Source organism: Triturus cristatus, chromosome 3_2 (assembly GCF_964204655.1).
Source record: "Triturus cristatus chromosome 3_2, aTriCri1.1, whole genome shotgun sequence".
NCBI classification, from domain to species: Eukaryota; Metazoa; Chordata; class Amphibia; order Caudata; family Salamandridae; genus Triturus; species Triturus cristatus.
In genome coordinates, this window is record NC_140584.1 from 848977018 (window position 1) to 849265375 (window position 288358).

Sequence of the window (288358 nt, forward strand, 5' to 3'; positions counted from 1 at the left end):
TTTGTGTTTGAGCTATTGGCATGGTTCACAAAGCCAATGCTTGCTATGGTATCAGCTCATTGTGTTACTACTGTGGCGAGGAAGACAGACGAGGAGGTAATGCCTCGCTTACTTACCGGTAATCTTCATCACTCCGAGTCCTAGCCTTCCTCGCCACATTATAGTTTCCTATCCCTCACTGCCTTGTTTTGTCTAAGGCTCCATCTTCCTTGTGGCTTCGATTACAGGATGTTATGTGGGGGGGGGGGGAGGGGGAATGGAGGGCTGTTCCATTAATGCCATTGGGTGATGACCGAGTCGGTCATATTGGAGGGATGGGAGACTGGTATGCTGACTTTAACCTTTGGAGTTTCTGTGGGAGGCTAAAGCTCATCGTGTCATCATTACTGTGGCAAGGAAGACTAGGACTTGGAGTAATGAAGATTACCTGTAAGTAACCGTGGCATTATTGCACCTCCACATGGGGTGGAAAGGGGAGGGAGTTTGTAACCACTGTCTTCCATCCTAGCCTGCCTGTAATGATATGCCATGTCTTCACCATCTTGCAAGACTATTTTTCCAACACAAGGTTTTTGAGTATCCCTCGGCCCTAGCATATGTAGGTTTACTTTCAGAGATGACTCTTGTTGGGATGCAAATACTCATTTGTTTAACATAACAGTTGAGATGCCCAATAGTAGTTCTGTACATTTAGCATATAATTCTTCTGTCATATACACTCTTACTAAGAGTTCTTGGTGATATTGAAAGCACCCACTCCATTACGATGTGCAGTAATCTGGCCCGTTTTCTTTAACTAATTCTTCTGGGACACAATACTTCGTGTTTTGTATAATATATAGATCGGAAAGGACTGTTATCTCATATAGCATCACTCATCCCAGTATGGAAAGTGGGGGAAACCTCCAGTGCTGAAACTCCTCCTTAGAAATTGTCAGCATCTCGAACAGATTGAGTTTACTAAATACTCTCTGCCCTTCAATACGTAGATACCTAGGCATCTGAATCACGCATTTTCTGTCCGGAAGGAGCAATGGAAAACACGGTGTAGGGATCATTTTGTATTGACTTATTCGAGTTTATGTTGAAACTGAAGTATTTAACAAACAACTCAAAAATGTACAGCACCTATCAATTGACAGTTTGGGATCTGAAATGTATAACAGAATATCATTTGTTCATATTAATATCCTTTGATCCTGTGTGCTGTCCCATCTAAGCCTTCTGAGCAGGATGTATCTCTTTATCCAGCAAGTTTGCAGTTTCAGGTCCATAGCAAAAAACAGCGGCAAGAGAGGGCAACCCTAAGGAGTACCGTTTCCCAGGTCAAATGTATCTGACAAGATGCCATTTATCTTCACCCTCACCCATGGTTCTGTATAAAGTGGCTGAATTTATGATAAACAAAATAACTTGGACCAACTTTGGCCAACACAATAAACATGTAGGGCACATCAACAGAGTTGAACACCTTGGCAGCATCCAAGGAGAAGATGAAGCCGGTTCTGACATTTGTCTTGTATATTCGAAGCAGCCATTTAGTCATCTCAGGTTCAATATTGTGATCCTTTTAGGCGTAAACCCTGACTGATCCTGGGTGAAACCGATTCAACAATTATTCTGTTCAACTGATTAGCTAATATTCTTGCAAGTAGTTTTGTGTCTATGGTTCAAAGCAAAACGGGTCTGTAAAAAAAAAAAAAAAATGTTTCACCTTCTAATGTCACTGATCCCTTTTCCAAATTCCATCCCCATAAAGAGCCTCCCTTCATTCCTGGAACTAAGGAGTAGGGTGTCTGTGGCCCAGAGGGCAATCTCACATCCACCTCTTATGGCCTTCAACCTGCAACACAACGAACCTCGTTTCCTGATCGTGAACCCAGAACCTACAACAGAAACACAAACACAGATAGTATTCTCGCTACATGATTTATTTGTGTACTATATGGCTCATTAGGTGCATACAGAAAGACCAGCACTTTTATGATATACACACACACACACATACACACATACAGCAGTCACTTGTTCCCCTAACATCGCTTGCTCCTGTGCTTCTCATTTAGACATGTTACATAGCCAGAGAATGTGCCACTGTGCTTCGATGGAGAGGAGGAGGGGCCACACAGGTGTTTCTGCTAAATCTTCCAAATAAATGGCAACACCCAATCATAGTTTCAGCAACCCGTCAGCCCTTGAGAATCAAGCAACACCACTTTAACGTCTTTTTATGTCATACAGTGCCTGAAGCCCCGGCGTGTCCGGAGAACGATTAATTACATGTGTTACAATTGAACTCAATGGCACTCATTCATTAAAACTTAGAGGGATGAAAAGCTGAGTGGGCCCCGCAAAGTTCCAGCCTGTGTCCTGTAAGTTGCATACAGATTTCTGCAATGGATATTCAACCCTATCAGTTAACTTACCAACTATTAAGATCTCAAGGTGAAGTCCCTAGTGCTGAAAAGTTGAAAAGCATAAATGGATAGTATTAAAAAAATATAATTTCCTAAGATTTTTTTAACTAAGCAAACCCGCTGGTGGAGGGTTTTTATCCTTTCAGTTGTGGTCGATTTGTATTCAGGTGGTATGTAATAGGATTTTGAAAAGGATTCCAGGAATGGGCTAAACAACTTTAAACTGACACAACATGAATCACTTTTTTGGTTTCTTGAACTCTTTGGAATTGGCACCAACAGTTTGTGCCTTACAGACTGACAGTATGATATTGTGAAAATAATACAAATGGAGACCCTCTTTAGTGCGTAGAGGTGAGAAACAAACCGTATTGTTTCCATTTATGTTCTTTGTGTGATTCCATTTAGTCTTTGTCAGAAAGCCAGTTACTTTCGGTCAATGCTACATGGAAGCCCCCTCCTCCGCTATGGAGAGTAGGTAGAGGGAGGCAGTGTGATCCTCAACCAACGTTACACTGTCAGGCTAGGTCTAGAGGCTTCTGAAAGAATTGGTTAGTGTGAAGCTCGAGCTGTGACCCCTCCCTATCCTTCTGGGCATGGGTTTAGGATAGAGACCCATGACCCTCCCTGCCTTCCCCACCAGTTTGACTGCTGATGGGTTTTCCTTAGTTCCTAGTTACCATCGAGTCTTCTTTTTCCACGTTCCAAGACCAATGTCGCCAGCTACGTCTTATTATTTCAATCGAGAGACCATATGGGAGTGCTATGTTTATTTGTTTCTGTTATCCCTTTCCATATCCCTTTGCGGTAGTAGTTTCTGGGGGCCAATTTCCTAGCTCACCCTTTTCCACATGTTCCTTTTTAAAATGTTGATGCTATGACACTTGGCGATTGTGCTGTTGACAAAACTTGCATCCCGTCTTAGACAAATGGGAAAGAATCTTTCTTGTCATCTTAGTCTTTCACTTATGTAACTATGCAAAGATCAACATATTATACTAGCTACAAAACCTAATAAAAATATATTTTGAAAAAAAGAGGAAAGCAAAGCTTTGTTTATCCCTGTTGGAGGAGCAGTGGAGCAGCAATTTCAATTGACTAGAGCTGTTGGAGAAGAATATTTCCACTTCTGTTTGTGCTTTGGTGATTCTGGATAACATTTAGCTTAGTCCCATTTGCTTTCTGCTCATAGACCCTTTAAAAATGGTGTCCATGAGATAAAGCCATCGCAAAGACTATGGGGCTTATTTACAAGCCCCTTGCACCGCCAGTAAGTCTCTTTTTCACCAAATAAAAAATGAGGTACCGCCGGTGCAAGGGACTGGTAAATAAGCCCCTATAGATGTTGGAGTTGCTCCTAGATGGAGAGCATAAAACATTGTTGGAACCCTATGGCCCAAGCTCTGAGGCCTTAGAGACAGTGTGTACTTTAGGCCTAGATAAACTAAAGATCATACACCCTAAAAATGAACTGAAAATGAAAGATCGTACTATGGCTGAACATCAAAGTGAAACAATTACAAGACGTTGCATAATTGTGTGCGGACCTTACAATACCACAAGATCCTGACAAAGCTACTCGCTTTCTCTAGGACATGTGAACTGTTGATAATGAGGTTTACTAGAGTTGCAAACTTCGTACTCCTTGAATGATTTTCTGATCATCAAGTATAACCCTGCTTGCACTCACTAAGTGCCTCAGTTTACACTGGAGAGTGTCCTGAGTCCAGGTTCTCAAAGGTAGCGCCATCCTTTGGATATGGTTATTGGGGTTTCAAAAATAATTCTTAAAATGTGCACTTTGAATGTGGAAACATCTGGACATTGTCATGGTTTTACAGATCTAGTTGGAAATGTTCATATGCTGAATAAATGTAAGAGCTTCTAGTTCATGGGCCCCGCTGAACATCAGTCTTAAAGATGCTACAGATATATTTTCAAGTGGTTCCTTAATAGTGTCCCTTATGTGTGTGACCACTTCTGTAGCATTGCTACTACAGTGTTTTCCTGCTTGCGCCAATATGATTTCAGGGCAGGTTCTAGATCATGGGGACCCTCCTGGTTCATGTCAGTGGTAAGCTGCCCCCACCCTTTTCCAGAAATATGAGGGAAGCACTGCACTTCGTAACTGGTGAAAAGAATGCGGAGAACAATTTGTTTGCTAAGAAAACTGTATCGTGGTAAGACTTACACTGTGAGTACGAATAACCTCTTGAGGCTGGACTTGCACGGGTTGCTAAACTCCTGCCTCATTTGTGGTGGCAGAGACATTAAAATGTCATACTCACAGACATTACAAACATCTCTCTTGCATGCACAAGTAACGCACTGAAGCACTAAAACCATAACAGATTGTAAGAAGTATTAAAAATATAGTGTGACGACTGCATCAAATAACCAGATTACAATATTAAGGGTCTTAGTTAGATTCTGGTGGACAGTTTACGCTGTCAAAACGGGACAGATACCCCTGTCTGCCGTATTACAAGTGCCATAGGCTATAATGCATTTTTAGTATGTGGACTTGACATTCACCACATTTACGACGGAGTATCCCATCCACCAAACGTTGAACAAGGCACTAAGGGCCAGATGTAGGTGGCTGAATACCGGTCGGTAACCCTGAAATTCAGTCAATTTCAGTGTTACCGACCGGTATTTAGCCATTCCTAATGTAGGTGATGATTCGGTATTTACCGAATCTGTATTTCCCGAATCGGTATTTACCGATTCGGTAAATGCAATGTATAAAGCACATAAAAGAGTGCTTATGTGCTTTAAGAATTCGTTAATTACCACGAACTTCAAGTTGGTGGTAATTAACGAATTCCTTTAAAAATACACTTTTTAATTATTTTTAAAGTGCCATGTGGCACACGTCCATGCCCTTAGGGCATGTATGTGCGCCACATGTGCACATAGGCACATTTCAGGGGTGCAACAGGGTGTCCTTTGGACACCCTGGCACCCTTGAAATACCTCCCGGTATTACCGATTTGGTAATACCGAATCGCTAATACAAAATGGCTTTAGATTCATTCCTATGGGCCTCCAAGCCCATAGGAATGAATGGGTAGGTATTCCTTATTACCGAATCGGTATTACCGATTCGGTAATAAGGAATATTAAGGAATCAGTATTTTTTACCGATTCATTACCTACATAAGAAATACCGATTTCTTAATACCGAATCGGTAAAATTCGGTATTAAGAATTCGGTATTTGTGGATTACCTACATCTGGCCCATTGTAATCTAATTAACTTGTGAAAAAACCACGAAGGCCTGCATTTTCAATTAATGAAAGCAGAGATCATTTCGGAAAAAATAAACTCTATTAGGTTACAGTAAAAGTGTTTTATGTTTTAGACAATCTGTAAACTACTGAGGCATTTTTTGTCATTGAGAAGATTCAGTTTTATCAGCAGTACCTTGGATTTGAGGAATGAATATTAGAGCATAGAGAGTCTTGCTCACAATCATCTTTTAATTTCAAGTAAAATAAACATTCAAGATGTTTTAAAGTGTTTAGCGTGTTTGTATTCCCTTGGTCAGACTTCTATTGGCAGGTCATAACCTCGGAGAAGGGGTCGGCACCAGTTCCGCCAGGGGAGTCTGATGTGGACCAGGTGTCCCTTGCGTTTCTGTGGATCTGTCCGACTCCAATTTATCTGAATCATAGAGCCTAAGAGTTGCCTTCATGAAACTATTTGAAAATAACTTACAAACTTGAGACAAAGTTGTGGGGTATAGACACAATGTGAATAGCAAAGTTCTAGTGCAGGTAGTCACAGGAAATAATAATAAGAATACAAGTGCAAAAACAGAGGGCGTTTAGAAGGGGAAAAGGTAATAATTGACAATTTACTTGAGAAAATATGGACTTGGAATGTAATATTCTCTGAATAGCAGCATCGTATATAGGATAAAAAGTGGGTTTGTGACAATAATATTGTTTTTAAAGTGCATTCTTGCATCTTGTGTTCTGCTGAGCTAAAAGGAGCTACTACGTTATTTGCTAACCGGAGGAGAGGGAGAGAGAGAGAGAGAGAGAGAGAGAGAGAGAGAGAGAGAGAGAGAGAGAGAGAGAGAGAGAGAGAGAGAGAGAGAGAGAGAGAGAGAGAGAGAGATGCAGACAGCCTGTCTTGGAGCCTCTTGGTTTTTCTCTCACCAAGCCCTCCCATGTTCCAGAAGTTCTCTTTGGGTACAGGGCATCACATCGAGCTACACGAAACAAAGAGGTCTCGGTGTCTTTCTCACTCATTTTCTCTCTCTCAAGCCAATGTTAGTCTCCAAGGCAACAGAAAAATGTGATCAAAAACCTACAATGGTTCCCTCTTAGACAAGATGTTACTTAGTAGCACACACCCTCAACACTCTACATGGATTGATTCATGTCCCAGGAACCTATTAAACCACACAAAGATTGACTCAATACCCTACCTAACTCCAAGCTCTAGAACAAAGTCAAGTTAAGGAAGTTTAAGACATGACGTTTCTAGGAAGTACTGTTCGCAGGGAGGTTTCCCTAAGCCAGGGTCTGTCCTAACTACATTGGGAAGCAGAGGAATGACAGGTGCAGCAGGAAGCAGAGATGGTGGGCAAATTGACAGTGGGTTGGCAGGCCACCCTGAGGCTTCTCAGTAAGCATGATTTTCCACATAGAGGGACTGGCTGGCCGCACCAGCATCCAATCCGCTGTGGTCGTACTGGCCTAGGGCTGCCATACCATTAACCTGAAAAAGAGAGAAAGAAAGAGATGGGTGACAGCTTGCAAAATGGACACAGTAAACAATCCAAACAGATCAGGGAGTGCATGGCATAACTGCAATTTCCTACCTGACGGCCTTCCTCTTTTTCACATACAGTTGTATGTTGGATTCAGAGTCACTGATGGGTCTTTTCTGACCTTTACGTTCACTCACATATGCATGATTACACATACACACACATTCACATACACACACTCTCACATAAACACACTCACCTACACGCATGCGCACAACATACATTTTAAAGCATTTTTTACTTACCTCAGCTGCCAGGGAGATTTATATTCCAGCTAATTGTACTCCATTTTTTTTATTACACTATAAGTGAATAATATATTGGTATTCACTATTAGTGTAAGAAAAAAAATACAAAAAACAAAGAGATTGGAGCACCAACCACTGTTCATAAGGACGAGCTGCCCCTGATTTTGCTACCTTTGAGACCATGAGTCACAAATGCAGTGTCGGGTCGCAAGGATCAAGCCAGGGGTCGTAGCGGCGACCATTGGCGACTCCTAAATCACACCCATGCTCTTTCGCTGACAAACTCTGTCCCACCTTGCCATATGTGGCTCCCCTAGCTGTCCTTTTGTCGTGAGCTTTAGAGTCCCTCAGCACCAAACACTTTGCCTTCCACCATAGCGAGTCTCTGCCCAAGCACAACAAATTATGCAAGATCCCTCATGTATTCCTATCTTCCTTCACCTCATCCTCTTCCTAGCCATCTTTCTCAGCTCACTCAGTCTCCAGTCGCACATGTCCGTCTCTCTATTCTCTTCTGTTTTCCATAGTGTGTTGTAATATAATGCATACATAGTCCTCAACACTATCAATACACAGAGCTATAAGCAGTAAACTCTTTTCCCGCCAAGATGTAGCATATAGTCAAAAGTTGTGCTGCAAGTGGAATCTGCTTTTGCTCTCTTGGTCTTCAGATAAACTCTTCCCAAGTTGCTATGGTGAACTTTGAGATGCAGGCATAGAGCTACATGGGAAAGGGTTATGGCAGGTATGCTCAAACACCCATGTGCACTGAAGTATATCAGCAGACTTATGGCTACTAAAGACACCATTTTAAGTAGTACTGTGCAGGTATCACAATCAGAGTATGTATACACTAGCATTTCTTTGACTAGGAGTCTCTACAAAGATGTAGAAAATGATAAGGACTGGAGTTCAAGTGCATCACACCTACTCGCATAGCTGCATTCCTTTTCCACACCCCAGTCTTCATGAACAGGATGGGTGCATTCTGCACCATAGCCGCTATCTGCTTCTATGCTGAAAAGCCCTCGCTCCCCTCTCTGGCCAGCCTTCCTGGATCCTCTCTACTTCTTCAGCTTAGAATTTCTGTCTGTGTGTTTTCTTATCCCGCATGCTGCCTCAAGGCACTGTCCCCACTAACACTTCAGGCAGCAGCGACACTTCCTCTACAAACACTATTACCTCAGCTCGTTTGAGGAACTCCTCAGTGGCTGCATTCTCGTTTTCCTTTTGGCCGCGCCACGCGTTGAGGGCTGAAGCTTGAAGGGCCCGTCCATAGGAGAAGGTAAGCGCCCAAGGCCTGGCTAGTGGGCAGTTGTTGATGGCATTTAGGTTGATTGAGGCTTCCTCTTCACTCTGACCCCCAGACAGGAAAGTAACACCTGAAAAGACAATTTATTAAAATGAAACTGGGGTGCATGGGCAATCAAACGTTCTGGATACGGGGTCCTATCCCCACATTCAGGAAAGGTGGGAGCAGCACCAAGCTCTGCGTGTTGATTTTGAAGGTAATGGGACTGATTTTAGTGCAAATGAGGAGTAGCTGAAATTAGAGACAAGAAGGAAGGCAGAAAGGCCACAGTGCTTGCCATTATGTACCTTGAACAGAGACAAGAGGTTTGTATCAGGGACAGGAGGGGGCATTGACTAATGCAATGTCTACCTTGGATGGTGGAACTTAGAGGATGGAGTTACATGCTTACGTGTAACAGGCAAATACACTCATGATGGAGGAAGAGGAGCCTGTATCCCATTGTGTGCCTTCCGAACAAGGGATATGGTGATTCATAGGGTGCACTTAGAACCGTGCAGAAGTAGGAAAACAGACAATGGCACCGTGTGCCATGGGTGGTGATGGAAAGGATGAGTTGTGGTGCAAAAGGCATGTGGACAGTGCATACCTGAAAGAGCGGCAAGCATGGTTTGTGGTAGTGCGCACCTGCGACAGTTAGGGGCATGGGTCTTCCTTGAGCATACCCCTCTGACAGCAGACTGGGAAAGAGTATGTTGCACTGGATATTTTGGGTGGTGGAAGCAAAATACGCTGCTGTGAGCACTTGGGACAGAGAGGACAGTGTGCACCTGATGTACTTGGACCAGCATCTTGTAAAGCCTACCTGGGACTAGTCCAAGCAGGCTGCACCACAGTATGTAACTTGGAGGTAAGTGGGAGGTGATTGTCTATAACCTTCAGCTGTTGAAGGCAAGGGTTGACAAGAAAATGACGTAGCACCGCGCTGCAACCCATCTTACTGTGCCTAGCTGCGTCATTAGGAAAGTGCAGGGATGCGTCGTAGTTACAATACAACGCATTCCTGTGCCTTCCTCTGCACTGGCGCACAATAGGCTGCCTAGCGCGAATGCAGGCACCCTTGCACAGTGATGCAAGGGTGCCTGCGTTGCAGGGTGATTGTTTCTGTGCAGGAAGGCATACCTTCCTGCACAAAAACAATATTTGATGGCGTTTTCCTCCTTCTATGTGTACTGCAGAATGCAGCACACACAGAAAGAGGAAAATATGACGAGAAATAAAGGTATTTCTTCTCATTGTGCCACTTTTACGCCTCCCCTGGGGAGGCATTAGAATCTGACACATTCCTAGGTTTATGAAACCTTGTAACTGGGAATGCATCCGAATCCATAGGTGCTGCCTGGGAACACTCACAGCAACACACATAGAACGCCTCTTTCATACAGAGTAATGTGTGAAGGGGGGCCATATTTACAAGGCCATGAAAAGCCACGCATAGTGGCTTTGCATGGTCTTGTAAATATGTGCCACCACACCATGCCACTGGAGAGTAAAAGAAAGTGATGCTCTGGTGGCGCAAGGGGCTTGTAAATATGCCCCATGGTATTTTGCGGTGTGAACCTAAAACAGGCACCGTTATGTTACATATGGCATGGTGGGGATATCGTACACTGCAGAGAGTTACAGCGACTAGAGGGGTTTGTCACAAGTCCGTGCATACCAGGGATACAAGGGGTACAGATGTCAGAATGCACACAAGGGAAGAGGGAGGCACTGCACAAACACTGTGAAAAGCGATGGAGGTAGAGAAGTGCAGACTTGAGACATCATAGGGTACTTTAGCACAAACCTATGATTATGGTGGACATGTTGTACTACCTGTGTTCCTGCTTCAGTGGGGGGAAGAGGCAGGATTTGAGGGTGCAGTGCAGTGTTTGTAGTATAGTATGTCACAGTTCGTACCTGAGAGGATTTGGGTAAAATACAATGCACAGTGGGGAGTACAGACTTTGGCACTAGGAAAAAACGCACAACAGTGCATAACTGGGAAAGTAGCATCACAGTTCTCTCCTTGGATGGTGGGAAACATGCTTTTTTGCAGCACACACTTTTGATGGAGGAGCATGTGGTGCATCGCTTTGCACAAAGGAAACAGTGGAGAGCTTGTAGAGATGCACTGTGCACCATGAACGGCAGGGGCATGGTGCATCAGAGCATGCGCCTGCAACTGCAGATAGCGTGGCTTAACTGCACATAAAGGGTTTTGGAGCCTAGTGTATCACAGTGTGTACCAGCACAGCGTGTGGCATGGTGCGCTACGGTACCTTAATGAGATGGCGAGGCACGATTGGTGGCCGGACTCATTGGGAGCGTGTCCTGTTCCCGCCTCTTCGGCCAAGAACCTAGGAGTTTTGATCGACCCCACCCTCAGCATGTGTCAACAAGTCAATAGAACTGTCTCTACCTGTTGGGGCATTTTACACATACTGAGGAAAATCAGGCATTATCTCTCGCAGCAGGCAAGGAAACAAGTTGTGGTTGCTCTCATTGGCTCCCGGCTGGACTACTGCAATGCGCTATATGCGGGACTGAATAGAAGTCTGCTGCAGCGCCTGCAAATGGTCCAGAACGCAGCAGCTAGGTTTGTCCTGGATCTGCCCAGGCGTGCTTCGGCTACCTCTGCCAGAAAACTGTTACACTGGCTTCCTATAGAGGACCGGATACCTTTTAAGACCATGTGCATGACCTATAGGGCCTTAGCTAATGGTAGCTCTACTGGAATTGGATCTATTCTATCTTTTTATAGCCCCTCCAGGAACTTGCGCTCCTCTAATAGACTTCTCTTATTAGTCCCCCGTATCCGGAGAACTAAATGGGGGGGCAAAGCCTTTTCCATTCTGGCACCTAAGTGGTGGAATGCTCTTCCACTGGAACTTAGGTCCCTTCTCACTCTACAGCTATTTAGAAATGCTTTGAAAACCCGTCTTTTTGCGAGGTCATACTTGTAGTTGTGTTCTGCCTTCTGGTTTTGATCTGGTTTTGATTTGTTTTGTAGGCGCCTTGATGCCTTCGGGTTTTAGTTGCGCAATATAAATTTTATTTCATTCATTCATTCATTCAGTAATTCACAGTATCAAAGTGTGTTGGCACAGGGTACGGCAGGTCATTGTGGGTACTTTGAAAAGCCAGAGCACAGTGTGTCCAGAGAGAGTACAAGAGAATCTAGAGTGTGCAAAGCAATGTAGTGTATACCTACATGGTGTGTGGTGCAGGGTGCAGTGCTTACTTGGGCTATTCAAAGAGATAAGGGGGGGTCACAGCACACATGAGTGATGACGGGGCCACATAGCACTGCAGCTCATACCTGGAACGGCAGGGGGCACAGTGCGCCGCAAAGCAGTCACTGTAGCCATGGCTACCTCCTCTGGGCTGTACTTTATAGAGCAGGCATGGCCAGCAGTCACCATGTTGGGCTTCAATAGGGTGCCTTCCAGGTAGATGTGATGGTCACTCAGAGCTTTGTACACCGCAGCTAAGACCTGTAACCAGCAAAAATATGGTTCAGAGCGTGTTGGACTTACAGACTCCTAACAGTAAACAGGCCCTGTATACTGCCCTTTCATAAACCCTTTTGGTGCAGAAAAGAGAGCCGCCTTGGCCTTTGTAAAGTTTCGTAGATGTCTCCTCTGTCTTGTCCTGTTGTCTTTATTTCTTTTCATGCAAAGGAGAGCCCTGTAGGACTGCACATGTTGGTTTTCCTATTGTTTCTCTTTCTTTTCATGCAAAGGAGAGTCCTGTAGGACTCCACATGTTGGTTTTCCTATTGTTTCTCTTTCTTTTCATGCAAAGGAGAGCCCTGTAGGACTCCACATGTTGGTTTTCCTATGATTTCTCTTTCTTTTCATGCAAAGGAGAGCCCTGTAGGACTCCACATGTTGGCTGTCCTATTGTTTCTATTTCTTTTCATGCAAAGGAGAGCCCTGTAGGACTCCACATGTTGGCTGTCCTATTGTTTCTATTTCTTTTCATGCAAAGGAGAGCCCTGTAGGACTCCACGTTGTTTTTCACATATCATAAGGTCCCAACTTTGATTTGCTGCCTTTAGTTTGAAAGAAGGAATGACTGCAATATGCTACCATCCCTGTGATCCTGGCCCACATCTTCAGTCATTCCAGATGTCTTTTGTGGTCCACCAAGCATTAGGCTTCAGACAAGTTAAGGATATTTTGACGAAACCGGCATCCAGGGGGGATAGTAGGTCTTCTCTGGTGTCTGCATTTGTAGTTTCTGTCCTTTCTAATTTAAGATTGCCGATCATGAAGAATCCCATTGAGTTTAGAGGTTTGCACAACACGGCTCTTCACTATAGTGTAGAAAAAACATAACTGGTGTTTTTCAGCCTCAAAGATCTTCACTGGCTCCCCTTCCTGACAAATGTTAAGTACAGATCCCTTTGCATTATCTATAAAAGCTATTCACACCAACACACCAGACTGCAATGTTGAAAAATGACTCTCGAATTACAATCACATCACACATCTGATGAATGTGGAGATCCAGGGCTAACAAATTAACTTAAACGATACCTTTATTATCTACGCCATTGCCTCCAGAACCCCCCTCTAACCCTCAACTTCTGCTTGCACCTCAATAGCTAATCTTCAGAATAGAACTCAAGTGCCATCTCCCCTTTGACCCCCCCTAAACTCCATTGCCCCTACCAGCTGACTTATGCTCGGTATGTGCCACTGCATATTCTTGTGCATGTATAACACCCATGCGCCTACAGCCAGCACCCCTGGGCACTCATTCTCTAGACTTCTGTAGAGTGCTCTGCTGCTCTCACACTGGTACCCCCAAAAAGTAAACAAATTCTGAGGTTTATTTTTGTATGCCATCTTTAAATGAGTGCCTGGTGCTGCAGTTTCTTTCTGAATAGGTGAAACAACAACACAACTGTTAATTTCTAAATGCTTAATAATAAAAGCAAGTGTCCTATTCTGCTCCAACACCAGTGGTTTGGAGAGTTTTCAGTGCACGATTGCAGAACTATAGGTGCAATGTTTGTTTTCCACAGGTATTTCATCCCAATCGGAATGCTTTAGTAGTTGTTCAGCTCCAGACTTCACTGCCATGGGATAAGTCTGACATATTTATAGTTTTAATCGGTATCTCCGGTAGTCTCATTATTCAAGAGGACATTTTACATTTATCCATTTATTTAGATTTTATGGTTTGCAGTAGAGTGCTAAGCGAGGCATGCCTCCTAAACAGTGCCAAGTGTACACAGTATGACGTGGAAGGTTCACAGTTCTGCTGTGAGTTGACAGTCAGTCTGAGACTCCCAGCAGCAGAGGAAGTTTAGTGTCTGTTCCAGCTGCATCAGACAGACGAACCTTAGAAATCATGGCAACCTTTTTCTTTTTGCCTAATTTATGAAGACCATGCATGATTTGTGTTTTTCCCATCTGACCTGCAGCATATAAGATTTGCTGAATACCTCTGATTGGTGCTCTTTTCTTTTTCAGCTCTCTAACTGGGGAGCAGAATAACAACTTCTGAATGTACCTGGCATGCGCATCATGCAGCGGCAGTCCTGGGCAGGGCTTGCAGGCCACAGATGTAGATGTCACTCTCCATTCCTCAAACGGTAGGGCATGAAGTGCATATTCACTCTGATAGTGCCTCTGTGCAGACCTTTCATCAATGATCTGTCTCAGAAGGGTCTCTCCTTAAACAGTGGTGTTCGCCCCATGCCAGAATCATGCTGGAGCACACTGGCTGATGTCCTCTGGGGATGCACCAATGGCCCACTTCTGAAGCAGAAGGGCTAGTGGAGACAGACAACATTTTAAAAATATGGGTGATGGGTGATGATAAAGCCTGAACATATATGTGTGTGGGCTATATGAAGTCGTTTTTACCATTTGTACTCAACTAAAGCCAAGATAGTGACACATTTACTCCTAACTGCAAAGCAGGTAATAATGCCCAAACCGATGTCCCGAAGATTCTGTCATATGTTGAAGGGTTTGGAAAGCCAGAGTAAGTTGAGTTATTCCATTAACAACATGTATTTAATTGCTGGCGACGTGGTCACCCTTGCTAAAAAAAAATAATAGAAATGTGACATTCCTTTAATGCGAGAGACTGTTTTCCTCACTTCTGCAGGATAATGTTTCTATCCTTATAGTGAAAAGGTTTTACAACGACAGATCTGGGGACGATGCTTGGAAACCCAGGACCCACGCGCAAGCCGCCATTACCGGCAGCGAGGAGACCAGGACACGCCCCGTCCGGGTGGCCACGCCCACCTCCGACCATCTCTCCTTCCGTCCATTAATTATGTGTCAGTTCAGGGAGCGCAGCGGACGGGCGCAGCGGGCGCGCCGTCAGCGCGCCGAAGGCGCGCCAAAGGCAAGCCCGTCCGGGCCCAAGCCCGTCCGGGCCCAGACGGTCCCAGGCCCAGTGACTCTGCCTGGTGGCCCTCAGGATCGAGTGATGTATACGGGAGTTGCACTACGCGCCCTACAACCTAAGAAAATCCTTGCCTGCTACCACACGCATATTGAAGGTAATACATTCACGAATTGTTCGCGCTGTAATCCGACACCCCTGAACTCGACAAGACCCGCATTGAAGATGGGACTTCTTAACTGCCGCTCCCTTCCCAAACATGCGATCGAATTAAATTTACTAATTCAAGATCAGGATCTCGACATATTGTTTTTAACGGAAACATGGCTATCAGATAGCACCGACCCGGACATCGTTACGGCCCTTCCCACAGGCTATCTCTCTCAAGCTTTACACAGACCCAAAGGGAGAGGAGGAGGGGTAGCCATAATTCTCAGGGAACAATTCACCTGTAGAACCTCCAACGCCTACATTGAGGATTGCGAGAGCTGTCAATTCTCCATCCAAACCTCCCCAGCTCATTCCCTGGCAGGGCTGTTGATCTACCGCCCCCCAGGTGCTCCTGGGAATTTTATTAATGCCGTCATCGAATCGGTATCACAACTAGCTTCGTCCACCTCCAATTTCCTGATGCTAGGTGATATAAACTTCCACTTCATGGATCCCACGGATCGGTCAGCCTCTGAACTCCGGCAAGACCTAACATCACTAAATATCCGTCTGGTGAACAACGAGCCCACCCATGAGAAGGGACACCTATTGGACCCCATCCTCACTAATATAGCAACCATCACCACCAAATCACCCGTGACCCTCCCATGGACGGACCATTTTTTGGTCCCTTTCTCCTGGGAAATTCCCACTCCGAATCCCCTAACCTCTAAAATCCAGGTAACTGACCGACGATGGCGCAAACTGTCACCTGAAGAATGGGCCGCCACCCTTACAGACTCCATCCCCGAGTTCTCCTCCGACCCTACCATGGCTGACAAGCAGTTTAATGAGTGGATCACCTCATCCTTAGATACTCTGCTCCCAAAAACTGCGACCCTCAAACATCCTAAAAGACTATCTTCTGCTCTATGGTACACCCCAGAGCTCAGAGCTCTGCGCCAGGAGTGCAACAGAACAGAACGCTCCTGGAGAAGAGACAAATCGGAAATTAACAAAAACATCTACTCTACTTCTCTTCTATCCTATAAAATCGCTATCCGAAAAACTAAAAGCGCGTTCTTCCAGGAGAGAATAGAGAAAGCGGGATGCTCTAGCAAGGAATCATATGTTATCCTTAAAGAGCTTATAAAAACCCCAGAACAGAGACCGGGATACCCTTCCGATCCTAAAGCCGATCAGGAGAAATGCCAACAACTGGCTAATTTCTTTCACGAGAAAATCCAAACAATTCTGGATTCAATTCCCCCTGCGAGTCCGTGTGAAGAAAACGTTCTCCCCTGCCTTACACCACCTACTTGTCTCTCCTCGTGGGGCCAAGTTACAACAGAAGTAGTACGAAACACGCTTAAATCTATGAAGAGCGGATCCCCTAGGGACCCTGCTCCACTCCGAATCCTCAAGGAGGTTGCCCCCACAATTACCCCCCCTCTCACTCATCTGATCAATACCTCACTCCAACAAGGAGTTGTACCCCTGAGTTGGAAGACGGCCGTCGTAAAAGCCCTATTGAAGAAACCATCCCTCGACCCTGAAAATCTGGCTAATTACAGGCCTATTTCCTTACTCCCAGGAGTAAGCAAAATCGCTGAAAAACTGGTCAATAGGAAACTCTCGCAGTTTCTGGAGGCCAACAACAAGCTAAAAAGTTCCCAGACGGGCTTCCGACCAGGGCAGGGCACTGACATCGCCCTCCTGGCAGCGGTAGAGGAGGCCAGAGCGCTATTGGATGGGGGAGGATCAGTGGCAGTGATCCTCCTCGACCTAAGTGCGGCGTTCGACACCGTGAACCACCAACTCCTCATCAAAAGACTCAAAAGAGTTGGTGTGGAAGGCACAGCCCTGTCCTGGCTTTCATCCTTCTTGGCCCAACGGACCTACCAGATCTGGGAGAAGAACGCCCGCTCCTCCGAAATGCCCCTCCAATGTGGTGTGCCTCAGGGCTCCTCTCTGAGTCCCACATTATTTAATATCTATATGTCCACATTGGAGGAGGTCATCACCCCATTCGGAGTGCGCGTTATCAGCTATGCTGACGACACGCAACTAGTGGTATCTCTGTCCCACCCCAGACAACACTCAGCTGACCTATACAACTGCCTCACGCAGGTCCACCGCTGGATGAATAGGTCAGCCCTAAAGCTAAATGGGACGAAAACTGAGGTTCTTCTTCTTGGCCCGAAAGGAATCTCACTCTCCCCGAACATCTGGCCAGCTTGTCTGGGCCCTCCCCCTGACCCAAAAACAGAGGTAAAAAGTCTGGGCGTGTGGATTGACACTGACCTCTCATTCACTATACAGGCAAAGAAGGTAGCCGGGACCTGCTTTGGTCTCCTGAAATCTCTGAGGAAAGTCCTGCCCCTCCTACCCTTCAACTCCCAAAAACTGCTAATCCAAGGCCTAATAGTATCGAGACTTGATTACAGCAACGTGATCTATCTGGGCGCTCCGGAAGCGACCCTCAACAAGCTTCAGAGAATCCAGAACACCGCTGCCCGGATTATCACAAATACCCCTGCCAGAACCTCTGCTAAACCTGCTCTCAAACTTCTTCATTGGCTCCCCATAAGGGAGCGAGTCAAATTCAAGGCCCTATGCCTAGTCCATAAATCACTACAAAATCAAGGCCCCCCTATTCTTAGCAAATTCATCACCTGCTATAAAACTACAAGACCCCTCCGTTCAGACTCAGAAAACCTCATCAACACCCCCAGATTCAAGAAAGCCCGATCAGGAGGAAGACGTTTCTCGGTCCAAGCTGCACGCCTCTGGAACTCGCTCCCCCGCTACCTGCGACTCGAATCACAATACCTGCCCTTCAGGAAGCAGCTAAAGACTCATCTCTTTCCCTAAAACCTTAAGTCCTCCCATTATTCGGAGCCTTTGCTTCCCCCCCCCACACCTCCCCCCCCTCCTTTGCTCTGCCCCGGGTCCGCCGAACTGTAGAATTAGGGTTCCTAGCGCTGGGATACCTCTTGGTGACTATGCGCTCTACAAAAATAAATAATAATAATAATAATAATAAGCGAGTGCAGGCCCCTAGTGCCCTTTCAAAGGAGAAGAAATGTGTGAGTCCTGGTATAGCTAATGTTTGGGATTTCCAGTTTTCTATGAAGGCCACCATGCTGTTGGCCTCTATATTTTTAGGCAGTCTTACAATACGGATTTTGCTGCAACGCGACTACCTTTTAGAATCTTAAGCATGGCTTTCCAGATAGTGTATTTTATCTTGTAATTACGTCTTTTCCGTGGCAGCTCTGACACAGAAGGTTGAAGCTCCAGGAGCAAAGGATTCGATTTGTTTCATGAGTTTCTGTCATGGAAGCCATTGTGGAAGTCTTAGCTAAGCATGGAGTTAGTTCCTATTAGCGTGTCTGGCTTGTGCAGCTGGGTTTCTGTCCCCTTCATCATGGCCGCTTTCGGGTTCACCACGCTGGCAATGTATTACTGTTTCTTGTTGCTGTAATTGTGGAGATCTGCTGTAGTAGAAATATGACAGCTGTGCCAGGTTCAAAGCAGTTGATCTCGTATAGCTGCCACAGCTAGGGCTTCAAGTGGGATAAACTACAAGTGGTCCTGTTGGGTATGACAACTTCCGCAGAAATTGTGAGAAATGCTCAGTATTAAGCATGGAAATGAAGGGTCCAATAATGATCCCTATCAGGTTATTTATGAGAGTTACTATTAGTAATTCCTTACTTGCCTCCGCGCATCGAAATTCTTAAGTGTCCACAAACCATGACACTGAAGAGTGCTTCATCAATACCATGTACTATTCTGGCTGTCCAAAACACACAGATTACATATAATACAATCAATTAAACTAACATAATGTGGAATATCAAAAACCTTTTTACAGTGTTCACATATACAGACATGAAAACATAAAAGCCACACGTAGTCAAATGTCCACACTTGTGAAGCTCAGGGTATCCTTGTATTGTTTCCTTTATATATTTGTAGTATAGCTGACACAGGACATTGGATAATTACGTCAACATTTCGACCCTCCGATAACTTGTTAATGGGTATACATCTTGGTGGATCTTCCTCAGGACTGAAAACCAAAAGGACAGCCTCTAAAAGGAGAATCCAGGATCACAAAAGGAGCATCCAACAAAATATAATGAATGTATATTCCATGTCATCATGGTCCCCAGCCGCGGTACACAAGGTATGTAAAGTGGGGTTAGTATCACCCAATCATCCTTTTCTGTTAAGTACACAAAACCCTTTCATATGTATTCTTGGTAATTGTGTGGGGAAATTGATCCCTATCAGCAGCTGAAAGCTTGATGTACGTCCTCCTCCTGTGCTTTCAGTTTACATACCTTGTGTACCCCGGCTGTGGACCACGATTACATGAAATATACATTCATGATATTTTGCAGGATGATCATTTTGCGATCCTGGATTCTCATTTTGGAAGCTGTCATTTTTGTTTTTTAGTCCTGAATAAGACCCACCAAGCTGTATAACTATTAACAAGTTATCAGAGGGTCGAAACATCAGCGTAATTATCCAATGTCCTGTGTCGGCTATCCTACAAATATATAAAGGAAACAATACAAGGATACCTTGAGCTTCACAAGTGTGAACATTTGACTATGTGTGGCTTTTATGTTTTCATGTCTGCATATGTGAGCACTGTAAAAGTTTTTTGATTTCAATGTTATGTTAGTTCATTGATTGTATTATATTACAGCCAGAATATTACATGTTATTGATGAAGCACTCTTCAGTGTCATGGTTTGTGGGCATTAGGAATTGTGATGTGCGGAGGCAAGTAAGGAATCACTAATAGTAGCTCTCATGCACAGCCTGAAAGGGATTATCATTGGACTCTTCATTTCCATGCTTAATACAAATCATGTCTCACAATTTCTGCTGAAATTGTGACATCCGACAGGACCACTAGTAGTTTATACTTATATACCCAGGCTCTGAGGGACACAGGGCAACCCCATTATACTTAGAGGATTTAAGTGGGCTAGGTCCTAGCGGTGCTGAGCGCTGGCAGTTTTTAAAAGAGGGCCTCGAAACTGGTCCCTATCGGGCTCTGTTTTATGCCCTGGCCCAGGCGATCTGTTTTTTTCCAGACTGCAGTGACAGCATGCACATCGATGTGCGAACGCTCTTTTTGCTCACTACTCATTAGTGAAGAAGTTACTGTATAACGTCATGCCAGGTGAGTGCTGTAGGGGAAGGAAAATCCTTTAAATAGTGTCATTTTCTCTCTGGATTTCCCTTCTCTTTTTGCAACGCAAAAGCAGCACCATCATTGTCGTATCACCAAATACATTTTAACTGAATCCTGACACCTTCATTCCTCTCTTGCTTAACTTACCACAGAGCTACCAGCTCCGCAGAGCACACACCACTCACTTGCTCTTATATCCCAAAATGTTAATGTGTCAATGCAAACCACATGCATGAATCCAAACCTACAAAAGATTACCTTTGAATGGGACAGTCATGTTATTTGTCATCTTTATCATGTGACGCCAAAACATTACATTGGGGTGCATGGTGAGAGGTGCTCATATCCCCTCTATGCTTTACAGGGTTGATGCAGACAGGGAATGTAAAATGCTGGACACGCGACCTTGAGCAATTAAACTTTTATATTTGCAAATAAGTTTGTTCAAAATCCATTGCAGGCAAATAAATTATCTGAAGCGAGGGCCTTCTACTCTTGAACAAAAATGGGCATTACGTGATGGTGCAAATCGTCAGTCGACTGTAGCACAATCTCTGCGGTCAGAAGTAAATAGCGCTTGCAGTTTTTAATGGTTTGTCATTCCCAGAGCTACTGTAATTCAGACATCAGGAAGGCCTGGAACGAGGGAGTCATTGTTGGACCTGTGATTGTCCATGACCCCTGACCGCATGGATAGTGAGCTGCTGTTCGTGAACAGTGGGGGGGGGAGGGGGTTGTACTGTGATTAAATTAATGTACAGTGATCACTGTTCAATCTTGCTTTGGTTATTTATGCAATCGTTAAGGACATAAAATAATTTTAACACATTAATAGTGATAAGCTACGGAGGAAAGGATGATTGTGCAAATTGCCGGGTTAGCTCTCCTGGTTTGGTTGGATGATCCCAGTTTCAGTAGTAGTTCACAAATTGAATTATTGTGATACAACTGAGTGCAGACTTTTTTTCAATGTGCATTTGTCAAACTGAGTAAATACTGTTAAACACTGCATTCCTACTGTGTTCATTGTTTATTAATGTCAGTGACATATTTTAGCCTATTTGATTTGTTGTTATTTTAGTTGGTTGTAGTCAATGCAGAGATGAAAACAGTCCTTATGTTACCATGCTGTAAACAATGCAGTCTTGAGGAAGGTGGAACCGTACACTCTAAAGCTGGCCAAACTGTTTGTCAACAATTGCACCATTATATTGAGGCAGCAAACAATGCTAGTTCTCATGATTTAGGCCACGCCCTTAACAGGATAGGCTACACCTATTCAAGAAGTTTGTCACACCCCTTTTAGAGCACCCCCTGTTTTTCTTATCCCACTTAAAGCCCTGCTACCAGCACACAACAGAGTGGATGTAGATGTAAATGTCGTATCAAACCATGGATGTAGATGTGTCCAATTATTGTCTACCACGGTGTAGGGCTTTTAATAATCAGACATATTTTATCATGGCCACTAGATGGTGCTTCTGGACTATTCCGTTTTTGGAACGTTGTATTTTGCAGTTGCAGTGTCGGTCCTTAACAATGTAATCCTTTTTACGTTATTGTTGTCATGCTTGGTTTAATGTAATTGATTATATACAATAATTACGTGGCTGTGGGCCACTCACTTCCGCACAGACATATATACATTAGACTTATCTCACTCCAGTGGACTAGTAGTCGCGAGTGTAAGAGAGCTCACTTGGGCCTCCTCATTAGTTCCACACAATAACAACCCACTCGCAACTGGAACACTGTGAGTGACCTCGAGCGGTCAACTGCCATTTTATTCAAACCCTCGGCCGCGCCTGACTTCGGGGTGAATGCGACTTAAAGGCGCCATCCGTACAAGCCGGGTGGCTCTCCACATTCTTCCCCACTGTTGCTCGCCCCTTAATTAAACCCTTTTTAGGTCTCGCCTGAGCCAGCGCTTTAGCGCTGCTCTGGCGAGAGCTATAGAAAACGGGGATTTGGAAGTGCAAACAAGTGCTTTTCAGGCCCCCAACTACAGTGCATGTGCACCGGGCGCGCGCACCATTTGGCAGCCTGCGTGTACATTTCGCGGGCGCTTTGATGTTCTCAGTGAGCCGCACGGCCACTGCGAACATCAGAGCGCCGCGAAATGATTACTTTCACTTTAGCGGCCGCACAAGTGAAACATACCCTCTAATTCTTCTTTGGGCCACACCTAACCAACCCTTTCATCCTTACAATCTAACGTCACCTACTTGGCAAACAAGGGAACATTAGCACCCCATCTCTACCTCACGTGCATGTTTTTTTAACTAAGGCCATGTGCTATACTTTTGTGATTTAAAATAGGGTTCCCTTTTTTAAAACTATTTCGGTACTTAAATGGAACAGAACAAGCTTTTGTAATTACTTCTTGATCCAATGCCATACCTAGACATCGCCAACTCTAAAAGTTTCACTACTTTCGCTGCAAACAAACACGGTAAGTTTTTTAAATTACAGAGCTACTTCTCCTATTTGTGCCGTTTTTAAGGTCTCACTGTGCATTTCTCTACCGTTAACTATAAGTGCACCACCACTGCAGTTTTCCTGTATGTGCACTTTTTAGTATAATACAATCCTACGCACTACATACTCCTAATATACAAACTAGCTTTCGCGCTGTGCCTGTACATGCTACTACCATAGCTTGTATAAGCGCCAGCCTTCAACATGTTGCGGATTAAACATCGAAGTGGTGCCTTCCCTTATTTAGACATTTTGGCTCAGCAGCTACTTAAACCGCACTGCTGGCTTCTTTTATTTCTGAGGCCCATCTTCTTTCTTACAGTTCGCTAGGCTGCAGTGTAAGCTTGTACAGTTAGTGTTAATTTCTTTATATACAGGAATAGAATACTGCATGCATTTAAAATAGTGACTACACTTACAGGCTCATATACATCAAAGTTTCACACACACGCTACTTTTAAGAGCACTTTGCATTACTTTTTAATTTGCGCACTAAATGTCACTGCGCTTGCAAGTGTGAGATCGATATCACTGTAGATATAGGTGTGATATCACTATTACTGCAGATGTAAGTGTCGAATATCTATTATATTGGTGTGAGATTGCCATCACTGCAGATATTGGTGTGAGATCACTATTGCTGCAGATATAGGCCTGACATCACTATCACTGCAAATATAGGTGTCAAATCACAACAAGCATTGGCATAGCCGATAGGTCTCGCCTTTGGGACCTTATAAGTGTTTAGCCATGCAAAAGTTGCATAACTAAATACTTATAAGGTCCCAAAAGCGAGACCTATTGGCTATGCCAATGCTTGTTCCTTCTTTGATCTGGAAGGGGTATACTCCCCACTTTATCTCGTCCCTTCTGGTGAAAGATCTTACTAGACGCCTCCATATACCGAGACCTTCGTTAGCCTTCAACGTTGTATGCTTTTCCTGGGCATATTAGTATTCTATCAAATAAAGCAATACATGTGACTCTATCTGAATATTGCTATTTTACAACACTGAAAAAACCTGTTAAAGCCCTCTTCTATTTCCCATATTCACTACATATAGATGCTCATAGGTAAGTATGAAGACTATTCTGTCTGTGCTTGTCAAAATATATGATGCTTCTCCTCTGCTTTGGAGGTACCCAGTACAGTAATCTTTAACATTCACTGTACCTTCCATGAGCCATAATAACACCCCCCAGCATGAGAGGGGGGAGCCGGAGTTTGAGAATGTAGGGGTGGACTTGCTGATCTCCCCACCGGGCACCCTAAACCTCCATAATCCGCCTGGACAAGATTAGCAGGTATGAAAATACAAACATCCCTGCAAAGTAGAAATACTGGGCCATGTGACCCAGTATCTCAGAAATGTCTAAGGATGTGTCTATCTCTAATGAGTGCAACTCTGCCAAAGGATGGAGCTCTCTGTCTAGAAGATGTGTGACATCCTTCCTTGCCTCCCAGCCTGTGCTCTGTCTCAAGCAGGCTTCTCCTCCAAGGGATCTCTGGTGGGCTGGCTTGTTTTGGGCACATAAGACTCACCTTCTCGGTTACATACTGGCATCGCTTCAGATCATGGTCTCCGTCGGGCAGGATTTCTGGTTCCACGATGGGCACAATGCCATTCTAGACCAAGAACAAACCAGTCAACAACTGCCACAATACTCTTCTACATCAAGAACAAATGGGTTACCAGCTCATCAAGGTAAACGCAGCTCAGCATGAAATGGCTCGCAGGGCAAACATTTTAACTACCAGACCTCACCTGTTCGACACCACACACTAGTGTATGAGGTGGCATTCCTCGTTCTCACCTTCTCTCCACACATTTAAGCACAGGTCTACAGCACTATGCAAAGGCGCAGCTGTAAAGTCGCGGCTCACGATGGGGCCTCCTATGCCCTGTGCATCTAGGTGTAAGTAAAGAAGCCTCTCTATGCACCCTGCAGCCTCATTCATGCAAGCAAGACTGCAGGTTCTTATCCTCTGCTTGATGAGGAAGGAGCAGGGGGCACGGATGCCCTGGGGGTTGTGGCACCGGGTATCCGAAGGCCTCACCTGTTGGCAGATGCTGGCGTAGCGGGCAAGGACATTGGCGTTCTCAAAAATGGCCAGATTTGAAGGAGTGTTGTCGCTGATCTTCAGGACGCAGCGCCACTTAGCAAAGTCAGCCCCATCCTTCTTGTACTGGGCGCACCGCTCAGCGAGGCCGTCCAAGCCTGGAAGAGAATCAAAGGCACAGTGAGCACTGGGTGCAACAGGAATCTTTTAACGCAAAGGAGCAAGGGGCAGGAAAAGCAAAGGGTGGCAGAAAAGGTCATCACTGAGACGTGTTTCATGATAAGAAGCTTTTTATGACTGTAAAGGTGCATGGAGGACAGGTGTCCTGCAGAAAGCATTATGTTCACTGAGTTTCAGGTTCGAAAAATACTATAAAATCCTAATCTCTAAAATAGGTATGCTTACAGAAATGTGTTAAAATGTAAGGGAAACAGTGGAGGGGAAAAGACGAGGAGGGGAGACGGGGAGTGAGAGGGCAGTGGGAGGAGATGAGATAGGAAAGAATAGGAAAATGAGAGAGGAAAGGGAAATGAAGAGCCTAGTCTATGACAAATGTCTGTCAAACAAACTCCGCAAACTCCCAAAAAAGTATGGAAATGGGTCATGAGCGGAGGGGTGAGATGTTGGGGGGAGAGGGTAGGGGTGGTTAGGGAAAGAGAGGGGACATGGTGGGAAGGGAGGACAGGGTAGAAGATGGTTAGGGAATGAAAGGGTAGATGAAGGTTAGGGAGGAAGAGTGTTGATCATGGTTAGGGAAGGAGAGGGAGACGGTGAGCTGGGATGAAGAAGATACACCGAACATTTAAATGAAAAAAGGAGCAGAGGATGCAGATCAGCAAACGTGGGCTGCTTTGGTCCGCTTGCGTGCCAGGAGCAGAGAGGTTGCCATTGGTTCTTCATCATGCCAATCAGGAGAACATCTGTTGTTCATACACAACATCCCAGGGCTCGCCTAGAGAGTTATCTGTGCAACTTGTTCCAGCATTACAGAGGAACCAAGGGCATGTTCTTCATTTCTCGTCCCTAGGAACGTGTTGTGCTGTACTATTAGCAACACTGCACTGTGGTAAACGCCAAAGGCTGCTGTAGAAAACTGAAAGGATTGCAGTGTAGCAGGTTCTGGTTTTAACCCAGGCACAAATGGAAACTAATTATTTGCACTATTTATAAAATGTATAGCTGCCTGGCTTCAAGGTATAAGTTAAAATGTCCATATAAAATGTGAAATTACCCTGCACTCTATAAACATCCAGAAACCCTGTAACGAGAAATAGACCCCGTACGTAATTTGTTGACTTCCTTTTTGTGAACAGATCTTTTCATATAGGAGCCAGGAGTCTGTGACAGACCATGTGATCATTCAAGCCAGTTCATCCAAATGTCAGTGACAGCAGAAGTGATGTCACATAACCTGTGATCATCACAGTGTGGACAGCTTTTCTACCATTAACCCCATTTTCCTGCTGAGTGACCCTGGGATAGGCAGGGAGTGGACACTGAACCGGGTAAACAGGCCTCACAGAACCCTCTTTGCTTTCTCTTCCACCCTCAGCTTTCATGACCCTTCAAGTAGCTAGGGCAGAATGTACCAAAGGCACCATAAAAAACAGAAAAGTGAGCCATGGTAATGATTTCTACCACTGGCAATGCGTAATAAATGTGATATGTGTGGTGAACGTTTATGCTTTGTGTGGAGATTAAAGCTTTTCTGTATGCCCATTTGGGGGCTTAGTAAGTGATCTTTGTGCATACATGTTTTGTGTTACTCTACTTGGTTTCATTTTTTAACAAGCACTTGCAAAGCCAACGTTCTGGCATTGGTGCCAGCCTTTTGGCTTTGTCAATGGTTGTTTTGTCATTGTTTTTGCAAAACTTTATTTTTGAGGAGTTGCTGGGCACTAGCCAATATACAAAATTGAGGCTGGCTTAAACCAAAACAATTTCTTTGGTCTCACAAAGCACACTTTGATATAATAGTCCCTGATGCTGAAAATAACTACTCTATGTCAATGAGCTCTTTACAAAAGAGCACAATGCTGTCACTCACAGTGAAGTTAGTCAATGGCTAAAGCTGGCTGACCAACCGCCCCATTATACATCCTGCAGTGGGATTAGAGGTATTGTTGTGGATGGTAGTAGCTGTGCTCTGTGGTGGTTGTATTTGTGGTGGCGGTACTGGTGGTCTTGTAGGTGGTGGCAGTAGGATTGGAGTATAGTTGGTGGTAGCATTGGTGGAGGTGATATTGGTGGTTTGTTAAACAAAAAGCAATTAGAAGACCATGTCAAGTTCATGATAAAAGCATTCAAAAATGCCTGATGCTGAAAAAACAGATACATTTCTTTACACAATAATTGCGTGAGATAAACTAATTGAATATGAAAAAGGGTATAATGGTTCCATGTACATTACAGTGCAAGCATTCAATAAGAAACAGAATGATGCACCAAAAATCCAATAGCATGAAGAGAGAGAAACATTCTTTCCTAAGCTGATCTAAAATGAGATTGATAATGCATCAAGCCAACAGCTGAAAGAGGCGGATCCAAAAAAGGAATAGTTGAAGAGGACTATTTATTGTAAGCAATGGATCTTGCAGACAGCAGAGCTTTCAACCGAGAGAGAGAGAGAGAGAGAGAGAGAGACACGTGTGCCACAGTTGGCATCGAGCCAATCAGCCTGTTTTAGAGAACATTAACTACCTTGAGTTGTGGTCTCTCCATCGGTTCCTGCCAAAGGGACGACACCTTTATCCACCTGTGAAGACATTACATACAGTTTAAGCAACAAGAGGAGCATTCATGAGAGACCTTTCCCAGCAAGCAAGAGCCTGCACTGTGCCAGCAAAAGGCAGCCTAACACAGGGCGTCCCCAAGGGACGTGGTAGGCCCCCCTTCTGTCTAAAACCTTCCACTACATTGCCTGCCTGCCAGCTTTCACCTACACGAGATTGTACCCTTCCAGACATGAGACAACCTGTAATGAGCGAAATGTACATATGTCGCAGTGACTCAGATGAAACCCAGGAGCAACAAGAGCGGTGGACGTCATGAGCCACACCGCTAGACACTACACAGCCACCCATTAAACATGACATCCCATTACAAGAAAAGGTACAGCCCCTTCGTGAGGAATAGCACACTCCTCTTACCAAAGCACAGCAGCTGACACTGCCTCACACGGCGCCTCACCGACATTGCACTATTGTGATTGCTCACTGGCGATGAGATGCCTCTCAGTTTCCATGCCCTCAGTCCTATAGCTCCTCCATCACTGAAAAAGTGTTACCCGTCAGCCCACATCCATGACCTCTGTGTCACTGGTCTGGGAAGCCTCCACCGGCTCAATAGGTCTATAGCTTAAGGACTCTGCCCTGGGATCACCTTTCTGAGATCGTTCACCCACAATCCTATTACTAAGGTGGAGGAATCTGGGTTACAGGGGCACCGGGAGACGACTACAGAGGCTAGTGCCTCTGAAGGGCCCACCGGGTGGGACAGAGCCAATCAGATCAGTTGTCTTATCCAACGCTTTTACAGCCCTCTGTCTATTTCGAAATATTTTGGTTCTCTGTAGGCAAGACCTCCTCTGCCTCTCCATACATCTTGATGGTTTCCGTGCCCCTTAGAAGATCGTTGCCCCTTCTTTGTCCCCAGAATCCTGACTATCTATATTTAGGATTTCAGCATGAGTCCTTCCAACGCCCGCAAGTCTTCTGCTGTTCTCCTCAGCGGCTGAGTAAAACCTACGTTTCAATCGTAGCCTTTTCAGTCCATTTTGAAGTCCTCCACTAGTTCCCACACTCTCCACTTCTCTGTGGCAGCCTCCAGCGGCCTCATGTTACCCTCCTGCCCACAGCCGCACGGTGTTTGAAGTATATCCCATCTCCTCCTCTAGAATGACTAACACCCTAATGTTCCACTAACCTATGGCAGCTTCTAATGTGCTTCTTCTCTCATAGCATCCTTCTCCTCCCCCTTGAGATCCTGCACCTCCCCCATGGAAGCCTCACCAAAGCCCACTAACACTTCAGTCATCTTCTGGCAAACCACTCTGCAGTCCTCACTGTGGTCCGTCGTCCATCTGGGCCCCCTAAAGCAAACTGCTGAGTGCTCAAAAACTTTGTACCTTGATTCCCACCACAATCCCTTTGTCTTTGATGATCTGCACAAAGTCGGTGCCGCAATCTGCTGTCTGGTACATGGTTTCATGGAAGAAGATAACTCCACCAATGCAGTTCTGCATCCGCTCATCCGCGCTGAAGAGGATCTGGCGATACAGCCGGCGGTTCTCCTCTGTGTTCTCCACCCCAATCTGGTTCAGGCGCTTGGCCATGCTCCCTGAAACGAGAGGAGTGTGCGACATCAAGAACCGTAGTGCTGTAATGAGACTGCTGCATGGCTGTATTAACAGGGACACTGCAGCCCTGGCCGCACAGTGAGAAGTGCTGAGAGTAAATGGTAACTGCAGAGCGGACTCTGCTGCCGCTGTTACAGCGGGGCCTTTTCTACACAGCGGGCTGTGAAACAGTGCAGACAGTGCCACTGGTAGTAACTGTGTTTAGATGTGGCGGAATTGCACATAGGTGTATAGTGGGCTGTAATGTATCTCTGATGCGAGTACAGCAGTCGTGGTACTGTGTGCACGGTGTGGCAGTATCAGTAGGGTCCTTATAGCAGAGACATAAAGATATAACAGGGCTTGTTGTGGCAGGGACAATAGGCCATGTCAGTAGACAACAGCAGGCCACGATGTGTCTGCGACATTGTGGTTGTGAACTGGCTTTACTGTCGAGTATCTGATGGTAGGGATATTGTAATAATAGTAATGCAGCAAATCACTGCCAGGGACAATATAGCATGAGCAATCTAAACACCTGCACTAAGAAGGGCACGGTATTTGGAACAATGAGGAGCGGGCAGCAAAGATAACTGGCATGGAATAGACAAAGTAAGGCACCTTGCTGTATCGGGATTTGTATGATGGGTTTTTTTTAGTTGTCAAGTCTCACGTTGCAGGTATTATAGAGTGTGCAAATAGTTGAGTCCTAGTAGAAAGTCTTGAGAGGGGCACGTAGCATTGGTCTCGAGGTAACACAGAGATTCATTTTTTTTTTAATTTCTTTTTATTAACAGGTTAAAGTCAATCTCTGCGGTACATCAAGTCTTAAGGTATTCATGATTACACATGTGGGTAATACAGTCATGATTGGTACATTATTACCTTATAGCATTTATGGTGATTCCCGGACATCTATTTCTGGCAATTGGGGGGGAGGGGGGGTGGGGGGGGGTAGAGATAGATCCTCGATAAACATTCCAAGCGTTCCAAATGGAAACCCATTTACGGGGACAACCTCTAGCTACATACACCAATCCATGTCCCTTGTCCAGGCCTCCTCGGTTGGGACGTGATAGGCTCCCCAGAGTTGTGCTATGTTTCGTTTGACTATCATGAGTCCTAGCGTCACCCATGTCCTCTGCGCCCCTTTCAGATCCGTGGTTTCCCATACATTTAGCAGACATCTCTTTGCCTCTAGACGGATTACCATTGTCAGTGCATCACTCATAACTGTGTGGATCCTGTCCAAGTATCGCTGTATGAGGTCGCATTCCCAAAGTATGTGTAAAAACGTACCCGTCTGGCCACACCCCCTCCTACATTCACCATCCACCGCTCTTCCCAATTTCACCAGGCAGGGTCCTGTTATATACATTCTATAGAGTATCTTGAGCTGGACGAGGCGCAGCCTAGCTGAAATGGCCACCTCACGTGGGGAAGCCACTGCCTCTGTCCAGTCTTCGTCATCCAAGATTATCCCGTCCTGTTCCCATTTAACTCTTGTAGGACGGAGTGGATCACCGGTATGATTGATAAGTTTCTTATATGATAATGAGATTGTTTTTGTGGGCAGGTAGCCGTCTAACAGCCTATCCTCCAAGGGGGAGGAGTTTGGGGGTGAGTCGCCGTGTGGTATGTGGGCCTGCAACGCATGGCGAACCTGCAGGTAGCAGAAATACTCTGTGTTTGCTAGCTCAAGCTCCTGTTGGAGGGACGCAAAGGTTTTAACTTCTCCCTTCACCCAGAGGTCGCCTATTCTAGAGATTCCGATGAGGTCCCAGCGATCATAACCCTTGGACTTCCATAAATTACCCAGTACCTCTGAGTCCCATAGAAGAGTTGCTAGTGTGAGCTTGTAGTTCCAGCCAAGGCTACGGGTAGCCGTCCACCACACCTACACCGAGTGTCTGGTCGGACCCGTCAGCAACTTTATGCCGCTCTTGGAGTATAGTGCCCTATTGTAGTTGCCGCCGGGAAGCAGCCATCGATCCATGGTGTATCCGGGGTTGTCCGCTCGTCTGTAAGTACCATGATTTATTGCTGCCAGATGAGACGCCCAGTAATAGCGCTTAAGGTCTGGTAGGCCGATTCCCCGGTCATACCAGGAGAAAGTGAGCATCGCAAAGGCTATACGGGCACTACCCTTCCACAGCAGGCTTCTCTGCAAACTTTCTATTTCTCGAAAGTAGCTTGCTGGGACTGGATCGAGGGTATTTTGCAATAAATACAAAAATCTGGACAACACCATCATTTTAAACAATGCTGCCCTACCTAGCATTGAGAGCGGGAGGGCGCCCCAGACAGTAACGTCTCTTTTGAGGCGCTGGAGGGGAGGAAGGTTTCGGCTGAACCTACTTTTAGGATCTGCTGTGATATATATACCTAGGTATTGAAACCCTGTTGTAGTGACCTGGATCGGGCAGCCCCTCGGGAGAGCAGGCTGGGGTCCACTGAGGACATAGAGCATAGATTTCTGACAGTCGATCGAGTAACCAGAATGGCGGCCAAAGGAGGCGAATATGTCAAGCACTATATGTTTAAGGATGACTTTGGGGAGGCGAGGAAGAGGAGAATATCATCCGAATACAAAGAGATGCGATCTTCCCCGCCCTCCGCCCACTTCAGGCCCCGTAGAACCGGGTCTCGGTGGATCCATGCGGCCAGTGGCTCAACACAGAGATTCTTTGAACTAAGATATAGGTGTTACAGAGCCGGTGCAATGGCCTAATTGCATCACTCTAACACAAAAGTATGGCAAAAAGAATTAAGTGTGAATCAAGAATGGGGTATGAAAAAATAGCCATCACCGAATCTATGTCGTGTAATTCACAAGGTTACATGCATTCTCCACTGGCATATGTCCTGCTTCACAAAATAATTCCGAGTACTGTTGACCCCTAGATGTAGACTCCTACCTACCCACACCAGCTAAGCAAGCAAGGTATCCCATCTCAAATACAAACATCATGCTGGGCCTTGCAAGAACAAAAACAAGCTTCTCTCTATAAGGACTTGCATGTCTGTGTCCCCATGGAAATACAGAAGTGTAAATATCAATCCCCATCGTTTACTCAATCCAAGCATGCAGGACTCACCGACAGATTCATCAGCGGCAAGGATTCCTTTCCCAGGTGCAACAATGGTCTTAGCAATGTCCGCCAGTTCCTTCTTCTGCTCCGCAGAAAGTGCAGGGTACTGGTGAGTCATGATGAAATCTCTGGTGTCCTGGTGGGATAACGTGAGACAGGGCAACAGTGAGGTGGTGGTTGTATCTTGATAGTCTACCTGGAGTGTGGTAACTGGCCTACCCCAAGGCCCAACAAAATTGTCACCCAAGGTCTGAATAATTTCAGAAATTATTACCCAGAGTAGTATACAAGTTCCCAATACATGGTCCTAATAAGCCCTTAAATCGCAAGGATGAAAACTCCACTTCCAAGACTGGCTTTTTGGACTTTCACAAATCACCCAACTCATGTTCCCTGAATCCCTGATCCCTTCTAAATACTCTAAAAATAATATTCACAAGACAATCTTTAACTAAAGAAAATAGATTTCAGACACACAAGCTAGGAATTTTCAGAAAACTGCACTGCATAGGAAATCATCATCAATAAGAAAAATGTAAACTAATTGAAACACTTTACTGATATGCTGGTTAATTCTGATAAGACGATATAAATGAATTAACATTATTTGATGAAACAATGACAATCACGGCATGTGGGTGTATCTTTGCTGCCAAAGATGACCTCTACGTTTATATCACGCCTGTATTTATTGTTGAAGGTTGGTCGGGCTCACCACTTTGAGAAAGGATCAATTGAGCCGAAACCCAATGGGTGTTGCCATGTACTGCATATAAAGTATGCTATAGAGCTGCCCTGGAGTGCCCATCATTCTTTGGCCTACTGACGTTTTGTGGACCATTGAACGGGGATCGGAGCCCACGACGGAGTACCTGCACACATGGTGGACAGGACCCCACGTCGGCGATTCTTGGTAAGTGATAAATATTTATATCGTTCAAACACTGGTGCCCCTAGAGAAAGGATGCACTCGAACAGCAGCTTGCTTGTGAAAGCCTTTATTACAACAAAAACTGCAACATGCATTCTGATAACAGTTCCAGCCTGACGCGTTTCAGAGCTCCTTGCTCCTTTCTCAAAGGCTCAACACTGAAGTTCACAAGCGGACACCTTGAAATAATTAATGACACGCCCTCATGTGTATATATATATATGTATATGTTACAACCAATCCCGACTTAAGTAAAAATCGGACACCGACACAGGAGATGCTTTCGAGATATATATATATATATATATATATATACATATATATACACACACACACATATATATACATATATATACCTCCATACATACATATATATACATACATACATATATTATAGTTATAGTTAGGACCGAGTTTCCATAGGAAATCTGAAAATTCTATTTTGAATAACTTTGGCGCCGGTTGACGAATCCTCGCGAAATTTTCAAAACTAATGGGGCACTCCGTTCAGCTCCTACCCTGAAAGTCTCGGGGTGATTCGTCAAGCGGGGGCCGAGAAAAAAGGGGAGTCCCAAAACGCGTTTTCCCCATGCATTTTTCCATAGGACCTTTAGTCGAAGGTACAGCCCGAACGGCTGAACAGAATTACTTGAAATTTGGCAGAGAGGTAGTGCTCAGGTCAGGGAAGTGCCTTTTGCAGGTCTGGTGTCAATCTGTTCAGTAGTTCCTGAGAAAATAGCATTTAAAAGCATATAAATATCTATAAGCGCGCACCGTGCGAGCACCCTAACGTGCGCGAGCGTAATTCTGATTGGTGGTTACATGTTAGTCAACGTTCGAATCGGTCGAAATCAGGAAGTGTCGGCCGCCATTTTGTTTGTTTTCAGTGCGAGAGTGAAAAAGGAAGGTGGCGAACGTGAAAAGGTGGCAGAGTAGAGAGTTCCTGACCCCATAGCCTTTGTCAGGGGGTCCCTGAAGAACCCCGAAGGCAGAAAAAAATTGTTTAATTTTTTTTTTTTTTAAACCGCGGGGGTGCGCGCACGGTGAAACCCCCCTCCCCCCCCAAAAAAAATGTTTAATACGTAGTTTACTGTAAAATAAATATATAAAAAAATAATAATACATAAATAAATTAGCATTTAAAAAACCGTACAAATTCACTGAAAAAACCATAGGTTTCACACACGTTATAGTTAGGAATTAGCATTTAAAAAACCTTGCAAATTCACTTAAAAAACCATAGGTTTCACACATGTTATAGTTAGGTGGATATTTCACTCGTAAAAAACCAATGAAATTCCCCCGTTATAGTTAGTTCAGATAACTATAACTCGCGCGACCGCCACTCTATCACAAGGATGATGTCATCAGTGATGTCATGAGTGATGCTACTGACCATGTCATGAGTGATGTAATATGTGACGTCATGAGCAGTGGATTGCGGGCACGCGAGTTATAGTTATCTGAACTAACTATAACGGGGGAATTTCACTGGTTTTTTACGAGTGAAATATCCACCTAACTATAACATGTGTGAAACCTATGGTTTTTTAAGTGAATATATATAAACATCAGCGTCGATTTCCAAAATTAAAGCGCGCTCTCAGTTGCAGTTTATAATGTAACGTGTTTCGAGAGAATACACTCCCTTGATCACATGAGGGAGTGTATACTCTCGAAACGTGTTACATTGGTAATAAAACGTCTGTTACAAACTGCAACTGAGAGCGCGCTCGCGCTTTAATTTTGAAAATCGACGCTGATATCTATGCCGGCTGTGGCTCTACCGGCTTCAAAGCGCCAACAGACAGCGGGCGGATCTCCCAGGAGGAGCCTTGTTCGTAACAGAAAATATATACACACATATATATATATATATATTCACTGAAAAAAACATAGGTTTCACACACGTTATAGTTAGGAATTAGCATTTAAAAAACCTTGCAAATTCACTGAAAAAAACATAGGTTTCACACATGTTATAGTTAGCTGGACATTTCACTCGTACAAAACCATTGAAATTCCCCCGTTATAGTTAGTTCAACTAACTATAACTCGCGCGCCCGCAATCCACTGCTGAAGACGTCACATATTACATCACTCATGACATGGTCAGTGACATCACTCATGACATCACTGATGACATCTCAAATGACAGTGTTGACGGCTTTTCCGCACTGATGACGGCAAGAGCCAGAAACGCGTCTGCGGATGTTTTATAGCCGACAAATACCCCGTGAGTGCACCGGACCTTGGGAGTACCATGAACTCCTTGTTTTTGCTGTGTAATAAGTGGTTTCCACCACCACTTCCCGGGTTGCACCCGCCGCGAGTTTGGCTGGCCCTAGGTGGAATACTGTGTTTTGGATTCAATTTGGGCTGCTGAACCGCCGCTTACGGACTCTGTTGACCTATTCAGGTTGTGGCTTATACAAAGCTAAAGTGCTTCACTATATGTGGGACACTCACAGAGTTTTCGTTCTAACAGCGGCAGGCGAGGGGATGGTTTTTATTGACGGCTTTTCCGCACTGATGACGGCAAGAGCCAGAAACGCATCTGCGGATGTTTTATAGCCGACAAATACCCCGTGAGTGCACCGGACCTTGGGAGTACCATGAAATCCTTGTTTTTGACATATATATACATACATACATATATATACACATATATACATATATATACATACATATACACATACTTACATATATGTATATATATATATATCCATCCAAAGCAGCGGTATGCTGGTGTGCGTCCTGCAGAAAAGGCAGTGTTACCGCTTTATTTCAAACAGCACCCGACACAGGTATTGGCACGTGTTTCAGCAGCAAAGTATTTATCAACCATAATGCGCCTTGCTTCAAACAGTTTTTATGCTCCTCAAGTGATGCAAATAACATGATCACAGACAAAATACTTATAAAATGGGTCAAATTGCAGAATGTAAAATCACATATCACTGGAAAGTCCTGCTGATGCAAAATAGATACTTTCAGTCAACGTGTTTCGAGAGTATACACTCCCTTGATACACTCACATGAGGGATTGTATACTCTCGAAACATGTTACATTGGTAATAAAACGTCTGTTACAAACTGTAACTAAGAGCGCGCTCGCGCTTTAATTTTGGAAATCGACGCTGATATTTATGCCGGCTGTGGCTCTACCGGCTTCAAAGCGCCAGCAGACAGCGGGCGGATCTCCCAGGAGGAGCCTTGTTCGTAACAGAAAATATATACATACATATATATATTCACTTAAAAAACCATAGGTTTCACACATGTTATAGTTAGCTGGACATTTCCCTCGTAAAAAAACAATGAAATTCCCCCGTTATAGTTAGTGCAGGCAACTATAACTCACGCGACCGCAATCCTCTGCTGATGACGTCAGATATTACATCACTGTATTTAGACACCTATTTACCCATGTCTTCTTCCATTAATCTTTAGCTATACATATATTACAATTTTTTTTTTTCAGAAAGACACATATGTAATCAGTGATGTAATATCTGACGTCATCAGCAGAGGATTGCGGTCGCGTGAGTTATAGTTGCCTGCACTAACTATAACGGGGGAATTTCATTGGTTTTTTACGAGGGAAATGTCCAGCTAACTATAACATGTGTGAAACCTATGGTTTTTTAAGTGAATTTGCAAGGTTTTTTAAATGCTAATTCCTAACTATAACGTGTGTGAAACCTATGGTTTTTTAAGTGAATTTGTACGGTTTTTTAAATGCTAAGTTATGTATTTATTAATATTTATTTTTTTCAGGTTTTTTATCATGCGCGCACCGTGCGCGCGCTGTGGGCACTCAGTGCGCTTCGCGCACCGAGCGCCCACGATGCGTCGTGCGTGCCGTGCGCGCACGGTGCGCGCACCCCGCGCTTTTTCATCAAAAAAATAAATGTTTTTATCTCCCTTGGGGGTCCTTCAGTGACCACCTGTCAAAGGCTAGGGGGTCAGGAACTGTCCACCCTGCCCCCTTTTCACGTTCTCTACCTTTGTTTTTCACTGCCTCAGACTGCCAGAGACAAAATGGCGGCCGACACTTCCTGATTTCGACCGATTTGAATGTTTACTGACATCTAACAACCAATCAGAATTGCGTTCGCGCACGTCACCGTGCGCGTACGGTGCGCGCTTATAGATATATATATACTTTTAACTGAAATTTTATCAGGAACTACTGAACAGATTGACTCCAGATATTCAAAAGGCACATCCCTGACCTGAGGACTACCTCTCTGCCAAATTTCAAGTAATTCTGTTCAGCAGTTCGGGCTGTACCTGGGACTAAAGGTCCCTATGGAAAAATGCATGGGGAAAACGTGTTTTGGGACCCCCCTTTTTTCTCGGCCCCCGCTTGACTAATCACCCCGAGACTATCATGGTCGGAGCGGAGCGCCCCACCTATTTTGAAAAATTCGCGAGGATTTGTCAACCGGCGCCAAAGTTATTCAAAATAGAATTTTCAGATTTCCTATGGAAACATGGTCCTAACTATAACTATCTACTGGCGACCGCCAGTAGATAATATATATACATACATATATATATATTCATATATATACATACATATATACATATATCGCCTTGTCTCCATAAACAGTCGTCGTTTTCGCTGTCAAAAAACCAGAGTGCAGACCACAGGAATCGTGTTACCATCCAAGATTTAATCAGCCACAGCAAACACAGTCGGCATGACGCGTTTCGATCCCAGAAGGACCTTGATCACATGACGCGCCCATACATCTCACGGTTCCTTAAATTGCATTTTTTTACTTTTAACTTAAAGTGACATGCACGCAGAAATTCAGTTGGGTTATAGACACAGATGAAACCTTAAAATGTTAACCGGTTTCACATTATTACTACATAAATGTGCAAAATAGTCAATGTTAAAAATTGTTTTACAATGCTAAATTACATTTAAAACCAATTGATATATATACATTGATGTGAAGTATATAGGTGTTGTCTCCTAGCAATCAGACATGATTAAAAAACAACCTCATTTCAATAAATAAGATTAAAATTAACCAATAAATATCTCTGATTTATTAAAAGGAAACCTTATACTGACATTTGTCAAGTGCAACATCCAGGTATAAATACCCTGTTATTAAGTCTCAATAGGTTAATTATTGTAGACGTTGCAGTAGATTCAATGCAGTTTTATAGAGCTGTGTCTGCCAACGCTTGACTCAATAAGTGCATGTGGAATTGTGCAAGTGAAAAAATTGTTAAAGTGCTTAGTGCAAATGTATACTTTTTTGTTCCAAAATTTTTGTTAAGAAATTTCTAAAAAACCCGAGGTGTATGTGAATAGATTGAGAATAAAATATATACAAAGCGGCATATGGGAATACAGAATATGGACATAATATTCCATCAAATATTCTTTGCTTTTTAAGTTTTCCAATGTAGAATATGTAAATTTACATGTTTAACAGATGACAAAGTGTGTGTAAAACTATGGTTGCCTTAAAGTCAAAATGAAAGAGGGAGAGGCAGGGAGACCCGGTAAAGTTTCATAGGCAGGTGTATAGGTCTTCAGTTTGATTTAGGCCGTTAGGATGCTTTGTATCCAAGTTTAGGATGTACCTGGTCTCTAATTGCCTAAGTGCTCTCACCCGATCTCCTCCTCTTTTCTTGTGAGGGATATTGTCTATCAGAAAGTATTTTAGAAGAGTGGGGTCAGATTTGTGGCAATCCTCAAAGTGTCTTGCAACAGGATAAGACGGATCATTGTTTTTGATTGCTCTCATGTGCTGAAGTACCCTCTTGTGTCCCTGGAGGATGGTACTTCCTACATATCTGAGTCCACAGGGGCACTCCAGCACATAGATAGCATGATCCGTTTTGCAAGTTAAGTGTTTGGTAATAGGGATTTCATCTTTGTTGAAAGGTGTTCTGAATGCGGTGGTATTGGTGCCCTGTTGGCATGCTTTACATGATTTACACCTATGAAATCCCTTTCTTTGGCTGAGCCAAGTGACTTGTGGTTGATTTTCCAAGTCATTTCTGACTAGAGCATCACGCATAGATGGAGCTCTGCTAAATGTTATAACAGCTCTTTTGGGGAGTAAATGACCAATAATGGGATTGCCTAGTATAATAGGCCAATTTTTATTGATTAGATTTTTAAGGGATTTGCCCTGTTTGCTAAAATTCAGAATAAATCTAAATTGGTCCTCCGGTGTTTTAGGTTTTTCTTTGTTTTGAAACAGAGTTACTCTGTCTAAGTCGTTGCTCTTCCTGATGGCATTATCAATAATCTTCGGCGAGTATCCCCTTGCCAGAAATCTTTTTTTGCTGGCATCTTGCACTAGTTTGAGATCAGTGGGATTGCTGCATATGCGTTTAAGACGCAGCATCTCTCCATAAGGAATACTGTTTATAAGGTGTTGCGGGTGTGCGCTGCTGGCATGAAGTATCGAATTACCAGCTGTTAATTTCCTATGTAGTGTGGTATGTATCTGACCTTCATTGATATAGACTTGTACGTCTAAGAAATTAACTGATATCGAACTGATATCTGCTGTAAAATTGAGGTCAGATTGTTCTGATTAAGGTTTTCCACAAATACATTTGCTTCATTAATGTCACCACGCCAGATAATAAACAGGTCGTCAATGTATCTGATCCATTTGACAATGTTGTTATTTAGTTGTGTAGGGTAATGTCTTGCGAGGACCAGCTCCTCCCACCAGCCCATATGCAAACATGCATAGCTGGGAGAGAAGCTGGCCCCCATCGCGACACCCCGTTGCTGTTGGTAAAGTGCATTTTCAAAAAGAAACACGTTGTTAGTTAAACAAAATTCAACCATGTTGATCAACATATTGTTGTGATCTGCAAATAAAGTACCCCTATGAGCAAGGAAATGTTTTAAGGCACGCAACCCGTCTTTGTGATTAATCAACGTATAAAGAGATGTTACATCTAAAGTCATTAGCAAGTATTCATTGTGCCAAACACAGTCCCTTATTTTTAACAGGAAGTCACTGGTATCCCGGATGTATGAGGGCAGGCTCTGTACATGGGGTTGGAGGAAAAAGTCCACATATCTTGAGGTTTTTTCAAGGAGACTGTTGCGAGCTGATATGATAGGTCTCCCTGGTGGCTTTAAAGGATTTTTGTGCACTTTGGGTATGAAGTACATGATCGGAGTAGTGGGATTGTCATTGCGCATATATTTGTATTCATTATCCGTTAGTAGCCCCGCATTTTTCCAGGCTATCAACTTCATGCCAAAGATATTGTACATATTTTTTAGTACTAGATGGTCACATCGCGTATAACAATCTCGATCCTTTAATTGGGACATAGCTTCTTCCACATAATCTTTTTTGTTGAGTAGCACAATGTTACCGCCCTTGTCAGAGTTTCGGATAATTACCTCCTTGTTTTTGTTTAATTTGCTCATGAGTTGTTGATATTGCAATTTCTTAGTGTCCCTCTTGATGTTATTGTTAACAGCATAGTTGAGTTTCTTAATGCCACTGACAACTTGTTCGTTAAAAATATCAATTGAATCTCTTATGGTAATCGGATTAAATGTAGACCGAGGTTTGAACGGTGTACATTTATATACACATATATACATATATATATACATACATATACACATACTTACATATACTTATATATATATATATATATATATATATCCAAAGCAGCGGTATGCTGGTGTGTATCCTACAGAAAAGGGAGTGTTACCGCTTTATTTCAAACAGCACCCGACACAGGTATTGGCACGTGTTTCAGCAGCAAAGTATTTATCAACCATAATGCGCCTTGCTTTAAACAGTTTTTATGCTCCTCAAGTGATGCACATAACGTGATCACACACAAAATACTTATAAAATGTGTCAAATTGCAGAATGTAAAATCACATATCACTGGAAAGTCCTGCTGATGTAAAATAGATACTTTCAGTCAGTCTGTGCAGTTAAAATCATATTTGTTATTTCAACAAAATTAGCTTCACAAACATCCGATTATGTTAAACTGTTTATCATTACCTAGATCTCGAGTCCAAAATTACTGCTGTTTAAATGTTTGTTCTTCCTTCAGATGCCCATACTCATGAATCCAAATACCATGTGTAGCACTTAGCAACTGCATCGCTCTGCTGAACGCTTGATTGAGGTCAAGCGCTGAATATTAAAATAGCACAGTAGTACTGTTCCTCTGCCCGGCATATTTGCCCATGCAGCCCAGCTCCAAGCAACCTCATTGTCCGAGAAGTGAAAGGGCCGCCACAGAACGAAAGTCCCTGCCAAGGGTAGCACTCGGGCTCCCAGCGCCGAACTCCCCATTCTGCCTCCGCCCCCATTCTCCTCGAATACTCTCATGCGGCGCTGGCCAACCTCAACAATGCAACCAAAGTAGGGTATGCTGGCGTGCATCCTGACCGCTGGTGGTACACACAACATCCCTCTGGTATAAGAACAGTTCTGCACTCTAGAACATAAGTGTGTCTGTTTTATTTCAAACAGCTCTCGACACAAGTATTGGAACACGTTTCAGCTGCAAAGCCTTGATCAACCATAATGCACCTTGTTTCAAGCAGTTTTTTTACACTACAAGTGATGCACGTGCCCTGAGGTAACTATAACTCGGTCCCTCGCCAACCACTGCTTATTACATCACTCATGACATCATTGATATCCCTGCAACATTTGCAATGAAATTATTGATGAGAAAACTGTGCATGGAGGGGCGTGAGATATAGATACCTAAGGGCACGAGTTATAGTTACTTGAGATAACAAAAACTGGTGAATTTCTGTGGTTTTTAGAGTTTAAAACGTTATATTGTTACTGAACATTTCACCTACTTTTAACATTATTTTAACCTTTGTGTTTTTTCACTAATTATGCAATTCTCTAATACCGCAATGTCCTTGACATCATGGTATTAAATAATTTCACACTGTGAGGAGTGCCCTGCATTAATTTTTGAACTGTTCTAACATATTACCGTTTCCACAAACTTGTGGATGGGCACCAACACACAAGGTGTACGTCATCGTCAGTTTCTTTGTGAATGGCGGAGTTATTATATATATATATATTTCTTTCTTTGTGCAACACTATCTTTATTTGTAGGGCACAAGCGATATTGTCTTTGCACATCAGTTAAGACTGGCAAATTAGTCCTACATAGGGAAGATAACAGCACACTTTTGGTGCAGGTTTGTCACTTACTTTTACGAATTTCAAGAACATGACCGCTCATCTTTTCATTGGTTTCCATCAAAAAACAAATGTTCCAATTACATGAAAAGAGCTCAAATACTTCTGAATGGAATATGTATCATCCTAACAATAATTTAGGATCCCTGTTGAAGGCTGTAATTTAGTGGACAGTGTGTCCCTGATATTAAATTTTTCCCCTCAATGTCACAGGTACAGATACACACATTATAGTTGTGATTACTTTTCAAAACAAGCATTGGCATAGCCAATATGTCTCGCTTTTGGGAGCTTGTAAGTGAGTATAAGACTTCACGTTTACATTTACTTCGTATTCAGGATGCAGTAAATGTAAACGTGAAGTCTCACACTTCCATATTGTTTTTTTTTTACTTACAAGGTCCCCAAAGGCGAGACCTATTGGCTATGCCAATGCTTGTTCTGATTTGATTTCGTAACTAAGGTTATCTTCGTTACAGGAGGTCATTCCTGTGGCTTTGAAAGCTCACCTCTTTATTTTGACAGCACATCGTTGGTGTATGAGTGAGTGAATATATCCAGTGAATTATATCTGTGAGGAGGAGAGTACGGCAGGTTTGCCTTGCATGAGGCAGTACTAAAGCATTTAAAAGCGTAAGCGGTTGGGGAAACAAATGAGAGACTGGGTAACTGAATGAACGCAGTGTGTGTGGTTTTATAGAAGGGAAAGGAGAAGTCCCAGAGAAACATTTCCAGGTACAAACTACGACCCCTGCACTATTCTCTGGCTCACCAAACGTTCCTCTTAGAAGCCTTATATGCAAAGTATTATTTCATTGAGCAATTCTTACACCTATTAGCTACTGTGCTTCGTAAGGGAAAACAATGGCAGCAAACGTTTCATTATAACACCGTGATTATTATATAATAACTCATAATTGCACCTAAAAGTATTTTCTCCTAAATACTGGCACTCCTTCATTTATCAGAAAGTTTTAAAATAAGAAATTCCCGTGACTTAAGGTGCGATATGTGTGACATATTCTGAAAAGGTATTAAATCTGAGGCACATAATATTTAATTATACAAAAGTGATAATAGTAAATAGTTTCTATTGTATAAATACTTATTTTCCTGCTAAATCTCTATATTGCCCTTGTTTTCTGAATATTTATAGAGCTAACTTAGTTCCAACTTCCACGGAGTCTGGTGCACTGCACTGTACCTAGTGCATATTTGTGGTGGCAGGGGCATCCCAATGACGATGTACCATGAAGTGGTAGGTTTGCGGGCCAATGGGATTCGGACAGCTCAAGTGATAGGCAGCAAACTGCGAAGCATTTTTTGTATTTATTTTGAAATACACAAATTAATGCATATCCACAGGTGAAGTCAGCTTGGTTCTGCAGGTGGGTGCAAGCGATATACTATGATACTTCATTCTTCAATCAATCAAGCTTTATTCGACAGTTGAGTCATAAAAGCACATTACAATCATAACATAAAACAGTTAATAAATTATCTAAAAAATTAAAATTACAATTAAATCTCTAGACAACCATCGAATGCAATACTTAAAAAAGCTATTAAGCCAATCTAAAACCAATCCATTTTACTTTTATTTCAACATGGCGCAATTTAAGGGTCATACTGTTTTAATTACCAACCAAGATTAACTACATCTAATAGATGCTACAGAATGTGGGTGTATTAAAAACAATTTGCATCATACCTCAGGGCTTTTGACCGTATACCCCAAGCCCACCCAAAAAACTTAGCCACAGCTATACAAATGGGAGCAGAATCTGTGCACAAGATACGCAGAGCTATAGCGTATCTCCTAATGCCCAAAAGTCTACAGATGGGTTTTATCCAGTTTTTTCGAGGTACTACATACATGGGACAAAAAAATAGTACATGTCCTGCTGATTCACATACCTCTACACATCTATAGCACTTGTCGTTTTTGTTGTGTTGGCCCCCCCATCTGGAGCTAAATTCAGCAACGGGTAAAGTACCCACCCGTAGCTGAAAATACAACTTACGATCGAGGGTTTTTCGATTATATCCCAATACCTCTCTAGGGATGGACAAACTTTTAAATCGAGGAAACAACATGTTAGATGGGTAGAAAGTCCTTGTGTAGTTTCTACCTTGAATACCCATTCCCAGTATATTGTTTTCAACTTTTCCTTTGAAGGGAAAACAGCATTTAGTGGGTCATTCCAAAGATCGATCAGGCCTATGCTACCCAGGAGAGATTTGATCTCACGCAGCCAATGTATTTTGTGAAACAAATCAAATTTTATTACATCCATAAAGCCACTCCTATAGTGGATAAGTTCTCCTGTGCACCAAAGCCGGCGCCAATAGAGTATTGGGCGAAGCTTCACAAGATATTCAAGTGGCTTTTTACCAAGGTCCAATAATAGAGGTCGCAGTGGCGTGCTTGAAGGAAGATTTGTAATCTTGCGTAAAAACGCATTCTCAAGCACCATCAGGCTGTTCAAATTACCAAATCCCCAGAGCTGAGCCCCATATAAGCATGAGCTCAGAACCATCATCCCATAGACTTCTAATACTGGGGAGATCGGTTTTGTAAATGAGGCTTTAAATCTGGAGAGAAGAACACCTGATTTTTGTTTGTGTATTAGTGCGGCACGATCTAATTGGCAGCCCCAGCGCATGTCTTTCTGCAATGTAATACCCAAATATGTAAATGAAGTAACCTGCTCCAGGGGTAAATTATTCATATAAATCCTTCCCTTATATTATTTATGTACTTCATTCCTCAATGCCAAGAGTTTATTACAGACTACGGGGTATATTATCAAAGACGGCGTTAAAATTATCGCCGGTTTAGCGGCAGAAAACTGCCGCTAAATCGGCGATAATGGGCTTGATAATATGCGGTGGAGAATTCCAATAGAAGCCCATGTTCACACCAGAACATGGACTTTTATGAAATCTCAAGGGCGTATTATCAAGCCCATTATCGCCGATTTTTAACACTGTCCTTGATAATATGCCCCAAAATGAGTTGGAGTACAGTCCTCATGCATAATCCACGCCGCGTTCATTCTACATACTGCCACTAGATGGCAATATTGCTCTTTTTTGAAACGCCCTTAAATTTGCTCTTTCTTCTCGTCTCTTTTAGACAAAAACTAATACCAACGTCTCAGTGGAAAAGAAACAAGCATTAAAAATACAATAGGTCTCGCCTTTAATTAAGTTAAAGCCATTTGCTTTGCTATACAATACCATTAGCAAAGCAAAAGTCTTTAACTTAATAAAAGGCGAGACATATTGCATTTTCAATGCTTGTTTTTCTTTTTCTCTCCACTTGATTTTTTTTCCATGTGAAAAAATCAACTCCAGTACGCGAGTAAAAAAAATGGGTTGTAAGTACCACGTCCCCACTCTCATTGCACCGCTTACAACTAGCTGAAGTATGCGCATGTTTAGAAGACTTTCTGGAAATTCATTGTCATTGTCTGTAAATACGTTTAAGAAATCACATTGTGGATGTTAACCACATTGGCCCTGCCACGTACCGTCACACTTCCATTACCAAAGAACTTGTACTGCAAACACCTGCACCAAAATCAGGGGATTATTTATAAGCCCCTTGCGCCGCCGGCGCATCAACTTTTGTGGCTTAATGCTGCCTCGTAAATATTGTTCCCTTTAACGCAGTTTTATGAGTTGAAGGGGCGTCCAATGGGTGTTGCTGACAACATCCATGGGTTTTGACTCTGCCCCAGATTTCCTAGAAATCGAAACTCTGAGGCAGCGCCAAAAACAAGGCACAACAAGGAGAAATATCTTTATTCTCTTTGTTTTTCCTTTCTCTATGTGTGCTGCTGCAGCACAGATAGAAAGAGGAAAAATCCTCGTGATTGTCAGGAAGGTTTGCCTTCCTGCACAAAAATAATCAATCCCTGCAATGCAAGCACCCGTGCACCCTGGTGCAAAGGTGCCTGCGTTGGCGCACGGCAGCACATTGTGCGCCGGCGCAGGGGAAAAGGACAGGAATGTGCTGTATCTGATAGATACGGCGCATTCCTGCCCTTTTCTTTTGCTGTAGGACAGCGCTGCAGAAGGAAGGCCTACAGCGCTGCCCTACGGCAAAAACTCATAAATGAGGTCCTCAGATTGTAGGCTAAAATATCTCAGTGGATTAAGACACCTTCTGCAGAGTAGGTGTGCGATCACCTAAGAACAGGTAAGCTGTGATTCAATGGCTATTGCGACTGAGACGCACTCCTGGTTCACACCGGCGTGAGACTGTAATAATGGGCTTTTACAAAGCACACCAAACAAACGCAATACCTCTCTCTGACTATACATTAGGTGTTTCTGATACCCAGCTACATTGCTCTCAGATTTATTTTTCTGTTTGGAAGAATAGAGTTCCTAGTCTGCTGTGCTGTTATAATTTCAGTTTACCATTGGTCTGTTCGACGCTGGATCAACCCTATATTCTCTGACTAAGCCTGCCTATCTCATGCCTTCGATCCAGATGACTCCAGGAATATTTTTATTGTGTCCTTGTTACAGTGGATTGCCATAAGTAGTTGCCCCTTCATAGTACGACATATTCTGTTAGTGCATAATTGCAATAAAAACGTAGCCTTCGCCAAGCACTTACTGATAGTCGTATCCAGGAACAACACTATAAATAACATATGTTATCATTACCTGACTTTAAAACGGTCTACTGACCTTGTAATGATGAAAGGCAGTTTTGCACATGGCCAGCTTTCGCACACATACTTGGCAGGCTCCATAGATGTCTGCAACATGTGCACTGACCACTAAGCTATGTTGCCACCCAAATCGCAGAGGGCTGGTGATTCTTAAATATATTCTACTCAATGGCAATACTGTTTTGTAAACTTCATTAGGAATGTCTTCGTATAATGAAGGTTATTTGTATATTTAGAGTCATTTTTGTTTGTGATACTTAATATCTGCTTAAATTACAATCCCAACATAAAATATGCATACATATATATCGATATATGTACAGCCCTGATTTTTTTCGAATAGACTGCTTTAAGTAGCGCCACCCAACCGCTTTCTGACCTCTTCACAGCACCGAGGCCTGTTTTGATTTGTGGGCAAATGTTAGGTTTACTACTGAGTTTTGCGAGAGAGCGCACATGTATATTCCAGTAAATGTCAGGCTCTTTAATGAGCACCGCGCGAGGCTGTCCTTTTATGGGGCTGGCATGGTTAAGCGTTAGGTAAATCAGAGCCTGTTAAAGATTAACTGTGATGCGCGGACGGGTAGAGGTACAGAGTATGGGAGAGCTGGTACAAGCCACACTGTGAAAAGCAGAAGGCTGAAACGATAAGGCCTCTCGTAGTGAACAGCTAAGCCGACAGGTGTCAGGTTCCGCAGGGAAAAAATGTTCCGTGTGTTCTTGTATTTTTCCCTTAGAACATTTTTGCAGGAAAAGGGCGGTGTGGCTGGAATCAGAATGAGTGAGGCTGGTGTGAGACAGACCCAGGCTCTTTCATAACACCCGACACTACACCAAGAAGTGAGGTTTGATTGACAGCAAACTGTGCTGTGCGGTGAATATGATAGTCTCAAATCAGACCACACCAGATCATGCGATATACAATGTCTACTTTACAGCGTGCAATGACGTCAATGCTATCGAGGGAGTAAATTGATCTATACGTCTGTCCGGGTAGAGGTGCGAATTATACAATCCAAGCAGAGCCATGGATGAACTTTGAGACTACCGAGGTAGAGATGTGAGGAATTTCTGATGCTAGGCTAATACATTATGGTAACGTTTGTTATCTTCCAGGTAGGCGAGTATAGGCTATGTTACTCCTCGGAGGTGATGGGGTGAGGTACTACCACCCTGGTCTAATGCCACCAAGAGAAAGAAAGGTTAACGTGTGAACTGTACAGCACAAACAGTGTGAAGTTGACAAATTTAAGTTTCTGCAGGACCACGTTGCAATGTATTGAGATAAAGACCTCTGAAGACGTATACTCCGTGAGGTATTACATTACAATACCACTATTTGTTCTTGATTGCTTCTGTCCCTGAAATGGCGTTTCGAGATCTATTAACCCGTGCAATAAATTCACAAATGTTGAAATACTTTGAATAGCAGTGTTTCAATTTTGGCTTTTGCCGTATATTCATTCACCCTGCGCACTGTTTGCCTTGACCATGTTTTTTATACTCAAAAAGTTCATCTTTTTAGTTTTTCAGATATTAACAGTGTGATAGTTTCTTGTTAAGAGCCCACCAAATACAGATCACCCTAATACACATGTAAAATAAAAGCAATCAGCCACGGGTTATTAGCATGCAATGCAGAATGAGTTCCTGAATGAATAATATAGCACAGAACGAACCAAAAAGTTGCACATCTACCAAAAACCACGAAAAATTATTCGCCTGCGGTATAAAATATGCAAAATATTTACATTTCTCGGCGCAACCAAGTTTTAAAAAGATTCCCTACTGAAACACTATGCATATTTTGTAATATTTTATTTCAGTGCAAACCAAGGCACATGGCAATTAAATTTGCTGTTCTAAGAGCAGAATTCGACTGGAATAAGAAAGTGCGCGAGCGCGGCCCGTCATGGGACAGACAGAAGATGTGCACGCGGGGACTGCCTTTACTGGCGGCGAAAAAAACGTCCCCAGTGTATCACGCCGCCAGTAAAGCATCCAATCCCCGCGTGCACATCTTCTGTCTCGTTTGTCCCCCCGCGTGCACGCTGGAATCGTATCGATTCCAAAAGGCTTCTACATAGCAGAGCAGCGCATGCGCTGCATTCGCCAGGCCGAGACCTAAAAAACAAAGGTTAGAAAGATTATATGAGGTGATTTGATGAATATGCTGCGCATTGACCGGCCTTGGCAAGCACAGCAGTGAGTGCCAGGCTGTAGACGAAACCTTAACAACAGAGTCACCCTGTAGCCGTGCCACACCAGCCCTGCGCCTGGTTAATTCGTTTGACTTGGCAGAGAAACCTTCAGGTTTTTCTCAGCACGAGGTCCGATGAAGGAAGAAGCCTAGAGCTCGTTCACATGGCGTTTCTGGGGGCTGGCGCGATGGTGCAAGGGAGGACGGAAGAAGTGCAAAGAGAAAGGGAACAAGCGTGCGCGCCTCGCGCTGAAAGTAAAAAAAAAAACAAGTTTAACGAGGAGAGGACGAGGCAGCAGGGGGAGGGGAGAGAGGAGGGGGCCTGCGCCTGTTTCCCTTGCGGGAGCGAGCAGAAACCATCTGTTAATTACAAACAGATGGTTTCAAAGCTCGCTCCCGCAAGGGAATCTCCAAACGTGCACGCGTTGCCATTGAAAGCAATGCAACAAGTGCACGTTTTTGGGCCAAAAACTGGATCGATTCCTAAAGGTCTCCTCCTATGCAGCTCATGCACGCTGCGTAGAAGAGACCAGTCTAAGAAGAAAACTTCTTTGTGACAACTTCCTACTGATTACCTTATTGCTGTACTGTATTGTGTAACGTCATTACCTTGTTGCTGTATTTTTGTACTTTGACTGTATGCTCTCACTTTTTTAAAATATGTTTTGTTAATAGCTCCCGCTGACCACATTTGACTTACATATATACTCTCATGTATCTCGAATTATCCTTTGCACACTACTTGTACAGCACTCTGATACCTTAGGGTCTAGCTAGCGCTATTTAAAACTCTAAATAAATAAATGAAGTTTTGAATTTGCAATCTTTTGATCTATTTCAGATTTTTGTACACTCAACTCACCTCTCTGTTGCTGTGCTCAATTTTTTTAAAAAACACATGGTTCATGTTCATCTTTATTTAATAAATAGGACAGTGTCTGGGAAGAGTATTGTCCTCTTAAGTATATAATCCTTCTTCAACTTCATCTTTCTACAAGATTGTGGGGCATATTCATGAGGAAGTGGCGGTGAGAGGCGTTAGCCTCCTTGGCTTAACGCCTCTCACCGCCAATTCGGAAATGCCAGGCTGCACCCTATTCTCAAGAATGCCTGGCGTTTCCCCCTTGCGACGGCGCTAAGTCTCACGACTTAACTCCAACGCAGGCACCATTGCACCAGAGTGCAAGGGTGTCTGCGAGCAGGGAGGTTTGTTTATGTACAGGAAGGTGTCCCTTCCTGCAGATAAACAAACCTAAAATGCCGTTTAGTAACTTACATGTGTGCTGCTTCATGCAGCACACATGTAAGTTACAAAACGGCATTTTTTAAAAGGTTTGTTAATGTACAAGAAGGGACACCTTCCTGTACATAAAGAAACCATGGCATTTTGCTATTTCCATGTGTGCTGCACAAGGCAGCACACATAGAAATAGCAAAAAAGAGGAGAAATTAAGCATTTCTCCTTTTTTCGCCACCTTAAGACCAAGATTTTTCTGGTCTTAAGTTCGGCGCTGCCACCTATTATCGCAGCCCTTGATAATAGGTGGCATCGTCAAATGGGAGTACCACCGCAACACCCACTGCACATCCCCTTTCACGCTAAGTTTAGCGTGAAAGGGGCCCTATTCTCAAGGCAGCGTTAAGCCACTTAACGTAGCTTTAAGCCACGTTAAGTGGGTTAACGCTGCCTATAGAATAGAGTGCTGGCCCTATCGCCACGGGAACGTAAAAAAAAGTGACGTTCTTGTAGCGATAGGGGCTTGAGAATATGCCCCTGTGAATTGGAGCTGGGTCTTAGCTAGAGATATTTTAGTGCATGAACCACTGTCCGAAGCGTAGGTATATGCGAAACCTGCACATTACAGGCTTGAATCCTAGATGAACTGGCTCAGACTTTTAACATCCGGCAGTGCTTAATTTGTAAAAGGAAAATGTGGAGGCCCAAAGTTTTGCTCAGAAGCCCGTGGCGAGCCCTGTCTAAATTCAGGGTGGTACTTACAGAGACTGCGTAGTTTTGATTTCCCTGTATGCCACTTTAATCCACCTCCAAACACTCTACATTCTAGGTCTGTATCTAATTTTTGAGGAGCTTTGTTATCGCTGCTTTCTCTCTTTGTCTCTGTTTTTCTGATTTTCTCTTCTTCCTTCTTAACCCATTTGGTGTTTTTCTCTGCCTTGCTCTGGATCAGTCTGTTAAGGAAAAATAAGTGGTGGTTCCCAAAAACTAGTGCCGGTGGGACCCGCCTGAAATTGCTGGCTCAAATTGAGCACTGTTTCCAGAGCAATAAAATGAGCACTACTCTTTTTGGATAATTAAAATATTTGCTGTTTGATCGCCTAGAAACAAGTTACTGTGTAGAAAAAATTTACATAACTAGTCTTTATATAAAAAAAAATTTTTAAAGGCAAATATTCGTTCAGGTACATCATATAGAGAAGAAAATGGCAAAAGGGGGAGCAGGCACACTTCATCCCCCTAACATTCTTCTAAATCTCCAGATCCCTCTAGAAAGTAAGTTTCTGCTAGAGACCTTTCACCTGGCCAATAACATCCTTTCCGGCTCCCGAGTGCAGAGCGTGAGGATTAACCAAGTAGAGATGAGCTTCTCAGAACCCAAATCTCTGAACAAGCCTCTCAGGCCCATCTGCTCAGCCTGTGTATATCTGTGCTCTACGTGACTGAGTGAAGGGGTGGTCTACAGACACCTGGTCATATGCCCTGACTGCACGTCTCTGGACAAGCCTCTCGGGCCCATCTGCTCAGCCTGTGTATATCTGTGCTCTACGTGACTGAGAGTGAAGGGGTGGTCTACAGACACCTGGACATATGCCCTGACTACAGTCAGGGCCACTGCAATTATACAATTATGTGACTGCGACTTACTGCATAGGTATGGATGTACCGTACTTGCCACTCCATGCACAAAAAACTGTCTAGCTCAAATTAAGGTGACCAGACGCTCCGTAATTCCTCAGACAGTCCCAGGTTTCGGTGGACAGTCCTGGTATCCCGACACTTTTGTTAATTTTAAATACATGCCCGGTTTTTGTGACAAAGATCAGGTCGTTCTGCAAAGCAGATTTGAAAAGTATGCTCTCCTTTCGCAGGCGCCTCTGAAGACTGAATAAATGTAAGTAACTTATCTGGTTCTGTCAGGCAGCACAGGAGGAGGGCAGTGGGGCTCAGGGTGGGGGTCATGCTAAAGACAATGTTAAGTAAATGTAGCCCTGTAAATTAATGTATATATATACACATATAAATGTACACGCCTAGTGTATACATATATTGGGACATATTTACAAGACTATGCATAAACCGGCACAGACTGGGTATAGAAGTAAGACTACAGACTTTAGTCCTACTTTCATGTCTGGCCTGTCCGGGCTTTTTGATTTTCAAAATCTGTTCACCCTAACTCAAATCTCAAATGGATCAAAGGTTTCTTTTAAAAAGCCCCACACGTGGGGCTTGCAGTACACAATACTTTGTAAAGGAAGGACAAATGTGGATAGAAATGAAAACAGTGCCAAATACTTCCAGAGAATTCAGCGCCTAGAATACAATTATACCACCAATACGTAAAGATGCAGCTGAGATGGCACATCATACTAGTGCACTTATGACACAGCATAATGCTCTGCTGAACACGGTCTAGGCAGAGAAGGGCTCAGTGGTCATAGCATGGCACACGTCTTCACCCACATAATTTAATTCATTCAAAAATGTGTTCCCTTCTCAGTGCCATAGCAGCGTGTTCCAGCACCAGCGACAACCAGCAGGGAAATGCACCTTCACCTAGCCTTTGTAATCTATTTAGGCTTAATCTGCCCATCCATTGAGGCGGTTGGGAGAGAAAGGAATACCACACACCAGTTTCCATCACCATTTCTCAAGTGCTGCACCACTTCTCTTTGTATGGGCTATGTGTGCATGCCAAGAGGCCGGCATGCATAAAAGGAGTGAGCAAGCGTCACTCCCAGACATTAAAGATCGCCAGTGCAAGCTTCCCTCTCTAACCGGGTGGTGGGAAGAAAAATAAATTAAATAAACGTACCTACGGCTGCTGCCTCTCCACCGTCCTCACTCGGCACTGCAGCAGTAACGGAAGCACCCAGGCTCCCAGACTCTCCCAGCCAATCAGATGCTGGATGAGCAGTGTCGTGATTGGTCTGAGCGGCCTGTTTGGCAGCTCAGGCAGTGCCTTGGTGCCAGGGCATGTTCTCCACCAGGCTGTGCAACACAGCCAGGTGGAGAACATACTAAGTGTGCATGTCTGTTTGGCCGGCCCAAGAGGGCAGCTAAACCGTCATGCACACTTAGGGAGTGCCAACCACTCCTCACTCTCGCTCAGCCCGCCCCGACCTGACTCCGAGCCCCGCAAGAAAAATTAAATTATAATAACATCTTGGTATTATCATTTTATTTTTATTTTTTGAACTGCTCAAAGAGCAGTGAGGCGACGCTCCTCCGCCTTGGCGGAGAAGCCGCCACTGTTAACACACATGGCAGGTAAAGCACAGGCAGCAGCAGTTTACGTATCCATTACAAATAAAACAAATGGATGGCAGGCTAAAGCAGATTAATATATTTTAAGCCTAAAACGCACTGGAGCCGTAGCTGTGGTGCATAAAAATACGCCCATAAAAGCAACCCACGTTCCCAAATCACATGCATACACATTTAGTAGCACATTAGTGTCACATGGCCCGTTTCAAAGCACATCAACCCAATGGGATGTGTGAGTGGGCAACACAGAGAGGGTAGGACACAGAAATACTTCCTGTTGGTCCCAATACCTTCATGCAGGCTCTCTTATACGACAGCTGAACTGCTGGGCTCATCCACTTCAGCTCTTACAGGCACCAACCAGTCAAAACCCACCCTGCCTTGGCGTTATAATCAGCCATACTGGCACAAAACCCCCCAGCCCACACTGGTCTTTTAGGCGGGCTCCTTTGTCGGTTGCCTCCTGTTACCACCGAAATAGATGGAATGTTGAAAATGTGGTGGTGGATTCACAAATGCATGTATGAGTATGGGGTTTAGTATTGTCTATGAGAACCAACATCGGAAATGGGAATGTTCAGAGAATTTGCATTTATGAATAGTACAAATAGAAAGGACTGGGGCCCTCTTTGCACTTTTCCTAGTAGGGAGTTTGGCATTTTGGGGCCAATTCACGAAGGCATTTATGAGTATTACTTCACACACTTAAAAGCCTTTGTCAATCGGCCCCATAATTTCTTTTCAGATAGAATATCATAACATATCAAGAATCATTCAGATGGTCCTTCAGTAAAGGTGTGCACGGTTTATCTAGTCGATGGAACCACATTTATATACTACTACTGATAGAAAGGCCAGTGCAAGCCTACTGCTGCCTCTGTGAGCACTTCAGTCTCCATTCTTCCCTTCCTGCATCGGCCCCAGACATGGACACTACCTACCCCTGCCGACCAAGGCCACCCCACACACTGCTTTCCCCAGAACAGCGACACAGCAGTGTGCATTCTGAGCTCTACACCTCCAGGGATACCCAGTCCACCCCGAACTCCCAAACAAAGGACGACCTGGGCCCAAAACCAGAGCAGATTTCCTACTTTAATTTTTCTTCTGGGTAGAGTTTATGTACTGATCAAAGGAGGTCTGCCCATCTTTCTTACAGCAATGTGTTCTGCGAAGTACTTGCTTTGCGGAGGCAGGATATGTGTTCTGTCATTTCCTAAGTTAGGCCCCGCTTAGTACCAGTGGAACGGGTTTGTGTTGTGGTGCTTATCGGTCACCGTGCCTAACTGATTAAGGAAAGAAGCAACCAATCAACATTGTAGCTTTATTCAGTTAATTAAAACCATAGAGATAATAAAAAAATATAAATCAAGTTATATTAAAATCAGTAACAATCAGTAAATACACGTAAAACAAAGCAGGCAAAGTTAATAATAATTCATGGGCAGTAGACACAATCTGATTTATATAAACTTACATAAAACACAGGAATAAAAATTCAAAATGTAAGTTCAAGTTCAAGTTCAAAAGCTTTATTCGGTATGCAAAAATACAACCATATAAGCAGAACAAAACACATAAAATACATAGCAAACAAGAATATCTTGTACACTGAACATGATAGAAGACAATATGTAAAAACATTGTTAAAGTGCATAGTGCTTCCTTGAACAGTTCAGAATTAAACTTAGTTTACCAACAAAGCATCTACATTATAATTTTAACAAAGTGCAGGTTCCATATAAAGTGTCTAATATGTGCAGATGTGCAAAAGATGCTAAGTATAAAAACAGTACCAGAAATACAATGTTCATCCAGAATTCGCTCAAACTACAAGGTGCATATAAAAGTCTGAGCGATACCTAAATGTGCAAAGTACATAACAAAATATAACTAATCGACACAGACTATGGACTTCCTTATATTCATGCATTTTAGCACATAGGATGCCACAAAGAAACAGGTATCAGGACTTTCCAGAGTTGTTAAAAACTTCATTGCTGATTTAGTTGAACGTATCTTATGTTTTAAAAGGATAGGTTTTAGATAAAATTTCCTAAAATGACAATAAAATTTACAGAACAATAAAAAGTGACAGCAGCTTTGTTTTGAAATGTTATCACAAGGACACAGCATATTAGATTTGATCTTCATATCCGGGAATGAGACTAAATGATGCACAATCCCTAGCCTTAAGCGGGTGAGGACAAATCTGTGGGAGTTATAAGTCACAATCGCAAGATATGTCTGAAAACCTCTCCTTAAATTCAAATCAAGGTAAGAAGCAACAGTTATTAAATTACTGGACTGATTCTCTCTAGCCGCATTCTTATGTGCTAGAAACCTCAATTTTATATCTTTCTTTGGTATCAGTGCAGCTGCTTCAGGGTTCAGACGAATATTACAATCAAACAGAAGATTAAACCAGTAGTAAATATAGCTCAGCCATGGTATACGAGACAAATTATCAAGGTTCAAACAATCCTTGATGATTGTTTGTGTAAATACTGTCTCAGTTTTGGACCAGATAGAGCGCCAAAGTAACAATGGGCGTAGTGCAGCTAGGTCCATGGTAAAGTCAATACCGGCTTCCATATGAGTTAAAATATTGGGAACTGAGGAGGGGGCACATAGTAGTTTCTTCAAAAACTTATTTTCATCATTCTGTAAACTATTAACAGGATGGTGTCCCCATACTCCTGCCCCATATAAAGCGGATGAAATACACCTAGCTTTGTAAATAGCCAGCATATCTTTCATTCTCCTTTGCCCTAATTTAGCCGCGAATCTAAAAATACTACTGGTATTTCTATTCATCTTTAACCTCACATTCTCGTCCTCATTAGTCCATTTCCCATCCCTAGAAAATGTTATCCCCAAATAACAGAAACTGTTGACCGATCGTATCTTAACTTTATCAATAAAGAAGGAAGAATTAGATTTCACCCTCTTTCCGCAGGTCATAACAAAAGTCTTAGTCTTATTGATTATCAGTTTCCTATCTTTGGTAAATAACACAAATCTATCTATAAGGCGTTGTAGGCCATTCTGTGTTCGTGATAAGAGAACCGCATCATCTGCGTATAATAAAATAGGAGTAACGCTTCCATCAATCACAGGGGCGTCTGAGGGCAATTTGCTTAAAATCGAATCAATTTAATTTATAAATAGTGAAAATAAAAACGGAGCCCCTGGCGAATTCCTCTTGCAACTTTAAAAAAGGGCGTGCATTCTCCCATAGGACCATAACGTACTTTGCATGAAAGACCGGAGTATAACCGGGCCAGAAAGTATACACACTCTTTGGGGGCGCCCAGATCTAACAGGGTGTCCCATAAAATATTGTGATCTACAAGATCAAAGGCGCTGCTTAGGTCTGCGAAACAGAGGAACAGATTACCATCCTTAGCAACAGTGTATTTATGTATAAGGAGGTCTAAATTAACGCACTGCTCCAACGTCCCGAGACCTTTCCTGAATCCGTATTGTACCTTTGAAATTATCGAGTTGTCCTTTGCCCAAGTCTCAAGTCTATTTAAAATTATTCTGCTCATAATTTTTATGGATGCGTCTAATAGGGAAATGGGATGATAATTACTTGCCTCAGACCTGGAGCCCTTCTTGAAAAGGGGAATGATTATAGACTGGCCCCAAGAAATTGGCATCTGTCCCTCCACTGTTGCGTTGAATAACCTTGTCAGAATGGGGGCCCACAGATGTAACTCGGACTTATATAAATCCAGCGGGACCCCATCCGGGCCAGGCGCCTTGCCACCTTTGCTGTTACTTAGGCCCTCATAGACCTCGTCCAGGCCAATAGCCAGGGGCAATCTTGGCCAGGTAAACTCATTATCCTGATGGGAATCTAAAATTAACCTATCCGGGTTAAAAATATTTAAAATATGATGCATCCACGATTTGCAGTCAACGTGAGAAGTTATTTCAGGCACTATATCATTTTTAAAAAAAGGGCAGTTTATAGTATGCCAATATAATTTACTATCATTTATTTCGGCCGCAAAGCTGAGATTGTTCCAGGCCTCCTCTTGGAGAGCTTTCTTCCTCTTAATAAGTGATGTTTTATAAACGACACGACAATTTTTAATTATTGTACAGTTTCGAGGTTTGGAGCTCAACGCTTGTTTTAAAGCATGGAGAGCCTGAGTACAGCTTTTGTCAAACCAACCAGTGTTGATTTCTTTTTTCCCCTTATATGGTTTTGTAAGTAGGTTGTCAATTGTTTCATTAATTGTACGTAGGTGGTCAAGTACAACATGCGAGTGTACCTCATCGCCAATACAATAATTTACCTCCATGTTGCATTTTCTTAAGACCTCCTCCAACAATTCATGTGGGACAACCTTTGTCCATTTAATCCTAAACCCATTAGGTCTTACTGCCTCGATATTATTAATACAATTGTTGGCATCCATGTTTTTGTAACCCCAACTATGCAGTGATAAAGAGATACTGTTGTGATCACTTAAAGTTTGCTCATTAACACACAAGTTGGAGTATGCACAATCATTAGACAGTAAAATGTGGTCAATATATGAGTTAGCTCCTCTTCCAGTAAAAGTTGGACAGTTTTCGTTAGTACTGTTTTTCGTACAGCTTAACATATCCAAGTCAAACTTAGCTAGCATCATATTTAGGGCGGTGCCATACGCACAATGTGGGAAGTGTAAACAGTCGTTTTCCTCCGTATTACCGCATTCCCTTCTTAATCCACATAAGTTACTCGTGGCAAAAGGACAAGGACTTATATTGAAATCACCCACCCAAAGGACGATCGACTGATGGCCTGAAACTGCCTGTGTCCTCACAATTTCTTTTTCTAGCTGAATCAGAATTTTACCTCTGTCAGAAGTGAATACATTATTATAAAAATTTATCAGCAACAAATCTTTCCCTTTGTCAAACTCTAGACGTAATACCTGAGATAGACATCCACTGAAACACAACTTTTAATTTTGCAGGAGTTTAATTTAGTTGATATTAAAAGCAAGAGACCACCTTTGGCTCTTCCAGCGATCGAACTCACTGCATTCAAACTGTGTGCTGAATATCCCTCAATAAAAATGGGTTCCTCGCACCAAGTTTCCTGAAGACATATTATATCATACCCTATGTTAATAAAATCCCTCCAGAAAGGGGAATCTAATTTCCTTTTCAAACCTGCAATATTCCACGTAACAACGCGGTAACCTGTATTGGAATCACAGTTTGCCACTATACAATCGTTTACTCGTTCTACAAGGCAGGGATCTGAATTTAAAAGAGAGTCTGCGATGGAGGGCAAGGTTATAATCTTGGTCCGTTTAGTTCCTGTGCTCACCATAACAGCATCCACTTTATTAGATTCAAGTAGAGAGGGCGAAATGACAGTCGCTACTATATTAGACAGGTCACAGATAGCTTGTTTATCATTCGACTTCCTGGTATTATCAAACAGTCAGTCGTTTTCCTCCAATGAGGACAGGCCAGAATATCGATTAAAAAGGGGGAGGGTGTAATCCCTCTGCCTGCTAGATGGCTCATTTCCGTGTATATCCCCTCTATTAATATACATCGGGGCTCTCGGTGGGAAGTTAGGAGGGTAACCAACCCCCCCCCCTAGTTAAACCAGGTTCATACCGCTCATCCTGTTGGGGCTGTGGTAGTTGCGAGCAATTCAAATAACTATAAAAGTAACCCAAAGGTCTAGCAGAGACTGAATTAACTTGGTTGGGTAAGGAGGCGGCTCTTAGGAGGACGGTTGCCACGTGCTGTGGGTATTTAAAATTAACTATGATACAGTCCCCTCTGGTAGTTTTCCTGCCTTCCCCTATCCAGCCAACTCTGCGGGTAGACAAAATATCGTTAGAAAATGCCAGCGGAAAACCACAGTTTTTGTTGAGCCAGGCAAGTGACTTATTTTTTAGAGAGTCGTGAGTTTCCTGCCTGGAGTTAAGCATACTAGAGTCGACCTCAGGAACATTAATCAATACCACTGCGTAAGGTGCACACTGTGGTGGGAGGTTAACAATATGATTTCTCTTGTGATTGATAAGCCCAGCATCTCCCTCAGCTACAGGCTTCTGAATATTCTGTGGGCGTATGCGTGCAGAGAATAATTTGCCTGATGAAGTGGCTGTAGAAGAAGAAGAAAGTACTGGTATCGCAGTGGATGACGCATTTATAGGCCGACTTAACTGGCTGCTATCCCCCGGAGTCATAGAAGCTCCCTTACTGTAAATACCAGACGAATGCAAAATGGGTCCCAAGGCACCATCTGCTGGATTATGGACCACAGAGGCCGAAACGGCCGGTTCGGGGGTTATCAAAGGGGGAGGTCGATTTTCATAAGAATTCAAGAGACCCTTTAGACTGTCTACTTCTGCAGAGACTGAATTTAACTTCGCCAGCAAGGGGCTAATTAAAGCCTCCAGTTTGGACTCAATGATTGATACCAGATGTCCTATTGAGGCTGTATGAAGGAAAACCCCCTCAGCTTTATCATTAGTCCCCAATATTTCTTTTAACGAATCTGGTGTAACCCCCCCTACTTGGTTGGGATGTACCCTGCTTTTTAGACTTGTGAGACACCACCCTCTTTACAGGTGCTTTCCTACACGCCCGCACTTTCCTCTGCATAGGAGAAGGAGTTGGGGTGGTTTGTGAACAGGATGCTATAATCTGTGTGGGGGATGAGTCTTTTAGGAAAATAGATTCATCAATGCTTTCAACATTAACCACATCAAGGGGTACATCAGCAATCACATCTACAGTGTCAGTGTCAGTATTAGCCCTACAACTTTCAGAAAAAGGTGTTTCAGTATTAGGTGCTAATGTGTCCACTGGGGATACTTCAAGCCTCGATCTACCCAATGAGAGTCTCCGATCTTTGTTGATCTTATTTACAACTTTTACCAGGTAGTTATCCATAGTCCTCTTTTCTCCTGTGCCAGATTGGTTAGAAGACTTAGACTTCGACATCATGATGACAAATGCGATAACCTGTGAAACAGGTATATGCGTGGAACTGATCACTTACTAGTCCGTCGATGATCAAAAGATCCGTGGCCCTGCCCTGCCTCCTCCTGCCCCGGACGGCCACAGACGGCCCGCCCTCTGCCGGGGCTCAGCCCGGCGTCGCCCGCGCGCGTCCCGCGACGCGGAGGCTGCGTCGCTCTTTTAAGCGCCTCGTGGCGCGAACGGGACGTCCGCGGGTCCGGTGGCGCTTGGGATGCTGGGGGATGTAGTTTCCGGCTCTGTCCCCACTCTGCGGCCGCTGGTGTAAATGGCGGTGGCGGGGGACTGCAGGACAGCAAATGGTCAGCGCTGGCAAGGTAGGACACCAGTAGAACACTCCACGGTGGGTCAGGTTAGACTGAGGGACCCGCTCCACCGAGGCAGCGTCGCTCTTTTAAGCGCCTCGTGGCGCGAACAGGATGTCCGCGGGTCCGGTGGCGCTTGGGATGCTGGGGGATGTAGTTTCCGGCTCTGTCCCCACTCTGCGGCCGCTGGTGTAAATGGCGGCGGCGGGGGACTGCAGGACAGCAAATGGTCAGCGCTGGCAAGGTAGGACACCAGTAGAACACTCCACGGTGGGTCAGGTTAGACTGAGGGACTAAGTTCTTTTTTCAATCTACTGGCACTGATTAAAAACTGCTTTTGGACAAACAGTCACACTGGTCAACAGTTAAAGGTAAAGAAAGGCAGGCCTACATTGAGTAAAATTCAGTGATTTTAGGAGAGGCGCCAAACAATGTTTCAAAGGATAATGCCAGAACTGACAAGTGGACTGAACAGAAACAAAGTCAGAAGGAAAGGGTGGCAAACGATTCGAAGCAGCACAATCACTAGGAAAACTTAACAAACAAAAATGCACAGAGCCCACCCAGAAGTGTGTCAATAAAAGTCCGTGCTGATCGCTATTTACCCAACATAAATACGTCTCAATAAAGGTGACACGTTTTATTAAAATGTAAAGATGAACAGTTTGGCGAGTTCAATATCCTCCAGGAGACTCTGTCGATAGGTAAAAAATACACAGATTTAGCTCAGGCCTTATCTGCCTTCACAATAGATTGGGGGCTGGGGAACCAATCTGGCTTCCCAATTCTATGCACACGAATTTTAAGAATGTGATCCATGAAATCTTTATTTATTTAGAGTTTTATATAGCACTAATTAGATCTTAAGGTATCAGAACGCTGTACAAGTAGTGAGCAAAGGATAATTCGAGATACATGAGAGTATACGTGTAGGTCAAATGTGGTCAGCGGGAGCTATAAACAAAACATATTAAAAATAGTGAGAGCATACAGTCAAAGTAAAAAAATGCAGCAACAAGGTAATGACATTGCACAATACAGTACAGTAATAAGGTGATGACATTAGTGCCAAAGTGGGACAGACGGGATCAGGAGGCTACAACTAGAGAGTCTGGGAAATGTAGATAACTTGTTTGCGAGTAGATTCAATTGTTGAGTAGCAAAGATTTGAGATCTCTTTTAAAGCAGTAGAGAGAGGGGTTGCACCTGAGATCTTTGGAGAGTGCGCGCCATATCCTAGGGGCATTTCCTGAGAAGGCGCAAGTCTGGGTGCATTTCTTTTTCAGCTTAAGGGGTATTAGAAGTGGTGATCTGGAGCTTCTCATTGTTCAGCCTGTGCCAGCTCTAGAGAGTTTGGTTTCTAAGTATAAGTGGTTTTTTGTATGCAGAGCTTTGTATGTGATGCAGGCAGTTTTGAGGATGCATCTTCCTTCAGTGAGAAGCCAGTTGAGACTCTTAAGGGCAGGAGAGATGTGGTCAAACCGCTTTATTCAGGTGACGAGTCTCGCTGCCACATTGAGAGTGGCTCTCAGGGGTGCAAGATGACTTTTCGGAGTTTCAGTGAAGATGTCGTTGCCATAGTCCAGTTTAGAGAGGACAAGCGATTGCCCTACAGTCTTAAGGTCATTGGTGGGGATCACAGGTTTGATTTTGTGGAGGTGTTTCAATATGAGAAGGGCTCCTTTAGCTGAGTTGTTGATGTGCATCTTCATTGACATGTTTCTGTCCAGGGTGACACCTAAGGGTTTTACGTTTGAAAGTGAAAAAGAGCAGTCTAGTGAGTTCATGTTCTTGAGCCATTCTTGGATTAGTAGTGGATTGTTTTTAGGGGAGAAGAGTAGAAATGTAAGGTACCATCTATTGAAAGCCAGTCAGAAATGAATGATCTATTAAACTGCATCTAAGGCTTGACCCAAACAGAACTCCATTGGAGCAAGGGACACATTTTATGTAAATCTTCTAGATAAGCCAGACAAATATGTGGCAAATATAGACAGAACCACCAAGGGGTTAGGGAGAGAATATGTCTACAGAACCTATTCTCTTTGCTTTGAAGGTTAGCCACATCAACACAGCTCCAGACCCCGCCCCACATCAAGCAGTGGAGTCCCATTTGCTTTTATAGATCTTGATCATGGGATTCACTGGTTTGTAGCCAAGTTTGGATGCAAAATCGAATACATTTCCCAAAAATCTAACAAATTGCTGCCTCCAAGTTGCCGCTTGATGATGCCAGCTGCCAGAAGAGTTATAAAGGGAATACTGAGGTACGAAACCTTGTTAATTACTGTATCCTATATTCTAAACTGTTTAGATGTTGTGGTTTGTAGGCCAATCATCATAGTAGAGGTTTGTGAGGTTAGTGCTTAAGTTTAATTTGGCCACAAACTCAACCAATGAGTCCAGCATATGTTTTAAACCACAAGTGGAGTGAGGCAAAAGAACAGCATTGTCCGCATAGACTGGGATAGGTCGATATTCAATTTTTGGCAAATCTTAGTCATCACTCAGCAAATAGTATTTCCAATTGATTGGTGTACAACATAAATAAGAAAAAGTGCCAAAACACAGTCTTGTTGGACATCTCTCTCGTATCAAAAAAAAAAAATCATGCAATTTATCCTTGCCTCAATATTTCACCCTGGCACAGAGATTCAGATGCAATTAGCTCTGAAAATTAACCAAGCCCAATGTACTCCCATAGCAAGCATAAGTGAGCACAACTCTGATCTGCTGACAGAATCAAACCCTGAACACAGGTCCATGAAAGCAAGATGCGTAGTCCTTGTTTACCAACAGTATATTTATTATCCAGCAGATAAAGTTAAAGACATTGCTCAATGGTACCCACTCTAGACCTAAAACCAAACTATATATTTCAATTGATGTTATTGTCAATAGTCCCAAAAGTCCATAAGAACTCTCCCAGCACCTTAACAATAGAGTTCAATAAGTATCTTGGGCGATAGCAGCTAGGAGTACCTTTGTTTCATTATTTAAAGATAAGGACTATGATGAGTGAGACTACAACTATAGTAAATTAGATGCACATACTTTATTTAAGACACTGGTCTATGGGGGGAGGGAGGGTGTATACACTTCGATTGTTTTAAAGAGATTCTTGTGAACCCCATCAGGACCAGGAGTTTTCCCGCTGGTCTATTACAGATGGCTTTAAAAATTCTTCGACAGTAAATACAGTAGGAGGAGTATATGGCAAAACAGCTGAAAGTTCTGAATCATGCACTATACTAGGAGCAGAGTATGTTTTACTAAACTGCGAGAGACACACATCGGCATTAATTAACCCCTCCAGGGACAAAATAGATGCATTAAAGGGGAAAATACATAGCTTCCAAAAAGCATTGCAATGTTTGAGAGCACTCACAGCTTGCAATTTAACCCAAGCCTCAGTCCTTAAGGCAATGTTTCGCCTAAAAAGTGATTTTTAGGTCTCGCCTACGCAGCGTGCATGCGCTGCTTAGGAAAAAGACCTTTAGCAATCGATTCGCCTTTTCAGCCAAAAAACGTGCACGCATTGCATTGCTTTCAATGGCAATGCGTGCACGTTAGGCGATTTCCTTACGGGAGCGAGCTTTGACACCATATGTTTGTATTTAACTTGCAAACATATGGTGCCCCTGCTCGCTCCCGCAAGGGAAATAGGCGCAGGCCGCCTCCTCTCTCCCCTCCCCCTGCTGCCTCCTCCTTTAGCGCGAGGCGCGCGCGTTTGTTTTTCTCGTTTAATTTTGTTTGTTTTCTGGGGAGTTGTCGACTGAAGCAGCATAACTGCAATTACAAGCACATTTTTGTGGCCTGATGATGAATGGTTGCCAAGAAATGTCAGACATAAATGCTAGATGGGGGCCAGAGATCAGGGATGTTCCATTTCAGCCACATTGAAACTCGTCACGTTGATTTAAACCTTTATTCATCGCGATTCAAGTACCTAATTTCTGCACGTATTTGGTTACTACCAGCTCTGTCAGCAGTTTATAATCAACAGTTCCTGCAGTCGCCTTACTGAATCGCAAGAGCGTGCGCAAGGCATTAATCATGTAACCCACATGCCACCAGGCGCTCTCCATAGGCAAAATCGAGTTACAGTTTATTTCATTTAATTAGTCCACCACAGAGCCTTTCCCTGATTCATCTTTTTATTGTTCTACTGACCCGGAAACACTCCTGCTGAAAGCCTTGGCTAAAGCTGCATAATGTTGCCTCTCTCACTTGGGCAAGCTCTTCTTTCCTAGAAGTCTCAAGATCGGAAATTACTGCGTTTGTGCCATTCAATGGTCTTCAATTCTTGTCCATAAAAAGAACATTTTATATCAAAATGCTTTTTTCTTTCTTCCTCGAGTTAATCTAATGCATTTCACTCTTTTATTTAGGGGTCTTTCAAAATGAGGAACTTTTTCACAATATCACCTTATCTATATCTTCCTCCTTGCAATACTGCCCGTGGTGAGACAAGTTTTCCCCGCTTCCCCACACGCTCTTTCTACACCTGTGGTCCTTTCAAACAAAACGTTTCAGTTTAAAAGACACTTCCCTGAGCAGGCCTATAAGAAAGAACTCCCACGGAGACCCATGTGTGTGTTCTCTTTCTTTGTGGAGGTGCAGGGCACCCCGATATCTCTGTCCCTTGTTCAGAAATTACTTTGTTACCTTACTTTATTTCTCTTGGCCTACTTAGGAGTGTAGAAATGGTACACTATGTGTTTGGGAACGTGATGGAATACATAGTCCAGAAGTGATTCACTACCAATCAAGATAGTAGAGGCCAATCCTGGTGAGTCTTAGGCAGAGGCGGCTGTCATGTACTGAGGGCGGTGGGCAGGGGGCAAAGGGAGGATGCAAAAAAATAAAAATAAAACACTTACCTTAAGGCGCGATGCATCGTCCCCTTCCACTGGTCGTCTCTCTCTACCTCTCTCTCTACCTCTCTCTCTACCTCTCTCTACCTCTCTCTACCTCTCTATCTCTCTCTCTCTACCTCTCTACCCCTCTCTCTACCTCGCTCTCTATCTCTCTACACCACTCTACACCTCTCTACACCTCTACCGCTCTACTTCTCTCTCTCTACCTATCTCTACCTCTCTCTCTCTACCTCTCTACACCTCTCTATCTCTCTACACCTCTCTACCTCTCTACACCTCTCTATACCTCTATACCTCTCTACACCTCTCTACCTCTCAACCAGTTGAACTCCGGGAAGCCCAAACCATCAGTATTTCAAATCTGCGCGTGAAACGTGGGTAGGATGAGCCATGCAGCTCAGAAAGGGATGTTCTTTTTACATAATTTGCATTTAATAGAATTGGGAAGCAGGAGAACAGTCTCACAGTTGAGATAGGGATTCACATACACTGGCGACCACTTTTGAATTGGCTTTAAAACCATTCAAAGGTGGCTGCAGCGTCTACGTGGGATGCGGTGGACTAAGTGGCAGCCGAAGCCTGATAGCAATGCTTGTTCTTTAAAAAAAGCATTGGCATAGCCAATAGGTCTCCCCTTTGGGACCTTATAAGTGTTTAGTTATCCAGTACAATATCCTTGGTGCAACAACATGTAATATATGGCTAAACACTATAAGGTCCCAAAGGCGTGACCTATTGGCTATGCCAATGCTTGTTTATAGATGGGCCTAAGTAACAAAGCCTCTCCATTATCCCTAAGAGACTTTTTATATACATTCAGTAAATTCTAGTGGGCCTCTAGACATGAATAATGAAACCACTTCTTGGGATTTGAACATTTATTTAAAAATGGAACTGTCAGCAAGCCTTTGGCTGGCACACAAACGGTTTTAAAAGAAGCAATAATTAGACTGGCTTCTTCATATTCATCCAGACAAGTAAATAATATACCACATTAATTTTATGAATCAGCAACTCAATTAAAAAAATATTAGGATTGATGAGATCCCATTTAAGACTACAATCTCTGTCCTTCATGGCTTCGACTCCAAGGTCAGCTAATAGAAGTGGCTTTTTGCAGTAAAAAAAAAAACTAAACAAAGCAGCAAGTGTGTTATAGTAGCTTAAGTGATTACCCACAATAATAAAATTTTGAAGTGAGTGTGCTAAATCTCCTGAAACAGAAAGAATATCGATGCTACGAGAAGAACCTCTTCCTGTAAAACTCAGGGTCTGAGGAAAATCATTATTGAAAGCCTCTTGCACATACAGACCAGCTTATTAATGCTAATCAGAATGTTAAACGTTTCTCTTTCGGGTTGTGTGAAAATGCCCAGGTAACCTCCAAAAGATTATGAAAAACCACACAGAAAGTCAGATGGGATAAATCATACTTGTGACTTGAAATCAACCTATAGAATAACTGAAGATGCATAATGATTAGAATTTTTAAAACTCTTAGATAGGCAAGGCAGCCTATAAGTATTACAGAGGCTATTCAAATTATCATCGGAATTCACTAGCAAGATCTCAAATGAATTCATGTTTCTTAACAATATAACTTGCTAGTTAGAGGAATCAGTGTTAAAAAAAACATTTTAGAATCAAGTGTAACAGAAACGAAGATCAAGAGCCCCCCTTTAGCTCTTCCACAGGGAACAGGTGGCCCTGGGACTACTAAATGATATTTAGATGTAGCCTGGGTCTCCTGCAGGCAAATTACCTCAACTTGCTTGATGAAGGAGGTCCACCCAGGACTGTAAATCTCGGATTGCAGACCAGCAATGTTCCATAATAAAAGGTTAATGTTACCCTTAGGTGAAATAATATCTAAATGGTCTGAGGAAACATTTGTGGGTACATCTTTAGGGGAAATTAGGTTGTTGGTTGGGTATAGTGGAGCTAAACCCTACTCAAGCAACAGCCACAATCCTTGTCAGAGTGAACGCAAAAAGTCACTAAATAAACCTGTGCTTACCCTCTGGTAGCTTGGCACAAACGCAGTCAGACGTAATGGATAAAGTATTTATGAAGTACTTAAACAGTAATAAAGTGAAAACATAACACAAGAAAAATCCCACACTAATTTAGAAAAATATAGCAAATTGTAATAAAGTGTTTTGAGACCCAAATTACAAAAATTCAACCAGTAGACCCAAAGTTATGTATTTTTATTTTTTTTAGTAAAATCTAGCTCCCAAAAACTCCAAGTGTCAATCATGGACATCTAGTCGCCCGAGACCGGGGCAAGGTTGAAAGTTATGGTCAACCGCGATGGAGTGCAGTTTGACTACACAAAGTGGATTGGGCCTGGTCTCAGCTTACCTTTGGACTTACAAGTTCAGCTGGGCAAGGCAGCTGGCAGTGTACGAGGAGGAGGCACCGTCATAAGGGAGTCACTTTGCGGTTAAAGTTTCTATGTTTGGACCTAATCTCTTTTATGGAAGTTGAAAATCGTAGCGGGCGAAGTTGCTGGCTGTATCCGACGAGGGCTCCAGGAGGCCGGATACCCTGCCAAAGAGCAGCCGCTGAACAAGATTTGCTGTTGCGGAGAAGAATGTAGTGGGAGCTAGCGTGAAGTTAGGCCAATCGGCAATGCACCCTGGGCAGATTGGCGAGCTGGTAGGTCCCAGTCTCTTCTCGGTTTTCAGAGCACTTTTTGGCAGAAAATCCTCGAAGTCCCAAGTTTGGATTTGGGTTATCTGGGCACATTGAACACCCCTTACAAGGGTCCAAGACTAGAAGGGCAGCACTTGGAGGGTCAGGACTCACTTAGGCTGGGTCCAGGCGCAGGTTCAAGATGGTTGGAGCCTTTTATATCCCTGAGATTCTGATCAGGAGGCCAGCCAACTCGCCCTTAAAAGTCACTCTGGTAACCCTGGGATCAACCACAAAAGCAGGATTTCAAGTAGCAGGGCAGTCCTCTGAGGGCACAGGGCAGGCTTCAGGCAGCAGGGCAGTATTCTGAAATACACAGCAGCCCACAGGCAGCAGGGCAGTCCACTGCAAATCCTCCACAGGTCAAAAGGGGACTGAAGAGTGGGTCTGAGGCTCCTAATTTTATACCTTATGCCAGATTTATAGTGGAAGAAAATTTGGGAGTTTTACCCCACAGAAGTGGGTGGAATTTGCTGCCTCCCTGCCCTGGCCCCAGGATGTCTAGGGGCACAATAGGCTAGTGTGAAGTTCTTTGTGTGTGCTGATGCATGTCTTTGAAGTACAAATGGGACTGTGCATAGCTCCCCCCACCCTTCTAATTGTGATTTAAAATCCGGCCTAACCATTAAAGAGGGGTTTAAATTACAAATCCTCAGACACCAAACATAATATTTCATCCTGCTCCCAAGCAAAAGTTATCACTTGTTACATGTAATTATGTAACCTAATGTTATCCTATGGGAGTGGTAGAACTCACATTAGTGAAAAACTAATTTAAGAGTTTTTACTACCAGGATATGGTAAACTTAAAAGCACATGTCTAACTTTTTAAATACACTGCATCCGGCCCTGTAGGCTATTTATGTCTGAGACGTGTTAAAAGGCTACTTAAGTGGGTGCCACAACAAGGGCTGCAGGCCCACTAGCAGCATTTAATTTCCAGGCCCTGGGTACCATGCTGCGCCACTAAACTAGGGCATTATAAGTAAATTAAATGTCCCAATTGAGTGTAAGCCAATTTGACAATGTCTGAAGGAGAACGCACAAGCATGTTAGCACTGATTAGCAGTGGTAAAGTGCACAGAGTCCTACGGCCAGTAAAAACAGGTTCAGAAAGCTAGAGGGTGAAGGTAAAAGTTTGGGGGTGACCCTCCAGAGAGGGCCAAGTCCAGCAATATTGAACACCAAACAAGATCACCTAACTTGGCCAAAGAAAGTCAATTGTTAAAATCCAGAGAATCTAGGGTGGTAAATCTATTGAAGGTGGGGATTACAAAATGGCTGTGCAGTAGAAGTGAAACACAGCATCCAGTAAAAAAAGATAGGTTATGTGGCTTCCCATTAAAAAAAATAAAGAAAAATATTGGTTGATGAGGAAGGCTTATAAAAATTACCAAGAGGGAGCATATTCATACTAATGTTGTGTCTAGATACCATCAAAAGTAAGTTTCCACTGATGCAGCATGTCTAAAATGTACCAGAATACAATCCCTGTTACACAATTTAGGGCCAGACACAACCCCTGACACACATCTAACCATGTTAATTTCATATTAATGCTGAAAGCCATAACATTTTTTAGAGCTGACTGAGCCAGAACACAACTTAGTTTTTCTACTGCACATGGTCCTCAGCTGAGTGCGGGCCTAACCATGGCATACATATCTGGGGAGAGGATGTGGTCTCACGGCTAGACGGCCGACATTGGAGCTGGGAAACCAAGATTCGAGCCTCTGGGTCGACGCTACATCCTGTGATTCTGGGCAAATCACTTAATCTCCCCGTGCCTAACAAAAATAAAATGAATGTGTCCTTGTGTAACGTAACTGGTGCTCATGTAAAGCACTCCAATCCCTTCGGGTCGAGTTCGCGCAACATAAATCTGCAAATTATATATATATATATATATATATATATATATATCTGTCAAAAGTATGACAGAGGGAGTAGCATTGGGTTGGAGCTGCAAGGTGGGTAAAGGCTTGGCAGCAAGTCCGCGGCCTGAGTGTTGCCTCAAAGTTAGAAAAGTCATGAAACCTCCTAGGCCTTATCAGGAAGAAGGATGTGAATGGGTGTATCTGAAACAGCCTGAGATACAACTTTTTAGTAACCAGAAGAGCAGTATTTATTATCTGTCATGGTGCCTGTTGTATTTTAAGTGTATATGTATCTTTAAGTATTGTTACTGTGTTTGCAGCGGCATGCGCTGTGTTATGTTTCACATGTGTTCTAAGTTCCAGTGTGGAACAAGGAACAGATCTGGCCAGTGGGGAAGTCAGTTGTGAGTCACCCTGCAGCTAGATGGATGTACTGCCGTGCTGTTACTAATAAAGAAGAGCAACTTATTTATTGTTGTTTATGGATTTAATATTGGCGACGAGCTAAAAATCTCTCAAGTCAGGTGAAGCACGGGAACTGAGAGTAATTGGATCCACGTTAAAAGAGGTGGAAGCGGATTTTTTAAAAAAAAGAAGGAAAAGGAAAAAGGAAAAGAAAATATTACGATGTTCAGGTGAAGGAAGCGATGTCACAGAGGAAGTAAAGCGACGCTGGAGACTTTATTTGAACATTTCGAGCGAAGAACAAGCAGTGTAAGAAGAAAACTTTTTAAAAAAACAAGGTTACCGTCATCTCGGTAGGTCTGCAGTTTGGAGCGAGGACGAGAACGAGGACGGAGGAAGCGTTCTTTCATCGCGTCGTGGAGCCAGGAGGAGGAAGGTGCTGACGCATAGAGTTCGTCATCACGCAGAACGCGCAGAGACGTGCGGAGCGTGATGAAGAATTAGCGTTGCTAAGCAACGGATTTTCACGAGGGGGAAGCAGGAAGCAGTACGCGACGCGGAAGTGAAGAGCAATAGGGTACGAGAACAGTTTTAACAAGGAAGCAACGGCGAACGGCGTTGTGAGTGAGGAAAATATGGAGTGAAGTGCTGGGACTGTATAAAAGAAGGTGGGAAGCTATTTCTTCATTTATTTATATTTTTCTTTCTTCATGGTGTAGCGCATTTTGGCAGAAGAAAAGGAAATTTAGGAGGTTAAGCAGTGCATATATTTTCGTGGAACAAGAGAAGCAGTAAAAAAAAAGTGCATTGAGGAGATCTATATATAAAAAATAAATAAATAAATAAAAAACGCAAAGACTTAGTCCACATGAAGAGTCTTTAAAAGAGAAGGAGTGCGTTGAGTAAGCAAAGACAGAGGGATTATTGGATTGAGTAATAACTTCGCACATGTAGTAAAGTATTAAGCGAGGTCCCATGTAAGAAGAGAGTTAAGGACAGAAAAGGTACAGAACAAGGAAGGACTAGTGTTCAAAAGAATAAGAGATAACTAAAGATGCAATTTGATCCTCCAGGAAAGTTTTTACAGAATAAGGGAGATCCACCTCTACCATGGTCAAGGTGGAAAGAAAAGTTTTTGACGTACATGAAAGCGATTGACGGAGAGAGAATGGGTGCGGAAAGGAAAAAAAGCATTTTACTGCATTGTTTGGGTTCGGAAGGACAAGACATTTTCAGAGCATTACCACAAGTGACACCTCAAGTAGGAGAAGAGAACCTTAATGTGTATAGTGAAGCGTTACAGAGACTAGAAAAAAGATTCAAACCTGCTACAAGTATTGCACTTAACAGATTTAAGTTTTATACGAGAAAGCAAAAGGAAGAAGAATCGTTCGATGACTTTTTAACGGCGTTAAGAGCTCTATGTGTGCATTGCAAATTTGGTATGATGGTAGATGAGATGATAAGGGATCAGATTATTGTGCATGTGAGGAACAAGAAAGTCCAAGAGAACTTGTGGGTAATGGGAGATCCAAGCTAATGCAAAAGCAGTGGACCAGTCTGAGAGTTGGATGCAGACAGTCAGGCAGAATACTAAGAAGAGTGAAAGTGTAGAGGAAGTATGTGTCATAAAAAAAAACATTTGCATCCTCCTGAGGCACAGCCGGGAGAGACGTGACTCTGCTCTTTCTTTGCGAATTTGCACAGTACTTTTAAAAACCTTTTTAACCTTTTACTTGATTGCCTGCTTTGTGTGTGACGTGATTTTACCTGGGTGTCCTGCTTCCCATCTCTGTTGACGGCGCAATAGTGGAGTCTCAGTGGCTGCGCTCGGCGCATGCGCACTGACACTGTGGGCCGAGGGGGTGTGTGATGCCTGAACCAATCACCGAGCACAAAGAGACATTTAGGGGTAGACTGGCGCGAGCGTGCAGCGGACGCGCGCCAAAGGCAAGCCCGTCTGCGCCCGTCCGCGCTCGTCTTGCGCCCGGGGCCGGACACTCTTCTCCTTTTTCGCCCTGGGAGAGGAAAATTTGGTCTACGAAACAGCTGCTCGATTTGGCTAAGGTGAACTGTGCAACGCCTACCTGCTTTGCACTGGATAGACTGCTGGCTAAGGATGGAAACCCCTGCGAACTACAGTGTGAATCCTGTCAGTTTAACCTGCCTAGACCAACCACTATAAAATCACTTGAAACCTATACTAAGCCAAGTGCCATTACCTTGGACACTGCTCATGAGAGACAACACATCAAAGCAGCCCTGATTAACTGCAGATCTCTGCCCAAGCACGCTGCGGATCTCTGGTTGCTTCTTAAAACCTCAGGCTTAGATCTTCTATTTTTGACTGAAACCTGGCTGCGAGAAGGGTCAAATACGGATATCTGCCTGACTGTTCCCGTGGGCTATAGAATGGTTATAGCCAACAGAGCTGATAACAGACTTGGGGGTGGTCTAGCAATAATTCTGAAAGAGGAGTGGGAAATCTCCTACAAGAAAGTAGCAGGGCTCGGTCCTATTGAGGCTATGTCCTTCCAAATTAAATCTACCAAAAATCTCTTGGTGGCAGGACTCTTGATATATAGACCCCCTAGCACTCCGATTTCCTATTGGCCACTACTATTCGACTGCATTGCCAACCTATCGTTACGCTACTCCAACTATATGGTGCTAGGAGATTTTAACGTACATATGGACCTGGCTAACTGCCCTCTGGCCTCTTTAGTAGGCGATGCGCTAAAGAGCTTAAATTTTGTGCAAAAAGTCCAAGCTCCCACTCATGCAGCTGGACATACATTAGATCTCATTTTTACCAATGACAGGTCCATCACTGTGGATAAGCCGCTGCCAATAATCTGGTCTGACCACATGCTAGTCACTTTCAAGCTGGGACTGATGTGCCCGGCTAAGCACTGTGGACCTACTATACAAAACAGAAGAAACTGGAGGAAAGTTACCCCTGATACAATGAGAAGTGAATTAGACAATACCACTCCTACCCCCTCCGGTAACCCCTCTAGAGATACTTGGGGATCAATACTCAAATGGGAAAGTGGCAGCATTGGACACTAATGAGAAAGTAAAAAGGTTAGTAGACAAGTATAAAAATGTTTTCAATGAGAAGCTGGGAAAGCTTAAAGATTTAGAACACAAAATAGTTTTGAAACCTCAAGCACGCCCTGTAGTACAAAGGTTGAGAGGTGTACCCATCAATATTAGAGAGGAGCTGAGAGAAATGTTGAGGCAACTTACGGAGGAAGGCATAATTGAGGAAATCGAGTCTTCAGAGTGGGTTTCTCCCATCGTTTTAGTACGCAAAGCAGACAAAAATTTGAGGGTGTGTGTTGATTTGAGGTCTTTAAATTCAAACATTGTGATTGACTGTCATCCTCTTCCGAATATAAATGAAGTTGAGTCAATGTTAGAGGGAGCAAAGGTATTTTCTACAATAGATCTAAGGTCTGCGTATCATCAAATTTGTCTGTCTAAAGAGTCAAAGAATCTTACAGCATTTATCACTCCACAAGGCCTGTATCGTTACACCAGAATGCCGTTTGGTTTGGCTTCAGCTGCATCTGTTTTTCAGAGGGTAATGTTTAGAATATTCAGAGATGTAGATGTTTTTGTGAAATGTTTTCAGGATGACATATTAGTTTTTTCAAAAAATGAGGAGGAACATGGAGTTCATCTTAAAGAGGTCTGTAGTAGATTGGAGAAAAATGGTCTTACGCTTAAGGAAAGCAAGTGTAAATTGTACAGAAAATCAGTAGAGTATCTTGGTCACACTCTCTCAGGTGATGGGGTGGTACCAAATAAATCTAATGTGAATGCCATCATCAATGCCCCATCTCCTAAAAACAAAGAACAATTGTTGAGTTTTGCAGGGATGTGTGAATATTATAGCAAATTTGTGAGCAATTTTGCAAGAAAAATGGAACCTCTGAGAGTATTACTACGGAAGAACACTGAGTACATTTGGGGTAGTGACCAGGAGAAAGCGTTTGAAAATATTAAGCAGGATATAGTGCGTGCACCCACTTTGAGGCCATTTTGTGTAAATAAAGATTGTATCATCACAGTTGATGCCAGTTTATATGGCATCGGTGGTGTACTTTCGCAGAGGTACGGTAGAGACGAATGGAATGTGGCGTTTGCTTCGCGTACTCTCAATGAGTCAGAGAGAAAATATGCTGTGATTGAGAAAGAGCTACTGGCGTGAGTTTGGGCAATAGAGCATTACAAGTTGTATGTTTGGGGAGGAAAATTTGTGTTAAGAACAGATCACAAGCCGTTAGTCAACATTTTGTCTTCGGGTGGTGGGTGGAATTCCACCGCAAGAATTGCGAGGCTTTCTTCTAGGCTTCAGGAGTATAATTTTAAAACAGAATATGTTCCAGGGAAGAGGAACGTTACGGCCGATTTCCTTTCAAGGTTACCATGTACTTCAAGTGTTGTGAAGGTAGTGAAGGAGATTGATTTTGTTTTAAACATTAATGACATTATACCTGCACAGTTTCAGGATATTAGTGAAGCTTTTTGGGAAGAATGCGTCAATAAGGATGAGGATTGGTTAAACATCAAGAAGTTTGTGTTGGAAGGTTGGCCTAAAAAACATTTAATCAGACCGGAGTTATTACCTTGGTTCAAGGTTGCAGGTGAACTGGAAATTGAAGGCAATTTCATGTTTAAGAATGGTAAGTGCATTCCCCCAAAAGATATGCAAGAGGTTATACTTAAGATTGCACATAGAACACATCCAGGGATTTCATCCATGAAACGCCTTATTAGGAATTTTTTTTGGTGGCCTGGTGTTGATAGATTGGTTGATCGAGCAGTCAGGGAATGTGAACAATGTGTTTCAAGTGAAAGGATGCTCAGTGTTAAAACTCCTCCCTTAAGGATGGTTGAGTGGCCAAAGGAACCATGGCAAAGGTTAGCTTTTGATATTTCAGGTCCATTTAACATGCTCCCGGAAAGATGTAAATTTGCTTTAGTGTTGGTAGACTATCATTCGAAATGGCCGGAAGTAAAATTTGTGAACAAAGTTACCACAGAAGTGGTTTTGAATTTTTTAAAAGAAGTTTTTGCACGGGAAGGTTGTCCCTCTTGTTTAGTTACTGACAACGGAGTGCAATTTACCTCAATGGAAATGAAAAATTTTGTTAAAGAGTGTGGAATCAAACATATTCTTACTTCTCTTTATGGACCGCATGAAAATGGTCAGGTAGAAAGGTTTAACAGAGTATTGAAGGATTTTATTGTTGAGTCCATGAAGGAAGGGGAGAATTGGTTGAATACAGTAAGAGAGAAATTATGGTTATACAGAATAACCCCACACACTACTACTGAAGTGAGTCCGTTCAGATTGTTGAAAGGAAGAGAGCCAGCTTCTAAAATATGTCCTTGGTGGTTTCGACGTAAGTGTGTGAAGCAAATTATGAGTAATGAATGTGTTGAGAATGTTGCTTCAAAGGTGAAGAATAAACAGATGAAAACTTGTTTGTGGTTTGATAAGAAGTGGAGGACTCGAGTACCAAGTTTCAGAGTTGGAGATTGGGTAAGAATTCGAAAACCAGGAATTATCTGTAAAGGTTCCAGTAGGTTTGGAAAAGCAATTCAAATCAAGAGAGTATTTAGGAACTCAGTTGCTACTCAAGATGGGAAAGTCTGGAACATTAGAAGAGTTGCAAAGTGTCCTCTCAATGTTAGGCATGATACTTTAAATGATGTGTCTGATGAATCAAATTGTATCAATGAATGCGAGGTTGGTCTTTTGGTAGAATCAGGAGATCTAAAGGAAAATGTTCCTGGTTGTTCTAAGAACAGATTCTCTGACCGGGTAAAAAAATTTCCTAAGAAGTTGTATGATTATGTTTAATTTTCTTTTATTGTATTAATTGTTGTTTTATTTATTTATTTTATCTTAGTTTCTTTTCTGGTTTTCTTTTGTTTTAAAGGAGGGGGATATGTTGTATTTTAAGTGTATATGTATCTTTAAGTATTGTTACTATGTTTGCAGCGGCATGCGCTGTGTTATGTTTCACATGTGTTCTAAGTTCCAGTGTGGAACAAGGAACAGATCTGGCCAGTGGGGAAGTCAGTTGTGAGTCACCCTGCAGCTGGATGGATGTACTGCCGTGCTGTTACTAATAAAGAAGAGCAACTTATTTATTGTTGTTTATGGATTTAATAGTGCCATAACTAAAATATTGTCCGGGTGCCTTACATTGGTCGTATAGCTTAGTTTGTGAGTTTTCAATTATGTGAGTGTGGGGACGGGGGCGTTTGAGCCCTGACTGTACCCTGCCCCCTCACAGGCTTTTTGGGCGGGTGGTGCAGTTAGGGGACTGCAGGGGGTAGCGATTGATGGGTACCAAGGTGGGGGCGGGCTGACAGGCTTCAACTGAGGGGGCAGTTAGAAATGATCTCTCCTTTGTTTTACAGTGGTTCAACACGCCGCTCAACAGGGACAGTTCCAATTTTCACTAAATTTCGTACACATGGCAAGTGATCAGAACAAAAAGGTGATTGATGCTCCGATTTAATTCCGCCAGGGGTCCTCGATCAGACATGAGTCTGCAGGCGGGGGCGGCCTCTGAGGCACTCAGCTGGGTGGTGGCAGCGGCCGTATAGGCATGGTCGCCACCAATACCTAAGATAAAGCGGGTGGGGCCAGAAGCAGGAAAGGCAGGCAGTGGAGGATATTCACGCAGCGGGATGGTCCTCTAGGGCTGAAATGCCCCATGGGAGAGCCTTAGTGAAAAATAAGCGACCGGCGGGAAAGCTGGAGTGAACAAAGCGGGCCGATTACACTGGCAGCCGGGGACTTACCTCATCCGAGCCGAGAATATCGCAGCGGGGATTCCGTGGCGAGCGCAGTATTGCACAGGCATAATGAGGTGGCGCCAGGAGCATGTGAGGTGGGAGGGGCACAGCATGTAGGCCTGCAGCTAGATTTATTTATCCGCGCAGGCATGCAGGCCCCAAACTGCGTGGGAGGCAGCACTCTCGAGAATGGAACCATGAAAAAATAGGAGTGCGAGGGCCCGTTACCGCAGTTTCACTTACAGCCATGTGGTGGCACCATAGGAAGGCGGGCTTCTGGGGGATGGATGGACATTGGAGAAGAAGGAAGATATATGGCAAATGTCCCCAAGTCCAGGCAGAACATGAATTGGGGCGGGCCAGCGGAAGTGCACTAGAGTTGTCCAGATAGGTGAGAAGGGAATTTGGAAGGAAATAGTGATGAGCGGGTTTAGAGGGCCCACTTTTTTTTCCAGGTAATTACCCACCCCAAATGAACGAGGGCAGGCACGTAGGCAGCAAGGAGAAAGGCCAGTGTTGCATCTGCTGCTCAGCCAGGGTGACTGTGGTGTGGAATGTTGGTGAGTGATGATGCTGTGGAATGTTGGATGGAAAGAGTCAATTGGAGGATGGGCTGAGCAGCAGGAAGGCTGCTCCTGGTGGAGCTCTTTATCACATCTCTTGATTTCAACATCTTGATAAATCATCTTACATAATCTGCTCCTGGATTGATGGGCCCTTCATTTGATTACAATAGCCAGCCACGACGGAGAGTTTATTGGTGACCAGGTGGGAGAGGTAGGAGGCTACAGAGGTACCGGACGTGTTGGCTCTGCACCACTGGTAGAGCTTAGTGCAGCTCAAAAACCCGACACCGAAGTCATTAGAGACAGTTCTGGGACATTGATGGACCATGGAGGACGGGCAGGAGGAGGTGCTACGCGGCCTCCTCCAGCCAGCAGGAGTCCTACCAGAAGCAATAGGAAGCTCAGTTTGTTGATGGTGGTGTGGGATATGGTGCGGTGCATGGTACGAGTAGTGAAGGAAGTTGTGAGGTGGTGTGCATCACGAATGATACAGTTCTGGATTACAAGGAGGAGAAAGAAGAAATATTTGATGTGGCGGGTCAATAGCAAGAGTAGTGGAGAGCGTCCAATGATTTGTGTCATGGGTGTGTGGGGCTAACAGGGCACGATGGAGTTGGTGTTTTGCAGAAGGCATTGCCAAGGCGGGAAGAGACGAGAGCGGTGTCGGTCCTGACAGATACAAAGCTGGCATCAGGACAGCAAGCATGGGAGCGGGTTCTGACCTTTAGGTCAGGTAAGCAGTCAAAAAGTGGGGAAGTACAAGGGGGACGCAGTCTCTGTAGAGTCATTAGGAATGGGCACAATTTACATTGGGGACGGTAAGAAACTGAGGTTGTCTCGGGGAAAGTATGTTAAGGGACTGACATGGATGGGTACAACTTAGTGGGGAGGGTACAGTCACAGGATGCAGCGCAGAGACAAGGATTCAGAGATGAAGGAGGAGGAGAAAGGAGAGCAAGAAGATGAAACATAAGAAACTTCCCTACGTGGACATTACTAACCCTCTGGGAGCACATTTGATGGTCTCAACAAAGGAGTGCTTTTAGAAATGGGAGTACATTGAACTTTGTAAACTGCTTTACAAGGTGGTGAAGCAAAGGAGGGGTCAAAAGAAGAAGAGTAGGAGCTCTCAAAAAGGGTTAGAATCACTGTTACTATAGAGAGTTGGGTGGCGGCTTTCCTTAAATACTCCAGTGTATATTGTAAGGAGGTCCCTGAATGTTGTGTGGCTTTATTTAAATATATAGATGGCACAGTTGACTTTGGATGGTTGGGCATGGGTAAGGTATGACAAGTAATTTAGGGCAAGATAGGCAGCAGATGCTGACTGTGTCTGGGGACAGCTGGACAAGAATAGTTTTTGCAGAGAATAACACCGGCAGGTTCCGACTTACACTGCCAGTGGATGGACTTTGATTAACAACCCCTTTCAGGGCTGTAGCCCACAGGGAAGGGTGGGTGTTGTTGGCAGGGGTCAGGAAGGAGGTGCAGTGGCATGCTGGGCATATAATAAAGGTTTATGCCTAAGGGGGACAGTGGCAGCCCAGTGGTGACATGGGAAAGGGAGGAAAGAATATTGTACACTAATTAGAATTGGCAGATTGAGGCACTGTATATCAATGGGTGGTGACTTTGTGGCCACTGGAGTTTTTGAATTTGGGGGCATATTTGCAACACCCATGGATTCTGATGCATTTCCAGATTTACAAGGTTTTGCAAACCTGGGAATGCATCATATTCTAACGCCTCTCCAGGGGAGGCGTTAATGGGGCGCAACAAGAAGTAATACCTTTATTGGGAAACAGCATTTACAATGCTGTCTCCACAACGCAATGCTATTACAACGCGGTTGTTACAACGACCACATTGTTAGTAAGCAATACCATTACATCGCAAGTCATTACAATGACTTGCTGCAGAGGGCGCAAAGGTATTGGATTTAAAATCCAACACCTTCCCTGCTGTTGCGCAAACTGGAGTAGGAATAGTAAATAATACTATTCCCAAGTCCAGCGCGCCGCCTACAGCAAGTCTTTGTAATGACTTGCGATGTAATGGTATTGCGTACTAACAACGCAGTTGTTGTAATGACTGCATTGTAATGGCATGCGATCAAATCACATGCATTGTAAGGAGGTATATTCCCTTTATTTCTCCTTATTTTTTGCTTTTTTTATGTGTGCTGCATTCCGCAGCACACATAGAAGGAGGAAACAAGATCAATGATTGTTTTTGTGGAGGAAGGTGTGCCTTCCTGCACAAAAACAATCATACCTGCAACGCAGGCACCCTTGTATCATGGTGCAAGGGTGCCTGCATTGGCGCTAGGTAGAGGAAAGCACAGGGATGCGTTCTATTGCTGTAAATACAACGCATCCCTGTACTTTCCTAATGACGCAACTAATCACAGCAAGATGGCTTGCAACGCCGTGCTGTGTCATTTTCTAGTAAATATGCCCCCTGGTTTCAAGTTGAGGCACGAAGGGCTGAGAGAACAATGTTGGGTAGAGAACCTGCGTTCATTGCATAGACATGAGGAATGGGCGTGGACAAAACTGAGAAAAGGAGGTTCACCAAGGATGACTGGCAGCCCCCTTTTCAGTTTGGCCTTTTGCCAAAATTGATTGTTTCACCTATTGAAGTGGTTCCTAAGATGGGAAGCTGGAGATGACTGATACAGCTCCTTTCATGGCCAGAAGGGCAACTTGTAATTGATTTAATTCCGGAGGAATTGAGTAAGGTTTACTATGGCTCGGTTGATTTGCCCATCGCACTAATCAATAGGCTGGGGCCAGGGAAAGTTGTGGAAAAGGGTGACATTAATTCCGCTTTCCGATTGTTGCCAATGCACCACTTGGATTTCGAACTGCTGGAGGATCAGTTTGCAGGTTTCTATTTTTTGTGGACAAAGCATTGACTATGAGCTGTTCTATTTCCTGTTCGAGACTATTTAGTACTTTTATGCAGTTTGTGATGGCAGCATGCAACATCTCATTTTATAGACAACTTTTAATGGTGGGTTCCCCATTTTCACAAGAATGGGACACTTTACTGAGCAAGTTTCAAGAATTGATGCAGGATCAGGGTGTGCCATTGGCACCAGATCAGACAGTTGGCCCAGATGAAGTTTTAACATTTTTGGGCGTGGAACTGGATTCTAAAAAGTCTGGATGTGTGGTTGTCTTTGGACCAGAAAGAGATGTTGACGGAGTTTTTGGGCACGATGCAGGCGAAAGACAAGGCTCAGGTTATGGATATTCCGGTCAGGGGCGTAACACAGGCCTGCATCCCCCGCGGTGCGGGGGGGGCCCCCGTGCTGCAGTGGGCCCCCGTGCTGCAGTGGGCCCCCTCAGCACAGTACTTAAACCTAAGCGCTCCGTTTTAAATCCAGAGAGGGGGCCCCTTAAACTTTCGTTACGCCACTGATTCCGGTCCGTCTTAAACAACTGAATTTTGCTTGCAGAATAGTGAGGGCAGGGTGGACTTTCTGCCGGCATCAATGTATGGCTCTGTCTGGGACCTGGCTGCCCCAACACAAGGTTCTTCTGGTTGAAGGAGTGAAGGCAGATTTGAGAGTTTGAAAGACATTCCTGAAGAATTTTCATGGCATGCCCATGGCAGGAATGGGTGAGGAGGCTGAATGATCTTTGGAACTGTTTTCTGATGCAGCAAGTGTCTCTGACTTTGGAGTTTATTGGCAAGTGCACTGGTGTGCAGTATCTTATTCCGAGGACTGGAAGGGGGGCGGGTGGGAGTTGGAGCGGAGCATTGATTTTTTGGAATTCTTTCCATTGGTCATGGTGGTTTGTCTATGGGATCACCACTTTGCCAATTAAAAAGGCTTTTCAATGTGGATAACATGACGGTGGTCACCATACTCCACAGTCGACTAGAGAGCTAAAAGTTTTGCAGTTATAACGTCTTTTTGTGTTGGAATATTTATATTTTAATATAACATTCAGGGCAAGACACGTTGCAGGAGTGAACAATGACACTGCTGATGCTCTGTAGGAAAGCGCCCTTTCTTTGCATGGTTACCCCCCATTTTTGCCTGACATCTGATGCAACCCGACTTGATGTGCCCTGGGACCCTGCCAATCAGGTTCCCAGGGACTGTGTTCTTTCCCAAAATAATACCTTTGTATCCACAATTTGAACATCCTTGGCCACAGGCAAGCCCCTTGTAAAAGATACCAAGGGTACTGTGACCTAGGAGGGCCTCTGAGGGCTGCAAAACCTATTGTGCCCCCCTTAGAGGCCCTGCACTTTAACGCACACACTCTGCCACAGCAGGCTGCGGGTTTTGCTGCAGAGACAAGAGAGGAGTTGATATGGCACACACCCCTGGGTGAAAATGCCTACAATCCACTGCCTAAGGCCTATGTATGTCACCCCTCTAGAAGGAAGCCTACTCCCCCAGGATAGGCCTTGCCCACGAAAGGGAAAGCTTCAAAGGCTTTCCGCCTTTGGATGCTGAGCCTGCCTTTTGCTGCCCCCAGCAACCGGCTCCCACCAGTTCTGACCCCCTCTTGGGTGGGAGAATTGTTGGGAAATCCAAGCTAGGAAGAGAGGTGTGCCCAGCGTTGCCAATCCCACTCCTCAGGTGAGGAAAGGGGGGTGAAGCACACATTTCAGTCCCCTCCATCTTGAAGATGAGGGGACTCAGCCAATTAGGAAGAGGCTCATGCCTCCACCCACTGGAGGGTAGCAGAATTGGGGGTGTACCCAGCCCAAGGAATGTACCCATTGGTCACAACTTACACACCCCTTCAACGCCCCTAAATTTAGTATTTAGGAACAAAGAGCTGTGCTGATCCAGGAAGAAACCACGGACACCAACTGACTTGGCCCCAGCCCTACCAGCCTGTCTCAATCACGACCTGCCTACAGCGAAGAAACCGGTGTGTCCAGCAGCAGCAGACCCCCAGAGCCCAGAGGACCTTCCCTGCACTCAACTAACAGACTCTGTCTCCCATGAGCACTGGATTTGCTCAAACCAAAGACTAACCGTCAGAGTCTGGACTCCACGATTCTGCACCACTCTGCACCTGGCTGCTATGGGCCGAGGCCGAGTGGCCCCATACTCCAAATAGATCCTCCTGGCGATACTAGTTTGGGATCCGGTGACCCCTGACCTCCCACAAGCTTTGAAACGAAACCTGCAGCCTTTACTTGAAGGTTCCCCCCGAACGCAACCGAAGGCGGGAAGACAACTGTTACGTTGACCAAAGCGGTTCAGGAAGTCAGACTACATCTGTCCGATTGACGCAAACCGCGACCGATCACAGCCTAAGAAAATCAACACTTAAGACACCCCAGCCCTCGACACCTTCCCGGCCTTGGCTGGCCCAACCAAGAGTGTCCAAGCATCCTCCCAGATCCCCTGTCGCCTTCCCAGTCATGGGTCACCTCCAAGACGTCCACCCCGACCGAGCCTACAGCTTTCCGAAACCGACGGTCTTCACTGAGAAGCCCAGGGACCCCGACATCTGCTTTACCGCCTGCATCCGGCCTTCTCAGTGCCGCTGGCGGTGCAGTTCTTGTGATGATTTTGGGTCTAGAAATTGTTCTTTGTAGAGCTGCTAACGTATGAGGAAAAGTGAGCACTATTGTAAAATAATCCGAAAGTCATCAAAGAGTATTTACTGTGTAATTCCAAGTATTCTGAAAAGCGATGTCAACCTGTAACTGCTATAATTACAAGAACAACTGCATTTCCTTGAACAAACATGCCTTTTCAAGTATTTATTACCTACCTGTACCTAGTCCTGCATGGTACTATAAATAACCTATAAGTATACCTTTTTTTATACTTACCCAAGTGGTCTGGATTCTGTCTCTGAGTGTGTGACATCAGCCTTGATTGAGTGAATACAATAAATGCTTACCACACCCTCCTGATAAGCCTAACTGCTCGACCACACTACCACAAATAGAGCTGGTACTGATTGTCTAATTTAGCCTCTGCTGTACCTCTGGGGACTCACTGGACTCTGTTCACACTATACCTTACTTTGGTATAGTATATGCAGTGCCAGCTTTCTACATGCTCTCTCTTATTTACAGTGGCAGAGATTCTGTTGGCTTGCACCATGAGTGGACGAGCGGAAGACAGCAATGCTGGGGCACCTGTAGAAAGTTGGAAGGGCTGCATGATGTAACTGAACCATGGTTGTGTATAGGAAACCACACGAAGGGCTTGCGGACTAGCGTGGGTAGAGTTTTTGGCTTCAGCTGCTTGGAGCTGAGCGTCAGCGAGGGCAAAGACAGAAGAAGGGAGGATGTGGTCAAATTTATTATGCTGTTAATTGAGAGAGGTTTGTCGGCAGTGACTATCTCTGGTAAGTTGACAGGTGTGGCAATCTTTCTTGAAGCTATATTGAGGATATGAGCTGTCTGCTGGGGAGATGGGAAAAATTATACTGGAGGGTTGGACGCAGGAAAGTGGAGGTAGAGTGAATGTGCAGAGACCGGTGACATTGAGCATTTTGTGGGGCATGATCGGGATGCTTCTTCGTGTGTGCAGAGATGCGCAGGAGTCATTGATGTTCTTGGTGATCATGGTGTGGCTGTTTTTCGTGGCATTCAGAGTGGCAGAGGTCGAGAAGTCAAAGAGGAAAGAAGGTATTAGGGGTGAGGATGTTCAGGTTTTATATAATGTGGTTCCGGTATGGTTACCTGGGTCAAAGACAGACCAATCAGGACAGGGAAAATGCATTAATTTGTGTTGGTGGGAGAAGTTTTCAAATGGGGTGATCAGACAGGAGAAGGTGTTTTTTAGCATGCAGATGGTGGTAAACTTTCAGCACCCATAGTCCTAGGAGTAATGAGGAAAGCATTATTTGCAATGGGTTTACCCAGACGGGATTTTGGTACTCACTCTATGTATATTGGGATGGCAACTGAAGGGGAATTGCATGGATAGTCCAGGGCAGACATACAGAGGTTGAGGTCTGATTGTTATAAGAAGTATGTGAGTTTAGGATGGACGTTACAGTAAGGTACATAATGTTTTTGTTTGTTTCAAGATGTATTGTGGGTCTTCGGCACCAGCACATAGACGGCTGGTTTTGCAGGTACTCCTTCATTAAATGGAAAGTACGTCAAGCCTAAAGATGAACATTTGGCAAACAACTTAGTTCTGATAACCTGACTGCAAATAAAATGGTTTGGAAAAGGCAGGATGCATTGGTACGAGCTCTTGCCAAAGTTGGAGTTGATGATGAGAGTATCCAGTGGCTCCATTGAATTGCACAAAAAAGGACCTCTTGGAAATAAAAAGGATGTGGGCAGGGTCAACAATTGTTTGGCTAGAGCTTTGCCTGCGTAGGGAGTGGAGCAGCACAGTGAACCCTGGAGCTGTTGACAGGGAGCGGTGGAAGTGCGTTAGGGTAATGAGGAGGTTTTGTAAAGCTGAAGGGGTTTTTATAGAATAACATCCAGATATAAAATATGAGGTAGTTCACTTCTTTAGGGATGATGGGGTGCATCTGTCAATTTTTGGAATGGAACTGTATCTGCTCCAATTGAAGTGTGTTTTGGGGGAGTTTCTGCGGGTAACCTGGTAAAGTTTGTGTTGGAGGGGGCAGAAAAAAACACAAGCTTTTTCTGGTAGCAGTTGTTTGAACACGTTTTTCAAGGAAAGTTGGTCAGGTTGAGACCCATTTGAAAGATACTGGGAGAAGGGGGGAGAGGGGAAGTTTGGAAGGTAAAAGGAGGGCAACAGTTTGAGTATACGCAGTGATGATCCGATGAGTGAAGTTACATATGAAGTGATGTTGGGTTCGGTTTGGACAAGTGAATGGTTCTGTAGAGGAGGGGGGAGGTGGCTGGTTAGGTTGTTTAATGTCTAGTGAGGCCGGGGTTTAATGCTCATTTGTAAGGCTTAGTGCCAAGGGTTGTCTAATTTAAGTTTGCACCTGTTTCATTAAAGCAGGCTTTTTCACACTTAATATTGACTCATGTGCTCTCTGGCTGCGCCGTCCCACCTGAAAAGCTTCCTCAAACAAACCTTTAACCAACAACTCAAAATATGTAAAAAAAAAATGTACAAAAAGACCACCTTGAGCGGACAGCCCCCACAGTTAACTTTTCACTTCATAATCCACATTATCCGTTCCAGGGTTCCTTCTTCTGGGCATGAGAGGGGGGGGAAACACCATGCGCACCAGCTCCCCTCGGCATGGACATCCTCCCTAATAGTGAGCCAGGGGTGGCTCCTACGCTATGGCAGAGGAGCGTCGCCCCACTGCTTTCTCGCAGTGTGAGAAGCCAAAACAAAATATGGTAATAACCTTTAGTTATTACCATTTTATGTTTGCTTTGCGAGTGGGCGGGGCTGCTCTGCTTTCCAATCAGGGCAGAGGAGGAGTGGTTTGACCACTCCTGAGTGAGCAAAGACTGTTTGGTCGGCCCTCTCTGGCCGCCGAACGCAGTCATGCGCACTTTGCCCTTCTCAATCAATGAATCAATCAGGAATTTGTGAAGCGTGCTACTCACCCGTGAGGGTCTCGAAGCGCCATAGGGGGGGTGGGGCGGGAATCGTGCAGCTCCTTCTCACCCAAACAGCCAGGTCTTGAGGCTCTGTCTGAAGGCTTGCTGAGTGGGAGTTCGTTCCAGGTCTTTGCTGCGATGTAGGGGTAGGCTCTTCCACCCGTTCTGGCTCTGCGTATGTGTTTTTTATTTGGCTAGGGCGAAGTCGGAGGAGCTGAGGCTTCTCTTGGGTGCATAGAAGGAGATTCTTTCATTGAGGTATTGGGGTCCGGTGCTGTGGAGGGATTTGTAGGTACAACAGGGGGCGGTGATGGACGGAGCATCAGAACCAATCAAACACTCATACCCAGTCAACAGATCTGGGTTTGATCCATCACCGTTCTTTAGCCCACTCTGCCACCCCAGTTCAGACATGGCCATATGCAAATCAGTCTGACCCTGTGCCTCATGGTAACAGTCCAGCCCGAACTGCCAAGCCATGCCTTCCCTGGACCGGAAACAAGCTTCCTAGGACCGGTTTCTGGCATTTCAGCCGTCTTCAGTCAGGCTTGCTTGAATCCAGTGGCAAAGTGAGCAAGGGACTCACGTCTGAGCATACCCTGCCAACTTATGGCGAACAAAGCGGTACAACAGGGGGTGGTGATGGACGGAGCATCAGAACCAATCAAACACTCACACCCAGTCAACAGATCTGGGTTTGATCCATCACCGTTCTTTAGCCCACTCTGCCACCCCAGTTCAGACATGGCCATATGCAAATCAGTCTGACCCTGTGCCTCATGGGAACAGTCCAGCCCGAACTGCTAAGCCATGCCTTCTCACCCAAACAGCCAGGTCTTGAGGCTCTGTCTGAAGGCTTGCTGAGTGGGAGCTCGTTCCAGGTCTTTGCCGCAATGTAGGAGTAGGCTCTTCCACCCGTTCTGGCTCTGCGGGTGTGTTTTTTTTTTGGCTAGGGTGAAGTCGGAGGAGCTGAGGCTTCTCTTGGGTGCATAGAAGGAGATGCTTTCGTTGAGGTATTGGGGTCCGGTGCTGTGGAGGGATTTGTAGGCATGAGTGAGTAGCTTAAAGTCACTCTATTCTCGATGGGGAGCCAGTGGAAGTCTCGTAGGTGATTGGTGATGTGGTCTTGTCGTAGGATGCCAAGGACAAGTCTGGCAGTGGTGTTCTGGATGGTCTGGAATTTTTGGAGCAGGGATTTATTGATTCTGGCGTAGAGGGCGTTTCCGTAGTCCAATCTGCTGGTTATGAGTGCGTGGGTCTTGCGGAGGGTGTTGAAGCTCATGGAGGACACAACGTTGATCTGTCGGGTCATGGTGAGTGAGGAGCCGAGGATGATGCTGAGGTTGCGGGCGTGGTCTGTGGGTGTGGGGGGGGGTGCCGAGGACGGTGGGCCACCAGGTGTTGTTCCATGCAGAGGGGGTGGGTCCGAGGATGAGGACTTCTGTCTTCTGAGAGTTGAGCTTCAGGCAGCTGCTTGCAGCCTGCATGGAGAACATGCCCACCCCTCTAGCCCCTAGCTGAACGCCATGTCACGGCGCTCCAGACCAATCAAAATGCTGCATGCAGCGTTGTGACTGGCTTAGGGGAGGGAACCTGCTTCCTGTTCCTGTCGGAAGCAGGAGAGCAGGAGCAGAGAAGGCGCGGGACCTGTCGGAAACGTAGGTTCTACATTTTTTTATTTTAAGTATGACCCCCCCCTCCCTGCGTGACCCCCTCCCCACGTCTGCCCGCCCCACCCCCGCGAGCCATGACAGCTGCTACTGTAGTGAGCTAGTCATTTCAAATGCAATGATTGTGTGAGGTCCTAACAGGATGAGAGATCTCCCTCACCGCTACAGTACATTTTGAGGAATCACTAAAATAAAGGAGCGCACACTGTGAAGCACCCAAATATTTCTCAACAGAAACAATTTCCTTTAGAGCACCCATAGTTAAAAGAATTCACCATGGAAGCAGTAGACTGATGGTCCTTGCTGCAGGTAGAGTTACTGTTGTATTCCATGACGTTTGAACTCAAGAATTGTTAGAGCTGAGGCATCAAAAAATAGATATATTTTTAAAAATCAGAATGTGGAGCACAGAAAGGTGATACAAACACTAAATGGGATGCCTCTATCATTATCAAATCCTCAGATAAAGAGGGCGACATATAGTTTTGATGGATATAGGACAATACACTGCTAAACCACACACACTATTGTACCACACAGGCTGCTATGGGACTGTAGATATTGAGGTATGCAAGTCCACCATTACATAATTTCATGACCTCTGGAAGAAGAAAGGAATCCTGGAATTTGATGATTATAGCTTATTTAAAAGTGACCAGCCCAGAGTGACTTGTTTCTACCTGCTTCGTAAAGCTACATGGAAGACCAGGTACATTGTTGTATATGATTACTTCTCACAATATGGCTATCCTTCACCTTTATGCCTTTCTCCATGTTTCCTCGCTCCCACCCTTCCAGAATACCTGCGAGTTTTCATGATTCTATGTTGGTGTACTAGGCGAGTCAGTTGATAGTTTGATCAGAAGGCGTTGTGTCTGTTTTAGCTGTGCTCTGCAATAAACTGCACTAACTCACCTACTGAAGTGTCAGGAGCTTCTTTCAACAATTTGGTGATGATTTCGGGATAGCATCTGACCAGATTGCAGGGAGCACTGATTTCTACTTTAACTTCAGCCTCAGCTAGAAAGCGACACTTCGCCAAACGAATCCACGAGATTTTGAGGTCATCTTTCCACGATCGAGCAACTTTCGAGGCCGTAGAGGAAAATCTGAAGGAAGCTTAAGGAAAACGTGGAAAAGCCCCAAAAAATAGAAGACAAAAAAAACTTTACTGACGTCACTCAACTCAACCGTGAGTTTAACACTGTCTGCGCGCGTACCCCATTGCGCGTCTCTGTATCCAAGCACGTCGCCTGGGTTACCGCAACACGTCATTGAGCAACGATCTCCTGTTGCTAGCTGCAGCGTCAAATCAGGGTTGCCAGGATACTGCGCAAACAATGACCTATTACTTATCTAATGCAATGTCAGTAAGCGGCCAAAGAATCTGAACGCTGCGTTTCACGTCTCGCTTTCTTCTACATAACCTAGCGCGTCACGACACAAGCACCCATCTTGCGGTAAAGTGTACATTTCCCCGCGTTCCTACGCAACCACAACGATCTGCCTCTGCAAGTCTCCTTGTTCTTACGGGATGTTGGACATGAGCGTTTAACGCTTCTCCTGTCAACGAATTGCAGCGTGTCACATGACTCATCTGCGGTGATGCGCACACCTGTTTACTGATCTCAGTGATACGCTCACTTTTAGCCTGCTGCAGGTACCATTCATTGCTGTACAGTGCTTATCCCACGATGGTATGCACGTCTTTCCTCATCATTTAACTGTTGTTCCATACTCATTACGCATATGGTGTTTTCATTATATATATATATATATATATATATTAAGGAATTCACCAAAACTACCCGTCCGGTAGTAACAGGCATCCACAGCACCCCAATCAGGACTCGAAGCAGGTTGGATTTTTCTTATAATTTATTCCATCTCCAAGGTAGGGGATACAAACGGTCTACGCGTTTTGGCGATATGCCTTCAACTGGACCATAGGGTTTTCTACGTCTAGATTGTCTTATTTAAAGTGATAGGTGCAATATTAAGTCCATTTTCTCTTTTTACATTTTTGTGTGAGTTTTTTTAACAAATAAAACTTTCTTTAACATTCACTGTTATTTTAAGACGTATCGCTCTCCCGCAACACAAAAGATTTCATTATAATTGGATAAAAATAATGATCATGACTGTGAAGTACTTAAAACAATTCATGAAAAACGGGCTGCATATATATTTTCTGTTATATAAGGTGCATGAGTGTTTGTGCAAAAGTTAAACAAATTCTCAAAAGTTGAGAAGGGATCAACTAATTAACGATTTCATAGAGAGATTTTTACATTTTTTGGGGTTTTTTTGTGATATTACCTAGACTCTTCTCTATAGTGTAAATATAATTTCATTAATTTAAATTTTCTGAATTTGTGCAAAATAGCAAAAGCTTCATTTTGGTAAGTTAAGGGATACATTTGACATATCTCAACAATTTCCATGTGAAGTACAATTTTATCGAAATCATTCATGCTTTTCAGTATTTTCTATGTCTTTTTTGTTATAATCCACTATATTTACCAAAAGTTCTGTGCAAATAATGCAATATCAGTATTTATATAATTAACGTACTCTCCCAATTAAAAAAGGGGTGCAACACAAAGGAGAAGACAAAAATGAATATGTTCAATGTAAAGTACAAAATTTCAAAATCCCAAATTATGATATAATCTCTCTTACAGGGTCCCTTGACCATTTCTACTCTCAAGATCATCTTAGCACTAATAGACAAACAAATAACTTCAGCAGTCCCAAAGGAAACATTCTTTCTCTCTTTTTTCTCTCTTCATTCGATAATGTTTACAATGATCTTCCAGATTTATAACTTCATTCAAAGTCGGATTTTAAATTGGGTGTAATAACTCTTATCCTGATGTTTTTATTGCAAATGTATATACAGTTCAGCATCCAAGTTGTGGCCAAAGGGGGTCTCTGTGCCAATTTTCAAGATATATCTTGATTCCATTTTTCTCAAATCAAGAGTTCTATCTCCCCCTCTGTTCTTCCAAGTAGCAATCTTGATTCCAAAATATTTCAGTTCACGGTCATTGCTCCCATGATGTTCAGAGAAGTGTTTTGCAATTGGGTAGCTGAAGTCTTTATTTTTGATTGCTCTTAGATGTTGCAATATTCTTAATTTTAACTTGTTTGTGGTGCTTCCAACATATTGTTTCTTACATGAACACTCCAGGATATAAATTACATGATGTGACTCACAGGTGATGTGATCTTGAATTTGCTCTAGTTCACCATTTTGTAATTTAAAGTTTTGTTTGTTCTGGCCATATTCACAGGCCTTACATTTCTGACATTTCCAGAATCCCGGAGTGTTTAGCCAATTTTTCTGTTTTTTTTTATTTTTTTTCTTCATAATGGCTCTGTGTAAGAATATCCCCCAAACTTGCAGTTCTTCTATAAGTCATGCTTGGGTAAGTTGGAAGTTTTTCCTTGAGAGTTTCATCCAACATTAAGATTTTCCAATTCTTCTTGATCATTTTCTTAATTTCAATGTTTTCATTATTGAAATCCACAATTAGTCTGATTGTGTCCTGCTCTTCCAGATGTTCAATTTCGTCTTCCTCATTAGCTCTAAGTATAGATTCCCTTGATTTTCCATTGATCTTTGATCTAGCTGTTCTGATCACTTCAATGGGATAACCTCTTTCTAGGAAACGTGCACTCATTTCATTTAGATGTTGGTTCATCTCTTCATTTTCGGAACAGTTCCTTTTTACCCTTAACATTTGTCCATAGGGTATGCTCCATTTCAGGTGTTGAGGATGTCCACTGTTAGCATGAAGGATGCTGTTACAGGCAGTAGGTTTTCGATGTATTTTACTGCAAATTTTTTGATTTCTGATGAAAATTTCCACATCCAAGAATATCATTTTTTCTTTGCTGACAGTGGAAGTGAAAGTTAGATTGAATTTGTTCTTTCCTAAGGAGGCAATGAATGTTTCTAGATCTTGTTGTTCCCCATTCCAAATTATGAACAGATCGTCTATGAACCGACACCATTTGATGATATTCATGTTGTTGTTTTTTGATAGGACGTCTTGTTAGCATATGTTGGGGCAAAAGATGTCCCCATTTCCGTTCCTTGTCGTTGAAGAAAGAGGTCATTGTTAAAAAGAAAGATGTTATGTGTCAAGCAGTACGTTAACATTTCAATAAGCATATTCGAATGTTCTAAATAGCTCAATGATCTTGTGTTGAGGAATTCCCTAACTGCATCTATACCATCTTGATGTAGGATTGAAGTATATAACGAGCAGACATCAACAGTCGCCATTATCATATTTTCGTTCCATTGTACATCCTGGATTGTCCTCAGGAAGTCTGTTGTGTCCTTTATGTAAGAAGGGAGCGAAGTTACATATTTAATGAGGAATGTGTCAATAAACCTTGATGTATTTTCCAGGAGTGACCCTATTGAGCTCACAATTGGTCTCCCTGGTGGTTTACTAGTGGATTTATGTACCTTTGGTAAAAAATATATTGTTGGTACAATAGGATGGTTTGTTTTTAGGTACATGTATTCATTGAAATCGATCAAGTCGTTTTCACTCCATGTTTTCAATTTTTGATGGAATTCTTGTGTCCATTGGATTTTCTTTCAAACATTCATAATGTTCTTGATTAGAGAGTTGCCTCCTGGCTTCCTCAAGATAGTTCTTAGTATCTTGTACAACTATATTACCTCCTTTGTCTGAGGCTTTATTTATTATTTCAGGATCCTCTCTTAGTTCTTTTAGAGCCTGATATTCACCTCTCGTTAAATTCCAATTTTTATTTTGATGTTTTTTCAGTTTGTTATTTTTTACTCTCTCTTTAATTTGAGAATCAGTTGTTTTAGAGGTTATGAGTTTGTTGATGTCTTCAATCATAATCTCTTGGAAAACATCCACTTTATTCCCTGGTGTTAGTTGGGGACAGAACGTTGATTGTTTTTTCAGACCACTCCTACCTCCTTCTCCAGTAGATATTCCCATTTTTTGGCATAGTTCAAGGTCAGTTATTTTCTCTCTGGTATCGTCCAGTCCCTCTTCTAGGGCATCTAGTGTCCTTAAGTTTACAAGATCATTTGAGTCCAATGGGGAGATTGTGTCGGAATTGCGGGAGTCTGGTCTTTGACTGACTATTTTTTCAGTATAGTGTTTTTGCAATTTTAGTTTGCGACAGAATTTGTATAGATCAATCCTGATGTTGGGGATGTCCAGGTTCTGATTAGGACAATATGATAGACCTCTATTCAATAATTGTATGTGATTTTGATTTAAGGTCTTTTTTATATATTTATTGCTGATTGAGTAATTATCAAATATATTATCCTTCAATCAAGATTATTTGCATTATCTTCAGTTATGTCACAACAAATAACAGTCACTCTTCCACCACCATTCTTAAATGAACCTGGTACTCCCTCCATACTGTGGGAAGATTGGATTATTATATTTGATAATTATTTGGATGCTTTGGATGGTCAGGAATTTTCAGGGAAACGGAAAAAAGCATTGCATCTCAGCACGCTAGAAAAGGAAGGACAGCGCATTTTCAGATTTCTTCCTCGGGCACTACAGGCCAATGAGCAGCCCATGCCTGATGAATACAAGGAAGCTATATGTAGACTAGAAGTAAGATTTTCCAAAGAGGAAAATTTAGTGATGAACCGATATAAATTTTACACTCATCGCCAACGGAGTGATGAATCGATTGATGACTTTGTTGCTCGACTAAGAGAATTATCTGTGAAGTGTAAGTTTGGGACCATGAATGATGAACCTATTAGGAATCAGTTAATAGTACAATGTAACAATAAAAAGATTCAGGAAAGGTTATGGGCCGCAGAGAATCCTACATTGAAAGTAGCCATTGATCTGGCCAAAGTAATTGAAGAATCGGAGTGTTGTATGAAGGAAATACCAAAGAAAAACAACACTCAGCAAGAAGTGTCTGAAGTTTCTGAGAAAAATCCAGGTGATGAAAGAAACTTAGGTGATGATGAATCAGTTGCTGTAGTAAAGAATAAAATTAGACCAAGCAACAAAAAAAAATATTTTACAAAGTTTACAAACAAGTTTTGTTCACGATGTGGCAGCAATGGACACACATCGGAATCTAGATTCTGCTTTGCTTCGAACAAAGAATGCTTAAAATGTGGTCGACTTGGACATTTCTCTAAAATGTGTAAAACAAAGAGTCATCCAAAAATAGCAGTCATTCAAGATTCTACAGGAGAAACCAAAAAAGTGAGAGATAGCTTATTAGCAGTTGCTGACATTGATGTTGTTTCTGATGATGATAAAAGACAAAATAGACCAAAAGCTCTTTTTATAATTGATGGTCGTGAAGAGCCTCTTATGGTAGACACAGGTTCCAGATACACCATTATTCCGCAATCCTTGCTGGAAAGTCAATGGGGAATTAAATCTCTAAGTAAAAGCGACATTTCGCCAACAGGATTTCCGGGTGACACCATTGACATTTTAGGTTATTTTGAATCTGATATTCTCTTTAAAAACAGATCTATCAATGGTAACATTTATGTCTCTGTTGATGGACTTCCTATACTGGGATGGGTTCATCAATATGATCTCCATATTATCATCAATCCAAGGGCACTCTCTCAAGTCATGGTGGTGGATGACCATTCCTTAGATGATATAATACAAGCAACTAAGGCTGTATTCAAAGACGAGTTAGGTGAATTGAAATGTTATTCTCATTTTATTCAATTGAAGAAGAATAGTCTACCCATTCAACATAAATTAAGAAGAATTCCTTTATCAGTTAGAGATTATGTTAAATCCTCGTTGAATGAAATGCTGCAAAGTGGTGTAATTGAGCCTGTTGAGGCATCCTCATGGGTGTCTCCGGTTGTTATTACTAAGAAATCGGATGGAAAATTGAGGTTCTGTGTGGACTTAAGGTCACTAAATAAATGTGTTGTTTTGGATACCTTTCCTGTACCAAATATTGGAGAATTGGTATCTACCTTGCAGGGAGCCAAGTTCTTCTCGAAATTAGATCTAAAGAGCGCGTACCATCAGATAAGACTCCATGATGATTCTAAGCATCTCACTGCTTTCATAACTACGGAGAGTACATTTCAGTTCACGGGACTTCCTTTTGGCCTAATTTCCACAGCCAGCATGTTTCAACGCATGGTTACAGAAATTTTCAAAGGAATTCAGAAGGTAGTGTTTTTCCTGGATGATATTCTTGTGTTTGGGGGCTCTATTGCTGATCACAATCTTGTACTCAAGGATGTTTTGCACAGAATTTTGGAAGCCGACCTTACTCTTCATAAGGAGAAGTGTTCCTTTATTGTGCAACAAATAGAGTATCTTGGTTATGAAATATCAGCGCTAGGAGTTAAACCCAAGAAGAATCTTTTGGAGGCAATTCATTCGGCCCCATGTCCTTCTGATAAGGACCAGCTCAGGTCTTTCATGGGGTTGATAGAATACTACTCTAAATTCGTGAAGAACTTCTCTGACAAGACATTGCAGTTGAGACTCTTGCTAAAAAAAAGGTGTAACATTTGTGTGGGGCAATGACCAATATACTTGTTTTAGTCGCATCAAAAAAGAAATATGTGAAGCGAATGTTTTAGCTCCATTTGACACAAAGCGTACTTCAGTTGTCATGGTCGATGCAAGTGCCACTGGATTAGGTGCTGTCCTTTTGCAGAAATACACTGAAGGTGAGTGAGCAATTGATTTTGCCTCTCATGCTCTCACGTCTTCAGAACAGAATTATTCTGTTATTGAGAAAGAGGCGCTTGCTGCTGCTTGGGGTGTCCACTATTTCCGCACTTATCTGTGGGGCACCATATTTCTACTCAAAACTGATCACAAACCCTTGGTTCGCATTTTGTCTTTGGGTGGTGCGGGCAAGGGTTCTCCCAGGTTAGGTAGGTTAGCTGCCAAACTCCAAGAATATCAATATGAGATCTCCCACGTCCAGGGTTGGCGCAATTTCCAAGCCGATTATCTGTCTAGACTATCTATCAAGTGGGAGGATCTTGATGACGTATCTTTTAATCTTGGAAATGAAGAGGGGGCTGTTGCTTCAGTTCAAGATGTTCTAGCGGTCAGTGAAGGCACTTTTACGCATGATGAATGGTGCAAAGCAATGGCCAACGACCATGTGCTTAAAGAGGTTATTCTTCTTATTAAATTGGGTTCCAGACAAGAGAGTTGTGTACATATTTCTGCTCGTCCTTTTTAAAACGTTCTTGATGAGTTATCAACTTGTGGAGATAATATTCTCATGCGAGGTGACAAATTCATTCCCCCTTCTAACGTAAGATCACAATTACTTAATATTGCCCATGAAGGACATTTGGGACAAACTATGACCCAGCGTAGACTGAAAGGCCATTTTTGGTGGCCAGGCAAGGATTCTCGGGTGTCTTCATGGATTGAGAAATGTTCAGCATGTAAAGAAGGTGAGAAAAGACTTAAAGTTGCTGTTGGTTTCATCTATGGGTCAGTTAGCAAGTCCTAGTGGTCCATGGCTCAGCATTTGTTTGGATTTTATTGGACCAATGGAAGAGCTACCTTTGTGTCAACATTTTGCCATTGTATCCATTGATGTTTTCTCCAAATGGCTTACAGTTAGTTTTGTCAAGGATATCACCACTGAAAGCACCATAAATGTTTTGAAAACACTCTTTCAAGAAGAGGGCTATCCTAATATTCTTATCACAGACAATGGCACACAGCTTGTCACACATCATCGCACATCTTTGTATAACCCACAGAGTAATGGTTTATGTGAAAGGGCTAACGGACTGGTCAAAGGTATAATTCAGATGGCTTGCTCCAGTGGTGCTTTTGCTCATGATATGGTTCAAGATATGGTCTGGGCCTATCGGACTACAATACATGGTTCTAATGAAAAGTCACCTTTTGAACTAATGCATGGCAGATTTCCTGGTACAAAGCTTGCTCCTTCCTGGATTAAAGAGTGGGTTTCTAAAGGTGGTCATTTTGAATCCACACCTGTCACTTGTTCCACAATTATATCTGCTTCTCACATTTCCAAAGGTGATCTTGTCAAAGTAAAACCTGAAAGAATTTTCAAAGGTTTATCTAAATTGAAAGGTCCGTTCTGTGTCAAAGGAGTGTTTCCTCATTACGTTGTCTTGACCAATGGTGAAAAGTGGAATCATCGCCGAGTTGCTCTATATCAAAATAAATCTCCTGTTTTTAAAGATATAGTTGGTCAAGACACTCATTCCTCTTCAGGTAACAGTGGTAATAGTGGTTACATGTTGTCTACAATGGAAGACGCCACTCTGTTTTCTGTTCCTGTTAGTAGGTGAAGGTGATGCTTGTGACTCAAGCAATAATTCTAACAATTCTTTTAACTTTCAGGATGCTCCTTTATCTACAAACACCAGGATCACAAGGTGTCGTAGACCACCAGCTTACCTGAATGATTATTGTTGTTAATTGCATATTTAGGAATGTGTTTTTATTTGCAATAATGTTTCTTTTCCCTAAAGAAGGAAGGTGTGTTGTATATGATTACTTCTCACAACATGGCTATCCTTCATCTTTATGCCTTTCTCCATGATTCCTCTCTCCCACCCTTCCAGAATACCTGCATGTATTCATGATTCTATGTTGGTGTTCTTGGCGAGTCAGTTGGTAGTTTGGTCAGCAGGCGTTGTATCTGTTTTAGCTGTGCTCTGCAGTAAACTGCATCAATACACCTATTGTATCATTGAACGGCGGGCTTTTGAAAACACTGTTTATTTGAATCATTTCATTTTTCCATTTGTACCCTCTCTTGCATCATGTTGTAGGGATGATGCAGATTTCTGACTAATAATAACAACAACGGGAGGAGGAGCCTAGCCTTCAGCCGAGATGGCCGCCTAGCTCTTCGGCTCCGCCGACCCTTTCGCCCTTCGTCGATATCCTGGCAAGCATCCTGCGCCTCCGAGCCCTACGCTTACCTGCGCCACGTTCCTGACCACGATACTTTGACTCCGGTCGAAAACGGAGCTGCCCCGGCGGAGTTGAGCCCCGGTTTCCATTCCGGCCTTCCAAGAGGTCGCAGCCGGGCCATTGTTTAGTGGGGACGGCCGGCGGCGACAACGATAGCAGCGGCCGCTGTGGAGAGGGAGGAGCCGGTGCACCGGACCTGGAGCGCGGCGCTGGGATTCTCGCAGCAGCCTTTTCCATGCTCGGCTGCCCAGCGCGCCCCGCTCGCAACATTGTATCCAGCTCCCGTATACTGTATCCCGACCCAGCTGGGAGAGGGCCGGGATCGCTTCTTTGTTGCAGCCTACAGCAGCGGACGCCATCTTCCGCATCGGAAGCCCTGGTCTCGCCGGTGGGTTTCCCTGCACCACAGATTCCCCTGTCCTTGAAGCCTTTCCACAACCGGCTGCCTCCACGCTTTCTGCACCACCGGGGCCCCGCAGAGAGCTCATCACTTTCCAGATAGCGATGGCTGGTGAGGGGGGCTTGCTTCCCGGGGCGCTCGATGGTTGCTTGCCTAAGATGGCGGACGCAACAGCACCCTCCATCCTTGATCCACCGCTGGGGCTTCGCAACATCCTGGCAGCACTGGAGGACCTGTGGTTGGCCTTCCGCGACTCTGCCACTGGTTTGGAGGACCGGTTTGATCGGACTTTTTCAGCTGGCCATGATGATTCTCCAGTGCGGCATGTTAAGCCACATCTTCAGTCGACTGTCGGTGGATCACCCGAGTTGAGGTATGTGGCAGTGACGGGGGGACGTGTCCCAGTGCCCGCTGCGGTACTCCTCGGCTCTGCCCTGGAGGAGTCTGATAATCCTGCTCCCTTGGTATGGCCGGAGCTTGTGCCTCAGCCGCCGTTTTGCCCATCTCCTTTGTCCTTTGGTGCCACGTTTCTGAGCGTCCTCCTGGACTTGCCTCCTGTACATCGGCCGGCCGCTACTCTGGGACTTATGCATCGTCCTGCTCCCTGTTGTACTAGCCACCGCATAGCAGTGGCGCATTCTGTGGTCCTTTACTATCGAGCTTCGTTCCAGTTTGACTTGTCTCTTACCCCTCGACTGCTGCAACGGACTCCATGGTGGCCCATCCCGTCTAGGTTGGCTGTACTGCAATTGGATTCTGTTGGACTGCAGATTCGAAGGGGCCAAGGCTGAGGAAGGGGGTTTTTTCTTGTTGCACATTGATACGTATATGGCTGGGACTGGGACTTGTGACTGTTGGAGGTACATGTAGCAGGGTGTTAGGTCGGGGCCTGGGGTTGGGTGACCGCGGGTAACGATTTTGCTTGTATTGAATAGATCCTCGGCCCTCCTCCGATCAACTGTGACATTCTTTTTCTTTTTCTTTTCTTTCTCTTCTCCTACATTTCGGGTACTCTTTTGGGGCGACAGACACACTGCTAGGGGGGGTAGGCCGTAGCCTCTGCATGCGTGTAGGGTGGGGGGTATATTTCCTTGTTGTTTTTTTCTATGGGCCTCCTTTTTCTTTCTTTCTTTTCTCTCTTTCTCTTCTCCCTTACTACTCTTTACCTTTCTCGTTTGCTCTTTCCTTTCTTATTTCTTGGGTCGAGGGGAGGATTGGGAACTTGTGGGTAGTGCTGGGGATCGTCATGTGATATGCTTCTTTTCTATCCTGATTTCATTGAGTGCGATTGATTACCTTACGGATAATGCTTGCTGACTCTTCTGATGATCGTTGCCCACTATAGTCCTAACTGCATTGCTCTGATTCGGATCCTTCCAGACCTGTTGCTATGGACTTATTTCAAGACTTTATAAAACTTAAACCTCATCATCCTGGCGCTCGGCGGCACAATTGTGTATAACGTAATCTGGTCTATTCGTGCTTGTACTGATATGCTGCTGAGTCGTATAATTGCTTGCTGATGTGCCCTTTATTGTCGAGGCCGGCCTGAGGGTTGTAGGCCCGTATTTGTTTGCACATACTGTTAAATAAAGGTTTTCCAAAAATAAAAAAAAAAATAACAACAACGCATGTTGGCAGGGTTTAAGGATGTCCGACCGTTTGTATGGGCATATCAGACTACAGAGACATAGGAAAATGGCATAGAGATTGTGGAGACCCATAATGTAATTTTAGAATTCCGGCAATGTTAGCATCCTTCCCATTTTATCAGGGTATATGTTTCTAATGGAGAGTGTGAATACTTCCCAATCCAAGATGGCAAAGAATAGTACTTCCAGGTCAACAATGAAAAATACCTTTTACTTAGCCTACATTGGTGAGTACTACCAAGTCACTTGTCATGTACCAATAATAATGCATCTCCAGTTGTCACCCACACATAACATAACTGTGTCTCACTCACAATAGGTGGTGGACAACTACAGAGCGAGAGTAGCAGTCCAAAGAAATCTGTGCGACCATTCCAGTGTTTCTCCCTTCCTCTTCCTTTTTCCCCCCCAAAGACTTTTATGTAGTGCTTGCTCTATTGAGTACTTGCAGTCAGATTTGCAGGGAAGCACATGGTCGGCATCCATTCTTCAGTATCCTGGCACTTGGTATTTTCAAGTCTACCGTGGATGTTAATTCGCTGTACGCCAGCATCACACATGACCGGGAAGTAGAAACATGCACACATTTTCTGAAAGGGAGGTCAATAAGCTACTACACAAAATAAGATACTTTTACAAATGAGCTTTTGTTTAGATCAAAACTTTTCATGTTTGACGAAGTCTCTTTTGGGAAACTGACTGAAATTGCAATGGCACCTGTTCATCCCCAGCTATGCAAATTTGTTTATGGACTGCTGGGAGAAGCAGGTGGTTTTGACTGAGTAGACCTGACTCTTCACCCAGCACATTCCACTTTAGCTCATATATGTAAAAGATTGTGTTTTTCTTTTTACTTGGCATGGGGATTTGAGATTTGTTAAAGCATTCATTAAGAGGTTGGAAACCAATTATTTGAATTTGTCTTTTACCTCCAGAATGAGTGAAGTTGAATATCTAGATAGAAATCAAGGTCAATTAATTGGTGACCAGTCAGTTTAACAAAAGAAACCGGCGGTAAAGGCACCCTTAACGCAAACAGTTACCACCCTCAAAAACATCACACCATCTAGGGACTTGGTAAGGGTAAAGTGAAATCGCAGCACTGAAAATCAATATCACGAGGAGAGAAGGGGCAGAATTCAGAGATGTAGAAACAGAGGGTATTCCATGAACGTTTTGGATGCTGCATCATGAAAGACGAATAATAAGGATAGGGATCAACTGTTGTAGCAATCTACTTCAGGCCAGACCACTAAAACAGAGCACACAAAAAGATTTATCACTACCTATAACGAAGATGCCAACAAACGATCCACCTTAATGAGGCACTGGATAGTACTGAAATGTGATATTATTATTGTTAGCTTCCTACTGCATGAAGCCTCAGTCATAAATATAAAGGCTGTTTTCCTTTAAGATATACTCATGTATAGCTGTTTCATTAAGAAAAGTCTTTTTAGTTATGAAAAAAATTAGTTTTTCTATGATATGCAACTGCAAAGCATGTAAAGGAAGCACTAACCAATGCAGCTATGAAGTTCCCAAGGGACACATAAGGCAGTGGAGGCTCCTCCGCAAAGAAAGAGGAAGGGCCGGACTGGCCATAGAGGGCACCGGACAATCCCCCGATGCGCCGCCAAGTGGGGGCCGTTTTTTTGTTACAGGGCCGTTTTTGCAGCATAGCTGCAAAATCGGCCCTGTAACAAAATCGGCCGAATACCGGCCCTGGCAAAGAGCTCGGCCACACCCCCAATTCCCCCGGTGGGGGGGGCTGGCCGAGCACTTTGTCAGGGCCGATTTTAGTTCCCAGTCGGGCCCTGGGCGAAGGAGCTTCGCCCCACTGCCTTGAAGCAGCATAAGGAAAGAAAAAATTAAATGATAATAACAATGTTATTATCATTTTATTCTCCTGCTGCAGCAGCTTGTGTGAGGGGGCGGGCGGAGCTGCTGGACAGGGGAGGAGTGGTAGAACACTCCTAAGTGTGCAATGACTGTTTGGCCGGCCCTCTTGGGCCGCCAAAAACAGTCATGCGCACTTTCCCTGTTCTCCAAGCAGGCTGCATTACAGCCTACGTGGAGAACATGCCCACTCCTCCAGCTCCTGGCTGAGCGCCTTGTCACGGTGCTCAGATGCATCACAACGCTGCAATGCATTGTATTGCAGCGTTGTGATTGGTTGCGGGGACCGTGGGAGCCCTGGTGCTTCCTGTTTCTCCCAAGAAGCCAGGAAGAGGACGCAGGAGACGCAGTTGGCAGCTGGCCGGCTGGGAGGTAAGTGTTTTCTTCTTTAATCCAATCCCCCCGCCACTTCCCCCCCACCAGCCCCACTGCTGCTTCCAGGTAGCAGCTGCGACTGCCTAAGGACAATTAAGACATGCAAATCTGTGCGTCTTAATATTGTATATAAGTTTGGAAATCTGTATGTGTAAACTTAGATATGTAGGGAGTACTAGTTTTCCAGTGCGTAAAAGGATTTTGGAACATGAAAGCGCTATACAAAATGTAGATTTGAGTTACCAAGTTGCAAGACATTTTTAGAAACCACCACAACAGGAATGTTGGGATGTTGATTTTTGGGGGAATTGACTAGATAATGAAAACAGACAGAGGGTGTGACTAGGAAAATACTCTACACAAGATACAATCAAGATATAGTCCTGAGTTAAACAGCAGAAATCTAAAAGGATTTTTTTGACGTTCCGGGGGCGCAATGTGCCACAGCATATTTACAAGCCTGCGTAAAGCCACTTTGCGTGGCTTTTCATGGCCTTATAAATATGTGTCCCTGACATGCAGAACACCGCGTGAAAGGGGCGTGCCATGGGTGTTGCTGTAGGTGTTCCCACGCAACACCCATGGAATCTGAAGCATTCCCAGATTTATGAGAAATTGTAAACCTGGAAATGCGTCAGAACCTAACGCCACCCCAGAGGTGATGTTAGGGAGGCGCAATGAGGAGAGATGTTTCATTTCTCCTTGTTCTTTCCTTTTTCTATGTGTGCTGCATTTTGCCTGTCTGTAGCACATGAAGTCAGGCCTGTGGGCTAATGTCAGAGGTAGATTGACAAAGGGCTTCTTCATCTGTCACAGCACGGGGTGTGCCTGCCCTCAGGTTACCTCAAGGTGTGATAGAGGCCACAAGGAGCTGCTGATGGGAAGACATCAGCACTTGCTTTGCAGGGGACCGCAGCATGGGAGAGGATTGGAGCGCTTGGTGAGGGCCAGCAAGGGAGTTCCTCAGTTTATTTTTGTCCCCCCCCTCAGTCCATGCAACAGGTGGAGATTAACCAGTCACTCGTCTTTTCCTTTGTCTGCCAGATATCAATTACTGCAGTCAACAGGGGAAGGTTGTGGCCTTAGTTGACTTTGAAACTGGGAAACCAGGTTCAGCTCAACTTTCTGTGATTCTGGGCAAATTAGTTAATCTACATTAACCTAAAAGAATGAATCTGTAATGTTATCTGGTGCTCGTGGAAAGCGCTCCAATGCCTCTAGACCTAGTTCGCAATATATAAAACTGCATGTGAGGAACAGGAAAGGGACACTATTTTTTTTTTGGCATTTACACACTAGCATTATTCCTTTTTTCAGAACGCACATGTGATGTTAGCAGCAAGAAAAAAAAAACAGATGCACCTTTCACTAGTCTCTATGCATTGGAGGGTCTCTCTTAAGTGCTGCAAAAAATCGAATGAATCTCTAAAAAGCCCAGGGTGAATGTAAAAGGAAGTCTAGGTCTATGCCATGTCCTGTTTCCTAGTGAACATTAATCAAAACATCCACAGCAAAGGTATTAATAAAAAAAGCAATTAAAAGTGAGTTCCTAGAATTTGTGATAATTATGTGCTTCCAAAGTATATTTTTCCATTAGAATGTTAATTTCCTCTTTATGTACTGGCCCTATAAGCTTTCAAATACTTTTATTTCCACAAACGTTTGCAATCGTTTAGCTCCATGATCCTAACCAAGCAGTGTATGGTGAAAGGATGTGATCTGCGAATGTGGGACACTCTTGGCTGTGCGGGTCTAATTGGGGCTCCAACCCAACCCTGTCCTTACTTAATAGTTGCCACAATTACCCAGCCAGCAGTGCTCATTTTATCCACCTTGGAATTCGCCGCCCCCGGCAAGGGTCGAACTCCTTGGCTGCAGGTAAAACGCAGATCTCTGAGTTACCTCACAGAGCTAAGGCCAGGGCGGGCTATCCATGGGCAAGCTGGGTCTAGACACAAGGAGTCCAGTTTAAGAGACATGCAGCTGAATTTTCCAACGAACTAAATTGTTTTATTTTTACTCCGGGTTGCGGGCACCTGCTTGTTAGTTCTCGCTTAGCGTTGCAGCGCGCATGCGCTGCTCGCTCTGCGAGAGCTAATGTGATCAGGAGATTTCAGAAAGGGACTTGAAGCCCAGCCCATCATTTTCATTGGGTCGCGTCACCATTTATGGTAAAGGCTGGCTTCCCATTGAAAAGGATGCTTCTTAGTTACCACCCTGTCTCCCTTTTGGACGGCCCATCCGGACTGGGTCGTTTGCTTCACGGCTGTAGTGAAGCAATTTCTTATCTTTGGGGGTGTGTAGTGGCTGATCATGTTTCCTTTTATTACTTAATGCCGGGCAGGCACAGAGCTCAGAGGCGCAGGGGGTCATGGAGAGGACAGGGGGATACCGGCATACTCTGGGTGCTTTCACGTTCAGCAAAAGTTTGCAGCGTGTATTGTGTGTTGTATAACGTGTTAGATCGTGATGGCGCTTTTACTTTTACAAACCGTGGGGCAACGTTCTTTGTAATAACGTTTTCCCTCTTTAAGGTGCTTGCAGTTTTGCAAACAGCGGCGCAACGTTCTTCGATATGCTACGACGGACTTAAGAGGCTATGAAACAAGGCCCTGAGTTCCATAGAAAAATCTACCACGAGCTTCGTCATTTGTTTTTGATTGACTTTCATTTATTCGCTCCAGGGCGCCTCGCAGCATCTGGTCCGGGTTTCCTCACCCAGCCGTGCTGTGCAGCTTTTTCTAAATAAGGAAGCTGCTTTTCGCAGAGCAGCCTGAAATGAAGGGCTTTTGCTGCGTCCTAGACTCGTGGGGGGCACTGGGGTAACCATCGCATGCTGCCCGCATCCCTGGCGCCGCCTTTTCACCTTTATTACATAGCCTTTTTCACATAGCAACATTCATCCTTCTTATATATGTTACACAACTCTACTAAACAGTTTCACGACGTGTGAGGCACAGTGACACTCATGTTATCGACATTAGGAAGATAAGAGGTCGAGTCAGTCTTGTCGTCGTCTGGATATTTGATCATAAAAACAGATCCCTGGGAGGGGGCGTGGCGAAGATGGCGGCCTGAAGAGATGTAAAGTTCCGAGGCTCCCCGCCGCGGCCCTTCCCCCCGGGTTAATCCGCGCCTGCAGTCCCCCAACTGCTGCAGCAAATTATTCACCATGATACGGGGGCATAGCGACCCTATGACGAGGGGTCCGCTGGGCCTGCAGAGCGGTGGAATCCCGCGCATTCATCGGTGGAGGTCCCGGCGACTACAGCAAAATGGCGCCCGCTCGCCGACTGCTGTGACTGCAAGTGGAGGCGACGGGCACCCTCTTTGGTCTCGGGTCCCGCACCAGGCGCAGTTCCAGAGTGGTGATTCGCGCACCGGGCGCGATATATGCTGTGAGCGGCCCCGGAACTGCAGAGAGGTGAGCGCGATTCCCTGTGTTGGCCTGCACCGGGCTGGAGGCGTGCTGGGCGGCCGGTGCCAAAATCGAGGCCCCGCATCGGGCCTAGCCACGGCACAGATTGTACCTTCGGGCGCGCGCCAGACTAGCGCAATGGAGTGAAGGAGCCTGGCGACTGCGGCGCGACACCGTGCTGGCCAATTGCAGAGATAGATGGACACTTAATACTCAGTGACTCTGCCCCGGGCCGCGCGGTGACGGAGGTGACCCTGGCTTTTCTGGACCTGGGGGGGGCCACCACTACTGCAGCTCTCCCAAAGCCTTCAACCTTGGGGTGAGTTTGGGTGACCGGCCTTCACTCGCCTTTACCTACCTGCGGCAGTCCTGCGGCGCGGAGCCGCTCCATGGCATTGGCGCCTTGACGCTGTGCAAGCGGTGGACTACGGTGGGCCTTCCTGGGACCGCTGCGACCGGTGGGTGCCTTCTGTGCTGCAGGAGTTGGCGTGCCCGGTGTGGTGTGGGGTCTGCCCATTACAGCTTGGAGACTCAGATCCGCTTCCTAGACCCAGGAGTGTCGGGACGAGTGCGGAGTGGGGGGAGAGGCAGCGGTGGTGCCCAACAGGTCCGGTAACATAGGGGGCGATCCCGCCCTTCTCCAGGAGGGGTGCCGGAGGCCAGTCCACCCCTGACTTTCTGCGCTCGGAGACAGACCTAACGGTGCGCACGGGGCTGGCCCGATTGGCGTCCTCTAGATTTGGCCTCTGTGGGACTCTGGTCAGCCGCTTCAGAACTGGACAGAACCTCGGTGCTTGCATCTTCTTAGTGGCTACTGCGGTCTCAGGTGTGCCCTTCCTGGACTCGGGCCCTGGGGTCTGACAGCTCTTGAGGTCTGTGGGATCTGGGTTTGCTTTCAGTTTTGGAGAGGGTGGCCAACGGACTATACAGAACAGCCACAAATTCCTCTGGGATACACGCAGTCTTGCGGAGGGGGGGTCCTCGTTGCGCTGCATGTTGGAGCTCTCTCTGCGGCGCACCTCCCTCGCCGACCGGGCCTGGGATCATGGCCTAGCGTCGTCCCAACTTGAGCCCCCCCTCTGTCTTCCCGACGCTGCCTGGGTCTGCTTTTGTGGGGGATCGGCCGCGGCCTGGGAACGGCAGCCTTGGATACATCACCTTTCTGGGACGCTGGAGACGGAACCCACAGGTGGACTCATCAATACGACCAACGGGCAGCCACTCAGTCGTCCCATTAGGGGAACTGGCATGGCTAACATGAAAAAAAAGGGGATCGCTCCTTGAAAGACATGCTCACAAAGGGATCAGCAACTGGAGATAGGGGGAGCTCTACCCCACCCTCGTCGACGCAGTCCACTCGACAGGATGAAGGCGAGGTGCCCATCACCCGGGCCTTTCTTGAATCTCTGTTTAACACCCTTCGTGAAGTCTTCCAGGCACTTAAACAGGAGGTGGCGCGGGAAGTATGAGAAATCCGCTGTGCTGTGAATGAGTTGGGAGAGCGTGTGGCAGCCATAGAGAACGGTGAGCACTCTAAATCTGAGGAAGTCGAGCAGCTACAACAGGAAGTCCTTCGACTCCGGGATCAGCAGGTCGACTTGCAGGCTCACGCGGAGGATCTTGAAAATAGATCCTGCTGCAACAACATCCGCGTGAGGGGTGTCCCATTGCAAGCTGAAGGGGCAAACGTGACTGAACCTCCAGGGCCTCTTTCGGGACATTTTAGGGGCTGGCCAGGACTTTGAGATCCGCATCGATCGCGCCCACAGGGTGGGTTTTGGAAGGAAGGCGCCGGCCCCCCCACCAGACATCCTGGCTTTCTTACCGGACTTTCCCCTGAAGGAGCCTATTTTAAAGGAAGCTCGCCTAAAACAACCACTCACGTATCAGGGGCATGTCATAGCTCTCTACCAAGATTTGGCCTCCATCACCCTTCAGAAGCGGAAAGCTTTCAAGGACGCGACCACCTTCCTAAAAGCTAATGGAGTGCCCTACTTGTGGGGCCATCCCTTCCGATTATTCTTCAAGTGGAATGGCAGGTTGCACCAAATCCGCTCGTTCCAGGAGGTGTCCGACCTACTCGGCCTTCCTCTACGCAGCCCTGACTCTTCTTCTAAACCGTCGCAGTGCTCTTCCAGAGATGGCTGGCAGCGGATGGGACGTCGCCGGTCATACTAAGCATCACACTCTCGCAACCCCGGGGGCTAGGGGGGAGGGAGGGGGTGGGGATAGGGTGGGAGTTGCGGAGAGGGGGCGAGGGGGGGTATCGGTGTGCGGCCCAGGGAAGGCTCTAGAGGTAGACGGCATCCTGGACTTCGAGCCCGATTGTGGCGGTGTCACTGAGTCGACTTCTCATAAGCACAACTTGTCGTTACCCAGCTGACACACACTCCACGAACTCTGGTGTCTCCCATGGCAACCCAAGTTCTCACTCTTAATGTGAAAGAGTTAAATAGCCCCATCAAGAGACGGGCGATTCTGAGTTACCTAGAGCATTCTGAGGCCTCGATTTGCCTGTTGCAGGAAACACACTTACTACCCAAGGACTGGCATAGAATGTGTTCTCGAGCGTTTCCTCACCAGTTCTTTTCTTCTATGCCGGACAAGAAAGGGGGGGTGGCCATACTGTTGGCGCGACACTTTCATGGCGGCATTGGGGACAAAGTAGCAGAGGTAAAGGGGAGGCTGCTGGCCTACAGGTTCTGGGTGGGGGGTACCCCTGTTATTGTGGGCTCCCTTTATGCTCCCAACGCTGGACAAGAGCTGTTTCTCACAGATTCCCTGGCTGAAATCTTTCGTCACCATGACCGGCAAATTTTAATTGGGGGCGACCTCAACCTAGTCATGGACTCTGGTAAAGATCGTTCGGGTCAGCGCCAGGGGGGTGCCGGGGTGATCTCGAGCACGGGACGGGACTTGCTGTGGAGTAGGGGGCTGATAGATCTTTGGTGAGCGGCTCATCCCCACAGCACACAATATTACTTTTATTCCCACGTACATCAAACGTATGCTCGGCTGGATCACTTTATAGGGTCGTCCGACCTCAACGCACTGGCCCAGACCGTGGAAATTGTCCCGGCGGCTCTTTCCGATCATGACGCCGTGATTGTCACGCTTGACCTTCGTCCTCTGCATCGTCCAAAGGGGAGGTGGCGTCTCCGGGAATCCTTACTGCAACTTCCCGACGTTGTACAGCAGGTGCATAAATGCATCACTGACTATTTGATGACTAATGACTCCCCCGACGTATCCTTGACTGCATTATGGGGGGCCCTTAAAGAGTGAGAGGGGAACTAATAGCTATATCCGCGGCAGTTAACAAAATTCGCAGAGAGAAGAGAGAGGAGCTGACGGCCAAAGTGGCGGAACTCGAAAGAGTTCACAGTTGTACTGGCGCCCCGAGAATGTGGCGGCAGCTGAAATCAGCCAGGGCCCAGCTGGCTAGCCTAGACCTTGATAGGGCGGAGTACGCCGCCTTACTACTTAAACACTCCTACTATATCGGGGGCGATAAAACGGGGAGGCTCCTGGCGAGCAAACTTCGAGCCAGGGCTCAACAGTCCAAAATTGTGGCCCTCAGCACTTCCGCCGGTGAGCGGGTCGAAGACTATGAGCGGATTGCAAAAGCCCTTTGTGAGTTCTACGCAACTTTGTATAGTAGGGACCCTACGGTCGACGGCTCGGGGGAGGCCTATCTTAGCCAGGCGGTGGTTACTACTCTAAATGCGTCTGGGGCTACAGCGTTGGACGCTCCAATTAGAGTAGAGGAAGTCATGGGCGTGATCTCTCGCCTCAAACCTCTAAAATCCCCGGGGCCGGATGGGTTCTCGGCTGGTTTTTACAAAGCCTTCTGTCAGCCCCTTGCGCCGATTTTAACCCGCCTGTTCAACTCCTTCGAGGGACCGGGCTCTATCCCTGCAGATATGCTGGAAGCCGATATAGTGGTCATTCCCAAGCCTGGGAAGGACCCCACTCAGTGCGCAGCATACCGTCCAATCTCCCTTCTTAAATTTGACCTAAAGCTCTTTACGGGTGTCTTGGCAGCCAGACTGGGCCTCCGCTTGCCGGGTATTATCGAACCGGACCATTCGGGTTTTATACCCAACGGGCAAAGTAATGACAACACCAAACGATTAATGCACTTAATAGATAAGGCCCACTTTATGGATCTAGACGTGGTCTTGCTTTCAGTCGACACGGAGAAAGCGTTTGACAGGGTGGACTGGGGCTTTTCGGATAAGACGCTGGCACACTTTGGCATAGGAACTCGTTTTCGGGCTTGGGTAGCGAGCTGCTATGATCAACCCACAGCGACGATCCGGGTCAATGGGGTCAGTTCCCGGCCGTTTGACATCCGGCGGGGCACAAGACAGGGGTGTCCTCTTTCACCTCTGCTCTTTGCGCTATATATTGAACCTCTAGCGCAACGAATTAGGGACAACCCCAACATCTCTGGAATTCCCTTCGGAGGGGAACGCCATACTGTTAATTTATATGCGGACGACATCTTGGCGACTCTTGATACTCCCAGCCGCACTGTTCCTGCATTCTTACAGGAGCTGACGGACTTTGGTAAAGTCTCGGGCTTTAAAGTGAACGTGGGGAAATCCATGCTGCTGCCGCTGGGTCTCAATGCAGCTGCCTCTGATGGTACGGTTATAGGATTTGGGGAATTGTGACCTCAATCTCAAATCCCTTACTTGGGGATAACTCTAACCTCGTCCACCGACCAAGCAATTGCCCGAAATTATTCCATCCTCCACTCCCAAATCACTTGAGATCTTCGCAAATGGCAGTCACACCCCCTATCGCTGCTCGGCCGCGTGGCTGCGGTTAAAATGTCCATCTTGCCTAAAATACTCTACATATTTCAGACTATCCCGGTTGGACCCCCCATGAGGCACATCCATTCTCTGCAACAAGAGCTACTCCGTTTTATCTGGGCAGGGAAGCGTCCGAGGGTCCGTAGAGACATTGCCTACCGTTCCACGGACGAAGGGGGGTTGGGGATTCCTCACCTACTGTCCTACTATAGAGCGGCGCAACTTCGCTATCTTGTGGAATGGAGTAGACCTGAGTCAGAGAAGAGATGGCTGTGTCAGGACAGAGCGACGGCAGGTCTCTCCTTGTGGAAGATACCATTCCTGAAGCCTGCAGATAGACCACGGTACCTCAATAGATCTCCCATCATGCGCTCGGTGGTGCGGGTGTGGGATGCGGTGGCGACCCAGCGGCACCTTACATCCTTCCCCTCGCCGCTGATGCCCCTATTTGACAATCCAACCTTCCCTCTGGGACTTGACACGAGGGCGTTTCCGGAATGGCGAGTCTCGGCCTGTAAATCTGCAGGACACCTCTTTGATATTGACGGGTTTCTCCCCTACGCTGAGTTGACTAACTGGCAGGGCATTCAACACCCCAAAAAATTTCAATATTTCCAACTTCACCATTGATTACTTCATCCTGACACGCGCCCGCTTGTGAGTAGACACCTTACGACCTATGAGAAGTGGCTTTTATCGAAGAACTCTGACCGCCATTTAATTTCTGAACTATATCTTATGTTGCGAACCCCGGCCTCTGCGGAGCGTTCGGCTGGGCAGCGACAGTGGGAGGCGGAGTTAGGTAGGAGCCTCTCATTAAAGGAGTGGCAACAGATCTACTACAGAGCGAACCATACTGCCAGGAACACAGCAAGTAGGGAAGCAGCGGTTAAGGTCGCCCTTTACTGGCACCTGACTCAGGCCCGCCTTAATAAAATTAACCCAGATCGAAGCCCCACCTGTTGGAGGGGCTGTGATGAGGAGGGCACATTGACGCATATCCTTTGGGACTGTAGGGAAGTGACAGGTTACTGGACCACAGTCCTTGACGATATAGACACTTACTTTGACACAGAAATACCCCGCTTCCCTGTCTATACTCTTCTAGGGTTGCCTAACGCACTCATCTTCCCGTTGAAATCCATTCGGGGGAAACAGATGGGGCTCGCAATGGGCGCAGCAGTACATCATATTTTATCGCTATGGGGCACGCAAACTCGCCTGACACACACTGGGTGGTTACACAAACTGTGGTACATTATCGGGATGGAGCGCATACACGCTAACCTGACCGACTCATCAGACTCTTTCGGTACTATCTGGCGCCCTATCCTGGCACTGCTGGCGCATGAATTTAATGAAGTAACATGCCCCAAATACCTCTGTTTACTCCGACTTACTGAAGTCTTGCGCTCTAAGGATACTGATTAGGGGACACTTCATCTTCTTGCTCACAAGGAGTGGCAGCACACTGGTACGGGTGAGGGAGGCGGAGTTGGGCTAGGGAGGGAGGGAGGGAGGGGGTAAGTAATGGGCAGGTTTAGCCAGGGTGTAGAACTAGGTATCGCCCTTTCAAAGTATGTTATAATTTCTGGGCCTCATGCTGGACATCTTCCCCTTTTCGCATGGACAGTTGTCGCCAACTTTGGCTACGTACGCTAGGGATCAGTTGCTTACATCAAGCTATGGGGTCTGTTGGGCTACGAATGGGCAATGTTGGGCTTGTTCGAATGTCAATTTGCCTGCTTGAAACCAATAAATAAAGTTATTAAAAAAAAAAAAGATCCCTTACGAATGACACAACCCGGCAGACTATCTCGCTGGCTGGAAACGGGACTCCCGCTCTCCAGGCCACCCATGGCTTCACCTCGCACAAACACCACATTCTCCACTTAGTGGCAAGCATGACATCAAAGTCGTTGTCCGTCGTCTGATAACTCGCAGAGAAGGTGAAGATTGGTGCCCCGAGTAGGGACGTACAGCTTATATGTACAAAGCATACCTTTCCACTGCACCCCCACCTCCTTAACTGCATCACCCCTAAACTGCAGAGCAGAACCGTCCTGGACCGCTTACATCAAAAGCCCTCTCCCCTCTACGAGGGCATTGCACCTCATCCAGACATGTGGGCGACCACTGATGCCTCTGAGCGGACCAGACTCTGGGGCGAGGAATGGACATGAGGTGGCCAGTCCTGAGGCACTGATGGACATGCCCCAGCTTACTACAGATATTACTACTCATGTGATAAACACATGACTCGTTACTCTCTCCAGCGGTGTCCGTCTTCAAGTGTTTTTTTATGCTCTCCTTTCCCCCAACCCCTCTTTTTTTCCTCCCTTATTGTAATATGTAACATCATAAACAGCTTTAGTTCTTTCAACATAGTTTAATAGTCTTGTAGATTTCTTTATGTATCTGTTGTCTTTGTAACTCACCTTTATGAGACTGTATTCTTAATAAAGCTGATTAGACCCTTCTCTTATGTTTAATGTAGGTGAATCGCTTCTCCAGCCTACGAATTTCATATCAATTCAACCCTCTGAATGTGTTCTTGGTCAGTACTTTACAACGTACAGCTAGGATTCTTTCATATACATTTCCGTATTTTCCGGACAGAGAGCCTAAAAATGTATAGCATAAACAAACATCCATGGTGACGTTTGGGTTGTCTACGGGCACCCACAAGCTTTTTACAGAGTTAAACTTCACCAGTGAAGTAAAAAAAAATGTTTTTCTGATTTACCTCCGACCTTTTTTTTGTGGAAACGTGCCTTTCAGAACTGAACACATTAAAACATACAACCCCCACCCCACCTTCTCACCCCACACCCCTTCTCACCCCACACCCAGCCTTCTCACCCCCACCCGCCTTCTCACCCCCACCCGCCTTCTCACCCCCACCCAGCCTGCTCACCCCACACTCTGCCTTCGCACCCCCACCTTGCCTTCTCACCTCCACTCTGCCTTCTCACCCGACACTCTGCCTTCTCACCCGACACTCTGCCTTCTCACCCGACACTCTGCCTTCTCACCTCCACCCCGCCTTCTCACCCCACGCTCCTGAACAGCATATAGGGTCCTAGATATCATCTCCGGAAGGGGGCCCAGTATTTCAGATGTGGCCTCCACCAGGTGGAGCGCTCCAGACGAGGCCTCCATAGCTCAGCTAAGTACCCCACATGGGCCTTTAGGGACAGAAAACATCGCTCCAGACATCACCCCTAGAGGGGGGCACAATAAATTTACATGCCGTCCCCAGAATTCAAGAGCGTCTCCAGATGGGAACCACGAAAACAGGACATAATGTTCGAGGTGTGGCTTCCGCAACAGGACACAATGTTCTAGCCTTGGCCTCAGAAGTGTGCACAGTATTTTAGAAGTGACCTCCAGAAATGGACACAGTGCTCCAAAATGATATTCCTTTTGATATATTCTTTAAATGTGGACAGTATACTTTAGATGGGGCCTCCAGAACAGCATGCACTGCTCCAGAAGTGGCCTCCAAAAGGACAAAGTTCTCCAGAACTGCACGCACTGCTCCAGAAGTGGCCTCCAAAAGGACATAGTTCTCAGGAACTGCACGTGCTGCTCCAGAAGTGGCCTCGAAAAGGACATAGTTCTCAGGAATGGCACGCGCTGTTCTAGAAATGGCCTTGAAAAGGCCATAGTTCTCCAGAAGAACTATCCAGATCTCAGTGCACTGCAGATGAAGCCGAGCGGTTTCTGCAGACAGCATGCACTCGCGGTTGTCTGGCTTTACTCCTCCTTGTGGAATGGAGGTTCTTTTCCCAAAGCCAGTGCACACAGACTCGAATGCGTCACTTCCTCTTGTTACTTCTGTTGTTACATGGTATGTCTTATTTAGTCTGTAAGCACTATTTTCTTTAATGAGTTGCTCCTACTTCAAGCATGACACGCTTTCCTGCAACATTCAGCGCGCTTTCACTTTCCAAGCAGGCCAGGACAATGACCACCACTTCTTTGAAATGAAATGGGTCTCACATTTACAAGAGTTTGAGCTATTGGCATTTTAAGTGGATGAATTATCAAAATAGATAAATAAAAGGCCTTCTCATTTACAATGTCAATAGCTTAAACTCTCGAAAATGCGAGACCTATTGCATTACAAATGCTTTTTTTCCCAGCAGCACAGTTACAAAGTAAGTGAAAAGACCGGCGTTCTCAAGCAGGTGATGACGGTCAAAGTTATGTGCAGTTAAAATGTCACTAGGGGATTATTTTCCTGTGCATCATACTGGGCTCAGCCGTATATAGCAGAGCGCCCAGTTTTTTAATTCATACAAAAGTAGGTATAGGGCAGCAGCATTAATGATTAGGGTAATAACAACTCCGGGTACATGGGGGTAGGAGGGGGGGGGGCACATTTGTTTTTTTCCTGGGAGGATATAGAAAGGCCGGCGTGCCTGAGACATATTTCCCATTCTGCCCCACTCCACATCCTAAAGAGTCCCTTCTCCCTCGCCCGCCCCCCTCTCCTTCAAGTGACCTTCATGTTCAGCGCTCTTCACCTTCTGGAACATTCCCCAGACTCGCTCGCAGACATTTAAAGCAACGCGAACATGTCCCCCCAGTACAGATGATGAAGGGTGCAGGCCGTGCTCCCTCAAGCTTTGACGTCACCTAGGGCAAAACATTAGGACGGGCCTCCGTAACCAAACATTTAACTTACTTTAAAATACAAATACAGAGCACGAGGCGGGGATACACGCAGGTGGACGCCCACCATTTTGGGGGACTGAGATAGGGGAATGGAGGAGCGAGGGCAGGGCCATTAAAGGAGGAGGTAAGTGGAAAAGTAAATTACAGAAGCTGCAAGGGCACAGGGGCTTGAGAGGCCATTAAACCTCATCTATGTCCGTCTTTTACTACTTCAATGGGAGCACATGGCTTGTTTCCTTGCTCTAGGGTTCATGGCACCCTTGCTCATTGGTGCTTCAACAGTTTTCAGAGTGGGGTGCCGCCATCTATGGTATATCACTAAAATCCTAGGGACTGAGAAAATTCCTAGACTCTCACAAAGAACAAGGGCAGCAAAAATATATTGCACACAAACGATAATGTGTTAAAATCAGGTTTGAGTGAATATTTATTATTAGCCCATCGTGAAGACAAGTGTCTTGATTTGTTTTGATCCTATTAAATTCTTTGTTTCGATTACACTTCAGAATTTTTTTTAAAAATCGGCCATGTGTGTTTTCCTAAAGGCTGAAATATTTGTACAGTTCAATTACAGGTATTTCAGTCAGCATTTGTGGAGCGTGGCACAGTCACCCCTGGAGGTATCTGGGCGCTGGGGTTTAAAGTCTCCGTCAAAAAGCAAGGTCTTCAAGGGCGCCAACCGCTCTCGCAATAACCAGGGCACACCGGTTCTGGGAGGGAGAGGGTTGAGGGGGGTAAGGGATTTGGGGTTTTATTCTTCTGTCAAAATGAGTTTGCTTTGTGTGTACCTCGCAGGGGCCTTCGCCCTGCCGGGCCGCTTTGGACATTTGCCTCACTGACAAACCCTAGCTTTGAACTGCGAAGACGGTGGGTGGCTGGGCCGGAGTTGGAGAAGGTCCTGCTTACTCAAACAGGAATATGCGGGGTTTGTATTGTGTCTACTTTATTGCCTGAAACTCAATAAAACAAAGTTAAACAAAAAAAATTTTAAAAAGCAAGGTCTTGAGGAAACGACGGGAAGAGGGAAGAAATGAGCAGAAAAGGCAAAACAGAGCAAGAAACGAGCGGAGGAGGCACAATCAGAGGGCTGCAGGCAGAAGAAGGGCTGCAGGCAGAAGAGGGTAGCCGACTGAGGGCAAGCTGGACAGGAGAACTGTCGCAGGGGGATCTGGCATAAAAGGAAACAGCGTTTACATCGCATGAGCTACAACGCATGCGATAACAACGTGGTTGCGCTGTCGTTACAATGCAAGCCAGTACATCGCAAGTCGTTTCTACGATTTGCTGTAGGGGGCGCCCTAAACTAAGGAATAGTATAATTTACACTTCCAACACCTTCCCTTCTGCTGCACACGCTGGAGTTGGAATAGTAAATTATACTATTCCTAAGTCCAGCCGCCCCCTACAGCAAGTCGTAGAAACGATTTGCGATGTAATGGCTTGGGTTGTAATAACGCGGTCGTTGTAACGACTGCGTTGTAATCGCATGCGTTGTAGCGCATGAGGTGTAACAGCACATATTCGTAATTAAATGCTCTTATGTGTTAGAATAATAAAAATGACATCCTACAGAATTTCCTTTCAAATTCCATGCAAGATTACCATGTAGCTTGCTTCATAGTGGTGGCTCCTCCGCTAAGGCGGAGGAGCTTCGCCCCACTGCTCAGTGAGCAGTGCAAAAAAATAAAGATAAAATGATAATAACCAGAGTAGTTATCGATTTATTTTTCTTTGCTGGACTTGGAGCTAGGTTGTGCGGGGTTATGTTGGGCTCGCTGCCGTCAGAGCAGAGTGAGGAGTGGTTTGCACTCCCTAAGTGTGTATGACGGTTTGGACGGCTCTTTTGGGCCAGCCAAACTGTAATGCGCACTTATCATGTTCTCCACCGGGCTGTGTTGCACAGCCCAGTGGAGAACATGCCCACGCACTGCCTGACAGGCCTGTTTGGCTGCTCAGACCAATCACAATGCTGTTGGTGCAGCGTCGTGGTTGGCTAGGAGAGGCAGGGAGGCTGAGTGCTTCCGGTTCTGCGGAAGGAGTAGAGGCAGTGGTGGCTGCGACGGCGACAGGTAAGTTGATTTTTTTATTATTTTATCACCCTCCCGCCTCACCACCCCCATTCCGAGGCAGCCGCCTATGACCTTCTTACTTCGCAGTCAGAGAAAGAAAACACAATGTTCCATGTTAAAAGAATAACCAGCAATTTGTGGGACATAGCCTGACATTTGACCTGTCTTTAACCACATAGCAAATGTTACAAGAAAAAAAAAACAATTTACAGGCTGCTTCATGGCTATTTCGCCTCCTGATCTCCATCCAGCATGCTTATTTTGCAGGGAGCTGCAGTACCCCTTCTTCCAACGCCTATGCTCAATGAATCAGGGGTTTATAAAGCCCGACTACTCACCCGTGAGGGTCTGAAGCAGCCACACACGTGCAGGTAAGAGTGGTGGGCTGGGTGGGGGAGGAGGATTTTGACAGACGATGACGTGGTAAAATGTATTATTTAATTAATTTCCCCTCGTCATCGTCTGTCAAAATCCCCCCGCCTGGCCCCACGGCTCTTACCTGCATGGGCCGCGACTGGTCTCAAGGCACGGGGGGCTCCTGGGTGTGGAGGATCATTCGAAGAGCCATGTCTTGAGGTCCTTCTTGAATTGGGTCAGCGGCAGATTGCCTGAGGGGCAGGGTGTTCCAGCTCTTGGCGGCGAGGTAGGAGAAGGAACTTCCTCCGTTTCTGGTCTTGTGGATCCTGGGGACAGAGGCTAGGGTGCTTTGGGTGGAACTGAGTTGTCTGGCGGGTAAGTGGAATGTGAAGTGGTGGTTCAGGTATATTGGTCCTATGGTGTGGAGAGCTTTGTAGGTATGTATGAGGAGCTTGAAGGTGATTCTCTTGTTGACCAGGAACCAGTGGAGTTGTTGGAGGTGTTGCGTGATGTGGCTACGGCGGGGGATGTTGAGCACCTGTCTGGCAGCGGGGTTTTGAACGTTCTGTAGCTTCTTGAGCTGTTTCTGGGTGACGCCAGTGTAGAGTGCATTGCCGTAGTCCAGTCTGCTGGTGTTGGGTCCGTAGGTGAAAGTCTTTCCTGTTTCTGTGGGGATCAATCTGAAGGTCTTTCGAAGCAGGCGCAGTGTGTAAATCCAGGCTGAGGAATGTTGATTTGGCGGTTCATTGTGAGCAACGAGTCCAGTATGATGCCATGGTTGCGTGCGTGGTTCGTGGGGGTGGGAGGGGGTTCCAGAGTGGCTGACCACCAGGAGTAGTCCCAGGCTGAAGCGGTGTGGCCCAGGGTGCTCTTGCTACAGTACTGACAACGGGGGAGCAGGAGCCATTGACTGTAGTGGCGGGCCTGCGGCTTCTCCAGGGGTGTAACGAAGGCCCCGCAGCCCCTGCGGCATCAGCCTCCCTCCACCCCCCCCCCCCACCTGTCAGGAGTGCCCCATTCAGCCCAAGCCCAACGAATATCTATGAGCGATGAAAGAGACAGGGAGGACCCCCTTCACATTCTGCCAGTGACAGCTTAATTTGTGAACGGAAGAGTGCCAGTCCCAATGTCATGTTCTAAACCCACGGCCAGTGCGATTAAACCTTGGAGTGTCAAATACAAAGACTCGAGGCCTTAAACCGCACCAGGCCTCTTTAATACACTGTTAGACACTACTTGCCCCTTTATGTCACTCTTACAGGTTCCTGCTTTCTGTCTTTGTTGCGTTGTTTTCGTCTTTCCTTTCCTTCGTTTTTCCGAATTGTGTGCTTTCTCCGCTCTTGCTCTTGGTAAATATATTTTGTATAATAATAAGGGCCGGTCCTCAAAAATTACTGCCGGTGCTCACCACCGGCAACCACCTTCAAATTAAGCACGGACGTCATTTACCTCCAAATTACGTCCATGAAATTAAGCACGGTGACTGCATGCTGCATGGGGGAAACATGGGAGGGAGGTACGTGGGGGCGCTTCATTTTGCGCTACGCCCCTGGGCTTCTCGGTGGGGTTTCTTCAAAATCTCCTATTCCTAAACGCCCGCTAATGCTATTTTGACATAACCAGTAACCACAATCAATCTTTTGTAATATCTCACCCAACCCCTCTCTGATAAGCTATTTATTTCTGTAACTTTAAAAAAAAGCGAACCTTTCCCATAAGCAGCAGTAAATGGAGGGTGGATGACAGAGGCACAGTATGCCTATGACAGATGACAAATACAGATAGGATAGGGGTAAGGTGATGACGTTACGTGGGCTGGCCGTGGAGCAGGCGCGAGCCACTGTAATTTGATGCTAAGCACTAGCTGGGCAGCCCGGGCCCCCTGCGGCGCAAGGGGGGCCCATTCAATCCAAGGTCAATGCATATCTGGAGATATAGGAGACTCGGGCCCCCTCATCACATTCAGCTGGGGGTGCAACATTTTGAGTTACATCACTGAGGGTCACGTGACGCTTGATTACAAGGGCAGGTAACGTTGGACATTGATTGGATAACAGAGCAGGTGAAAGCAGAGGGAGACCTGAATATAATATAAGGGCACTCAGCAGGCAGGTTTGGATTCGGGACAATTAAAGGTCACCCCTTGAGGGCGTTACCCTCTTTTCAATAACATACATCCTCTAATAAGCAACATGAATACACAGACTTCCATTAGGCCACACACTCTGCAAATATGCATTTCCTTCCAAAAATGTTGTTTTTGTCAATTTACTTTAATGAGCTCACCCCTTTTAAAAGCTGGTCTCGCCCTCGTTCGTGCGACAACTGGTTGACTCTCGAACAAGGTTAAATGGTTCAAGGCACAATGGTATTTGGATAGAATATGGATTATTAATAGGGTATGTTTCAAAGGGTTCTGATGCTATATCAGAGTGAAGGTACCAAGGTGGTGGTACATGGGGCATAGAGGGTATATAGAAGATGCACATGAGGGTGGTGTATAGGGATTTCAGATGGCATATGGGAGGGGTGGTAATGGGGATGGTAGATGTTGTACAGATTTTGAGAGCCATCAAACTCGTTAATTGTAACGTCTGTTATTCACAGCGCTTAGAAACAGCCGAAGTGAAGTGTCGAGCACTATATCAAAATATTATATGTACTATAGGTGGCGCTTTGCTTGAGTGTTTTAAGGATCGAGAGTTGCGGGTGGTATGTGGTGAACATATTAATTGGGTGGCATGTTATCGATTTCCCGTTCAATTGCATGCCCTATGGGCACAGTGTTGCCAGTCACAAGCTTTCATTTACCACATCAGTGCATTCTGGCACCCGTAGCCTCAGCTTAATCCACTGGACTCCAGCGGGCTGCAATATACACAACACGGTGATCTGTGAAGGACTGGGGGCGTCCTGACCTTGGATCACCACTCAGGTGACTGCTCCCGTTACATGGGTCTGCGGGTAATAACGTACAGTGGCGGTGCCGAGTGTCGTGTTTAATGGGGTCGGGGAGGTAATGGGCGTTGGAAACGAGGTGGCGGGGCAAGCTGGTACTGGTGCATATCGAGCCGAGGCGGGGATGTTATAAGAGGGATGCCCCGGCGGCAATGTACGGGGAAGCAGGTGATACTTGGAGGAGGTGGTACATGGCAATGCACGTGATAAATTAGCTGTGGTACTCGAGAGTATGATGGGGATGCAGGAGATATATGGAGAGGAGGTACCCAAGGATGCAAGTGATATGAAATGTGGTACTCGGGAGATAAATTGAGGGTGCAGGAGATACATGGAGAGGAGGTACCCAAGGGTGCAAGTGATATGATATGTGGTACTCGGGAGATAAATTGAGGGTGCAGGAGATACATGGACAGGAGGTACCCAAGGGTGCAAGTGATATGATATGTGGTACTCGGGAGATAAATTGAGGGTGCAGGAGATACATGGACAGGAGGTACCCAAGGATGCAAGTGATATGAGATGTGGTACTCGGGAGATATATGGGAAATGCAGGAGATACATGGAGATGAGGTACCCAAGGATGCAAGTCATATGAGATGTGGTACTCTGGGGATATGGTGGGGATACAGGAGATACATGGAGAGAAGGTACCCAAGGATGCAAGTGACATGAAATGCGTTACTGGGGTAGCACCTAAGAGATGAATGGAGCGGTGGTTCTTAAGGATGCAAGTGATATGAGAGGTGGTACTCGGGCGGTATGTATTCTGGAGATATATACAGACACGGGGGTGCAGAAGAAGTAAAGAGAGGTGGTTCATGAAGGTGCAAGTGATACGAGATGTGGTAGCGAGGCTGCTGTATATGTTTTGTATTGTAGGTATATAGCGCTTGGAAGCAGCAGGTGTATGGGGAGGTGATACAGGGAGATGCAAGTGATACGAGAGATGCCGGGGTGCAGCGCAGGGAGCAGTAGGTTGGGGTACAGCGATCGGTCGTGGAAGATGCTGGTAGAATACAGGGAGGCGGAATGAGATGGCAAAATGGGGTACAGTTTGTTACGGGAGAGAGAGGGCGTTTCTCACCTGTCTGTTCTCGACGTGCCGCTCTCGCTTTAGCCTCGACTCCCACCTGTTCCTGGCTCGGATGGAGAGAAGACGCTCAACCAGCTCGAGCTTCGCTAACGCTGAATCTGCCGCAGAGCTACGTGCGATCAGGACTCCAGTGCAGGGGGCGGGGCCTGGCAAACAGAGTCCCCGACCCCTCTAAGGTGCCATAGACAGAGGACTGCACATTCCATTTCAGCAAAGCAACTACTATAAATTGTGAATTCACGTGTTAAAAAAGGGGCCAAAGCATTCTAATTAGACACAGTAATGAGGGGTTCGATCAGGGCACTGTTGTGCCCTTACTGACCCCGACAACATGCCACCACATAGCGAGACAGCACCCACATTTTATTTCACAATAAACATGATGCCCTCGGTTTGGTAATTCAAGTTGCAACTAGATTAACCTTGATCTACCTGGTAAACTGACCACAGTCAAGATTTTATAATGTGGTTTTAAACTATGCTTCCTGGTTTCCTAACCTCACCTAATGTGTTATGTTTTTAAAAAGTAGTTAGGACTCTTGTTGCTGAATTTTTAAGCATCTGCTTTTTAGGTTTTGCCTGCACAGCGCTTGCGCTGTGCTTGAGAAATCTCTTGTATGTAATATATCAAAGGGGCTCTTATGAGTTCCCAAGGCTGAATTACTGTGTTCATTCGCTTTTGTGTGGAACTTTTTTTTTGCTAACTTCCCCTGGCTGCAGGCATTTATGATACTTCTACTATAGCTGTTCACACTGTTTAAGCCGCACTCACTGTCAAAATAAGATCTCCTACCACAGAAAAAGCAGACAGCTTCTAACAGTATGCTGGAATGCTTGCTTTTTATTACTTAGTTGCGTAAAGCAGATGCTTTAGCCTTAGAACATTTGTGAAATTTCTTTTTCATACCTCAATACCTTTCTTTGCACTTTGTAGGCATTATCGTATTTATTTTTTTCAACTTAACCTATTTGGTCATTATTTATGATCAAATTCTAAATGTTGTAATAAACAATGCACGTTAAAAATAAAGTTAATTTACAAGAGCTATGCTATATTTTACTACTAAACGGGCAGCCTCAAGTGCAGTTACCTTGCAGACAACAGGGTCATTATTTGAATGGTGCAGCACCACCGGGCCCAAAAATTGTCAGAACTCCTCTAAATTCATAATATTGCTATATTTTACCACTAAACAAGCAGTCACAATGGCAGTTACCTTGGAGTTAAAAGGGACTTAAATTGAATGGTGCACCAGGACCAAAAGCTCTAGGGACCCCACTAAACACCTAAAATTGCTATATTTTACTACTAAACAGGCACTCACAAGTGCAGTTTTCTAGCAAGCACTGGGGTCATTATTTCAATGGTGCAGTAGATGCAGTGGCACCAGGACCATAAGCTCCAGGCACCCCACTAAACACTGATTATTGCTATATTTTACAACTAAAAAGGCAGCCATAAGTGCAGTTATCTTTCAAGCACTAGGGTCATGATTTGAATGGTGCAGTGGCACCCGGCCAAAACTTTGCCAGTACTCCTCTAAACCTAATATTGCTATAGTTTACCACTAAACAGGCAGTCACAATTGCAGTTACCTAGCAGTTGAAAGGGACTTGATTTAAATGGTGCAGCAGTGGCAGCAGGCCAAATGTTGTCATAACTCCTCTAAACACAAAATATTGCTATATTTGACTACTAAACAAGCAATCACAATTGCAGTTACCTTGTAGTTAAAAGTGACTTGATTTGAATGGTGCAGCAGGTGCAGTTGCACCGGGCCAAAAGTTCCAGGGACCCCATTAAACCCAGATTATTGCTAACATTTGAAACTAAACAAGCAGTCACAAGTGTAGTTACCTTGCAGACAACAGGGTCATGATTTTGGTTTAAATCATTTTTATTGATTTTATAAGACAACCAGAATGCAACAACAAACCACCTACAACCCTTGGCCGGTGGCGGAACATTTGGATGTTTATTCAGTAGTAGGTGAGTCTTTAAGATGAGAAAGTAAAACAAAATAACTAATTTATAAGAATAAGGTAACAAAGAGGGAAGGGGGGGGTGAGAGAGGGCAGCGAAGGGAGCCCCGCTTTCCTAGCGCGTTGGTGCCGCTAGAGGGTATTTGCGGACTAGGTGTGTGCGGTAGGTTTGGTAGCCGTCAGGCGCAGAATCCACAGATATTGGGGGCATGTTAGGTCGCAGAATTCATCTGCCAAATACGTTATTCACAATTGCCACATCTTGTTGAACCGGGGAAGCTGCTGCGTAGCCACTGCCGCAACTTCTCCATCCCAAAGACTTCCCACACTTTATGCAGCCAGTCCTGATGCGTGGGTATCTTGTCAACAGGGTCATTATTTGACTGGTGCAGCAGGTGCAGTAGCACTGGGCCCAAAAGTTGTCAGAACTCCTCTAAACACATAATATTGCTATATTTGACTACTAAACAGGCACTCACAAGTGCAGTCAACAGGGACTTGATTTGAATGGTGCAACAGGTTCAGTGGCACAGGGGCCAAAAGCTTTAGGGATCCCACAAAACCCAGATTATTGCTAAATTTCAACACAAGTGCATTTATCTAGCAGGCAATAGGATCATTATTTGAATGGTGCAGCAGGTGCACCAGGACCAAACGATCTAGCCCTCCCACTAAACACCTAATATTGCTATATTTGACTACTAAACAGGCAGTCACAAGTAATCACAATTGCAGTTAACTAGCAGTTGAAAGGGGCTCGATTTAAATGGTGCAGCAGGTGCAGTGGCACCGGGGCCAATAGTTGTCATGACTCCTCTAAACACACAATATTGCTATATTTTACTACTAAACATGCAGTCACAAGTGCAATTATCTTTCAGGCAACAGGGACGTGATTTGAATGGTGCAGCAGGTGCAGTAGCACCAGGACCAAACGATCTAGCCATCCTACTTAACACCTAATATTGCTATATTTTACTACTAAACAGGCAGCCACAAGTGAAGTTACCTAGCAGACAACAGGGTGATGATTTGAAAGGTGCAGCAGGTGCGGTGGCATTGGGCCTAAAAGTTGTCAGAACTCCTCTAAACACCTAATGTTGCTATATTTTACTACTATAAGCGCAGACACAATTGCAGTTATCTTTCAGTTAAAAGAGACTTGATTTGAATGGTGCAGCAGGTGCAGTTGCACAGGGGCCAAAAGCTCTAGGGAACACATTAAACACAGAATATTGTCACAACTGCAGTTATCTAGCAGGCACTAGGGTCATGATTCGAATTGTGCTGTAGGTGCAGTAGCACCAGGGCCAAAAGTTGTTAGAACTTCTCTAAACACCAAATATTTCTATATTTAACTACTAAATAAGCAGTCACAAGTGCAGTTACCTTGCAGGCAATAGGGTCATGATTTCAATGGTGCAGCAGGTGCAATGACACCGGGGCCCACATCTCTAGAAACCCCTCCAACCCCAAATATTGCAATATTTTACTACTAAACAGGCAGTCACAGGTGCAGTTACCTTACAGGCACTAGGGGCATTATTTGAATGGTGCAACAGATGCAGTGGCACCAGGCCCAAAAGTTGGCAGAATTCCTCTAAACAAATAATATTGCTATTACATCAATTAATTCTATTATTTCCCTCTTCCATTTTTCAAAATTTTGATTTAAGGTGCCCACACTATACCACTAGTAACAGCACAATATATTGTACATAAACAAGTCATAACATGTTAACAGACTTTCTGTAACTTATATTGTACAACTACTCAGCAAGCTACAAATTACAACAAAAAAACAAGCTTGTTATCAATCACATAGGCGAAACTAAATGCATTTACTAATGCTTGTTTACGTCTGGCGTTAAGCTAGACCTTTTTAATGTACCACAGTTAGAACTATAATATACTTAACTAAGCTTTCTGCCACCCCTCTTCATCTATTGGTCTTTTACTGTATCAGCCACATTTTTCTTCCATACACTACACCATACAGCAGAGGTCTTCAAACGTTTTTGCTCAGAGCCCCCCTCCTAAGCAACATTTTTGAGGTCGGGCCCCCTCACCAAACTTTTATGGCAAGGATTGGGGGAGCAGGAGGGACATGGCTTATGATACTATGAGAGGTTTTCAGGAGTAATTTTTCTATAGCTTATAAACCATACTAAATAAGAGACTTATAAAACAGCAAATGCATCAAACAAAAACATGTATTATCTCAAATATACTTATCCCCATAATTGGGGTATTTTGAGCCCCTCACATTCTTGGACCTCAATGCAACTACAACTGCTGCACTAATCATAACTGCAGTCCTGAGTAGCAGGCTATCTCCTCTGCATCTTTTACCTCTTCCCCAACCATGGCGGACTATCACCAGGGTCCTAATGCTAGAAAGGAAAATTAGCTGCCATGCCCCTTTTTTAAAGGTAGACAGTCATAATTGTGATGCAGTGGGTCCCTCATACCCATGGGCTCCAGTCGTGCTTCATCTGCTTCCTTAAAGATAACCCGCAGTGGCCACTTACACACCTGGCAGCAGTACCAGCTTCACAAATGAATAGTTCTTTAAAAAACAAAATAAAAAATGAGACCACTTATATTGTCCCCTTCTTTGGGGTATCTCTCTTAAGCTGTCTCTGTCCATTTGTAAACAGAAAAACATGTCCCCATACAGTGTTCCCTATTCTGGGCCTTCTCTTTGACAATATCTATGAATCTCAATTCTTTCCTCTGTCTCCTAGACCATTACTGTGAGGCCCCAGGGGTCGAAAGGATTAGGGCTCTGCATCTGATTGCAACCCTGCAGGCCTTCTACCAGCCACTCCAGGGACTCCGCTTTCACACAGAAACTGCACCTGAATGGTTAATGCTGACTTTGAGGAGCCTCTGCCTGAAAGTGAAGGGTGGTGGGTGAAGTGAAGGGTGGTAGTGCAGAAAGTTAAAGAAGAAACCAGCCTTCTTACCAGCTGTTAATTGCTTCAGACACTTAAAGCCAAGGCCACTGGAATTATTAATTTCTACAGCAGCAGTGTTTTCCACATAATTATGAGTTTACCACATTTGCTACATATTCCATTATTTGCAGATTCTAACAGTCAGTCAGTCAGAAAAACTTTATTTCGGCTACAAGCCATAAAAGTCATAAAATATCATGATATAATATTTACAAATTTAAAACATGATTGATAAGAACAATAGAATAGGACAATTCACAGATTAAAACAGATTAATGACAAGGATTGGTGCCAATGTGATTGACTTAGTGAGGTAGTAGTTTTCTTCTGGTTAGCCACATAGAAAAGAGAAATTTAGCTATCACAGTGACGTAAAGGGGGGAAGGATCATATTTCAGCAGCCTGAAGAGATCTCTATGGTTCGTAACCCCTATGTTCTTAGCAAGTTGAATTATCCATTTCCTACGGGATATTTTATATGCCAAACAGACGATTACAACATGAACCTCAGTTTCATCAGTAGCACCACACCCAGGACAAGATTGCCTTGGTAAGCCAGCCCATTTATTTGTTCTTGAGAACAGGGGGAGAGACCCATGCCTGAATTGTAGGTATAATTTTTTAGCCAATACAGGTTGGATCAAGTCGATTGCAGACTCAAAGCTATAACTAATTTTGGCCTCGAGAAAAGCCGAGGTCAAATTTGAAGTATTGACTGATCGAATGATCTGAGTTAGCTTAAATTCCTGCAATGTTTTTGCCAATGATTTTTTTGGCAAAGAGGGACAAGTGTCCTCAGGTGAAAGCCAGAGGTCTTCTTTCCCTATATCTCTGAGTGATTTCCTAACATGAGCTAACCAAGGGATAGCACCTACCCTTGGTAGCAATAGGATGGATTTCAATTCTTCCTGAAAGATGGCAAGTTCAGGAGTGCTCCATAGTCGTCGCCAGTACATTACTGGCCTGGAGGCGACCATGTCCGCAATTGGTTGTATACCCAGGTCCATCCTGAGCGGCTGTATAGGGGTGCTCACTGGAAGTGCGAATAGCTGTCTTAAAAATTTGTTTTCTGACTTAGTTAAAATCAAGGATGGGTAATGACCCCATAGTTCCGCACCATAGGCTGCCATCCCCCTTGCTTGACTTTTGTAAATCTCTACCAATGGACTGATTAGTTTTAGGGGGCTATTTTTAAGCATCTTTAAGATCCCCCCTGATATCTGGACGAGTTTTAGATTTACTTTTGAGATCTGATCAACCCAGGTCATTTTGTTATTGAGGGTCAGGCCAAGATAATCAAAAGTGTTCACCCGTTCTAGGGGCAGTCCATCCAATTTCGGTATAGGACGGTTGATGGTATCTGCGTGAAACACCATGTATTTAGTCTTGTTCACGTTGATTATTAAGTTCCTTTTCCTACAAAAGGTGGCAAAGCCATCCAGAACTCTAGCCATGCCCATAGGTGATCTTGACAGGAGCAGAGTATCATCCGCGAACATAAGTACGGGAATTTTCCTGCCTGCCAACTTAGGGGAATCTATGTCACTCAAGGCCAAGATATCATCAACCAGTCCGTTCAGGAAGAGGGCAAAGAGTGTTGGAGCTAGAACGCAGCCCTGTCTGACTCCCTTTTCGACCCTGAAAGGGTCTGTAAGATCTCCATGGAGTCCAAACCTGACTCTGGCAAAAGTGTCCTTATGGAGGCGTTCTAATAAATCACAAAGGTAAAGAGGTACGCCCATCCCCTTTAATAACTCCCAGAGTTGGCTACGATCCACCATGTCGAAGGCAGACTTTAAGTCAACGAACGTGAGGTAAAGGCTGCCCCCTTCTAAGATTATGCTTTTCCAGTGGATCATTTGGAGGCTAAACAATTGGTCCACAGTTGACATCCTAGCTCTAAATCCCACCTGGAGGGGGGTCAAGATGTTGGTTTCCTCCATCCAGGTTTGTAGTCTCCCTAAGAGAATGCGAGCAAAAATCTTCTGGGCGACATCTATTAGGCTAATTGGCCTATAGTTTGCCGGATCAAGTGGCGAGCCCTTTTTGTGTATTGGTATGATCTTGGCGCCGGCCCAGGTGGATGGCAACGGCATTCCTGCTAGGATTGCGTTAAAGAGACCAAATAGATAAGGAACCCAGATGTCGGGCTCACTTTTGAAGAGCTCACCTGGGATCCTATCTAAGCCTGGGGCTTTGTTCGGTTGGATTTTAGTGAGAGCAACTCTAACCTCACTGAGGGTGCACATCGGGGTCAAAGCCTGAATTGGAGGAGGGTGCAAGGTAGTGTGGATGAGGGGGGTGGGCAATGTTGAGGGCTGAATTGCGTATAATTCTTTAAAGTAAGTACGCCAGATTTCTTGGCCAAGATTGGGTTGAAGCGCCTGTGTTGGACGTGACATTCCAGTTTTAATTAAATTCCAGAATGATCTTTGGTCCCTGTTTTTTAGTGCGTGGGAAATTTCCTCCCATCTGCTATTTTCCCACTCTTTTTTGGCTTCGTGAATAATTTTCTTAAAGTGGGCCCTGGATTCCTTTATTTTTAGCTTGGTTCCATTTTTAAGCCTTGACAGAAGCGAGAGCTTTGCTTCCCTACACGATTTGTTAAACCAAGTAGGGATCTCCCTTGTAGGTGGTAAATTTCTCTTAATTACCCGACTGAAGTGGGTCTCAAGGCTGGCACATAGTTCTACATGTGTTGTTCCTATCAGCTCAAAATCTGAGAAGCCCTCTGATAAAATTGGGGCTCCCATTAATTTTTCCAAAAGAGGATAGATCTCAGAATACATTACGCCGAGATTTCTATCAGATAGAGCAAACTTCTCCCACCTGACTCTTCGGGAGCCATCAGATGTGATCAAGGGAACAACACTAGGTGGGACTATAGATGTAGAGTGATTGTTTGTAAAACCCTCTAAGGTGACAATAATGGGGTTATGGTCACTTTCGCTACGTTTATGAACTCGAAAGTCCAGAATGCTTGGCCATAGTCCCATGCTAAGCATAATATAATCAATGATAGACGCTTGATCGTTTCTTTCAAATGTAGGATTGCCTGGGTTATCTGCAGGGAACCTACCATTACATGCCCTTAGTGAGTAAGTAAGTGTCAATTGGGTAACTTGGAGAATCAATGGCGTCCAAGCCTTCGTGGGATAAGAGTTGGAGGGTGGTATAGCCCACTCTTGGTCCTCATCCTGGGATACAGGGGTAATCAACCCATTTAAGGGTTCGTAGTGACAATTAAAGTCGCCACCAATTACCAGAGTATCGATGTTGATAATGGAGCTCAAAAGAGCATCTAAACTACTCAGAGTGGGGGACTCCTGGCCGTACCTCACAGGGCGAGAGTATATGTTTACGATGGACAATACCCGGTTTCCCCTCTTGGACATAACTACACACATAATATCCGGCAAATCGATATTAATTCTCTTAAATACGCATTCCAAATGAGTCCGTACCCAAATAGACAGCCCTCCAGAGGGCCTTCCCCCATTTGGCCTTACAGCAGATTCCCAGAAAGTAGCAAACCCCGCACGATGGTAGGGCTTCAATGCCCATGTCTCCTGAAAGAGGCAGATATCATGGCCGTCAATGAAGTCCCCCCAGTCGGGGAGTTCTAACAGCCGTGACAGACCTGCCACATTCCAGGACAAAATTTTCAGCCCCATAGCCTTGTGTGAAGGGGGATGGGCAAGGTAGGACCTAGGTGATATAGGTGTTATAGGCGGGGGAGTTCTAGGGTTGCCATTTACAGTGATAGGTGTTGGGCCTAGCTCCGTATAGGGATCAGTAGAAAAGGTGTTGACAAAGGTGGTGTCAGAACAGGACACTGTTAACTCAGGGGGTGATGTCGTCAATTCAATTTGGCGCAGTAGCCCTGAGTTGGGGGATCCACCTAAGAGCATAGTCGAGCTCAGAACGGGTGAGATGCCCTTATCAGTACCTAAAGATAGAGGATTCCTGACGTCTAGGATTTCTGGACATTCGAGAGACGCTACAGGGCAATTTGAAGATTCTCCCTGTGGTCCAGGGTCATAGGCAACGTCGAGGTAATTCAAAGTATCTGAACCCGTTGTTGCCTGGGGCTGTGTGAGTACAGCCAGGCTCTCAATAGGCTCTGTCTGGGTTGGGGCAGAGTTCCTGGAATTGGCAACCAACTTCAGTCAGTCGACGCAATCCAAGGCACTGAACCTATTGTGACATGGAATGTTAAGATAGTCAAGTTGTAAATCAGACTCTTGGTTTCCATTATGGCCTATGCATAATCTCTCTGCAGCCGGTTGTACATTAGGTATATTCCTCCTGTGGTTTAATGCTCCCAACGGATAGAAATATGAGAGTAGGGGGGAGTGAATTCCATCAATCGTATTATTCCAACCACCCTCACCCACATACTCGCCCACATACTTTACCACCCTAGGATCTTTAAAGTTCACAATTATGCAGTCCCCCTTGATGTTCTTCACACCCCGGCCTACCCAAGATACTCTTCGGACCATCAGAATTTCCCCATTCAAATTTGGAGGCAGAGGTCTTTTTACATTCAACCAATGAACTGTCTTGTTCTTCAACGACTGATAAGGTTCAACTCTGCCTTGTGGTAATTCAGGTACACCTGTTACGACCACAACATAAGGGCTACATTCTGGAGGTAAGTCTAGTCTTGGGAGATTGTTAGAAGAAGGGGGGGGATTAGTTCCAATATTGGTCGAGGAAGGGAGGGAACATTGGGGTGGGGGACCCACTAAGCTTCCTGGTTCACACGGTGTGTCAGCCTGTCGTGTTGTGGCAGCTCGAGCTTGCCTAGGTACTTTAGTATTGGTTAGTTCCCCAACAGATTGGGCTACATTAGGAACAGAGGAGTAGCCAGTCGCCTGTTCAATGGGCAAGATGAGAGGTGAGGTAGTCGATTGTTGGCGTGGCAAATTCCGAGCTGGGAGCACGGATGCCACTATGTTAGGCTGGGTCAAGTTGGATAGTGATGCTACTTTCCCTTCCAAGGCCACAAGGCGTTCGATTAGGGGGGACAACCTCCCATCAATTAGTGCAGTCATTCTATTCCAAAAGGCACTAGAGCTCAGTCCCTCCTGAGTATCCAGACTTGAAGCAATGGTTATGGGTGATACGGCTGAGTGTTGGGTCGGGAGATTTACTTGGTCGTTTACTTCTAAGGGAGTAATATTATCTTGGTTAGGCAATTTTTTTTGTTTATTTTTAGTGGGACAACTCACAGGACCCCCAACACGTTTTTTCCCTTTTGTGGCTGGAAGATTCGCCTCGGGACATTTGCCTCTGGCGGACCTCTGGCGGACCTATCCGCCATCGATCTTGTCGTGGCACACGTGAAAATAGGGGCTGGAAGAAAGTGGTCTGCCTGATTTTGCCCAGGGGCAGTTGAATTAGATTGAGTGGAAGCAATTAGGGGGGGGTCATCTAACAGAACCTCAACTGGAGAACCACCTAGTAGGGGGTGGGCAAAGTTATTAGGGGAGGGAGTGGTTGTGATGGCACCCAGGGATGATCGCTTCCCTAACGATGGTTCTAGGGATAGTCTTCGTTCAGTGGCGGCGATCTCATAGGCAAGGACATTGCTAGCCCGTGTTATAAAATTATCAAGGGTCCCCACGACACTCCCACCCTTGGGAGCCAGCCTCAACAGACCAGTAGCCATTGCTTAGTGCCTTTCGCAGAACACACTTGCCAAAGGGGGTATCCAGTCCAGGCTCGTACAGTCTCGAACGGCCTCAAACGGCCCGCTCTTTGCCCGGTCTTAGCCCCGTGCTAAGACCCGCGCGCGTCCCGCTAGCGCGTGAGGGCGAGATACTGTTTATAAAGGGGAAGGAAACGGTGTTGGGGGAGGAGTCGGGAAGAGGACCAGGTGCGGATGTTCAGCTTCACGCACAGCACCCTGGTCCTCGCAGTCCCGATTATGCCGGTCGCTCACCGCAAAACGAGCATCCAGCAACGTCCCCTCACCAAAGTTAGTCACAGCGCAGCGGGGCCAACAGCGTGGAGTCAAGGCGCCAGCAGTATCCCAGGCAGTAGATGACAAACGCCCAGTCCCTCGAGCGGCTCCCGCGCAGCGGGGGCCGCGAGGCGCTGTAGAAGTTCCAAGGGCAAAGGTAGGAAACCAGGCAATCCCGGCAATAGCAAGCAGCACAAACCAGTTTTTCAAACGGAGCCCGTGATGCAGGGGCTGCACTGCCTAATGAAGGTGTTGGGGGAGGAGTCCGGAAGAGGACCAGGTGCGGATGTTCAGCTTCACGCACAGCACCCTGGTCCTCGCAGTCCCGATTATGCCGGTCGCTCACCGCAAAACGAGCATCCAGCAACGTCCCCTCACCAAAGTTAGTCACAGCGCAGCGGGGCCAACAGCGTGGAGTCAAGGCGCCAGCAGTATCCCAGGCAGTAGATGACAAACGCCCAGTCCCTCGAGCGGCTCCCGCGCAGCGGGGGCCGCGAGGCGCTGTAGAAGTTCCAAGGGCAAAGGTAGGAAACCAGGCAATCCCGGCAATAGCAAGCAGCACAAACCAGTTTTTCAAACGGAGCCCGTGATGCAGGGGCTGCACTGCCTAATGAAGGTGTTGGGGGAGGAGTCCGGAAGAGGACCAGGTGCGGATGTTCAGCTTCACGCACAGCACCCTGGTCCTCGCAGTCCCGATTATGCCGGTCGCTCACCGCAAAACGAGCATCCAGCAACGTCCCCTCACCAAAGTTAGTCACAGCGCAGCGGGGCCAACAGCGTGGAGTCAAGGCGCCAGCAGTATCCCAGGCAGTAGATGACAAACGCCCAGTCCCTCGAGCGGCTCCCGCGCAGCGGGGGCCGCGAGGCGCTGTAGAAGTTCCAAGGGCAAAGGTAGGAAACCAGGCAATCCCGGCAATAGCAAGCAGCACAAACCAGTTTTTCAAACGGAGCCCGTGATGCAGGGGCTGCACTGCCTAATGAAGGTGTTGGGGGAGGAGTCCGGAAGAGGACCAGGTGCGGATGTTCAGCTTCACGCACAGCACCCTGGTCCTCGCAGTCCCGATTATGCCGGTCGCTCACCGCAAAACGAGCATCCAGCAACGTCCCCTCACCAAAGTTAGTCACAGCGCAGCGGGGCCAACAGCGTGGAGTCAAGGCGCCAGCAGTATCCCAGGCAGTAGATGACAAACGCCCAGTCCCTCGAGCGGCACCCGCGCAGCGGGGGCCACGAGGCGCTGTAGAAGTTCCAAGGGCAAAGGTAGGAAACCAGGCAATCCCGGCAATAGCAAGCAGCACAAACCAGTTTTTCAAACGGAGCCCCAACAAAACAACTGGATTCTACCTCAAACAGAACAAGCGTTACTTAAAACGTGGCTAAGTGTTCCGGAGCAGTGGAAGGCCCTTTGCAAAGATTGACTGATAATCTTGTGGTGGCTTACTGCAGCGTTACCATGCAATAAAATGACAAAATGATGAAGTAATGCTAACCACAAAATGTGGCACATTGTGCCGCATAATTTACCTTTTCTTCCTGCATAATTTAGTCAGCCCTGCGGCATAATGTGGTCCTCTCCTGCTGAATTATTCCAGCGGCTCTGCTTAAAGCTTGATGGTTGCAAAGATTATTCTTTTTGAGGTGTAATGTAGGGTTGTTATCAGCTGAGATCTGGAATAGTGGAGACACTTACAAAAATGTCTGCATTAGATACAGTTTGATTACTTATTACTAAAAATAAGTAATAACTTGTTTTAACTCCATACACTGCATTATTTTGCAGCAGCAGCCAGTTTAGACTATGTAAATACTATTTTAAAATAATTACTTACACATTCACAATGCTTTTTGCCACTGGCTAGGACCTCATAGCACCACAAACAGGCCCACTGGAATTATGCAGCAGGAGAAGGACAAATTATGCAGCAGGGTTGACTAAATTATGTATCAAGCAATTATGCTGCATATTTGGAGATAGCATTATTTTGCCATTTTAACACTCGTTAACACTGTTCTGGCATATATTTCCCCTCATAAGTACCACTTTAACACCCACATATAGCAATAAGCAACAGAAAGGTGACCAGTCAACCTTTAGAAAGGGCCTTCCACTGCAAGATACTGTGTTGCTGCATGTTTAATAATTTTTTAACCGTTTGAGCTAGAAACAAGTTTTTTTGTTAAAACGTGCAAATTATGCAGCAGATTATGGGAAATGCGGGAAATCCATAACTATGCACAAAATGCCAAAACCGCAAAATTGCATAATTCCAGTGTCCCTGACTATAAATACAAAGGCTACTATTTCTCTGCACAAACTAGGGTTTAATTATGTGTAGCTCAGCTTTAACACACACACACATCTGCAGTGATGGTAGTCGGTAACTGAGGTTTTATAACCTAAAAGAGTGCATTTATCACCAGTTAGTTTAACTTGCATTTCTTTTTCAACTATGCTGCTATTGCATTATTTTATACACACTTAAATGACGGTGGAAACACAAAACACTTAGGCTTTTTATTTGTTTTAGCAACCTCTTAGACCCTGCCAGCACGCTCACTGACCACGGATCACACTGCACTCTGATAACAGTTCTCACTTTCACTTCAAGGGCTCGGATTAAATGAAGACAGCCTGGAATTGTAGCAAATAAACATTGCCGCACCTCCAGACCATCTTCATTTGCATGTACTTGCAGAGGCATTTGCAGCACCCTGGGATCCCATCCACACCCCCAGGGGGGCGCGCTCCACAGTTCGAAGATCTCTGCCACACAGCATGGGGCAATGGGCCAGCCCACTACAGTCATTTGCTAGATTCACTGTGGTGATGGCATTCAGCCCTTTCACAAAGAACACAGCCACATTCAAATTGACTTCCTTCAGTGGCAAGGACTACTATTTCAATGTGTGCTTTTTTTAACCCTACATCTATTTTTGCTTTTAGCCAATGTTATTGACTTTGAGGGCCCAGCAAATTTACTAGCAATAAGGTTTTGCAAAAACCATTATAAAAGAAAACAAGCATTGACAAAGCAAAAAAGCTGGTGGCCAATTGCCAGAAGCGTCAGCTTTGCCAATGCTTGATTTATCTGTTCCCTGTACCTGTAACTTATGTGATGTAACAATTATGCCCTTGAGAACAAATTGGAACTTTAGTGATGTTAACTACATTTTCCCCCAGAATGGTTTGCTTCTTCACCGAAGCTTAACATATGAGTTTGGTGAAGCTACCACTGCTTCAGGACTTTCCTCTGTTGTTGACGCTTCTCGAATGTCACTCAGCGTTTAACCTTGTCTTGTGCAGAGAAAGTTATGACACCAGGCTTAATTTGTTTGTACTGGCCTCTGATTTTTTCCAATTTATACGCCTAACCCGATAACAGGAACTCATTTTTGGAAACGTTTAAATGTAACCAATGGATGTTCTCGCAGGCCTGAAGAACTGGACAGCTGCAGTGAGGAAAGCAACGTGGTTCCCTGGGGAATGACTGACTCTTAAACACTGATGCGGGGATCATCGATATTATTATACAATGATACCGCTGGATCCAGGAGAAGGCGGTGTGAGATCTACACAGTTCTGTCATTCCAGGCCCTGAGGGTACACCGCACATCACTGAGGAAGGTCGAACCCAGATTTGTCCAATGACGCCCTTGTTTGTCGGTTAGTTGAGAGCGATGACATGAAAGCCAATTTCCACACGGTTCAAAAACCTCAACATCTCCTTAGTACTTGACTACAGAAGTGGGTGGATGGATGGGTATCTACAATGCTGCAGGACCAATGGACCATCTCCCAAACTGTCCAGAATCGTTGACTAGACCTTCAAAGTGAAGCTGCTTCTAGGCATTTATCCGGCCTGAGGACAGACTTCCAGTCTCCCAGAGTAGTGTTTGCCACAAGAAAAGCCTGCATTTAAACAGACGCACTTTCCCAAGTGTTTTCAGGAGCATTGAGAAGCTTGAGATAGGACGAAAAACTAGTGTAGCATAAGGAATTTAACGTGTCTTTTTTAGGGATGATCTAAGACAGCACACATTGTTTCTAATATATAGAGAGTGTGCTTTGTTCAGCCCCTTTCAGCAAGTACGTGCTTTGTGTGATCCCGCTTCATCTATTGAGTGGAGTCATTGTCAATCATATCCCGAATCAGATCAGCTCAGAGTATTTCTCTCACACCGTTATGCCATTTGCCCATTGGGTTTATCGTTCCACTTCCTGAGTTGACGGGCTGCAATTCAAGAGGGACTGTTTTATACCTGAAATGTACACTCAATCATCACTTATTGTGGGCCAGATTTCTGAAGGATTTGCGTCACATTTGGGAAACGTAAGGGCGAAGTAAAATCTAAGTCAGATTTATCAAGCCACGAAAGGCCACCATGGGTGGCCCTGCTTGGCTTCGTAAATCTGGAGTAACGCATGGGGGTGGAAATCGCTGCCTTGAGTTACTCACAGATTTACTATTAGTGGTACACCTGGAAATGGGTCAAAATGCTACAATGCTATGGGATGCAGCACACGTAGAAAGAGGAAAATGCCTCAGAGGATTGTTTTTGCGCAGGACGGTCTCCTTTCCTTCACAAAAACAATCCTACCTACAATGCAGGCACCCTTGCACCATGACGCACGCATGCATGAGTTCGCACTAGGCAGCCAAAAGTGCACCAATGCTAGGAATGGACAGGAATGCAACGTATAATGTTAAATATGGCTCATTCCTACCCTTTCCCTTTCACGTTGCGCAGTGCAGCAAGGCAGCTTGCTGCATTGCGCTGCGCGAAAAAATTATAAATGCAGGACTCCGCTTTTATCTTATCTATGCAATATATACAGAGAATTTTTTTTTTTATATTGTTTTCAGCGCAGTAGGATTTAAAAAAAATATTGTGTCACGGGAAGGTGGTGCAAGTGTGATGCTCTACTGCTTTTGGTACGGGGGGGGAGATATTGCAGCACCGTTGAAAAACCGGCCCCCAGTAACAATAACACAACACTCACAGCTGCAAAACTGGCCCCCATTCTTCCAGCCTCCCGGGAAAATGCCCGAAGCCCACTACGGCCTGTGCAGGCCCTGCTTAGTTCTCTGCCCTCCCTCCTTGTCACACCTCACAGGGGCTCTGCTTGCCTTTCTTATCACCGTGGCTTCTGGTGGTTCCTGGTACATTGTCTACCACACCCTCCTTGTAACTAGTTTGTGATGGCTCAGAGCTGTCCAGGGTCCTGCGCTGTCCAGCCATTGTTGTTATTTACAAGGCCCCGAGGTGGGTTGGCATCCAGCACTGCTTTTTAGAGAAACTTCCCCTGCCGCATGTAGGTGCACCAATAATTATTTTACTGACAAATCCTATATCCTACATGTTCCATTCTCATGACCATCACTATGATCAACACTACTACCACCACTCCTAGCACCTCACCACTACCACCAGTAACACTACTGCAGCCAACAACACCACTATTGACTAACACTACCACCACGGCCATCTGCTACCACTATTATAAACGCCATCACCACTGCTATCATACTATCTGCACCACTGCTGCCATCACCATCACTACTACTACTAGCACCACTCCTACCATCATCACCAATATAATCACCAAAGCAAGTTTACATGTGTCTGTTTGAGTAAGTCTATTGTGTTTGACAGGGTTTAGTATGAATGTAAAAAAAAGGCTGATGTGGACATATGGATGAAATACATTGTGTAGTGCTATCAGTTATATAAAAAACATAGATAAAGCCAAATAGGTCTAGATTTAATGTGCTAACAAATGCAAATGTTGTTGCTAAGTATTAGCACATTAAAGCAAGGCATATTCTAAATATGTCAATAAAGCCTCTCCTCCCACAGCGCCATACACTCTGCTTTCTTCCCTCATCAGCCAGGCAGGTAGGCTTCTGGGCGCTTAAGTAGACCATCAGTTTCTCCAGCACGTTGCAGACTTCAGACGATGTGCCCTCATGTCTGGAAGGATGGCTGCCATTCAGACACCAGCCCTGGTCACACACAAGTCCATCAATGCTCTCCCTTTCTTGGTCAAAAAGGACTAGTAACTGGTACATAATGGGCTGGTATGGGTCTCACTTTTATACCCATCTTCTGGACAAGATAGGTGGGTCCAATGTCCAAGACATCAGAACCGGTTTGGACTGGTTCACTTTCAAATGTTCTTTTCCGGCTGTTCTGTGGGCACAGCCCTTGTGATGACTCTCACATGAGGAATTAATAATGCTGGCTCCAAGGAGGGGAAGCCAAAACAATGGCACAATGGAGTTTGAGATCTCTGCAGCTAGCTGTTCATCAGCCTTCCTAAATCTGTAAAGAGGGACAAAAGGGTATGCCCAGTCCAGAAATGTCCTCACTGTGAACAATAGAAAGTGTAGTGCTACCCCTAACGTCTACCACGTTCCAGCACTCAGGAGGAACTATTCATCACCCTCTTTATAAAAAGTCCCTCATTGAACTATTTTTTGTGTGTAGTATTTCTTTATTAATGAGTGATGAGAATATACAACACGAGGAATCATCATCCTATGATAGCCAAATATAACACTAACTTGTATGATACATGTATCCTAGTAACAAGAAAGGATAGAGGATATATGGGAGAAGAGTTGGGTGGGGGGGAGCGGGGGAAGGAGCATCAGCCTGAGGGGGGAGGGGAAGGCGCGAGCGTGAGAGGGTAAGGCTGTGTGACCTATGAGTTTGTGCTCATTGGTATGCGTTTGTATACTATTCCGAGTGGTAGTAATGTCCAGGAATGTAACGGTATGTGGTCCGGGAGTTTCAGTATCTCTTTGTAGGTGATAAGTTATTGGGTATCCAGCGCTCGTACCTCTGCCCTGAATCACTGCCAAAGCGTCCTTGGTGGCGCCTGGCCGCATTCCTGGATGGTGGAAGGGGATTGGGATTATGCGGGGATTTGCTTGTGCCTACCTGGGCAAGGGAACGTGGTTATTGATGGGCTCTTAGTGTCTATGTTCGCATGGACGTGGGAGCTCGTGTGCGGGCTGTGTGCGGGCTGTGTGCTGGGGGACGTGAGTGTAGGGGAAGGGGTGCTGTTAGTGGGTGGAGCTCCTTTCTGCCCCATCTACTACCGTTGATGTGGGTGAATGTTGCTATTGTACTGGATGTAGGCCTCAGGGAGAGGGTGGTGTGTGCGCAGGGGGTAGGGATCGGATATACAATACTATCCAGCAGTGTGATATCCTCCGCGGATCTTAGGTGAGAAGACGGGGTCCCTTACCAAGGGTCTGAGGATCTGTGCGTTAGCGTGGCCGGGGGAGTAAAAGGGGGCAGAGGGAAGGTGGAAAGGAGGGGCGAGACTGGAAGAGAAGGGGGGAGGGAAATGGACCAATTAGCCAAGTGGGTGGGCCAAAACGCGGTATAAAATGATGCAGAAACGTATCCGTCGGTGACTGTGCAAACAGCGTGGGCCTCCTTGATAAGGGCTCGGTTAATTAACCTGGAGCAATGGTGGTGGAGTGCTCCTACCTCGTATCCCTTCAAAGGTGAAGTGGTTTGCAGAGTCACCAACGGATACGTTACTGCATCATTTTATACCGCGTTTTGGCCCACCCACTTGGCTAATTGGTCTATATCTGAATCAGGTGAATCAACGGGCAAGATTCGCCCATCACTTTCTTTGCCCTGACGAAGTTCAATCTTTTGAACGAAACACGTTATTGAGGCTTTGCCCAATTTGATGGATTTTGAAATAAAGAACTACTTTATTACAAAGGGATTGACCAGTCTATTACTGAAACATACGTATCTGGGAGTGCGCCGCTCCATTGTTCATAAAGTACTGTAAATCTGCCCAGCAGTTTGCATCTCTCAACGGCAGGAGCTCATTGTACACACCAACTCTCATCACATTGCTAAGAACTTTTCAGGGAACATAGCAAAGAGGTGCGGCCACTGGGGTCAGCTGTTGGTTCTTTGTTTTTGCTAGTGCCTCTGACCTTACTCACTTCAGTGTCTGAATCTCAACCCTCCAGCCACCAAAATGCAGGCATAACCTTTCTACTAATCAGGGAAGCTATATTTAACCTCCATCTTGTGCAATGCTAAACAAGGGGCCAACCAAAATGGATTCCACTAGTTCTCCTACTCAGACTCCGACTACATTTACAGTTCTACTACCACGCATATTGCATACCCATCATATATACCAGCACTCAACATGCACACAGAATGTCAATGTAAGGTGTAGGGTTAACGTACAAAGTATAACATTTTTAATGGGAGGGGTCAGCCGCCCACACACACTCCTGACACACAGAAAAAAGCCTGATCATAATAAAGATTCACAAAAACTTGGCACGCTGCCTACACCACTTAATGTTACTTGCCAAGGACTTGAACAGTAGTCCTGCGCCCACCGAGGGCGCACTTTGGGTGTCCATCAACATCACAGAACAGATTCTGGACCTTTCATACTAGGAATATGCATATGTGCACACACTTGATTAGCATGAAGCCAGGGACCAACAAAAAGTGAAGATACGAGTTTCACATGTGATCTGGCACCCAGGATAGGGGTACATGCCTCTTCATCATGCATGGCACCATTCTGTTCCACCATGCCGTCAAAATCCAGACCAAAAAAGGAAAATTGGCAAAGCTAGTGGGTCTTATGTGTAAAATGCACGTGCTGGGCTATTGGTATTGCCAGTGCTTGTTAACTTTGCATTTCCAAAATGGAAAAAAAACATTTCTATATAGCGACGAGTGCATCATCACACATGCACACATATATAGCAAGCCATCTAATAAAGCTGTTATTTTATTAGAAAAACCATTTAAATATAGCCACTGGTGCATCACCATGAATGTGTACCCATTGGTGGCTATCTTGAGATGGTTTTACTAAAAAAAAGAAAAAAAAAGAATTCAAGATAGATGCCTGTGCAGGGGCATATTTGGTAATGGGCTGGCAGTCATCTTGGCATTTTTATGTGAAGTTTACATTCCAGGATGGCTTACAACCATTTTGAAACAGTAATTAAAAATAAAAAGCATGCCCAGGAACGCATAAGGAAAGAGATGAGAGGTGCGATAGCAAGAGATAGGCAGCAGGATTAGGGACAGCATTGGTTAAGCAGGACAACAAGTGGCTAGCAGAAATGGTTTCCTTAGGCTGGACCAACATTTTGTGGACTGGGTGACAAACTTTGTGATAAAAAGAAAAATGTAGGGCACAAAATCCCAAATTTGCACCATTTTGCAGTACACAGAAAATGTGTCTGTCGCACAAGTTACTTACTTGTGTAACAATATATTTGTAAGAGACATTAGTTGGTGATAGATTCCTTACCTTAGAATATCCCCAGGCGTCAGACTGGATCTGGAAAGTTTTCGTCAGCAGTAACCTTGCGCATCGGTAGGCGTCGTCGTACGGCTCCGCGTACGTCGTTGGCGTCGTAGTCGCCGATATGACGTCGCTTGAGGTACTTAGACGTGCCCACACGCGCTGACATCAGTTCTGTGCACGACTTTCCATGCCAGGAATGCAGAGCCATGCAAGATACTGACCACTGGTGCATTGTTAAATTCTCTAAAAAATTGGGCAAAAGACCCCCAGGAGAATTGTTAAAAATGTATACAGCCAAATGCCATTCAGTTGCATTATATGGGGCAGGCCTCTGGGGTTATTTAGACACGCATTCACTTCAGATAATTGAGAATGCCTTTTTGAAATTTCTTTTATCTCTTCCCATGACCGCATCGACTTTTGCCTGTCACATTGAACTTGGTATCCCCTATATTTCTGACCTAGCTAGAATCCAACCTCTTTTACTTTGGCACCGCATATGGTCTTCGGATAAAAACATCTTGACACAATCAATAATCCGAGACTGTATGGAGTTGGACTCTGCAACTAAAATTCGATGGTTAGCATATATAAGATCTTCTTTTATCGATCTAGGCATGGAAAAGTACTACCTTGATCCACCATTAATTAGAGTGGTTCCCAGAAAAACGTTGAAAAAGGAGTCTCTTAACTTTTTTGAGGAACTCCGGATAGTTAAAGAAGGGTCAAACCCATCAGTACAACAAAGTATTGCCCTTCAATTTACTCCTAATATTCAGCCCTATCCAACCTTTGACCTTACCACCTTTGAAAGATTTCTTTTGGTCAGATTTAGGCTTGTTCCATCGTTTGGTTGCCTTCCCAACAAATAACAATTGGGATAAAACTTTGGCCTGCTGTCCGTGTGACAACATTTCAAAACAGGCAACAATCCATACTGTCTTTTTCTGTCAATTTTATAGTGACTATCGCAAAAAAATGGTTAATACCACTCTTAAGACTTACGGGTATTAGAAGATGTCGTCCAGCACTAGTAGCCTTACAGCAATTAGATCATGTTTGGACAGCAAGGATAATAGTGAAGTTTCTGAAACATATCTTTCGACATCGAACTAATTTATAGAATGATTTGGCGCTTTAGTTTTAATGAAGTTTTCTTCTTTTAAACTTAAATTAAAAAAAAAAAATGTTTCTTTTATTAAATATTTGCTATTTTAAATATATTCAATTGTATTGTTATATGATGTATTTTTATGCTATTGCTTTTATGGTTTTTTTACAACGACAAAAACCGAATAAAGTAAATATGACAGACTGACACTGGTGCATTGAAACTTGGGCCCTGAATGGGATGACCTTAACCCTAGAAATCAGTTTGCAGAACGGGAAGGATGGGTGGGGCGGTAAGGTATCTATCACTAACTAATGTCTCTTACAGATATATCGTTACACAAGTAACTTGTGTATCTCAAAGAGACACGTTAGTGATAGATTCCTTACCTTAGAATAGATACCCCAGCAATACCAACCCCGGTGGTGGGTCTGTGAACCAAGATCACACCAGAAAGTCACGGAGAACAGAACGGCCAAAGAAGCCGTCTCTCCAGACTTGACTGTCATGGCAATAATGCTTAGTAAAAGTGTGTAGCGAGGTCCACGTGGCTGCCTGACAGATGTCTTGCAGGGGAACACCACATCCCAATGCAGTAGTAGCTGCTGTCGCCCTGGTAGAATGGGTGTGCAACCCCACTGGGGGTTCCTTTTTAGCCAGAGAATAACAGGCTTTGATAGACAAGACGACCCAGCGGGAGATAGTCCTCTTGTGTACAGCCAGGCCTTTCTTGGCGCCTACGTAGCCAACAAAGAGCTGGTTATCCACCCGGAACTGTTGTGTGCGATTCAAATAAAATGAAAGTGCACGTTTTGGGTCCAGACGATGGAGCCTCTCTTCCTCTTTGGAAGGGTGCGGAGGCGGAAAGAAAGTGGGCAAGGTGATAGTTTGCCCAATGTGGAAGGCAGTGACGATCTTTGTCAAGAAGGAAGGACGAGTGCGAAGCACAACCTTGTCCGGATGAACCAACAGAAAAGTAGGCTTACAGGAAAGAGCCTGGAGCTCACTCACGCGCCTAGCGAAGGTGATGTCAACCAGGAAAGCAGTCTTCAAAGTTAATAAACGAAGAGGACAGTTGTGAAGCGGCTCAAAAGGAGCGCACATCAGAAAAGTAAGAACCAGATTTAAGTCCCACTGCGGCATCACAAACGGAATAGGAGGGAAAAGGTGAGTAATGCCTTTGGAAATCTATTAACAACAGGGGACTTGAAAAGAAAGGGCTGATCAGGAAGCCTGAGAAAGGCTGAAATTGCAGAAAGGCAGCCCTTAATAGTGTACTACAAGAAAGGAGTACGAAGTTCCTCAGTGGGTCACAGAACTCAGTAAGAGTTTATGTGATATCACGTTGATAGGTTGTCCTCCAAGGAGGAGGGAATTCCTCCTTTCGGAACTAGGGCCCTCACATACCCAGCAAGCTAGCTGTCATGCTTCATCATATGGGCCTGCTCCTCGTCGGGTCGGCGCTGCAATAGATAATGTGTCAAAAAAGCGCTCTACTCCTAGATGACCATCTAGGAGTAGAGCGCTTTTTTGACACATTATAGCCAGATAGTCGCCTCTCTTAATCCTTATTTTAACCAGGCTGGGATCCTTCCAGAATAAAGTTTATTTAGAGGATTCCCTCCCCTGTTTTATCTTGCACATCCACCATTACATCTACACGTACTAGGCCCCTCACACCCACGGCACCTAAACGGCAAGGAACAAAAGATCTCAGGTAAAGAGCCCCTTTATGGGTGCCCGTCGGGTATTGCAGCGCCGACCCGACGAGGAGCAGGCCCATATGATGAAGCATGACACCTAGCTTGCTGGGTGTGTGAGGGCCCTAGTTCCGAAAGGCGGAATTCCCTCCTCCTTGGAGGACAACCTATCAACGTGATATCACAAACTCTCTTACTGTGTTCTGTGACCCACTGAGGAACCTTTTTTTTTTTTTTTGGCAAAAACAACTTTTATTGCATAACTCAATTACAATTGCCATCTGCAATGACCAGCATATCATTGGTCTTCTCCCAGTAATAAGCGCCATTGCATAGTACAGTGTAGACCACTTCCAACTACCAATGCACTGCCCCCAACACTCCCCAATGCAGATACTCCCTCCCCCCACCCACATGTCAGTGTGCCATAACCACAGGTACCGGGATAAATCTGTCTCGTAATTAGCCTTGTGAGCGGCCGCAGGCTACTCCCCACCCCCATGGTCACGCGCCAAGCAGAAAGGAGAAGGGAAGCCCTCCCGCCCTCATGCGTGACCCGTCAGCTGCCTCTCCACCGCTACGCTGCTGCATGCTGCTCCAGTGCTTCAGCGCCCTCCTCCGCTTCTGTGCCCCACCCCCGGAGGTCAACCACTAGTGCTTCCCATGCATGTGCCATGGGACCCACTGAGGAACTTCGTACTCATTTCTTGTAGTTTATCAAGGCACGTACGTTGGACCTTTCCAAAAGCCCACTGTCCCTAATCGTTGATTGAGCCCTTAATAGTGCCCAGAGCAGAGCCCTGCTGGGCCAGAGAAAGAAGGAACAAAATAACCTCTGAAAGAGGGACAGAAAGGGGATCCACAGCCTTTGCTGTGCACCATGCCACAAATTTGTTCCACCTGCAGGCGTATACCGATTTAGTGGAGGGTCGCCTGGCTCCCAAAATGACATCACAGACTTCAGGAGGCAAGTCAAACAAAATCAACTGTCGCTGCTCAATCTCCACGCATGTAGGTGGAGGCTGGACAGGTTTGGGTGGAGGACCGTCCCCTGTTGCTGCGACAGAAGATCCTCCTGAAGAGGCAGTTGGATCGGGGAATCCATGCTCATACTGAGTAGCCCGGGATACCAAACTCTTCGAGCCCAGTCCGGGGCCACAAGAATTACTTGGACTCAGTTGCGCCTGATCTTCTTTAGCACTCTGGGTAGAAGTGGTATAGGCAGAAAGGCGTACAATAGACCGCAGCTCCACTCATGACGAAAAGCATCTCCGAGTGAGTGCCGCCTTGGAAATTTCAACGCGCAGAAGTGATGACATTGCGCATTCTCTTCGGTGGCGAATAGATCGAACCAAGCTTCTCCCCACTGTTGAAAGAGACTTTGCGCCACCTCCGAGTGAAGACGCCATTCGTGATCCATCAGGCACCGACAGCTGAGTTCATCCAGCCTGGCATTCAAAGAACCTGCCAGGTGTTGAACCGTCAAGGAAATGCCTTGACGTTCCAGCCATGTCCAGAGGCCCAGAGCCTCCTGATATAGGGTCCACGACCCCACCACGTCTACTTTGTTGCAATACCACATGGCGGTGGTGTTGTCCGTGAACAACTGCACCACCCTCCCCTTGACAGAGGGAAGGAATGCCTTCAGTGCAAGAAGGATCGCCCGAAGCTCCAGAAGGTTGATATGCAGCTGGGACTCCGCCGGAGACCAGAGGCCTCTGATCTCCGCCTCTCCCATGTGGCCACCCCATCCCAGGAGGGACCCATACATCACCACTGTGTGCTCCGGCTGGGGAAGGCATAGGAATCTGCCGCTGACCCAATGCGGATTCGTGAGCCACCACTGCAATTGTTATGTAGTGCCCTCCGAGATCTGGACGTAGTCGGACAGGTTCCCCTGATGCTGCACCTACTGGAACTTCAGGTCCCACTGCAGATCCCGAATATGCGATCTGGCATGGTTGGTTAGTAAGATGCAGGAGGCCATGAGGCCCAGCAGCCTCAAGGTCATCCCGACCAAAACCGAGGACAAGGGCTGAAAGATCGGAATCATAGCCCAAATGTCCTGGACTCGCTGTTGGGGAGTATAAACCCGAAACTGTGCCATGTCCAGAACCGCTCCGATGAAGAGGAGCTTCTGAGAGGGAATCAGGTGCGACTTCAGCACGTTGATGGAGAACCCCAGCAAATGCAGGAGGTCGGCCGTAGTCTGGAGGTGGGAGAGGACTGTTTGGGTTGAGCCCACCTTCAACAACCAGTTGTCGAGATAGGGGAAGACTGAAAGCCCTGATCTGCGCAGATGAGCTGCGACCACCACCATCACTTTGGTGAACACCCGAGGGGCGCTGGTAAGGCCAAAGGGGAGCACAGTGAACTGAAAATGCTCCTGCCCTGCCGTGAATCATAGGTAACGCCGGTGGGCCGGCAGGACAGGGATATGAAAATACGCATCCTGCAGGTCCAACGCTACCATCCAGTCTTGCGGTTCGAGGGCAGACAAGAAGTGCGCAAGTGTGAGCATCTTGAACTTCTCCTTCCGGAGGAAGCGATTGACGTTCCGAAGGTCTAAGATAGGACGCAGGCCTTTGTCCGTCTTTGGAACCAAGAATTAGTGGGAGTAACAACCACGACCTACTTCTGGCATCGGAACGCGCTCGATGGCCCCCTTGGCGAAGACGGCTGACAACTTCCTGCAGGAGAAGTGCCAAGTGATCCCCCGACAGGCGGTGATACTGAGGTGGCATTGCTGGAGGAGGGTCGTCTCGAAGGGGAGGGAGTAACCCCTTCGGACAATTTGCAGAACCAACCTGTCCGATGTTATGGTGCGCCAGTGGTGGAGGTGATGGCGAATCCTGCCACCCACTGGCGTCTGGTGGGCCTGAAACACCGGACTAGGAAGGTTTGGAGGCAGGGGCAGCAGGGGGGGTGGTGGACTGACCTGCACGCTGGCCCCTTGATCCGCCTCTACGGGTCACACGTCCGCAGCTACGCTGAGACTGTTGCTGCACAGGCTTGTGGCTGTGAAACGAACGTGCTTGGGCACCCCTTCCTTAACCACGAAAGGAGCGAAAAGCAGAAGCGGAAGGAGTACGTGTGGCCGTAAGGCCTAAAGACTTAGCTGTAGCCCGCAAGTCTTTAAAACGCTCCAACACGCAATCCACCTTATCGCCAAACAGGCGAGTGCCATCAAAGGGCATGTCCATCAATGTGTTCTCGACCTCCCCAGAAAAGCCAGTCGTTCTCAGCCAGGCATGGCGGTGTAGCGCCACTGTTGTGGAAATCGCCCTGCCCAGCTAGTCAGCAGTGTCAAGACCACAACGGATGGTGAACTTGGCTGCGTCTGTCCCCTCAGCAATAGCTTGGGAGAGTACTGCCCGAGCCTCCACCGGACACTGAGGCAGCACTTGCGCAACCGTATCCCACACAGAATGGAAATAACGGCCCAAGAGACATGCGGTGTTCACAGCCCGCAGTCCTGAACTGGCGGAAGAGAAAATCTTCTTCCCAAACTGCTCCAGTTTCTTGGATTCCCTGTCCGGAGGTGCGGAAGGGAATGCGCTCGGGGACGCAGAGGCTTGGACAACCAAGCTCTCAGGGGTAGGGTGTTGGGAGAGGAAAACGGGGTCGCCCGGGGCCGGGCGATGGCGTCGGGCCGCGTTCTTATCCACAGGAGCCCCTGTGTTGGGCTTGGACGAGGTGCCCAAAAGAACGTCAGAGAGTGCATCATTAAAGGGCAGCAGCGGCTCCGCAGAAGAAGACGCCGGACGAAGCACCTCTGTCAGGAGGTTAGTCCTGACGGCCACGGTAGGAAGCTCGAGGTGGAGAGCCTCGGCCGCCCTACTCAACACCATAGAGTAGGAACCACCCTCCTCCATAGCCACATTAGAAGGAGACAGTGAGCCAGGTTCAGGAGTATAATCCTGGTCACCTGCATCCCCCAGATCCTCATCTCAGTCCGGGTCTAACTCGCATTGTGCTGCGAGAGGGTCCTCATACCCCTCCCAGTCCTCCCCGTCCTCCACAGTCTGTTGAACAGGTGGAACATAAGGAGGTGGTTGAAGAAAGGGATAGAAATTCCCAAATGGCCCTTCCGGTACCGTCTCCATGTCGGGGAGGAGGCCAGGGACGGCGTTGGCCGATGCCACGCCCGATGCCGGTGGCGGCACCGTCGACATCGGTGGAGGTCATACTGGGCAAACCGACATGGACGGTGATCCATGCTTGGATCCATAGGGGGTCTCTCGGCGTCGAGAGCGAAGTCGTCGACGACGTCGGAGTCGGCGATGTCTGAGAACGAGGACCTCCAGTCGGGCCCGCAAGTTGCACTGGCGGGGCCGAACGGTCCGAAGACACGTGCCATAGCTGACAGGAACTCCTATAGCTGGGCTGGAGTCGCCGATGGCCTACCCGGAAAGGGCGGGTAGGCCATCGGCAACTGCGGAGGCTCCGTAGGAGCCACAGGGGTGGCGCCACCAGCACCCTCAGCCGCGTCGCACGACCGGCTAGGGGAGGGCGAAGAGCGACGGCGCTTCTTCGACTTCTTGTGCTTCGCCTTACCTGACTCCGAGTGCGAAGACTTGAAATGGTGGTGATGGCTCCGCAGCCAGTCCCTCGACCTCCCAACGGGACTGGGATCTAGAACGGCACGTAGCCGACTCCCAGGCCTCTAGCCACTTTCGGGACCGCTCCCGCAAAGTTTTCGGAGCTATAGCCCGGCAGTGGGAGCACGACTCGGACTCGTGGTCGCACCCCAGGCAGTAGAGACACTCACGGTGCAGATCTGTCACCGACATCGTGCGGGGACAGGTCGCGCAAGACTTGAAACCGGGCATCCCTATGCACCTGGAGTGTAAGAATTCAAAAAACAGAGACAAAAAGTCCCCAAAATCCCAGTCAAAAAATGACTGGGGGTACCGCTCTCTCCGGATCTGCGCTTGCTGGCACGGATAAAGAAAGAACTGATGTCAGCGCACGTGGGGGCTCACCTAAGTAGCTCCAGCGACGTAATCTCAGCGACTACGACGCCAACGACGTAAGCGGAGCCGCACGACGACGCCTACCAATACGCAGGGGTACTGCTGACGAAAACTTTCCGGATCCAGTCTGACACCTGGGGATATTCTAAGGTAAGGAATCTATCACTAACGTGTCTCTTTCAGATACAAAAATACAGCCACCCCGTGGTCTATCACTGCCTGAAACTTGGCCAAGTCACAGCGCGAACTAGGCCCAAGACATCGGGTAACAGAGCGCTTTACATGAGCACCAGTTTCGTTACAGAAGAACACATTCATTTTTATTAGGCACGGGGAGATTGATTGATTTGCCCAGAATCACAGGATGTTGAGAGTCGCTGTTGAGACCCGAACCCGGTACCTCAGCTTCAAGGTTGACTGCTCTAGCCGGAAGGCTAAACCCTCTGTTCCCCTGTCCCCGGGGAACAGAGAGTGCAGATTTCAATTTGAAAGCTCTGCTCTCTCTCGCACCAGACAACTTGCCTTTCATTGATGCCCAGTGCAGCAGAAGGCAAAGGCAAAGTGAGGGAGGGAGGCAGGAGAAGACATGGGGGGGGGGGGAAACAAAGAGCCAGAAGAGTTTTAGGGGGGCAGATGAGTCGCAGAAGGAGGACAAACACAGGAGGACAGGGGTAGCAAAGGAGTCTCATGGCAGCAAGGGGGGGGATAGAGCAAACATAGCGTAGGAGGGTCACAGGTATACATGTCAACATTTTGGAAGAGGAAAGTGCGAGATTTTTAAAACGTAACCGGGAGAAAGTATTTCTCCCATTGACTTCTATAGCGACCTGCATCGGATCAATTGGCGTGTATGGGACTTGCAAGTGTGCTGCTTCGGGATAGGATATCAGAAATTCAAATATACATTTTTTCCATATCTGCCAGGAGCACAGAGAAATAGCTATGGCAGGCAGAGAAAGCGTGACAAAAATGTTGTGCACTTGCTAGCAGGAGCAGGTACCTGGCAGTGCATAATCTGAGTAACACAAGACTAGTCCCTGCCATTTGAAGCACACCGAGGAATCAGGTTTCTGCCTGCAGGAATTGGGAGGCGGGAGACTAGCCTTGAAATCTGTAGACTCCCACCTGAATCAGGAGGGTTCGCATGTATGGACAGGAGACAAATGGAAGAAGGGGAAGGGACCAAAGCTATATAGAGGGAGGTGGAATTGTGGCGGGTCTGATGTGACACTGTGCAGCAGCGTGCTGGGGGAGCAGTCCAGGGGACAGCAGGATCCACAAGAGGCAGGTTACTGTGGGAAGGCAGAGGGCCAAAATTGAGCGGGTGCAAATGAGGCAGAAGTCTCTTCCTTTCTTATAAAGTGAGGAGGGCCATAGGCTTTTTCCACATGAGGGCCCCCTGTGGATTTGCATATGATTACCAGGCAGGCGACAGAGGAAGTTAACTCTTCTCCTACAATTTTTTTAGGGCACTTTTGTAAATATTGTATGAATTTCACAAACTGCTGATTTCATGATTCTTTTTGCTAATTGCCAAGTTTTGGCAGCCACTTTCTTACACTGGTGGTTGTGAGATGGGGCCATCTATGATTTGCCTTAAAGTGCCAATGCCCACCATTTCCGGAGGAGTTGATTTTGGAATGTTTAAACCATCTCTATGAGCCTTACCTTTCTGGAGATATTGTGGTTTAAAGACTTGGCTGATTCCTAGCCTCAAAGTCAAGTTTGCAGTTGAACAAACTGAGGATGTCCTCTGATTTGATTAATTTATTGACTAATGCCATCAATAGCTCTACTTTAGTGGAGAAAAAGCACCACTGCACCAAACTTAAAAAGTAGTCTTCCTGAGCCAGGCTCCAGAAAAGATGCCAATTGAAGCGTTTGACACACACTTACAAAGCCCCCCAGAACCAAGGACCCACCTACATGAACCACCACCTGAATTTCTATCTACCTCCCAGGAACCTCTGCTCCGCCCACCTTGCCCTCGCACAGGTACCACGCATCCGCTGCTACCGCACCGGAGGACGCTCCTTTTCCCTCCTTGCTGCCAAGTACTGGAACACCTTTCCCCTCCACCTCCACACCTCACCCTTGCTTACCCACTTCAGGTAGGGACTCAAGACCTGGCCCTTCTACTGACTCCGCAGCACAGTGCCTGGATACCCTCACGGGTTTAAAGCAGTGCTCACCAATACCGTCTGATTGATTGAGTTGAAACTGGGGGAGCCTTGGGGTCCCAGTCCTCTTGAAGTCCCCTGCAACCAGAAAATGTTGTTTGAGATATGGATCCCTAAAGTTTGGCACCTCTGAGGATGTTAGTGTGTGCTCACATTCTACTATATCTGACCCCATTGAATGTTTTAGAGACCTTTATTGGTCTCTAACGTTGAACTATGTCCCGAATTGACACAAGTTACAGGATCTTGGTAGTCAATGAAACGTGCCATTAAGTCTCATGACACCTTAACAACTGCACCCCTGACTTTAATGTGGGTGAGGCTCTTGCTTTTTTAGAAGGTGGGTTTGTTGAGTGAAGTGGCTTACCTTTTTTAAAGTGGAAACTCAGCAGCACTTAGATATTTAGTGCTGAATCAAGATATTGAGGCAGTCATCCAGGTTTATCACAGAAAGGCTACTCTATTGTATTATTTTTGCGTGGCGTTGACTGGGACTATAATAGTAAACCCTAAGAGTAACTGAATATCTCAGGGTCACAATGTTTGGAAAGTGAAAAATGCTACAATGAGAGGTATAAAAAATGAAGAATTCATAACTACGTTTTTTACTTTTATATTATGCTGACATTTATGAAGAACGTGTAATAGAGCATGACAATATGGTATCAAACTAAAACCTAACTCTTACACTTACCCCAACACTGCCTCTACATTTAACTCTATATTAACTCCTCAAGTTACCTAAACACATGTATGCTTCTACACCTACCTACCTCCACACCCATTTCTACCTATAGACCTAACTTTAACAAAGAACGAAGGATGAAGTGTGATGTGCTGCTGAAAGTATGTCGTGAACTCTAACCCTTACCTAACTTAACCTACCTCTTCCTCCAACTCTACATCTACCTCTCTGACTAAAACTACCTCTACACCCATCTCTAGCTGCACATCGTTTTCTAAATAATTGTATATTTTTCAAGGGTCCTGCAACTGCCCAGCACTATCAGGCCACTCGCTTTCTTTTCAGCAATTCTGTGCACTTTATGTTTTATATTTTACCATTCTGACATTGCGTTTGGCCATTTTATAACAAGGATGTAAAAAAAGCCACATAAATATGTGTGCAAGTGTTGCGCTAAAAGCACATGTATGTGTTGCCATGCATGTGCACGCTTATGTGCACACAGTGACCATCTTGTAATGGTAAGAAAAAACATTACAAGATGGTCACCGTGTACGCTCGTGCACATTCACACATTGGAACATATGAACACATGCATTGCAACCATACATATATATACATATGCTCAACCAGCCCAGTCAAGATCCCAAAAGGAGTAACTTGGCTAACCAATTGCAGTACAACAGTTTTGGTTATTATAGGACACCAGTGGTAAACAACCTTGCCAACTCAGGATACTGTCAACATTTGTGACGCCTCCCCACCCCGGTATCCCCTGAAAAGGCATCACTGATACATCTTACATTATGTAAGGAATTGGATGAGTAAGAGGGAGAGATGATGTGTTAATTACTTAATACGACTATATTAACGCACATCTCATCTTCCTCACTGACAGGTCTATCGAACAGTGGCCACTTACAGGTCTGGTTATGTATCGCAGGCGATGGCGAAGGTGAGGCTACCTTTTATTGCACTACCAGAAAATGGGAGCAGTTTGGCCTGCAGTCTCCCAGTCACCCATTGGTGCCTGAATTGTGAAGTGAAAACCAAAGGAAATGATGGACGGAGTGTTGAACATTACAAGCACTCACCCCCAGTCAACTGATCTGGGTTTAATCCATCACCGTTCTTTAGCCCACTCTGCCACCCCAGTTCAGACATGGCCATATGCAAATCAGTCTGACCCTGTGCCTCATGGGAACAGTCCAGCCCGAACTGCCAAGCCATGTCTACCCTGGACCGGAAACAAGCTTCCTAGGACCGGTTTCTGGCATTTCAGCCGTCTTCAGCCAGGCTTGCTTGAATCCAGTGGCAAAGTGAGCAAGGGACTCACGTCTGAGCATACCCTGCCAACTTATGGCGAACAAAGAAAAACCAAAGGAAATGATGGACGGAGTGTTGAACATTGCAAGCACTCACCCCAGTCAACTGATCTGGGTTTAATCCATCACCGTTCTTTAGCCCACTCTGCCACCCCAGTTCAGACATGGCCATATGCAAATCAGTCTGACCCTGTGCCTCATGGGAACAGTCCAGCCCGAACTGCCAAGCCATGTCTTCCCTGGACCGGAAACAAGCTTCCTAGGACCGGTTTCTGGCATTTCAGCCGTCTTCAGCCAGGCTTGCTTGAATCCAGTGGCAAAGTGCGCAAGGGACTCACGTCTGAGCATACCCTGCCAACTTATGGCGAACAAAGCAAAAACCAAAGGAAATGATGGACGGAGTGTTGAACATTACAAGCACTCACCCCCAGTCAACTGATCTGGGTTTAATCCATCACCGTTCTTTAGCCCACTCTGCCACTCCAGTTCAGACATGGCCATATGCAAATCAGTCTGACCCTGTGCCTCATGGGAACAGTCCTGCCCAAACTGCCAAGCCATGTCTTCCCTGGACCGGAAACAAGCTTCCTAGGACCGGTTTCTGGCATTTCAGCCGTCTTCAGCCAGGCTTGCTTGAATCCAGTGGCAAAGTGCGCAAGGGACTCACGTCTGAGCATACCCTGCCAACTTATGGCGAACAAAGCAAAAACCAAAGGAAATGATGGACGGAGTGTTGAACATTACAAGCACTCACCCCCAGTCAACTGATCTGGGTTTAATCCATCACCGTTCTTTAGCCCACTCTGCCACCCCAGTTCAAACATGGCCATATGCAAATCAGTCTGACCCTGTGCCTAATGGGAACAGTCCAGCCCGAACTGCCAATCCATGTCTTCCCTGGACCGGAAACAAGCTTCCTAGGACCGGTTTCTGGCATTTCAGCCGTCTTCAGCCAGGCTTGCTTGAATCCAGTGGCAAAGTGAGCAAGGGACTCACGTCTGAGCATACCCTGCCAACTTATGGCGAACAAAGCAAAAACCAAAGGAAATGATGGACGGAGTGTTGAACATTACAAGCACTCACCCCCAGTCAACTGATCTGGGTTTAATCCATCACCGTTCTTTAGCCCACTCTGCCACCCCAGTTCAGACATGGCCATATGCAAATCAGTCTGACCCTGTGCCTCATGGGAACAGTCCAGCCCGAACTGCCAAGCCATGTCTTCCCTGGACCGGAAACAAGCTTCCTAGGACCGGTTTCTGGCATTTCAGCCGTCTTCAGCCAGGCTTGCTTGAATCCAGTGGCAAAGTGAGCAAGGGACTCACGTCTGAGCATACCCTGCCAACTTATGGCGAACAAAGCAAAAACCAAAGGAAATGATGGACGGAGTGTTGAACATTGCAAGCACTACCCCCAGTCAACTGATCTGGGTTTAATCCATCACCGTTCTTTAGCCCACTCTGCCACCCCAGTTCAAACATGGCCATATGCAAATCAGTCTGACCCTGTGCCTAATGGGAACAGTCCAGCCCGAACTGCCAAGCCATGTCTTCCCTGGACCGGAAACAAGCTTCCTAGGACCGGTTTCTGGCATTTCAGCCGTCTTCAGCCAGGCTTGCTTGAATCCAGTGGCAAAGTGAGCAAGGGACTCACGTCTGAGCATACCCTGCCAACTTATGCCGAACAAAGCAAAAACCAAAGGAAATGATGGACGGAGTGTTGAACATTGCAAGCACTCACCCCCAGTCAAATTGTGAAGTGGATCAACTCAATTACTTAAGTCTTGAGTAGAGGAACACTGACTTGAAGTAATGAGATCACCGCTAAAGTAATCAGCACATTACGGAACCTTATTTGAGGTCTGATGGGTAACACTTTCAAGGTATCTCCAAACAGTAAATACAGTGGGTTTTTAGGTCTGGCTTGGAGGTGCAGCCATCAAGTGTTACCAATTATGTAAGATAAACACAGAGTGGGCTTTGGTTCCACCCAGAGAAGCAAGTTTTAGTATACATTTTCTGCAAGCATATGCTCAACACCTTTATGCCGCTCTTGCATTTGTTTGCAAAAATCAATTCGTAAATAAAAGCATGTAGGCTTGCCAAAGGTTGACTCATAGGCACTGACAATGATTGTTTATTTTGTTCTTTCTCTGCAGTAGCATTTTTAGGTCTGGCCTCGGGACTGTTTTTGCTGTCTCGCGAGCCTCATACAAACATGCATCGATACATTGAGGGAATTTTGGTATACAGCACGAGGCAATGGATCACCCACTCAAGCCATTGCCTCTCTCCACCCTGAGCGATGGTACTCTTCTTGTACACATCCACTGAAAACATAGTCCACTTTAGTTCTAAGGCTGGTAGGCCAATCTATGCTTTCCTTTTCGCTTTCCTTTCAAGTTATTATTTATTTTGAGAATGGCTCATTTTTTACTTTTTTTGCATACATATGCATGCCACCTTCATACTTCTTTTTCTTCCTTTTTAATATTTTACACTTTAAATGCAAAAAATATCATTGTAGACTCACCAAGGCCAGACGTATTGTTTTGTCAATGCCTGTTTAATGTTTTAGTCAGGTCTCCAAATGGTAGCCATACCGATTGTCTTTGTTGATACTTGTTTTTAGGTCTGGCCTGGACACAGCCCATGTAATCAAAAATAATTAATAAAAACATAAATACATGGATAGAGGAACTTGAGGCGGGGCCTCTTCATCCATCCCTCTGTTTTCATATTTTGCTTCAGCCCATCACAGCATGCAGCACGAAACAATGGGTCAGCCCATTGCAGTCATTGGCTCTCTTGCACTGTGAATTATGCCGTTTTGCCTACTCACATGTGCACATATTAGTTTTCAAAGCCTGTTTATCTTTTTTATCTAGTAGTCATCCTTGGGTATATACTAGGCCTTCCAGTCACTGACTCAAAACCAATACTAACAGTTCTTTGAGCCAATAATAATGATATTTTATGTGATTAAAATTGAAAGGGTTTCGATGCCTGTCCTAAGTGCACCTGCCTGCTAGACAGCACCCATAGTGTTCTATTACAATTACATGCAATGGTGTGCAGGCAGTCACACGCGCTCTTTTTTTCTAAGTTTTTTTGTGTGGTATAGGCTGACAATAAATATAAAAGATTATTAGGGCACCAGTTTACTTAGGCCAGATATAGTGGCTTTTCCAATGCTTGTTTAAAAGTGGCAGGTGAATTAATTGCAAGATGGAGTAAGGTGACCAGAATGTGAGCCAAGCTTTTTTCCACTCCAAAGAGCATTAGCTGCCATGACAACGGCGACAGACAAGTCTCAATGTCGCCTGTGATGCCCCACAGAAAAGCGCCGTCAGGGTTTTCGGATACCGGGTAATCATATATTGAATTACTCCTGTCCAGGTCGCGTGACACTGTGCAGGTCAGTGGAATCAGAGAGGTATGAAAGGGTAGCCTTATAGGAATACTAGCAAAACCCTTCAGAATAATGTTTTCCACTTCTGCAAGCAGATGAGGTGATGGTCCGATTGGGGGCCGCAAAGGAGTTTTTTCCCCTCACTCCGCCGTTGCTTGGATCCCCCGGGCCTGCGCTGCCAATGGAACACTCCATGGAAACTGGTGATGGCACCATCCGCACACGTCACGCTCCGCGAGGCTCACATGCGGCTATTTATAGACTCGGCAGATTAAAGCCCAGGAGTGCTAGAGAATCAGGGCTGCGAGTGAAGGACAAAGGAAGGATACCCAGTACTTTATAAAAACCTATTCACATCTGTGCCTTCAAGACACGTAGGCACAGTTAGCCACAAATATCTGTCAGGTGGCCTCCATTCATGAGACTACTTTAACTTAGACCAGTGGCACTTGGCTTGTAAGGTAGTATGTACATACATAAGTAGAGCAAAACTACAAGTCCCAGAACTCAATATTGGGTGGCTAGAAAAGTAGGAGTAGCTGATGTTACACTTGACACCTGTGCACATCTCCCCCCTCCACCCACGTGGTGTCCCACGTGTATGTCCCACTAAATGCTTAATGATGGCGCCAAATGAAACCAGCTTCTGTGAACACCAGTTCTTTTAAATAAAAATGCTAAATTCACCCCCTTTGTTAATTGTACGAGAGGGGGCAGCAGCTACGATATCTCAAAGGCTTTTGGACAGAACAATATCCTATCACTTAATTATGTGATGGCCACTTACTTTTCTTCCGACCCTATGATTTGAAATTGCAAAATACTATTCATTAAATTTGCAAGTATAAAAGACAGAGTAGGAAGAAAAAGAAAGACACTATCACATCATGAAGTATAATGTAACTGGCATGATAACGGCACTTAAGCGAAGATGTCAAAGCCACTTAGTACATACTCTACCATCTGCCTTACATTGTAAGGATATTGCAATTCAATGAAAAGCTGTGACCAAACGAAGGCGCAAATGCGGAGCTCCTTTATCTACATCCTACCTTCAAAACAAGACAAATATCATCCATGCTCCCTCTTTCTCATCCAAACCATATTTCACAAAAGCAGGGGTCCCTCACGACTATCATCGCACCCATACTTTTCAACATCTATATGAAGACATTACTGGCAACGGGCAATTATTTTTTAGCTCACATGCTATAACTATGCAGATAACATACAAATACTTCTTAAACTGGAAAGCCCCAAAGACCGTGGAAACTCAAAAATCGGCAGTTACCTCAGTGCTGTTGATCAGTGCATGACATGGAGCCACCTTCAACTGAATGCTTCTGAAACTGAAATACTGACATGTGGTATTTGGAAAAATTATGACTCACTATGTGCGTGGCTTGCCTATCTGTGATCACCTCCTAAAGTATCTAAGGAAGTAAAAAACCCTGGAATGACCACAGATCGAAATGATCAATGAATGCCCAAGTGGAAACATTTGCAGGATCAACTTCATTGTTATGAAAACTCTGCAACGCATCTTTCCTCAACGAGGATTTCCACACAAGGTCCAAGCCACTATCTCTTTTTTACTGTCTAAACTTGATTACGCCAATGGCTTCTACCACAAATCATTTTTATCAGCTATGAAGAGACGACAACAAGTTCAGAACGCTTTTGCCAGACGACTCCTACATGTAAAGCCACAAGCCCACATGTCTCCTGCCTTAAGTCCCCTGCAATGGTTACCGGTTGCCAAAAGATCCATCTTTAAGCTGCTTTGTATCACCCATAAAGGAGTACATGTAACAGGACCACTTTTCATCAGGAATAAAATGACCAAATACATACAGCATTCGAACGTCCGCTCAAGACGGACATCTCACCTCAAAACCCCATCAAACAAGAACAAGCATTTGCAATGCAATAGGTCTCGCATTTGCAAGAGTTTAAGCAATTGGCATTGTAAATGACAATGCCTTTTATTAATCTGTTATGATAATTAACACATAAATAAAAAGCAGTCATTTACAATGCCAATAGCTCAAACATGTGTAAATGCGAGACCTAGTTTATTTCAAAGAAGCAGCCGCCATTGTCTCAGAGAAGCGCGCATGGCACTGCTATAAATGACCAGAGCCTCTGGCATAATGAGCAGCAAATGCTGCCATTATTCAGCAACACAAGTGGTGTAACTGAATTGCACCACTAGCACAACTGGCCTGCGCTCTGGGACCTGGCAATTATCCTTAACTACTCTCTCTCTCTCTTTCTCTCCAGTAATCTCCAGCATTGTGCTGTTGGGTGCCCCTGGAATACCTGAGCAGCAGTTTAGAGCTGGAAAGCCCCATTGTGCTACCCAGTTACCACAGGTGACATCCCACTCCAGAAAGATGCACGATTGTGTCAATTTCGTAAGTGGCGCTGTACAATTACACCATGGATGGTCCACATTCACCTTTGCCCCTTTCCACATTAACTATGTGCATCATGTGAAGGAGTGATAATGTGCTGTAGAAAGAGTGTGATGAGACAGAAGTTTGTATAAGTGCGGAACTGCTCCCATCGCAGCGGGCACTGGTTGGCGTGTAGAAGGTAGGGAGGTTATATAAAATGAAGCTGCAAAGTGAACTCATTTGTAAGTGCTTGCTTGTGTGTTTGGAAAACAGAATGGATGAGGTGGAAATCAGGATGAGTGTGGTGGAAAACAGGATGGATGAGGTGGAAAACAGGATGAGTGTGGTGGAAAACAGGATGAGTGTGGTTGGAAAACAGGATGGATGAGGTGGAAATCAGAATGATTGTGGTGGAAAACAGGATGAGTGTGGTGGAAATCTGGATGAGTGAGGTGTGCTGGAAGGCAGGGGTGTTTGATTGATTCCAAATGTATCAGATAGAAAATGGGCAGGTGGGCAGTAATGAGCGTAGGAGGATAAGGCCTCAGAGAGGGAAGATAAGAGGGCAGGATGAATACTTTAATCTCATCTGATGACTGAAGCGACTCCAGCTAGGCAGCTGATAAATCAGAGACTTGTATTAGAGTGAAGAAGAGTGGATGTGATTGTAGAAGCAGATGAAAGAAGTAAGAAATGCTGTTGGCAGATTTATGAATGATTTCAAACGAAGGTGAACATTCTCACAATTAACGTTTATAACTATTTAGCCAGGAGGATAAGCCCCCCCCCCCCGAAAACCGTCAGACTTATCTTCCTAGATAGGATAAACGTCACTTTTCTTTGATAGTTAACAGACATAAAACACTGAAGAAAAGAAAAAACTTTTAAATATAGCAGAAGTTTGTGGTTTAGGTAGACCGGCACTTTTTTACAAAACCATGGCTCTTGAAACAAAGTACATGTAAGGATCAGGCTGCTGCCGAACAGGAAAGTACATGCCTAGTCACTGGTGTGCTGATATGAAAAATGTGCTTTCTTGATGTTTTGCAGCTAGGCCTCGGTTCATTTTTTGTTCGGAAACGCAGAAGCAATATAGTGGACAGTGTCATGAAATAGGGAAAACAATGTAAAAAATGCCAGGAAACTCGAAATGATTAGAAACGGTTTATTATTGCTCCTACTTTGTGAGCTTCTAAAAAGTATGTGGTGCAAAAGCCCTCAAAATGGCAAAATTATGATATTTCATGAAACAGGCAGTTTTTCAAAACTATCAACGAATAGGCTCAACGTAACATGCATCATTTTTCCACAGGTAGATTTTGCCTGTTTTGCTTTTCCTCTGGACGTTTTGCAAACTACTGGTCCAATCTGACGAGAAATGACCCCGTTTGGTAATTCCTGAAAAGGATCCATAATTCCTTGTGCGTGGCTGCCGGATTCTGGAGCGCTGCAGAATTCTGAAGGGAACTGTTCTGCAAATATTTACTGTTCAAGCATGGCATCTTGTGAGCTGAAAGAACTCCACTCACTACTGTGGGAGTGCCGATAGGGGGCGGTGGCCATTAACTCTTAGCACAGCAGTACTACCCTCTTCTCACAGCAGTACCACCCTCTTCCGGCTCACTCACATGCTAATCGCATCTCAAGTTTTTAGAGGCAAGTTTTGCATCACACAATTTTAGCAACAAATCAGAGGGCCGTGCTCCCACTGAATGGTCAAGTGTAAGCGTTGAGCCATTCACTTGACCCACATGAGTGCCCAGTTTACTATATAGTAAAACCAAAATTAAATAGGTACTTTCCGCAAATCGTATGTAATGATGTACGTTTACCCGGTCTTCAGGCTGCATGATTCAACCAATAACATTTTTGAATTAGCAATGTATTTTTAAATCCAAGGGGAATGTGTATCTCTGTGGAAAAAGAGGTTTTGCAGTGCAGCTGCATTCATACAAGATATTTCAAACTGCAATAATTGCACACCACATAAATTACATGTGGTAGAATGCTGTCAAGTTAACATAACAAGAGCTAATAAATGCCCTACGGATCAAAGGACCAATTAAATCCTGCTCCGGCGGTGAATGCTTGCAAGAGCTAATAAATCAAGCGCTCGGTGGGAGCGTGTGAAAGCTCCTATCACTACAAAGGAGACGCAATGCGCGTGCCCATCGCCTGTCCGGGCGCGCACCTGGTTTGTCACACTTTGCGAATGAAAGCGACAACAATAGAATCTTGCCAAGCGAAGCAGCTGCGCTGCGTTCGCTAGGCGAGACCTAAAAAACCAAGGGTGGTATATATTTCTCTGTTCAAGCAGCAAAACTATGGAACTCTTTCTCCCATTCAAACATAAGAACCACAGATAACTATCTTATCTTCAGAAGACTACTCAAGAGTTGGCTCTTTCCTATATGACCACCACACTCAAACACAAATGTACATCATACACCTGAGCATGTAAACATGTATAATAGGATTACATGCATGTATTTAAATATGTACATTTCTTTGCACAAATATATAACTCATGGTTTAAAAATGTATAGATATTCTTTAGGTCTGCTAAACAATATATATATATATTCATTATAATAGTCTTAACATGTATATATGTCACTGCATAGTTTTCATATAAGTTATTTGATTAGATGCTTATGGGTCTCTATTTATTTTATCTATCACAAAATGTAAATATGATTGTAGGAGAGTAGGGTCTGCTTTCTATGTTCACCCCCACTTTTTGCTTTTGCTTTACTGGTTTTCGACTTAGATGTGGCTGTGGGCCTGCTAATCAGACCCACAGCCCTGCTGTTCTCTCTCTAAATTAATACTATGTACTTTAGGTGCATAACCCATTTGGATAGGATCACCTTATTGGCCCCTGTACAGTGTACCTTAGGTACCCAGGGCATAGGTGTATCCTAGGCCTACCAGGGGCTGCAGCATGTATTATGCCACCCCTGGCTGGCCTGGCCTTCCATTATGACACAACTGGCTGATCACTCAGCTGGGGCAAGGTCGTGTAATTGTAATCACCCCTTGCTTAGGTATAGTAGTCCTATACCTACCTTATATATAGACACATGTGTACCTATCAGCCACTCCTATGGCAGGCCTTAACAATCCTGGAGGCAGAGTGCTTGGTAACATGTGAGATGGTGCTCTAGCATGAGCTGAGCCTGTCTGCAGCTTTCGGAACCATGTCCTTATAGCTGTTCTATGATATAGCCTAACATATACTCTTAAAGTGCCTTATAATCTTAAACGGTTTTGGTAACTATGGTTTGGCTTTATCAAAACATGTCGTGTAAGGTGTCTAACACTTTGGAATAATACCCCCATCCCATTTCTGGGGATGAGGATATTATCCCTCCCTTCTAGAGGGAGAAGACATGTTGAAACCTACTTACCCGGTTAAAGTTAACCAGAGCCCCAGGATCACAAAATGGATGCTGCTGCCACGACACAAGTCTGACCTCCTGCTGCTGGGAGTGATCCCGGCACGGGAGGCTTGGACAATAGGTTTCCTGCCTTGGGAGGTGCGAGCACCACCCCAGACAGGCCTTAGTGTATTGGGGCAGGGAGGGATGAATGAAACGAGACACTGCCTGGGGCACACAAGGTGTCCCATGCATAGTCCAGTTCAAACCAGTGCTGGGGCACACCAGCCCCAGTCCTGGCGCGAAACTGGACAAAGGGAAGGGGGTGTAACCACCCCCCTCCCAGGTCCCACCCATAAGGCGTGACCTAGCAGGCAACCCAGCCCCCCAGATTAGTATAAGAGTGGTAGCTGGGCCCCAGGAGATTAGATTATCCTGAACCTGCAACTTGAACAGAAACTCTGGACCTTCGACATTCGACGAAAGAAGAAGACTGAAGAATCTCCCTTGTGGCCAAGGAGTGGCTACCCTGTGCAAACGGGCACCATCAAGAGACTTACCCTTTGCTTTGCTAAAGTTCTACGAGGGACCGACTGCAGAGCCCGACCAGAGCCTTGACTTCCAGACTTCTCCGACCCTGATCCACATCCACAGCCGAGCTGAGATCCGTGGAGGCGACGAGAGGCGTGGGACCGGCTACCTGGGAAAAGTGGCGAGTATCTTCCAGCGCAGCTTCTGAGGTACCCTCGAAGTTGTGCACCGGGGATTGAGAAGCCCCAACCCCAAGCACCATCTGCACCGAAGATCAGCCCCCCACACTCCACGAGTCCTGCGTGGGGCCCTTCTGCATTTTCCTGCTTGCCGCGTCTGTCCGGTTGCTTGCCCGTTGGCTAGCGGCCTTTGAGACGACACACCTTTTAATCTTCACTGCTGGTTTGGCTCTTCCAGACTGGCTCCCGCTTCTCTGCAAAAGAGAAGCACCCCAGACCTTCCTGGTCTGCACCAGAAGCAAGTCCTCCATTCTTCGTGGGCTCCGCTTGCCAAGGCATGGTGAGTCCTAGTTCGACTTCGACGCCGCCGACAGCAAGAGCCTTCGTGGGACAGCTCGCCTCCTGGTCGTCCTCGACGTCTCCTGGTACCCGTGGCTGCTGCGACAAGCTTCACCTCTTCACCTGCAATCTCACGACATCGCCTGGTTCCTTCCTGGTTCCACGTGGTCACTGGCTAGTGACCCAGACTCTGTGCCTTCTGCTTGTAGGTATCCCTTCTTCTTGATCCCAGCCTTGGGATCCACCGGACACTCTTCACTGACTGCCTGTCAGCAACTTTCCTTCAGGCATCCATAGAAGTCCACGACGAAACCCGACGCAAGTTCACACCTATGCACCCGCAGCCCGTGGGCTAGGTAACTTGGGTACTTCGGTGCTCACAAGGGTATTGACTATCCTAGGGTCTAGTTTCTGAGTCTCGACTTTCTAGTTACTCCAGAAGTGTCCTAAAACTGCTTATTTCTAACTGCTAGTGATTCTATGGACTTTTATGCATTACGCGTGAGTGTTTCCACTCTGCACCTGAATCCCGTGGGCCTCCCACTTCCTAACTGTTGGTAGTGTAGTGTAGCCCCAGCGATTCCCTAGGCCTAGGCCTATTCTATTTCCGCGACAGTGGTCCTTATACCACTTCTTTAGTATATGGTTTGCGTGGCCCCTAGGGCCTAACTGTATTACTTACCTGTGTGACTTAATGTATGCTTGAATAAGACTGTGTTGTACTTACCTCGAATCTCATAAAGAGTGCTGAGGGTTTGACTAGAATAAATACACTTTATTTTATATATATATCTGTTGTGGTGTCCTTTCATTTGGTATTCAAGGGATTATATATGGTATCACAGCCGGCTTCACATGCCATTCAGAGTTTAGCCTAAGACTGCTCTTGTCCATGCTACCACTAGGATAGCTGGTCTGTAAGGTTGACTTTACAACCAATCACCATAAGGGTTGTTTGGACTGATATAAGGTGTACACTAAAACTAGTGACATCATACATCAGGCCAACTTCTCACAATGAGCATAACATTTGTATCTATAAGAGCTCTACTACTGAAATATTGAGGAAAACATGAAAAGATATATAAAAGTAGACAAATAAATTTGCTTTTACGAACAGCACCTGAAAGTCTGAATTTCTATCTATCCATACTTGCAGAAATGGAACTTTACATAATACAATTTTATCTCTCTTGATTATTTTCCTTGTACATGTATACCCTTTCTATGTAGTTATGTATTGATATATTTATTACTTACTCCCATTGTAGAAAGAAGAAAAAAAGCAGTCGACTCCCTCCAATGATCTACTCTGTCTCATCATATACTTCTCTCAATGTATCCTCTACCTCCACTCTCTGACTTATCCAAAGCCTCATTCTACCACTATTATCTCCCTAAGACCCTTTCTTGACTCTTCCCTCCTCGACTCACCTTAAAGCTCATTCTATTACTATGATCTCCCATATAACCCTTTTATAAACTCTTTCCTCCGCTCTGACTCATCTCAAATCTCATTCTACCATTATTATCTCCCAAAGACCCAGTCTTGACTCTTCCCTCCTCGACTTACCCCATACCTCATTCGACTGCTTTGATCTCCCCAATTGCCCTTTCTAGACTCTTACCTACTCTATCCCTTCTTTGACTCATTCCAAACCTCATCTAACTAATATGATCTCCCAAATAACACTGTCTAGACTCTTTCCTCCTCTAACCCTCCTTTATCCTAGTCAATTAAAATAACAGACTCACATGTCCACTGCTCAAATTAACAACTTAGATTTCCCTATACTAATCCACCACTAATCCTTTGGGTGCTGCATTTAATGACACAGGTTTTCAAGTTGCACCTATAAAAAAAAAAATTAAATCTGTAGAGTAAACATACACACACCAATATGCAGCTTGTAATTTGGTACAAATACTTATTTTACAGATTTAGTTGTCTTTAGTATCAAAGATGGCTATGCAATTTAGAATGTTAGGATGCCTGGTAACAGACCGATTCAAGCTCTTCCTGCACCTCACAACTACATTAAGCGATAAGGAGCAGATTTATTATTTTTTGGTGCAACGCAGCAACCAGTTGCAGAAGAGAAAGGACGGAGTTGGGAGTCATATTTCACACATTTGGCTTGCTCCTGTTCTCATCCCGTGATGCCATACAAACAGGCTGCATAGTGGCACGCACAACCATCGACCATGCTGCAGATTTGTGTGCGTGATGGCTAACATAGGTTTCGTAATGGAAGCCTACCCTTCCAGTAAAAAATCATATGCCTAGACAAAGTGTAAAGCATTCCACGCATTCGATGTGTGCTGTGCAATTCAGCATATATGTAATGTAGGGGATGTTTGGAAAATTAAAAACATTTCTCCACATTATTTTTTGCTTCAAGCAGGCATTTTTTACGCATAGCCGGGTCATGAATAGCTTAGTAGAATGATTAGTTGCATCAAAATCGAAGGGTGATTCTGTGTTTGTGCTGAAGCACCCAAGTTCCACCCAAGAAATGCCCTCTTGATACAAAGTGGTGTGCAGCAGCACAAAATTCTATTTGCACTGAAAAAATGACACCTTCATAACATACAATACCTTTTCCAATGGGAAGTAATGTCCTAGCAAAAGATTTAGCATTGCCAGCACCCCCAAATGTAAAGCCTTTCTCTCTACTGAAGTACAAATATCCTGAAACCTGTATCTAGCGATACACAAAGCACTGGCTTCACCATCAATAGTGAAAACTAAAGACTTTCAACTAAAGTGAGTGTTACCATGCACATCATTTACTACAATGCATCTGGGTGAATTGTGTGCTGCATATGCCAGGCAGTGTGCTCCCTTCCCCCTTTCAACATATATGCTCCTATTTGCAGAACCCCAAGACAAGTTCTGCAGCAACATTTCCAACCCTTGTTTTGACAGGCAATGCATAATATTCACTGTCACCATAGCATAGTCTGTCTAAGACTAGCAAGTGTACTTTCAGACATATTGTGTTGCACAGTGGACAAAAACAGTATTGTGAATAGTGGTATTGTGTGTTCCTGGAGCTTAAGACACTAAAAAAAGTTGGGTGAAACAGCGCTGACTATCTGGTGGCAAGTTGTCATATAGGTTCTACCAAGATTAAGCAAGCATACACAGATTCAGACATGGTAGTCATTCCATAAAGGTGTAGTGGTGAGCAACACATCTGTTTGTCGGTAGTAAAAATAAATGGAAGTCATCCACCACCTGACCATGCTCAAGCCGAGACTCCTGTGCCCACCGCTCACTTCTGTCCCAGCAGATGCATGGCCAGAGTGTGCCCATAACGCACTTGTGTCCCCGAACAGGCTGGGAAAGATTGGACTTAAAAGGACTTGGATTTATAGAGTGATGCAGAACAAGGGTGCAGAAATGGGGTTGGAAGCAAAGAGATAGCGGAAAAAAGGAGACAAAGAGGGACAGAGGCACAGTGAGAGAAAGGGTCCAAAAGAGAAACCAAAACACAGATAGAGAGACAAATAAAGATAGACAGACACGCAACAGATAGCTATATATTGATGAAGAGACATATATATAGATAACTAAAAAGATAGAACTATATAGATAGATGCATGTACAGGTGTATAGAAATATAGATAGTGAGATTGACAAAAATATGAAAAGATACATGATAGAGGGATAGACAGAGGGACGCAAATCACTAGAGAAGGGGTTTGTCTGAACTGTTGTTCCATTGGAAACCAATGTATTTGATAGACTTGACTCCGAGGCCAATTCCTGTCTTAGAAGATTTCCTTATTTCATCTTCTAATTAGCTCCAGGAGTTCATACTAAAATACAGGTCTGGTTTGCCTACAACCCTATAGCTGGTGAAAATTCTCCTAAAGAATATCCATGAACTTAAGAAACGTATTCCTTAGATTCTCTTTCTCTTACTTCAAATTAATGTTCGGCAATGTCAAACCCCTGCAAAAGAAACCCAATTGTGATCCAGCAGAGGCCAGCAACCATCAAGCTATTACCCTACTCCTGCGGGTAGCCAAAATCTTGGAATCTATTGTGGGTAAGCAATTATTTTCCTTTAAGCCAGATTGTGGGATTCGGGATGACTTCCGGATTGGCTTTAAACCAAACCGTTATTTATCAATGGGTTAACCCAGTTACGTGCAGAACCTGGGGATAGTTACATTAAACGTGCAGGTGTTCTGCCACAAAAACAAACTAGAGTAATCTCTTATTTTGTCCCCACATAAGGTAGGACTTAAATAAATGAAAACAGAAAAAATGGAAGAAATCGGTCAAACACTGATTTTTGCAAAAAAAAAAAAAAACAACTGCACCAAATGTAATGTGGTTGAAAATCATATATATTTTTAAATTTGTGTTAAAGCACAAGACATATACACAAAGACACAGTCTTTCCAACTCTGCTTTTTGCATGGGTGAGACACAAGGGAAGTGAAACAAGAGTGGTTACACATATACTACAATACAATTGAAACATAACTAATACTACATATAACAAATAATTCATTGTGGCACAGCGTGATATTCATGATGAAACGACCTCAACAAGACCTACAATTTATCCTTTTGTATGTGATGGTCAGGTTGGGCAGCTACGCTTAGTTTGTATATACATGTCGATGTTTCAACCCCTTTAGATTGTCTGTGAATGAAAAGATATCATCATGGGGTCCTTATCAGGACAAAGAACAGTATCTGTGCATTGCCTGCATAAAGGGAGAAATGAGTGTGCTTTAAAATTCAGTTTTTGGACAGTGGAATAACAGGGTGAGGGCACTGGGTCGATCCAAAGAAATGCCCAAAAAGTTGACCTTGCCGACAGCGCAAGGCGAACCGCATATATATTAAATGGATGGAGTCCTCCTATCAAAAATATACATTAAAGTAAACACCTCAAAGTAGTGTTGTAAAAGATTAAATTATACTTTATTACATCGAACACCAGATAGTGCCTCATGGAGGGGCTTATACTTGCTTTGATCTCTGCTTTTGGTTCCCACTGGTTAGTGTAATCCAGGACTAGGGGCACAGCGTGCTCAAAGAATCTACAAAAAAAAAATATATACACATAATGCAGCAGATTGTAAATCAGTGCTTATAGCCGTCTAGGTCTGTGTAAAAATAAATTGAAACATTACTGTAATCACTAACCTCTGGCCTCATGCGCTCGAGGTAAATAGTATATTCACATTCCACAGTGGTCAAGAAAATAGACGAATAATTAGAGGCCTGCAGCCTCCATAAAAACAATTTGCAAGCGTCCAGGTGTATTGTAATATGTGTAAACACTCTCGTTTCAATTCCCTTGTGTCTCACCCATGCAAAAAGCAGAGTTGGGTAATTTGTGTCTTTGTGTATATGTCTTGTGCTTTATCACGAATTAAAAAAATATATGATTTTCAACCACATTACATTTGGTGCAATTGGTTTGTTTTTGCAAAAATCAGCGTTTTGACAGATTTCTTCAATTGTTTCATTTATTGAAGTCCTACCTCATGAGAGGACAAAAGAAGAGATTACTGTAGTTTGTTTTTGTGGCAGAAGTGCTGCACGTTTAATTAAACCAAACTGTAGCACTGAATCTGCTTAACTAGGAGTAAAAGAAGACCTGGAATGCACCAGACACAAATGCCATGACTGCCCTGGCTCTGACAGATCTTTCTGCAGCCTTTGACACCATGGACCATAGGATATCACCTATCAGACTTGAACGCCACAGTGTCAAAGGAAATACCTCGAAGTCCTTTTTACCAACTTCACTCTTCACTTCCTTATCTGCCCACATTACCAGAGGAGACCCTGGGGCTCTGCCCTTGCCCCTCCTCCTTTTTAACATGTATGTGCTCACACTGGCAAAATCAGGGAACTTGGCTCTACTGATGACTTTTAGCTGATTTTTCAAATCAGTGAGCCCAGTTCCAGCTTGACTGTCTGAAGAGTTGTCTTATAATATCAAGAATTGGATACATTGGAATTCAAGTGTCAAATCCATAGGCTGCATTTCATCCGGAGCCAAGCTACAGGGGTGGTTACTTCAGCTCACCGTATTCATTGGCCAAACCTGACCACCTTAAGCTCCACTGAATTCCAATCCAATAAATAACTTATTTAAAGTCACTTTGTACAAATGCCTGAATGGACTGGCCCTGGTTTACTCAGTTGAAGATTTTGGAAATCTTTTCCAACTCAATTGTTGGGTTCTTCTAACGCTAATCTTCTTGCTACTCCGAGTATTAAAATGTATTCACAGAGGCACAAATCTTTTATAGTGCTAGATAAGTGACTTTGAAATAATTTTCCTTTCTCTGTAAAAGTGGTGGATACTTACCTCACTCTTGAAAAGTCTCAAAACCTACATTTTCACCTCATAGGGTCATTTCTTATTTCTTTGCTTTACACCAAGAGACCTTATGCCACACTCACAAAGATAGATAGACATATGGAAGGACATACAGGAGGAGATATAGCAGTTGATAGAGGTAGATAACAATAGACTGATAGATATGGATGGATAGCTCAAGATAGGTAGATAAATAGGCATACAGTGAGACAGACAGGTAGGTGGACATGGATTGAAAAATAGGAAGATAGAGTGATAGAGACATGAACAGGGACAGAGCAAGTTAGAGATATGGGCAGAGACAAATAAATGTGGGTAGACAAAGTGAGATGGATAGATAAAGAGTTAGACAGATAGAAAGACATACATACAAATCGCGGGATCAAGAGAACTAACAACATGGATAGAAAGATAGATACGTGCAGGGTGTCAATTATGTCTGTTTCTTTCTCTCGCCTTACTTTTGTGTGTGTCTCCATCACTCTGTCAATTTGTCTCTCCTTGTCCCCCTCTATTACCCTGTGACTCACTATCTCACCATCTTTCCATCTTTCTTTCTCTCCGTCTCTCTCACTCACTTTCTGATTCGCCCTGTCTATCTATCTCTTTCATTCTCTCCCTCTCTTACGATCTCTCCCTAGCTTACTTTTTCTCTATTGTTCTTCATATGCCTTTCCCCTTCTCTTAGTCTGTCTCCATCTTTCTCTGTCTTTCTTTCTCTATGATTCTCTGCACCTTTCCATATCTCTTCATCTTTAACCTTCTGTCTCACCTGCCTCTCTCTATCTCCTTATTGCTCTACCTGTTTCACTCTCTCTTGATATGACTCTTTCCGTTTATGTCATCTTTGTATCACCTTTGTCTCTCCACATCCCTTCCTAATTCTATACCTACCAATGTCGTTATCTGCCTCTGCTGGTCTTTCTCTTACTTTTCCTGTGTCTCTCTTCATAGCTTTCTCTGTCTTTTTCCCTTTCTTTCTCTCTAGTTATAGGTCTCTCTCTTCAGTTGAAAGATTTATGTATACACAGGAGTTGGAGGATGCCGAGGAGTAGGGACTGAGAGGTCCTTGCTAATTTCATTAGGTACCAGTTTAAGATACTGGGTGAAAGGGTTGAGGCTGTAGTGGACTCTGTGGAGGGAACAATGGTAGGAACCCAGGAAGAGAGCACTGTGGATTTAGGCTCTAGGATCCCCTTTACACAGATGTAACCCACACACATGCAGATTGTGTCCCCTACTGCATTTTCACCAATGAGTTCCATCAAGACACTCACCACCTTTAGTTTCTAGAATATCTCAGTTGTGTACACCTCATCACATTTCTAGGGTACCACTGCCACCAATTCCAGGAGCAAATCCCTTGGTTGCGTTGACTCTAGGGGTCTGGTGCCTCCGTATGCCAGGAGGGGCTGCAGAGAAAAAGATTGCTGTGCGATAATTGGCGAAGCAGTGTGCAGTAGCAGTATCTAGGTCGCATATGCCAGGAGGGGCTACTGAGGAAAAGACTGTCGTGCAGAAAGGGCCAAGTCTTGTGCAGTGACTCCAGATCCCAGGAGGGACTGATGTGGATAACTTCACCATACTGATTATGCTAGACAATGTGATCAGTAAGTTGCGATGACCCTGTATGTCGGAGGGGGTCACTGGGAGCACCAAGGACTGTGATTTGTTTGGTCTTCACTGCTGGAAAAGTGAGGAGGCTGCGGGAGGACCCGTGCCCCTACATCTGGGCAGGGGACCCAAGACAGGATTGTCATACCCACCCACCTTCAGGTACCGAAGAACACTTATCCCACAGGAGGAGCTGCAGGACTCCGCCGGTCACTTCAGGAGAGAATCTGGACCCGCTGAGTGCAGTGCCTGGGCCACGTGTAGCTGACTTGACTGCAGCCATTGAGTGCCTGCAGATGGGGCGCATTCCAGAACTCAGGGAACTCCACACCTGCTGGTGCAGGCAAGTAAGTCCCAGTCCTTGGTACTCCCGGCGACCTGCTATGACATACGGGGGTCACCACAACTCACTGTCCATGGGCTCCAGCCCGATTAGCATCGTGAAGTTGTCCACGGCATCCAGGGTCACCACTCCACTATTGCACAAGGCTTTGGCCCTTATTGCACTGCAGTATTTTCCTCTGCAGCCCCTCCTGTCACAAAAGGACACAGAACCGATACCACACAAGGCCTTTGCCCTTACCAAAAGCAGTCTTTTCCTCAGCGGCCCCTCCTGCCATATGGGGTCGCAACACTGCTACTACACAAGGTTTCCGCCCCTACTGCAAGCCAGTCTTTTCCATGCTATCTTCACAGCGGCTCCCTCCTGGATACGGGTGTCGCAAACTCAGGTTTGCACATGGGCAATGACACAACAGGTGTTAAAGCACACAGGTTTTGGCACGAAATCGGTGCTGGTGCTCCAGGGCAGGTGGTTTGGATTCCCTGGATGATGTCCCCCAAGGAGAGTAGCCAGCCTAGGCCCCTAGTCCTGGTAACAAGCAGAATTCTTGCAGAGCGTCAGTTCCTCACACAGATCATCTGGTTGCTTGGATGTAAAGTTTTGCGGTCCCAACCTCCCCTTCCTATAGTCCATTTCCATACAACAAACTTGATTTATGGTCTGAGTCTTTAAAGTTTTATGTTGGGATTCTGCTACTTTTAAAGTAAATACTCCTCTGCTCCCTCTTGAAAAACAGTCTGTCACAGACGTAGTGTCCCTAAAGCTGATAGCACCACAACACAGGCCACCGGAGTAACTGGAGTTCACACTTTGATGTCTTCCACAGTGATATGTGCACTGAGAAGAGCACCCTTTGAAGTGTACAGGGGAGTCCTGGACCTCCCATCCACTCTGTGTGTCCCACCCAGATTAGAGCGATGCAGCAATCTACAAATCTGTCCTGGGGAGGAGTTGGGGGTCCTCTACCTCCTCTCCAGGTTTCACCATGCTGGCCTGGGTCTCCCAAAATGGAACCAAGGGCCTTCTATGTATTGTACTGTTCACAGGCACACATACACTCAAGGCATGTATACATGCACTGCACAATACTGTATCCTCCATGTACTATACTGGTACTATACAAGATGGGAGTAATGTTTTAAAAATATTGGCATGTATTACATATTCTATATGTGGATAGTCATCCCCAAATAACGTTTAAAAGAAATAATCACTGAAAGAGATTCTATGTAAAAACATGATTGTCAAGGACTTTGAAATTGATAAGGGACACGCTGTGTAAGGGTTATTTACCTGTAGAAAATGCAAAGCATGCAAATATAGCAATAATGTAAAGAAATGTACTTTACCCAACACTAATCGGGAATTTGCTATTGAAAAAAACCTGTTACATAATTGAGATGCCTGTGTTTATTGTTTAAAATGCAATTGTAATAAATACTACATTGGTAGTACCATTCCGAAAGCTAAAAAACGTATTATGGAACACATGTGGGCTATCAGAAATAGACAATACCTGGTAGCAAGACAATTCAAAGAACATCATTCAAGTGACATCAGTAATTTACAATTCTTTGTCTTTGACAGAATACCACTATAATATTCGAGGAGGTAATGAGACCCTTGATCTGCAAAGATTAGAATCAAGATACATTATCCATTTCAATAGACTATGTCCTATAGGGTTAAACATGGATGAGGAACTGGCAGTTCATCTGGGTTAATTGAGAAGTATATTGTACATAGGGTGTCTCAAATATCTCTGGACTGTTTAACGCATCATCTCTCGTAAGTGAAGCAGTAGAAGCTTCAGATTTTGGCAATTTTTTTACTTTCACACGTGCACTTTGAAATCTGCAGCATGCACAAGCAAATTTGAAGCTAGGATTGTTTTTTTATAATTGTATGAGAAAGTGTTTATCATTATTGGTGTTACTGCATTTTCTTTTGTTTGACTTTGAATGTATGTTTTCTAATGAATCTTTTGATAAATGATTAGCTACTTGGTTACACGTTGTGTCCACATGTTCTAAGATGCACTTCACTTTAATAGTCCCATGAAATTTGTCGCACAGGGGCGTTACACGTTCTATGAATTGAAGTAATGTTATAGTCGCCTTAGGGGATAGCTGAAAGCCAATATTATTGAAACAAATTATCTTAAATGTTTAATCTGTCTATTTGAAAATATTAATCATTAGTTCCAATGTATGCTCCTCTTTGGATGCCTAAGATTATGCCGTTTAAAGATCAATTCCCATTCTATTCTTATTTATTTTTTCCGAAACTGCCCACTTGGGCGGAACTTGAACTAGACTGAATTGTGTTTACTCCAAGAAAACTTTGGGATATATTCATGATGATTGCCGAAACTAAGCATGTTACAAAGCTAATTTTATGATATGACTATGTACTGTGGATATGGCAATATATGGGAACTTGAGATTGAATTATACTTTTTATAAGTGATTAGTGAATTACAGTAGTTGGACAGAAATCCATTGGCTGATCTATTCATATCTTGTATTGGCATTATTCTAATTTATTTGCTACTCCAACATGGAGCATAATTTCTTGGTCGTTTGTTCCATGCCCCAGTCTATTGAACTTTTTCATTCACTTAAACGCTTTAGATTGTTTGTTTTCACTGCTGTCATCCATCCTGTGATCAAAGTGAGGTGTCACCAAAAAGGGCGCAGGGTTGCCTGCTGCGAATTAAAACTCTTGTTTGCACTATCTATATTGAGATGTGTGCGCCTTTTTTCCTGGACACCAAAAGAATATAAATTACTTACTGGCGGTCGTTAGTAGGTAGTTATAGTTAGGACCTAGCTTCTATAGTAAAAGCATTTGTTCTTCTGCTAATAACTTTGGCACAGTTTGACGAATCCTCAGAAATTTTCAAAACTAGTTTGCCACTCACTTCAGCTGATGTCTGGAAAGTTTCGGGATCATTCGTCAAGCGGGGGCAGCTGATCTTCGCAGGCGTGATGGAGGAAAAAAAGCAGCTAAGCAGAAGCATTATGCATAATCCAGTTCAAAGGAGGAGGACTCTGCCCCTGTTCTGGTTTCACTGGTTCACAGGGACTCTGCCATGGACATTGACCTTTTGTAGTCCAGCTGTAGTGGCCGCTTTCACAGTCCAAGAGGGTCGGCCTTCAGCAAGGATCCCTAGGACTTCCTCTCACACACAGCCAGGCACTGATTCTTCTGATGATGAGGAGAGAAAAGGCAGATACATCAGTGGCTCTGAACGTAAGGAGGTTCGATCCCATTCGAAGGACAGTTTGTCATTTCCAGCTGTGCCTCTCCAACCTGAGGAGAAAGTTTTATTTTCTCAATATAGAAGAAAAAAGCAGGATGCTCTGCTCATTCATAAAGCAGTTTGAGGGTTGTTGTCCTGGTAATGGGCGGCAGTGGAGAAATCAAGTTTTCCTAGGTTTCTTGCAAAGTATCACCCAGTTCAAGGGTTCTATGAAGAATTCTCACCCAGTGCTAAAGATGACTCTCAGATGGCTGGCCTAGCTTCAAGCAGGACAATTATTTCAAAAGATGCCTCCCCATCGGATCGGACTGACAAGAAGGTGGACAGTGTGGTTAAAAGGGCATGCTTCTTGACCGTTAAATTTAGTCCAGTCCCTCCTCCATGACTTCCAGGCCTTGGCTGCGGAACTGCAGCAGGGAGAGCGTAGTATAGCAAACGTGTCGATTATGAAGCAGCAGATCACCCCAGATACCTCTCTGATATCACTTTTGATTCCTTATCTACAGCTGCAGTCATGTCTGGTTCCATCATCTCTGCTAGTCGCTATATCTCGATGTGGTCTTGGAAAGCAGACAATCTGCAGAATAATCTCTTCATTCACCTTCCGTTTAATGGCTCTAAGCTGTTTGCACCTCAGCTTGAGGAACTTGTCAAGAAGTCAGTCGACGATTGCAAGCTTCTGGCCCAGTTAAACCTTCTTCCAGGGGTCGGGCCGTTGGTTTCAGAGGAGCATTTCGTCAAGCTTCCACTTCTAAGGGGGCTACTCAGCACTTTTGGGGAAGGGGAAAAGGCAGAGACACTCCCTTCCCTTCCCAACAGCAAACTGCGGGTTCTTCAGCTCCTCCAGACAGCTCAAAAGCTGGAATCAAAGCCTTCATTTCCATCTGGGAAAGAGATCTCAGATGCATTAGTTCTTCAACTGGTGCGGGGAGGCTACAAAAACGAGTTTTCCTCTTCCCAAGAGGACTGTTTTGCTCTCACTGCGCAATCCTCAGAAATTAGACGGCCTCTGCAAAGGAATTCAAGATCTTCTTAAAGGGAGCCATCATTCCGGTTGGGGAACTGGAAAAATATCAGTGTTATGTTCCGATGTTTTCCGCTCTAAAAAACTCGGGGAAATTATCGTCCAGTTCTGGTTTTAAAAACAGTGAATCTCTATATAACATACCAACGATTCAAGATGGTGAGTTTACAACACGTTGCCACTCATTTCCTCTGGCATGTTTTTGCCATCTATCAATCATCTTGATGCTTATTTCCATATTCCTATTCACCCTACTTCCCAGAGGTATTGGAGGTTCTTTCCTCTAGAGATGCACTTTCAATTTTATGTCCTTTCCCTGGCCTGAGGGTTTTCACCAAGACTCATTTGCTGCCTTCCCAAGCGTTCCAGTTCATAGGCACTCTCTTCAATACCAAGGCGGGAAGAGTGTTTCTTCCTCCCTTGCAGCATCAAAAGTTAATGGAACATTTGAGGACTGTCTTGGATTGTCCATCTGCCCCAGTAAGGGAATGGCTGAATTTACGGTGCTCTAGAGTTACAGGCCTCTGTATTATCTGTTCTGTCACCGTCTCTCGTGTCAGGGTTTCGAGTTCTCAGAATTATGACATCCAGATTCCCATTCTGGTTCCAGTTTTTCAAAAACTGCAATGGTGGTTCAAATTATTGAATCTAACAATTCCATTGGATCCTCCTCTTCCTCGGACCATCACCACAGATGCGAGTGCACAGGGATGGGTAGCAATATTAGAAGCTCATTCAGCCCAGGGTCTTTGGACGGCTACGAAGGACATGCCATATTCAAACTGGAACGAGTTAGCAGTGGTCCATAAGGCTCTGTTGGCTTTTGTGCCACGGATCAAGGACACAAGCTGTCCAGATCAGGATGGACAATAAAACCACGAGGGCCTATCTCAACCATCTGGGGAGACCAGAGCTCCAACATTGGCATTTCGGGCAGAGCAGATTACGATATGGGCGGAGGAGAATCTGTTGTCTCGAATAGTGAGTTATCTACCAAGAACGGAGAATGGGTGTGTGAACCACCTGACCCGCTCATTTCCCTCTTAGGTGACGACTTCCCTCTCTCCCATGATTTTTCAGGTGATTATCTCCAAGTTTGGGGCCCCATGGCTAGACCTGTTTGTGTCCTCTCAGAATGCTTTGCTTACCAGTATTTGCTCTCCTCTGCCATGCCAGCAAGTCTGGGCGATAAACACAATGAGCTTCAGCTGGCAGGAGGGCCTTCTCTTCACTTTTCTGCAATTTATCCTGATCAGCAAAGTTCTTTCAAAGATCAGGAACGGGTAAGTCTTGCTGGTGGTTCCCTATTGGTCTCACTAACCCTGGTTCCCGTTGCTGCAGCATCTCTCGATCCTTCCTCCATGGCTGTTTTCAAGGGTTCCTTCTTTTCTCAGATTTCCTCTTTTTCCAGTGAAATCTCTCACCATCTCTTCCTGGGGGTTTGTAGATTGAGAGGAGGAGATTGGGGGACTTAGGCTGTTCTTCTGAGATAGCTATTTTTATCTACCACGCTAGGAAAGACATTGGAAAATGTTTTACAAATGGTGCTTTTCTAGGGCCTCACTGTTTCTTGTGAAAGAGGTAAGACACTGGAATTTCTCTGGGAAGATTTTGCTGGGTCTATCGGTTTCCACTTTACGTAGCAAATGAGCAGCGATTAAGGACATTGGGGGCTGTTCTATCGCGTCTCAATACTTTCGCTTTTTATTTGCTCAGGAGTTTTCATCTAAGGAGGCCAGTTATTCACTCTCTGGTTCCTTTATTGGATATTCCCCTGTTACTTAGGAGTTTACATTTCCTCTCATTGAGCCCTTATCTTCTGTCTCTTTGAAGTTCTTGACCATTAAAGTGTTTTTGTCTAGTGGCCATTACTTCTGGGGGTAGGTTGGGTGAGACTGGGGTCTTCTTTCCCATCCTCCATTTTTGAGATTCTTTCAGGACAAGGTGGTCTTATGCCCAGATCCTACCCATTTGTTTTTTCATTGTCCCTCTGCAGACAAGGAGACCCTTTTGGCACACTTTTGACCTTCTTAGAGCCCTCTCGATCTACATTGACAGGACTTCTATTAGGAAAGTGTACTCTTTTTGTCACTTTTGGTTTGTTAAACAAAAGCCACCACCCTTCTACGGCGACTGTAAATCAGTGGATTAGGACGGTGATATCCTTGGCTTATCATATTTTGGGAGCTGGTCTTCCTTCCAATATTCAGGGATGTTCTACGAGGGATATGTCATCCGCTTTCAAAGGCACCTCTGTGAAGGATATCTGTGCTGCTGCAACCTGGTATTCTCCTGCACATTTATTTCTCACTACAAATTGCAAATGGGGGACATTTTCTTAAGAATTTAGAATGGCTACTCTGTCATCTGCACATTGAACCTATTTCTGCTTTTTCCTATAAATCACTTGGTGTCGCATTTCTTCTTGTAGTTCTGTATTCATTTATTTCATTCCCTGGTTGGGTAAACACTCCATAGTAAGGACTGGAATGAGGAGGATGTACAAGATAGGTAACGACTCGGCTACTTACCACTTATCTTCATTACTCAGAGTCATTGTCTTCCTCATCCCAGTCCTAGGGTCCCATCCTGGGGGAATGAAGAGAACGAAAAAATTGTGTTTTACCTTTTTGCTTGTTACAACAGGAAGTGACGTGACCTCCTTAATAGGTGATATCTTGATAATTTCTTGGGTAGCCCTGTTGGTTGGCGCATAAACCGCTTGTTTTTAGCTTTGGATGAATTTTGGGTAAGAAACATTAAAGTGCACCATCGTAAGGACTGGGACGAGGAAGACTGACTCGGAGTAATTAAGACTACCGGTAAGTAACTAAGTCACTTTCTTGGTTTTTGCTGCTAATCTCAATATACCAGAGGTATACTGTGTCCATGTGAGTACAGGGTGAAATGTATGCCTGTGTATCCACAAGGTGCAGCGCATTAAAGCCAGGGCACTGCTTTGAGTCTTCTTATTTTAGCATTGTTTTCTGTTTTTCACCCAGCTTTCTGCCACTTTTGTGATCCCCTTTTCCTTCCTCCCCTCTCCTGTGCCATCTCCCGCCTCCCCATGCTCCTTTCCTGCGTCTTCTGGTGACCAGGGAGCCCACCCACCACCCCCGCTCCTCCCCTGCCCCAGGACCTACTTAATGGCAGCCACACTGCTGGTTTGCCAAAGGCAAGCCAGTCTGTGCCTGAACTGCGCCCAGCGCCATGAACCCTGCTCGATCGCCCCTCCAGTGACACTCTGCAGCGCTCCTGCGATTGCTTAACCTGGGTTGTGAGTTGAGCCCGGACTCCGGAATTGTTCATTAAACAAATGAAGTCGATTTTGGGATGACAGCCTGCACACACAACAGACAACTCTTGTAGTACTTAAAAGCAAAACAGGGAAATTTAATACATTTTATAACTTATGGCCGAGGTTGTCTTTGGGTAAATAAGCACATGGTTTCATTTTTTTAAATGCATTAATTTCATAATAACAAGACGGAAATGTATGTTTAAGTACAAAATAATTGTTTAATTATCAGAATAGGCTGCCTTTGCTAACAGAGCACGTTGTTTACCATAAAAGTAAATGGCAGGATGTTTAGTATTATTGCCTAAATATGTACCATGTGTTGTTTTTTTGTGAAAGATGTGTGTACTGTGAGAGTCTGATCTCGGCTAACAATAAAATAAAATTTCCACAGGGCTCATCAATATTTTGTAAGGTTTTCAGAAATGTTTACTTTGTGCGCCTGATCAATGTCCAATTTAAAATAAGCCTTGTAGAGTCTGCCATGAAGCTGACGAGGCGGGAGGGGGAGAAGGGAGGGGTATTGAGAGCAGAGAGCAAGGGGATGGAGGAGCATGATTCACGCTCTGTAAGGGTTAATGAGCCATTACAGAAAGCCAGATGGCGGCTGAGGCCAGCAAAAGCGTGTGGTAGCACTTTGAAAACCCACTTACTAAATGTCTCGCAGAGCAGCGCATGCGCTGGCTCAGCCGAGACCTAAAAAGGTGCTAGCTGAGCGCATCAAAAGGAGCTCTAACAGCAGCAAGGATATACCGATCGTCAGGCAATTCACCACACCCTCGGCCTGTTACCAGCCTCAACCCCTCCCAAATACTCTGGGACAAACTATCAAATATCTACAACAATTTCACACACCAACCATACCCTAGAGATCTCCACCCCAACCTGCCCATCACCTTCCAAAATGGCCACCTGATGAATGGAAAACTCACCCGAGAAGACACAGAGACAATAATGCAGACAATCCACTCAGGGGCCCATAAGATCCCTACCCCCACTACATCTACACCCTTGGAGAATGGCCATTCAGCACCACCTTCACCTATATCTACACCTCCATCACACTCACCACATTCCCAGAAGACTGGAAACATGCAGCTGTCAACGCCCTCCTCAAGGAGCCATCAGCTGACTTGAACCAACCAAGCAACTTCTGCCCCCCCTCCCTGCTCCTCTTCCTAGCCCTAAATGATAGAGCAGCCCGTTAACATGCACCTCACATGCCATCTCAAACTACTCTACCTACTGAACAATACTCAATCAGTTTTCAGAAAAAAAACAGCACCAAAACAGCCCTTATTGCAGCCACTGAGGACATCCGGACCATCACGGAAACAGAAGAAACAGAAGCCCTCCTCCTCGACCTTTACGCTGCATTCAACACTGTCTCCCACAGCACACTTATCAGAAGACTACATGACACCAGATTCTAAGGACCCTTACTCAGCCTGATCTGCTCCTTCCTTATGGGAAGAACCCAAAGAGTCAGACTCCCCCCTTCACGTAGGAGAACAAGATCCTCATCTGCAGAGTCCCCGAGGGATCGCCTTTCAGCCCGACCCTGTTCAACATTTACATGATATTACTTGCCATCATCATCCAAGGCACCACCATCCTCTCCTACACTGACGACACCCAACTCATCCTCTCCCTGACGGACAAGACAACTACCCACAGAACCATTTTCGCCAACTGCATGATCTTGATAGCTGAATGGATGCGCACCAGCTGCCTAAAGCTGGACTCAGATAAGACGGAAGTACTGGTCTTTGGAAACAAGGCCTCTCCATAGGACGACATCTGGTGATCGACAGAGCTAGGACCTGCACCAACACCCACTGACCACGCTAGAATTCTGGGGATCATCCCGGACGACAAACTCTACATGATGGCACAAGTCAACTCAATGAGTGCTGCCTTCTTTCACATCCTGCGTATGATGCAAAAGATCTTCACATTGCTGCCATAAAACACTAAAAACCGGCACGAAAGCACATATCACAAGCAGACTCGACTATGGCAAAACGCTCTATGCCAGAATTGACAAGCCACTCCTACACAGACTTCAAATTAGACAGAACACCACTGTACAACAGCTACATCTCACCTCACCTCAAAAAGCTCCCTAGCTATCCATCCAAAAACGCAGCAAATTGAAACTCCTCAAGCACACCTTAAAAGCTCTACACAATGCTGGACCAGTATGCCTAAACAACCACATACACTATTACGGGCCTACAAGATACTTATACTCAGCCTCACTCACTTGCAGATACAACCTGCATTCACAAAAGCAGATCAGGAGGTCATTTGTTCTCTTTCATTGCACCCAAATCATGAAACCACCTCCCACAACACATCAGAGCCTCCTCCTCATTTCTTGAGTTCCGCAAGAAGCTGAAGACTTGGGTCTTTGAATACCTCTGCAGGGACCCAGTGCCCACACACCTGCTCAAGTGCCTGGATATCCTCACAAGTGATTAGTGCGCTCTACAAATCGACATATTACGCTTGGAAGAAGGTGGTTTGGTGGTTCCAGATTTGTCTCTCAACAAAAAGGGAGCCAAGGGGGTCAAAGGGTAGGTAGCCCCCCTCTCAGGACCATATAACAAAACGAGACCTACCCCGGGAAAGAAGGAGTAGTTTCTTTTCTGTAACTCCAGTTCTGTAGTAGGGGTATCTCTGTTATAGTCATAATCTAGTGAATAGTCCCGCCCATGTGCGCGGACCCCGGAGCAATAAAAAATAATCTCTAAAAGGTGACAAATCATGCAGACCTGCATACACCTTTAAGAGAGAATTTAATTTAAAGACAGATAATGCAGCCTATACCCACAGGCTACACTGTACAGTACTTCAACTAGAATTCCACCAAAATCCACAAACAGCACTGCCTGTCCAGTTTTTCTCCACATAGGAAAAAACCCTGCCTCTACCAGCAAAAGCCTCTGGAATGATAGAGAGAAAGGAGTGGACAGACAAGCCCCATAGGCTGCCATTATGTGGCTTGGAACAGGATACTGTGCCTTTAAGAAAACTTCCCAGTTTTCCAGAACTTTCCCCAGTATCCCAGAATGCCCAGCAGGTCCCATTTACTTTCAGTTCTTTTTGAAGGCGTAGCACGCCAGACCTGTAGCATTCTCCATATGAATAAGTATCTCTCCACCGGGGAGGAGGGCGGGCGCTTATGACTATAACAGAGATACCCCTACTACAGAACTGGAGTTACAGAAAAGAAACTACTCCTTCTGTAGTAGGGGATCTCTGTGTATAGTCATAATCTAGTGAATAGAATGGCAAGCCCATCCCCACACAACAAAAGCGGTGGAGAACACACAAGACACAACCACTACTGTGCGAACAAATTTCGCAGCGAAGCCTGCCCAACCTGAGCATCTGCCCTGGCATCCGAGTCCAGACAGTAATGCGCAGCAAAGGTATGGACCGACTTCCACGTGGCCGCCTTACAGATTTCCGCAATCGGAACATTACGCAGCAAAGCCGTCGTGGCAGCTTTGCCCCTTGTGGAATGAGCCTTAGGTTTACCCCCTAAGGTCTTATTAGCCTTTTGATAACACAACTGTATGCAGGACACAATCCACCGAGAGATGGACTGCTTAGAGGTCGCAAGACCAGTCCTGACTGAGCCATAATTAACAAACAATTGGTCAGACCTACGAATATCCTTGGTCTTATCCAGATAAAATTTCAACACCCTTCGGACATCCAGGGAATGGAGAGCCCTTTCCGCTGGTGAAGAGGGATTCTGAAAGAACGTAGGCAAAGTTATGGTCTGATTGACATGAAAGTCAGAGATAACCTTAGGAAGGAACTTAGGGTGAGTACGCATCACAACCTTAGCAGCATGAAACACAGTATAAGGTTCTTGACAACATAATGCCTGAAGTTCACTCACCCTGCGGGCCGATGTAATGGCCACTAGGAACGCCGCCTTCCAGGATAGGTGCTGCAATGAAGCCTTGTGAATAGGTTCAAAAGGCTCTCTCATCAGTCTGGACAGCACCACATTCAAGTCCCAAGAAGGCGAGGGAAGTCTGACAGGAGGGAACACCTTCTTCAAGCCTTCCAAAAAATCCTTGACCACAGGAATCTGAAAGAAGGACGTCTGTGAAGGGCACTTCCTGTAAGCAGTCAAAGCAGCCAGATGAACCTTAATGGAATGGAAATTAAGGCCAGACTGCGCCAGATGCAAAAGGTATGGAAGGATGACATCTTCCTTACATGTTGTAGGATCAAAGTTCTTGGACTTACACCAGATACAGAACCTCTTCCACTTGTAAGCATAGGATGTCCTAGTGGAAGGTCGCTTAGACTCCTTCAGAATGTCCATACAATCGTCTGGTAGATTCAGATGACCGTATTGCACTATTTCAGGAGCCATGCCGCCAAACTCAAAGACGAGAGGTTGGGGTGCACCATCCGCCCCCCGAACTTCGTGAGAAGGTCCGGCCTGCACGGCAACCGCATGTGAGGAAGGAGAGACCGGTGAAGAAGGTCCGTGAACCACCACTGCCTGGGCCACTCCGGGGCGATCAGGATCATCCGTGCCCTGGACTGGGACAGCTTGATGAGCACCGCCGGAATCAGGGGAATGGGTGGAAAAGCGTACAGAAAGCTGTTCGACCAATCGATCCATAGCGCATTCCCCAGCGTCCCCCGCTGGTAGTACCTGGATGCGAAGTCTCGGCATTTGCTGTTTTCGGCGGTGGCGAACAGATCTACGTCTGGAGTCCCCCACCTTGCGAAGACTTCTCCTAGTACTTCGTCGTTTATGACCCATTCGTGGTTTTCCTGAATCAGCCTGCTCAAGGCGTCCGCCTGAGCATTCTGCACCCCTGGCAGATGCGTGGCCGTGATCGTCAATCCTCGGGCCAGCAGCCAGCGCCAGATCGCCTGCGCCTCCTGCGACAGAGTGCGCGATCTCGACCCCCCCTGCTTGTTGAGGTAATACATCGTGGTTGTATTGTCCGTCTGTATCAGCAGCGAGTTGGTCTGGAAGGACGGAAGGAAAGCCTTCAGTGCCAGGAAGACAGCTCTGAGTTCCAGGAAATTGATGTGGTACGTCGATTCCAAAGGAGACCACTTCCCCTGAATCTGCAGGTCCCCGGAATGCGCACCCCAGCCCTGGAGAGAAGCATCCGTCACCACATTCGTCGTGGGAATGTCCTTGTGGAAGGGAACCCCCTTGAGGAGGTTTTCCGCCGAACACCACCACTTCAGAGACTGACGAGCATGTAGAGACAGTCGGATCTTGTCGTCCCAAGAGCCTGTCTTCTGATCCCACTGATCCTCCAAGCACTCCTGCAGTGGTCGCATCTGTAGACGTGCGTGCGGAGTGAGGAAGATACAGGAGGCCATCGATCCCAGCAGAGACGACACCTTCCTCACAGTCGTCGATGGAGCAGTCCTGAGGTCCTGAGCCTTCCGAAGGAGTGATAACCGTCTCTCCTCCGAAGGAGACACGCTTGCTGACCGCGTATCTATGGAGGCCCCCAGGTACTGTATGCACTGTACCGGAGATGGGACCGATTTGGACATGTTGACGTGTAACCCCAGCCTGTTCAAGAGCTCGCACGTCCAACGGAAGTGTTCTTGCGCTTCCTCGAAGGATGACGCCTTGATCAACCAATCGTCCAGATACGGGTAGACAAACACCTTGTTCCTCCGCAGGTGTGCCGCCACCACCGCCATGCACTTCGAAAAAGTCCTGGGAGCAGACTTTAGCCCGAATGGCAGTACTGTGTATTGATAGTGATTGGCGCCGACTTGGAATCGCAGGAACTTCCTGTGCTTCTGTGCTATGGGCACATGGAAGTACACATCCTGTAGATCTATGGCACAGAGCCAGTCTCCCCGTTGCAGCTGAGGGTAAATCTGGTGCAACGATAGCATGCGAAACTTTTCTCTGCGAATCCACTTGTTTGCTTGTCGCAAATCCAGAATGGGCCTGAACTCGTTCTTGTCCTTCTTGCGAACGAGGAAGAACCGAGAGTACAGACCTCTTCCCCTTTGAGACAAAGGTACTTCTTCTACCGCCTTTTTTCTCAACAAGATGTCTGCCTCCGCCTGGAGCTCCCTCAGCTGGAAGCGAGAGCTGACCGGCGGAATCGCTGGAGGCGGGCTGATGAACCGAAGACTGTATCCATTGCAAACAATATTCAGCACCCACTTGTCCTGAGTAATTTTTCTCCACTCTGCCGGAAAAAATCGAATGCTTCCCCCCACTGGAGTGGGTAACGGTTGAGGGGGAAGTAACAGCTCAGGGCCGAGACCCGGCCGGGCCCTTATTTGTGGTAGTAGCCTGCTGGCCACCTCTACCCCTCTGGCGCTTCTGGAAGGGCTTGCGGAACTGCTGCTGTTGTGGCTGCTGCTGTCCCGAGCCCTGCCCACGCCCTCGGCCCGACGACCCGAACCTCCTCTGGAACGGTCGTTTCTTTTTCTCGGCCTTCTCTAACCCGACGGCCGTCAGGGTTTCCGCTTCAGCCTTCATGCGGGCCATTTCATCGTCCGCATGCTTCCCGAACAGGGTTTCCCCCGAGAAGGGCAGGTTGGCCACTCTCTGCTGCGCCTCCGGCTTGAGGGACGTCAGGCGCAACCAGGAATGGCGCCGCTGGTGGACGCCATGACAGTAGGCGTGGGCGGCCAATAGCGATATATCCGCTGCTGCGCTGATCGTTTGGTTAGAAACCAGCATGCCTTCGCGCACCGTCTCCAAGAAGTCCTCCTTCTTGTCTCGTGGCAGGAGGTCCGCATATTGCTGCAGGGATTCCCACAGGGCCCAGTCGTAACGGCCCAACAACGCCCCTGCACTCGCCGCCTTCATCGTGGTGGCGGCGGTACCACACACCTTCCTGCCCGCAGAGTCCAGCCAGCGGCTTTCCTTGTCCGGTGGCACCGTGGAGGCCGGGGCGGTCGCATGTTGTTTTCTCGCCGCCGTCACGATAACCGAATCCGGTTTCGGGTCCCCTCTCAAGAATGACGGATCCGACTCCGGGGCCCTATATTTCTTCATGAGCCTGGACGGAGCGGCCTTCGCTGTTGCGGGGGTGAGGAACAGTTCCAAAGCTGGTTCCACCAGTCCAGGCACGAGAGGCAGGAGGGGGCGAGACAAGTGTCTTTTATGTAGCGTCTCAAATATCACGGACTTCGTGGGTGTTGGAACCGTCACCGTGATATTCAGCTTCGCAGCCCCTCGCAACAGCACCTCCTGGAACGAGACCAAGTCGTCCACCGGCGACACCCTAGTCCCCGGGGAGTCCGACAGCGTCGGGGAAAGGTCCCTGTCCGAGGAGCGCGACCTGGACCTATACCTTCTGCGGCGTCGTCTAGAGTCTGACGAGGATCGCCCTCGGCTCCGCGATCGTCGCCTCCTGTGAGAGCGGGAGCGCGACCTCTTCGGCTTAGGCCTGCCCGCCGGTCTCGCTGGTCCAGGCGACCGTGGGCGTCGTGGCTTCGGGGTCCCTTGCGGCGGAGTCGGGTACCGTGGAAGGGAAACCGACCTCGGGGGGACCGGCGGCGGCCCCGCAGGAGTGCTTGGCAGCAACAGAGGCCGGGGTGGCGGAGACAGAGTCCGCGGCCGCGGAGGCGGCGGTGGAGGTGGAGACGGTGGTGGAGGAGGTGGCGGTGGTGGTGGTGGTGGTGGAGGAGGCGGTGGCAGAGGTGGGAGAGGAGGAGGCGACGGAGACCTCCGAGGCGGGGTATACACCACTGAGTACACCGATCCCGGCGACTCTCTCTTCCTCGACGTCGACGTGTGCCTCGACGTCGACCTGTGCCTCGACGGCGATCTTCTCGGCGTCGATCTCTTCCTCGGCGTCGACTTATGTCTCGACGGCGACCTTCGCCTCGACGGCGACCTCCGCCTCGACGGCGACCTCCGCCTCGACGGCGACCTCCGCCTCGACGGCGACCTTCGCCTCGACGGCGACCTCCGCCTCGACGGCGACCTCCGCCTCGACGGCGACCTTCGCCTCGACGGCGACCTTCGCCTCGACGGCGACCTTCGCCTCGACGGCGACCTACGCCTCGACGGCGATCTTCGCCTCGACGGCGACCTTCTCTTTCTCGACGTCGATCTCCTTCTCTTCATCGACGGCGAGCTGCGATCCCTCGACGCCGAACGCCGACGCCGGGTCTTCTCTCGACGTCGACCACTGGACGCAGTCGAAGACGGCGTCGTCGCCGACGACGCCGATGTAGTCGACGGCGGCCTATTCAGGTCCCTCGACGGCGATCGTCGACGCCGTTTCTCCCCAGAGCCCTGGGGAGACGGCGAACAGACGGTGGTCATCCTCCTCGACGTCGCCGTCGACGCCCTCGACGTCGACGGGGAGCGGGAGCGCTTACTGGTCTTCCTGCCCCTGGGGAGCCCCCCAGAGGCCTCAGCATGGGCCAAATCAGCCCCTCCAGACCCACCTGGTGCCTTCAGTCTTCGCTCCTCCAGAGCTTGAAGCCTGCTCTTCATCCTGTCCCTCAGGGTTCTTGCTGAAAACGAGTGGCAGATGGTACAGCTTTCAGGCACGTGGGACTGGGGAAGGCAAGCTATGCACACCTCGTGTGGGTCAGTTTTAGCCTTCTTTCGACCACATTCCGGGCACTTGTCGAACAAGCCAGGCATGTTGACAGTACCAGCTATTAAACACAAGAAAAAGTGACAAAAATTGCCAAAATCTCAATGAAAAACCTTGAAAAAGGTAGAGCTCAATGCTCCAGGGTCCTGCTAGCAGGAGCCGGAAAAAAGAACTGAAAGTAAATGGGACCTGCTGGGCATTCTGGGATACTGGGGAAAGTTCTGGAAAACTGGGAAGTTTTCTTAAAGGCACAGTATCCTGTTCCAAGCCACATAATGGCAGCCTATGGGGCTTGTCTGTCCACTCCTTTCTCTCTATCATTCCAGAGGCTTTTGCTGGTAGAGGCAGGGTTTTTTCCTATGTGGAGAAAAACTGGACAGGCAGTGCTGTTTGTGGATTTTGGTGGAATTCTAGTTGAAGTACTGTACAGTGTAGCCTGTGGGTATAGGCTGCATTATCTGTCTTTAAATTAAATTCTCTCTTAAAGGTGTATGCAGGTCTGCATGATTTGTCACCTTTTAGAGATTATTTTTTATTGCTCCGGGGTCCGCGCACATGGGCGGGACTATTCACTAGATTATGACTATACACAGAGATCCCCTACTACAGAAGTTAATATTTTTATATTTATTTTTACTCTAGGTACCCAATACTTGATGTGCCTATCTCACTCAATACCTCTTGTGTTTCTGCCACATAAGTGGAAATCTAATATTATACACAGACCGTGTCTGTTATTACAGCCTGTGAGAAGGGAAGCTCCTATGTGTCTATGCGTTTCCCTACACTAGTGTGCTGTGAAGTACTGTTAATAGTAAAGCCAAAGGTGCAAAGTAAAAAAGGTGTGAAAGGCCGGCAGTGCCTCACGGAAGCAGCCCCAACGAGGTTGTGTAGACAGGTACTCGCCTACTACCTCCTGTTATCATCATAGGCTACTGCCGCCCAAACAGAAAAAAGGAAGGAAGGAAAAAAGGAAGGAGTGCTGGAAACCTCATACTAATCCTAATATCTAGTGTCTAGAAAACAATTCATATAGTGACATGTGTCTAATTGTATAGAAAAAAGAGGAAATGTCGACCCAACAGCGGGGGGACTGAGTCTGATCAGGACCCAAGTCACTCCAATTAAAACCGAGCAGCACTACACTAGCTATGTGAAGCTTTATTCTGTGCTGTGTAGCTGCTCATTAAAACCAACATGTTTCGTTGCCCAATTAAATTTGGCGGCAACTTCTTCAGGGCTAGGGTCGACTGGTCTCTCTGCGTCGCTAGTACAGACCAGCGGTTAGTTTATCAGCACCTGGGGGAAACACAATTAAAAACACACACTCAGTATATCACCCAAATGGTCAATACGGGTCCTTCGCAAGTACATAAGAGCAACTGCTCGTCCTCTATGGTGCCTGCACCACAACTGACGTTCATATTTACCATCATAGATGATGTCTGTCAGCATACCTGAACCTTTGGTATGTATGGATGTATGGGGTGTCATAAAAACCTGGACTGCTTGCTCAGAGGCTGCGGAATCGCGTTTCTGGAAGGGCACAAAGATATAACAATTATTAAAGTGCCCCGATATGGGCTATCAAGTCCCTCTGCTCATGTATCATTTATCAACTCGTTATTAATAAGCCATGATGTCGTGTTTACAGGGCCCAGCAATGGTAACAGCATTGTAGTCTTCCCATGATTGTATTATAGCTTTAATACATATTCCATATCATTGCATGTCCATACGTTTGATATTCGATCGCTGCGCTGTGTGTTCATGGCACTGCGACTGCCTGCTGCTTAGGGAAACCTAGCCTACCCCAATGCTAAACAGTCCTTCACTCAGCGCTTGCCGTATGCTAACGCTAGAATAGGAATACAGCCCTCATTAGCGTGTACGAGTAGGGCCTGCTCCTATAATCACCCAGTGTGGTCTTACCTCGTCAGCCTGCTCGTCCGGACGTAGCTCATCCTCCATCACGGAGGGGAAGGCTACTTCCTGCTTAAATGCGTCACGCGCGCTATGATACGCGCATGTGCAGTTGTTTTCTGAAGGTACTGGCGGCCATATTGTGTAAACCGCCCGTACTGATTCCACTACACCTAATGTCTCCCTTGTTATATTTAGGGTATGATGTGGTGTAATGTAAACTTGGCCTCTCAGATTGGTATTTGTAGGGACCTCAAGCACCACTATAAAAAGAATGTTGCAAAAAAATAATTAATCAGATATAGATGTACTTCGACTGCAGTCATATTTGTCTAGATTATGAAGGCTGTTAAGGATGGGTTACAAATGCGCTAGAGTCACTAATCTCATGTATACACCCATCTGCTCATGTATAGATTTCTGGCATATGCGATACAGCTGGTAATTGGGGCTATATAAATGCGTGATCAGCAGCCTTATATGATGATACCCACCACAGGTACTAAATGTACTGCCTCACTGTTGTTAAGGCCCTGTTGGTCTGCTTTCTCTTGGTAAATCCAACGAGCCTCCTTGGTCGAAAGCCTGGCTTCCATGTTATAGGTGTCACCAAACGCTCGCTCCAGTACCACCCAGCGTATATCTCTTGGGTTATGTCCGGCTGCCAGGAAATGCTGGACCAATTTCGTGGTCAGTTTTCCCACCCTGATAGTACTCAGGTGTTCCTGTACTCTGATCTTTACTTTGCGTGTGGTGAGACCAATATACTGCAAACCACATGGACACGTCAGTCTATAGATGACATTATTTGTGTTGCAGTTACTGAATGTGTTCAAGTGCCAGGTCTTACCACCTACCAAGATGACACTTTTGGTAGGGGTAGTGAGATCACACACTGTACATCCGCCACATTGGTAGTGCCACCGGCGGGATGCCAGTGTCCTTGGTCTTAAACTGCGCTCTTGAATGCACTAAGCGGTCGCGCAGGTTGGTGGACCGCTTGAAGGCAAATCGTGGATGTGGCATCGTCATAGTCGGAGTGTTGAGCAGGGGCCAGTGTTTCCGGATTACCTGTCTAACTTTGGTGGACAAGGGACCAAAGGTTGTAACCACCGGGATACAGTCCCCTTTGGTTTTGGGTGTTCTTTCTAAAAGAACAGCTCTGGGAGTATTCAGGGCTCATTTCCGGGCTTGTTTGATTATCTTCGTGGGGTATGATCGTTCCTCAAGTTTACAAGATAAGGCTTCAGCTTGTATGACGAATTCCTCTGTGGATGAACAGTTCCTGCGATACCGCAAAAACTGTCCCACGGGCAGATTGTCTCTCAAGGCCCTAGGATGGTAGGATCTGTAATGCAGCAGGGAATTCTTGTCTGTAGGTTTTTGATGGACGTTAGTGACAAGTTTATGATTTTCCGCCCTGATGTCCAAATCCAAATATGTGGCTGCCGTATCACTGATGGTCCATGTGAATTTCAGGCATTCGTCCAGGCTGTTGAGCCAGACGAGGAATTCGTCCAGATCAGTCCTTGATCCCGTCCATATACACAAGACATCGTCAATATATCGCCTCCAGAGGGCAATATTCCTCTGGAAGGGATTATTGCGATGTAGGACGTAGCCGGTCTCGAATTGGCCCAAGTAAATACAAGCCAGACTAGGGGCAAATGTAGCCCCCATAGATGTCCCGGACACTTGCAGATATAGCTGATCTTTGTAGGCAAAATTTTTTTTTGTAAGAGCCAGTTCAGCACATTGGAGCACAAAGGATTGTGGAACATCGTAGAACCATTCACAAGACCCCAGGGCGCGTGCTGCTGCCACCAGCGTGGCTTCCTGGGGGATACTCGTGTATAACGATTCTATATCAATTGTCACCAGGAATTGATGTTGAGGGTCATACTCAATGTCATTTAGGATCCTTAAAACATCGGTAGTGTCCTGAACGTATGATGGTTGGGTGATCACACATTCCCTAAGGAAAAAGTCAGCATACTGGGACAGTGGTTCCAGAATCGATTGAATCCCCGAGACAATGGGACGTCTTGTAAACTTGAGGAACGATCATACCCCACGAAGATAATCAAACAAGCCCGGAAACGAGCCCTGAATACTCCCAGAGCTGCTCTTTTAGAAAGAACACCCAAAACCAAAGGGGACTGTATCCCGGTGGTTACAACCTTTGGTCCCTTGTCCACCAAAGTTAGACAGGTAATCAGGAAACACTGGCCCCTGCTCAACACTCCGACTATGACGATGCCACATCCACGATTTGCCTTCAAGCGGTCCACCAACCTGCGCGACCGCTTAGTGCATTCAAGAGCGCAGTTTAAGACCAAGGACACTGGCATCCCGCCGGGGCACTACCAATGTGGCGGATGTACAGTGTGTGATCTCACTACCCCTACCAAAAGTGTCATCTTGGTAGGTGGTAAGACCTGGCACTTGAACACATTCAGTAACTGCAACACAAATAATGTCATCTATAGACTGACGTGTCCATGTGGTTTGCAGTATATTGGTCTCACCACACGCAAAGTAAAGATCAGAGTACAGGAACACCTGAGTACTATCAGGGTGGGAAAACTGACCACGAAATTGGTCCAGCATTTCCTGGCAGCCGGACATAACCCAAGAGATATACGCTGGGTGGTACTGGAGCGAGTGTTTGGTGACACCTATAACATGGAAGCCAGGCTTTCGACCAAGGAGGCTCGTTGGATTTACCAAGAGAAAGCAGACCAACAGGGCCTTAACAACAGTGAGGCAGTACATTTAGTACCTGTGGTGGGTATCATCATATAAGGCTGCTGATCACGCATTTATATAGCCCCAATTACCAGCTGTATCGCATATGCCAGAAATCTATACATGAGCAGATGGGTGTATACATGAGATTAGTGACTCTAGCGCATTTGTAACCCATCCTTAACAGCCTTCATAATCTAGACAAATATGACTGCAGTCGAAGTACATCTATATCTGATTAATTATTTTTTTGCAACATTCTTTTTATAGTGGTGCTTGAGGTCCCTACAAATACCAATCTGAGAGGCCAAGTTTACATTACACCACATCATACCCTAAATATAACAAGGGAGACATTAGGTGTAGTGGAATCAGTACGGGCGGTTTACACAATATGGCCGCCAGTACCTTCAGAAAACAACTGCACATGCGCGTATCATAGCGCGCGTGACGCATTTAAGCAGGAAGTAGCCTTCCCCTCCGTGATGGAGGATGAGCTACGTCCGGACGAGCAGGCTGACTAGGTAAGACCACACTGGGTGATTATAGGAGCAGGCCCTACTCGTACACGCTAATGAGGGCTGTATTCCTATTCTAGCGTTAGCATACGGCAAGCGCTGAGTGAAGGACTGTTTAGCATTGGGGTAGGCTAGGTTTCCCTAAGCAGCAGGCAGTCGCAGTGCCATGAACACACAGCGCAGCGATCGAATATCAAACGTATGGACATGCAATGATATGGAATATGTATTAAAGCTATAATACAATCAGGGGAAGACTACAATGCTGTTACCATTGCTGGGCCCTGTAAACACGACATCATGGCTTATTAATAACGAGTTGATAAATGATACATGAGCAGAGGGGACTTGATAGCCCATATCGGGGCACTTTAATAATTGTTATATCTTTGTGCCCTTCCAGAAACGCGATTCCGCAGCCTCTGAGCAAGCAGTGCAGGTTTTTATGACACCACATACATCCATACATACCAAAGGTTCAGGTATGCTGACAGACATCATCTATGATGGTAAATATGAACGTCAGTTGTGGTGCAGGCACCATAGAGGACGAGCAGTTGCTCTTATGTACTTGCGAAGGACCCGTATTGACCATTTGGGTGATATACTGAGTGTGTGTTTTTAATTGTGTTTCCCCCAGGTGCTGATAAACTAACCGCTGGTCTGTACTAGCGACGCAGAGAGACCAGTCGACCCTAGCCCTGAAGAAGTTGCCGCCAAATTTAATTGGGCAACGAAACATGTTGGTTTTAATGAGCAGCTACACAGCACAGAATAAAGCTTCACATAGCTAGTGTAGTGCTGCTCGGTTTTAATTGGAGTGACTTGGGTCCTGATCAGACTCAGTCCCCCCGCTGTTGGGTCGACATTTCCTCTTTTTTCTATACAATTAGACACGTCACTATATGAATTGTTTTCTAGACACTAGATATTAGGATTAGTATGAGGTTTCCAGCACTCCTTCCTTTTTCCCTTCCTTCCTTTTTTCTGTTTGGGCGGCAGTAGCCTATGATGATAACAGGAGGTAGTAGGCGAGTACCTGTCTACACAACCTCGTTGGGGCTGCTTCCGTGAGGCACTGCCGGCCTTTCACACCTTTTTTGCTTTGCATCTTTGGCTTTACTATTAACAGTACTTCACAGCACACTAGTGTAGGGAAACGCATAGACACATAGGAGCTTCCCTTCTCACAGGCTGTAATAACAGACACGGTCTGTGTATAATATTAGATTTCCACTTATGTGGCAGAAACACAAGAGGTTTTGAGTGAGATAGGCACATCAAGTATTGGGTACCTAGAGTAAAAATAAATATAAAAATATTAACTTCTTTCCCGGGGTAGGTCTCGTTTTGTTATAGGTTCCAGATTTGTAACTGTATTGATGTTTCTATTCAGGATCATAACTGCAAAGGCATTCAAAGAGTTTTAATGACTTCTTCACTTTCAAACACTGGGACGAGAACAAACAAACAGTCAGCTTCAGCCTGCATTACTGAATTGGTTTCATTGAGCCACGATGTTGAAGGGGAGCTAGGTAACTTAATATCTGTAGAGTCCACGTTACTTGGTGCTGTGTTTTAGTATAGTGCGAACGCTGGGTCGGTAGTTCTATGTCAAGGGTTTCCCAAAGAGGAGGATACCTATGGAGCGAGCGACGGAGTTGTCCTTGGCCAAAATCAAAGTAAATGACATGATGTTCCGGCCACATAAGATACAAATCAATAGGAAATTGAAAACCCAGCGCAAACAAATGACCTGCCTGATGCATATGGTCCAAAACATATTGGGTTAGACCAAGAGGCCAGAAGCCAAGTATAAGAACCAACATTAAAGTTGCCAACCACAAGAAAATTCAATGCATGCAGAAAATTGTGATGTAAGGCGTTACTTACGTATTATCTGTACCCGAGTTTCTAAACCTACATTACCCTTCAAGACTAAGCCTTGCTGTTTGACTTCACCACCACCTAAAAGTAAAAGCCTAACAAAGAGATACTTGGCATTTTAGTAATCTTACAGCAGTAATGAACAAGTTACTTACCTTCGTTAACGATGTATCTGGTAGAGACACTATCTAGCCGCAGATTCCTTAACTTAGAATATCCCCCAGTCGTCAGACTGGATACGGAAAATCTTTTTCCCCAGCAGTACCTCTGCAAGCCGGGGGCAGCGTCACCCGGCTCCGTCCTGACGTCGTCCACAGAAGTGACGTGCGGACGTCAGTTTTCCTGTGTGAAACATTTCCGCGCCACAACGCGGAGCCACTACAAAAACTGTGAGAGTATAGGAAAAGTGTGCCACAAAAGAAAAAATCTGTGAAACAATAACAATAAGACATCATAGAATGATGAGAAACCTCACCATGTGAAAAGAGTATTCAACACTTGAAGGGACCATGGTGAAAGAGTACTCAATACTTGAAGGGACTGGAGGGAGCGAACAAAGCACCCGCCACTAGAAACAGTCTCGCCCAAGCGAAGAGCCGTGCCCCTTCGAAGAGGCAATGGCATTGGAAATGAATGGCATGACAAACGAAGGACAGTTCGCAACCACAGGATGGAACTGTATGAAAGACAGTCTGCAACCACAGGACGTAACTGTAAAGGACAACAAGACTGGAACAACATGTCTCAAGGCGAGTGACCAAAAGTGAACCTCCACCACACTCCCCACAATGATCTATTAACTGTAGCATAGGCAAATAAAACCTCAACCAAGTCGACTGCAGCATAGACAAGGAGACCCCAAGGTAATGGGGAGAAACAGGCGGAGGGAGTGTGGAAGAGCATGAGAATCGCCACGCCAGAGAACCAGGGCGGACAACACACCCTGCCCCAGAGGCAGGTGAATCAGAGTACGCCTCAAGAAGACCAAGACCACCTGTAAGGAGGCAAGTGTCAGAACCCCACCTGGAAGGCCCTCGCAGAAAGGGGAGGATGGGTGGGCGTTAAGGAATCTGCGGCGAGACTGTCTCTACCAGATACATCGTTCCGGAAGGTAAATAACTCGTTCATCTGACATCTAGCCGCAGATTCCTTAACTTAGAATAGATACCAAAGCCATACCCCATTGGAGGTGGGTCTGCGACTGAAAACCCACCAAGTTCCAAAGAGAACTAAGCCATCAATAACATTGACCAAAACACGGTGGTGACAGCAAATGCCAGCACGGCTGACACCACACCAATGTAGCTCCGCAGGGGAGCTATAAAAAAAGGGGAGGCAAAGGCACCACAACCCTGCAGAGGACATACAAGACGTCACTCGTCCAGGCTGGAACAAAAGGAAGACACAGAACCAACAAGGTCAGTGCATAATGGAAAAAAGTGTATAAACTTCTGCCAAAAAAGAAGTTCAACTGAGCACCAAATCCCATGGCTCCGCAATAGACAGTCCCAGAGAAGGGACAAGACAAAGCATACAAAGTAAGCAGACATCACAGAGGATGCCAAGAAAGGAAGGTGAGGGAACGTCACCATGCCTAGATATGAAGAACCGTGACTACCAGGAGAAACGTGTATGTGGATGACAGGATACACACACAAGGAGACAGTGTGTACGATGAGAACTACACCACACCTATGCAAAAGCCCAAGACTTGAAGCATCGTGTAGTCAAGCCGCTAACCATACCCAGAGGTACCAACATTGAAGGAAAAAGCCGGGGAGAGTGAGAGAGAGTGAGTGAGAGAGTCAGTGAGAGAGAGGGAGAGAGTGATATAGATATATATATATATATCTGGGGTAAAGATCCCCAATACTAGGGCAAGTGAAAACCTAGTAAGCGTGCACTCTCACTGTGGATAAGATCAAGACATATATCTATATTCACTTAAAAAAACATAGGTTTCAGGCACGTTATAGTTAGGCATTAGCATTTAAAAAACCTTAGAAATTAACAGAAAAAAACATAGGTTTCAGGGGTGTTATAGTTAGCTGGACATTTCACTCGTACAAAACCATAGAGATTCCTCCGTTATAGTTAGTTCAGCTAACTATAACTCGCGCCCCCGCAATGCACTGCTGATGACGTCACATATTACATCACTCATGACATGGTCAGTGACATCACTGATGACATCTCAAATGACATCACTGATTACATCATCCAGTGTCTGTGTGTTTCTGTAAAGTTTAAATATGTTTATTATATATAGGGAAAGGCATATTGAAGAATGAGTGGGTGTATAAGTGTGTGAATGAATGATTTTGTAGGTGCGTGACTGACTAAGTGAGTGATTAAACGTATCTTACTGAATGCATGGGTTAGTGACTAAACTGTGAATGTCTGTATCCGTCTGTCTGTTGGTGTGTAAGCGGCTGCATGGGTTTGCAAATAGCTACATGAGTGTCTATATGGGTTATAGATTGGTTGTCTGAGTAACTGTATGGGTGCCTGAGTGTTTGTGTGGGTGGGGTGTTTGTGACTGTGCATAGATGTGTGAGTGGGTGATTCACTGGGTGCATGGTTTCAAGAGTGCATCTGTGATGGACTGTATGGGTGGGTGAGTGTGTGTATGGTTGTGTTAGTGAGTGAATGTATATTTCAGTGGTACATGTGTGAGTAGCTACATATGTGAAAGGCAGTATATATGTGTGTTGGAGTACATAAATGGCTATAAGTGAGAGTGTGTGATTGTGAGAGTGGCTGTATGGATGAGTGTGTGCTTGTATCATTGATTGTATAAGAGCGTAAGAATGTGCTAGTATTTGTATGAGTAATTGAGCTGGTGTGTGTATAACTGTATAGGTGAGTAAATGGCAGTGTGATTATTTGCATGACTGAGTAGGTGTGTGAGCACCTCTATGGATGAGTGGCGTTGTGTGAGTGTCTATATAGGTGTATGCGTGCATATGATAGTCCTGTACTGAGTGACCATAAGTATGAATGACTGTACGGGTGAGTGAGTGGATGGGTGTGTAGACCTAAAAGTCAGTGAGTGGGTATGTAGTTATTGGTGTTGGAGTGTCTATGGTTTTGAGAATGGCAGTCTGTAATTTAGAGTGGGTGTATCAAAGGTTATATTAGGGTGTGAGAAGATGCATCAAGTTATCACATGGATGATGTCATCAGTGATGTAATTTGAGATGTCATTAGTGATGTCACTGACCATGTCATGAGTGATGTAATATGTGACGTCATCAGCAGTGCATTGCGAGGGCGTGAGTTGTAGTTAGCTGAACTAACATATAACGGAGGAATTTCTATGGTTTTGTACGAGTGAAATGTCCAGCTAACTATAACACCCCTGAAACCTATGGTTTTTTCTGTGAATTTTTAAGGTTTTTTAAATGCTAATTCCTAAATATAACGTGTCTGAAACCTATGGTTTTTTTAAGTGAATTTCAAAGGTTTTTTTAAATTCTAATTTCTAACTTTAACGTAACTAAAACCTATGGTTTTTTAAGTGAATTTTAAAGCTTTTTTTAAAATGCTAGTTTCTAACTCTGCCTACAGAGGTAGGACATGTGAAGAAAGAAGAAAAAACACACAGAAAGAAGAAAACGAAATGCAGAAAGAAGCCACAGAAGTCCTCAAAGATGAAGAAAAGTGCAGGAAGAAGGAAGACGTGCAGAAAGAACAAACAGAGGAGCAGAAAGTCTTTATTCAAAATCATCCTGTACCTCTGACTAACCAGTCCTAGAGCCAGTGCTATGCTAAAATACACTTAGATTACAGTTAAAACACCTACTTACACTAGGGAACACTATGCGTTGGGGTACCCCTGTTATTAGCATGACCTACTCTGTAAGCCCCTAGTATATAATAGGGCAGGGGTATTAAAACTACCTCTTAAAACGCGCCACAGGGCACGTTTGCACACTGGTGAAGGGAGGGGGGGGGGGGGGGCTGAGCTAACGTGTGCAAACACGCCCTATGGCCATTTTAATTTGGGGCATAAAGTCCCCTTGAACCCTTGAATCCTGAGTGTCCCTTGGGTACAACTAGCCCATCAGGTATCTCTAGTTAGCACCACAGAGCTGCGTTGCAGAGAAAATGGGCACGGCCTGGACCACCTCTCTGCAACGCAGCACAGTGGCACTTACTGGAAGCACCTGGTGGGCTAGTTGGCCCCCATGGGCCCTCGGGAGTAAAGGGGAATTATTTCTCCAACTTAAAACGCGCCATAGGGCATGTTTGCACACGTCACCTCAGGCCCCGTCCCCTCCCTTCCCCACTGTGTAAACACGCCCTGTGGCCGTTTTAAGTTGGTAGATTAACTTCCCTTGAATCCTGAGGGTCTCTAGGGGCAAATTAGCTCACTAGGTACGTCCAGTAAGCACCATTGCAGAGAGGTGTAAAAAGGGGCACAGCCTGCACCACCTCTCTGCAACGCAGCGCAGTGGCACTTACTGGAAGCACCTGGTGGGCTAGTTGGCCCCCAGGGTCCCTTAGGATTGAAGGGCAATTATTTCCCCAACTTAAAACGCGCCACAGGGCGTGTTTGCACACGTCACCTCAGGCCCGTCCCCTCCCTTCACCACTGTGCAAACCCGCCCTGTGGCCGTTCTAAGTTGAGAGATTAAGTCCCCTTGAATCCTAAGGCTCCCTAGGGTCAAACTAGCCCACTAGGTACCTCCAGTAAGCGCCACAGAGCTGCGTTCCATTCAGGTGTAAAAACAGGCGTGGCCTCTGAACACTTGTCTGCAACGCAGCAACCCTGGCGCATACTGGAGATACCTGATGGGCTAGTTGGCCCTCAGGGACCCTCAGTATTAAAACAGAGTTAATCCCCCAACTTAAAACGCGCCACGGGGCGCGTTTGCACAGTGGTGAAGGAAGGAGGCATAGCCTGAAGTGACATGTCTGCAAACACACCCTGTGGCGCGGTTTAAGTTGGGGAATTAATTCCTCCTCAATCCTGAGGGTCCCTGGGGGCCATCTAGCCAACCAGGTACCTCCAGTATGCGCTAGAGAGCTGCCTTGCAGAGAGGTGTTCAGAGGCCACACCCCTTTTTTACAACACTCTGCAACGCAGCTTCGTGGCACTTACTGGAGGCACCTGGTGGGCTAGTTGGCCCCCAGGGACCCTCCGGATTGAAGAGAAATTAATTGCTGAACTTAAAACGCGCCACAGGGCGTGTTTGCACACATCACCTCAGGCCCCGCCCCCTCCCTTCACCACTGTGCAAACGCGCCCCGTGGTGCGTTTTAAGTTGGGGGATTACCCCCTTGAATCCTGAGGGTCCCTGGGGTGCAACTACAACATCAGCTACCTCCATTAAGCGCCACAGAGCTGCGTTGCAGAGAGGTGTAAAAAGGGGTGTGGCCTCAGAACACCTCTCTGCAACGCAGCCCCCTGGCGCATACTGGAGGTTCCTGGTGGGCTAGTTGGCCCCCAGGGACCCCCAGTATTCAAGGGGAATTCGTTCCCCATCCGCAAACGCGCCAGGGGTCGCGTTCGCAGAGTGCTGAAACGAGGGGGCGGGGTCTCCGGCGCGATGCCGGTATTTATTAATTTTTTTTAAAGAAGGTGGTCTGCGTAGCCCCCCTTTTACTCATTTTTTGGCCCCGGGGACCCCATCCCCCGGGGCATGACCTTTTTATTTCTTTCAATTGTTTTTGGGAGGGGGGCTGTGTTGCCCCCCTCCTCTGGCCACTAAAGGCCCCCGGGGCCAGCCTTTCACATTTTTTTTTTGGGTGGGGGTGGGCAGGAGGGGGGCCGTGTCGCCCCCCTCCCGGGCCACTAAAAGAGCTGTGGGGGGGTCCCCAATCTCCCCACGCTCCCGCCGGCTCCCCGCCTCCACATTGCTTTTCAACATGGGGAGCTGCTAACATGCAGCTCCCCGTGTGGAAAAGCAATTTGGTTTGAATTTTGAAAGAGAGCAGGTTTCCCTGCTCTCTCTTTCAAAATTCAATCCAAGTTTGCTATGGCAGGGCAAGAGCCGCGAGGCTCCCGCCCTGCCATAGCACACAGCAGTGTCCCAGGGGTGGGCACCCCGGGACACTGCAGGAGCCGGCCTGGCCCCCCCCACACAGGGTATTTTTTTTTTTTAAATACACCAGCCCCGGGGGGTGGCGGTCCCCAGGGCTGCGGGGGGTCCGTGAGCCTCCCCGCAAATATTTTCACAAAGCCCCAGGGGGTGGTGGTCCCCGGTGTAGGAGAGTAGGGTCTGCAATCCTATGATCACCCAGATTTTTTGCTTTTGCTTCATTGGTTTACGACTTTCTCCGGCTGTGGGCCTGCCAATCAGACCCACAGCCTAGCTGTTCTCTCTCGAAATTAACACACATGTACGTTAGGTGCATCCACTAATTGGAACTGGGCCACCTTGTCAGTCCCTGTCTCAGCATACCACAGGTATCCAGGGCCTCGGTGTACCCAGGGCCTACCCGGGGCTGAAGCATGTATTATGCCACCCCTGGAATGGCCGCCCAAATCTGACACAACTGGCTGCACGACAGCTGGGGCCACGTGGTGTAATCACCCGTTGCTGTAGGTGTAGTATTCCTACACCTAAACCCTAAAAATGGACACATGGATTCCTATCAGTCACTCCTATAGCAGGCCTTATCAATCCTGAAGGCAGAGTGCAGGGAATCATGTGGGGCGGTGCTCTGGCGCGAGCTGAGCCCGTCGACGGCTTGCGGAACCAAGTCCTAATAGCCGTTCCATGGTGACGCGGGCCAACTACTTTTAATGCATTATAATCTTTGCGGTTATTTGCTAACTTTGGCATCACATCACCTACACATGTCGAGTAAGGTGTCATACGAATGGGAATACGAACCCCTCGCCAGTCCTGGTGACGGGGTTAGCATTCCCCCCTTTTAGAGGGACACGACATGGAAGTAACCTTGAACCCCGGTTAAAGTTGACTCAAGCCTCAGCATCACAAAATGGATGCTGCCACCAGACACAAGTCTGACCTCCTGCTGCTGGGGGACCTTCCAGCAAGGGGAGCTTGGACAAAGGGTTTCCTGTCGAGGGCGGTGTTAGCACCATCCCAGACAGGGTTTGTGTATCCCAGGTAGGCAGGGCTGAAAGGAAGGTGATTGCCAGTGGCACCCCGGTGCTCACTGTGCATAGCCCGGCTCAAACCAGTTTCGGGGGCACACCAGCCCCTGAGCTGGCGCGAAGCCGGACAAAGGTTAGGGGTGTAACCACCCCCCTCCTGGCTCCACCCATAGGTAGAACCTAGTCACGGGCCAACCCCCTTTTCTTAGAATAAAGGTAGGAGCGAGTCCCCTTCCCAAATTGGATAATCAGATAATCGGATAACTCCGAATCACGAACTACTTTCCACGAAAGGAACTCTTGACTATTTCTGAAGACTCTCCCTTGTGGCTAAGGAGTAGCCACCCTGCACCAGCAGGCACCATCTAAGCGCTTGCGGTTTGCTGTAAGTCTCTCCTACGGATCAAGACTGCCCAGCTCGACGCGACCCGAGTTCCCTGCCATCTCTGACCTTTTACCTCCCTCATCAGCTCAGCTGAGAGTCGTAGGTGTGACGAGACCTGCGGGACCGGCTATCTTCAGAACCTGCACGACGCTTATCTAGCACGCCCACCGAGGGACCCTCGAGTGAGTGCACCTAGGGTTTGAGAAGCCCTAACCCTGAGCAGCTCCAGCATCGAAGTCTGCCTCCCCAGCATCCCCGAGATCTGCGTGGGGGCCCTTCCGCTCCTTGTTGCTCACCGCGTTGTTCGACCACTTGCCGACCGGCTTGTGGCCCTCTTCACGACGCACCACGATTGTTTCATCACTAGTCTGGTTGCTCCAGACTGGCTCTTGCTCCCCTTCAACAGAGGAGTACCACGGACCCTCCTGGTCCACTCCCGACGCCATCTTGACTCCCCCGCTTGGGTGGCCACTGCCAAGATCCGCTGCCCCTTCCTGGGCCCAGCATCATCGACAGCAGACACCTTCGTGGGACAGCTCGCCCTCCATCCTGGTCGCCGCCGCGCCTCCTGGTCCGAGGAACAGCCGAGTCCGACGTCACCCACTCACCTGGTCGAGGTGACTTCAGCCGGTACCCTCCTGGTACCCACACGATCGTTGGCTAGCGGTTGAGAACTGAGTCCCCTCTGCTTTCAGGTTTTCCTTCACCACCGATCCAGGCTTGGATCGCTCTGAACATCGTCACTGGTCGCCTGCCAGCAACTTCTTCTTTCAGGCTCCTGAGACTACACGAGGACTCCCGACATCTTGACGAACTTCACGCAGCCGCAGCCTCCGGGCTAGGTAACTCGAGCATCTCGGTGCTCCATCGCAGGTTCGCTCTACAAGTGTCCAGTTCCTTTTTCGTTTAGTCCCACTGATCGGATCACTCCGGAATCAGTATCTCCAGACTCTAACCATTCGCATTTCACTGTTAGTGTAGATGGTTTCTCGTGCCCCTCGGGCATTTGTGTAAATTGTGCAACTGAAGTATTTTCCTAAGAGTTTTGTAGTGTGCTTAGCTCCCTGACTCATAAAGAGCCAGGGTAGTCTTGTTATAAATAAATATCCTTTATTTTCATAACTTGTGTGGTGTCCTTTCACTTGGTGTTCAAGGGGTATATGTGATGGTAAACAGCTGGCTTAACACGCCCTCTAGAGTTTAGCCTAAAGACTGCTCGTATCCACGCTACTAGGATAGCTGGTCTAAAAGGTTGACTTACAACCAATCATCAATAAGGGTCGTTTGGAATGATACACAGTGATCACTAGAATAGTGAGCACTACATATCAGGCCAACTTCTCACACCCGGGGCTTGGGGGGGCCTTTGAGCCCCCCACCCATTCATTTTTAAAGCCCCCCCAACCCAATAGTAGCATAGCGTCATAGAGATTTGCCCTTTGATAGTGTCACTTTGTTCGACAGGCATTCTGACTCGGCGGTTCAATGTCTCATGTCTGATTTTCCATGAGCTCCATGGTTTATAGTCCTTTTTGTGGACTTTGCCTTTTGGTTGCAGTATTGTCGCTGCTTTTTCTAGTGCTCTGCACTTCCCCTCACCAGGAATGAATCAGAATAGAACGTAGCCAGGATAGGGGCACAAGGACTCCGCCGGCACCCTGTGACAGCGAACATATCTTGTGTGGATACAAACACAGAGAAACTGTTCCAGAACGTAACAGAACAACACGGCCCTAAGGGGCACGTGCCAACAGGCAGAAAGAGCACAGCGAAACTGAAAGAACAGGCCGTGGAGAGCCAGGCAATAGCCGACACTATCAAAGGGTAAATCTCTATGACGCTCCTGGACATTGGCAGGGAAACAGCCATCGCGTAGCCAGGCATGTTGATGTAGAGCAACCGAACGGGCCATAGCTCGACCCACCAAATCAGTGGTGTCCATAGCCGACCGAATGGAAAATTGCGCCATTTCCCAGCCATCAATCAACTGATTCAGGTCACTTCGAGGACCCACCGGAAGAGAAGGGAGGAGGCGCTCGACCGAATCCCAAAGGGCAGAAGTAGCCCGTGCAAACATGCAAGACGTGTTCAGTGATCACATGGCGGCCACATGACTCTAACCACCGAGACTCCCAAGTGGGAGGGAGTAACGGAGGAGGGGCAGAAGACGAGACTGAAGCTGCCTGAATCACCAGACCTTGAGCCCTAGGATGGAGGGACAAAGACAGGGTCCTCTGGAGCAGGGCGATGTCGATGTGCAATAGCACAACCCACCCAGACCACCCGAACAGGGCCTCAGCCAAGTCCCCAGAAGAAAGTCGTATAGCGACTCGCAAAATAAAAAAGGGCTCACTTCCACAGGACCCTGGTGTAATAAACACAGCAAGGGATCAGAGGGCAGAGAGACTAAGGGTGGCTGCACTTGTAAAATGTCCGCAGCCCTGCGAACGGCCCTAGCAAAAGCCGCACTAGCTAATCTGGCCATTCGAGGTGGCAACAACAGTTTATCCGTAGGGGACGACATGAGGCTAAGCCTACCACCAAAACATGGTGGCTCTACAGCCAGAGGACACCCAAGGCCCCGCCAGTGCATGGGGTCCTAACCGAGGGACCGCAAAACAACTCTGGGGTTGGCGAACCCATAGCGGCCTCCTCAGTTGTAGCCTCCATATCCTCCACCAACTGATAAATCGCCTGGGATGGCACCGGCGTCGATCGGCACCGGCGTCGATCGGCACCGTCTCGACGTTGATGACTCCCGAAGGAACCTCGTCCGTCCGGCGTCTAAGTGACCTCCACTGAGATGGGAACCTGCGCAGAGGAATGGAGTTGACTCGGAGTCAAGACCTGCGCTGCAGCCTCAGCTGGCGTCGACGCAGGGAGCCTCACAGGGCTGTGCGAAGACGACATGTAGGGCTTGGACGCGGGAGCAGGATGCCCCTCCGGGCCATGCCCTGACGTAACAGTGACTCCGGAACCGGAGTCAGGGTACTCGACCGGTGCCGAGGGCTAACATGCTGGCAAAATCCCGATCAGACCCCATAGAGGGGGTAGGGGTTCTGAAGGCACACCAGGGAGAGGGGGTGACCCAAAGATGGTTAGCAAGGTCAGAGAATCGGCCTCCATCTGGGCCCTAGTCGCCCCAGCCCCAGGAAACGGTGGGTAAGTGGGGGTTGACTCCTGAGGGCCCGTGTTCAGTGGAGAACGGGAGCAGCGGGCCCGACGTCGCGTGAGGTCGGCGACCTCTGTGACTTCTTTTTCTTGTGCTTACCTGCGGCAGGAGAGCGACGTCTGTGGGCCCGACTCCGTGACCTGTCTCGAACCAAACCCCAGCACGAGGAGGAGACCGGTGACGTGAGAGCTCCGAACGGGACATCCGGGCGGACAGCAACTTCATGCGCTGTTCCCGCAAGGACTTCAGCTTCAGCCGCCAGCAGGCGTCGCACTCCTCGGAGTTGTGGTGCTCGCCCACGCACCACATCCAGATCACGTGTGAATCCGTCGCCGACATCTGCCGCGTACAGAATTCACACGCCTTGAAGCCCGAAGGCATCACACACTGTTCCCGGACGCCAAAAGGCATCGAGAAGACCTAAAGAACAAAAAACAGGCCAGAGGTAACCGCATCTCCGGATCCGCGTTGGGACGCGAAAAGAAGATAACTGATGTCAGCATGCTCAGTGGGATACCTATATGGCTCCATTAACATCACTTCCAGGGACGACGTCAGGACGTAGCCAGGCGACACTGGCCCCCGGCGTGCAGAGGTACCGCTGGGGAAAAAGATTTTCCGAATCCATTCTGATGCCTGGGGGATATTCTAAGTTAAGGAATCTGCAGTTAGATGTCTCTATCAGATTGGTTCTACAGGTAACAGATAATGCTCATTACCTGGATTGTCCACTTGCCTTCACATTCCCTTGGACCAGAAGAGCTGGCCATTCACTCGCCCACTCCTCTGGTATGGAGAACAGTAACTGCAGTGCAACTTGGTTTTGGAGCACACATTAGAAGCAAAAAAAATCTACAGACATGCCGCTAATTCAATAAATATGACATTTATTTAATGAATTTACACATACATCTCATTCATTTGCATATAAAATAATCTGCCCAGTATCTGATTTGGGTAGAGTGACTTTCAGATAAAGCATACTATATCAAGTTTTTGAGGGTGCAAAACTAACAATGGGTCAACAGTAAAATTATATGAATCAGTCTTAAAATCACAGCGTTCTGCAGGGTGCTCCAGATCTAGTCAAATCATTGTCACTATTGATGAGGATTTTAGAGAAGAATCCAAGAAGATGAGAACTCTCATTCAGCTGGCTCAAAATAACATGCTCTATCCCAGGTATTCAATCAGTTCTTTTAGCACCTCACAGCCGGTCACTACGTCTGGGATTGACAGGAGAGTCTAGGGGGAAAGCAAGAAGAAGAACATATTACTCTGTATATCTGTAGACACCACCAGTGCCAAAGTGGATGGTGAAGCAAGGCCTCCATATTACTGGCTAATGGGTCTGTGAAAGCACATAACAGCCTAGAAAAAGAAATTACTTAGCTGCTATTCTTCATCCCAGAATGCCGTACTTCAACCTGGTTTCCGTCCTTTTGGAACACCAGGTTAATAGGAACATGGAAATAGACTAAACTTGAAAAGGATATAGCATGCTGGCTTAGGAGCTTATTGTGACATCACAGTGCTCTAGAGTAGCAGCCACTTACAACTCCTTCATCTCTATTTATCCCATGCCCTTCACTTTTAACCGCAAGGTTACTATTATATGTCAGAGAGAATAAACAAAAAACAAATTACCAGAGGTGGGTAGACTTAGTAGATACTAGTTGGGACAAGAAGCTTGGGGAGTCAATAATAACAAAGTAATGCATCACATTATTGTATGTGGTATAAATGAGGTTGACTGGTCATTTCATTCATTTTAACAGCAGCGGCTCATCCGTTAAGCCCTACTAGGTCTCTGAGCAGTGCTAGACGGAGAAATAAAAATTAAAATAAAAAAATGTTTATTTTTCAGCACTGAGCCGGGGCGAAGCTGTGCTTTCCTGACAGACAGCAGCAGCCAGCAGGGAAGAGGAGTGGTGGGCACCATAAGCGTGCATGCGGTTTGGTCAGCCATCTTAGGATGGCCAAACCGTCATGCACACTTACCATTTCTCTACTCGGCTGTGTTGCACAGCCGATTGGAGTTTAGTCCCAGGCACTGTCTGTGCAGCAAACTAGGCTGCTCAGATCAATCACAACGCTGCTGTCATTCTGGTAATACTATTGACTGCAGCGTTGTGATTGGCTTAGGAGAGTCTGTTTGCTGCCGGGAGTTTAGAACAGAAGAGGACGAAGGAGTAGTTTCTTTTCTGTAACTCCAGTTCTGTAGTAGGGGTATCTCTGTTATAGTCATAATCTAGTGAATAGTCCCGCCCATGTGCGTGGACCCCGGAGCAATAAAAAATAATCTCTAAAGGTGACAAATCATGCAGACCTGCCTGTCCAGCTTTTCTCCACATAGGAAAAAACCCTGTCTCTACCAGCAAAAGCCTCTGGAATGATAGATAGGAAGGAGTGGACAGACAAGCCCCATAGGCTGCCATTATGTGGCTTATAACAGGATACTGTGCCTTTAAGAAAACTTTCCAGATTTCCAGAACTTTCCCCAGTATCCCAGAATGCCCAGCAGGTCCCATTTACTTTCAGTTCTTTTTGAAGGCGTAGCACGCCAGACCTGTAGCATTCTTCATATGAATAATAATCTCTCCACCGGGGAGGAGGGCGGGCGCTTATGACTATAACAGAGATACCCCTACTACAGAACTGGAGTTACAGAAAAGAAACTACTCCTTCTGTAGTAGGGGATCTCTGTGTATAGTCATAATCTAGTGAATAGAATGGCAAGCCCATCCCCACACAACAACAGCGGTGGAGAACAACAAGACAAAACCACTACTGTGCGAACAAATTTCGCAGCGAAGCCTGCCCAACCTGAGCATCTGCCCTGGCATCCGAGTCCAGACAGTAATGCGCAGCAAAGGTATGGACCGACTTCCAAGTGGCCGCCTTGCAGATTTCCGCAATAGGAACATTACGCAGCAAAGCCGTCGTGGCAGCTTTGCCCCTGGTGGAATGAGCCTTAGGTTTACCCCCTAAGGTCTTATTAGCCTTTTGATAACACAATTGTATGCAGGACACAATCCACCGAGAAATGGACTGTTTAGAGGTCGCAAGACCAGTCCTGACCGATCCATAATTAACAAACAATTGGTCAGACCTACGAATATCCTTGGTCTTATCCAGATAAAATTTCAACACCCTCCGAACATCCAGGGAATGGAGAGACCTTTCCGCTGGCGAAGAGGGATTCTGAAAGAACGTAGGTAAAGTTATGGTCTGGTTGACATGAAAGTCAGAGATAACCTTAGGAAGAAATTTAGGGTGAGTACGCATCACAACCTTAGCAGCATGAAATACAGTATAAGGTTCTTGACAACATAATGCCTGAAGTTCACTCACCCTGCGGGCCGATGTAATAGCCACTAGGAACGCCGCCTTCCAGGATAGGTGCTGCAATGAAGCCTTGTGAATGGGTTCAAAAGGCTCCTTCATCAGTCTGGACAGCACCACATTCAAGTCCCAGGAAGGCAAGGGAAGTCTGACGGGAGGAAACACTTTCTTCAAGCCTTCCAAAAAATCCTTGACCACAGGGATCTGAAAGAAGGAAGTCTGTGAAGGGCATTTCCTGTAAGCAGTCAAAGCAGCCAGATGAACCTTAATGGAATGGAAATTAACGCCAGACTGCGCCAGATGTAAAAGGTACGGAAGGATGGCATCTTCCTTACATGTCGTCGGATCAAAGTTCTTGGACTTACACCAGATACAGAACCTCTTCCACTTGTAAGCATAGGATGTCCTAGTGGAAGGTTGTTTAGACTCCTTCAGTATGTCCATACAATCGTCTGGTAGATTCAGATGGCCATATTGCACTATTTCAGGAGCCATGCCGCCAAACTCAAAGACGAGAGGTTGGGGTGCACCATCCGCCCCCCGAACTTCGTGAGAAGGTCCGGCCTGCACGGCAACCGCATGTGAGGAAGGAGAGACCGGTGAAGTAGGTCCGTGAACCACCACTGCCTGGGCCACTCCGGGGCGATCAAGATCAACCGCGCCCTGGACTGGGACAGCTTGATGAGCACTGCCGGAATCAGGGGAATGGGTGGAAAAGCGTACAGAAAGCTGTTCGACCAATCGATCCATAGCACATTCCCCAGCGTCCCCCGCTGGTAGTACCTGGATGCGAAGTCTCGTCATTTGCTGTTTTCGGCAGTGGCGAACAGATCTACGTCTGGAGTCCCCCACCTTGCGAAGACTTCTCCTAGTACTTCATCGTTTATGACCCATTCGTGGTTCTCCTGAATCAGCCTGCTCAAGACGTCCGCCTGAGCATTCTGCACCCCTGGCAGATGCGTGGCCGTAATCGTCAGTCCTCGGGCCAGCAGCCAGCGCCAGATCGCCTGCGCCTCCTGCGACAGAGTGCGTGATCTCGACCCCCCCTGCTTGTTGAGGTAATACATCGTGGTTGTATTGTCCGTCTGTATCAGCAGCGAGTTGGTCTGGAAGGACGGAAGGAAGGCCTTCAGTGCCAGGAAGACAGATCTGAGTTCCAGGAAATTGATGTGGTACGTCGATTCCAAAGGAGACCACTTTCCTTGAATCTGCAAGTCCCCGGAATGCGCTCCCCAGCCCTGGAGAGACGCATCCGTCACTACACTCGTCGTGGGAATGTCCTTGTGGAAGGGAACCCCCTTGAGGAGGTTTTCCGCCGAACACCACCACTTCAGAGACTGAAGAGCATGCAGCGACAGTCGTATCTTGTCGTCCCAAGAGCCTGTCCTCTGATCCCACTGATCCTCCAAGCACTCCTGCAGTGGTCTCATGTGTAGCCGTGCGTGAGGCGTGAGGAAGATACAGGAGGCCATCGATCCCAGTAGAGAAGACACCTTCCTCACTGTCGTCGATGGAGCAGTCCTGAGGTCCTGAGCCTTCCGAAGGAGTGATAACCGTCTCTCCTCCGAAGGAGACACGCTTGCTGACCGCGTATCGATGGAGGCTCCCAGGTACTGTATGCACTGGACCGGAGTCGGGACCGATTTGGACATGTTGACGTGTAACCCCAGCTTGTGCAAGAGAGCGCACGTCCATCGGAAGTGATCTTGCGCTTCCGAGAAGGATGAAGCCTTGATCAGCCAATCGTTGGCCGGGCCGGGCCCTTGGTAGTGGTAGTCGCCTGCTGGCCTCCTCTACCCCTCTGGCGTTTCTGGAAGGGCTTCCGGAACTGCCCGAACACCCGAACCGCCTCTGGAACGGGCGCTTCTTCTCGGCCTTCTCCAACCCGACGGCCGTCAGGGTTTCCCCCTCCGCCTTCATGCGGGCCATCTCATCATCCGCATGTTTTCCAAACAGGGTTTCCCCCGAGAAGGGCAGGTTGGCCACTCTGTGCTGCGCCTCTGGTTTGAGGGACGTCAGGCGCAGCCACGAATGCCGCCTCTGGTGGATGCCATGACAGTAGGCGTGGGCGGCCAACAAGGATGCATCCGCCGCCGCGCCGATCACCTGATTAGAAACCAGCATGCCTTCGCGCACTGTTTCCAAGAAGTCCTCCTTCCTGTCCCGGGGCAGCAGGTCCGCATACTGCTGCAGGGACTCCCACAGGGCCCGGTCGTAACGGCCCAACAAAGCCCCTGCACTCGCCGTCTTCATGGTGGTGGCGGCGGTCCCACACACCTTCCTGCCCGCAGAATCCAGCCAGCGGCTTTCTTTGTCAGGCGGGACCGTCGATGAAGGGGCGGTCGCATGTTGTTTCCTCGCCGCCGTCACGATGACCGAATCCGGCTTCGGGTCCACCCTCAAAAAGGTAGGGTCCGACTCCGGGGCCCTATACTTTTTCATGAGCCTGGAGGGGGCGGCCTTCGTCACCGCGGGAGTGAGGAACAGCTCCAACGCGGGTTCCACCAGTCCTGGTACAAGGGGCAGTAGAGGGCGAGACAGATGTTTCTTATGAAGTGTCTCGAATATCACGGACGTCGTGGGTGTTGGAACCGTCACCGTGATACCCAACTTTGCTGCCCCTCTCAACAGCACCTCTTGGAAAGAGACCAAATCGTCCACCGGAGACACCCTAGTACCCGGCGAGTCCGACCGCGTTGGGGAAAAATCTCTGGTCGAGGATCGCGTGTGCGACCTGGACCTGTGCCTCCTACGGCGTCGTCCTGAGTCCGACGATGACCGTCCATGGCTCCGTGATCTTCTCCTCCTGAGAGAGCGGGAGCGCGACCTCTTCGGCTTCGGTCTGCCCGCCGGTCTAGCCGGTCCCGGCGACCGCGGGCGTCGCGGCTTCGGAGTCCCCTGCGGCGGAGTCGGGTACCTCGGAAGGGAAACCGACCGCGGGGGAACCGCCGGCAGCCCCAATGGAGTGCCTGGTAACGACCGAGGTGGGGGCGGCGGAGGCAGTGGCCGCGGATGTGGAGGCGGTGGAGATGGTGGTGGCGGTGGTGTTGGCGGTGGTGGTGGAGGCGGAGGTGGTGGGGGAGGAGGCGGTGACGTAGGCATCCGAGGAGGCGTATACACAACAGAGTACACCGATCCCGATGACTCTCTCTTCCTCGATGTCGATCTTCGCCTCGACGTCGACCTTCGCCTCGACGTCGACCTTCGCCTCGACGGTGATCTTCGTCTCGACGGTGATCTTCGTCTCGACGGTGATCTTCGTCTCGACGGCGATCCGCGCCTCGACGGCGATCCGCGCCTCGACGGCGATCCGCGCCTCGACGGCGATCTTCTTGACCTCGAGCGTCTCGACGTCGAACTTCTCCTCGACGGCGAACGGCGATCTCCCCTCGACGGCGAGCGCCGACGCCGGGTCCGATCTCGACGCCGACTGCTGGACGTCGACGTCGCCGAAGATGCCGATGTAGTCGACGGCGGCCTGTTCAGGTCCCTCGACGTCGACGCCGCTTCTCCCCAGAGCCCTGGGGAGACGGCGAACAGATGGTAGTCATCCTCCTCGACGCCGCCGTCGACGCCCTCGACGTCGTCGGGGAGTGGGGACGCTTACTGGTCTTCCTGCCCCTGGGGAGCCCCCCAGAGGCCTCAGTATGGGCCAAATCAGCCCCTCCAGACCCACCTGGTGCCTTCAGCCTTCTCTCCTCCAGGACTTGAAGCCTGATTTTCATTTTGTCCCTCAAGGTCCTGGCTGAGAACGAGTGGCAGATATCACAGTCTTCAGGCACGTGGGACTGGGGAAGGCAACCTATACACACCTCGTGTGGATCTGTTTTAGCCTTTTTTCTACCACATTCCGGGCACTTGTCGAACAAGCCAGGCATGTTGACAGTACCAGCCACTAAGCACTTGAAAAAGTGACAAAAATTGACAAAAACTACAATAAACCCTTGAAAAGGGGAGAGCTCAATGCTCCAGGGTCCGGCTAGCAGGAGCCGGAAAAAAGAACTGAAAGTAAATGGGACCTGCTGGGCATTCTGGGATACTGGGGAAAGTTCTGGAAATCTGGAAAGTTTTCTTAAAGGCACAGTATCCTGTTCTAAGCCACATAATGGCAGCCTATGGGGCTTGTCTGTCCACTCCTTCCTCTCTATCATTCCAGAGGCTTTTGCTGGTAGAGGTAGGGTTTTTTCCTATGTGGAGAAAAGCTGGACAGGCAGTGCTGTTTGTGGATGTTGGTGGAATTCTAGTTGAAGTACTGGACAGTGTAGCCTGTGGGTATAGGCTGCATTATCTGTCTTTAAATTAAATTCTCTCTTAAAGGTGTATGCAGGTCTGCATGATTTGTCACCTTTAGAGATTATTTTTTATTGCTCCGGGGTCCACGCACATGGGCGGGACTATTCACTAGATTATGACTATAACAGAGATCCCCTACTACAGAAGGACAGTAAGTGATCTGTTCTTTTCAGCCCCCCAGCACCCCTGCCAATTCTGCTACCTAGCGGCCACAACTGCATTTCAAGTGATGGGGGAGTGCCATTAATGACTAGAGCATGACATGAGAATTAAGACCCCACCTCTGGCCGTAGCAGAAATCAGAAATATAGGGTTCATCATAGCTGCACACTGTCTGGAATTAAAAACCATTTTGTTTTAGTCTAACAAATCTTTTTTATTCCCTGAGGAGGATTACTGTAAGAAGAATATGTTTTTTGTATAGGACAGTAGGTCCACACAATAGTGTCAAAGCAGAGTTCTAGGAGGTTGAGTGCCAGAGTTTAAATTAACAAATTACTTACCTTCGGTAACGCTCTTTCTGGTGGATACTCTGTCTAACCACAGGCTGCTCACCATGTTATCCCTCACCTTGTGAATATCTCCAGGTGCTAGACTGGATCAGGAAAACTCAACAAACAGTGCTCCTGTGCACCAGTAGGGGGCACTGAGCAAGTCCACATCGACTGCGCTCAACTCCGGAAGCGACAAGTGGAGCCACATATAAGCACCACTCGTGTGGTGATGTCAGTTTCTTTTCATAAGACTGTCAACACCATCAGGCACGGAGCCTATCAGCAAACTGGAGAATCAATGAGCACATTCCTAAAATCAGAAACGTTTTAGAAGGAAAACCAACATTCCACAGATCGGGGGGCTTGGAGGACAGTGTGTAATCTGCAGGTAGAAAGAGTATCTACCAAAAAGAGTGTTACCGAAGGTAAGTAACTTGTTCCTCTGTTTGATACTTCTAAACTTGGACTCCTCGCCTTGTGAATAGATAACTGTAGGCGGCTGGTGAGTATATGGGGCACACTTAAGTGATGCACCCTGCACTAATCCAGGCAACCCTTATGGTGATTTCAGTGGTCTTTGATAACCATAGAAAGCTCTCAAAGTGGTTATTTAAATCTGTTTTTATTGTTATTTTATATGCAAACGCATGAAAGCTCTCAAAGTGGTAGCTGTGGAGAGCAGCCTTCGGGCTTATCTTGAAGTGTTAAGCAGCTTGTATTACCAGTTTACCATCTTATAGAGTAGGTTAAATGAAAAAGAGCCACACACATTTATATAAAAATACTACTATTTATTATTCACTAACATATTTGTATATCTCCTACCTGGAGATAACACATCACAAAAGAATACTTCAAATGCAATCAGGTAAGTGGCACACAATACACTGGTCTCCAGGGGGAGCCCCAACCATATACTAAGAAAGTGGAATGTGAACTGCAAAGGAGAACGGGACTTGTACGAGAGGACTCAGAGACACAAGGAACCCCCCAAGGCAAGTACCCAGGAACCCGACGAAGGCAGTGTGCAGAGTGGGAACACAGCAGCATGACCAATGGAAGTCAATGGAGAAGTTGCAGTTTTGCAGAAGACCCTTCCCAGTGGACCCCGAAGAATTTCCTAGGAGGATAGAAGGTTGGAGAGCCACCCCAGCCGTGGATTTCCCAAGAACCAGGTTACCTACACCAGTGAAGCCAGGTGCATAGGGGTGAAAAGACGTCAGAAAACTCCGTAGATGACAATGGAAGACTGGGAAGAAAATGCCTCTGGAGAAGACTGTGAAGAAGTCCGATGGAATCCAAGGGTGGATTCTGAAAGTGAAGAACCTGCAAGCAGAAGGGACAGAGTCGATGCCACTCAGATGTGACAAGGGGGCACAAAGACACAATGCCCACCGATGTCAGGAGGTTCACAAGAGTTAACGATGACCTTGTTGCTGCACCTGTGATGACCACGCAATGCTGAGGAAGACCAGGAGCCGTGCACGTGCTGACCCACGTCAAATGTCGGTGACTAGGTGGTCGGTATCTGGCGGGAGCACCAACAAGCCTTGGTAGTTGCAGCTGGCGTGGAGAACAAAGAAGGAGCACTTACCAACAGCAGATGAGTCAGAGCAGGCCCCAAGCAAGCAGGGGAGCCCACTGAAGTAGTAGAAGACCTCAGGAGGATCCACAGGCACAGGAGTCACAAGAGGACTTCGAGCAGCACACCAAGAAGGAAGGTCCACGGTGCAGAGGATGCGGTGAGGACGCTGATCTTGTAGGTAAGAGATGCTGGATCTTCTTGTAGCCCGAGGATCTCTGAAGTGCAGAGCCAACAAGCCTTGGCAACTGCAAGTCAACGCAGTACACAGGGGTTCGGTCATAGAGGTTCAGACGAGGGATTCTAGCCTTAAAATTGCAGAGAGGACAGATCACGCCTCGACAGAGTTGTGAACCGGCAGCTATGTTGCTGAGCCCCAGGAAGTCCGTAGGATGACAGGAGCAGCAAGCCGGTCAACTTCGTTGCGGTAACTGCAGAGGCAGGGGTGCGACTCCTTCACTCCAAGGGAGATTACTTCGGGTGTGCTTAATGCCCACAGGTCTGTTGAAGAACCTGGCAGACGCACAGACACAAACGACGAAGAAGACTTGAAGAACAACCAGACCAGGGGCAGCAGACGTGCCAAGTGCTCCCTGAGCTGGCTCTAATTGGAGTATGCAAAGAGGGCACCAAATGTGCCCATCAAAGCAGTCTGGTGGCACTAGCAAACGCCCCCAACCCAGCTTAATACACTAAGTCCTGTCCAGAAGGTGGTCACACCTCCCTGTGACAGGAAACCTATTGTTCTCCATTCCCCTGCTCAAGCGTGGCTCAGCAGCAGGAGGACAGAATCGTGTCTGTGGTCGGCAGCAGCAATAGCTTGCTGGCATACCCTAAACGGCTGTTACCAGGAGTACAGGGGGGTACCCCAAGGGATCATACTTCCAACACTGGAATTGCGGTTGGGGTAGGATTCTAACATGTTTGATACCAAACATGTTCAGTGCAGCCACCTTATAGTTAGACATCTCGTAATGACTAATGTCCACTATATGCATTAAATGGCTGACCGCACGTACAAGGCCTGGAGACTTGACTTTGGGGTTTGTAGGGGTGTCCTGCTAAGGTAGGGGCACCCTCACACTTATAACCAAGCAGCCTGCCCTCAGGACTGAAGAGCCGGCCATAAGGGTGACATAGGTTTTAAGTGCAGTGACCTCAGATATAAGGAAACTTACATCTATAGTGAGAGGTGCAATGAAAGGCCTGTAGTCACCGTTTGAGTGGACTCCCATGGATGGCACAATCAATAAGCCAGCTCATGGAAGACCGCTGGTGTACCTATGCCACGAGTACCTCCGTACCATATCCTAGGGAGTTACAAGGGTACACCAGCAGCCAATTGTGGATGTACAAAATTATTTACAAAGGTCAATTTAGGGAGAAAGCACAGTGACTGGGATCCTGATAGCAGGATCCCAGTCAAACAAGGTAAAAACATACTGACACCAAGCAAATTGTGGGGGTAACCATGAAAGCAGATCCTACTTTCCCACACAACCCCCATCCCCAAACGCAAGAAGAAGAGACAAACCATGCCCAGTTGAGTCTTCATTTTCTAAGTGGAAATATCTGTAGAGTCCATCTGCGTTGGGATGGTTAATCCCAGGTCTATGTTCCACAGAAAAGTCCATCTCCTGTAGGAAAACGAACCACTCAAAAGTTTGGGATTTTCACCCTTCATTTGTTTGAGCCAAAAGAGGGGCCAATGGTATGTCTGAACAATGAAGTGTGTGCCAAACAGGTATGGCCTCAACTTCTTTAAGGCTCAGACCACAGCAAAGGCATCCCTCTTAGTAGATGGTCAATGTTTCTCCCTGGGGGTCAACCTTCTGCTTATAAAAGCTACAGGTTGATCCTGGCCATCTGGATTAGGTTGTGACAATACTGCACCTACCCCTATCTCAGAAGCATCCATCTGGACAATGACAGCTTTGGAGTAATATGGACTTTGAGGAATTGGAGCAGAGCACATGGCTTGTATCAGATGCCTTCTGAAAGCTAACAGTCCACTGAGCTTTCTTAGGCATTCTTTTGGAGGTGAGATCATTAAGGGGTGTCACTATGGAACCATAGCTCTTAACCAACCTCCTGTAGTACCTAAGAAAGCTGTGACCTGCGTCTGGGTAGTGAGAGCAATCCAGTTAATTAGTGTCTGAATTTTGCTCTCCAATGGTTGAACTTGGCCTCCACCAACAAGGTGGTCAAAATACTCAACCTTACACTGCCATATGTGGCACTTGGTGGCCTTGATAGGGAAGCCTGCCATTTGTAGGTCCTCAATTACATTTCTGAGGTGGATCAGGCGATCTTCCCAGGTGGAGTTAAATACAGCAATATCATTTAGCTATGCTGCACTATAGGCTTCCAGACCTGCCAAGACTTTTTTCACCACCCTCTGAAACGTGACAGGTGCATTCTTCAAACCAAAAGGCTTTTCAATAAATTGATAATGCCCACTGGGGATTGAAAATGCTGCTTTGGCTTGGCATACTCAGTGAGTTTGATTTTCAAGTAACCAGAAGTCAGATCAAATGTACTGAGATACTTGGCAGAAGCCAGACTATCAATCAGCTCATCTGCCCTGGGGATTGGATGAGCATCAGTTCTAGTGACTGCAATGAGTCCCCTTTAATCCACACAGAACCCATGCTCTCTCTTGCCATCCTGGGTGTGAGGCTTTGGCACAAGGACTACAGGACTAGCCCAAGGGCTAATTTAAGGCTCACGGACCCCCAAAACCAGCATCCTTTGGACCTTAGTCCTGATGCAGTCTCTTACATGGTCAGGTTGTCTGTAAATGTTGTTCTTTACAGGCAGGCTGTTACCACTGTCCACCTCATGGGTACACCAGGTGGTCTGACAGTGTCAGAGAGAAGAGACCAGAAAACTGAATGAGAACCTGTCTACAAGCAGCTTGCTGTTGACCAGTGGGGCTGTCTGCCGTGACAACTCCTTTCACTGATCCATCAACAGGGTCCTGGGAGAGGAGAACAGGGAGTTGGTCACTCTCTTCCTCCTGTACCTCATCAGTGGCCATGAGCAAGCTCATGTCAACCCTGTCAATAAAAGGTTTGAGGCGTTTCACATGAAGTACCCTGCGGGGACTTCTTGGAGTACCTAGGTTAACCAATTAGGGGACCTCACCTTTTTTCTCAAGTATGGTGTGGGGGCTACTCCACTTGTTCAGGAGAGCTGCTAGGGTCACAGGCTCCAACACCCACAATGTGTGTCCTGGCTGGTAAACAGTCAGTACACCCTTTTGGTCATGCCAAGCTTTCTGAAGCTCTTGGCTGGGCTCAAGGTTTTAATGCCTTCATATGCTCAGCCGTACGAGAACGCATGCCAAGTATATAGTCCACAATATCATGCTCAGGGAGTTTTGAGAGGCTGCTCCGATCCCTCCTTAACCAGACACAATGAATCACTAACTGGATGTCCAAACAGAAGTTCAAATGGGCTGTAGCCCACCTCCTGCTGAGGAACCTCTCTGTAGGCAAAGAGAAGGCAGGATAGTAAGCCATCACATTTTCCCTTCAGCTTTTCTGGGAGTCCCATGATCATACCCTTTAGAGCATAGGTCTTCTAACTGTGGGGTGCAGCATCCCCTCAGGGGAGGCACGCACCCCACCCCACCACTTTACCTTCCTTTGTTGCTTGCAGGCGTGCAATGCCTATTAGGCTGAAAGGGCTTCAGTATTTCACAGGTCTTTAAAGACCATATGCATATTTACATACCCTTGTAAACTGGTTACAGCGGCTGTTTGTTGTTTTCTGGTTCCAGAAACCCCATGGCCCTCATTCTGCCTATTCCTTATATTTGGATTTTACTTTTTACTGCCTTAGTGTGAGAATGCATTCCATGAAAAGGAATATAAAGAAGGGTTACCAAAAGAGAAATGCCGGCGGCTGCCCCCCCAATATCGGCTTGGAAGGCTGGGCTGGATTTCTGTATGGGACTAGAGGCACCCATTTATGTAGCGCGGGGCTGCCCGCGAAAACACTTTAAAATTTGGAAGCGGTGGGCGGATTACAGGGGATTGGAATTGGAACCCATTTCGGAGGGATGACTGCCTGGGTGTCCGGCGCTCTTTTATATGCGTTTTGGGGACGTGCAACACGTATCTATTGGGTGCTACCGGGCTATATGGCCATGATTTGTAGTAAGGACAGACTCATAGTCGCACACAGACTTGCTGTATGGATTGGTTTGGCCGTGCGATGGGTGGGGGGGGGGGGGGGAGGGAGTGTTCACTGTTTTTTAATCGAGGGGGCGGTTCTTGTTTTGCACGTCTCTTCTGTAATTGTTATTAGGTACTTTATGAGAAACTTGTCAGAGCTGATATGTTGTTTCTTGTTACGATGGAAGTCTCTGGGCTACAGAGCTTCGCGACATGTGTATTTGACAAATAAAAATTTGTTTACAAAAGAGAAATGCCAGCCATGTTTTGTTTAAAGAGCCTGCAAAGGCCTGGTCTTGACACTAAATAGGGTTATAAATAAAATAGTATGTTTTCATTTGTAATGTGACTTTTCAATCTTTGTTCCCATTAATTATCAGCCATGGATCACGCAGGCCGCCCTAGAACACAATTAAAAATGCTTTCCATTTATTGTTGCTGTTCCAAGTATGCACAGATAAGTACTGAAAATAGGCTTTCGGGGACTGCTTATTTTTGTACCGTCTGGGACATCAATATAATGAGCTGGCAGCCCTAATCTGAAGACTGGAAGTTTGCCGCAGGATAAGCACAATATTTATTTCCTCCACCCTCAATCCCTGGACCGTGAATAATACCATAAAAGCAATAGTTTAACTTGTATCTGAAACCCTATGCCAGCCTTCAATAACATGCTGAGTAACTTCAACTGTGTCTGAAAATGCACCCTGCATTCAGACAACTCACTCCTCATTCTCGCCCTTCACACTCACCCTGCACTCACAGAGATTACAATGCACTCACACTGATCACCATGTACTCACACCACCCGCTCACAGTGATCACTCTGCACTCAGAATGCTCTTGCGCTGTTCACCCTGTACCTTACCCTGCTCATGTGACACTTCACTCAGCTGTACTGCTCACTCTGCAATCTCACTCAAACAAGCCCATCACTAATCATACATTAATGTGTCCCACTCTGCACTTACATCCGCACCCAAATTCATATGGTCACCCCACTCACCCTGTAGTCACTCCTCTCACCCAACTCTCACACTGTCGTATTGCTCACCGCGCACTCACATGGGCACTCGTCGCACAGACAGCGCAGAGGGCTAATGTGCCTGCTACAAAGAACGTGTACCATGCAGATCACAGACTGAGTGTTAGTAAACTATGGGTAGCTCTATAGAAAAGTGAAATGTTGGTCAGAAAGGGGCTATAGAGAGATGAGGTGCATTGTTGGTGAGTGGTACAGAGGGAATTCATGGAGAATGAGGAAATGGGAGAGGGGGCACACAAAAAGACTGTTGCACCGTGCGCGACCAGTGATAGGGCCAGCCCTGGCTGGAAGTCTTAGCCCCCCTCTCGAAGTTCCAGTCTAGTTGCGCCCCTGTTGGCTTCCCACGTTGGAAGCACGTTTGCTGCCTGTTTTTCATACCCCATCTCAAGTTAGAGTAGTGATTCAGAACCTACAATCAGCGTGTAGTTCCTGCAGCAGAGCACTGCTTTGACGTCAGCACTGAGATTCCTCCAATGAACAGGACAGCAGGAGAGATGCCAAGGAGTGCCGGGACTTTTGTATACATTCCGAACGGCACAAAGCTTTCGATAGCGCCCTCCCCAACCCTGCAAGCTGACCTCACCATCATTCAAAACAAAAACTGCATCTTCTTGATCCAAGCTGTGAGAAGTTGGCCTGATATATAGTGCTCACTATTCTAGTGATCACTGTGTATCATACCAAACGACCCTTATTGATGATTGGTTGTAAGTCAACCTTATAGACCAGCTATCCTAGTAGCATGGACAAGAGCAGTCTTTAGGCTAAACTCTAGAGGGCGTGTTAAGCCAGCTGTTTTACCACCACATTTACCCCTTGAACACCAAGTGAAAGGACACCACACAAGTTATGAAAATAAAGGATATTTATTTATAACAAGACTACCCTGGCTCTTTATGAGTCAGGGAGCTAAGCACAATACAAAACTCTTATGAAAATACTTCAAGTTGCACAATTACACAAATACCAGAGGGGCACGAAAAACCATATACACTAAAAGTGGAATGCGAATTGCTAGCAGGTAAGTAACCAGATCCAGAGGCTTCAGGATCGCTAGGACTACACTACTGGACTCTAAGGTCAGGAGCAGGAGGCCTAGGGAGATCGGGTGCAGAGTGTGCACTCTCACGCGGGATGCGGGAAGAAGTCTATGGATGCTAGCGTTTCTTAAAGTTACTGTTTCCGGACGAATCCGACCAGCTAGACTAAAAACGAAAAAGGATCTGGACACTTAGAGAGTGAACCTACGTTGGAGCACCGGAATGCTCGGTTTACCTAGCCCAGGGGCTGCGGCTGCATAGGGTTCAAAAGACGTCGTGAATCCTCGTTGAAGTCTATGGAGCCTGAAAGAAGGCGTTGCTGGCAGGCGATCAGTGTCGATATTCGGAGGGATCCAAGCCTGGATCGGTGATGGAGATGACCTGAAAGCAGAGGGGACTCAGTTCTTAATCACTAGCCAGTGATTGGGTTGGCACCAGGATGGCACCGGCGGTAGTCACCGCGATCAGGTGAGTGGGTGACGCTGGACTCTGCTGTCCCTCGGTGCAGGAGGCGTTGTCGGCGACCAGGCAGAAGGGGCGAGCTGTCCCACGAAGGTGTCGGCTGTCGGCGATGCTGGACCCAGGATTGGGGCAACAACCCTTGGCAAAGGCAACCCCACGCGGTGGAGTCAAGATGGCGTCTGGAGTGGACCAGGAGGGTCCGGGGCGCTCCTCTATTGGAGGGGAGCCAGGGCCAGTCTGGAGCAACCAGACCAGCGGCGGAAATGTCGTGGGGTGTCGTTGGGAGGGCCACTAGCCAACGGGCAAGTGACCGAACAACGCGGTGAGCGGCAAAGAGCAGAAGGGCCCCCACGCAGATCTCGTGGATGCTGGGAGGCTGGACTTCGGTGCTGGAGCTGCTCAGGGTTAGGGCTTCTCAAAACCCAGGAGCACTCACTCGAGGATCCCTCGGTGGTCGTGCTAGGCAAGCGTTGTGCAGGTTCTGAAGATGGCCGGTCCCGCAGGTCTCGTCACACCCACGAATCTCAGCTGGGCTGATGAATCAGGTAGAGGTCAGAGATGGCAGGGAATCCGGGTCTCGTCGAGCTGGTCAGTCTGGATCCGGAGGATGGACGTACAGCAAACCGCAAGCGCTTAGGTGGTGCCTGCTGATGCAGGGTGGCTACTCCTTAGCCACAAGGGAGAGTCTTCAAGAAAAGTCAAGAGTTCCTTTCGTGGAAAGTAGTTCAAGATTCAGAATTATCCAATTTGGGAAGGGGTCCCGCTCCTACCTTTATCCTAAGAAAAGGGGCTGGCCCGTGACTAGGTCCTGCCTATGGGTGGGACCCGGGGTGGTTACACCCCTCTCCTTTGTCCGGCCTCCCCCCAGCTCGGGGGCTGGGGTGCCCCTGGAACTGGTTTGAGCCGACCTATGCACAGTGAGCACCGGGGTGCCACTTGCAGTCACCTTCCTCTCAGCCCTGCCTACCTGGGATACACAAAACCCTGTCTGGGATGGTGCTGGCACCGCCCCCGACAGGAAACCCTTTGTCCAAGCTCTCCTCGCTGGAAGGACTCCCAGCAGCAGGAGGTCAGACTTGTGTCTGTGGTGGCAGCATCCATTTTGTGATGCTGAGGCTCGAGTCAACTTTAACCGGGGTTCACAGTTACATACATGTCGTGTCCCTCTAGAAGGGTGGAATGCTAACCCCGTCGCCAGAATTGGCGAGGGGTTAGTATTCCAATTCGTATGACACCTTACTCGACATGTTTGGATAATGCGAGACCAAAGTTAGCAAATAACCGCGAGGATTATAGTGCACTTTAAGAGTATATGGTACGCGTTATCCTGGAACAGCTATTAGGACTTGGTTCCGCAAGCTGCAGACGGGCTCAGCTCACGCCAGCACCATCTCACATGATTCCAAGCACTCTGCCTTCAGGATTATTAAGGCCTGCCATAGGAGTGACTGATAGGAATACATGTGTCCATTTGAGGGTTAGATATAGGGATACTATACCTAAAGCAAAGGGTGATTACACCACCTAGCCCCAGCCGTCGTGCAGCCAGTTGTGTCAGATTTGGGTGGCCATCCAGGGGTGGCATAATACATGCTGCAGCCCCTGGTAGGCCCTGGGTACACCTATGCCCTGGATACCGAAGGTATGCTGGTACAGGGACTGATAAGGTGGCCCAGTTCCAATTGGTAAATGCACCTAAGGTACATGTGCGTCAATTTTAGAGAGAGAACAGCTAGGCTGTGGGTCTGATTAGCAGGCCCACAGCCAGGGAAAGTCGTAAACCAATGAAGCAAAAAGCAAAAAATCTGGGGTGATCATAGGATTGCAGACCCTACTCTCCTACACAAGCCTCAACCAAAAACCTGAATAAATTTGCAGACCTTTTTACCCTCCTCAGAACCCATGTGGATGACAATGACAGGGTAACCAACACCAGCACCGACAAGCCTCTGACCTGCCCTTCTAGCGTGACTAGCCACTCACCAACCACCCCTCTAAGGTTTTCCAACACAGATCCAGGGGTGTGGAATTAAGTAAAATATCTACTTGTCCATGGGACAGGTAGCTTCATAAATCTACATGTCCTGTACAAAATCCACTTGTCCCTTTGGTGCCATGATGTGCACCGTCAAATAATGGCAGCACTCATTATAGAAGAGCTCGGGTAATAGCCTCTCTGGTTATGTCAGGCTCATAGTATAGAAGGATTTGAAAACTAGTGATTTCCATATTTTGCCTCTTTTCTGCAGACCTACACATTTATCCTTTCATTCACCCACTGATATCTAACATTTCACCTTTACATTAGCTTCCATTCATTCTTTAATCAGCCTTTCACCATTCTGCTTGTCAATCCATCCATCCGCCCATCCATATCCAAATCTACCCATCCATCCCCAAACATAGCCATCCTTCTGTCCATCTTTTCGCTCACCCATTCTTCCTCTCATCCATCAATTTACCCTTTCACTCATCCATCTTTTCGCTTACTGATCCATCCACCCTGTAACCCATCTATCTTTTCACCCTTTCCTTCATCAACACATCCATCGTCCATCCAACATCCCTGTCACTCATCCACCCTTTCACTCACATCCATCCTTTCACTCACTCATCCTTACACGTTAATTATGGGCTTTTGTCTGCCGAGCTCCAGACAGAAGAGGCTCATCAAGAGCTCCACCCCGCTGTAGCTGCTAAAGCGAGTGGTTCACAACACCCCTGGCCAAACCTTTCCTTCCAGCTCCAAATCTATCATCCATCCCTCCTTCCACTCATCCATCCATCCTTTCGCTCATCCATTCATCCACTTTCACCCCCTCCATCCACCTTTTCACTCATATGCATCCACTCTTTCACTCATCCCTCCATCCAGCCATCCTTGTGCTCTTCCATCTTTCACTCCTCCATCCCACTCAAATCCATCCATCCTTTCACTCATCCCACCATTCATCCTTTTGCTCTTCCGTCTTTCACCCCATCATCCTCCTTTTCACTCAAATCCATCCACCCTTTTACTCATCCCACCATTCATCCACCCTTTTGCTCTTCCGTCTTTCACCCCATCATCCTCCTTTTCACTCAAATCCAGCCACCCTTTCACTCAAATCCATCCATCCACCGTTTGACTCATCCATCCATCCACCGCTTGACTCATCCTTCCACCCACCAATCAATCTTCACATCCTTCCACCCACCCATCAATCTTCACATCCTTCCACCCACCCATCAATCAATCTTCACATCCACCCAGCCATCCATCCTTCCATCCATCCATCCACTTTCACCCCATCCATTCACCCTTTCACTCACTCTCTCTCATCCATTAATCAACCCTTTTATTCAACCATCCATCCTTTCACTCACTCTCTCTCATCCATTAATCCACCCTTTCATTCAACCATCCATCCTTTCACTCACACTATCTCATCCATTAATCCACCCTTTCATTCAACCATCCATCTTTTCACTCATCCATCCACTTTCACCCCATCCATCCATCCACTTTCACCTCATCCATCCATCCTTTCACTCATCCATCCATCCTTTCACTCATCCATCCATCCTTTCACTCATCCATCCATCCTTTCACTCATCCATCCATCCTTATATCCATCCATGTATATATCCATCAACTCTTTCAAGTAAATTATGAACCTTTGTCTGGAACTGTAGAAAGAAGAGGCCCACCAAGAACTCCACAGCTGCTGTTAGCTACAGTGGCGTGTTCAGATGCCCCTGGTGCATGCACAAAGTGAGAGGAGAGGCCCAGTGCAAGGAGAGAAATTAGGGTGTGCCTGAGGATTGCGTGAATTCCCCATGGGTAAACTATTGAGCTTTAATGTTATCCCTGGATGAGGTAAGATATGAGAGGCCAAGGGGAGCGGGGTTAGCAAGTACAGGCACTGGGTGAAACATAAGGTGCACAGGAAAGGCAATGTGCAAAGGAGGGTTGGGCAGGGGTTGCAAGAGAAGAGAAAGCATGGGCTTTACTGTAGGCCCCCGGAGGGGAGGGCAGGAGGGATCTTGGGGCCGATTTGAGCCGGAAGGGTGAAGCACAGAATAAAAGGCAGGGGGTCACACGGTTAAAGTCAGAGCATGAGCTAAGAGGCCCAGCCTCTTACATTCCAGTGATGTGAGTGTTCTGGAGCTGCATCTTATGCTCGAAGGAAAGGAAAGGGCCAGAGGAGGGCCGGGGAGAAAGCAAAATGACTCTTACCTGACAGTGCTATCCATGTTTTATATGGAGCTGCAACTTTGAGCTCAGCTCAATCATGTTGTTGCTCTGCTCTGGTGAAACTAAAGTGCAGGCCCCAGCTTTTGAATTGACCCTTTCACTGCCAATGAACTGCCCAGAGCTCCTTATTAACTGGCTGTGACCAAGAGGGTTAAACTGCTGTGTATCGGATTACCGTAAGCCTGTCTACTTGTCCTTTGGACAAGTTAAGACATTAAAACCTCTTGCCCTTGTAAGAAATCTAGATGTCTCGGGCGTCGGGAGATAGGAATTCCCCACCCCTGCAGATCATTCTAACCACTCCAGCACGTCTCCCGGCCCTGCCAACACAATCGTCCCTAGGCCTTTGGTCTCCTCCCAGCTAGCTCCCCCATATGGCGTGTGACTGGTACGCCTCCAAAGACCAACGATACAGGTCGAGCTAGCCCTTCCAGCCCACAAACCACCCCCCCTAGGGCTCCCAACACAGATCATCCTAACCCCTCTAGCACACCTCCCGGCCGTACCATCAGAAACGCCCTGAGACTGTTGGCCCCCTTCCCCCTAGCTCCCCACTCTGACTATGAGACTAGTACGCCTCCAATGAGCTACGAGACAGGTCGAACTAACCCTTCCACCCTATCACCGACACATACCGATAGAACTGCTCCTGAACCATTGCCCCCGGCCCTTTAGCACCTCCCTCGTATATGGATTTTGAATCCCTACATTCCAGAGCAGCTAAACTAACCCAGAGCATTCACATTTCCATTCTGGATCTAATGAACCTCCTCCACCTCGCAGAACTCTCCTTCGCTAACCGCAGGGCCCCTGCCGAACTCCACCCCCCCGCATATCACAGAGTTCCCTAAACACCCTCTTCCGCTATCCTTGAGACATCTTTGCCCTTGCAAGCAACCATGCCACCTCTCAGAGGAGGAAACCCTTGCCCTTGTCCTCTCCTACAACTCTACCCTATCCACTCCAAGTCCGCTAGACCTCACGGAAATGGAAATCCTTGCCATCCTCCGGGACTACAACGCTGCCCCAGCTACCCCTTATCCACTTGAAGTGAGTGCCGAACATGCTATCTTCACAGTCTCTATCAACCCCAACAGACCAGCTACACTCCGTAACCGAATTGTGGTCAAACGTAATCTAGCAAAAGTTCCCCTGTCCGCCCAGACTCTCGACACTCCTTCCGACCCCTCTCTGTCTGGTCTCTTAATCAACTGCCGATCGGATCGGCAGCTAAGCATGCCACTGTAATTGCTGATCTCATCCTGAACAACAATTTCGACTTAGCAATCCTAATAGAATCATGGCTCAACGAAGCCTCATCTCCATGCCTGAACCTCCTAGTCCCTCCCAACTATAACATTACAAGGCTGGACAGGCAATCTAATAAGAAAGGAGGAGGCATCGCCTGCATCTACCGCTCAAACCTTCTTGTCACGGAACTCCTGGCGGATACCACTGAATCCTGTGAATACCTCGCCCTCGCTATTTGCAGCAATTCCACCCAACTGTGCAACCTGCACATCTTTTACCGCCCCCCCAGGCATGAACAACTCCTTCACTGACCACCTCATGGAAATCATCACAGCTAAGATTTCCTCCAACACTAAAGATATTTTCCTTAGTGATTTTAACCTGCACGGGAACGATCCCAAGGATCCACATGTCAACGCCATCAAAGACCTCCCGGCCAATCAAGCCCTGACCCAAACCTGTTCACTCCTGACTCACTCGAAAGAGGCCACTCTTGACTGGATCATCTCTAAAGAAGCAGCAGTCAAGCTTATCTCTATAGACCCATGTGACTGGTCCGACAACCACGCCATCACCTTCCTGCTACCCACAAGACAAGGGCACCTTAACCGGTGATTCCCAAATGCTGGATCAGGGACACCAAGAACCTGGACCATAGGGAACTTGAGGCTCACTGCATATCACAACGGTCAGTGACCTCAATGATCACTACTCTGCGACTATATAGAACATTCTGGATGATCTAGCCCCACTAAAACTGAAAAGAACCCAAATTAAAGATAGAAACCCCTGGTTCACAGGATCCCTCAACAATGAGAGGAGATACCTCCGGCAATCTGAGAGAGCCTGGAGGCAGCACCCCTCTACTGCTCATTTAAATCTTCTCCGCGAGGCCAGAAATGCCTACAAAAGGAACATCCTCAACTAAAAAAAAAATAATCTTTAGATCTAAACTAGGGAAGGCCAAGAACAGACCCCGCAAGCTCTTCAAACTGGTCAAACACCAATCTAATAAATTGGCCAAAACATCGAAAGAAACCCCCAAGTCCCTAATATACTCAGAGGAATTCTCCCCCTGCTTCGCTGACAAAATCATAGCCTTAGGAAACGAACTCAGTCCTGCCACAGACTCTCAACTCCTTCCGGACCTGCCTCCTCCTGCCGCAACGCCCCGACAGATTTCACCTAGAAATCAAGCCCACTGTACCGACTTCGAAGTCTATGACGAAGACTCCATCTCTAAAATCATATCTACCTTAAACCTGAACAACCATTTTAATGACCCGCTCCCCTCCAACTGCCTAGCCGCCATTGCCCAATCCATTATTCCTAGCTGGACTGCAATAATTAACGCCTCTCTCCGGCAGGGATCGATGCCAGACTCTCTGAAAGCCAGCCAAGTCCTCCTCATTTTGAAAAAGCCATCGCTAGATCCTGCTTCCCTCGACCACTTCAGACCCATCTCCAACATCCCCCCTCTTAGCCAAAGTGCTGGAGAAGTGTGTGCAACAGCAGCTAAGTCAACACATCAACAACTTCCACCTACTCGATGACTTCCAATCTGGATTTAGACCTGGGCACAGCACTGAAACCACCATGCTCCACATCGTTGATGAAGCCCTCAAAGCCCTTGACCAAGGCAAAACATGTCTCCTAATCCTCGGCCTTCGACACGGTCAACCATGAAAAACTACTTGAACGCCTCAAACTCAGGATGGGATTGGAAGGCTCTGTTCTAGAATGGTTTAGGTAGTAAAATGCAAGTTCCCTTTGGAACAAATCTAGATAACATGTACCATGTACGTGAACACAAAACAGATAATTTTGGAGACTCATGCTAATGGGTTGAATTAAATTCTAACAAAAACTAAAAACATTTACAAATATTTCTTTAATTAAAATCACATAAAAATCAATTAATTCATATAAAAGAAATTTCCTCTTAATACATACAATATATTTAAAAAATCACTTTGACATATGTAACAAAATGTTTACAAAAGCATCAAAACATACAATCAAGAGAGAAAACACGATTTCAGACTCCTATAGTTAGTCTTTATCTGTACATATCATCTATAGCAGTGAATTGATGGTCTGTTTTAAACTTCTATTTGTACAATGACGGGACCATATTCCAATAGAGATTATGTCATCAAAGTAGTGTCGACGCGTTTCGATGGATCTTTCCAACTATTTCCATCTTTTCCAAGACAAATGATTAATAGAGTTTTCTCTATGTATTGTTCCCTGGTTCTTTATAATCCTTCTATAGATATGTGGACTTTGATTGTGTTTTATTTTAAAGGCCGTATAATATCCTGTGTTCTGTTCAGATAAAAACAATTTGTAGAAAACGGAACTGCCACCTTGTTGTTTATATTACGTGAATAGTTTTCGGTATCGGGCCCATTTTTATATTGATAGGTCCACTCTATAAGGTATCCAATTTTACCCCCTTAAATTATTTGGCGTTAAAACAATTCTCGGGGCTCCGTTTTCCAAATCACCCGAGCGGCAAATAAGTTGTATGCCTCCACGATGTGCTGCTATTTAAAATGCAGCCTGCGTCCTGCACGTCCTTCACTGTCGTGGCAATCTCTCGACACTAGAATGGTTTAGGTCCTTTCTCCATAAGCGATCACAGAGATTCCTAATCAACGGCAACCTATCTGCTCCTTTCCCGGTCACGGTTGGAGTCCCCCAAGAATCAACCCTGTCCCCCACCCTCTTTAACCTTTACCTTGAACCACTTGCCGAAGTACTATGCACTGCCAATATCTCCTACCATATGTATGCTGACGACACTCAGAAATACATCAAAACCTCATCTCTTGAGGAGATCCTCTCCCTGAACGAAGCCCTGAAACTGACTGTCCAATGGCTCGCCTCCAATCAACTCAAACTCAACGCAAAATAAAAACTGAATTTCTCCTAATTTCCCCTCCTAAAACCAACCCTGAGATGCAAATATGGATCAAAGCTATCTCAGCCTTAAATTGCCCACCGACCATCGTGGACTCTGCCAAATCCCTGGGAATCACCCTGGACAGCAACTTGAACATGTGGGACCACATCAACTCGATGGCCAAAATAGCCAGATTCCACCTGAGCTACCTAAGGAAATTGAAACCCTTCCTCGATGCTCCCGACCTAAAAATGGCAGTCATCTCTAGACTGGAGTATGGCTGTTCTACCCTCTCGGATTTACCCAAGATCTCCCTGGCACCTTTAAAAGCCTGCCTCAATGGGCTGCCAGGCTACTTACCGGCACAAGGAAATTCGACTACATTTCACCACACCTGAAAGCTCTGAACTGGCTTCCTCTTGAGGCAAGAATACAGCTTAAACTAGCTTGCATTACACACAAGGCTTTATACTCAACCTCCTCTGCATATCTTGCACGGAAACTTGTGATTTCTGGAGGAATCAGAAACTCCCGGTCCGCCAGAGACCTCCTGCTGCAACCTGCTCGCTTTCGGGAAAAAAAATACCAAAAAAACTTACAATCGTGCTTTCTCTGGGGCTGCTCCTCAGAAGAATCCCTTCTCTGTCTCGTTTAAAAAAGGATACCAAAACCTTCCTTATGGGTAAATTCCTCGTTTAAATTTTGCCTTCAACCACCACTATGACCCTGATATACGTCTGGCTATTGCCTCCCTTCGGATGACCTCATCACCCCACTAAGAAACCTGTGGTCTTGTCTGAGTAATTGTAAATGTAATCTGTAAACATGTGTCCTATCTCTAATGTATTCTGCACCCCGCCACCTCCTAATTGGTTTTTTTCAATGATTCCTGTAAAGAGCTGATACCTTAACGTGTCATGTTTGCGCTCTATAAAACACGAAAATAAAATAAAATAAATGAAGCTGCAAAATACTTCAATTTTGCTGATGAAACAGCACTTCACTGTTGCCTTTTGCCTCGTGCTTGCTGAATTTAACATCTGGTTGCTGCCGTTTGCTCTTGAGCCCTTCCCCCTCAAGGTTATCCTGGTTTGTACTCTCGCAGCTACTGCATTTCACTGCAAGGAATATACAACCGTTGTATCCTTCCTGAAGATTCCATTCTCTGGCTGGTAGGAGTGAAGAGCTTTTTGTTTTATTTTTTTAAAGCCTCACTCCTTTCTCCTTCGTCCCACTACTAGTGGGAACATTGGATGCTTCAAGGAGGAGCGGTTTTGGCATTAATGCCATAGGTGCTGACTTTGGTTCTGGGGCCCCGAGTTCAAGTCCTGGCATCGGCTCAACATCATGTGATTCTGGGCAAATTCACTCAATTTATTAGTGACCTACGAAAAATGAATTTGACCTTGATTAAAGTCGCTGGTGCTTGTTTAATCCCTAGAGCTGAGTCCACAAGCCCAATATAACAAATATTGTGAAGTATACCTACCATCTGTCCTCACATCTTTCGTAGACCAAATTTAAATGCTCTATTGTGCCGCTATTTCTCAAGCTTTGGAAGACAATCTTCTTTATAAGCCAACTATGCTAACAAGTTGACTCTTGATGCATGCTGCTAGAGAATAAAGATGTATATATCCTCTTGAATCACTTAGCTCACATGTGTATGATGTAAATGTCCCCTAGGCCTTCTTAGAAAACTGTGTCTGGCCTCCTACTGACATGGCAACACCTGGCCATATTCCACATAGTCACAAATTTTTCAATTGTGTCAGAAAGCAGGTTTTGTGGAACCCCTTTTTCTGAGATCTTGTTTAGGGGCAAGGATGTGGCGCAACAGCCAGAGATGATGACTGAGGAGCTGGGGAACCAGGTTAAATTATTGGTGTCTGATCAACATCCTGTGATTCTGGGCAAATCACTTAATCTCCCGTGCTTACAAAAAATGAATGCATGCTTGTGTAATGTAAAAGATTCTCCTGTAAAGCAATCAAATACCTTTGGGTCATGTTCGCGCTATATAAAACTGGAAAAAATATATAACATTTTGTAAGCACTCCCGTTTCCAGGTACTGCTCAAAACTGGAAGTGGAACACAACCTCTAAGGATGGCAGAAGCAAGAATTTTCCCACACATTGACTGTCTCTGTGGAGAAAAACAGGCACACCCCTCACATGTGTTTTGGGAGTGTTTTTACTAATCTATCCTAAATCTTGTGTTTTATGTGAAAAATGAAGCACCAATGTATTTTTTGAGCTATTTTTTTCTTAGAGACTTTTCATTCGAATGTTATAAGCACAAGCACTACAAAAACCTCAGTTGCCCTATATGACCTGGACTCTGCAGGAGGGAATAGCCATTAATGATGCAGAGTACCAGCTTCCAGAATTTTTTTGTCAGGTGGTGGTCTAGTGGGGGCTCGACGTGTAAAAAGGTTTAGAATGGGGTGGGGGTGGTGGGAGGGTCAGGTGAGGGGGGGGGGGGTAGGGGCAGTCATGCTGACAAAAGTTTGAAGACCACTGCTTTAGAGTCTTGTTGAACCTTTCAACAAGCCCATTGCACTGTGGATGATAGGGTGTGGTAAACTTATAATTTACACCACACTCCTTCCACATAGCAATAATGTAGCTAGAAATGAAGCTAGAACCTCTGACAAGACCTCCTTAGGCAACCTAACCCTGGAAAAAATTCCCAGGAGGGCCCTTGCCACAACAGGAGCTGTGGTGGTCTTAAGGGGAATAGCCTCTGGATACCTAGCATCATGGTCCACCACTACTAGTATGCAACTATGTCCAGATGCTGTTGGAGGGTTTGAGGGACCTACAATGTCCATCCCTATACTCTCAAAGGGAACCCCAACCGCTGGAAGTGGAATCAAGTGGGCCCTTTGAAGTGCCACCTGACTGGCTTGGCAGGTGACACAGGAGCGACAAAACTCATTGGTATCCTCAGATATGTGGGGCCAGTGAAAGTTAGGGACCTTTGTCCCAATTCTTGCTTTGCCCAAGATGACCTTCAAGGGAAATGTCATGTGCTAGGGTCAATAGAAACCCCGAGAATTTCTGAGGTATGACCAATCTCATGGTGGAACCAAGCTTGGGGTCTCTACTGTCCGAAAATAGGAGCCCATTTTCCCAATAGATCCTATGGGACCCGCTGACATTCCCTGCCTCCTCAGCAGCAGCTTGCTGTCTGAGCTGTTCAAGAGAGGGACAGGTTTTCAGCTCCAGCCAAAGTCTGCCCTGGAAGATCCCTCTAGCTCCAAGAACTCTGCAGTGTCAGGCCTAAGTTCCTCTGAGACAGTTCCTTCACAGGGGCTGATATCATTTTCCTCAGGAGACTGATCCTCACTGAGAGGAGGATACATTTTTACCCTTCCTGCCCCTTCTCTTGGGAGCTGCCTGGTCCATTTTTATCTGGATCCAGGATTCTCTCTGTGCCTAGCCTCTTGGCCTGAGCCCTTAGAGATTGCAAAGGCACTGGTTGAAATTACCATCATCTCTGCATGCGTCCTGAACTCAGTGGTGAATTTGTAAAATAAAAAGTACTGGGGCTCTCCTCAGGAGGCAGCACTAACGGGAGAAATGTGCTGATGTAAACTGTCTCCTGACTATAGCCCCGGCACTTATTATTCTGTAGAGGACTTGGCCTAATGACTAAAGCTGCCGATTTTGGAGGTGGGGAACAGGGTTCGAGCCTTGGCATGGCTCAATATCCTGTGATTCTGGGGAAAATTGTGTGCCTTCCAAATGAGTGTATCCTTAATTGATGCTATAAGCGCCGGTGCTAAGGATTAGGTGCCAGCGCTGAGCACTGGCTCAAATTAAGCACTGCCTGAACTCCACTTCACACCAGGCAGAAGCTTCTAATCACTGCCCAACAGACAGTCCACAGGTAGGTCTGGAGAAACCACAACTCTTTTAGTTACCCAACCCCAGCTGACATTCACAACTGCCAAGGAATGATCTGTCCTGATATTGCTAGCACTGGTCGCTTGGTAAATCTGACCAAGTAAGATCTGTTCAGGTGACACAAGTTTCTCTGACACCATAGTGACACTGGCCCCTTTGTCCCTCTGAGCTACAGCTTTCGGACCACTTACGAGTGGCTGCTGTCTGTACTTGTCCAAGTTAATGAGACTTACAAGTAAAGTTGCAAGTTCCATGGCAATGTCACTGACTAGAAGAGCCCAAGTAGGTGTCCTGACTAGGCCAGAACCCAAGGTTAACCCTACTAATCCCCTTGGGGGCACTACTACTACTTTTACTTGTTTTAGGGGTGCTATTTGCTTTAGGAGCAATAGTATTTACATCCTTGGTTCCAGATTTAGAGCAATTGACATCTCTTGTTGATCTTTGCTCTTTTTCCTTACAGAGGAAACGCCGAGGTTTCGTCATGGATGAGGAAGAGGTTAGAAAGAAACCCACAGTGGAAGGCTTTTGGGGACCTTCTGAAGGCTCTTTCTTGTCTTTACCTTTCACTCCCCACTCTCTTGGGACTTGGAAGAATCTTGCTTCTTCTGGTAACCACCACCATGAGATTTCTGCTTCACCGTGATGCGGACCCACTTGTCTGCCTTCTTTTGCAATTCTTGGGAAGAGGTCAGATCTGAGTCCACCAGGTACTGATGCAGTTGCTGATTTTGACAGTTATTAAGGATGTTCTCCCTCATCAATAGATTGTACAGTCCCTCATAGTGATACACATTACTTCCATGAAGCCAGCCTTCCAGATCTTTATTACCACTGTCTACTAAATCTACCCAGTCTTGGATGTGTGCCTTCTGTGTGTCCCTAAACTTAATCCTGTATTGCTTAGTGGCTAAACCAAACCCATCGACGAGGGCACTCTTCAAGACAGAGTAGTTATCTATATCTTCCTCCCTAACAGTGAGAAGTTTGTCTCCTTAAAGGAAAGTCACAGGATAGCTGCCCACTGCCCTTAAGGAGCCTTCTGAATCTTTACAGGCCTTCTCTAAAGCAATGATCCGTTTATGGACGTCATCCCAATCCTGGTAAGGAGGGACTATCCTGCTCGGGTTCCTAGTGTCAAAGGAGTGTTCCCTGACCCTAGGTTAGTTAATGCTGCCACCATGGACTTAAGGCACAAATTCTTTCTAGCCCTCTGAAATTCCAGGACCTCCTTATCAAGGGCCAACTGGTCCTTTTCAGTTCTGAGCTTGGCTCTCATACTTGAGCAGGTGTTATTCCCTTTCTAAGGAGTCCTCCCTCTGGCTAGAGATGGAGGTCCCTATGGAGTGGTCAGAGGAGGTTGAATTGACAGAGAAGGACCTAGACCTCCCCAGTACTCTATGCACCCTCCCAGGACAATTAAAGGGGGACCTACCTCTAGGGCCTTCCCCTGTAACTTCTGTGCCATTCCATGGGGGATTAACGTTCAACGGTGAGGGGTTTTCAGACTCATCATGGTCAGGCTCAGAAGTGGGGTTACTGGTGTGGGACACCCCGACCCTTCTTCTTGAGCCTCACCCAACCCAAAGTTATCCTGCTCTTCTGGCCTATCAGGATTTTGGAGGTCATACTGCAGGACCATCTCTAAGCTGGTCTTTGATAGGGTTGCTACCGGTCTTGAGTTTTCTAGATGCAGTCGGGGTCCTGAGTTCCTGGGAATTGAGCCCACTGTACCTAGAGGGTTGAGGCCCATTGGGCTTCCCAACTAAAGACATGGTTATTAGGTGTAGTGTGGTGTTGCTCCTACCGACCCCAGTGAAACTAAACTTCCAAAGAGTGGAGATAGGGTTGTTCTAGACCTTTAACTACCAATTCAAAAAGTTCAGTAGTAATTACTGAATCAGAAGAAAATCCTCAGCACACATAAATGAAGTCACAGTAATTGTACAAGTGCGTAGTGTAAGCACAAATTAAACACAGGTAAGTGAATTTCTTGATCTTCTCTTTATTCTCTGGGTCTTCAAACAGTCGACACGTGTTTCGTCGCTTACATGGGAAATCGTCCCGCGACTATCACCAGGTGTTCCGTACTCTTTCACATGAGGAGCGACGTCCTCAGACCAGGACACATGAAATCACGACTCTGAGACTGTGGGCGTAATAGGATCCCTTGGATAAATTCACTGCTGTTATTTTGACATCGCAAGAAGCTGAATCCCATTGTGGGATGGAATTATCACCACAAAAAAAGGATCTTTCTAAAAAGGACATAGCCTTGATAAAGTCGCGGGATGATTTCCCATGTAAGCAACGAAACATGTGTTGGCTGTTTGAAGACCCAGAGAATAAAGAGAAGATCAAGAAATTCACTTACCTGTGTTTAATTTGTGCTTACACTACGCACTTGTACAATTACTGTAATTTCATTTACGTGTGCTGAGGATTTTCTTCTGTATGTTCAGTTGGCTTAGGCCGCTAGATTTTGGGGGGGTGGTCAGTGGTTCTCTTCACCTTACAGCACTGTGACAAAGATAGGTATGTTCACACCAATACAAGTGCTATTCTCCTGAGTGGCGCCATATTTCCTAAAAACAATACCACTGTCTAGTAGCGCTTACTTACTAAATCACAAAAGTATTATATGTGCCTAGCTGATGAGTTTTTCTTGCAACCCTCACCTAGATTAAATGGTAAAAGAGTGTAGGCTTAAATCCGAAATGCTGCACAACAATGTAGGAGGCTGGCTTAGTATATGGTGCACACTTATTTAAGTGATGCATCTTGCACTAATCCAAGCAAATCAATAGTGATTTTATTGGTCTTTGATAACCATAGAAAGCTCTCAAAGTGGTAGCTGTGGAGAGCAGCCTTCAGGCTTATCTTGATGGGGTGTTAAGCCGTTTTGTTTTTTATCAGTTTAATCTTATAGTGTAGGTTAAATGAAAAAGAACCACACACACAGTGTTTATATAAAAATACTTCTATTTATTACACAACGCCCTCTAACACATTGGTATATCTCCTACCCGGAGATATCAACACATTACACAAGAATACTGCAACCAGGTAAGTAGCACAAAATACAGTTTTCTCCTGGGGAAGACCAAACCTTATACTAAGAAAATGGAATGCCATCTGTAAAGGACTACAGGACTTGGACCAGAGGATCCAGAGAGGCCAAGAACACAAGGAAGTATCAAGGAACCCCACGGAAGCTGTGTGCAGAGTGGGAACACAGCCGTGTGACCTATGAAAATCAATGGAGATGTCGCGGTTGCAGTTTTGCAGAAGGATGATGCTTCCCAGAGGACCCATATAATTCTCTTGGAGGACGGAAGGTTGTAGAGCCACCCCACCTGTAGATTTCCCAGGAACCAGGTAACACCAGGAAAGCCAGGTGCATAGGGGTGAAGAGACGTCAGAAGCCACCGAAAAACAACAATGGAAGACTCCGAAGAAAATGCCTCTGGAGAGACGGTGAAAAAGTCCAATGGAATCCAAGGGTGCATTCTGGAAATGAAGAACCTGGCAAGCAGAAGGAACAGAGTCTATGCCACTCTGACGTGACGAAAGGGCACGAAGACACAATGCCCACCGATGTCGGGAGGTTCAGAAGAGTCTATGGTGACCTTGTTGCTGCAGCTGTGAGGACCTCTCGACGCTGAGGAAGACCAAGAGTCATGCACGAGCTGTCCCACATCTTATGTCAGTGACTAGGTGGTTGGTGTCCGACAGGAGCAACAACCAGCCTTGGTAGCCGCAATTGACGTGGAGAACGAAGAAGAAGCAACGTTGGGATCAGCAAGGTCCAAGGGACTCACAAACAGCATGAAAGTCAGAGCAGGCCCTGAGCAAGCAGGGGAGCCCACTGAAGCAGTAGAAGATCCTAAGGAGGACCCACAGTCAAAAGGCACAGGAGTCGCAAGAGGACCTCGAGGAGCTCACCAAGAAGGAAGGCCCACGGTGCAGAGGATGCAGTGAGGACGCTGAGCTGGGAGGGAAGAGATGCTGGAGGGCTGGAGCTTTTTGTAGCCCGAAGATCTCTGGAGTGCAGAGCCAACAAACCTTGGCAACCGCAAGTCGACGTGGTGCACAGGGTTTCGGTCCCAGCAGTTCCGACTAGGGAAACTGGCCTCAAAATTGCAGAGAGGACAGGTAAGGCGTCGATGAAGTTGTAGACCACCACCTGTGTTACTGAGCCTTGGGAAGTCCGTAGGACGTCAGGAGCAGCAGACCGGTCATCTTTGTTGCGGTGCCTGCAGATGCAGGGGAGTGACTCCTTCATTCCAAGGGAGTTTACTTCAGGTGTTCTTGATATCTACAGGTCTGTTGAAGAACCTGGCAGACGCACAGATACAAACGACGAAGAGGTCTTGAAGAACAACGAGACCGGGAGCAGCAGGATTCTTCCTTGATGCAGACTTGGTTCCAGTCAAAGTTCAACAAAGTCCAAGTGTCCAGACGGTCGCAGAGCGACAAAGTTTCAGGCTTGAGTTTTGTCCCACGACAAAGCTGAGGACCCACCCACAGGTAAGTCCTCAAGTACCCTAAGGAAGAGTTGGATCAACTCAGGGGTCCGTCCTAGAGGAGGAACTGGACAGAGGGGATGATACTCCCATATCCTTTATCCATTTTCAAGCCAGAGCAGGAGCCAAGAGCTTCCTGTGCTGGCGCTAACTGGAGTATGCAAGGAGGGCACCAAATGAGCCCTTCAAAGCAGTCTGGTGGCACATGATGCAGAAGGAGGTGCCAGGCTCAGGGTAGAGGAGGGAGTGCTCGATCGAGGGGGAGGGGAATCAGAGGAGACAGGAAAAGAGCAGGATCATAGCTGCAACTGACTATCCCAAAAGCCCCGTTCGGCCCGGTCTGGAGAACACCCTACCGGTGCTTCATGATGGAGTCAGTGCTTCAGTTTGGTTTGGCATGGAGGGTCCGGAATCAGGAGTTCTCAGGATAAAGAAAACACCGCAAGAGGTTTACTACCATCTGACTGACATCCTGAAGAAAGATGTCCTAATTCAAAAAAAAGGAACAGGTACTAAGAGATCTGACTCCTTACACCGAGGGTGGTGAGTACACAATAACCGCCCCCAGAATTCACTAGGTGAGCCCAGTAAAGCTCCCCTAAACAACTTTGGTCCTGACGAAAGCCTCTAGACTCTGCACGAGGCTGAAACATGTAGACCAGACCTTATTAGATTATTGACAGTGCATTAGACCAATAACCAGGTTTTCATATGCACGTTCACGATTTTAATTTCCCAAAGTCATATCTCAAGAATAAAGGAAACGAGTTTTGACAACCGGGTATTTTATCTTCAAAATCACTTTTCACTGAGCACGAGCACACCCTCTTTTTATCTCTCTGACCACTACTGTAGAACCAGTTGGTCTTCCTCCATGGGGAGGCAAGCATTTGGACAAAAAAAAGCCCAATGATCATGCTATTACGATACACGAAGGCGGAGAACCAACATATACCGCCCAATACTTGTGTACGTATATGAGGGATTTTTAACGACAAGCATCCACGTTAAATGAGACCCTGGTACACCGGACAAGTGGTCTATTCCCCCCATCATTGTTGATTTTTGTTCCATTCAAAGGGAGCCTTTCAAGAAATGTTTCACAGCAGGTGGCTTAAAAAGGAATGGTTGATCTAGCAGAACTAAGAGGGCTGAAAGATAACCCCAACCTCACTCCAACCTGTTTGTTGCAATACCACTTGGCAGTCGTGTTGTCTGTGAATACCTATACCCGTTCCCCCTTGATAATCGGGAGGAACGACTTCAGTGCCAGGCGAATCTCTCGCAACTCCAGCAGTTTAATATGGAGTGAGTCTCCACTGGAGACCGGAGTCCTCTGATCTCTGCCTCTCCCATGTAGCCTCTTCAACCTAGCAACAATGAAAAACATTAGCTCTAGGTGGGGTGGGGAGAGGGTGTGAGAAGTTGGCCTGATGTATGAGGTCACTAGTTCTAGTATACACCTTATATCAGTCCAAATACCCTTATGGTGATTGGTTGTAAAGTCAACCTTATAGACCAGCTATCCTAGTGGTAGCATGGACAAGAGCAGTCTTAGGCTAAACTCTGAATGGCATGTGAAGCCAGCTGTGATACCATATAAAATCCCTTGAATACCAAATGAAAGGACACCACAACAGATATATATATAAAATAAAGTGTATTTATTCTAGTCAAACCCTCAGCACTCTTTATGAGATTAGAGGTAAGTACAACACAGTCTTATTCAAGCATACATTAAGTCACACAGGTAAGTAATACAGTTAGGCCCTAGGGGCCACGCAAACCATATACTAAGTAAGTGGTATAAGGACCACTGTCACGGAAATAGGATAGGCCTAGGCCTAAGGAATCGCTGGGGCTACACTACACTAGCAACAGTTAGGAAGTGGGAGGCCCACAGGATTCAGGTGCAGAGTGGAAACACTCACCCGTAATGCGTAAAAGTCGATAGAATTACTAGCAGTTAGAAATAAACAGTTTTAGGACACTTCTGGTATAGCTAGAAAGTCGAGACTCGGAAACTAGACCCTAGGATAGTCAATACCCTTGTGAGCACCGAGGTACCCAAGTTACCTAGCCCACAGGCTGCGGGTGCATAGGTGTGAACTTGCGTCGGGTTTCGTCGTGGACTTCTATGGATGCCTGAAGGAAAGTTGCTGACAGGCAGTCAGTGAAGAGTGTCCGGTGGATCCCAAGGCTGGGATCAAGAAGAGAGGAGACCTGCAAGCAGAAGGGACAGAGTCAAGGTCACTAGCCAGTGACCACTTGGAACCAGGAAGGAACCAGGCGATGTTGTGAAGATTGCAGGTGAAGGTGAAGCTTGTCGCAGCAGCCACGAGGACCAGGGAACGTCGAGGACGACCAGGACCAGGAGGCGAGCTGTCCCACGAAGGCTCTTGCTGTCGGCGGCGTCGAAGTTGGACTAGGACTCACCAAGCCTTGGCAAGCGGAACCCACGAAGAACGGAGGACTTGCTTCGGGTGCAGACCAGGAAGGTCTGGGGTGCTTCTTTGCAGAGAAGCGGGAGCCAGTCTGGAGGAGCCAAACCAGCGCTGAAGATTTCAGGGTGCGTCGTCTCAAAGGCCACTAGCCAGCGGGCAAGCAACCGGACAGACGCGGCAAGCAGGAAAATGCAGAAGGGCCCCACGCAAGACTCGTGGAGTGTGGGGGGCTGATCTTCGGTGCAGATGGTGCTTGGGGTTGGGGCTTCTCAATCCCCGGTGCACAACTTCGAGGGTGCCTCAGAAGCTGCGCGTGAAGATACTAGCCACTTTTCCCAGGTATCCGGTCCCACGTCTCTCGTCGCCTCCACGGATCTCAGCTCGGCTGTGGATCAGGGTCGGAGAAGTCTGGAAGTCAAGGCTCTGGTCGGGCTCTGCAGTCGGTCCCTCGTAGAACTTTAGCAAAGCAAAGGGTAGTCTCTTGATGGTGCCTGTTTGCACAGGGTAGCCACTCCTTGGCCACAAGGGAGATTCTTCAGTCTTCTTCTTTCGTCGAATGTCGAAGGTCCAGAGTTTCTGTTCAAGTTGCAGGTTCAGGATAATCTAAAGTCTTGAGGCCCAACTCCCACTCTTATACTAATCTGGGGGGCTGGGATACCTGCTAGGTCACGCCTTATGGGTGGGACCTGGGAGGGGGGTGGTTACACCCCCTTCCCTTTGTCCAGTTTCGCGCCAGGACTGGGGCTGGAGTGCCCCAGCACCGGTTTGAACTGGACTATGCACGGGACACCTTGTGTGCCCCAGGCATGTCTCATTCTATTCATCCCTCCCTGCCCCAATACACTAAGGCCTGTCTGGGGTGGTGCTCGCACCTCCCAAGGCAGGAAACCTATTGTCCAAGCCTCCCTTGCTGGGATCACTCCCAGCAGCAGGAGGTCAGACTCGTGTCTGTGGCAGCAGCATCCATTTTGTGATGCTGGGGCTCTGGTTAACTTTAACCGGGTAAGTAGGTTACAACATGTCTTCTCCCTCTAGAAGGGAGGGATAATATCCTCATCCCCAGAAATGGGATGGGGGTATTATTCCAAAGTGTTAGACACCTTACACGACATGTTTCGATAAAGCCAAACCATAGTTACCATAACCGTTTAAGATTATAAGGTACTTTAAGAGTATATGGTAGGCTATATCATAGAACAGCTATAAGGACATGGTTCCGAAAGCTGCAGACAGGCTCAGCTCATGCTAGAGCACCATCTCACATGTTACCAAGCACTCTGCCTCCAGGATTGTTAAGGCATGCCATAGGAGTGGCTGATAGGTACACATGTGTCTATATGTAAGTTAGGTATAGGAATACTACACCTAAGCAAGGGGTGATTACACGACCTTGCCCCAGCTGAGTGATCAGCCAGTTGTGTCATAATGGAAGGCCAGGCCAGGGGTGGCATAATACATGCTGCAGCCCCTGGTAGGCCTAGGGTACACCTATGCCCTGGGTACCTAGGGTACACTGTACAGGGGCCAATAAGGTGATCCTATTCCAATGGGTTATGCACCTAAAGTACATAGTATCAATTTAGAGAGAGAACAGCAGGGCTGTGGGTCTGGTTAGCAGGCCCACAGCCACATCTAAGTCGAAAACCAGTAAAGCAAAAGCAAAAAGTGGGGGTGAACATAGAAAGCAGACCCTACTCTCCTACAGAGGGTTCGTTATTGATTCGGTTGTGATTTAGTAGCCACCATTGCAGGTCTTTCACAGTCTCATTCAACTACTTTACAGGCTGTTATTTACGCTTTCTTGCTGCGACCACTGAGATCCCACTGCAAAGCCCACATGTGCCATCTGGCATGGTCCACAAGAAGAATGTAGGGGGCCAAGAGGCCACAAAGCCTCAGAGCCGCTTTCACTAAGACCTAGGTCAAGGTTGAAAATTCTTAATCGTAGCCCGAAAGCCCTGGACTAGTTGAGACAGAGGAAAGGCGTGGAAAAGCACCATGTCCAGGATGGCTCCAAAGCAGGGAAAGCGTTGTGAAGGAGTCCAGAGTAACTATGCAAATTGACATAAAAGCCCAATGTCAGAATATAGGCCGTCATCTGGAGGTGACTTACAACTGCTTAAGGTGAGCCTGCCTTCAGTAGCCAGTCATCAAGGTATGGGAAGTCTGGTATTCCCAACCTTTGCAGTTGAGCTGCAAAAACCACCATCACCTTTGTGAATACCTGATGTGAATGGTTAGGCTAAAGGGGGCACAGAGAACTGAAGAACAAGTTACTTACCTTCGGTAACGCTTTTTCTGGTGGATACAGTATCTGCCTGTGGATTCCTCACCTTGTGAATATCCCCTGCGCCAGCATTCTACGGAAATTTTCTTCCCCAGCATTCCACGTCGACGTGGGCGACGTCATAATACATCGGCTCTGCTCGCGACTCCGTATGACGTCACCGGAGCCATAAGAGGCCCACGTCGGCGTGATGACGTTAGTTCCACCCATTTTTTCTGCCGTGCCTTCGAGGCGAACAGGTGAACCAACGACAAACTCAAAGAATACACAGTATAAAACACTCCAACACATATACACAGTATATAAAGGAGAAAGATGCCAAATGAACAAGCATTTCCAACAAATGTACAAGCATCACAAACAAGACTTATCCTATGGCATACGAAGGTGGACAACGGGGAGGCGGGTGGGCCAGTGAGGAATCCACAGGCAGATACTGTATCCACCAGAAAAAGCGTTACCGAAGGTAAGTAACTTGTTCTTCTGATGGATACATCTGCCAGTGGATTCCTCACCTTGTGAATAGATTCCCACAGCAGTCCCCACTCCCGGAGGAGGGTGTCCACCTTCCTAAACCAAAAAGTCTTGCAGGACCGAGCGCGCAAAGTGGCCCTCCCTCCTCATCTCAGAATCCAAGCAATAATGCTTTGCGAAAGTATGGAGGGAGGCCCTAGTCGCGGCTTTACAAATATCTGCCACAGGAACACCCCGGGCCAGAGCAGATGTTGAAGACTTAGCTCTAATAGAGTGAGCACGAATACCCTCAGGAGGAGTCTTACCAACCAGGGCGTAGCAGATCTTGATGTAAGGACAATCTACCTTGCCAATGTGCGCTTGTGCACCGCTCTACCCTTTGAATGACCAACGTAGCCAACGAAAAGTTGATCATCAAGGCGAAAGTCTTTAGTCCTGTCCAAGTAAAAGCCGACAGCTCTCTTTGGGTCCAGACGATGGAGTCTTTCCTCCTCTTTAGAAGGATGAGGGGGTGGATAGAAAACAGGGAGGGTAATAGACTGCCCCAAATGGAAAGGAGTAACAACTTTTGGGAGGAAGGCAGCCCTGGTCCTGAGAACCATCCGTTCAGCATGTAAGGTAAGAAAAGGAGGTTTGGAACTAAGAGCTTGAAGCTCACTCACCCTCCTTGCCGAGGTTATGGCTACAAGAAAAACCACCTTAACCCCTTGTGTGCCCTTGACGGAACCATGCCGTCATGAGCCACGGGCACCGTGTGCTCATGACGGCGTGGTTCCGTCATGGAGCGGCCGCTCCTCCCACGCGGCTCGAATTCCCCGCCTGTGCGGGCGAATTAGAGAGTGGGCGGAGTCGTGACGGAACCACGCCGTCATGAGCACAGCTCGCCCGTGACTCATGACGGCACGGTTCCGTCATGAGCACCGCGCCACCGTGCTGCCCCCAAACCCCCCCAGCGCTGCGGCGGAATTCGCGCCGAGGCGAAGGGGTTAAAGGACAACAGCCTCAACGGACAGCTATGTAGAGGCTCAAAAGGAGACCCCATCAGAAAGGTCAAAACAAGTTTAAGATCCCACTGTGGCATTACAAAAGGAGTGGGAGGAAACATGTTTGTAAGGCCCTTGATGAACCTCAGAACAACCGGAAATTTAAATAGCGACGGTTGATCCGGAAGGCATAGAAAAGCCGACAAGGCCGAAAGATAGCCCTTGACCGTGGCCACAGCACAGCCCTGCTGAGCCAAGGAAAGGGCAAACTGGAGCACCTCAGAAAGATGGGCTTTCAAAGGGTCAATGGATCTCTCTCCACACCATTTAACAAACTTGGACCACCTGTAGGAGTAAATGGACTTGGTGGAGTGTCGCCTGGCCGAAAAAATAACATCCACCACATCAGATGGGAGAGAGAAAGAATTCAGGTTGCCCCGTTCAATCTCCAGGCATGAAGGTGTAAGCTCTGGAGGTGGGGGTGTAGAACCTGCCCCTCCGACTGCGAGAGGAGGTCTGCCCTCAGAGGGAGACGGAGCGGAGGGCACGAGGAGAGGTGGAGAAGATCTGTATACCACACCCTTCTTGGCCAATTCGGGCGACCAAAATAACTTGGGCCCGGTCTTGGCGAATCTTCCTCAGAACCCGAGGAATCAAGGGTATGGGAGGAAACGCGTAAAGGAGGTGTGAGTCCCAACTCAACTGAAACGCGTTCCCCAACGCCCCCTGCATCGGAAACTGGAGACTGCAGAATGACGGGCAGTGCGCGTTCTCGCGGGTGGCGAACAGGTCCACTCGAGGGGTTCCCCACGTCCGAAAGACGTGACGAACCACCTCCGGATGGAGCCTCCACTCGTGATCGGCGGAGAACTGCCGACTGAGATTGTCCGCACGCACGTTCAGTACCCTGGCCAGATGATTTGCCATCAGCCAAACCTGATGGTCCTGAGCCCAGGACCATAAACGCAGGGCCTCTCTGCACAGACAAAGAGACCCTACTCCTCCCTGCTTGTTGACATACCACATCGCGGTCGTGTTGTCCGTCAGGACTTGAATCGACTGACCGCGAAGGGAAGGGAGGAAGGCCTTGAGTGCCAAACGAATCGCCCGCAATTCCAGAAGGTTGATATGAAGCAACCTTTCCTCTGGAGACCAAAGACCCTTGATCTCCAGATCCCCCAGATGAGCACCCCACCCTAGGGTGAAGGCATCCGTTATCACTGTGGCCACCGATGGAGACCTTGGTGTCCTTGGGACAGATTGCCCTCCACGCTCCACCAAGATAGATCCGCTGCAGCTTCTCTGGAGATCCTGATCGACTCCCCGAGATCCCCGTTGTGCTGATACCACTGCCTGCGGAGGCAGCACTGGAGCGCCCTCATGTGCCAGCGTGCATGGTTGACCAACAGAATGCAGGAGGCGAACAGACCGAGCAGGCTAAGAACCTTCGGAACTGGAACAACCGCTCCATTGTGGAATAAAGGGACCATTTCCTGAATGTCGAGAATCCTTTGAGGAGGAGGGAATGCTCGACACACAGTAGTGTCCAGTACCGCCCCTATGAACAGGTTGCGTTGAAAGGGCACCAGGTGAGATTTGGGCACATTGATCGAAAAACCCAAGTCGAACAACAGCTGAGTTGTCACCTGCAGATGACGCTGCACCATCTCTGGGGACTCTGCCTTCAGAAGCCAGTCGTCCAGGTAGGGGAAAACCGGAATCCCCGACCTCCTGAGATGAGCAGCCACCACTGCCATCACCTTTGTGAAGAATCAAGGTGCGGTAGTAAGACCAAATGGGAGGACCGCAAACTGATAATGTTGCGACCCAACCGTAAAACGGAGATACTTCCTGTGCGACTTCAGGATTGGGACATGAAAGTACGCGTCCTGCAAGTCGAGCGACACCATCCAGTCTCCTTGCTGCAACGCTTGAAGGACCTGCGCAAGGGTCAGCATCTTGAACTTCTCCTGTTTCAGGTAAAAGTTCAAGATTCTGAGGTCCAGAATCGGATGCAATCTGCCGTCCTTTTTGGGGATCAGAAAATACCGGGAGTAGCATCCCTGACCCCTTTCCTGCTCCGGAACCACCTCTATCGCACCCTTTTGAAGCAAGGCTAGAACTTCTTTCTGCAGGAGAAGCAGATGGTCTTCTGAGCAATAACCTTGGCAAGGAGGGTAAGGGGGAGGAAACTCCCGAAAGGGAAGGGCGTACCCAGTCTCCACGAGGTTCAAAACCCAAAGGTCGGTTGTAACAGATTTCCAACCCCGTAGAAAGTAGGACACCCGACCCCTCACAGGTCTTACATGATCCGGGATGGGGGATCTAGGGCTGCTTCCCTGAAGCCTCATTTGGAGCAGAGGAGGAGGAGGAAGAAGGGTTGCGACCGGAACCTCTCCGACCCCTTTGCTTCCCTCTATAGGAGCGATAGAGGGGATTCTGCTGTTGTTGTTGCTGCTGCTGCTGGGGTTGACGGAAGGAACGAAAAGATGATCATCCGAATCCCCTAGCCTTTCGGAATGTTGAACCCTTAGCAGGAGCCTGCAGACCCAAGGACTTCGCCGTCAACCTACTGTCCTTAAAACGTTGAAGGGCAGAATCTGCCTTCTCCCCAAACAACTTCTGTCCGTCAAAAGGCAGATCTACCAGCGTGGCCTGGACATCTGCTGAAAAACCTGAAGAACGGAGCTAAGCCTGTCTCCTTGCAGCAATGGACGACCCCATAATCCTCGCCACCGAGTCCGCCGTATCCAGCCCAGACTGGATCACCTGCCTGGCAGCTGCCTGAGTGTCCGCAACAACCTCCAAGAAGGACGACTTATCCCCCTAAGGTAACTTAGGGGCCAAAGTTTTTATAGAGTCCATCAGGGCATGAACATAACGCCCCAGCAAGCATGTGGCATTTGATGACTTCAACGCCATACTTCCTGAGGAGAAAGTCTTTTTGGCCGCCTGATCAACTTTCTTTGACTCCCTATCAGCAGGAGATTGGGGGAAAGCACCCGAAGCATGTTTAGAACATGAAGCCTGCACCACTAGGCTCTCCGGAGAAGGATGCGCGGATAAAAAATCCGGGTCTCCTGGTGCAACCCTGTACCTCCTTGCCACCTGTCTGCAAACCGCCGGAGCTGATAGAGGCTTCTTCCACACCTCCAACACTAGTTCCAAGAGAGCCTCATTGAAAGGTAACAAAGGCTCCGAAGCTGACGTCGGAGAGTGCAACACCTCTGTAAGAAGGTTGGATTTGTACTCCACAGAGGGCAGCTGCAGATCTAACCACTCCGCGGCCTTCTTGATCACGACATGGTAGGGAGCCAATTCCTGTGGAGGAGAAGACCTTGCAGAAGCATGCTCCCACTCTGGGGTGGTATCCAAACCACTTGCTTCCTCTATTCCTTCAAACTCATCCGAAGAAGAGTCGACTTCACCTTCTTCCACCTCTGCCCGATATCTTCCTTCCTCCAATACCCTTTGGGACTCCCGCCTCGATCGGATCCGGGGAGCCGACGTCGTACGCGGCGTCGGTGGAGCCAAAGACACCGGCGTCGGAGGCGCCATAGGTGGAGTCGGCGGCGCCGGACGCGGCGCCGATGGAGTCGGCCTCGGCGTCGAAGAAGGCTCCGAAGATGGACGGTCCATCCGAGGTCGAATCGGATCCCCAACCGGCGCCGGAAACTGCCAAGAAGGCGCCATCGGCATAAAGGGCAGAAAGGGTGCCTGAGCGTATTGCTGCGGCACTCCCAGTGTAAACGCCATCGGACCCACGGGACCAGCTGGTGCTCCGGATGGGAAGGATGCCTTCTGAAAAATACCATACATGGCATTCAGAAATCCCGAAGGATCCGTACCTGGAGCCGGGAATTGGGGATAAGGGACCGTCCCTGTATCCCCTTGTGGAGTCACCGGCGTCGGCTCCTCAGAATCATCCACCGGAGCCGCAGAGTCATCAGGCACCGGAACAGCCTCCTCCTGCTCCTGCTCATCCAAATGAACATCAGATTCCACTCGACCCGGAGTCGAAGCCTTGGACGGTGCCGGTGACGGCGTCGGGGAACGAGCTGGAGCCCGCTTCGGCGAGGGAGACTTCGGAGACTTATCAGGAGAAGGCGAAGGGGACAAGGCCTTGCTCCGACGTCGACGGGGCGAAGCCGACCTCGACCTCCTAGACTTCGAGGACCGACGTCGAGAAGAATGCTTCCTCTTCTTGTGGTGCTTCTTCGACTTCGACGACCTCGAAGTCGATGACTCTCGCCTGGATTTCTCCTTTTTTCTCCCCCTCTTCTCCTCACCGATCTTCTTCATGAAGAGTTTGGTCTTCCTCTCCTTCAGCGCTTTAGGATTCATGCTCCTACAGCACCCGCACTCTTCCATGTCATGATCAGAGGAAAGACACCATAAACAGTTCTGATGCGGATCAGTCATGGACATCAGGCCTCCGCATTCCCTGCAGGGCCCGACTTCCTCGTCGAAGTTGCGCGTCGACGGCGCGGAAAAAAGGGAACTGACGTCATCACGTCGACGTGGGCCTCTTATGGCTCCGGTGACGTCATACGGACGTCATACGGAGCCGATGTATTATGACGTCGCCCACGTCGACGTGGAATGCTGGGGAAGAAAAGTTCCGTGGAATGCTGGCGCAGGGGATATTCACAAGGTGAGGAATCCACTGGCAGATGTATCCATCAGAAAGCAATCTTCACCTTCTTGGAACCGCAGGTAGAGTTCGTGGGATTACAAAGTGGGGATGTGGAAACAGGCATCCTGCAAATCCAATGCCACCATCTAGTCTCCAGGATCCATGGCAGACAGAATTTGGGCCAAGGTGAGCATTCTGAGTTTGTCCTTCTGGAGAATGAAGCTCAAAGGGCACAGATGGAGGATAGGATGGAGACCTCCATCCTTTTTCAGCATCATGAAGTAAAGGGGATAACAGCCAGTCCCAATCTCTGCTGCAGCCCTATGGCCAAGAGAGCTTGAACTTCTCCTCGGAGCATGGACAAGTAGTCCTCCGGGTGGTTTTGCGATGTGAGTAGCACATCAGGATGGTCAGGAGGATGTTACTGAAAGGGTAGGGAGGAACCATGTTGCACAATCTGGAGTATCCATTAGTCAGATGTGATGCTCCTCCACACGGGTAGGTAAAAGGTGGTGCAGCCTCCCACCGGGCATTTCTATGCTGCAGAGGGGTAAATCACATCTGCTTCATGGCAGCCGCAGGATGTTGAGCTGGATTTGAGTAGTACATTGCCGTAGGGGGCTTGGACACTGTTGACCCGACTTTTACCTTGAGAGGGTTGGGAGAATGGTTGATGCTGAGACATATTGACGCACCTGGACCAATTTCCCCTTCCCCATTACCGTTTACAGCCTTAAGGAAACTCTCCTTACAAATTCAAATTAATAATTTGCATATGGCCAGGTTGCATCTAACTGTTTATTATCAGTTTTGTACAGTCTTATAAATATATACCTTTCACTTTTCTACACATTTTGAGCTCTCTTGACTCCTATATATACACTTGAGCACTCCTCCTTACACGTTCCCTAGAAAATTTTCCTATCTTCTTGACCCTCTAATGATTGTTCCTTTAAATGACTAAATAAATATATTGTAATAATACTTAGTGTTTTTTTCTGCACATTTATTTTCACGATTTACAGACGCTTGGGAGCTGATTAATGTAAGCTCAAATAAGTTGTTAATTCTGTTAATCTAACTCTTCCTTGAATAATTGGTCCAGGACCATTATTTCTTTATAATAATGAGACATATTGACGCAGTCTCTGCTGGAATCCCCTACAGATTCCCCGAAAGGGGAAGAGTTTGTTGGGAGTACTGTGGAACAGCAGAGCTAGGCCTAGAAAGCAAGCAATAGCTTTGCTCTACATAAATCTTTCTAAGGCCGAATTTGTTCCAAATATTCTAGAACCAAAGGATATGTCCATTAAGGATTTTTGGATGTAAGATGAGAAGCCCGTGCTGTGAATCTAGCTGTGTGCTGAAGCACCATGCTCATTCCAACTGCCCTACCCAGACAGCTGGTTGTATCCAGACCTGAGCGAGTGGAGTACTACTTTGTGTCCTGGCCATCCGTGATGAGACGTAGCAGGCATGGCTCTATATCATCTGGGACAGCTGGGAAGAAATCCACCACTCTTACTCTCCTGGAGTTCATTCTCCTGGATGGTAAGCTAATGGGGCACTTGGGCCGGATTTCTCAAATCTATCGCACACTCATTGTCAACTTGCCCAGTTCACTGGACCATTTGAGGACTTGCTGGAAGGGTTGGATGGGCCCCGTAGACAAGGATGCCCTGATGGCCCCTTGTGAGCTTACCACCTCCTCTGCGGTTTAGGCCACACTTCCGCATGTCCTTGGATCAAGCAGATTTTTACCATATGGTGTGGACCTGCATTTATGGTGCTCCAGTACTGGACAATGGTGACCTGGGAGTTTTTAGAGGTGCTAGGATGGGAGGTTCCCGTTTCTCCCTTGTTGGTTTTCCTTGGGTGTTTGAATGCTCCGGGAGAACAAGGGCTGAGATGGCATTCCTGGCTATGGCTTTTCTGGTGGCAAAAAGGGACATCGCAGCACGATGGATGACTCCTGGATCGCCTGCCCTGTCAAGGTGGAGACAGTGTAAATTGGTGTGCGCAGTAGGAGCGTGTGGTCCTTTAAGCCCGCGGCTGTCCCCAGAAACATGGACGGGTGAGGGGGAAATGGCTGGGGCAATTTGCTTAACTAGATGTGGATTTGCACTAGTAAATATTCTTTATGTTTACTGTCTTCTAACCACCAGGTGCTTTGCCTTGTATGGATTGTTTATTACTTTCAGTCCTGCATCATGTGTGTGCCATGTACTCTAACAAGGGGCAGGACCCAGCTTTGCCAAGGTGTCCAACAGCACATCAGTAAGAGCCTCATTGAAAAGAAGCAGAGGTTATTGGCTCGTTTGGCATAGGTGGAGCACCTTAGTCAATACATTTGTTTTCACATCTGTTGTGGGCAGGGTGAGGTCCAAAACTTCTGTTGCCCTCGTAATTACTGTTGCCAAGGGGGCAGACTGTTCTGTTGCCATAATCAAGTTAGGGGAGGAAAGACAAATGTCTGGAAAAGTGTCCAGCCCACAGGCATCCTACGGATCCAAAAACAGCTTTTCTTCGTCATAAGGGTCAACACCATCATCATAATAGTCAGAACGGGGTAGGAAGGTTTTTGAGTCTAAAAAAAGATTACAGGTGTGTCATTTGCGGCCTCTGGAGAGGTGGAAACAGAGTTGCTCAGTCCAATAATACGATAGGATTTGGGTCTGGCGCAGCTTGGAAGACTCGGTGGACAGTGGGATGTCAGGATAAAGGAGACCCATTATTCGACTTATGCTATTTTGATTTCCTGGACTTACCTGAACTCCTGGACTTTGAAGATGAGCAAACACAAGATTGGTCCTGGGAATAAGAGCATGTCCTCTTTCAACCTCAGGACCTCTTGGACTTCCTATAAAGTTTTGTGACAAGACGTTTGGCTGTGTGGTTGGGGATGTCCTTTTTATTCATTTCCAAGCAGCATATACACAAAGCAGAGTTCTGTCTGGAACTGAGGCACCAGATGCAGATATCATGGGTGTCTGTTAATGACATCTGTTAGTTGCAGTCCTTGCAAGGTTTAAACCCTGTGGTTTTTGCGAGGGCACAGATCCCTTGCAAACTGGAAAAAATCAGAGGGAAAGAAAAAACGGTCAGACTGACAGGGTTCAATAGAGCTCTGGATCAGAGTCAGAAGGTGTAGAAAGAAAGGAACTGAAGTCCGCACACGTAGGTGATACAGTGGGACGATGTCACTTCTGGGGCAGGATAGATCAGAAACAAAGCCGCATGACACCAATTACCAGAGCACACTGGAACGTCTATTAAAATTCTCCGGATCCAAGTTGGCACCAAAGGGAAGCCGCATACAGTGCTATGCACTTCATAAATTAGTGCGGTGTGGACTTCAGGCTGAAGGGGAGAGCTTGAAGCTGGTAGTGGCAGCCTGGTACTTGAAAACAGATACTTTTGATGGAAGTACAAGCCCTACAAATCTGGTAATGTCATATTCTCCAATCTGATAAAGCAGGACAATGTCTAGCAGAGCAACCATTTAGAATGATTACTTTTAAGAAATCCGTACAGATGACAGGCTGAAAACTGAACACCACTATTAAGACATCTTTATAGGGCAAAATCTTGACTTTGATCCTGTTTCGGTGGACCGGTTTGAGAGCCCCCCTTTATATAATTGATAGGATCTCTGCTTGCAGCTGTAGAATCGGAGATGATGCTACCAATGAGGTGGGGTGCATTGAGGTCTCTCAAAGAACTCTAGGTTATATCCCCAATAGATTAGATCTACAACGTATTTGCTGGAAATGATACACGACAATACCTGTATATTAAGTGCCCTTTTAAAAAACAGAAACCGATTTCATTGGTTTGCCTACAAACAATACAATTGTTTCATTTGCCATGCCTCTGTTCATTGGAAAACAAATAGTGCCCAAGCAACTCCCCCCCCCCCCGCCCCCCCCATGAGTCAGTACAGCATTCCCCAGGTAAACTTAATCAGCGTGGTCAGGGATAGGGCTCCCACATGTCGGGCAGGGAGACATGAACCATAGACTATCAAGCGTTAATTCCCGTCAAGGGGTGCGCAATGCAGGGCATGGTAGCCAGTATGGAACTACTTAAGAGTGATCATGGTGATCCTGCAGGCGACCCCGCGGATGTGTGTCTCAGGATTGGAGAGATTGTCCTCTAGGATTTCCCAGACTCTGGCCACTTCAATCTTTCCTATGCCTCTTCAGCTTCTCTTAGGAATACCCTTCCCTCTCACCCCACCCATTTAATCATTTATTTTTTCCGAACATGAGTCCGGAGACCCCCTGGAGATTTCCAGTTTCTCACTCTCTCTAGTTTGGTCAGGATAAATGCTAAATCTTGGAACTTGGTTGTGACCTTTGTCTAAGACATGTGAGGAAACCATCCCAGTAAGCAGCCTCCCGTGGTGTAGGGAGCCTCCCTCTCAATAACCTCACTGATCATGTGTAAGACCTCGTCCCAGGATATAGTTAGTATGGGACATTTCCAAAACATGCCTAAGATGTGTACTCCTCCCTCTCCGCACCTAGGTCCTGCTGCATCAGCCACTTGCAAGTATCAGCGCACACGCTCTGGGATCAAGTATGGCCTATGGAGGACGTAGTAATCAATGAGTTTGAAGCGCACATTCCTAGTCACCTTGGGTGTTCTTTCTAGGATACTATCCCAATCCTTAGCAGTAACAGGAATGCCCAAATCATACTCCCACTGGGCCCGTAGTTTCTTCAGCGGCTGTTGCTGGTCTGCTTGCAATGCTCTGTATAAGCAGGCGACCGTCTTCATAGTGTCCGCTGAAAGTGCTATATATTAGCAACTTTGTGATGTAGGAAGTTCAGTAGTGCCCATTTTCCAATGTGTCCGTAGTGCTTTTGCGAGTGCTCTGTGCAGTAGAAAGTGTCACCGGGGGAAGATAAAATTCTGCGTGGAATTCCTCAAACGGGAGCAATTCTTTAAACATATCTCCTATGTTCGTCGTCCCCGCCTCCATCTAGAGGTCAAGGTCCCGCCAATTGCCGCCATGTGCAGTCTGATTGCCCATTTAGACATATTGGAGCATGTTGTCTAAACAAAGTCACTCCTTCATAGAGTAAATTTAATATGAACCTGTACCTCTAAGTGAAATTTATGCATTTGAGCCAGCACTGGGATAGCAGAGCAGCAGCCCTGCCCAGCTCACTGAAACCCACACTGGACATGTCCATAGATGTGTCACAAATAGCAACTAATGCGGTGTCTCCCCCATGGAAAATCATCCTGGTGTTCTCCCTCATACTGTGGTATCAGCTCCAGATAGGGAGCTATATCATTCCACATCTGTTGGTCATATATTCCTAGGTTGTCAACGGAAGTGGCAGCATTGATTGTTGTGGGGGCTTCCAGAGACCCACTATCCAAAAACATTATTCAGGGTGCCGATGGATTGTGAAGAATTTTTGAGATGCTTGCACTATTACACAACCCACTAGTGGATGTTAAGTCAAAAAAAGTCATGTATTCTCTGATGACCATTTCTGTTTAAGTGTAGGCACAGCAGAAGGAAAAGTGGCAGTATTGTGCACGGTCCTTTTCCTTTCAATTCAATGACCATCCAAAATGGGAATTGCACCAAATACCTACCAAAGGTGGTCCCGAAAGTCATGCAGAAAACAATCCTCCTGTTGGATTGACAATGTTAGTACAAAGGACTTGAATACTCTCTCCATTAGGTCGTGGAACTTTGCTAAATCATCAGGTGCTGAGTTCACAGGAGGAAGTTCCAAGTCATCTTAAAAGGGGAAGGGTATTTACTATGTAGTCGATCCATTCGTGATCAAACTGTCCTTGTCCGAATTGAGATCATCTTGAGGAAGCCATGGAACTTGCGGAGGAAAAGGCAATGGAATGCACATTGTCAATGGCAATAGCACGTTGGGTTTGAACAAGGGGTGAGTCAGATGGCTTTAATGAGTGGTGAGGGTTCCCTTGGAGCAGAGTAGTCCACAGCTGAGGCATTAAGCAGACATTTCCCCATGTTAGGGGCTGACAAAGCGTACGGAATGATGAGTAAATCAAACATTCACCCCCAGTCAAGAGAACTGGGTTAAATCCATCGTTCTTTGCTCATTACGCCACTCTGGTTTGGACCAAGCTATATGCAAATCAGTCTTGACCCTGCTTCTCATGGGAACTGTCCAGCTCGAACTGCCAAGCCAGGTTCTTCCTGGACCAGAAACAAGCATCCTGAGACCAGTTTTGGGGGTTCACCGCTCATCGGCCAGGCTAGCTTGAAACCAGAGGCACAGCAATTAAGGGATCCACGTCTGGACATAACCATCTCACTCAGGGCAAAAAGTGCTACAGCATAAAATGGACGGAATGCTGAGTAAATCAAACATTCACCTCCATTCAAGAGATCTGGGTTAAATCCATTGGTTCTTTTGCTCACTACGCCACCCCAGTTTGGACCCAGCCATATGCAAATCAGTCTTGATTCTGCTCCTCATGGGAATAGTCCAGCCCGAACGGCCTAGACAGGCCCTCACTGGACCGGAAACAAGCATCCTAGGACTGGTTTCGGGGTTTCACCCCTCATCAACCAGGCTAGCTTGAATCCAGTGGCACAGCGAGCAAGAGGTCCTCGTCTGGGCATACCCATCCCACTTACGGCAAGAAGTGCTACAGCAACAAATGATGGACGGAATGCTGAGTAAATCAAACATTCACCCCCAGTCAAGGTGGACAGCACAGAAGTCTGACAGAATTGCTCATCCTATGATAGTACTTCCTCTTGAGCCTGTAAAAGACTCTACTTTCTCTGTTGAGTAGAGTTTTGGTCGATTTCTGACGGATTTTGCACTTTTGTATTTTATAGTATGTATGAAGGAAAAAATTCCTAATGATGTGGATTATGTGAATGAAGGTGACTCTTGCAAAAAGCCAATTGGGGCGCGAGAGGGCCATCTTTGGTGTCTCAGACATGATGGATTGATTATAAATTTCTACCCCAAACAAATAGGCAGAGAGAGTAATCCTACAAGAAAACCTGCTCAAATGGTTGAGGTATCCCAGTACGTTTAAAAATATGAACTGTCAGTTGAAGTCACAGTAGCAAAAAGATGAGCAAAGTTTAGTGGAAACTGTGATCACACACAATGTGTAGTAGAAAGCCGACCTATTGCGATCCTTGGGGGAGTGGAGTTCAGAGAACCTCTAGGTCATTGGCTGAAGTTTGGGTCATTTCCAATGATGCGAATTGGCTAATAAACGGACTGTTTTTATGTTGGGTTTTTTGCCAATTGGTGTTCTGAGCTGCTGACCAGAGGCCCCAACCTTGAAGATGGAGAACGACTAAAGAAAATGAATCCATGAACGATCTAATGCTAGAGAACTTGACAGCATTTTGTAACTCCCACTAAGATATACTGAAGCATAAGAAAAAAGATAAATGTTTTTGTATGTCCCAGATAATCAGCACAATTGAGTACTGGAGAGTAATGGAAGACCAGAAGCTGAATAGCTGAATACCTGAGCTTAAAGATAAAGCAATCTTGTGTAGTAGTTTTATTAAGTAAAGCTGGATAGCCTAATCAGTTTTTCTATCCTATCTACGTGCAGTCTGAGAAAGTCATTATCAACAGATACATCAAACAGCTGAATAAAGGTAATAAAAGAGAGCATTTTTGTCAAACAATCTGATGAAAAGTGTTTACCATCAGAAAATATACAAGGGTGGATCTGAAAAGAACGAAAACAGCAAATGGACATCCCAGAAGCTTAGTATGAATTTAAGGACCAAACTGTGGTCCACTTTATCAGAAACATTTGACAATCAAGCAATAAGAATAGATTCAGTTCCAAGGTCACAAGTCTAAAGTCTTTCTCTAAACTAAAATATTAGACACTTCTTATTCTCCGTTTAAACATGAATATGGTCACCTTTTTTGTAACCTTCTTTGAGTATTCAGTTATGAATCAATCATGAGTCGTTGATGACACAATGAGAATGGTGTACATATAGACAAAATTGAAATGCTCTTAGAGTGAAGGGAGCTAAAATCTCATCAATATAGAACTGGAGATGGATGTATTAAGCATGTAACATGGCAATACAAAGAACATGAACCAGAATCGAATCACATTCAGAATTGTATCTAACAATCACAAATATATAGTATCATAACTGTGGTAGAATATTGGAGAAGTCGTCACTACGCTCCCAAAATAAGCTGTGTTGACAATTTAGTTTGACAACAGAAGATAATCGATCATGTGCATCTAATAATCCTCCTTTTTCTCAGGAAGGTGATCTGCAAATTGGTGATCTACTTTCATATACATGTCATTTCCACCAAGCACCACTGAAGAATTTGTTGCTACATGATAGATGAAAAGGTACCACAAACCCAACCCATGTAAAGGTACCCAGATACAGTTTATTGTACCTGAGGGGGGTGAAAATGAGTGCTTTAAGTTTGAGAGTATGATTGAGGATGAGACTTCAAGCACAGAGGGTAATGTTTTGTCTCCATGTACCTTTTCATGATCTTATGTGAGGCAACTTGGACATTCACTGGTGTAAAAACCATCCATTGAAGAAATCGATCATACTTGGTCCTAGTGGATCTAAATGCTTCGATAACTAAGGTATTAAAAATACATAGCACTGAGACAAAAGATTCGAGTCAGCAAACAGTTGTCCTGGCCTTCCACCCATGATATCGGAGTGTAGAAATTGGAGAGTATTTGTCCGATGACTATGGACTACCCGGCTATATTAAATAACTTCTTTCATCCTCTGTGGAAGAAAAATATGGCCACGCAGGGGTAACAGTACCTTTGGCAGGAGGAAAAGCACTCCCCCCAACAACTGTCTTTAGGAAGTGGCCTATGGGGAATGTGAGTTTTGCACGTTTATTTATGCCTGGAGGATTACCTAGTGAAAAGTTCTACTTCAGATGACAGCATATGTAGGGTTAAGGTTCTTCGATGCCATAGAGTCATTTTCTTACACAGAATCAAGACGTCTTCTGAGATTGAGTAAGACATCAAGAGTTTGGACACCGGACCATCAGTTATGCTCCACATCAATGGATATTTAATTTTCAATGGCATAGTCTTGAATGCCGGCTTCATTCTTGATGAAGATTGAATCTTTAATCCCAAAAAGTCTTCTAATGTGGTGTGATAGTTGATGGGATGGCGTATGAGGCAAACGTCAAACTGTGGTGAGAGTGTCCACAGCATTGCCACTCCTTTGTAATCTTGTAAGACACATCGGATGAGTCCTTCTCAGTACAGAGATGTAGTTTAGAACTTGTCTCTGCTAGAAGGGTGAGAAACTGCTTTAGGTTCTGTAAGGCAGCTAGGCACTGTTGCCTAATGCCCTTTTTCTCGGACCTCCCTCCAGCACACAACAAAATTTGCAGTTGTTTTTTAATCAGGTAGACACACTACACACATGGGGTGTGAATTCTTCTAGGCTTTTATGTCCCCACGAGGGGCACTTCTCGGACCGCAGACAGTCAAGGCACTACAGGAAGACATTTCTCACCAGATAACAAACATAATTCAAATGAAGAGAAATAATGCTGATGTACTGTTTTTATGATGTGATTGTATTGTTTCTAAATTCTGAAGCTATTGTAATGTTTTATGATGTGAATATGTATTTGTGGTCTAAATTAGACCAAAATAAAGAATTTGACTCATTTATAAATGCCATAACAAATTTTTATACTATTTTTCTATTTATTTGGTGTTAAAAGATGAGACATGAAAAGGCAAATGTGCCTTTTTCGAAGGCCTTTTCTTTTAATTTTATTAGGGGAGTGTTTTTCTCCATTCTTACAAATGTGTTCCGGCATGCCAAGGGTAGACAGGAATAATTACTGTTTATCAATCTTACTGACCGACAGATCGGTATTTGGACTTTCAGAAGAAAAACGATAACTGCAAAATTTTGAGACATGGAATTTCGTGATTTTTTTCTTCCCCAATATTTTACCTTAAGACCTGGAGCAGGGGCAGCATCACAAGTCAAAAAGCCAATCACGAAACTCTACTCGAAATGAAATATAAACTTTCAAGTAAATTCACAAAGTTTTTATTTTCAGATGGAGGAATAAATCCAATGGTGTGATAAATACTTGGTGGAGTTTAGTCACGCACCATTGTCCAGATTAGCAAAACAATCAGAACAATAGGAACTAGTGGTTACAGAGGAGAAAAATAATAGATCTGTAGCCGCGGTCCTCCGCGGTCCTCCAGCATAGGTCTCTAGAATGACATGCATAGATGACATGGCTAATGCAGACCTAATGTGGGGGGATAATTCATAAAAGCACAATAATTTGAGGATGATATGATGCAGAAGAAACATGATGCACCAGTAGACAACCTGATGGCATAGGCTATGTTTCCAATCTGGTTACAGACTAAAGGTCGGATTATGATCTTGGTGGATGGAATACTCAGTCACAAATGTGACGAATATCCTGTCTGTCAAATTACAAGTTCCATAGGATATAATGGAATTGTAATATGGGGGACAGGATATCCGTCACATTTTTGACAGCATACCCTTTCCGGCAAGATCGTAATCAAGTTTCTCAACATTATAATAGTCACTATAAGGATGGCACACCACTGAATCCCCACTGGACAAGGTAAATATAACCACAGGAATTATGCAAGCCCCAAATCTAACCAATCTAACTTCACCAAAGAGCTTCATGTGCCCCAATAGACCAGTGCTTATTAGGTTCCTATGACTGTATAATGATTATCCTTTCAACTGTGTTAAGAAAATTCCTTGTCTGTTTCACTTTAACTGGCATGTGTGCCACATACAGAATGATTGCATTCCACCCTATTTTAAGAAACAGACTGAACGTTACCTCTCGTATCTTCTCAATAATGTTGTCCAGCTTTTTCACCTCTTGCTCAGAGCATTGCAAGTTGTGCTCTAGGATTTCTCTCTGCAAAAGAAAAACAGCAACTGTAAAGACTAGAAGTAAATCAAGCAATAGGAAAGCAAATATGTCTTGCTTTTTTGACCCATTAGCTTTGCCAATGCTGTGAATACTTGGGACACAAAGCGTGTGATGACACAAACATGCAAATGCATGAATACACGTCATTCTACAAGCATATGTCTAACTATGGAATGCTGCAAGTGCCATTTTATTAATCTGTTTTATCTACTGTTCCAACACTTGGAGCAACAAAATAAAACAACTCGTGAATACAGAGCGGTCTAGCACCAAATGATAGCTGTTTGTTGTAGGAAGCTGTCTTTGTATATACTATACCAAAGCAAGGTATTCAGTGGATCCTCAGAAGTATAGCAGAGGCTAAAGTAGAAAATACCTTACTCTCTTTTGTGGTAGTGTGGTTGAGCAGTCAGGCTTATCAGATAGTAGTGTTAAGCATTTGTTGTACACACTAAGGCAAGAAATGAAGTCACACACTTAAAGACTGAATCCAGATCAATTGTTTGTATACAAAGTTGTTACTTTGTTATTTTTATTACTATAACCAAGACTTACTCAATAGCAGGTAAGTTGACACTTTCAATACAATAAAAGTTTGCAAGATACAGTGTGTACTAGTTTTGTAGAAGCATACAAGTTACTTTGCAATAGAAAAAATGGTTTGTAAGCTCTTTACAACACTTATCACTTTAGATTACTTTCTAGTTACTTTTAAAGTTTGGGGTGAAACAAGCTACTAACGGGAAATAACATTTACAACGCAGTCATTACATCGCACTACCTTTACATAGCAGTCATTACATCGCAACATCCTTTACATCGCATGTCATTATAACGCAGCCATTACATCGCATGTCACTACAATGCATGTCACTACAATGCAGGTATTACATCGCAAGTCATTACAATGCATACCATTACAACGCATACCATTACAACGCATACCATTACAACGCATAGCACCCTTACACTATCCAACACTTACCCTACTGTTGCACTCACTGGAGTTAGAATAGTAATTATTACCCCTATACTATCCAACACTTACCTTAAATGCAATTTAATGGTATGCGTTGTAAAGGTATAATGCGATGTAACGGAATGTGTTGTAAAGGTAGTTTCTGAAAATGCAATGTAATGGCATGCGATGTAAAAGAATGTGTTGTAAAGGATGTTGCGCTGTAAAAACTGCGTTGTAAATGTATGTGTTGTAACGTCATACATTCCTACTAACAGTCTAGACATCACAGTACATCAGTGAGCAGGTTAACTCTTTTGAAGCCACTAAATTACTTTGTTGCAGTACAAGACGTGTTCAAGAATTGGAATATTTCTCACAGAAAAACCCAACATACAATCCAATTCTAGGTTCAGGGCTGGCCCCTAAATACTGCATTTAGGAGGTGTTTTAGAGGTCTCGAGGAAGTAGCCAATGGGCCACTGTTCTTAGGGTAGTTGCACCTTAGTGTGCTCACCCCATGTGGGGGAGTAGCCAAAGTTCCTAACCCGGATTGGAGGGTGCCTGGGGCTTCACCTCGCCTCCCACACCTGAGGGGTCGGGTTGGCAGAAGTGGGCACACCTTCTGGGCTGTTCTGATTTTTCACGCCGAAGAGGGGGCGAGACCGGCAGTGGGGCCTGATCCTGACAGCAGGAGGCTGGGGGTCGAGTAGCAAAGGCAGCAAGGCCATTGAAGCTCCCCGGCCACACATGGCTGTTCCTAATCTGGGAGAGGTGTGAACACCTCTGCCTATGAAAGGCTTTGTTTCTGGACCTAGGGAGTGAAGGCTCCAACCCCAGGGGTCCAGAAACTTGTCTCATGTTGGCAAGCTGGTCTTCACCAGTCAGGAGCCCACCAGTGGTTGGTTTGGGTCAGGGGTCCCCTCTAGAAGGGACCCGAGTGCAGGGAATAATAAATCTGACACTGGAATCAGCTCAGGTTTATTAATCTGAGATATTTGATTCTAAACGTTCCAGCATTCAGTATTCCATTATGGTGATAGGAAACTCGTAATGACCAGTTTTTAGACCATATATTCAGGATGGCTTTACTGGGCACTTATAATATCTAAGAATGGCCTTCAATATTATAGGGACCTGTCTGCTCATGCAGATAGGTCTTCACATGAGGTATAGTGCACCCTGCTCTAAGGGTGCGTTACCTAGGCCTCATGCAGTGCTGGGAAGGCATGGCACACAGGGATGTGCGCCATGTCTATGCTTCACTTTTAGCTTCACCACGATACGCAGGCTGCAATGGCAGTGGTGCATATTTGTAGTGAGGGGTCCCTGAGGGTAGCATAATACATGCTGCAGCCCTCAGGGGCCTTTCCCTTGCTACCAAGCCCTTGGTATCATAGGTACTCTTTACAAGGGACTTACAGGCAGGCCAGAGTTGTGCCAACTGAAGAAACAATGACGCAGGTTAAGGAAAGAACACAGACCCTGGTATCCTCATTGGCAGGGACCCAGGGCACACTCAGTCAAATTGCATCAGGTATCTGGCAAAAGGTAAGGGGGCAACTATGCAGATATGGCACTTTTCTCCATACCTCTCCCACGAAATTCAGAAAAAAAGGTTGGTTAATAGTGCAGGGGGGTAGGGTCACAGCTGTCAAGATGTGTGTTTCTTGCAAGAAATCCCTTCAGCTAGTCATCGCTTGATAGCCACCAGCATTGTGCATGCTGGAGTTTTTGAGTGTGTTTACAATGTTAAAATCGAAACTATGTTCTTGACAAAAACATTAGGACCTATCTTATTGACATTTGTAATGTCACCCTGACATGGGGCCACACCGGGCAGGACAGAAACGCCGACACACAAAATAAAAGGAGGCCGCACAAACAGATAACAGGATGGGAGAGCGCAAACACACAGGGCAGAATGGGATGGCGCTTGGAGATGGCACGGTAAGATGGGCAACTGTATATAGATGCTGGATGGGAGGTTTACTTGCACCCAAGGCAAAACTGATGGCCACACACTTAGGGACAGGATGAAAAGTCAGATGCCAGTACAGTACTGAGAGACAGGATATAATTCTTAGTAAAAATTCCTTACATGTCGCATTGTCTTCTGGAGAACTTCAGACTTTGAATTTTCTGTATCTATCAGCAACAGTCGTAGCTTGGTAAGCTAGAAAAAATATATATAAGAAAAAATTAGTTTTGCACAAGATACATCTCTACTCCTGGTCAGGACTTGCACCTTTCCTAAGAGATTCCTTGAATGTATACTGTCTAGCCTATTGAAATGGTATGCTCTTCGTTGTGTAAGAGGCTGCTCTCAACCCTGTTTAAAAGTCATCCCCAAATGCCTTAAAAAAAAGCAAGCCTCCCCTGTACCTGACAAAGAAGCGCTCCCTGTTGACAAAGAAAAAATGATTTACATACTTATAAATCTGATTCTCCAGCATTGGTATCTTTTATAGCTTCACATGATACATTCTTATACACATACTCCCTCCTTTAACCCAAAATGGAAATAATTGATAGACTGGAAACAAAACAACATTTAATTTTCCAAGCTCTATTTTCTATTGAGTTTTAGTTGTATTTTTAGTATGTAGCCATTAATTGTATCACTACTGTGAGAAGCTGGCCTCGTATATGATGTACACTTATGTAAGTGAACACCTTGCACCAGTCCACACAACCCTTATGGTGATTTTAGAGGTCCTAGGCAACCTTAGAAAGCTCTCTAAGTGGCAGCTGTGTAGAGCAGCCTTCAGGCTTAGTCCAAAAGGAGTGTAAAGCAGCTTGTTTTACCAGAATACAATCTTATAGTATAGATTAAGTAAAAAAGAACCACACAAGGTATTTATGAAAATATGTATTTATTATATAATACTCTAACACATAGAAATATCTTCTACCCAGAGATATGCACAATGCACACAATACTTTAGCAAAGAAACACAGTAAATAGCACGAAGTACACAGTGGGCCTCCGTGGGGTGTGGGGGGCGTGGGAGGTTGGGGGGCAAAACATATACTAAGAAAGTGGTATAAGGACCATGACTCGGGTCGAGATAAGGTCGAGAGGACATAGAAGCGCTGGGGACCCAAGGAACCACCCAAGGTGAGTAGAGAAAGTAGAGAAGAACCCCACGGAGAGCATGTGAAGTCAGGGAACACAGCATGCTCCATACAATTCTATGAGCAAGTTGTGATTGGATTTTTAAAGATTAAGGACCCTTCACAGTTGACCGAAGAAACCCCGTTGAAAACAGAAGGTTGCAGAGCCACCCCACCCGTGGATACCCCAGTTACCTACACCAGAGAAGCCGGGTGCATAGCCGTGGTGTCGGAAACCGTTGCCGAACCCAATGGAGGACTTCGGGAGAGTGCCGCTGCTGGAAAAGGAGAAAGTGTCCAGTGGATTCTAGATGAGAAGTACCTGCAAGCAGAGGGGACAGAGTCTATGTCACTCAGGAGTGACCAGGAGACCTGGAAGACGAATGCCCTCCAATGTGGAGTGTTGCAGGAGAGTTGGCGAGGACACCTTGACTCTGCAGCTGGGAGGACCAGGCGACGCTGAGGAAGACCAGGAGCCATGCATGAGCTGTCCCACGAAGGATGTCGCGGGCTGAGGTGTCGGTGTCCAGTGGGAGCACCAACAAGCCTTGGCAAATGCAAACAACGCAGGCGCTGAAGGTGGAGCAAAATGGGGACCAGCAAGGTCCAGGGGACTCACCACAAGCAGGTGAGTCAGGGCAGGGAGGGAGCAAGCAGGGGTGCCCAAGAGAAGCAAAGGTGACCATCAATTGGACCCACAGGCCGGAGGCACTGGATTTGCGGGAGGACCTCAAGCAGCTCACCAAAAGATGCAGGCCACGATGCACATTATGCGGTGTGGCTGAAGATTCTTGTCACAGGAGATGCTCGAGGTTGGGGCTACTTGGAGCCTGAAGATCTTCTTGGAAGGAAGTCAACAAGCCTTTACATCTGCAAGTTGATGTGATGCACAGGGGTTCGGTTATTGCAACCCCCACGAGGGATACTGTCTCAAACTTGGTGAGAGGGCAGAACCTTTCGGAGTCTAGAGGAGCTCAGGAGTAGCAGACCGGTCAAATTAGTTGGAGGGAAGTGACTCCTTCAGGTATCTTTGATGCCCACAGGCCTTGGAAGGTTCCTATATAGTGCACAGGCACAGAAGATGCAGCAGACCGGAAGGGAGACGAAGTCGAGCTCAAACGAAGTTCAGCGAAGTCCAGAGTGCCCAGACGGTAGAAGAAGTGGTGCCTGATCTGAATCTTATCCCACCCCAAATCTAGGGACCTACACCCGGGTAAGCCCTTAAGTTCCCTAGGGAAAGGGTTGGGATGATTCAGGAAACCCTCCTAGGGGAGGGTCAGGACAGGGAGGAAGTTACTCCCATGCCTTTTGTCAAGTTTAGTGCTAGAACGGGAGCCAACGGCTCCCAGGACTGGTTTGAACAGGACTATACACAGGGACACCAAATGTGCCCCTCATACAGACTTGGTGGCACTGGCAAGCACACCCACCCAGTCCCAATACACTAAATCCTGTCTGGGAGGTGGTCACACTCCCTGTAACAGGATGCCTATTGTTCTGCCTTCCCCTGCTCAAGCTTGGCTCAGCAGCAGGAGGGCAGAAATGGGTCGCTGGTCGGCAGCAACCATTTTGTGTTGTCCGGGTCTAGAAGATTGGCACCGGGTACACAGACTAACGGAGGTCTCTTCCAGTGCTTGGAATCATACCTCCCACCTAGTTTATGGTGTGGGGATATGATTCCAACATGTTTGGTATCAAACATGATAGGATTCATTGCTGCCAGTTTTGAGATGGTCATCACGTAATTGTGCGTTGTCACTCTATATGGTATATGGCTGCTTCACTGACAACCCGGGAGAATGGACTCCGTAGGCTGTAGGTGTGCCCTGCTCATGCAGGATCACCCTCTCACTTAGAACCAAGCATCCTGCCTTCAGGATTGCAAACGCCTGCTATAGGGGTGACTTATAGGTTTTAAGTGCAGTGACCCTAGATATAGGAAACTTATATCTTCAGCAAGTGGTGCTAGCACCAGCTTACACAGGCTGCAATGGCAAGCCTGTAGTTCCATTTTGAATGGTCTCCTATGGGTGGAATAATGCATGCTTCAGCCCATGGGGGACCCCCTAGGGCCCTGAGTACCTTAGTACCATATACTAGGGATTTATAAGTGTACCCCCTGTATCCTATCTGGGATGTACCTATGTACTTGTCATAACAATTTAAAAGAGAAAGCAGATAGACTGAGGTCCTGATTAGCAGGTTCCCAGTCAGACTAGTCAGTAACAGCTTAGCACCAGGCAAAAAGTGGGGGTAACCATAGAAGCAGTGTTATATAGTGCAAAACCGACCCAAAGGTATTGGTGCCCTTTACATGAGCACCAGTTACATTACGCAAGGTCACATTTATTTCTTAGGCACAGGGAGATTAAGTGATTTCACAGAAAGTTGAGCCGACGCCGAGACTAAAACCTGATTTCATAGTTCTAAAGTTGGCTGCTCTGGCCATTATGCCACAACCTATTCCCTATGAGGAGGAAGAGTGGGTAATTCACATCTCTAGCTTCTGCTAATTTGACTATCTGATGCTCCATGTTCTATGCGTAGTCAAGGAAATGGAAGAAAAACTGAACCCCCGATGGCCGTACTCTACTGACATCTCTCTGCAAACAATGCAGACAACTCATAACATCAGTCAAAGCAAAATACTATACCAAACCATCAAAGAAGCTGCCAACCAAAGTAGATTGCTCTTCGAGACAATCAAGCAAGTTAACACTCCCATAACCATCCTAGTACACACTTCACAGACCAGTGCAATGCCATCAACAGCTTCTTCAGAGAAAACATGCAGAAGATCTGACAGCACAACACCATCACAAAGTTTAAGCTCTTACCCCCACCCTTTCTTGTCACACACCACAATGGTCACCCTTCAATGTTGTATCCCTTGCCGATCTCACGAACATACTCAACTCCCTCAAATCCACCTCTTGTGAAAATGACGTCTTACATTTGTCATTCATCAACGTTCTTTCCAGAGAAGGTTTCGTACACTAAATCCAGAAGACAAGCCAGATCCTCCCATGCATAACTAAATCTGCAGTAGACCCTGATGACCTTGCCAATTCCATGTTAATTACTGACCCATCCTTCATAGGCAAGATCTTAGAAAATGTATGTAGTTAAGTAGGATCCGTCTGGCATAGATATTCCCACTTTTTGCCTGGTGTCAGTCTGTTTTGACTGCAGTTGACTGGGATCTTGCTAACCAGGACCCCAGTGGTAGGGCTCTCTCCTCTAAATGTGATGGTAAGTACTTTGTACATCCCAAAATTGGCATACTGGGGTACCACTGTAAGCCCCTAGTATATGGTACCGTGGTACCCAGGGCATTGGTACACCAGGGGTCTTCCATGGGCAGTAGCATGTATTGTCCTACCCATGGGAGTTCATGCAAATTAGGTATGCAGAGCTGCTGTGGCAGCCTGCATGAAATGGTGCCTGCACCTTTCAATTTGGACATAAGATTTCTCTTTTACCTCGGTCACTGCATTTTAAACCCATAAGTCACCTCTAAGGTAGGCCCTTCAGTCCAATGACAGGGTGCATGGTTCTTAAGTGTGTGGGTACTCCTCCATGAGCAGAGGTACCCCTACAAACCCCGGATTCCAGTCTCTGGTCTTTGTAAGTGCATGACAGCCATTTTAAGGCATATAGTGGACACTGGCAAGTCGAGATGTCTAACTACATAAAGGTTGCTCCAAACCAAGTCAATTTTGATATCAAACATTTTGGAATCATGCAACTACACCGATGCCAGTGCTAGTTGCATGATACCATGTACTGTGCCTTACAGGTTCTGCCTGACAGCCCACGCTGATGCCGGCCTCAGACCCTTTTCTGCCCCCCCCTGCTGATGAGCCTTACTTGGCACATAGAGCTGAAAAAAGGATTTCCTGCGAAGGAGAGGTGTGACAAACTCTCCTTTAGAATTAGGTACGGTAGGAGTGCTTCCGAGCACCACCACACTGCATTGAAGGGCACATGTGGTGCCCTCTTTGCATAAACCAGTTTTGCCCAGTTTAGGAGCCCTTGGCTCCTACTCTGGTGCAAAGCTAAACAAAGGACAGAAGTGTCCACCCTCCTGTCAAGCTCCTCCCTAGGGAGGTGCCCAGCGCTCCACCAGGTGGCCACTGATTAGGTGTGGCATTGTGCTCCTGCTCCTCCTGGATGCCTCTGGGGGGGGTTTGGACTCTGTCCCCTCTGCTTTCAGGTACTTCTCGTCCATAATCTATATTTGGGTTCCACCGTCCTGGTCCACGAGTTGCTGCAGCCACCGGACTTCCAAGATCCTCCATTGGCTTCAGTGGGCAGCTCCGACACCACTTCACCCCTATGCATCTGGGTTCCCTGATGTAGGTATCCGGATTACCTAGGTATCCACAGGTGGGGTGGCTCTCCAACCTTCCCTGATCCAATTGGTGTCTTTGGGATCCTTTGGTAAAGGTCCTAACACAAGAAAATACCAACCGCAACTTACCCTGTGTTATTCTACTGACCCTTGACCCAGTGTAACCACTCTGCACCCAGGCGCCTTGGGGTCCCTAACTACTCACCTTTGGTGGTTCCTTGCCTCCCCTGGGCTTCTCTATCCTTGGGTATTAATCTTGTTTTGATACTTCCCTCTACCACTTTCTTAGTATATGGTTGCCCACCCCCAACAGGACCCCATGCATTTTTTAAGCTACTTACCTGCTATTGAAGTATTTCTGATTGGAATTTGATATCTCCAGGTAGGAGATATACAAAGTCAGTTCCTAGTGTTGTGTAACACATCCATCATAGTGTAAGTCTCCATTGTCCCCTTTGTAATAATACCAGCTAAAAGATTTAATAAAATTTAGACTCCACTTAGCCAGGTTTTTATTTAAATATGCACCTTTCTGAACCTCCCACTCCCATCCCTCCATAGTCAACACCCTACAAAATGCTCCCACGTCTTCGCCGATCTTCGCAAGCCCCGTCCTGCAGCGGGGCTGGAAGAGCCCGATGATGAAGCATGCCACCATGGGCCACTTTTGGTGGGTGAGGGTTATTTTAAGAAACTCATTGTTTTCCTTAAATCAATATCAAGACCACTGATAGGACTTGTACTCCGATCATCAGTGGACTTCTGTTGGTTTTCACATTTGACAGGAGGTTGAGTCCACAGTGTACCTTACCTCTCTCTCCCCCTTTTGTTTGTTCCGTGTAATAAATACTACAATATTTGTTATAAACTCTTGTGAGGTTCTTTCTGGAGTGAAAGCTTGCTGACTATGTGGTCAATGTACCCGCTTTATACCCTCCTGAATAAGCCTTAGCTGCTTTCCACAGCTACCCATGAGAGCTTTGGTTATCAGGGACCTAAGCACTATCACTAAGGGTTGCCTGGACTCAGAGCACAGTGCTTCACCATAGTGGGACACTATATAATGAACCAGCCTCCTACAATGTAGTCTACAAGTTCATATTAGTGCAACCATTTCCTACACATCTACCAATCTGGCTTCAGATCATGCTGCAACACGAAAACAGTTCCCTTAAAAATCATAGACAAATCCCTTCTGTTCACCGATAAAGATAACACCTTCCTCTGGATATTGCTGGACCTCTCAGGAGCCATAGACTCTGTTGACCATCACACAGTCTTCCACACACCAAGGTCTTAAATGAGATTCAATGCAAATTTCCCTCACTGGTACTCCTACCTTTCCAGCCAACATAAGTTGATTCACAAAGAAATCTTAAGGCCCCAGAAGATCCCATTCATCTACCAAGCCTGAAAGTAGGAACTTTGCCATCTTCACCTGGTACATGGAACTCCTTGCAGCTCTACTTACTAATAACAGCATGAACATTCACCATTAGGCCTAAGACGCACAATTCTACTTCAAGGTCTTCTCTGCTCTGTTTGAGACATCCATTGTCGGAGACACAGCCTGTACCTCACCAGTCCTGGATGGCCAGCACTCTCATGAAGCTCAATCCCACAATGCGGAATTCCAGTTATTTGTCAAGAAAACCATGCATTGGCATACTGACTCAATGACATGAACCTTGCCAGCTCTAAATCCCAACTTCCACCTGTTAGGTCTCTTTGACTCACCTTGGACACCTATCTCACCCTGAAAAAACACAAAGCAAAAGGAAAAGAAATAAAAATACAAAGATGGCCTGGCCCCACTTCTCTTTTCCAACGAAAATGTTCAGAACTCCTGTGCAAGCCCTCAGGCTCTTGCATCTTGTTTGTGGAAATGTCCTGTTCTATGGCCTCCCAGATTCCCCACTGACCCCCTCACCCTCCCTTTGAAGGGTGTGGGGGTCAGTGGAGAGGAGTTGGCCTAACAGCTAGGGCGGTCGACCTCAAATATGGGAAACCGGGTTCGAGTCTCCGCAAAGCCGCGCAACATCCTGTGATTCTGGGCAAATCACTTAATCTCCCGGTGCCTAACAAAAAATGAATGTGTCCTCATGTAACGCAACTGGTGCTTATGTAAAGCGCTCTGATACCCGGTTATCGGGTCAAGTTTGCACTATATAAAACTCTGTTTAAAAAAAAAAGAAGGGTATCTTACACTCCACATCAAATCTCCACCATGGGCTAAATTAATATCACATCACCTACATCCTAATGAAACTTCACTGGTTCCCCTTGGCAGTCCGCACCATCTTCAAAACCAGCAGCATGATTTACTAAGCATCTCAAAAAGCACCGTTGCCTATGTGACTCAAAACCTCACCATCTCTGGTTGCTCTGGGCACACCTACAATCTCCAGACCTGACAGGCATCCTTTTCCTTCATATGTCTCTCATTGTAGGTAGGTTATAGATTATTTTAGATGGAGATAAGTGCAGCAGTGTGGTCTTCCCACATCAAAGAATACCTTTTGTTCTGGTTCTGAAAAATGAAGTAAAAGCTGGCATGTCTTGCTGATTATCAGGGTATCAACCAGACTAAGGATACTGAGGTGTCTACCTCCAACTACAGACTGGCTACATATTTACAAGAAAGTGTTTCTGCATCCCAGCAAATGGAACTGAATATGCTATGTATATGAATATCAGTGAGGAACCCATGATGCAGGATATATTGTTAACATAAGCTTTGGCTTTCTGTATAGCTTTTTTGAAACAGGACTTTGCTTTTAGCATCAACCTACTTTCAAATATGCCTCTGCAACCCATATCAGTTGTGCTCAGGCTTTACCTTGTTTAACATGGAGTAAAGTTTACACCCCAAACTTTAGTGATTTGTAAAAGGTGCACCATAAAACTTTCAAAATGCACAATCACACTTGCCTACAAAGTTATAGTGTCCCATGCTATGGACCCACAAGTGTAGAATCAGTAACTCTGTGATGTATATGACCATGGTGTTATCGGTGATATCATCAAATATGTAATTTGAGATGTCATCAATGATGGTATCAATGATGTCAATTAACATGTCATAGGTGAGGTAATACGTGAGATCATAAACAATGCATGGCAGGAGGGAAAGTTACAGTAAACTTTGTAAGCTACAATTGGTGGATTTGAGTGTTTAGGTTTTTAAATATTAGTTTTTATCTTATTTCAAAACATAACTATATTGTCACTTTAACCTTAGTTTTTTTCAAAAAACACACAAATGAAATGTGTAGTGGTTGTCACTGGACAGTTATAGTTAGGACCATATTTCCATAGGAAAGTTATTTTTTGGTGAGCCAGCCTGAAAGGTTTTGGAGTGACCCGTCAAGCCAGGACCCCGAAAAAGGTGAGGTCCCAAAACCGGTTGTTCCCATGAAATTTTCTATAGGAAAGTTGAACAGCGATTAAAAAAAAATGGCTGAACGTAATCATACCAAATGTGGCAGAAAACTAAATATTTACCCAGAAAGCACACTTTTGGTGATTTGGTGTGAATCTGTTCAACCGTTTTTGAGAAATTTATGTTCAAAATGTATGTATATTTCACACCACTGTACCACTGCATATCCACCACAGATCTGCAGTCTCTTGAGATCAAACCGCACAATCTGATTACCTGGCTGCAACCTAAAGAAAATGTGGCAGCCTCCATGTTAAGACTTTTTGACTTGGTTCCTGTGTCATAAAAAAAACTAATTTTACAAAAAGTATAACGGGCAGGGTAGGGGCACCTTGGCCTCCTGAGTGTATTGGGGGTTCCAAAGGGACCAGCCCTGAGATGCAAATTAAAAATTATATTATATTTTGCAGCGCTGCTGATGCGCAGAGCATTGCCACAGTGAAACCGCGGAGCACTGAACAAAATAAAGAAGAAAAAAAAACATATTTAGACTAATTCAGCGCTTTAAATGTCCAACTCTACGTTCCACACGGCTGAATGGTCTGGCATTTTGTTGGCTGAGCACAGAGCCTGGCCACAGGCCAGGTCCTGCACACAACTCCATGCCGTGCTTGGCCGAAGGCCGTGGCTGGCATGGGCTGGCCACCCACAGGTGGCTGGGCACAGGGCCTAGCCATAGGCCAGACCCTGAGCCCAACCCCATGCAGCATATGGCTTTCAGTGAGGGGTTGGTATAATAAGGTATGGTAAAAATTATTAATTTATGTAAAAGAAAAAAAAATAATGAAAACCCCAAAGGGTAAAGTGAGGTTATAGTTATGCGAAAATGTCAGTTACAACATAGGGAGTACTCTTGATCCACGGTCTGGAGCACCCAATGATCTGAAGTGATGCTCCTCCATCGGGGAGGTTGAAGGCTGATTGCGAGTCATCAATGCTAAATTAAAGCGGTTTTGCTGTAGCTGGAAGAGCTGAGGATGGCTGAAAAATTGTCTTGAGGGCCTGAACGTTGAAACCCGCTCCTTGACCTCTTCCTCTACAGGAGCGAGCAGTCTGCTGTGGCTGAGACTAATATTGTCTCTGCATGAAGCCCCCTGTGAAGCCTCGAAAAAAGCGCTGTTGTTGGGGAAACTGCAGAGTGTGTAGATAAGCCCAATAAGCTGACAGTAACTTTACTGTCCTTGAACATTTCAAGGGCAGAGTCCGCCTTTGCCCTGAAAAGTTTAGAGCCATCAAAGGACATATCCATCAATGACTTGCACTTCTACAAAAAAGGTTGTAGCGCAAATCCACGGGTGGAGTCTCAGCACCAATTGGTCTACAAAAAAAATCAGTAGTATCCATCTCTGATTTAACAATTAATACTTTGCAGCATCCTGCCTATCGTAGCACAAGTGCTGCAACATCTATTTGAGTTCTTTAAAAACCGCTGATGGAACATCAGCCACCCTATCTCAAAGCATGGGAGTATCTCCCTAAATGACAACGTGGTAACTGTCCGAAGGGCCAGACTGGTCAATGAAAAGACTTTCTATGCATAGGCTTCCATTCTCTTATGTATCAGGAGTAGTAGTTGGAAACACATTTGAGCTGGTACGACGCGTAGAAGATTGCACTACAAGGCTTTCTGGTGTTGGATGTCACAACACAGAGTCTGCATCTCTAGGAACTGGACTTGGTGTCTAGTAACCTGCCTATTTGTTGATGAGCAAAATCCTGGTTTTGTGCAGGAACCCACTAGAACATCCGTTAATGCCTCTTAAGGGCAACAATGGCTTCTGAGAAGACTGATCTGGGTTCCAAACCTCTCTCAATGGTGTTGTATTTACCTCTGGAGAAGGTAGGATAACCTTTAAGACATCTGCCGCCCTCTGCATCACTGTTGAGAAAGAAGCCGTTTCCTCAGTGGCCAATGTAGGGTAAGGCGATGCTAATCCATTATCTTGGAAGGTGTTTAACCCACTATCGTCTTTTAGGTCATCCAAAATATCTCAGAGTTCAAAGGAGTTGATATTTTTCATTAATGAAAATTTCCTCCCTGCCTGTATCTGGCTCTGACTAGACAAACTATTGGTCTAGGTGGAGGAGCATGTTCCAAGTCTGACAAAAGATTAGATCTTTGTTCGGAGTCTGTGACAACGGTAACGGAATCAGTAACAGCAACCACAAAAGGCAACAGCAACATTGAATGTGGTGCGGAGGATGGAGCCAAGGGTGTAGCCTGTACCAGATTCAACGAAACAAGAGCCGGTATCGATATTTACCTCTGGAAGAGATCGAGCGGCACAGCTATGAGGTTGGTTGTGTCGACAGTTGATCAGCTGGAGGTCCCCCTGGATCCACAGGGCTTGAAGGTGCACGTGAGATGTCGGGTATGGCACCAGAGATCCTCCCCCTAACTAACTTTATCTGATGGAACTTATCTGTTGCCACCACCCTAACTGAAGGAATCCGGAAAGGGAATGGCATTGTTACAGGGTCCTCAATAGGGGGGCTTTGAGCGCTAGAGGTGCCGGATGTATCGTGCAACTCCACATGGTGCAAGTGTCGTGATGCAGGTGAGCCATGCTTTGACTTCTTATGTTTTTATGGCTCTTTCTCAACTTCTCTGACTTGGAGGAAGTCCGGTTGTGAGAATGACCGCTGAAACGAGAGCAAGTCCCATCTCTCGGCTGTTGCACTGAAGATTTTGATATAGAATGGGCATCAACTTCATTAACTCCGCGATGAACAAGTTACTTACATTCGGTAACGATGTATCTGTAAGAAACATTAGTTAGTTAGATTCCTCACCTTAGAATATCCCCAGGCGTCAGGCTGGATCCGGAAAGATTTTTGTAGCAATACCCCTTGCGTGTCGCTAGGCGTCGTCTGCGGCTCCGTGTCCGTCGTTGGCTGGAATGACATCGTCGGAGTACTTTTGGAGTACTTAGACGCCACCCTCGCGCGCTGATGTCAGTTCTTGTACATAGCTTTCCGCGCCAGGAACGCAGAGCCATGCAAGAGACCGAAACTGGTGCCAAAAAGTCTAGGGCCCTGAACAGGATTACCTTAACCCTAGATGTCGGTTCGCAGAACTGGGGAGGATGGGTGGGTCGGTGAGGAATCTAACTAACTAATGTTTCTTACAGATACATTGTTACCGAAGGTAAGTAACTTGTTCATCTGAAAGAAACACGTTGGTTAGATTCCTCACCTTAGAATAGATACCCCAGCAATACCAACCCCGGTGGTGGGTCTGTGAACCAAGATCACACCACAAAGTCCTGGAGAACAGAACAGCCTAAGAAGCCATTTCTCCGGACTTGGCTGTCCAGGCAATAGTGCTTGGCGAATGTGTGCAGTGAGGCCCACGTCGCCGCCTGACAGATTTCCTGCAAGGGAACTCCCCGTCCCAGGGCAGTAGTCGCCGCTGTGGCCCGGGTGGAATGGGCTCTCAGCCCAACAGGAGGGTCCTTTTTCGCCAAGGAGCAACAAACCTTTATACACAATACGACCCACCGTGAGATGGTCCGCTTGTGTACAGCCCTCCCCTTCTTAGCACCTACGTATCCAACAAAAAGTTGGTTGTCCACCCGGAACTGTCTGGTGCGGTCCAAATAAAAGGACAGCGCACGTTTGGGGTCCAGACGATGGAGCCTCTCTTCCTCTTTCGAAGGATGCGGAGGCGGAAAGAAGGTGGGCAATGTGACAGATTGCCCGATGTGAAAGGGGGTCACCACTTTTGGAAGAAAAAAAGGACGAGTCCGGAGGACAACCTTGTCCGGATGAACAGAAAGAAAAGGAGGCTTAGATGACAGAGCCTGGAGCTCACTCACCCGTCTAGCCGAGGTGATAGCTACCAGGAAAGCAGTCTTAAGAGTCAGAAGACGAAGGGGACAATTGTGAAGAGGTTCAAAGGGAGCGCACATCAGAAAGGTCAAGACAATATTTAAATCCCACTGAGGCATTACGAAGGGGACAGGAGGGAACATGTGAGTAATGCCTTTAAGAAAACGTGAAACAACAGTGTATTTGAAAAGAGAAGGCTGATCAGGAAGCCGTAAGAAAGCAGAGATTGCAGAAAGATAACCTTTCAAGGTGCCCAGAGCAGAGCCCTGCTGGGCCAAAGAAAGAAGAAAGAGGAGAACCTCAGAAAGAGGGGCGGAAAGGGGATCCACAGCCTTTGCTGTGCACCATGCCACAAATTTGTTCCACCTGCAGGCGTATACCGATTTTGTGGAGGGACGCCTGGCTGCCAGAATGACGTCACAGACTTCATGAGGCAAGTCAAATGGCATCAACTGCCGCCGCTCAATCTCCACGCATGGAGGTGGAGACTGGACAGGTTCGGGTGGAGGACCGTCCCCTGCTGCTGCGACAGAAGATCCTCCCGAAGAGGCAGTCGTACCGGAGGATCGATTGACATACTGAGTAGCACGGGATACCAGTACCTTCGTGCCCAATCCGGAGCCACTAAGATGACTTGGGCCCGGTCGCGCCTGATCATCTTCAGCACTCTGGGCAGAAGTGGTATAGGCGGAAAGGCGTACAACAGACCGCAACTCCACTCGCGACGAAAAGCGTCTCCGAGCGAGTGCCACCTTGGAACTGCTGACATTGCGCGTTCTCTTCGGTGGCGAATAGATCTAACCAAGGCTCTCCCCACTGCAGAAAGAGACCTTGCGCCACTTCGGAGTTCAGACGCCATTCGTGATCCATCATGCACCGGCGGCTGAGTTCGTCTGCTCTGGCGTTCAGAGAGCCCGCCAGATGTTGAACCACCAGGATGATGCCCTGGTGTTCCAGCCATGTCCAGAGGCGCAGAGCCTCCTGAAAAAGGGTCCACGACCCCACCCCGCCCTGTTTGTTGCAATACCACATGGCGGTGGTGTTGTCCGTGAACACCTGCACAACACTTCCCCGGACAGAGGGAAGGAAGGCTTTCAGTGCAAGCCGGATCGCTCTCAGCTCCAACAAGTTGATATGGAGTTGAGACTCCACCGGAGATCAGAGGCCTCTGATCTCCGCCTCTCCCATATGGCCCCCCCATCCCAGGAGGGACGCATCCGTCACTACTACGTGCTCCGGTTGGGGTAGGGAGCGGCATCTGCCCCTGACCCAATCGCGGTCCGTGAGCCACCACTGCAACTGTTTCGCAGTGCCCTCCGAGATCAAGACATGGTCGGACAGGTTGCCTCGATGCTGGGCCCACTGAAACTTCAGGTCCCACTGCAGAGCCCGCATTCGCCACCTGGCGTAATGCACCAACAGGATGCAGGAGGCCATCAGCCCCAGAAGCCGCAGCACCAACCTGACCGAAACCCAGGATAGAGGCCGAAAGATGGGAATCAGAGTCTGAATATCCCGGACTCGCTGTTCTGGAGGATAGGCCCGGAACTGCGCTGAATCTAGAACCGCTCCGATGAAGAGGAGCTTCTGAGACGGACTCAGATGTGACTTCGGCACATTGATAGAGAACCCCAGCAAATGCAGGAGGTCGGCCGTAGTCTGGAGGTGGGAGAAGACTTGCTGGGGCGAGCCCGCGCCCGCCTTCAACAGCCAGTCGTCGAGATAGGGGAAGACTGGAACCCCTGATCTGTGCAGATGAGCTGCGACCACCGCCATCACTTTCGTGAACACCCGAGGGGCACTGGTGAGGCCGAAGGGGAGCATGGGGAACTGAAAATGCTCCTGACCAACCGTGAAACGCAGGTAACACCGGTGGGCCGGCAGGACGGGGATGTGAAAATAGGCGTCCTGCAAGTCCAACGCTACCATCCAGGGTCGAGGGCAGCCAGAACCTGAGCTTAAGTGAGCATCTTGAACCGTTCCTTCCGGAGGAAGGCGTTGACGCTCCTGAGGTCCAAGATAGGGCGTAGACCCCCTTTGCCCTTCTTGGGAACCAGAAAGTAGTGGGACTAGCAACCACGACCTACTTCTGGACCAGGGACGCGCTTGACGGCCTCTTTGGCCAAGAGGGCCGTAACTTCCTCCCCTTCCTCCCGCAGAAGATTCAAGTGATCCTCCGACATACGGTGGCACTGTGGTGGCATGGCTGGAGGGGTCGTCTCGAAGGGGAGGGAGTAGCCCCTTCGGACGATTTGCAGAACCCACCTGTCCGATGTGATGGATCGCCAGTGGAGCAGGTGATGGCGAACTCTGCCGCCCACTGGCGTGGAATGGCCCTGAAAGCTCAGACTAGGAGGGCTTTGAGGCGGATGCAGCAGGGGTGGATGTGGACTGACCGGCACGTTGTACTCCAGTACCGCCACGGCGGAATCCACGTCCGCGACCGCGTGCGGGTTGGTTCTGCGGCCGGTGGCTAGGCGGACGTGAAGAGGCGCCCCTTCCTTGGCCACGAAAGGGGCGAAAGGCGGAAGTTTGCGGCCGAGAGACCCAAGGACTTGGCCGTAGCCCGGGAGTCTTTAAAACGAGCCAGCGCACTATCCGCCTTCTCACCAAAAAGGCGAGTGCCATCAAAGGGCATATCCATGAGGGTACTCTGGACATCCCCCGAGAAAGACGTGGACCGCAGCCAGGCGTGGCGCCGGAGCGCCACCGTGGTGGAAATCGCCCTACCCAGCGAGTCCGTGGTGTCTAGTCCACACCGTATGGCATGTCGTGCTGCATCTCGTCCGTCAGCAAGCGCCTGGGAGAGACGTGTCTGGGCCTCCTCCGGACACAGGGGCAGCACGTCCTCCACCGTATCCCACAGAGAGTGGGAGAAACGGTCCAAGAGGCAAGCGGTGTTCAAAGACCGCAGGCCCAAACTCAGGGAAGAGAACAGCTTCTTTCCAAACTGTTCCAGCCTCTTGGATTCCCGATCCACAGGAGGAACTGTGGAGGGCTTGGACCAAGTGCCCTGCAGAACGTCGACGAGGGCCTCATTGAACTGCAGCAGAGGCTCTGTGGAGCTTGCTGACGGTTGAAGCACCTCTGTGAGGATGTTAGTCCTCACGGCCACAGCAGGCAACTCGAGCCCAAGGGCTTCGGCCGCCTTGCGCAGCACCACTGAGAAAGCTGCACCTTCCTCCGAGGCCACAGTCGGAGGAGAGATGAAACCAGCGTCCGGGGAGGTGTCCAGACCACTGGCATCCCCCAGTTCGTCTGCCCAGTCCTGTGAAAGTTGGCCCTGTCTGGCCATAGGGTCCTCAGACCCCTCCCAGTCGCCCCCGTCATCCGATTCCTGATAAACAGGGGGAATGATCGGAGCCGGGCGGTAGCTGAAACGCTCATCCATCGGCGTCGGAAGCGGCGTCGAGCGGCGCTGGGCCCTGACTGGGGCTAAACCGGGGAACGGCGTCGTCCGGAGATGGCGCCGGAGGCGGAACCGGTGTCGGCGCCGGCGGAGGAGGCATCGTGAGGTCGACCGGCGCCGGCAGAGATCCAGGCCTGGATCCCTCGGGGACCTGCAGCGTCGGGACCGCAGTAGTCGACGGCGCCAGGGCCGGGGCCGGAGCCGCCGGCACCCGAGGTCGCCCAGTCGAGCCCGTGGGGCCCGAAGGCGCGCCGGCAAGCGTCGACGGCGGAGCCAGGCCCCTCATGGCTGAGAGGAAAGCACTGATCTCCGCCGGAGTCGCGTCAGTCCCAGGGACTGGCGGGTATGGGGACGGATGCAGCTCCTGCGGCTCAGACGGAGCCGCGGGGGTTGGACCACCCTGACGCGGGGGTTGGACCACCCTGACCCTCAGCCGAGTCGTGCGACCAGCGAGGGGAGTCTGAAGAGCGGTGTCACCTCTTGGACTTCTTTGATCGCTTCGACTTACCCGAAGATTTCGAGCCCGACGAGTGATGATGGTGGCTGCGGCTCCGCGACCGGTCCTTGGACCTCCTCCTGGACTGGGACCGTGAGCGGCGCGGAGCAGAGTGCCGAAGCTCGAGAAGCTTACGCGACCGCTCCCGCCTAGCCTTCCAGGTCAAGGCCTGACAATCAGGGAAAGACTCCGCGTCGTGGTCGGCCCCCAGGCAGTAAAAGGCACCGGCGATGGTGGTCCGTCACCGACATAAGTCGATGACAGGAGTCACAGGCTTTAAACCCAGGCATCCTACCGGCACCAGAGTCGAGTCGACAGAAGACCAAAAAGAGTCAAAAAGTTTAGTCAAAAAGTGACTAAGGGGTAAGCTCTTCCCGGATCGGCGCTGTCTGGCGTGGAAAAAAGAAGAACTGACGTCAGCGCACGAGGGCGGCGTCTAAGTACTCCGAAGACGTCATTCCGGCGCACGACGCCAACAACGGACGCGGAGCCGCAGACGACGCCTAGTGACGCGCAAGGGGTATTGCTACAAAAATCTTTCCGGATCCAGCCTGACGCCTGGGGATATTCTAAGGTGAGGAATCTAACTAACGTGTTTCTTTCAGATTGGTAACTTCGACTCACGTTCACAAATGACCTTGCTTTTCATCTTAGCACACAACAAACACTACTTTGAATCGTAACCTGCACCAACACACCAAAGACAGAAGAGTGGATCTGTAACAGACATCTGTCAGTTACATGTCATACATGGCTTGAAACCTGATGATTTAGATGAAATTTTGCCAAAGAAAAAACTATTTTCCGGAGAAAATTGCCAAAACCTGTTGAAAGTTGACGCTCCGGATCCTCGTCAGTTGGCGTGGAAAGAAAGCTACTGATGTCAGTGAGTGCAAGTGGTCTATTTGGACTGGACCTGACGTCATACATGCATGGGACGCAGAAACATGATGGACTATGATGCCGTATAAAACCACCTGTCAGCACTTGAGGGAATTGGCATGTGAAAGTTTCCAGATCGAGTCGGACACCTGGGGATATATTTAAACGTGTGTGTAATCTATAGTTGAAGTCTCTCTCACAACCGTACTGCCCCTGATGTGAGGTGCCCCCACCCCATTTATCTTCCACTTTTGCATGCTGAGGTCAGTTTCTTTCTGATCTTGGTCTGCGCTGTCTAAAGCTATTACAACCAAAATATGGTTGTATACCCACATAAGGAGTTTCACAATGCCAAATACAAGTAGTCCCACTAGGCATTAGGTGTGCCTAGAAACACCTGCTCAGCAACAGCATACACTCCCTGGTGATAGTGAGGTCTACAATTCAGCATAACAAAACAGTATATAAAGTTTAATATATTATAAAGAGCATACATGAACAGCCTGCCAGTGATGGGTAAAAAGCTGGAAGTAGCACCCACAAACTGTCCCAGTTATAGTAAGGCACGAGCTAGTTTTAACAAATGATATGGACAAGCACAGATTTAGTTCAGTATCCATAGGAGGTAGCTCAGGTACTGACACAGGTGGTAGGGGACAAAGACCAACACAATCGAGAAACGCATGCTGGGCCTGGATCTGCGCCCCAAAACAGACATGGCGTGAAATTCTTCCATCTTTCACTGCTATTAGCGAAGAAAAACATTACAATACATTGGAAAGCAAGCACAGGTCTGACTACAACTAAGTGGTAGAAGAAGGTATTGACATGATGGCCCATGTGCGTAAGCCAACTTCTTCATATGGAAGAAGCATGTGGTCTCAGGAAACACCCAAAAGCACGCAGCAGGTGGGATAATCTGTTATACTCTTTCATACAAAGTAAAATAACGAAGATTAATCCCCCTGAACACTCGGAGGAACAAACTGATGGAGAGTGTGACATGCATAATATACATGAATAAAAGCATGCACACATGCTGGGCTACCACACGAGTCAACCAGAGGGATCTAGTATAATCTTAAACCGAGACAACCAGAGGTAGTTAGAGGTGGGCAAGCCATTGAAAACTCGAGTCTTGTTGGAGCCTCAAATCCATAATGAGACAAGCTTTTATGTGACTGCCACCCTCCCTCCAACCAGGATGTGGCATTACAGCCAGAGCTGCCGACTTTGAAACTGGAAAACCAGGTTTGAGTTTCAGGGTCGGCTCAACATCCTGTAATTCAGAGCAAATCACTTAATCTCCCTGTACCTATAAACAATGCCTGTGACCTTATGTTTTTTTTGTTTAAATCTGTTTTTATTGACTTTTAGTTTACATTTACATCAATGCAGCTCGCTCCTTGTAGGAGAGTAGGGTCTGCTTCCTATGGTCATGCCCACTTTTTGCTTTTGCTTCACTGGTTTTCGACTTCGATGTGGCTGTGGGCCTGCTAATCAGACCCCCAGCCCAGCTGTTCTCTCTCTAAATTCATACTATGTACTTTAGGTACATAACCCAATTGGTAAGGATTACCCTATAGGGCCCTGTACAGTGTACCTTAGGTACCCAGAGCATGGGTGTACCCTAGGCCTACCAGGGGCTGCAGCATGTATTATGCCACCCCTGGCTGGCCTCCCATCATGACACAACTGGCTGATCACTCAGCTGGGGCAAGGTCGTGTAATCACCCCTTGCTTAGGTATAGTATTCCTATACCTACCTTATATATAGACACATGGGTGACCTTTAAGTCACTCCTATGGCAGGCCTTAACAATCCTGAAGGCAGAGTGCTTGGTAACATGTGAGATGGTGCTCTAGCATGAGCTGAGCCTGTCTGCAGCTTTCGGAACCATGTCCTTATAGCTGTTCTATGATATCGCCTACCATATACTCTTAAAGTGCCTTATAATCTTAGACGGTTATGGTAACTATGGTTTGGCTTTATCAAAACATGTTGTGTAAGGTGTCTAACACTTTGGAATAATACCCCCACACCATTTCTGGCAATGAGGATAGTATTCCCCCTTCTAGAGGGGGAAGACATGTTGAAAACCTACTACCCGGTAAAAGTTAACCAGAGCCCCATCATCACAAAATGGATGCTGCTGCCACAGACACAAGTCTGACCTCCTGCTGCTGGGAGTCCTTCCAGCGAGGGAGGCTTTGACAATAGGTTTCCTACCTTGGGAGGTGCTAGCACCACCCTAGACAGGGCTTAGTGTATTGGGGCAGGGAGGGATGAAAGAAACGAGACACTGCCTGGGGCACACAAGGTGTCCCATGCATAGTCCGGTTCAAACCGGTGCTGGGGCACTCCAGCCCCAGTCCTGGCGCGAAACTGGACAAAGGGAAGGGGGTGTAACTACCCCCTCCCTGGTCCCACCCATAGGAGGGACCTAGCAGGTAACCCAGCCCCCCAGATTAGTATAAGAGTGGGAGCTGAGTCCCTAGGACTTTGGATTATCCTGAACCGAAACTACACACAAAACTCTGGACCTTCGACATTCGAACAAGAAGACTGAAGAATCTCCCTTGTGGCCAAGGAGTGGCCACCCTGTGCAAACAGGCACCAACAAGCGACCTGCCGTTTGCTTTGCCCAAGTTCTACGAGGAACCGACTGCAGAGCCCGACCAGCGCCTTGACCTCCAGACTTCTCTGACCCTGATCCACATCCAAGCTGAGATCCGTGGAAGCGACGAGAGAACGGCTACCTGGGAAAATTGGCGAGTAGCTTCCAGCACAGCTTCTGAGGCATCCTCGAAGTTGTGCTCTGGGGATTGAGAAGCCCCAACCCCGAGCACCATCTGCACCGAAGATCAGCCCTCCACGAGTTCTGCGTGGGGCCCTTCTGCATTTTCCTGCTCGACGCGTCTGTCCGGTTGCTTGCCCGTTGGCTAGTGGCCTCAGTGACGACGAACCCTTAACTCTTCACCGCTGGTTTGGCTCCTCCAGACTGGCCCTTGCTTCCCTGTGAAAGAGAAGCACCTCAGACCGTCCTGGTCAGCACCTGAAGCGAATTTCCATTTCCGCGTGGGTTGCCTTTGCCAAGGCTTGTTGACTCAAATCGGGACGTCGACTCCGTCAGCAGCAAGATCCTTCGTGGAACAGCTCGTACCCTGGTTCTGGTCGTCCTCGACACCTCCTGGTCCACGCAGCTACAGAGACAAACTTCAAGACATCACCTGTGTTCTGCACGACATCGCCTGGTTCCTTCCTGGTTCCACACGGTCACTGGCTAGTGACCAGACTTTGTCCCCTCTGCCTGCAGGTGTTCTTCCTTCAAGATCCATCCTTGGATCCACCGGACATCTTCCTCCTGGCCGCCTGCCAGCATCTGTTCTTCAGGCATCCATAGGATCCAGCGACGACACCCGACACATCTTCACACCTATGCACCCGTCTCCTGTGGGTGAGGTAACTCGAGTACTCCGGTGCTCCAGTGGATATTGACTATCCAAGAGTCTAAGTCTTTAGTTGCTTCCTCCTAGTTACTTCAGAAGTGTCCTTATTCTTCCTATTTCTAATTGCTACATTCCCATTGACTTTAATGTAACCCGCGTGTGTGTTTCCACACTGCACACACTTCCCGTGGGCCTCCCAGTTCCTAACTATTGGTAGGGTAGTGTAGCCCCAGCGATTCCCTAGGCCTACCCCCGGTTCGTGACATGGTACTTATACCACTTTCTTAGTATATGGTTTGCGTGGCCCCTGGGCCTAACTGTATTTTCCTGTGTAACTTAACGTATGCTACTTAAGAAATTGTTGTACTTAGACCTCTGAACTCATAAAGAGTGCTGAGGGTATATGTTAGAATAAATACATTCTAATTTTATATATATCTGGTGTGGTGTCCTTTCATTTGGTATTCAAGGGATTATAATGGTATAACAGCTGGCTTCACATGCCATACAGAGTTTAGCCTAAGACTGCTCTTGTCCACGCTACCACTAGGATAGCTGGTGTATAAGGTTGACTTTACAACCAATCACCATAAGGGTTGTTTGGACTGATACAAGGTGTACACTAGAACTAGTGACATCATATATCAGGCCAACTTCTCACACTCCTGTACTGAACCATGCATTAGAGCACGTATTACTGATGGAAATACATATCAGGTGCAAGGAGGTAGAGCGTTGTAGCAGTCCCTGGGGTGCTTATCGCACCAGAATGTCCGTGAATCCCATGAACAGCTCATACCATGAACATAGCAGGTTACAGTACAATTAAAACACAGTTACATCAATACAACGCATGAGGTCTCTCAAACAAATCGGTACGGACTTCTGAACAGATCTTGATTAAGTGAAACGGTTAAAAACCCAACAACCTCAACATAGACCGGTGCCAGTATGAATGTGCCCATCCCCACGGCCCCCCTGCTCCCCCCTCCCCCATTCTGCTGTAGAGCAGCTCAGCTGTTGCTCCCAACCATGTTCCTAGCTGTGCTCTCCTATGGTGCCTGTTTAGGTATTGGTCATACGTGGAACACTATGATCTCGCTCCAGCAGAGCTGCTATTGCCTATCCCAGATGTGTATCCCTCCCCTCAGGACGTCCCCCTGGGCCTATGTAATCCTCATTGCGCAGCTATGGGCGTCTTCCTCAACCCCAGTGTCTCCTCCCGGCGAATGGCAGTTTCCTCCGCTCCGGCCGACGTGGAAAGCGAGCACCTCCATGCCTGTGGATGAGGTGGGTCCTGCGCTTTCCACCTCCTGGTCAGAAGTCGCTTTGCGACCGCAAGCCCCAGGTTAAGAAACCGGGGCGTCACTTTGGTGGTCGGAGTTCTGCAGAAGTGGTGCAGCAGGTAAACTGTCTAGTCAAAGGGTATGTTGCGACCCGTACTTATGTGCAGTAACTCGCTGATTGTGTGCCAGTATGTGTGTAATTTGCAGCAACTCCACAGCATGTGGACTAGATCAGCCCCTGGCTCGGCGCATCTAGGGCACACCGTGTCAGTGCGGTGAAATTATCTGTTGAGAGCCGCAGGGGTGAGATATGCCCTGTGTACAGTGAACAACTGTATCTGTCGGAGGCGCATGTTTCTGGGTATGCGTACCGGACCTTTCAATACTCGTTCCCACTCCTTATCCAACAACTGTCTCCCTAGATCTAGTTCCCATTTGCGTCGGAGAGGCTCTAGGGTGATCGCCGAATGTGTGCGTAGTGACGCCGTGAACCAACGGACCAGGTGTCTGCCTCGTCCCATGACGTGTAGATACTGTATGGTTAGGTGTTGGCTGGGTTCTGTGGACATATCACCCCATTTAGCGGCCAGGGTCCCGATGAGCGGTGAGTTAAGAATTGTCCGGGTGGCAATCCCCCGTCCTCGAACAGAGAATCATACGGGAGGAGCGCGCCATCTCGGTACAGGTCGCCCAAGGTCTGTATATCCGTATCCCGCAAGTGTGCAAGCGTGAGGGCGGTGAGCGAACCTGTCTCACTAGGGGAGCCTTCCAGCGGTATTGCCGGCGCATGGGGGACAAAAGTTCTAGTGAGGAATAAGCTCCTACGGTAACATCGGTATGCCGCCGCGAGGAGGAGCTGGGTCGGCGTTGCAGAGTTGGTGGCTGGGTGGAACAGCGCAGCGCAATGGCAGTGTGGATGCGGTGTCCTCCCGACCCCTATTTGCCACCCAGCGACCTATCCACTGCAGCTGAGCAGCTAA

At 46.5% G+C, this 288358-nt stretch overlaps 2 protein-coding genes across 5 annotated transcripts in view; both read right to left on the reverse strand.

The window, feature by feature from the left end:
* Positions 1 to 1913: 1913 nt before the first annotated feature.
* Positions 1914 to 122552, reverse strand: ALDOC (aldolase, fructose-bisphosphate C). Its single transcript, XM_085649118.1, has 9 exons — positions 122420 to 122552; positions 32467 to 32596; positions 29159 to 29370; positions 27733 to 27787; positions 25030 to 25190; positions 24514 to 24597; positions 12069 to 12243; positions 8635 to 8834; positions 1914 to 7152 (listed from the first exon to the last, which is right to left on the reverse strand). The coding sequence occupies exons 2-9, from the start codon at positions 32576 to 32578 to the stop codon at positions 7057 to 7059; spliced, it is 1095 nt and encodes a 364-aa protein (XP_085505244.1). The 5' UTR covers positions 32579 to 32596; positions 122420 to 122552; the 3' UTR covers positions 1914 to 7056.
* Positions 122553 to 207953: 85401 nt separating this feature from the next.
* SPAG5 (sperm associated antigen 5) overlaps positions 207954 to 288358 on the reverse strand; it is a 577046-nt gene continuing 496641 nt past the window's right edge. For all 4 annotated transcript variants that reach the window (XM_085649122.1, XM_085649121.1, XM_085649120.1 and 1 more), the window contains 3 exons: positions 265213 to 265287; positions 262058 to 262138; positions 207954 to 208328 (listed from right to left, as the gene is read on the reverse strand). In XM_085649122.1, the coding sequence (XP_085505248.1) occupies positions 208257 to 208328; positions 262058 to 262138; positions 265213 to 265287 (228 nt within the window). In that variant the 3' untranslated portion in view covers positions 207954 to 208256. The remainder of the gene's footprint in view (positions 208329 to 262057; positions 262139 to 265212; positions 265288 to 288358) is intronic.

Bases quoted from the DNA above. Each gene is read 5' to 3' on its own strand.
- ALDOC (XM_085649118.1), bottom strand. From the start codon at position 32,578: ATGACTCACCAGTACCCTGCACTTTCTGCGGAGCAGAAGAAGGAACTG. The intron at 25,191-27,732 runs GTAGTTAATGTT...ATTCTCTTCCAG, and splicing joins TGGAGAGACCACAACTCAAG to GCTTGGACGGCCTCGCTGAG. The intron at 24,598-25,029 runs GTGAGGCCTTCG...TTCTTGGTCTAG, and splicing joins ACGCCAGCATCTGCCAACAG to AATGGCATTGTGCCCATCGT.